The sequence below is a fragment of the Nyctereutes procyonoides genome, unplaced genomic scaffold (assembly GCF_905146905.1).
Source record: "Nyctereutes procyonoides isolate TBG_1078 unplaced genomic scaffold, NYPRO_anot_genome, whole genome shotgun sequence".
Classification (NCBI taxonomy): domain Eukaryota; kingdom Metazoa; phylum Chordata; class Mammalia; order Carnivora; family Canidae; genus Nyctereutes; species Nyctereutes procyonoides.
This window is the reverse complement of record NW_026575146.1, coordinates 13,967,708-14,243,851: the sequence shown is the minus strand read 5'-3', so window position 1 is coordinate 14,243,851 and position 276,144 is coordinate 13,967,708. Positions and strand designations below refer to the sequence as shown.

Sequence of the window (276,144 nt, the reverse complement as noted above, 5' to 3'; positions counted from 1 at the left end):
CTTCACCCTGTGGCTTCCGGGGTCCTAATCGGGGCATGAGTCCAGGAGCGCCCTACAGTTGTGTGAAAGGCACTATAGGTGTCAGCCTTTTTCTGGGGAGAAGATCTATGACTTTCCAAATTCTCAAAGTTAAGTTTGTGACACAAAGAGCTTAAAAGCCAGAGCAAACCTCTGACACCCCCCCCCAAGTGATGCCAGGAGACCTTTCCAGGCTCTCTGTGGTCGTTTCTGCAACCCTCTACTAGAGCATGCAGATTTTCCATCGCTGGTGCAAGCACAGGACCCTCAGGAAGCATGCAGGTGTGGATCCCACACCCCACATCCCACAGAGCTGAAAACATCGCTGATGGTGCAAACCTGGGTCCTGCTAAGGTGCTGAATAGGAGCAAGTGTCAGGGGCCAATCCTGTTCAAGTTTTCTCTACAGTGTGAAGAGATCAGCTGACCAAAAGCACTTTCTCCATCTAAGATCTTCGCTCACGGTCCTAAATTTCTGTAATCAAGAATAGAGGGTAGCCACGGTTTTGGATATTTCCAAGATTCCCCGGAGCATTTGTCAAAATGTCCCCTGTCCCCTTATTGCTATGGGTTTAAAGTCGATCTGAATGAGGAAAATAAAAGACTCAAGCTTTCTTCCTAATGTTTCCTTGTTCGTGTGCTAAGCTGCCAACGAGCTTGTTGGTGTTGGCAGAAGGACACCAACAGGAACAGGATTCGGTTCCTGCCCTCAGCAGACTTACAGGCAAGGTCAGTTACCAAAAATAACAAGCACAGATCGCTGCGGTGGCAGGGAGGAAGAGCACCCAACTCACCTGGGATGGGATTGGACTGGACAGGAGAGCGAATGCTCAATGTTTGGGCTGATCTGGAGATGGGAGGGGCTCGAGAAATTGGGGGAAAACTGGGGGGAAGCGGGGGACACCAGGCAAAACAACAGACTGAATACTGAGTAATAATGACAAAGTCCATGACCACTCTGAATTCTAAACAACAACTCTTAAAAGAATGACAACAGGGAGCCTGGGTGGCTCAGTGGTTGAGTGTCAACCACTTTGGCTCAGGGTGTGATCCCTGGGTCTTGGGATCGAATCCCACATCGGGCTCCCTGCAGGAAGCCTGCTTCTCCCTCTGCCTGTGTCTCTGCCTCTGTGTCTCTCATGAATAAATAAAAAAAAATCGTTTTAAAAATGACAACAAAAGATTATTCCTCTGATCCTTTTCGTAGACAGTTGGAGGAAAAGGGGTCTTCACGGCAGCAAGGCCAGGGAACCTAAACATCAGTGCTTGCAGGTCAGGCAGGTAACGGGGCAGAGGCCAGGTGGGTGCTGTGCAGCAGAGCGTGCATCGTCTAAAGGGGCTGCACTCAGCCCTTTGAAAGACTGACTTCAGATACAACTTTCATGTGACTCCTTCCAAGTCTAAAGTATTGGAAACTAATTTTAAAAAATATTTTGAACTCCAAGAGGACTAAACCAAACACATTTGTGTCTGCACTTCCCCGGAGGCAGCCAGTTTTCACCTCCAATCTGGGGCAGTCTTTTCTGGTGTAGAAATGCCTACTCCAGAGACTGTGCCAGCTGCCTGGCCTCTGCTGAGATGCCCCACAGACCCCTTGCTGTTTTCATTTTGGCTCCAGGTTTGAAAAAGAGTTGACATCTTTGAGACCCAAACCCCCTCCTGGTAACTACTTGACATCGGTCCTCCCTTGATCTGCTGCCCAGCATCACTTAGATCCTTCTCGTTTTCATTTATGTGCTCTTCCAACACTGAGTGCCCGGTGTGTGCTAGGCACTCCCCTCAGCTCTGGAAACACAAGGCGAATACTTGAGACAATCCCCATCCACCTGGAATTTATCTTCTGGTGGAGGACACAGCCCCCAGATAATAACCGAATAATGACACAGTTAAAGCTGTGATGGAAAAGGAACAGAAGGATCCCTGGGCGGCTCAGCGGTTTAGCGCCTGTCTTTGGCCCAGGGCGTGATCCTGGAGACCCGGGATCCTGGAGACCCGGGGTCGAGTCCCATGCCTGTGTCTCTGCCTCTCTCTCTCTCCCCCCCCCCTCTCTCTCTCATGAATAAATAAATAAAATCTTTAAAAAATAAATAAGAAAGAAAGAAAAGAAAAGAAAAGAAAAGAAAAGAAAAGAAACAGAAGGGCACAGTGATAGTGTATATGACGAGGGGAGAGGCGCCCAGCACATCCCAGGCCCTTTCTTGGAGAAAGCATGTCTAACCTGTCAGCCGTCCCTCACAGGAAGTTCCTCCAGTTCACCTCCAGGCCCCCTCCTCTGAGATGCTTCTGTTTAACAAGATTCCCCTCTAAGCTCAGAATGGAACACATTTCAGATGAGGTCTGTACCAGCCTGAGAATGAGTTGGTATTATGGCAGTTTCCACCCATTCAGCTCGTTATTCCATTCTCCTGAAGCCTCCTGGGCTTGGGGTCGTGCTTTCCAGTGAGAAGAACCAGCAATTACCAATCACCTGTGAAGCCGAAAGCCTGAACCAATAAATTCTCTTAGGAACCTGAGGAGTTATCCATGGTCATTATCCTCATTCTCCAAATAGGAAACTGAGGCCTTAAAGAGAGTTTGTGATTTTCTCAGGGACACTGGTAAGAACCTAGGTCGATCTGGCCCCAAGTTCATGCTCTTCCAGTGTTGGGGTCCCAAGTGTTGAAGAATGTGACAGGGTCAGAGTGACCACCAAAGACCAGAAGCAAACAAGCCATTAGGTATATATAGTCTCTCTAACCTCAGAGGCACACAGCCCACATTTATCAACTTATTTGTTCTTATTTTTAAAGCCTTCTAAAATCCATCTTTACGATGTTTTGCAGGATTCCCCAGTAATCCCATTTAATTGGGAGACTTGGACCAGTAGGTCAGTGAGTATACACGTATCTGAAACCTAGCCTTGTTTCAAGAAAGATCAAAAAGTCGGAAATTAGATTAGTCTGATAGCACGTATTCTTAGAAAAAACCCCACTTATGCCTAACGTTCATTTCATTTTCTAAGGGCCTGCAAACCATCCATTTAAATCATTTTCTCTAAAATTGGACCAAAGTCAAGCCCACCAGTCTGTACTTTGCTGACTCCCACTCACTGCTGTTTTTCAAGGCCAATGGCAACAGCTCAAGCGGCTTATCTGCAAATGTTCTTGATACCCTAGGAAATTAGTTGTCTACTCTGGGACACTCAAACTCACTTCCTAATTTAACAATGAACATTTGTCTAGCATTTTGTAGATATACTGTATTGATCCCCTTATGTCTTTTTATAATAATCAACAGTGACTAACATCAAATACTCATGCTCTAGTTGGGCCTGGAGTTAAATAGGAAGGAAACAAATGGCTTACTGCGATTCTCTCTAAGGCATCGTGTGAGTTGCTCAGGCTGTAGTAACAAAATACCATAGACTAAATCGCTTCCACAGTAAGTTTTTTCTCACAGTTCTAGAGGCTACTAGTCCGAGATCAAGGTTCTGTTTGATTTCGCGTCTGGTGAGGACTCTCTTCCTGGCTTGCAGACAGCTACCTTCTGGCTGTGTCCTCACATGGCTTTTCCTTGATGCATGTGTGAAAGAAGAGACAGCAGGAGCTCTTTGGCGTCTCTCTTTTTTTTTTTTTCTTTAAAAACACCTTTAATTTTAGTTTTCTTAAAGACTGTATTTATTTATTTGACAGAGAAAAAGAGCACCAGCGGGGGTGGGGGGGCGGCGGGGGGGGGGAGCTCAGAGAGAGAGAGAGGGAGAAGCAGGCTCCCTGCTGAGTGGGGAGCCCAGTGGCAGACCCTCAACCGACTGACCCACCCAGGCACCCCTCTGGCATCTCTTCTAATAAGAATGTATTGCAATCCCTTCAGATCAGGGCCCAACCCTTATGACCTTATTAAACCTAATTACTTCCTTACTCCAAATTCAGCCACAGTGGGAGGGTCAGAGCTGCAAAATATGAAAGTAGCTGAGGGGGTAGGGCGTAGGGTCACAAACATTCCATCCCTGACATGACCAAATGGAAGATTTCTTAAAAAGGAAATCTACCTACATATTCACTGCAGAGAATATGGAATTTAGGACCAAGGACTCTGATTGCCTATTCTTTGTTCCAAGGCAGGAAACTCTCAGTCTTGACTCTCCCTCGAGTTTGATTGTAGTTGATGACAGTTGATGACAGTTGACGTTAGTGACATGTCTTGGCCTGGGTTTCAACAGCTCCTGGACACCGACTTTCAGCTGACTCATCCTCTCTGCAGTAAGCAGAGCAGAACTAAGGTATTTCTGTCAGGGCTTGGTTGTCTCACCACACTGCCTTCCCCACAACCTCCTCCTGTCATTTGCAGGAGGGCTCATGCCTTTCTGGCCCACTTGTTGGCACCAAACGTGGAAGCTGACTTTTCACTGTCTTCTTGACTCCTGAGAACTGATCAGTAGAAGCAACGGTCTACCTCTTATTGGTTCCAAAGCTTTATCTTCTTATCAAGTTTAGTAATGCCAGAACACAGACATTCAGCTCGGTGGTTACTGACAATATAAGACTGTAGGTTTTGCTTTCTTATCGTTGTACTTGTTCCCATGGTTTACTGCTGTGTAACAAACTACCCCCAACACATAACAGCTGTATTAGTTATCTGTTGCTGCATAACAAATTTTTAAAATTTTATTTATTCATGAGAGACACACACAGAGAGAGAGAGGCAGAGACATGGGCAGAGGGAGAAGCAAGCTTCGTGTAGGGAGCCGATGTGGGACTCGAACCCGGGAATCTGGGATCACGCCCCGAGCCAAAGGCTGACGCCCAAACGCTTAGCCACCCAGGTGTCCTGCTGCATAACAAATTACCTCAGAACTTTGTGCCCCGAAACAAGAACATGTATTATCTTGTGTTTACTGTGTGCGGTCTATATGGATAGATGTTTTGTGATTTGTCTTAACTGACCACCTGGACCTGCATGCACACAGGCAGGCTAAGAAATGTTATTTGTGAGACCCGTGCTGTGTGAATAACCTTAGGAGCCTGGTTGTTTGAAATATATCATCTGGCCTCCAGGTCAGAACTGGCCCTTCTGTTCTGGATGTCAAGAGCTATACATCTTGCCTCACATCCCCTCCTGCTCTGGGCTGGGCTGGCCTCCTTGAATGGAATCCCGGGGGGGGGGGGGCAGACACACATAGCCCAGGTTCCTTGAAAATAGAGAAACACGGAAACAGAAATGCAGCTCGCTCCAAACCACACAAATGTTTGATTTCAAACCCAGTTATTTGCCCTATAAATGTGTCCCTTATGGGGATGGTCAGTTGGAAGTATCACCTGAGGGGAGGGTGCTCCACCCAGGCCCCTCAACTCGGACTCCAGTTTGGCTGTTTCCATGGGACTTCCCCTGCTGATGAGGTTGGATGTTGTAAGTACCCGATTTGACGTAACTTTGCCTTATTCTCATTTATTGCCTATTATTACCTTCATTCATATGCAGATATTTCCTTTTTCTGTTTCTATTAGGTTTCTATAATAATAATAAAGTTTTCTTTCCTTTTTGAAACTGAAACACAGCTGTTCTGAATCTTTTGTTCAGAACAGCGGGTCAGGAATCCAGGTGCGATTAACTGGTTCCTTTGGCTCAGGCTCTCGTTCAAGCTGTAGGCACTGTGTCATCTGGGGCTGGTTATCCTCAAGATTAGCCTCGGGAAGGATCCACCTCCATACCCATGCTCGTGGTTGTTGGCAGGATCTAGTGCCTCCTGGACTATTGGGTGGAGGCCACTCTGTTCCTTGCCATTTGGGGCTTTCCACGGAGCAGCTTCTGACATGGCAGCTTTGCCTCATCCGAGTGAGTGAGTGGTAAGAACCAGACAGTGAGGGCAAGATGGAAGTCATTTAATCTCATAAGTGATATTCCATTGCTTTTACTCTTTTCTTTAGAAGCAAATCACAGGTCCACCCAACATTCAAGAGGTGGCGATCATGCAAGGATGTAAATAACAGGAGGTGGGGATCCCTGGAACCATTTTCGATGGCACCTACCATGGGGACTTGAAACAAAACAGTTTACTATCTCTCATGGTCCTGGGTGTTGATAAGCTCAGATGAATGGTTCTTGCTGGGGGCCTCCCTGAATGCAGGCAGATGGCATCTGGGGCTGCAGTCATCGGAAGGCTTCACTGTGCTGGATATCCAAAATGCATCCTCTTGCATGTCTGGTGCCTGAGCTGGGGAGGCTGGAAAGCAGGAGGCCAGCCAAGCAGTCTTTTCCCATGTGGCTTCTCCCATGGTTAGCTTGGGCTTCCTCACAGGTCTCCAGAAAGTCAGACCTCGAACATGTGGCTAGTTTCCCCTAGAATGGTGGCTCTGAGGCACCAAAGCAGAAGCTGCAGAGTTTCCTGTGACTTAGCCTCAGGCATTACTCAGCATCACTACCACCACATTCTGTTGGTCAAAGGACAGCCAGAGCCAGCCCAGATCCAAGGGCAAGAGACAACCAATGAGCATGAACCCTGGGAGGGGTGGTTCCCTGGGGTACCATCTTTGAAGACTAGTTTCCATAATTTTGTGACATAATTCTTGCTTCCTCCCTACTCTTCATCCCCAAAGGTAAGATAACTGCATGCAACTCTCAGAGTCACCATAAAGTTTACTATTGTGCTAAGGAGTTTACACACATGATCTCATTCTATCCGGTTAACACCTCTGAAACAAATGCCCTCTTTTCCCTTGGTACCCATGGGTTTCTAGTACTTGCAATAATGAAGCACAGTGAGTAGAAGCAGGAACACCCTGCCTGTGCCCGCCCCTGGCCCTCAAACATTCTTGCAGGGCACAGCCCTTGCTCATGGGCCCCACTGCTTCCACTCACCAGGAGTGTGGCCAGCATACCAATACCCTTCACCTTCTCTGCCTTTGGGAATTCAGGACTTTTTAAAGTATTGGTCTCCATTTACTTGGCTGAAACATGTCTCTCATCTTATTCTTAGCATTTGAGCGGCACTGCATGAACCAGGCTAACACCATCTTGAACAAATCCAACCTGATGACTGGTCTGTGACCTGAGACCTTGAGCATAGCACCCTCCTCCAAATCTTTCCTTTTGTTTAACCACACCCCAAAGTACACCCTGAGGCAAAATGTTCTTGACTTGCCCTGGAGCTATTGGCATGACACACACCTGCTCTCAAGCTCTGTGCTCCTGACCTCCCGGGCTACAGAAGCAGCAGATCTTCAGGGAGGTGGGGTAGCAGTCTTAGGATCCCAGGGTATGCTTCTGTCCATGCCCTAAACAAACCACTTCTTTCTCCTCAGCCTTTGGAGGTCACTTTGCACATGCCTCCCTTTCAGGAAACAAGTACCATTCCACTACCGTCCCCTGGGACTTCCCTGCTGCTGGCCTCCATTCGTCCTCACCTTTCCAGGGCCTGGCACTAAGCCCAAGACAAAGAGATACCCAACACATGTCCTGAATGAAAGACAGGTGGGGCTGTTAGATGACTGGCAGTGGACCGGTGTGTTTTGTCTGAGTTTCCAGGACAGGGGGACATGTCCCCACGGAAGGAAAAGGCAGGAGTTGCCAGGGCAGCAAGTGTGTCATTCAGAGGCGGGAGGCTGAGTGTGCGCCTCCTTCTATAGGGGCGACTCAATGGATCCTGGTTTTCCTGAGACTTTGCAAGTTCGAGTACTGAAAGCCCCGATCCCCAGGGTCCTGCAGCCCCAAGTGAACTTGGACAGCTGGAATGCATGCTACTTTTGGTCTGCATCTCTTCTGCGAGTTACTGGGCAAAACTGTCTTCATGCTCAAGAACACCTTAGTTGGCTTCCCTTAGTTGGAATCTGAGGCACAAATTTCCATGTAAATTTTAGGAGAAGCTTGGAGAGAGAATGGAGGCAGGGGCTCAGGAGAGCAGCTTCGAGGGAGTGCAAGCTGTCCCTGGCTTCATTATCCACACATCGAGTTGCTCCGCCTTGCAGGAGAGCTCGGGAGAGATTGCCAGAAACTACCATATCTGGAAGGATCTGTTGGTTCTATCCGTGGGTCAGAGTCTGACCTACACATCTAGGCTATACTCCAGGCCCCTGCAGGCAGCTGCTGGGGAGTCAGGGCCTGCGGGCACCAGTCCAGCCGATGTGGGGTGAACCAGCCCCCCTGTCCATCCATCCGTCGGCAGTGGTACAGAGGTGGTGGAGACGGGAACTACGTGAACCTTTCTCGGGACAGCTCAGGTGGGGAAGCAGGGCCATGGGCCACCGGGGGGAGGATGGGAAGACATGGCCAGGGCCCAGGGGCTCTGGGGACTTGTCAGCTTGACCCAGTACAAAGAGGTAGAGAAGGTTTGAAATCATTGTTGCAAAGGCTGGGGAAGGTGAGCGTCCTGGGAAAACCTAGCAGGACTCGGGGGCTTCGTGGGAGCCCCGGCTGACATCTGGGATCTCACATTAATGATGACTTCTCCTGAGGCCTGCCTGGGTGACCTCCTCCCACAAACGAGCAGCGCAAGCACAGAGAAGGCAGTCTTGGTACTGAGCAGAGACCTGGGGCCCGGTGGCAGCGAGGACAAAGGGCAGAGGCACAAATTAGTTTAGGGACAATGGCTCCCAAGGTGTGTTGAGGTAAGAATCACTGGGAGAGCTTTAAAAAAGCACAGTATCCAGGCTGAACCCCAAACCAATTAAATCAGAATCCGGAGTAGGGCTTGGGCTTCCATGTTGTTAAAGCTCTCTAAAGGATTCCAGTGCGTAGCAGACTTGGCAACCAGTGGTTCGGGGGCATTGGGGAGAGATTGGAAATCCAAGCTGAATCGGTTCCAGCTCCTTCCTGAGATCCAGTAGCATCTGTGCCCTTTGATTCTGTAAATTATCTCTGTATCTTTGTAATAAATTCCTTCTTTTAGGCTGAAATTAATACTTGCAAGCAATAGTCTTTTTTTAAAAAAAAAGATTTACTTATTTATTTCAGAAATAGAGCAAGCATGGTGGATGGAGACTGGGGGGGGGTGCAGAAGGAGAGGGACAAGCAGACTCCATGCTGAGCACAGAGCCTGATGCGGGGACTCCATCCCACAACCTTGAGATCATGATCTGAGCAAAACCGATGGACGCTTAACCAACTGGGCCACCCGGGCGCCCCGCTATCAACAGTCATAAACACTGTGGTACCATCTCTCTATAAAGTGACAACTAATGCCTCCGGGTGTCCCTGGCATGGCCCTCGACAATAAGAACTACATACAGTGAAGTCATCATTCCTATGGCAACCTGAAGCCTGAAGGAACGGTGTTTGATTTTGCATTTCACCCTACAGGAAGCTGAGGACGGTCCGCCATAACACCAGTCTGGAGCTTCTGGATCATTCCAAATTGCTCGCCCTTTCCAAATGGACTCTTAGGGAATCTTTGTTGCCCTGAATCAAAACTGAGGGCTCTTTTCACCCAAGAGCATGGGGTCACCCGTCAGAGATGCTAGACAGATAAACCCATCTCCTGCACACTTCCTTCTAGTGACTTGCTGGAGCATTTTCAGGTAGAAAATGCATACTCTTTGTGCATTTCCTTCTGATTATAGTTTGTTTTGTTTTGTTTTGTTTGTTAAGGATTTTATTTCTCTATTTGAGATAGATTGAGAAAGTGTGTGAGCATGACTGGGGAGAGGGGCAGAGAGGCAGAGGGAGAAGCAGGCTCCTCACTGAGCAGGGAGCCTGATGTGGGGCTGGATCCCAGGACCCTAGGATCACGATCTGAGCTGAAGGCGGATGCTTCACCGACAGAGCCACTGAGGCACCCCCGTATTTTTGGGTTTTAAGTTATAAAAGCATGTAAGGTATGACCAAGGAACTCCATTTCAGATTAGGAAAGGAAGTACCACAAAATAATGGTAATTTTTAGAAGTACCTTGAGGTTCTCCTGTCCTGGGGGGCTCCCCTCTGACAACCAGGGCCCTGTGGCAACAAGGCTGCTCTCTTCAGGGAAGAGGGTGGACTAGGGGGAAGGCAAGGACAACAGGGGAAGGAGAATGCTGGACAAAGGAGGGAAAACCGCCTTCCAGAGTGGAGAAGGTCAAGGGCGTGTCTTCCATCACCTCTCCCCAGGATGCTGACGGTGACCCCAGGACGCTGGTGGTGACCCCTAGATGCACACACCCTGCTCCCAGGGACAGTGCAGCTGCAGAGCCTCAGACTCAGCCTCCCCAGCCAGCTTCAGCTGGAGTCACACTTCTGGGGACACCAACTTTGATATTTCTGAGACTGAAGGTCTCCCAGGACACTGGACTTTCAGTGCTAAAGCCAGGGCAATTTGGTCACCCTCCCTCGGACCCAACAGCTCCTCACAAACTGGTTTCCCACAACAGAGGGCTGGGTGGGGCCGGGTCCTATGCTCACACTCCATGCCCTCCTTCACCCCATGGCACACACATCCACACGCATGTATATCATACCCCATGCACACACCACACACACACACCACACATCCCATACACACACACATCACACACACCACACAGCACACATGCACACCATACACATACTCCCTCATATGCACACCGTATACACACACAGACCATACACATTCCACATACACACCACACACACCATGCACACTGTATGTATACCATACACACACACATACCACACACGCCACCTTTCCCAACTTGAACTTCATAAAGTTCAGGCAGCTCAGGTGATGCTGAGAAGACTATAGTCGCCTCTGCTGGGGAGGCCATCACTGGGCACCGCCTTTAGCCCCACAGCCCCACTCCTGCTCTGCGATCTTGGTTTTATTTTATTTATTTTTTAAAAGATTTTATTTATTTATTCATGACAGACACAGAGAGAGAGAGAGGCAGAGACACAGGCAGAGGGAGAAGCAGGCTCCATGCAGGGAGCCTGACATGGGACTTGATCCAGGGTCTCCAGGATCACACCCTGGGTTGAAGGTGGTGCTAAACCGCTGAGCCACCCGGGCTGCCTGGTCTTGGTTTTAGAGCCAGCAGGAATCTGCGGTCGTTTTAGGAGATGTGCAAACCTGATTTCCAAGATGGTAGCAGCAGAGACAAGCCAAGACTTGGTCCTCCTGTCTCTTCTTCATCAAACAGTCAGCTGTTAGTTTAGAGAATACTCAGAGGGGATCTAAATCTACAGCCCTGTGTCAACACACAGGCAGGCCTCTTCAAGGAGAGCCTGTTACGGGTCCAGTTGTGTTCCACAGAGATGCTGAAGTCTTGACACCCCCTTCCCCATGCGTGACTGTGGCCTATTTGGAAACAGGGTCTTTGCAGATGATCAAGTTAAGATGAGGTCAAGGATGGGCCCTGATCCACTACTTCTGGTGTCCTTATGACAAGGGGAAGTTTAGATGCAGAGACAGACGTGCCCAGAGGGAAGACACTGAGAAACGATGAGCGGCCGCGTACAAGCCAAGGAATAGCTGAGGCCCCCAGAAGCTGCAAGAGAGGCCTGGATCCGGCTTTGGATGTCCCGCCCCAGCTCAGAGACCTGTTCTCATCTGGCAAATGACACTCCTCTACTGCAAGAGCTGAGTCATTGCTGCAGCTGACTGATGACTGACCCCAGAGAACAATCGGCTGCTTCGATGTGCTCTGCTCTCCAGGAAAAGAAGATCTTTATCATTTCCTCCCGATTCAGAGCAAGATGTAGCTTGCTTTAAAGAAAAAAAGAACAAAACAACTCTGCTGCATGGGCCAAAGTTCAGCTTACCCGAAGGCACACGTGAAAATAACAGCTTCGATGAGCCACCAGGAAGAGCTCAGACAAGCATAGGGCACGTCTGCTATCTGAACCGAGGGGGCCATACAGGGGCCAGTGGCCAGTTCAAGGCCTTTGGGATGTCCCTGAAGCACAGACTTGTACAATCTGGAAACAGCAAATGATAAATGAAACAAAACACCACGAGATGGGCCTGCGGATATTATATATTAACTGATCTTTCCTTCGTGGCATAAATCCCACTTGGTGATGAGCCGGTGTATAACCCCTTCTTCTCTAATCCTGTTGCTGGCTTCAGTTTGCTGGTGTTTTGTCTTGTCTGAGAACTGTTCTGTCCACGAGAGATACTGGTCTGTGGGGTTCTTATTGATGTCTTTGGTTTGGCGTCAGGAAAACAGTGTCTCTTCAAATTCATCAGTACATACACTTACCTCATGGCATTCTCATATAGTCCTTTATTTTCCTGCAAGTTTGATAGCCATGTTCCCTCTTTTATTCCTGATTTCAGTAACTTGCATCTTCTTCCTTTTTTTCTTGCTTGGTCTAGCTAAGCTAAAGGCTTGTCAAAACAGCCTATCTTTTCATAGAACCAACTTTTAGGGATGCTTGGGTGGCTCAGTGGTTGAACTTCTGCCTTTGACTCAGGTCATGATTCCAGGGTCCTGGGATCGAGTCCTGTATTGGGCTCCCCTTGGGGAGCCTACTTCTCCCTCTATGTCTCTGTCTCTCTGTGTTGCTTATAAATAAATAAAATCTTAAAAAAAAAAAGAACCTACTTTTAGTTTTATTCATTTCTCTATTGCTTTCATATTTTTCTTTAATTAATCTTTACCATAATTTTTATTATTGTTTTCCTTCTGCTTGCTTTGCTTTTTTAGTTTTCTTTTTTCTTCCCCAATGTTTTAAGGTGGAAGGTTAACTATTGATTTGAGCTCTTTCTTCTTGTTTAATGGGGGCATTTATAGCTATAAATTTCCCTCTGAGCACTGCTTTAGATCCATCCCAGGTGTTCTGATATATGGTGTTTTTATTTCATTCATCTCAAAATCCTAATTTCTTTTATGATTCATCTTTCACCAGGTGATTATTTCGGAGCATGTTGCTTAATTTCCACATGTTGGGGGATTTCCCAAATTTCTTCCTGTAATTGACGTCTGATTTCAATCCATGGTAGTTGGAGAACTTCCTTTGATTTCAGTCCTTTTAAATTTATTACATCCTGCCTCACAGATGAGTATATGATCTATCCTGGAGAACGCTCCATGTACACCTGAAAAGAATTCTTATTCTGCTGTTGTTGGGCACAGTAGTCTATGGATTTATAAGTTTACAGTTGTTAATCTTCCTAATGGATTGATCCTTTTATCATTATAGAATATTCCTCTTTATCTCTAGTAACATGTTTTGGTTTAAAAGCTATTTTACCTGATAGCGGTTTAGTCACACCAGCTTTTCTAAGTTTGCTGTTTGCATGACACATATTTTTCCATCCTTTTACTTTCAACTTGTATCTTAGGATCTAAAATATATTTTCTGTAGATGGGATATGATGGGATCTTGCTTATTATCTCATCTGACAACCTCTGCCTCTTGATGGATTTTGTTTCGTCATTGATACAGCTGGAGTCATGCCTACCATTTTACTTTTTATCTTCTATGTGTCTCATGCCCATATATGTCTATATGTCTCATGTTCCTCTAGTCCTCCTTTACTGTTTTCTTTTGCATTAAATGAATATTTTCTATTGTAAATTTTAATATCTTTAAAATTTTTCCACTATATACTATTAGTCATTTTCCTGGGGGTTGCTCCAGAGCAAGCAATTCCCAATTTTACTGGAACTCACATGAAACTCTTCAGAGCTTCGACCTATTAAAAACTGGGACAAAACATGCCTGCCTGTAATTTAGTGAAGTCTCTCCTGTTCTCATTCATTCATTCATGCTTTTCATGTAGTGCATGTTAGGTGAGCACCTATTGTGTGATATACTTTGTAACAGGTGCTCATAACGTAGAGACAGGTAAGACATGACTTTACCATAAAGAAGAGGGCTAGGGGGCCCTTGGGGCAGAACAGAATCAAAGAGGGGATTTATATGTACAGATGATGTTGCTCAGAAGCAGGAGGAGGGAGTCTCGAGGTCAGAGGACTCTGAAGAGCAGCAACAGTTTGGGGTCTTTTATAGCCACAGGGTTTGCAAATCTATGGCTAGCAGACGCTGAGTGCACAGGTATACAAAGCAGACAGACTCCAAACGGCTAAAAATATGCATATTGGGGCTATTTGTAAAGCAACTGGGTTTAGCATTATGTATATGCAAAAATATGCATATTGGGTATATATGCATACACAAAATATGCATATTGAGTCTATATGTAAAGCAACTAGAAATTTGAGTTAGGCACCAATAGGAGCGAGTTTAGGCACCTGCTATGAAATAAGTGAAGAAACAAACAACGTGGGAGCCAACATACAGGGGCCATCCTTAACTCATTTATATGACAATATGGTAGGGGGAAGAAGGCAGACCAACATATGTTGAAGAAGACAGTGTGGTTGTTTTTGTTGTTGCTGTTGTTGTTTTTAAGATTTTACTTATTTAATTTTGAGAGACACACAGAGAGAGGAAGAGACACAGGCAGAGAGAAGCAGGCTCCCTCTGGGGAGCCCGATGTGGGACTCGATCCCGGGATCCTGGGATCATGCCCTGAGCCTACGGCAGATGCTCAACCACTGAGCCACCCAAGTGTTCCAAAGACAGTGCGGTTGTACCCAAGGAGGCTGGACTGAAGGAAATTTGGTCCAAGAGCTGTAAGCATTTAGGAAGGTGTCAGAGTTGAGAGCTGAGACATGACCAGAGAGGATAACTGATGGAACAAGGTGCCAGAGCAAGGGAAGGGAAAGCAGTCAGGAGTCGTGGGGAGGGGTGCTGCCCTGAGAGGGCTGCACGAAGGCCTGGGTAGGTCTAAGGGCAGCTGACCTGTCCTGGTGCCCACCCCTGACCCCTCATCCATGTGTTTGTCTTGTCGAATCCTTGGACCAGGGCCCTTCTGGGGCCTGCATCTAGTCCCAAACAGAAAACCAGCCTTTTCTCATGGAACCAGTTTTGTACATGACTCTAAGTTCTCAAGCATGCAAGTTTAATGAAATTATTTTTCTACCTTTGAAGTGATGAAAATAAAGAAGCTAGTTCTAAAACTACAGTTTCGGGCAGCCCCGGGTGGCTCAGCGGTTTAGTGCCGCCTGCAACCCAGAGTGTGATCCTGGAGACCTGGGATCGAGTCCCGCGTCGGGCTCCCTGCATGGAGCCTGCTTCTCCCTCTGCCTGTGTCTCTGCCTCTCTCTCTCTCTCTGAATAAACAAATTAAAAATATTTTAAAAAAATAAAAAATAAACAAAACTACAGTCTCATCAGAGATACTTACCATTTCCTCCCACCAACAAAGATACAAAAGACACAGATCAGTATGCTAATTACAATGAGTTGTCACCAATAACTTGAAAACAAGGAGAAATGTTAGCCGGCTGAAACATTAATATTAAAATCAGTGCAGATGGGTTATTAACATTAAAGCCAGGACATATAAGCAGGTTTGCCTTAAATGGAAAAAATGGGGGTGCCTGAGTGGTTCAGTCAATTAAGCATCTTCCTTTGGCTCAGGTCGTGATTCTGGGGTGCTGGGATCGAGTTCCGCTTCCGGCTCCCTACTCCATGGGGAGACTGCTTCTCCCTCTGTCTCTACCTCTCTCTCCCTCTTTATATCTCTCATGAATAAATAAAATGTTTTTTTTTTTTAAATGGAAAAATTGGTTCCTAGACCTTGAATTGCCTTTAACCTGAACAGATGCATTAACCTAAAAAGGAAGGTTGGTCAGCCTACAAAGGTGGAAAAAGCCAAGGTGATTGTTGACAGCAGCCACGGAGCTCTGTGTAGGGGAGGAGCCTTAACTGGTGATATCCAGTATTCCTGCCCTGACGGCAAGCCCGTTCCCTTGAGATGGATGCACCAGGCTCTGTCAGCTTAATGCTCTTAAACATTCCACTCACCCCTCTTGGGTTCTCCATCCTGGCTGAGATCCAGCCCAGGCCAATTAAATCAGAGTTCTCGAGGGTAGGGCCTGGGCATTTGTCTTTTTAAAAGCTCTCCCAAGTGATTCTGATGTGCAGCTAGTATTGAGAATCCCTTGATCTAACTAATTCCCTGGGCTGCGATGCCATGCCCACCGTTATCTGTGTTCTCATGGATCTGCATCAGCCAATTACATAAACTGGCATTCTGATTCTGTACATTAGTCTAGGGCTTAGTTAATGAAATAACATGAGAAACAAAGTATGGGTCAGCAAAATGGCCAACCACAAATTCTCCAAGAGTGGAGCAATAAAGGATCATATCTCTTGTCCTTCACTTTTCTTTAGCTCCTTACAATTTATTTCATGGGCAGGGTTGACTGCGTGCTTGGCATCCATCCCCCATGTCTGCTTCCTAACAGAACTCCAACTGGGCTCCACACTCTACCTCTCCTCCCTTGAGGACATAGGCCTTGGAGAAATTGGCTCCACCCTCAGCTCCCGGGGTGCTCTGATTTGCCTGTCTATTTCCATCTTAGGAATTCAAGAAAAGGAGCTCAATGCTATCAGTGAGACATAGGAATTGGTTTTCTTTTAAACTTTCTACTGAAGTGTGATACACATATGGAAAAGGTGATGGAACTATACACGTTAGTTTGATAGAGGTTCACAAACTGCATATACCTGTGTAACCAGCACCCAGATCAAGAAGCAAAATATGACCAGCAGCCAGAAAACCCTTTTCTGCCCTCTTCCACTCACTGTTCCTTCAAGGATAACCACTAACCTGACTTCCAACAGTATAGGGTCATTTTGCTTGTTTTATACTTTTTTTTAATGTAAGTAGAATCAGATAGTATATACTCTGTGTCTGGCTTCTTTTGCTCACATTGTGTGTGAGGCTTATTTTTACTGTGTATAGTTGTAAGTTGCTTACTTTCATTGGTGTATATTTGATGGTGGAATAAGCCAAATTTATCCATTCTACTGTTGATGAGTATTTGGCTGGTTTCCAATTTAGGAGTTTTACAAATTATGCTGCTATAAACATTTCAGTCTTTGTCTGTCGAGGACACAGAGATGCATTTCTGTAGGGTAAATACCTAAGAAGGATTACTGGGTCAAAGGGAATATATAGGTTCAACTTTAAGAGATACAGTCAAATGGCCTTCCATTTGGACCCAGATGGGACTGGACCAATTTACCCTCCCATCCGCAGTGTATGAAACTTCCATGTCATTTATCAACACATGTCTGTCTTCTTCATTGTTACCATTTTGGGTGCGGATAGAGATGAGATTCAGGGAGTTTTGCTGTAGGCTTCAAATTATCCCTTTAGAGGAAGCCAGCCCATTCTCCCCATGAATGTGAATGAGAAGCAATAGCCAAAATGATTATTAGTGGCCAATTGAGGCCAGTTGCCACCAAGTTAAAAAGAAAGGACTTGACATCATTGAGGTGCTGGGTCAACAAACAACTCAATCCGTTACATCCCAGCTACTTTGGTTATTCTGTGGTCTGTATTGGAAAGCATCTTCAGTGTTTTTTCAAAAGCACTTGAGTCTATCACATCCTTGCTTTATCTTTCTGATGTGGAAACTGATCACCAGTGAAATACAATGATTACCCCAAGGCCACAGAGTTGGCAAAGGGTAGAGCTGAGACTTAGAGCCAGGATTTCAGACCCAGCCTATTGCTCTTCCACCTACTGCCCCTTCCTAGCAGGCAGTACCACTGTCATCTCTGTTTGTGCAAGTGACTGTGAGTCTTTTGATCACATAGCTGCCATTTGCCAATGATGCCAAATTACACAGCCAATATGCCAGTAGCCATGCCAGCTAATGGAGGGACCAACCACATTTTGCAAATGGGCATTAGCAGCTGCACCTCTTCCGAGGAAACTGTCAGCCACATGAGGCAAGGCCCTGGTCCTCCAGGGGGAAAAGCACTGGTGCCTTTTAGTCGTCATAAATCACTAATGAGGACACGAAGACAGTGAGAAAAGCAGGAGCAAAAATTATAGTAGCAAGTTCATCTTCCAGCTAAGCAGGTGCAAGAGCTGTAACTATCAGCTTCCCAACTTGGAAACCTAAGAATATTTCACCTAGTTTTGTAAACGTGCAACCCACTGATATAAAAATTCAATGGAGCAATGGAAAATAGTTCAATGACCTAAAACATCTCCTCACTATAAACCAGTTTTTGTGATTTCAGCCCAACCACTCTGCCAACACACAATATTATAAGGCATTCTGCAGCTGACTTGTTCTCATGGCGGGGGGTTGAGTGGTGGTGGGGGTGCCAGAATTCATCACTTTCCCCTTCCAAACATGTTAAGTTCATGGTCTTCAAGATCCAAATCAACTAGCAGAGTAGCTCCTAGAGCATAGGTTCAGATGTTTGCTGGGAAAGGAGACTGGATTATACATTAAAAATAAGATTTAAAACTATCTGTATTTTGTTTGTTTTTACCATGCTGTCAGGTAGTATAGGCAGCCAAACTACTCATGGGTTCATAGTAGGATTCTAATGAAATTCATACTTCTTAGTCTAGCATTCAAGGCTCTATATGACCTGGCCTGCCCTTTTCTCTGACCATGTTGGTCTTCCGTCTATTCCTTGAACATGTAGTAGTCCCCTCTTATCCATGGGTTTGCCTTCCATGGCCACTTCAGTCACCTGCAGGCCAGAAGCAGATACTCCTCCTTCTGAAATATGGTCAGCAGGTCAATAGTAGCCTAATGCTACATCACAATGCCTATGTCGTTCCCCTCACTTCATCTCACCACACAGGCATTTTATCGTCTCAAATTATCACGAGAAGAAGGGTGAGGATAGGGCTGCCTGGGTGGCTCAGTCAAAGTGTCTGACTCTTGGTTTCAGCTGAGGTCATGATCTCATGGGTCACGAGAGCGAGTCCTACAGTGTCAGCCTCCATGCTCAGCAGGGAGTCTGCTTGAAGATTTTCTCCCTCTTCCCCTGCCCCCACTTGCGCACATGCTCTCTCTCTCTCTCAAATAAATAAATAAATAAATCTTTTTTTTTTAATTTTTATTTATTTATGATAGTCACACACAGAGAGAGAGAGAGAGGCAGAGACATAGGCCGAGGGAGAAGCAGGCTCCATGCACCGGGAGCCCGACGCGGGACTCGATCCCGGGTCTCCAGGATCGCGCCCTGGGCCAAAGGCAGGCGCCAAACCGCTGCGCCACCCAGGGATCCCAATAAATCTTTTTTTAAAAGAAGAGTGAGTTCAGTAGAGTAAGATATTTTGAGAGAGACCACATTCACACAATCTTGATTATATTATTATAATTGTTCTATTTTATTATTAGTTGTTAATCTCTTACTGTGATTAATTTGTAAATTAAACTTTGTCATATGGACATGGTATGGATAGGAAAAATCATTGTATACCTAAGATTCAGTATTATCTGTGGTTTCAGGCATCCACTGGGGGTCTTAGAACATAACCCTTGCAATGAAGGGGGACTACTGTACCATGTTTTTATGGCCTCAGAGCCTTTGCACTTGTACTTCCTCTTCTAGAACTTTCTTCCCTAGCTCACTGTCTAGTGAGTGAGTCATTTTTCATTCTTAGTCAAATGTCAACTTCTCCAAGAGCCTTCTTCCACCACTTTCTCTGAAGTAGCACCCCTATCACTCTTTATCACGGCACCTGGTTTATGAGCTTCCTAGCACTCATTGTGACATGTAATCACTTGTTTATTACCTATAAGCTCCATGACAACAAGGGCCCTGTATCTCCTGCATTTCAACACTTGGAATGGCAGCAGTACCTCCAACATAGGAGGTACTCAATGACTATTGGTTGGATAAATGAGTGAATGAATAAAGGATGATCCAGTTGTGAATTAACCAGTGCTGTGGCTTTGTTCTCTTTGCTACCTGAATTAAGACCATTTAGCTATCCACTGGATCCTTTGCCAAAGAAATGTTCTCAAGACAATAAAATACAGAGAAAAAAAGAGTGGGGAGAAATCAATGGGAAAGGAGACTGGATTATACATTAGAAATAAGATTTAAAACTATCTGTGTTTTGTTTGTTTGTTTTTACCATGCTGTCAGGTGTCCTGGGGGGCCACATGAGGCAGATTGAGCTCATCCATAGCCACACCATAGGATCTTGGAATGCCGTATTTTTTAAATGGGCTTTTCCATTTTTTGTGAACAATATATTGGTCAGTCCCTGAGAAGCCACTGGACTTTTGAAAAGATCCAATAAGTGTGATTCACGTTTTTCTGACGTGTATTAGAATATATGACTACTAGGGTACACTGTACAAAAACGAGTATCACCACTTCAGAGATAGCTGTGCAATCACTGCCCATCCTGAAGCAGAGTGAGAACATCATGACTAGAATTCTCACCTTCCACAAACCTTCTGGTTCAAGCTCCCCATTTCACAGATGAGGAAGCTTGCAAAGTAGAGTTAGTAGATAACTTTCTCAGGGTCACGAGCTACTGAGGAGCAAGACCAACCTCAGCCCCAGACTCCACACTCCAGATAGGGTCCTTTCAGGACACAACACTTCAGCTAAGCCCAACCACGACCAAAGGAGCCGGGCTCCCAACAGAACAGCCAAGACCAGTAGGGGCGGGTGCCCTGCTGCAAGAGCCTGCGGCCCCCCCAGCTCTCACCCTGGCCACACCGGAGAGGGTGCCAGAGATGAACACAGACAAGCCCAGACCAACAAGCCCTGGGGTGCGTGCGGAAACATGACCTCCCACAGCATCTTCACCGAGGTGCGGCGCATCCCCGAGGCCATCGGCCCCCAACGCCCAGGAGCACCCCAGCCTCAGAGATTTTTCACCCAAACCCAAGGCCTGAGTACCTCAAAAGGGAGGCCGAGGCCCTCCCTGCCTGACGCTGGAGGAGGAGTGATCCTCTCCCCGAACCAGGACTCTACGCCTGAACACGACCGTGGGGGTGGGGGTGGGGGTGGGGGCGGGGGAGTGACTGGAAAGGAGGAAGAGAGGGAGGAGCAAAGCAGCGCCTAACGCCCGTGGGTCCCCAGCCCCGGCTTTGAGCATCTCGGCTCAGGGTTCCAGAGAATGAAAACAGCTCTTCAGCCCAGCTCCCCGACTGGAACCCGCAGACCTGCCCGCCCTCCCCGGGGACACCCGCTCGACGCCCGCCGCGGGGAGGGGGCGGCCCAGGGGCGGGGCCCGGCCAGGCCCGGAGCGCGCCCAGGTTCCGGGGGGGGGGGGGGCGGGGGGCCCCGAGGCCCCGGGTGTGGCGCCCGCCCGCGCCTACCTGTAGTAGCGGTCATCTCTGAACGGCGTGAGGTCCTCTCTGAGCTCGCGGTACGCCTCCTGGAGCCGCTTGCACAGGTGCTTGAGCTCGCTGCAGAGCGGGGGCTCGAAGGCCGGGTACTCCGCGTCCATGCCCGCGCTCCCGGCGCCCGGCCCGCGTCCCCGCCTCCCGCCGCTCCGCCCTCGGTTCTGCTCCCCTCGCCCCTCTCTCCCCAGCTCCCGAGACCGGGGCCCCCAGCGCACTGGGCGGGACCGCGGAGGAGGAGGAGGAGCAGGTGGCGGGGGAAGTGGGGAGGGGGCGCGGAGGAAGGTGGGGCGGGCGCGCTCAGGGCGCCGCGGCGAGACGCGGGGAGCCGGGCCTGCGGGGGTGCGGACGGGGCCCGCCCCCGAGCCGCGGGGCCTAGGGAGGGGGCCGTGCCGCGCCCATCGGCCGCCGCCCAGGAAGGAGCCGGGAGGGGGCGGGGGGCACCCAGCGCAAGGTCATCTGCCGCCCAGGACAAAAGCATGAAGGGCCGTCCTCGCTACTGCTCGTTTTGGAAAAAGGAAGCAACTGGAGATGACCGGAAGAGAGAATAATGGGGCCCGGAGGACTGAACAGGCCCAAGGCCGCAGCCGGCTCCCGCGTTCAGCACCATGGACAGCCCCAGCCCCGTCCACCTTGGGTTCCACTTGGCCTAACGCAAAAACATTTAAAACTAAGCCAATCATGGTTATGTCATACGAAACATTTTTAACGATAAAGGAATGTGTCCAAATGGTCCAAATGAGAGAACTCTTCCCACACATTCTGTAACCACTGTGGGGGAGGAGGGGAGGGTGGATAGGCAAGGGAGTTTCTCATCCTCTACAAGCTCAACACTTGAGTATGAAATTGAAACTTACAAATCAACACGTCTTCCATGGGACTATCTATCTAAAAATGGTGATGGTGTCATCTCTTGTGGATTTTTACAATAATAAATGAGGAAACAATTGTTCCTCACGAGATCAGTGTGTTTCCACCTGAATGCACAGGACGGGTTTGCCTGCGGGGTCGATCTTGCATGCATTGGAGAAATATTTTACAAAGGTACATTTGGGGGGGGGCTCACTTACACTATTGAGCATAAATTATAGAAAATGGTCCCAGGAATCTGTATTTTTCAAAGCACCCCAGGTGAATCTAATCATCACTCACGTTTACATATTCCCAAAATTCCCATGCTATACTCTAATTTCACCTACTCTTCCTTGCACATTTTTATCCTCATTTTTATTTTTATTTATCTTTTTAAAAAGATTTTATTTATTTATTCACGAGAGAGAGAGAGGCAGAGACACAGGCAGAGGGAGAAGTAGGCTCCCTGCAGGGAGCCCAATGCAGGACTTGATCTGGGCTGAAGGCGGCGCTAAACCGCTGAGCCACCTGGGCTGCCCAGCAAGGTCTTTTTTATTACTTAGTTGTCTATGTACTAATCATTAATTCAACTTCAGATCCCCCCAAATCGCCTAACTCCCCTCTTGAGATATTCAGGAACATGACACATTCATTCCATCAGTTTCATCTTTGTGAAATCTCTCCTTGGCCTTCTGACCAGCTCTGGACTGGCTGCCCTATGCCTGGTACATGGCTCCTATCTAAGCAATCACTGCACCACCATCCTGGAGATCCTCTTCCCACATCTGTTTGGATCCAATGTCTTTCTCTTTATTGATGGTGCATGTCTTGGAGGTCCTTGGAAGGCCCATTGACATCACTTCCTCTGCATCCTATAGGTCAAAGCAGTAGAGGTTCAGCCCAGATTCAGTGGAGTTAAAATGCCTATTCAACCCCTTACAGCAGGAGCATTATGCCCAAAGGAGAGGAGGGGAATTGTTCGGGGCTCTCTTTGAAGATTGTCTTTTATTTCCTGCTGCCCTGCCCATGTTTATGGCTAATGTGTCCCAGTCCAGATACCCTCTATTTTATGGTCCTAGGGAATCAACCTCTAGTTTCCTGTCAGTGTTAGAGAATGAAAATTTAGTTGCACAGAGCAGAAAAATGGGGAGATTTAGCTGCTTCTCAGACTTGTGATCTATCCTTCTGTTTTTGTTTTTTCTTTAAATTATGGTACAACATACATAAAATGTGCAACTTGAAGTGTATAGGTTACCCAAATTTTATGTATGTATTCATCCATGTAACCACCACCAACATGAAGATATAGGACACCTCAGAAGGCTCCGTCTGTCCTTTTACAGCCACCTCTCTCCCAGCGGTAACCACTGTTCTGGCTTCTATCACTATTCTGCTTGGTTTTTTAAAATATTATATGGATAGAATCATACAGTTTACATTCTTCTGTGTTTGGCTTTGTTTGCTGAATATTATGTCTGTGAAATTTCTTATGTTGTTTCCTATAGCAGTAGTTTTTTGGTCTTGTTTTTGTTTTTGTTGCTATGCAGCATGTCAGTGTTTGGATATAGAACAATTTATTGGTTCTACTGCTGCCAGTTTTTGGTTATTATGAATATGAACATTCTTGTACATGTTTTTGGGGGGAGTATTTGCACTATTTTACTTGGGGTTATACTTAGTAATGGAATCACTGGGTGATAGATTAGGTATAGAGTTGGCTTTAGTATATATGGCCACACTGTTTTCCAAAATGGTTGTGCCATTTTATGTTTCTACCGGCAATGTTCAAGAGTTCCAGTTGCTCATGTCCTCGCTAATCTTCATTTCATCTGTCTTTTCCTTATGGTCTGTGGTGGTCCATCCTCCTGATTTTTGCCCCATATTTTCATTCACTTCCAAAGATGCTTGTGCTGCTGGTTCCTGAAGCATTTGAGACATCTATGGTGTGGGTTGGGCTTTCCTCACTGCCATTGAAGGATCTAGGTTTTGATATCTATTCCTTTTTTCCTTATGATTTGCAAAATTTTGTTGCTATTATTTCCTCTTCCATTCTCCTTGTCTTTATGGGCTTATGAGTTTTTTTAATCCCCCCCCTTTTTTATTGACTTTTCTGGGGTTTTCATGAGGTTTCAATAAAAGTAATATGTGTTCAATCTCCCACCTTCATTTTGGCCATGTCTTATTAACAATATTATTCTGGTGCTCACCTCAGATAGGCACTTAATAAGTGTTTGTTGAATGCCATCAAGTTATTCCTTCTACTTTTTCAACTCATCAAAAGGATCATTATCTTGAGATGCTGTTACATAACAGAGAGAAAAAAAGCATGTTGGTTCAGTTGTGGCAAAGAGCAGAGGCTCAAATTAGACAAGTGACACTTTCTTAGCAATATGAACTTGTGTTGAATACTTAATATCTCTAAATTTTGATCCCTTTCATGCATAAAACGAGGATGATAATAGCGGCTGCCTGGAATTTGTGGGAAGGATTATGTAGAGCACTTAATACAGCGACTGATCTATAGTAAGTGCTCATTAATGTTTAACTCCTTCAGGGGTATTTACATATTTCCTCTCCCATCACCGCTGATATCCATGCTTTCTCTCTCTCTCTTTTTTAAAGATTTATTTGTTAATTCAAAAGAGAGTGCACAAACAGGAAAGGCAGAGGCGGGATCAATGAGAATCTCAAGCAGACTCCAATGCTGAGTGCGGAGGAGCCAGGCAATGATGCAGGGTTCAATCTAAGAACCCTGAGATCATGACCTGAGCTGAAACCAATAGTTGGATGCTTAATCCACTGAGCCACCCAGGTGCCACCCCCAACCCCCACTTTCTCATTTTAAAAACGTATAGAGCATAGAGAAGCTTAGGCAAGAGAATGATATCTATTACTGAGAAATAATCAGTTAACATTTTTTAAAACAGATTTTATGTCTTTGAGAGAGAGAGAATAAGAGCATGAGCAGGTGGGGAGGGAGAAGCAGGGAAGAGGGTAAGCTGATTCCCAGCTGAGCAGGGAGCTTGACAAGGGTTCAATCCCAGGACCTTGAGATCATGACCTGAAGCGAAGGCATATACTTAACTGAGTGAACCACCCTGGTGCCCCTATTGTTGACATTTTGAAATGTCCAGGACATGGATTGGATCAGAATTGGTCAATTTTATTCAAATAATCCATTAATCCCACTCCTATCCAGTCTCCCTTTAATTTATGCAGATGTCACCAACTCTCACTTGCCCCTCTGCTTATTCAACTTCTTACTTAGGAATAAGAACACTGGATGACAGGCACTGAGGGGGCACTTGACAGGATGAACACTGGGTGTTATGCTATACGTTGGCAAATCGAACTCCAATAAAAAATATACAAAAAAAAAACCACCCGAGGGATCCCCGGGTGGCGCAGCAGTTTGGCTCCTGCCTTTGGCCCAGGGCGCGATCCTGGAGACCCAGGATCGAATCGCTTGTCGGGCTCCTGGTACATGGAGCCTGCTTCTCCCTCTGCCTGTGTCTCTGCCTCTCTCTCTCTCTCTCTCTCTCTCTCTCTCTCTGTGACTATCATAAATAAATAAAAATTAAAAAAAAAACACCCGATATTTCTCCAAAGAGGACATACAGATGGCCAACAGATACATGAAAAGATGCTCAACATCACTCATCATCAGGGAAATACAAATCAAAACTACAATGAGGTACTATCCATCAGGATAGCTAAAATTAAAAAGACAAGAAATAAGAAGTGTTGGTAAGGATGTGGAAAAAAGGAATCTTCATGCACTAATGGTGGAAATGTAAATTGGTGCAGCCATTATGGGAAACAGTATGGAGATTCCCCCAAAAGATTAAAAATAGAAATACCATATGACCCAATAATTCCACTACTGGGTATTTACCAAAAGAAAATAAAAGCATCAATTCAAAAAGAAAAAAAAAAGAGTAAGACAGAACAAAAACTCACCTTCAAGCCAAGGCAGTGTGTGTATGAATGGCCTCACTCCTTTTGTTCCCAGTCCTGGAGCATCTTTCCTTACAATCTAGCACATCTGCAAGATACAAATTACTTTCCAAATGCCATACCTATGGCTTCCTATTATTCCCTATAACTCTGTTTTCCCCTCATTCTTTAACATTTTACAAAATTGGAACAATATCATATAAACCATTTGGAATCCTGCTTATTCAGTAGTGAATACGGTGACACATCATTTTCCAAACTCTTCTTAAATATCATTTTAAATTTTAGATAGTGTTCTAGCTCAGGGACGTACTTAACCATTCCCCTATTCTTGGCTTGGATGTGATGGTGCAGTGCCAGTCATTGGAATGATGGTGCCCAATTTGGCTTTGGGCACCCCAGATGAGCAGAACTCATCGGCTGTACCAGAGGTGAAATTGTGTTTCTAGTCCTCTTACTTTGATCAAATGCAGGCAGTGTGGCCTGATGCTCTAGTCCCATTATCTCATCACGGTGAGGCATGATAATATACACCTTCAGTTGACTCCGTCTAAAGACAACTTGGCTGTTTTTCTTATGACACATAATATGATTGAGTAGACACTGTATTGAGAGATGTACTCCTGTTGTCACTTTCAAGGTTTGGAGGGAGGTCCATTTTCTCTTGTAGGATTGACAGCATTCCTCTGCTTCTGCCCTTTGCCTTCCCTGGAGATGGAGAGGAATCAATGCATCACCAACTAGAGATCTGTCCTCTGCTTGGTCTGGTTCTTCTCAGCTTCATTTTAGCCCCCACTTGTTACTATGGGGCATTTGCGAAACACATACTGCTCCAGAGGCCCCTCAAGGTGCAGGCTTGCTTAGTTTGTCTATTCCTCACATGTTCCCAAACCTACAAGCAGTTGGGCAATTAATGTGATATCAAGACCCACACGGGGTGTGCGGACAGCTTGCTGCAGCCCCCGGAGCTGTTGGGAGTTGGCCTTTTGCTTTCGTCTGAGTTAAGGCTTCTCATCACTGCAGAGAGTCTGCTGTTCTCCAGCCCCTGCTGGGGATGCCTTGGTCTGCCCTTCATTAAAAAATAATTTTCCTCCTAGATCTTTTCACTTTTTTCTCTCCTAATTATGTTACACATCTTGGCTTTTGTACCAGTGTGTTTGGTTCTTACAGCCATCACGAACTAGGTCTTTGTGGTCATCAGGTCACATTGTGCTAAGTGTTGTCTGGTTCTTCAGCTTTTTTTCTCCTAGTGCCTCCCCACCCACAACTCAGTGCTCTTTTAGCTGTGGGGATAGCTAAATGCCACTTTCGGATAAGCCTCACAATGCCAGATGGATCACGCTTAGGCCAATAGCCTGGGGATGTTGTATGTTGAACCAGACAGAATTGCCAATAGTCAATCATCTGACCCTCAAAAAAGACTCTGTTTCACATCAATCTAGCAGAATTGGTTCATTTTTAATAATTAACTCTATACCCAGATTATATTGCATACTTATTCACAATTATTTCATCACAGAAATTAAGATTCAGTAGAAAATACTCTTTCCTTTCTCCCAGTCATGCATATCTTAGCTCACTGATGAATTTGTGCTGTATCTCTGCTGACATGGACACGTCAAAATTTAATTCCAGAAATGCATTTTCCTTTAGCTGCTCATTCATACTCACTTTATCTCGATATTATAGATGGTCAGTTCATCACTAGGAGCCGTGGTAGGTAAATGCCAACCATAGCATTTGTACTTGGGACCTACCTGCCTTCTTAACACTTCATTATCTTATCCATAAAGTTCTACCCAAGTGATTGAACAGTGGCCACCATTTAATTTAGACTAATCAATGTACAGCTGTTTAATTTGACATTATTTAAACACTAGTATTCTGAGAAACAAAATACTTATTATCCTGTAGTTTTTGTTTCTGATATAATGGAAATGCATTTCTAAATGATCACTAAAACACAAAAAGAAGCATATTTATATAACAGTTTTAAATTTCCCTTCCCTTTCTCTCTTTGGCTTTTATTGGCTTTTATTTGGCTTTTATTTGTTATGAATTGGCTTTTATTAAGTTGGCTTTTATTAAGTTATGAATTTATCAAAGTATCTTATTAGAGAATGTAGCTTAGCATTTTTTTCTCCCCAGATATGTGTATTATCTAATTATTTTACAAAAATATAAACTTTACCTCTGAATCAATTTCTCCCAGAGGAGAGAGAATGCATAAGAAATAAATCTGCCTGAATTACATTTATTCAACAAATATTTATTGAAGCTTATGGGCCTGGCACTAATTGCAGGAAAGTGTTCTGGGAGTTGGTATTGGGCTTCTGAAGCAGTGATGCCCTTCTTACTTAATTAAGAGGTACCCAACTTGAAATGAGCCAGGGCTCCTCAGAGCCACTTGGGCTCCTGGAAGAGCCTCCCTCCCATCCTGACAGCCTCGGGCGGGACTACACCCAAATTGGTAACTTGTTTCTAGCTGTAGAAAAACTTAGGTTAATTTACCTTGTTTCTCCTTTTGCTTGAAACTAAGTGTGAACAATTCCAAATCAACAATAATTTGTCTAAGTAGGTGAAATAAATGGGACCCTGAGAGTAATCTTAAGCATTGGGCTGGCCTGCCTATTTTCCCGAGTTAACCCCAAAAAAGGAAATTCACACTTCAGTAATTAAATGCTGGTTACATGCGATTTGTCGGTTGAAATACCGATTTACTAGAGGGAAGGAGAAGGGAGAGGAAATGAAATGAGCCAGGATTTCTTAAGTCAGGTGGCCTCAGAGTTTCCTTTTGGATCTTGTCCTTGTCTTATTTGGAACTAGCTTTACCGGGCTTGGGGAAAGTGTTTCCTCTTAAAAATATATTTCAAGCAGTGTCTGAGTGTCTCAGTCGGTTACCCATCCAACTCCTGATTTTGACTCAGGTCATGATCTTGGGTGGTGAGATCAAACCCCACGTTGGGCTCCATGCTCATCAAGGAGTGTGCTTGAGATTCTCTCTCTTCCTCTGCCCATCCTCCCCCAAAAGAAAAAAATATTTCTTGAAGCATTTATATGAGAGAGGAGGGAGAAGTTGCTTGAAATTTGATGGTACTTCTCAGTAGAACTATTTGGCTTGACATTTTCTTTGTAGGAAGCTTTCCTACTAATGATTACATTTCTAAATTTTCACATCTAATGGCATACAACTGTTCATAGTATTCGTACTCTCTTAGCTTTTGAAAATCTCTATCTGAGGTCACGTCTCATTTCCATTCCTGATACTGTCTACTGTCTATACTGTGCTTCCTCTTTTTTCTTCATACGTCATGCTGGGTATTTGTCTAACTCATCCATATTTTCTAAGAACTAACATTTGAAATCATGGACCTTATTGAATATATTTTTGGTTTTTATGTTTATTAAATTCTATTATTTTTGCTTCCTCATCCTTCTTTTTTTTTCCCTCATCCTTCTTTTTTTTTTTTTAAATTTATTTATTTATTTATTTATGATAGTCACACAGAGAGAGAGAGAGAGAGGCGGAGACACAGGCAGAGAGAGAAGCAGGCTCCATGCACCGGGAGCCCGACGTGGGATTCGATCCCGGGTCTCCAGGATCGCGCCCCGGGCCAAAGGCAGGCGCCAAACCGCTGCGCCACCCAGGGATCCCTCATCCTTCTTTTAATAAAAGTTTTCTGTTGCTTTTTCCCTCAATGTCTGAAGATGTGTATTTGCCCACTAATTTTCAGTTTTTATTCTTATATAAAAATAAGCATTTAAGGCTATAAATTTATCTCCAATTTTCATGGCATTTCACAAGTTTTGATTCATTATCATTCATTATCATTTTAAATGCATTTCAAAATTTCAAACATTTACATAGTTTTGTCTATTTATTGATTTATATCTTAATTGCATTGTATTCTTTTTTTTTTTTTTAAGTAAGCTCCATGCCCAGCAGGATGGGCATGCAGGGCCCAAACTCAGAACACTGAGACCAAGGCCTGAGCTGAGATTAAGAGTTGGCTGCTCAACAACTGAGCCACCCAAGCACCTTGCATTGTGTTCTAAGAACATAGTCTACATGGTACAGATTGCTTTTTAACTTTGCTGGTACTTGCTTTATGTCCTAATGTATGATTGATTTTTATAAATGTTTCATGTGTGTTTCAAAGATTTTGTATTCTCTAGTTGTTGAGTGCCGAGTTTTATTTATGTCCATGGAATTTAGCTTTTGGTTGTTATGCCAATCTATAATTGAAAGAAGTATGTTCAAAGCTCCCACCACAATCGTGGATTTGCCAATGAATTCCTATAGTTCTACTAATTTTTGCTTTATATATTTTGAGGCTGTTTAAAACCTTCATTATAGAAGTTTTCACCCATTTTTACTCACTCCTTGTCCAAGTATCCACCACCCCTCACTCAGCTTCAGTTATCAACATTCTGTTATTCTTGCTTCATCTGTTCACAATTTTGTTTCTGGGATATTTTTTTATATCATATAATATTTTATTTATTTATTCAAGGCAGAAACACAGGCAGAGGGAGACACAGGCTCCATGCAGGGAGCCTGACATGGGACTCGATCCCGGGTCTCCAGGATCACACCCTGGGCTGAAGGCGGCGCTAAACCAACCGCTGAGCCACCTGGGCTGCCCGTTTCTGGGATATTTTAAAGCAAATCCCAGATGTAACATTTCATTCTGATACTTTGTTTCTTTAGACAGACTTAACACATAAAAGCAAAATATGCTGAGGCCACTGTGTTAAGCACCTGTAAGTGAAGAATCACTGTCTTCGTGAGTTCAGTCTCCATGGTTTTCAGGTTCTCCTTTGGGAAGCTGACCCAGCTCACTCTCTTCTGGTAGAAACAGTCATGGTGTATGAAGCGTTTGCTATTATTTCCTATATATTACTGGGTGCTCAGTAAGTGTCTGTGATAACTACTTAACCACTGGAATCGTTAGAAGTGGCCTTGGGAAGTCAAGCTTGTTCACAACAGCTGGCAACCCTGTAGGATAAAATATTTTGGTGAGGCCCCAAAATCTTAATATTATCCTTGTTCTTTCCCTGCCATGCTGAGTACCTGGCAGAACTAAACAGAGCCTTCGGCAGTTTTGGGAAAGAGGGTAACAGGGTGAAAGAGTTGATGCCAAATAATATTTGGTATCAAATCCAGGCATACAGCTATACTTTCTAATTCATACTGGTATTCTGCTGAATGAAACATTGCCATGACAAGTGGTCTGTCAGATGGGTCATAGATAGACCCTATTTCGTGTCCTTTGTATATAATGAGACCTACCATGTTCCAGGCACTGGGCACTCTCATGCAGCCCACAAAGTAGGCAGGACATGTATTGCTATTCATATTCATCCTAATGAATGCCTGAGTATAACAGGAGATGTGGTCTAAAGGAATGTAACAAAAAACTTGATCTAGACCAGGGCTAGAGAAGGTTCTTCTGCAGGCATGCATGGTCTAGAGGAGCTCTGAAGGATGAGTTGGTAAAGCTCAACTAGGGCAGGCAGTAAGAGAAGCTTGGACAGGGCCAGTGTGATGAGGACCTTGCAGAGAAGGGTAGAGTTCTAGACCACAAAACCGTGGGGAAAGTGAGGACAGCTGAGGTTGGAAGAGCAGTCAGGTGCAGGTAAGGGGTTTGGTCTTTATCCTAATGATAATGATGAGAGGGGTAATGCACTGTTCTCAGCACTTCACAGATGCCCATCTCATCCTCAAAACCGTCCTTATTCAATGGGTGCCATATTGTTCTCATTCTGCAGCTGGGGAAACACATGCAGAACTGCCACATAATCTTGCCTCAAGTCACCCAGCTAGCGCGCAACACAGCCATGCAGGCTGGAGGAGATGCCTCTCATCACCATGCTTGACTGCCATCAAGGGGTGTTCAGCTGAGGAATGAATGCAAAAACAAGTTGTTTTGTTTTTAGATTAAGAAAACCACCTTAGGGGTGCCTGGCTAGCTCAGTCAGTTGAGCATGTGACTCTTGATCTCAGGGTTGTGGTTTGAGCCCCAAGTTGGGGGTGATTACTTTAAAAAACAAAATCTTCAAAAAAAGAAAGAAAGGGGGAAAAAATGAAGCACACCCTAGCTGCTGAATGGAGAGTTGTCTGGGGTACTAGGGAGCAGGAAGACCAGCTTGGAGGTTCGTGAAGAGGGCTAGGTGAGAGGCCATGGGGCTGGCTTGTACTACAGTGGGGCAGCAGCAGAGTGTATGGGAGAAATGGGTGGGACGTGGTGGCATACAGCTATGGAAAAGGAAAGGAAGGGAGCCGTCAAAGCTGGCTTCTCACTGGCGCAGCCGTGAGCCCTGCATGGGGCTCCAGAACCCCAGGATGAGTTGGCCTGGGAGAGAAGGGGATTCCGCAGAGTCCAGTAGACAGAGAACTGGCTGGGACCATATGCTCTGTGGGGCGGGGCTGTGTCCACTTCATTCATTCACCGCGGGACGACCTGTCTCAGCAAGTGTCATAGTGGTTGGTATGTAGTAGGCAGCCCTTAAATATTTGCCAAATTAATGGAAAGACAATAGAAAGATCTACTTCCTGAACCCGTCAGCTGAGTAACAATCCCCACCCCGTGGGCTAGTTCTGCTTTCTGAAACACAACACGGGCAACCAGGGACGACATGGAGTCTGCTAGATGGTTACACTTTCAAGAGTCTTGAGAGTCAATTGTCAAACGGTCATCATTAAATATTAGATCGCTACTTACTATGTGTCTCTTTCCAGCTCTTCATTCAGTGACACATGTTGGTTGCTTCAAACTGGCGCTGGTGCGAATACTTACACCGTGGAAATCAGTAAAGGCCATAAATCAAGGGTTGATTTTGTTTTATTGTTTCAAGCTCTAGACTTAGAAAGTGATGGAGACAATGTTAATAACTCAGTTTAAATTGAAAAGTGTGTTGTGTCCATTGGCATTACATTGTGAATAGCATAAAAAATTGAGGAAATTTTCTTCAAATATTTGAAAACTATTATTCAATTTAGCAAAGGAATTGCTCATGTCTCCAATGATAAGTCAAGGTTCTGACACTTCACTGGACATACATCTTTTGTTGTTTCACTTCTGTCTTGCTCATAAATGTAAATGAAAGTATCACCCAACGTTTATGTCAGAACTACGCCTGTTTGCCAACTGCACCTGTAGATTCGGCTGTGGATGCAAGCATTTGGCAAAAATCAACAAAAGCATTCTGTGAGAATCAACTGGCTACATGGAATCATAATGAAGAGTATTGCTTATTTTATTATTTGTAATTGTGTCACACACCCTTTATGCCATTTACCATTTAAAATTTATTACGATTTATACGCTTACACATGTATATTCGTGCATTCAGGGTTTTGTTTCTGGAGAGCTGGTTGCTAAACATTTTGCCAGGATGCCATTGCATTCAACCCTTAGCTGAAAGTACCATTCTCATCAAAACAGTAGGGCTCAGGAGCAATAGCCCAACAACAGGCTCACTGCTTAGGCAGAGGTAGAGATAATTATGTTTACCCAGCAGCAAGTACATGGGCAGGCTGGATTACTTAAATGGGAGCCCGCGGAAGTCAAGAGTTCTGAAAAAGCTGCCATTTACGTTTTACACTGACCACGGCTTCTACTGAGATGCTTGCAGGTCCAGTGACTGGATCAGTAGAGGATTAGATGCTCTATGAATTTCTGGAAACAGGGCACCTTTAATAGTAACGCGCTGCCACGCTCTCTCAGAGTTGCCTCCATCTCTCCCTCCTCCAGTGGGATTCAGAATCCGTTTTCTTCCTCAAGATGCTACTACTCTATAGAGGTGGGAAAATTCTTATTTAAAGATTTCAAAAGCAAGTGGCTTGGTAACAGCACAGCCTTGTTATGGGGTGAACAGGATTTCCCTGGACTAATCTCTGTCAGTAAAGAGATTCATTGTTCTATTTCTGCCACAGAAATTTTGGAAGCTTTCAAGAGCTCACTGTGAGCATTGTAGGTAGTTTTGTGTTCCTTGGGAGTGAACTCAGGCGGTAAAATTAAAATGGGGTTTGCAATAAAATGGTAATGTAGCTAGAATAGCGTTTCTATTTCTTCTTCATCTTTCTCACATCACCTCTAGTGGCTCCTGTGTTTTCCCCTTTACTATTGTTTCTGAAAGGCACATAGTTCACTGCGCCTTTTCCATGTTTGCGAATTCAAATTAGAAACAGGGGCAAGATGCATGACTCTGGGCAGCATTTGTTACTCTTGGTGTATTTATTTATTTATTTATTTTTAAATTTTTTTTTAAATTTTTATTTATTTATGATAGTCACAGAGAGAGAAAGAGAGAGAGGCAGAGACATAGGCAGAAGCAGGCTCCATGCACCGGGAGCCCGATGTGGGATTCGATCCCGGGTCTCCAGGATCGTGCCCTGGGCCAAAGGCAGGCGCCAAACCGCTGCGCCACCCAGGGATCCCAACTCTTGGTGTATTTAAAAGTAGAATTATGCAGTGGTAAGACACTGTTACCAATGTTGATTAATGTGTTGTTCAGTAGGGGTAGGTTCTGATGAGGATAAAATTCAAGAAAATTAGAAATTTGCTTCTTTAAACTGAGGGACTGAATATTTAAATGGACAATGGCCAGACCATCGCTAAAAACTTATGTACAATCTACAGGAATCATTGTAGAAAGCCAGCTTGGTTGAAGTCAGGTTGCTCTCTCCAGCAACGACTCAGGAAGTCACACAAACAACTCTGTAAAAATTGGCCCCAAATCGTCAGGACTTGATTAATAACACCACTTCTAATTTTTGTCCCTGCTTCTAATTTAGGAGCAGCCCAGCAGAGTCAGCTACGCACTGCTAAGCAACCACATGGAAGCCCTGCTCCTGGGTAGCTTGCACTAGCTTCCTGACCAACAGCCTCCGTCAAGACCCACCTGAGCCATTCCTTCTTTCCCTGAGAAGCCTTCCCACCTTGCCTGCTTCCAAGTCTCTACTCAAACGCATGTGATGCTATAGCAAGCACTGAGTAAGTAGCCTTTGCTTGTCCTTGTAGGGTTGGGTCTTTATTTCCACACAGGTGAAGAAAGAACCTCCAGATCATCTTCAGGTAACCCTGGTCCCTGGGCTGTCTCCCTGGAACCAATGTACATATGTCAGCATCTCTCCAGTGGCACTTTTTGAGGCCCTCACCACCAGGCGTCCCCAGGAAGGCCCTCACCAGGGGCTTGGGAGCCTCCCAGGAAAACACAGTGAAGCCGGGTCCCCCTTACATTCAGGAGTCCCCTTGGTGGCTGCCAGCTTTGAGGGGCTCCCAGGGGACATTATTTGCTATCTGACTTTTAAATCAGATGAATATTCTCAAACCTTGGATCTCTATTTTTGGCAACTGAAATAATTTTTTTTTTCAAGAGCTCAGAAGAGAGCTACCCGGCCACGTGGAGTTTCATTTATGACCACATTCCTGTATATGAACTCCTAACCCCTGGAGGGCACAGACCTCAGCATGGTGCTCAGTGCAATCCTTAGGCTTCAACTCAGATGAATGCCTGCTTGACTCTCAGTGGTTCTCCTCTCTAAATTGAGGGAAAGATGTCTAGGATCCCGAATTAAATGGGAGGCAAAACCTCAAAGTATTAATTAGGAACAGAAAATGAAAAAAAAAAAAGGGATCCCTGGGTGGCGCAGCAGTTTGGCGCCTGCCTTTGGCCCAGGGCGCGATCCTGGAGACCTGGGATCAAATCCCACGTCGGGCTCCCGGTGCATGGAGCCTGCTTCTCCCTCTGCCTATGTCTCTGCCTCTCTCTGTCTCTCTGTGACTATCATAAATAAGTAAATAAATAAATAAATAAATAAATAAATAAATAAATAATAAAAGAAAATGAGCTAGGTCGGAATGAGTCTGGCGTCCCCAGTCTGCTGTTTAAAGAAGATTATATTCACATAAATTAGAAATACATATTGAACTAGCCAAACGTTTGCATTTTGGTTGGCTGTGGTGGACAAGAGTTCATTTCTGTTTCAATCAGTTTGGCTTTGGGAGAAAGTACACTGTAAAAACAAAATCACACAACTTGACACCTTTACAGTTCAGCAAACATGCTTCAGACTCAAGCCAGGGTCTGGTCTCTGTTATCTACTTGAGCAGAAGCAAAGTCGATCTTTTATTCTAGCAGAAGAGGGAGGAAAGAAATCTGCCTTAGGTTTTCCATGAAGTTCACAGATGCACAGAATTCTGAAGTTGGGAAGAGTTTGGAGAGCAACAGTCCAGTTTCACAAAGCCTATTTATTCCCTGGGCCATTGGTCTGATACGCTGCTCCATTAGCATAGGATTCCAAGGGCAGAGAAGTTTGGGAAACACCGCGCTGCATTCCTTCCCCTCTCCCCTCGGTGGTCACTAGGCACACAGCATGTTAGCATACTGAAGTTAAGGAAGCCTGTTTCCCTTCATCGGTGTGCGCGGTTACTGTGGAAATATGGCATGGGTCTTGGGAAAGATTTAGTCCAAACTCATTTTTTAGTTAAGTAACATGAAGCCCAGAGTTGAGTGGCCTGCCAAAGTCACACACTCTTGGTGACAGACCCAGGACATGCTCCCTGATCTGGCTTTCATAGTACCCCATCCTGCCTCACCACGATCCCACGGCCGGTGACTCACCCATGCTGCTATTCCCATTGATCTGAAATCCTTTCCACACGGTTCATGGAGTATGATCACTACTTGACGCAAGTACCCGTGACCCGGCCTTTCCCGAGGGCTTTCCACTCAAGCTTGGTTTCAGTGAGAACTCTCCTCCAAAGGCACACACACACACAGGCAGATTGTGTGTGCAGCACTGTTTGTTAAGGAGATAAATACTTTAGAAGTTTTTAAATAAAATTGAAATCGGGGATCCCTGGGTGGCGCAGCAGTTTGGCGCCTGCCTTTGGCCCAGGGCGCGATCCTGGAGACCCGGGATCGAATCCCACGTCAGGCTCCCGGTGCATGGAGCCTGCTTCTCCCTCTGCCTGTGTCTCTGACTCTCTCTCTGTATGACTATCATAAATAAATAAAAAAATAAAATAAAATTGAAATCTGTTACAAGAAAAATGGGTTGATGCCCAAATCCTGCTGGTTTGCCACTATCCATAGGGCTAACTCGGTCCAAACAACATGGAGGACTTCCCGGTGGAGGTGGCCAGGCATGCACCAGGGCTGAGGGAGGCTGGGGCATTTGGGCGGCCAGGCCCATCACAGAGCACTTTTACCACTTCTGTGGGGAGGAGGAAGCCTGGAATACTTCACAGCATAAGGAGACCTGACGGGAGACCTCTGCGCAGGATGGTTTGGGTCGGGCCCCTCTCTCATGCAAGCCATCTGCTCTGCTCATGTGGGAAGGTCAGAGATCAACTCTCTCCTTCCCTTAGGAGGGTGGCTGGTGTGGGAAATTCTGATACTGTCCTTTCTAGTTCTCCTCTTTGACCGGATCCCTTTCCAAGTACTCTGTTGCTGGCCCTTCTGTCCTCTGTGTCATTCCCCCCAAGTCCAGGCAGGTTTTTCTTGCTGACAGCTCACGTTCCATGATGAAAAATCAGCTGAACTGGAGAGTTTGCCTTTCAGATGACCTGATACGCAAGGGCAGGGGTCTGGACAAGACAAACATGAAGTTTGGAGCATCATATCCCTCATGGGAGACTGATCACAAGGATAAAGAGAGCTGAAAGCAGTTGTCTTGGACAGTGCACAGCCCTGCCCTGGGTTTTGGTGCGGTCTCTGTTTTCCTGGAAGGGCAGGTTTCCATGCCAGGTACTGGCTTCCACTCACCAGGAGTCAGTACTTGTTCTGTCACTTATGAAGCTCACAGGAGGCCTTTCCATGAGGAGCTGTGGTTTGGCTGCTCTGAGATTTGCTCCTGGTTGCTTTTTCAACCCTGCCTGGATTTGAGCAAAGTCACTTATGATCATCTACCTGGATTTTCCCTACCTCTTAACTGGGACCAAACCTTCTTCCCACAAAGGGTTGAAGAAGAGGGAATTATGATGTCACAAGAGTATACTTTATCTCTGTGGCTTGCAGAACTCACTGTTGTTATGGAGTTGGGTTGTTGGTATAATTTTTACCTTTGTTTTATTTTGGGGTACAACACTGTATAGCCATGCTCTCTTGTGTTGTGCCATGTCGATAGAGGACTCTAGCTAATTAAATTATTTTTAGCCGTATCTCTACAGTGTTCTGAGAAAAGAAAAAAAGTCTCTTGGCTGTACCAATCTGGCTGTTGTTTACAAGTTATGTTTTTGAATATAAGCTTATTAGTTCTTTATTCCAGAATGATTATTCACGTTTTTCAAGCACAATCTCAAGAGACCCACCCCATGAAAAATACAACTCTAAGAGCTGAGATGGATGGGTTAGCAGAGCTGGTACCCTGTGCTGTCATCTCAACCTGCGAGGGCAGCAGTGTGGCTGTGGGGTCTCGGCAGGATGAGGAGTTTCACCTTCACTGCTTCTGGCCACTGATGGACAAAACCCACCCAGTGCACCACAGCTCAGGAACTGAGCGGGTTGTTGGAATGTGGTGTGGTCAAGAGGTGGCTGTGGTCTGGTTGATGGTTTCCTGGGGACATTGCCATCTGGGAACGGTTTGTGGAGAGATTTGTCTGATCCCCTCAGAAGTGTGTCGCACCCACTATCCCTCAGTCTCTCAGGAGTTCAGCACCTCTGGGAGTGGGTGTTGGAAAAGAATGGTTTCTAAGCTCATCCCATGGGAGGGAAGCCTTGGAAGCAGTGGTGAGCCCCACTGGGTCTGATGGGAACAGAAGGCCGGCTAACCCCACATGGCCTAAGATGGGGCAGAGATCCCCCGAGAGTTCAGCAAATTGAATGGTATGCAGCTTTTAGGGCATATTCCCTTCCCAACTGGCTTGGGATCCAGGGTCATCAAATGAACCAAGTGGTGCTTGTTTCTTCCAAGCCGCTGGACATGAAGACTTGGTTGGGGTTGGTCATTCCAATGGAATGAGTGGAGACAGTCTCTTCCCATCAGAGAAATGTTTTCTCTCAAGACTTAAGGAAGCTCAACTTCGTACTGGTAAGAAACCACAGGACTTCAGAGACTAGGACTTCAGAGACTATTGTAGTTAATTAGGTACTGAGGAAAGCAGGACTCAGAGGACCCCATAGGGTTCAAGTACAGAAAGAAATGAGTTATCAAAGACAATCCTTCTCCTTACAGGGGTCCATGACATGTTTACATCTCAAATGCTGTGATGTCTGGGCTGCTTGCTTTTTTGCTGGAGAAAGAAAATGTAATACTGGTAGAGACCTGGTTCCATGATATGGGACAGGAAAAGAATAGAGATTAAAGCATTTCTCTTTTTAATGACAGGGACTGCACCCACACCCCCGGGTGAAGTGCAAGAGTTTGATAGCTGGTTCACAGAAGACCCTCAAGATGACACCTGTGGAGGTAGGAAATAGTGAATTAATTCGTGACAAAGAAGAAACCACAGGCCACTTGAATGAGTTTGAGGCCAAACCTAAAGGAGACACAGTGACTCTCAATTCCCTGCACATGATGGGAAATGGTGGCAGGACTGGCCATCCTCTATTTTAGAGAAAAGCGGAAAGAGAAAGTACGGAGTTCTCTCCACATCCTAGTGGGTGAAGTGGCTGGCACGCTTGAGAAAGCAACCTCATTAGTTTGAGATACTGCTATGGGGCCAGACTTTATCATCCAAACTGCCCCCATCTTGTCTGGGGGCGAGGAGCTACCATCATGCATGCACTGAAAATGCTGCATAACCGCTGCACTCAAGAGTGTCTGGAATAGGGCAGAAGCTAAATGGCAAATGGGGTATTGAATTGCCAATTACCTCACTTTAGAGAAAATAATAGAGTTCATATGGCAAAAAGTGCTTTGCAGAGTACTTGGACAGTGTCCTGAGAGGTGGCTGATGTTTAATAAATTCATTAAATTAGGAACAAGTCTTGAAACTGCACTGAAGGCTCCCATTCCCATTCGAGAGATGTGTTGGGAGGGGTGGCTCTGACATCACTGAACGCCCAGAGAACCCACTCGTTGTAGAGCAAGGTGAGGTGAAAGCAGGAGATCCAGAAAGAAGGAACAGAAGAGGGGATGGAAAAGTATTTTTCTCACCTGACCTCTAGTTTCCTGCTGGAGTCCTGCTCCTACCCCTCTATGATTCGAAGCTACTGATGTAACAGGAATGTTAGGCAGGTTTAATAAGCAACCCCATTCTCCACGTGGATGGCAGTTTCATATTTAGTGCACTGAGCAAAATGTTTCTAAGATATGCTGAGAAACAAAAGCACACAAACCCGCTCCTTTGTGACACCCGGTGAGTGACAGAGCCTATGGGCTGGGCTGCATGTGCAACTTACTGCCGGCTCAGAAATGGGCATTCCCTCTCGGCTGTTGGATGAGCTCATCTGTCGCCTGATGGGTGAGGGCAGCCCACCTATGTTGCCTGTTTTTGCAGAAGACGAAGTGTAAGTAGCTCATAGCTCATTACAGGCAAATCATCATGAAACGCCAGAGTAGAAGCTGGGAATAGTGTAGGTCTGTTCATTAATGTGACCTAGAAATCTTGGATTCTATTTCATAATTGGTTTTTGTCTATGGAATCCAGAAGTCATTTTAACCTTTTAATGCTTCAATTTTCTTCTGAAAGGAAGGCACAAGACATCCACTTTATAATGGGATGTAGAGACTTAGCATTCTCGAACAGTGGGATGTAATCTCCATGAAGCAATCATTTCTCTGCAGTGAGTTTTTGGGGGACTAGAGTATGAGAGCTAAACTGATCCCTTATTCTTTCAGAAAAGACACTGAATGGAAGGATAAACAGAAAGCATCCTATCTATAAATATATGGAAGGGATTTACTAAATTTTCTTACCAGAACTTTAAAAATCACTTCTGGAAACACTGACTTACAATGAATGGCCCCAAAGTTGACATGGGGCTGGTGGAGAAGACAATCCTACATGTGGGTCCTTAGCACAGGTGCAGATACAGCCTGGCCATCGGGGTTTAGGTCCCTTGTGGTTTTTTGAGGGGAGGGAAAAAGGGAGTTTGTTTTTGATCAGGTGTCCTTGCTACCTGGGTTAACTAATGAAGATAGAATGAATATTAACTAGAAGTTCACAAATTTTCATAATACAATATATTTTGATTTTTAGACATAATTAAGGTCTTTTAGCATTGTATGACTACTATTTAAAGTGCAGATTTATAGTTCTGTGATTATTTTAAAACTTAAATGTGTAAGAGTTGACAGTGGTTTTGGTTATCTCCTAAAGCCTGAGTGATCACATTTATTTTTATTCTGATAAAACGCAAAGGGTAGCTCTGTGAATGGGCATACGAACTACAGTGTTTCAGATGAGCATCTGATGGCCTCCGAGTCTCTGTCTTGCTCAAAGGGAAGTCAGAGGGAAAGCTAGAGCAGAGCAAGGAGGTGCACTACAACTCACCATAATAACAACAGGTATATTAGCACTGATAGTAGAGTCACTCGAAACCTGCTTTTATCATTTCCTACAAAGTAACAGAGAAGGTGTCAATGTATCTAACATCTCTGACCTTGTAGGTGCTATGACAGATGCATCCTGAATTTTGTCTTTAGAACACAAGAAAAACAAAACTAACTCATCAAGATGACAGCATGACCTTTGAACTCTCAAAAAACAGCAACAATGCTAAGGATCCTAGGGTGCAGGTAACGCTGGCAGTAACCCCAGGGATCAATGAGAGGATGGGAGGATGGTGGCTCATGCCAATGGAGAGCAGTGATACCTTCTCAGGGGACTCAAGACCCATCCCTGAATTCCACACACAAGTGATTTTTTTTTTTGATCTGCAAAATTTTATTAAGCAATAGCTGGACAACTTTTACAACTTCAAATCATCAAGAAAAAAAATAAGGAGATAATCCATCTCAGTAATAAAGACAAAAAATAATTTGGACAAACCACGTCATTTTGAATGCAAACCATTAATGCCTTCTAGAATACCTCCCACACAATCTAATACACAAAATACATCAGAAGAGAGGCAAATAAGGGCGAGCTTGTTAGAATGCAAGTGGGGATCTCAACAGATCTTGCTTGGAAAGTAAAACAAAGCAGGATGCTGAAATTGAAAAACAAACAAAGCAACACTGGAGGGACTGAGGTGCACAAAGCAGCGGCGCTATTCCCAAGGTTTGGATAAGAACATGCTGGTGGTCTGGTTTGGTCTGGGACCTGTGCACCTGCATCGTGCACTTACATTAAAAAAAAAAAAAGGAAAAAAGAAAATGCCAGTAGTAACAAACTCAGAAATTATGTCCAAATTTACAGTACCAAAATAATGCATTTATAAACAAATGCAAAAACAATACCCCTTTGGTAAATGATACAGTGCCTTTTTCAGTCAAACGCATAACCCATGCTTTTCTACAATATGAAAAAAAATTTATCTACAACAAACAACAGGATCTTAGAACCCTACCCCTCCCCTTTAAAAGAACTTGTAAACAGAAAATATTGGTACAAGTTACAAGAAAATTGCACACAGCCATAGAAATGAAAAAAAAGCAAGCCACGACCCTTCAGATTTTCATCAGCGGAGCGAAGGAAATCCAGATGGTGACGAGATCCGAGATCCGAGTTGTGTGCTATTACAAAATCCCAGGAACTCAAACATTTTTGATACATTTTGTCTTAAGGAACTTGTTCACAACTATTGACTTGGCCAGCGGATAGACAGCCCACACAGGGACACGATGGGTTCCTTTCAAAAAATCTTTTCAACTTGAAGATAGTGTCACACTGTTGAACACACTCAAGAATTCAAACCAGCCTGGGCATGTACTCCTTTGTTCTTTTCTCAACCCACTCTATAGTTTTTGGGGGCAAATGGTGACTTATTTTCAGGCTGTTCTCTAGGGTGTCCTTGGAGCAGGGCATACACATGGGGAGGTTCCTGTGTCTTACCTGGAATAGGTGCTTTTGTGTGATTTTATGTGAACAAACAGGGTTCCAAAAGCAGTTGTTTCTAGAGGTGAACCTGCTAAAGATTATTTTATGCATGGGTATACACTCATGAGATAGCTCATTAATGCTGGAAAAGAAATATTTCTCTATAAAAGGCAATTATTTTGAAACATACCTTCCAAGTTTGTGGAATGAGGAAATGGTCACATTTTGAGCCCTCAGGCTATTAAAGCTGGATGGGAATTTAGAATTTTGGTCAGGCTACGTCGTCCCCCTCATTTCACAGACAAATAGAGGCTGGCAGAGCAGGTCTGACCCCAGAGTCAGGAGGATTACAGGATGCATATATGTGTTTTTGCATATCTTCGTGGGACATGCAACCAGGGGGCAATGGACATGGGGGCAAAAGGCTAACCTGCAAAATCCTGATTCATACTCCCATTAGAGCCTTGACATTTTCCTGCTTCCCCGGCACTGATTTTTCTTAGAAAGGTACATTCAGTGCATATACTGTACACAGATCTATGCCTTTGGTTTGATGAGGTTAGAGTTTAAACAAATTTAATATTGGTTTTATGTTTTTTTACGCACTACTTCCCTCGAAAAGGCATGGATTCTTTATGTAGTTGACTAGGCTAATGCCTTTAGCGGTTCGATGAGGTATCTCAATATTTGTAAGTTGCTATTAATAAGCATGAAGTGTGTAGAATTCTGCTGTTTAAAAGTACTGATTTTAGTAGTATTTAATAAATTGAGACGGAATGAAAACGATCTTTAAAATAAGTGAAACCATCACTGTCACCTTAAGAGATACCACATCACAGGCGCTGCAGACGCAGAAGAATGAGTTGCATGAGACAGCTTCTTCCTTCCCGCCAGAGTACAGAGTGGGCGGCTGCTGCTCCTCGGGTATGCACACCTCCCCAGACCAGGCCTCTGTCTCCACGTGCCCAACAGGACTTCTGGAGAGTGAGCCCAGAATTTAGAGAGTTCAGTTATTTGCTACAAACACTGACCTTCTCTTCACACATATATTTGTGCAGTTTTTGTTCCAAGGATTTACCCTCTATTTGCTCTTAGGAAGAAAAGTCCTAAAATGTATTTTTGCATGGTCTCTGTATCTTAAGAACCAACCTGAATTTGGAAAGCGGACACTTACTGACAATAATGCCTTCCTTTGCTGCCGTCCTTCCTCTTCATTTCATTCATAGCACCTTTTATTTTTTAAAAATAAAATGTTCAAAAGAAGGGGCAATATTATTTTAGGATCTGTCATCTCAAAGAAATCTACTGTTCTGTATATAATCAATACCAAAGGATAAAAAAAAAAAAAAAAAGCCCCAACCAAAACAAAACCTACTTTTAAAGGATTAATAGGAATTTTTTCCCAATTAGAAAAGTTACAAATTGTCCAGCAGAAAAAACACCTTCTATCATATCCTCTTTATTTCTCACAGCAAAATATGCTGCTACCAAATAACTCATTACAAACACACTATTTTTCTAAATAAATAAAATGGGCATAACTCACCAGTACAGAGTAACAAAATAATTCCTAAGAACACTATTAAAGCAAGATAAATAATTATCTCTTGGACAACAAAACAGGGGAACTGCATTTAAATTATTTTAGAAATAGGCCATAACCATTATTGCACAACTAATAATAAGCATTGAAACATCTTACCAAGCTACAGAAACTCCTATAAAAGAATTATATAATTCTGAATACACTGCTAAATTCTTTCTTGAAGAATTTACCCACAAAGAATCAGGTTCAATATTTTAAAATATAAGATGGAAATCTCTGATGTTAGCTGGGAGATGTCCTCATCTGTGTTTCTTCAGGGTTTGAAGAGAATGGTGAGTGATATCATCTTGCTATGGGGTAAGGAACGGGCCAGTTTCTTCTCTAGTTTTTAAACCAAAACAAGGAATGTAAAAATACATATTTTCAAAAGACTTTTCTATAGTGTCTTTCATTTGTCTGCTCCAAACACAATCCCAATTGAGGACCCTCTGCCAGTAGACAGCTCCTGGGCTCCTGCCCTAAAAACATCACAGGTGTGGGTAGCTGGCAACAGTGAGCTGGGCTTTGTTATCAGGGCTGGATGTTGCCCAAGGTGTCCCCTAGGGAGGAGGAGGAGGGGGGGGGGAAGATCACCTCAGGGGATTTTCTGTTTTTTTTTTTTTAAATCAACCAGCTATCTAAAGTACTATAATTTTAATAATGTGTTCCCAGTGGCTTATCTCCTCAGTGAACAGTCTGTACAGTTAATAAAGAACATTTTTTCCTCCTAGATATAATTGAGGGACTTTTTTCAAAGAGATGACTATACCTCTATGTTTTAATACCCTGGCAAATGCTTACAATTTTGTTACATTTCTAAACTATAAGAAAACATTTCTGGTCAACTGAATTTTAATTTGGCTGAGGAGAAGAAAGGCGTGCTTTCAAATCAGTATCCTCAGCATTTTTAGAGAGAGAAAGTGTGGCGATACCCTTACCCACTGTGAGAGACCAGGTCTTCTGCCACACTTTCCAGATTAAACAATAAAAGGGGGAGGGGACAAGGCTGCTTTTCAGAGAGTGAGCACCTAGTGACTCACCAGGGCACTAGGTGACAAGGTCGCTACCCCACCACACGCCAGGATCTTTCCATTTTGTCTCTTGCCTTCTCCCGTAGGCAATCACCACTGAATCTATGGAATCCTGACATGTTATAAAATGGGTGGAGTCTTCAAATGTAAACATCCTCCAAAGGGAAGCACAGCCCTTGTACTATTTTAAGTCACACTGTGTAAACCACCCACGTGTCCATGTGCAGGAGCTCCTTCCTTACCTGCCACCCCTCCCCCATCGGCACGAGCAAATTGTGTTTATACCTGGTCAGAGCACCCCTGTACAAAGCCTACTCCTACTAGTCAAACACAGGGCATTTGCCACAATACCCATCATTGGTCAAGTCACCTTTGGGGAAATAATATCACACACGTGAATGAAATGGCCCCCTACGAGAACCTGTACCTTCAGGACTTTTGGTTGTCTTTTTTTAAAGAGTTTTTTTTTTTTTTTCACCCTAGTGGTTATGATAAGAACGAGTCATAAAGCTAGATGTGTGGAGAATGAAAATAATGCACACTCCCTAGTCTCAAAGAACAGCAGGCGGGAAGGTGGTCCACCTTCCTTCCGAAGGGCCCCTTGTCCTGGCATCTGACAGAAGCACACACAGTGGGACATTACCACAGCAACTACGTTTCCTAAAGAACACCAGGTGCCTTGCACCCTTTGCTTCCACATACCACACTTCTGTATTCTTTCGTTTTTTTTTTTTTTTAAAAAAAAAAAAGAAGAAGAGAAACAAAGGATTATAAAAGCCCAAACAAACAACAACAACTAAAGGTCAGTCTGTCTCCCGGGCCTGACGGATTTTTCCAGTTTTGTCCGTGTCTTCTGGCCCCAGTCATCTGGGGCCCCGGGTGACTCCTCAAGCATCATCGCTGACTAGGCTTCTCTCTTCACCCGACACCAGTCTTTTCACTTCAGGCGCTGGGTCACGTTGGCCAGGGCAACTGCGAAGGCCTGCACAGCTGAGAAGGGGTACTGGAAGTCCAAAATGTACGCGTTGCCGTCAATCCTCCCAAACTGCATCACCTGGGGTAGGGTTGGGGCGGGCAGAGAAGCAAAGACATGAAAAGAAAACAAAGTGGGAAACACAACCACATCAGGGTGGCTCCCGAGGGAGGGAGTCGGCACAGTCCAGGAGGCAAGTTTGCCAACCAAAGTGACTCTGGGTCAAGCTTATTCATCTAACTATGAGTTTGTCAGAAATAAAGGGTGGAGGGGGGGGGAACATATTCAACCTGCAGTGGAAAAATACTGAGCAAAAATTCAGAGCATGGAAAGCTCCCGAGGTCAAATAAAATGGTTTCCTTATCAAGGAAACAGAGAAGAGAAAAAGTATAAGAAAGACTCCATAGGCTAATAGATGGCTAAGAGACACATCAATCATTACAGTCAAATGTCACTGCTCAGAGATAATACAACACAGTCCACCACCTTCCCCTGGCACTCCCATCTCCTGAGCCTGCCTTCCTTGGTCATTTCAGTACTTAGTGTGACATGTTACCATCTAACACTATATTATATACATATATTTGTTTGTTTATGGTCTTTATTTTTGGTAAACTCCACGAGGACAGTGACTTTCTCTATTTTCCTCATTGCTCTATTTCAGCATTTGGAGCAAGGCCAGCAAACTCTCTGAAGGGCTGATGACAAACATTTTAGGCTTTACAGGTTACAGGGTCTTTGCCACAACTCTCTTGTAGGACAAAAGCAGCCTTAGACAATATTTAAGTGAGTGGGCATGGCTGTGTTCTAATAAAACTTTATTTATAAAAAGAGGCAGCAGGTCGGATTGGTCTGTGGGTCACCATTTACCGACTTCTGGTTTAGAAGACTGCCAACAAGTAGCAGGTGCTCAATAGGTATTTGTTGAGTGAACTAATGAAAATGAGATTTAAATACGAGAGGTGAAGGGAATTCCCAGGGTGGGGAAGAGGTGTAGTGCCAGAACAACAGTTATGCAGCAGGGTTAAAGCTACCATTTCTGGTTGCAGCAGGAAAAACTGACAAGTCACCCAGTGTGTAATGTAACACAAGGGGATATACATTATGCCAGAGAATCAAGGGAATGACTTAGTAATAAAGACACAGAAATGAACAAACACTGGCTAATTATTATGTCTAGGGAAAAGAAAACTATACAATAAAAAAGGAAATATAATTAAGCCATAATACATGGCTCAGCTATAAAATCGTAAATCATTAGCATAATGAGATAATCAATGACTCTACACAAAGGAAGAAAAAGGGGAAGTTCACGTGCGTATGTGTGGTGGTGGGGGTGAAGAAAACAAACCCTCACCTTCCTCAGGAAGAAGTCGATATGTGATGTAAAAAACCGAAAAATCAATAAACAGAAGTGAGAACATGTCCTTTAGAAAGGGAGTGTCAAATGCCAGAAAAAACAGCTGGGGAGCACACGACAGGGAGAGCGTGGTTTGGGGGTGGGCCGGGAGCTGGGCAGGAGCCTACTGGTTCTCCTCCTGGATCTCACAGAATCATTTAACGTTTAAAAAATCAGTACGTGAGTGGCTTTGATGAAAAGTAAATAAAAGCTAGCAATAAGCACACCGTAAGTTATAACCATGACTGGCCCCACTTAAGAGGTATCAGTTGTTTTCTGTATTTCTCATTGGCTCCTAGAAGGCCAAAGCACTGATACCCTTCACCAGGTTTTTATTTTTTAAAGGTTTTATTTATTTACGAGAGAGAGAGAGAGAGAGAGAGAGAGAGATGGCAGAGACACACAGGCAGAGGGAGAAGCAGGCTCCATGCAGGGAGCCCGATGTGGGACCCGATCCCAGGGTCCCCAGGATCACGCCCTGGGCCAAAGGCAGGCGCCAAACCACTGAGCCACCCAGGGATCCCCCTCCCCCCACCCCCCACCCCCCGCCTTCACCAGGTTTTTAAAAACCCCCAGAGACCAGTCAAGACCAGAAAGCAGGCATTCTGGGCAGGCCCTGAGACATGCTTTCTTACCTGCCGCCCCTCCAGCTCAATCTGGAAGTTCTTTGCCGACTCCTGGGTCACCCGCCCCCCGAAGTCCAGCTGGTACACCTGGGTGGCCTCATTCCAGAGAGGCTGCTTGTTGGCCATGACGTACACGAAGCCCTGGCTGCCCAGCCGCCCATCTTCCTTCTCACTGGCTTTCCGGCACTTGAACTCTTCTAGCTCACTGGCTGTCCTCAGGCTCCTCTTGCTCTTCCAGCCTTTCTTGCTGCCCTGGCTCTGGTTCATCAGCTCATCCCCACTGATGAACAGCTCAGGCTCGCTCTCGGAGCTGTCCTGGAACTCATTTGTCTTATTCAATTTCTTTGACTTCAGTTGGTCTTTCTGACTCTTCACTTTCTTCTTCTCCCTCCCCAGGCGGGGGCTGGAGATCAGGGAATTAAAGTCACTCAAAGTCCTTGCCTCCTTCTTCACTTTGCCCTCGGTGATGGCCTGAACATTTCCTTCCTCGGCACGGCTGTCCAGGCGTTTCCGGTTCTTCTTTCCGAACTTCTCTGTCCGCTGGGGGACTGGACTTTCTGTCAGGGAGAGGACTTCTTGGAAGTTGTCTGTGGTCTCTACCATCACCTCTGTACCCAAGTGGCTTTGGAGGTCGGTGGGCGGTGGGGACACCAGGGGCTTCTCCACCACCAAGTGTGCCTTGGGGGGCAGAGTGCCCTGGGGGTTCTGCACAGGCGGGCAAGGGCTGTAGGAATTCCAGGGGTGCAAGGCGATAGGTGGCAGCTGTAAACTTGAGCAGGTGCCGCTTCCTGGATACATGGGGGGCAAGGTGCAGTAGGAGAGGCTGGGTGGGTAGGCTGGCTGTAGGACCACTGTGGACTCCTGTGGTGCAAACTGCGTTGGGGACAGGGCATCTTTTGGGGAGCAGGGAGTCTGCACTCCTGGCATAGGGGGTGGGTTATAGCTTCCTGGATACGGCATTCCCATCCCATAGCCTGTTTGGAACGTGGCAGTAGGACTGGCAGGAGACTTCGGCGAGACAAAGGGCACTCGGGACACGTCCAGGTGCTGGCTCTGACCTACTATAAGAGGGGACAGTTTCAGGGGGTGGGGCACTGCAGTCTGGGCTGTCCTTTCCTGAGGGACCCAAATGTCCTCCCCCAGCACAGGGTCCCACTGGTAAGGGGGTGGCCGTTTCACGGCCACAGCAGCTTCGCTCAGCGTGGGGTGCCTCAAGGGCTTCTCTACCGGACAGTGCTGGGCCAGTGCCTCATCCTCAGTGAAGGCCGAGTTAACGTAGTCGGCGCGGTCGCGGCCTCCATCCGGCGGGCTCAGAAGGCTGTAGGATGACTGCGAGGTCAGGGGTGAGGTGCTGGCGGCGTGTGCCAGGCCTGATCCCGGCTGCACGCCCCCCGTACCCGCGCCCGGCTCGGGCCGCCCTGCGCCGCCACCGCTGCTGCACTGGCTGCAGGTGTACAGGGCGGGCGGGGGCCGCGCTGGGAACTGCGCCGCGCCCTTGGGCTTGGGCGGGTGCTGCGGCGGGGCCCGCGGAGGCTCGGCCAGCTGCGCTGCCTTGAGCGCCACCTCACGGTTGTTCCTGCGCAGTGTGGCGTGGATGAGACTGTCAGGCCTCTGGGCAGCGCTCCGGCCGGACATGAGCGGGCCAGCGATTTCGGGGTACGGGGGTGGGTCTCCCGTTGGGATGGAGTAGCGTGGGACTGTCAAGCGGTTCAGGGTCGCACTGGTGCAGGGCTGGGGGACCTTCTTCTCAGTGGCCGTGAGCCTCAGGGTGGCTGAACTGCCAGGGCCGGGGAGAGTGTAGGTGTTCTGGGAGCAGAGCATCCGCGTCCGAGGCCGGCACACCTCTTCCACGTTGCCGCTGCTGTCAAAGGTGGTGATCCTCTCATAGCCCAGGGGCGTCTGGTAGTGTGCCGCTGTGGGGTACAGTGAAAAGTCACCCTTCTTCAGGCACGTGTCCACTGGGGGCTGCGGGGGCGGCAGCGGGGGTGGGGGCGCTGCTGTGGTTGGGGCAGCGGGGATGGTTCCCGGGTAGGGAGGTGGGGGGTTCATCTTCGCCACCTGGACCTCCTGTGGGGCACTGAACACCACTGCGTCCCCTTCGGCAGCCAGCTGAGCCACTGGCCGCAGGGCCTTGGCAGCCTTCTGCAGGTGGTCATGGTCTCGGTCTCCATGGTCCACCACCGACAGCTGGATCGCCCCCTGTGCCGGCGGCGGCAGGGACAACTGAGCAGGGTTCGGGATGATGCGGCCCATCTCCACACCTCCGAAGATCACCTGGCCAGGGTTGGAGTAGCGGTTGGAGACTGGGTACTGGGTAGCGCTGTCACTTCCGTGATCAGATGTCCCTACTGCAGTGGTCTGATTGGTCAGGACATCCAGCTGCACGTTCTGATTGGCCAGCAGGGACTGTACCAAGCCTATGCTCTGAGTGGGGGACATGGCTTGCGCCGAGCTGTGGATGGGTGCTATAGGGATGTTCACGGTGCAGGGTGGATTGTTCTCAGGTACACCAGATGCTCCCGTCACTGGAAGGAAAGAAAAATGGACTGCTTACAAAACAGTGCCATGAAACTGGGTCATAATAAGTAATACATCTCAACTCATCCAGTCCTTTTTGCATACAAAATGCAATTGTTATAGACAGAGATGTGTTTGCTTGGGGAAAGCCAGACCTTTCACACAAGTTATATATAAAGTTTCTCTAAGTTTCTGGAAGGTGTACACAGGTAATTTGTGAGTTCTGCAGGACAGCTTGGTTGTCCATTGGTTAAAGGCACTGTCAAAGCTTTTCAATGAATAAACTTTTGAACTTTCTGAATTTGGCACCTAAATGGTACCATGGCAAATACCACATTTTTTTTAATTTAAATTTTTTTTATTTTTAAATACTTAACTGTTTAAAGATGATTTTTACTCTTGAATTCATAAAATAGCCCACTCTTTCATGCAGGAAGAGAGCTACTGTATGGTATGATACTTCACTGAGCATTCATAATGCCTAGGGTCCTGGGTAGGTTTATCCACAATTATGGATTGGTCAATATGGGAAATGTCACACAGCAGATGTGTATCTGAAGTACATATGTAAATTAAGTTTTTGTAAAGAGAATCATGTAAAATGCAGTAGAGATACCAATGAAAAAATCTTCTGGCAAATAAGCATTATTAGGAAAGGATCATTTCCTAATTTTTCTGTTTTAGCATTTCAAACAGTATGTAAGGTACAGCCACCCTCTGTAAAACACTGTAAATATATCCTATTTGTACACAGAGGGGATTTAATGAAGTATGAATGTGAGCAATGATCTACAGACCACATGCAGGTGCTCAGAGTACCACTGGGCATTGGCAATGAGAATTGCTCATTTGGGCCTTTTAAGTGCCGTGGCAACTAGTACATGAGCAGGAAGCAGGATTTAACTAGCTAACTGCAAAGGCTGTCTGATCTTTTACCAGAACTACAGAATGAAGGCTGCTAGTTCATCAAAAGCTAAGCCCACCCTTGGTGCCTGTCACAGATTCTCCCCTCCTTGGGGCCTTCTAGTGAGATGTAACTATCTCCTGGTTACATGAATCTAGGTCCTGTCTCAAGTTTTTTATTATTCCTGCTCAGATCCCTCCTCCAGATGTTCACTCATCTGCAAGGAGTTCTGAGGGCAGGTGTCTTCCCTGCTAAAGAGAAGAATCTGTCACCAGCATTATGTGCAAGCCCTGAGACAAAATGCTCCCCACTCTGCCTGGGAAGCCCAGACAGGAGGAGCAGCACAAGGGCTGACCATTAGGGGGAGCTGTGCTAGTCAGTCACCATCTGGAAGCACAGGGAGGGCGTGATAGAGAAAGTATAAAAGATACTTCTGAATCCCAGATTCTGAAATTGTAGGAAACGTGCTATAAAGGTCTTCACCAAACTGCAGGTTTATATGGTTGCAAAACCTTGCTGATTAGGACTTGGATAATCTAGAACACCTGCTACACCTATGAGGGCTATACCACTGGAGAACCAAGATGGCTAATTGTCAGAAAGTCCTATACAAGTAATTTTACAGGTGAAGAAGGTAAACAACTGGGCTAAGAGAAGGTAAACAGCTCCCCCAAGTTCAGAGCCTGAGCTGGTATGTGTGTCCTTCCCTTTCCTGGGGAGGGCCATAGTCCTGTTCTAGGACCACCAAATAAAGAAGTCAGTGGCTCATGTAGGATTCCTCTGGCTCAGAAACCAGAGACTTTCAGAACCCTGTTTGGTTCTAAGTAGAGAAGTCTTCCTATCTATAAAATTACAGGTAGGTATTTTTTGAGAACAGGAACATAGAAATAACTGGCAGACTACTTAGAAATCATTGTACTGTTGATCAAAACAGGATCCCCTCCTCCTAGAAAACACTTAAATTAATATGCTACAGATATTTGAAAATTTGGATACTGGGATTTCAAAAGCTTGTACTGGATTTCAACCTTTAACTCAGACCAGGCTTCTGTACACTGAGATGTGCATTGCACACTGGGAGAGAGATGGGTGAACGTAAAGGCTTTCTGTCCTGGAGATGGGGCAGGGTTGAGACACTGGGTTCTGTGGGTGCCGCAGGACCACTGAGTGATGCTGCTCTCTAGGCAGGGGCTGAAAGGATGGGGGCTAGCCTAGGGCCAACGAGAGCCGGTGTTAGTTCTGATTTTGTGGAATTCTCATCAGTCCTGGTAACTTCTCTAACGGGGCACATAACTCAGGATTACTGTGAAGATAAAACAAGATGGTAGAGTGTTCTGTGGACATGAGCTATCATGGCCACCAGCGTCGTCCTTGCTCCGGTAGCTCCCCTCAAAGCTTGGAGACAGCATGACCTTTTTCCTGTGATGTGCCACCACACCCACCAACTGAGGAAGTTATATATTTTTTTCTAAACCAAGGCGGCAGGCATAGACTGACACATGGTAATCCTCCACTACTTACCACTCTGTTCCCGTCACGACCCCCTAAGAACACACCTGGTAAATCATCTTCATCTTCACTGAAAACATTTGGGTTGAAGACAGGTAAATTAACATAGTCCATGGAAATCTTCCGGACCTCTGGGAGATAGATGGTCATCTGCCGCGGCTGGAGATGCAGGAGGCTGGTTTTATAGATTACTGGTGGGAAGGAGGAAAGCACATTAACAGGGACATGCATGAGGGGAGAGTCACAAGAAGAGAAGTGGGGGTGCAGGTCCCTGCCCGCAGAAGACAGATGTGCACAGGCAGGGGACAGTCGTCTCCCTCCCATACACTGCCGGCCACCCCAGCCGTGCTTTAGATTTCCAGTCACTTTGCCAAGTGGTCTATCTACAGAACCACACATTTCAAATGTCAAAAACCTGTCCTAGACTTACATGCTTTTCTGGAATGAGCTGGGAGAGGATATATCTATTTTTTAAAAGCCTCATTTACAGTCAGAATTGTAATTTAGTAAAAACAGTTGAGATGAGCAGAGTGCCAAGCTCAGGGGGATCTGCAGCAACCCAAGAGATGGGTGACATGGATCAGGTCAGAATAAAACACTGCCTTTACTTGGGACTGGGTTTCTTGTCTTCCTGACTTTCAACTTCAGTTTCATGATCGGGATAGAGATTCAGGGAACTTCCACACTGTTTCTTTACATGCTAAGATTTTATTTCATCAGCAGGGACATTTAAGACAATGCCTGGATGGCAACTCAAATATTTAGAGGAGACAAAATCGGTTAAAAATCATGAATCTGGGGATCCCTGGGTGGCACAGCGGTTTGGCGCCTGCCTTTGGCCCAGGGCGCGATCCTGGAGACCCGGGATCGAATCCCACGTCGGGCTCCCGGTGCATGGAGCCTGCTTCTCCCTCTGCCTGTGTCTCTGCCTCTCTCTCTCTCTCTCTCTCTGTGACTATCATAAATAAATAATAATTAAAAAAAAAAACATGAATCTGAATTTAGCTTTCGTGGTAGGTTAGAGTCAGGATGAAACTGTGCCATCGTCTTTTATGTTTAATACAACTCCCTGTGTGGTAAGTAGAAATTCTTGAATTATTGTCATTCTCATGTTTTGTGAAACTCTGCTGGTGCCCAGTGGTCTGCTGGCTGGCACTCCATGGCCCAGCAAGCCTTCCCTGGTGTAATGCTCTATAAGGCTGGGCTTGGGCTGCTGTGGGCTCAGACAACTTTTCCAATAAGACACGGGCCTTATTTATGTGTTCACCTCTCTTGCCCACAAAAAAGAATATGAATTGTGGCTTAAAATTCTGGGTGGTTCTCTACAGCTAAGGAATTAATGCATTAAAATGCTATTCTCTGGTGTTCAGACTGATTTAAAAAAAGTCAAATTTAAAATCTCAGGAGGGGGCAGCCTGGGTGGCTCAGCGGTTTAGCACCACCTTCAGCCCCGGGTGTGATCCTGGAGACCCGGGATCGAGTCCCATGTCAGGCTCCCTACGTGGAGCCTGCTTCTCTCTTCGCCTATGTCTCTGCCTCTCTTTCTCTTTCTCTCTGTCTCTCTCATGAATAAATAAAATCTTAAAAAAAAATCTCAGGAGGAATTAAAAAAATAACATCAGTTGCCTCCAGGGGGAAGAAAATTAGGTGGCCAGAGGTGAAGAGGAGAGTTTTACTATATACTGCATTTCAAATCTTTTCTTTTTTTTTTTAATTTTTTATTTATTTATGATAGTCACAGAGAGAGAGAGAGAGAGAGGCAGAGACACAGGCAGAGGGAGAAGCAGGTCAAATCTTTTCAATTTTGAATTTATTCTATATTTTTTAAATGGGGAGAGCAAAAAATCAAAAACAAAATTTCATGGGCCAGATAATTCTAATCGAAGGAAATAAACTATCCAATATAAAATATATCCAACAGTACTCACTTTTGAATCCATTAGAGTGTCAGAGATTATTTAATAGGGTGCCACATGTAACATATCTTCTAGAATCCAAGAGATAGGGATCAAGTGGAAAATTCTCTTAGCTTGACAAATGAATAGTAATAGCTAAAATGCTCTTTTTAAAAAATGGTCAGTGATTAGGACAATGGTTTCACTGTAGTCCTACAGAAAGATTTTATCCTGGGCATTTGAATTCCTTGTACTGGAGCACTATGTACCTTGAAGACACATATAGGCTCTCCTGTCTCAAGGTGCTTGTGGACTTAACGTGTGGATCTATTCAACATCCAGAAGGGAAAGATGTATGAAGACTCCATTCCTCTTTTCAGTGTATACTACAGTTCTCAGCATATGGATGGGAGTAAGAGAATACTCATCCCATGGTGATTAGAATCCCCTGGTGCACATTACTGAAGTGTGTAACTAGTTTAAAAAGCATATCCTACACTAAATGATAAAAATACAGTCAAGGTAAAACAGGTAACTTTGTGGTATTAAAACTGTGAGTTAATACATAAGATTATTTGTAACCTATATTCAGAAGAAAATATCAGAGTTTAAAATGTAAAATAAGAGATCAAAATGAATGTAACCTAGGAATAGATGTTTGCATAGCTTACTACGTTATTAAGGGTGTTAAAAAAAGTCTTACTATTTGATTCATTTTACTGTTTTCATTGTCATCATGTACACAAATTCTGAAAACCACTAACTTTCTCAAACTTAATGTCTGAAAGCCTCATAAAATCAACCTAAGTATTTACCTTAAAAAAAAAAAGAATCCCCTTGTGCATCAGCAGGGCATGGCTGCATTACTGAAGAATATGCTTTTGTGGTCATCAGAGCCATTCCAGGTTGTTGACAATATTACAAGAGATTTTTTTTGCATTATGTGTAGGGACAGCCTATTGTTAATTTCCTAAGCCAGTTTTTTTTAATATTTTATTTATTTATTCGTTTGAGACACAGAGAGAGAGGCAGAGACACAGGCAGAAGGACAAGCAGGCTCCATGCAGGGAGCCTGAGATGGGACTTGACCCTAGGTCTCCAGGATCAGGCCTTGGGCTGAAGGTGGCGCTAAACTGCTGGGCCACCCGGGCTGCCCTCCTAAGGCAGTTTTATGTTTTACTTTTACTCTTTTTCTTTGATCTGAGAAACCTCAAAATGAAAAACCTGAATGCAGCACAATTTAATAAGTCTCTTAAGATACACATAGGGCATAGGTCTTCGTAACATCTGGTTTGCAAGAATTATTTATTTATTTATTTATTTATTTATTTATTTATTTATTTATTTGATTTTAAAGATTTTATTTATTTATTCATGAGAGACACAGAGAGAGGCAGAGACACAGGCAGAGGGAGAAGCAGGCTCCCTGCAGGGAGCCCAACGTGGGACTCGATCCCGGGACTCCAGGATCATGTTCCGGACCAAAGGCAGGTACTAAACCGCTGAGCCACCCAGGCGCCCCAAGAATTATTTAATTGAAAGGATCTAACCGTGTCTGGAACAACTCTAATAGGCAGACTCTGATTTTGTCAAAAGCCATTTTAGCAGGTTATGCAGAGCCATTCAATATGGGACCACCACCCACAGTCAAGCCTAGCCTTCCACAGGGATATGTGTGTGCCAAATGATGAGGCCATCTAGCAAGGCTGGGGGAAAAGGGTGGGCAGCACATGACCCCAGCCCACCCAGGATGTGCCTATTGGCATGAAGCTGCTTTGAGAAGGACCTTCTGTCATTTCATTCCTTCACCATCCCCAAGTAGACAGGACACATTAGTTCTACTCATTTGAGCAGGAGTACAGAAAAGAATGGAATGTCAGGTTCTAGCCTAGCTTTTACTCCCTTGATTTTTTTTCCTTCAGTGTCTCAAACTTCTCAAGGAAAGAATATTTATCCAGGACTTCTAAGTGAAATCTATAAGGATTTACCACAAAGAGCCATATTAACAGCCAGCTTCTTACAATCTTTAATGCTTTCTCCTCAACCTTCTTCTGATGCCAGAACCTAAAGATACTGGTACCAAAACCTGCCCACAGTGAAAGGCCAGAAATAAAAATAACAGAAACCTATCAAATCTTTGTTAGAGATTGCAGCTGGTTTCAGTCTTTTCCTAAGTCAGGGCTTACATAAAAAAAATGAAAGCCCTGCTGGCCAAAAACCAATTTGAGTAATAATTCTAACTTTCGTGAAATCACAGTGGGTAGAGTCAAAGTTTAGAGGTAAATAAAGTACATGTTAATCTTCTGGTGCCATAACAGCTCATCTGAATGGTCTTTTTTAGTCTCAGTTCCAGTTTGGAGAACAGGCAGAGAAGAGGACATGGTTTTTACCTGCACCGAGGTTGGTTGGCAGGAAAGCAGCCAACCCCACAATCTTAAACTTGGTTCCCCAGATATTAGACGTGACCTGAGCAAGATAGTTGTGCTGTGGGGAAAAAAAAGGAAAAAAAAATCACAATCTATTTTCACATTTTCTGTTGATCACTTAGGAACTAAAAAAGCTAACATTTTTGCTTTAAAAAGTCACAGGTGGGAACTGCTAGAAATACTTTCTCTGTATCATTCTAGCCTTTTTAAGACCAGAAGCTAACTAGAACATGTCAGGCATGTGTTTCTCAATGGGGGTTCACTGAGCTGAGATTCGCAGGTTGGGAGCAAGGATGATGTGTCCCAGTGTACTCACTCGTGTGTATAGGTGAAAGAAGTCACAAAGGTGAATCTGGGCACATTTTTCTTCACCTCTCCTTTCCTCCGCAATCACTGAACTAGAATCTAGCTCTGAATCCATTCTTACCCTTGGTATTTCTCAGGAAATACCAGTTGTGCTGGTATCAGTTTGAACACAAACTACCCAATTATGTTACCTCATTCAGATCAATTTTAAAAAAAATTTAAAAGTTTATCAGTATGTTTAAACCATATGTGAATATTTGTGTATAAGAGCAATAGCAAAGATGAATAAAATGCAGCTCCTCAAAGAGCTTAGAACCCAATGGAGGATATAGGCTTACAATTATTTGCAGATAAGGAAGTCACTGAGAAATATTATAAGGGAGTTACAAACAAGATGCTTTGGGATTGCTGTGGCTGAGCCAGGGAAGGAAACCTGTGCAACAGAGGCCAAGTTCTACCTGGAAGCATGCTGGTAGAAACAAGAAGAGGAGACAGAGAGGGTAAGCCAGGTGACCCTGGTGACCCAGGCACAGCAAATGCACAAAAGCAGAAAGAGGCCAGTCAACAGTAAGGCTGTGGTGTCTATAGGGCATCGAGGGGGACCAGGATGGAGAGACAGGCAGCGCCAGACTGTGGGGCCACAACCAGGGACTGACTCCTCTGGACACCAGAGTCACCGAAGGGTCAGAAGTGGCTTGAGGGAGCAGAGAAGAGAAGTGTGGATATGTCTCAACCAGAGCTGCCTGTGAAAAGGCTCACGTGGCAAGAGAGGGGTGTCTGAGGTGGGAAGGAGGTCCTGGGTGATAGGGTGGTCCTGGGGGACCAAAGGGCTGTGGGGGCGAGGAAGTCAAGTTCTGGTTCTCTATGCCCTGGACCTGGAATGGCAGTGACAGGCAGGGAGTCTGGGGTGGTGAGTGTAGGTGTGACGTACCAAGGGCTCAGCCCCCCATACAGGCATACACTGAGGAGGGGACAAAAGGCAAGGGAGCATCAGACACATGGAACTGGCCCGGGCCCCAGGTGCTACCTGAGTGATGTCTTCAAAGGGAAACTCTCTTCGAGTCAGGCTGGGCGAGCCAATGGAGGGCTTGCGCATTGGCAACCGGGGAGACCTGGACATCTCCTGAGCGGCCCGGGACAGCTTGGGAGACTTGCGGGCCTCAATGTTGATCCTGTGGACACAAGGCTGGGAGGGTCAGGCCCACACCCACTGCCTCAGCCCTCTCCTCCGCGCTCTGGCAGCCACTGTGGGTGCCACGTCCCCAGGGGCCAGGCCCCTTTATCCGAGCCTCTCCTGCCTGCTCTTGCCTTGTGAATATGAAGAAAGAACAGAATTGCATATTAGACCAAGTGAGTCATTTATAAGGAACCTCAGAGAATTAACTGTGGTTTGCTTTCTACTGGCTAGTAGTTAAATTTAGTAATGTCCACATGCCTTCTGCATGTGGGAAAACAACAGGTAGGAAGAGCCATTTCTCACTTTACACTTTATGACGATTACAATTGCTACCACAATGTTAGGATTTCAACAGACTTATCTAGCCTTTTACCAGATACAAGATTTAAATCAAATCTGTGTATCTACATTTTTTCTGCTGCCTCTTGATCCTACATTCTATCTCTGGTCTTTAGTTCCTCTGTAACACAGGGACTCGTGTTAATGCTGGTCTACCTCATGAAAAATGCTAGAAAAATGCATATGTTAAGGTTGATGGAAGTCAGTGAGAGAAAAGCATGGAGCCTCACATATACTGCTTGAGAGCTTGATACCGAGACTCCCAAAGTCTGGGTGGACAGTGGGACCGAACTGGATAAAGCCCTGTACAGGGACAATCAGTCTGGTTGCTATGTGTAGGAGGATTCAACACAGGGAAAAACAGAAGGAAGGAGGACAGCCCCAGAGATGCCACGTCCAGGAACTTTGAAGGGACATTTACAGGCAAAAGATTTGGTTGCTTCCAGGTTAAATGTTCTCCCTTAATAAACGGGAGAGCTGAAACACTGTAGAAGTGTAGGAAAGTTCATAATTTTATTTGCAATTTTAATAAGTTCAGAATAAAGGTGAAAAAATCAATCAAACTGCGTGAGTGGCTGGATATCTATATGGGAAATACACCATAAACAAAAATTAATCAGAGACTGAAGTATGAAAGCTAACACTATGAAGTTTCTGGAAAAGAACAAAAGAAAGTCTTTATGACCTAAGGGTAGACAAAGATTTCCTAAATAGGACAGAAAAAGCATTAATCATAAAAGAAGAAATTCATATTGTACTAGACCACATACGTGGCAGTTGGTATCACTGCCAAAAGATTCACAGATAGAATACATAAAGAATCTTGCAGGGATCCCTGGGTGGCGCAGTGGTTTGGCGCCTGCCTTTGGCCCAGGGCGCGATCCTGGAGACCCAGGATCGAATCCCACGTCGGGCTCCCGGTGCATGGAGCCTGCTTCTCACTCTGCCTGTGTCTCTGCCTCTCTCTCTCTATCGTAAATTAAAAAAAAAAAAAAAAAAAAAAAAAGAATCTTGCAACCTGAAGAGAGAAAAACTCAATAAGAAATGGGCAAAACATTTCACAGACACTTCACAAAAGAGGAGATCCAAATGGCCAATAAGCATATGAAAAATTGGTTAGCATCAGCAATCACTAGAGATGCTGATACCCCAACATGTCCACCAGCATGGATAAAATTATTTTCTAACAATGACAGTACAACTGGGCGCTGCTGGCAGGAACTCCAAACAGTGCAAGCACCTGGGAATACTGTTTGGCAGTTTCCAATAAAGTTAACGTGTGCTATGGCCCAGCATCTCCCCTCCTAGGTCTATACCCTGGATAAATGGGCACACGTGTCCACAAAAAGTCTTGTATAAGAATGTCTACAATGGTTTTATTTATAATAGCCCTAAACTGGAAACTACCAAAGAGCAACCATTGGTAGAAAGCATAAACAAATTGGAAATCACCGAGCAAAGAAAGAAAAACCACCGATACACACAACACAAATGAATCTCAGTCATTATCTGAGTCAAATAAAAAAGGGGTATGTATTGTTTGGTGCCATTTATGTGAAGTTCAAGAAAAGTAAAACTAGCCTGTGGTGACAGAAGTTTCCACAGTGATTGCTCTGGGGCGTGGGGATAGAATGAGAAGGGGCACGCGGAACTTTTCAGGGTGATGGAAGTGTTATCTTCAACTGGATGGTAAATACTCTGCTTTATCAACTGCACAGTAAATCACGTCTTTGAGGTCTGGGCAGGTACTGTCTGCACATGACTTAAATCTCAGTTTTGCATAGCGTCACAGAATTCTGGAGCTAAAGAGAACTTAGTGAAGATCTGGCCCAGCCTTTACCTTCTATAGATACAGAAACTGGCACCGGGGTCATGGATCCCGTCCAGGTTATACCTGAGGTCATAGAGCCTTCGAGAGTGGAGCCAGGAGTGGAGGGGGCTCTTAAATATCCGCTCTTAGTTTTCTGCCATTTTTGAGGACAACCTTTTGGCATATGAATTTTTTTTTAGTTTATGATTTATTTCAAATTATAGCATTGTAGGGTATTTAATTTGGCATTCTTTCCAATGCACTACATACATCACACTCACTGTAAAACCTTCTTGCTTTTCTCAAACTGGGAGAGCAAACGAGCAAGCCAGGGCTATGGCCACCCCATGCCGCCCACTGTTAGTACAGACCCTGAGGAGGTCTGAGGGCTTAGCAAACTTCCTAGGGGTGCATTTTTCTATCCAGAGGAGAGAAGAAAGGAAAGTTGTCATTGTCATCGGCAAACCTTCCAGATGAAAGGCACAGGGATGCCCTCTTGCAGGGTTCTTCTGGTGTCGGCGTCAATGGGATTCTGCTGCAGATATGACGCAGACAGCCGCAGCAGCACAGATGAGGAACAGCCCTGGGGAAGGGGATGGGGGTGGTGAGATTACCTTGGGAGTTTGGGTGACTTGCTAGCTCGGGAGATTTTGGGGGATTTCTTGGCAGCCCAGTCGTCACTCAGTTCTACGTCACTGGAGTCCGAGCAGTTGCAGCTGTCCAGCATGGCGGAGATCAAGCTGTTTCCGTAGATTTCATCTGGTGAGACACAACCAGTAGAGTCTGGAAGTGCTATCAGCTAGACAGTAATGAGAATCATTATCAATGGAAACTCCAGGACGGATCGACTCTACAGGCCAGCATGTTAAGTTCAGAGGTTGAAAGAGAAAGCACCGGAGTATGGTTTCCCTTTAAAGTTTTTATGCTGTAACATTTTCTAAGCAAAAGGAGGCAAAACTTCTACTGTTATCAAAGCAGGCACGGAATTTCAGTGCCTCTGGAATGTACAGAATAGTCTGGCAGTGTTTACTGTGCCAAAAGCGGGAACCTCCCAGCACACCAGGCATCCATCTGGGTTCACATGGGTTTGCAGGCAGCCGGGGGACCCAGGCCCAGCAAGGGGCTTGCTGACTCATGGGCTCCTCAAGAACCTGCTTCTGACCTGAGGCCTCCCAAGGCCCTTGCTGGTTTTGGGCCTGCTCTGGACTAGAGACCTGACAGGTTGGGTCCACTGTGGGGACTCCCAGAAGTTTATGCTGGCCTCCTTCGAGCAGTAGCTGGAAGGTAGTGCTGTGCAGGAGGCCTGTCTGTGGCAGCCCTGGGCTCTACTGGGGGTGCCTGAACAGAAGTCGCTTGAGACAATTTTCACCATTGGCCACCAGGCAGAAGGCTGAAGATGGTGTGCACAGAGGTTGGGCCACGATGAAACTGCAGAATAGATGAAGGTCATGTCTGACACTTCCTTGAGAACCTTCTCCTTTGCTGCCTCACTCCCACCGCTCACGTCCCTTCACTCCCCAAACCCTGTTCTGCCTTCACTGTAGGTACCTCAGCTTCAGAATCACTTTGTTTTGCTGACAAAACCCTCATTCCCTCAAGGCTCCAAGAATCTTGCCAGGTCATAAAAAAGCTGAATTGTCCAACTGCAATGAAATAACTTATGGACTTTGAGTTTATCATTCAAAAGGGCTGTTTACATTTGAAAGGATGAGTTTGCTAATATAACTAATCTCTGGTGTCTGAACATATGGAGTGTACATCTGTGACAGGGACCGATCGGAGGCCCCTGGAGGCAGAGGAGAATGGCTTGGTATGCTACCTGGAAGGAGGCTGGCTGAGGCCCACATCACCCTCTTCTTCAACTACTTCCCTATCAGAAGGCATGACCTGCAAATACAGCAAGCTAGGGTGGTGTCACCTGAGTTTGGTCAGATAAAAAGGCTTAATTCACATGCCCTGAGAAGCGCTTTACGTAAACCTGAGGAATCACTTAGTCAAAAGATTCCTGGACATGGTTCCAGAAAGCGTGTAAATCCACAGAAAGCTCGTGTGTGCTCATAAGCACAGAGCCCATTCACCGGCCTGAGGAAATTCAGTTATGTGCTGTTCACTCGGCTCCTGACCTACTGGCTAATCCACAATTTCACAGCTGCTATATGGCAGGCCATTTGCTTATTTCTTTTACTCATGTCCTACTCCATTTGGGCTGCTGAAACCAAATGCTACAATGCTACAGACTGGGTTACTTCCAACCACAGAAACTTAGGTGTTTGTTCTGGAGGCTAAGGTCGGAGATGAGGATGCCAGCATGATCAGGTCCTGACCTGCAGTCAGTCACCCTGTCGCAGTGTGCTCACATGGCCTCTCCTTAAGAGTGTGTGTGTAGAGACAAAGATCTCTACCTCTTTTCCTACAAGGCCACCAATCCCCCTGGAGTAAGACTCTACCCTGACAGCCTCATTGCACCTTCATCACTCCCTGAAAGCCCTGTCTCCAAATACAGTAGCACTGCAGGAAAGGGCTTCAACATATAAATTTTTTTAAAGATTTTATTTATTTATTCATGAGAGACACACAGAGAGAGGCAGAAACATAGGCAGAGAGAGAACCAGGCTCCATGTAGGGAACCTGATGTAGGACTTGATCTTGGGACTCCAGGATCACACCCTGGGCGGAAGGCAGTGCTCAACTGCTGAGCCACCCAGGCATCCCCAGCATATGAATTTCTAGGAGGACAAAAGCTCTAAGGATTCCTTTTAGAAATTCGTAGATATTTGCTAAAAACAAAAACAAAAAACAAAAAAACACTCTCAGTTACAGAAATACAGACTGGTAATTTTGAGGAGGGTGTCTGTTCAGTTGCCTGGAGAACACCTACAACAGCAGGTCACAGGCTCTGGGAGCCCAGCTGGCAGCTGGGTGTCGGCAGCTGTAGACTTGGAGGCCTCGCTGGATAGGGATAAAGGGCAGTCCTGGCAACCTGTATTTAGATAAAAACCTCAGGTGATCGGTGGGCAGGTGGCCCTTGGGCTGCATTCTGAGAAGTAATGGCGTGGCAGGCTTGAAACAAACAGTTAATGAGCTCACGAGAAATTCCTGACTTCCTGAAGTCAGGACTCGTCCTCCTCTGAGCCCGTTTACACGTACCATTTGGTTGGCAATTACTCATATTTGCCTTGTGACATGGCTTCTATTTTTGTCTTGAGGTATTAAAATCTTGACATTTTTACTGAACTTTTCAAGTGTTAAGTTGCCTTGTCACCCAAAAGGGTTTATAAACTTCCTGAAAGCAGGGAAAGCAGAGACACCTTGGTGTGGCCTCACAACCACAGGGGACTCAGAGACCAGAGACCAAGGGAGCACGGAATACACACTGGTAATCTGCTGCTGGGCTTTATAACTTTTTGATTCTCTTCATTACAAAAATAAAACGTCCTATTTCCCAGAGGACTGCAAGCACTTAAGTCTGTCTGCGTTTTATATGAGCTGGACGTGAACGGTAAAGAGACGCTGGCATTGGGACGGGGCCAGGCTCCCGGCTGGCACGGAGTCTGGGAGGCTGCAGTCTCTGTGCCCTAAAGCACCCCTGGCCTGCTTCTTCTGTCCTATTTTTAGTGGGGAATTTAGGCACCCAGGACAGAAGAAAGCTCTTCATGTCCGTTCCCTTCAACATCCAGTCTGAGTACAGGTTTTATAAACTTGTGCACATGGTGGGGAGCCTTAGAGACCACGATCTCCTTCCTGGAGAAGGCGACCCCATGCACACCTACCCCGCCCTCTCCAGGCACTGCTCCTCACCGACTGCCCTCCTCCCTTCCCCTTCAAGGGCGGCACCCACTGCTCTCCTATTCTCCTCCCTTTGCCCTGCTTCCTTCTGAATCTTGTCTCCCCTCCTTTCTACCCAACTCCTTACTAGCCTTCAGTTCTACTCATTCTTGGTACTAGTTCAGTGTGTGAATCAAAAGACAAACAAATGGACTAATATCCAATGTGTTCAAGTACAGATTTACTGCTCTCAATTTTATACAGTAACACAGACAGCAGAATGCAGCCAGAGATGCTGAAGGAATAATGAAGAACAGATAGAGGTGGGGCAATGGTATGGAATATGTGAGCGAGCAAGCACGCCAGGTTGAAAGAACCCACCGCACTGTGACACCAGCATATCACCATAGCTTCAGGGATATGAGGGGCAAAGACCAGTGTGACCAGCGGGAGAAAGAGGAGTGAGAAGTGGAGAGGAGTGTGCATCCAGGAAACAAATCCCTTTCAACTCAGGTTGTGTCAAGGTCAGGCGCTTGCCAGCCACCAGGGTACAGAGAGGACTCAGTTCTCTCTGTCCAGGCCCTCAGGATGCAGAGGGGCAGACAGAGCCTGGCACAATGACCAGCAGCAGCCCGAGTGATGGGCGACTGACACAGGAGGCAGTGTTTCTTGCTGTGAGGAGCAGGGTTTCACAGGGGGCAGCAGAACGTCTGAGCTGGCAAATACTGCTGGTGGGGGCACATGGCCTCAGCTGTCACTCCGTCACTGGCTTAGGACAATGGGCAAGCATCCACGGTACAAAGGGAAACAGCAAACCCCCTTTTCTCCGGAGGCTCACAGTCTAGGATGGCAGAGACAAGCATGCAGCAAGTGGCCGGAATACACCTAGCGAATAAACAAGATCAGTACAGGAGAGGGTTCTTAGAAGGGAAGAGTGATTCATCAGGTCAAAATCTTTATGGATGTGCAAGGAATCTTCCTTGGTAATCAGCTAAAAAGCAGCTCACAGTGGATTAATAAGGAGCAGAAGTAAGATTCTAGCAGAGGCTGAGGAATGGGCTGAAGATCTGGAGCTTTTAATTCTATCACTTGCTCTGGGAGGGCAGAGATGTACCTCACTGTTAATTTGGAGCTTGTCTCAACAGTAATGAAGGCCCTTGGTAACACCTGATAAGAAACTAAAAGAGGAATCTATTGATACCAGAAAGCCCGTGCCAGCTTCCTCCCCTGGCGGATAGCTGAGGTCTCCCCTATCCTGTGGCCGCAATCACATGAAGTCTTACAGAATGCTGGTAAAAACCCATCAGAAAGTACACGTAGAGAATAACAGAGAATAGCTTCGATACAGTTTTGGAAACCACGCAGCTTACATTTCGTAAGTAGGCACTGTCTTTGACGGCTGTCAGGAATACTATTCCTCACCCACACCTAAAAACAAGGTCTTAGGCTCTCTGGTGTGGAGGCCCACCTGATTTGCTATCTGTCCGGGGATCCATGATGACAAACTCTGGCCGCAGCTTGCTGATGCGCCGCCCCTTGAGGATGGGCACGAGCCCACCCAGGTACTCCAGGTAGAGGGTGTAGCACGGACCGCCCACCTCTGGGTCATCCTCTGTGCGCTTCATGGTACAGTGCAGACGCTCATTGCCTGCGGAGGGGTAGCTGACAAAGTCTCTCATGTTGTTGGGATCTGGAATTGGGGGCTGGAGGCAGGACAAGGAAAGAAAAGAGCATGGACATCCGTGGTTACTACAACAGAGTACTGGCTGGTAGCTTCGGGAGGGTTAACCATGTGTTGTGGAACAGCAATTCTTAACTGTGGGTGCACATAAGAATCTCCTGGGGGCTTGAAAAAAAGTCCTTAAGTTAGGATCCCACCTCAAACAATGAAACTGGAATCCTGAGGGCAGGGGGCTGGGCAGGTATGTTTTTTCAAAAAATCCCTGTGTGATTTTAATGTGCAGCTGGAGTTGAGAATCAATTGGTACATGACCGAGATTGTAAAGCAATTTGAAAAAACATCACAACAGAGTCTAAAACTGCTTCTTTGGGGAAAAAGTCACCTTGAACAAGTCAATCTGATACTTAGAAGCAGAGACAGAATACAGACAAGAGAATACAAGAAAGAATGTAAGGTGCGGAGGCCCCAAGGTTAGTGGGGAGACCCGCACTTGAACCACAGCTGGCAGACCTATGGCACACACCACCAATGAACACATTAATTCTCAAGTTACTGTCCATGTAAAGGACGAGTGACAGCGTGTGCTGAGGGGCGGTGGCGGGGGGGCGGTCACCCCTCGTCAGCATATGGCTCAATCTTCAGGACAGGGCTCAATCTGACCATTTCTGTAGCTAGCAATGGAACAAGCTACTCAAACTTTTAGGAATGGGTTTCCCATTTTTCTGAAGCATCTGCCAGGAAGGCAGGATTAAACAAGGCAGGCTGATCATCAGAATGGCATGGCAATCAACCTCTGAATATGGCCTTTGCTGCGAGAAAGCTTATGCCCCTCACACAAGGTGAGTCTCTGGTGGATACTAGTGGTGCCAGGGACAGACCACGCTTGGAGCATTTATCACCCAGATACTCTAGCCAAGGAGGAGCAGACATGACTTTTGCAAGCTGGCTCTCGGATTCTTGCTCACCTTCTCTGACTCTGCCTTTCTGGCCAGCCCTCTGGGAGAAGGGAGCCAAGGGGAAGAGGAAGTGAAGGAGGAGGGTGGACAGGCTTTACCTTGATGGTAGGGATGAAGGCAGTAGAGAGGTAAGAGCAAAGGCGGGGGGGCAACGTCAGCTTGCTGACATCCTTGTCTTCTCGAAGGGCGCTGGCGATGGCCTGCTGGCACAGCAGCTGCAGGCTGGACACACGGTGCTCCACGCGCACCACATATAGGGCTGGTCCCGAAGCCATCAGCAGCCGTGAGTCCCGGTGTCCCCAGCAGATGGAGACGATGGGGCGCTGCCAGGAAGTGAAGGAGGCTACACTTAGGCTTTGCTTTGTTCTTGTGGTAAAGTACATAAGATCTTGCACGCATATGTCAAACAAAATAAACTGACCAAATAGTTTCAGAGAATATTGGTTTTAAAAATAATAGACAATGAAATACTACATCACAGAAATTCAGCATTCTCATTGGAAAACAGTCGGGTCCTCAGGACAGAATGCAAAGCACTGGAATTGTTTTGCAAAGTTCTTTTATGCATATTGTCTCATTTGATTTAGTGCCATAAAACCCAACTTATCTCTGTGTAATGATGTCTCTATTAGAAGATGCACTTACCTTGGGGTACAGTAACTCACATTCCTTACTGAAACCCTGGTTATCTGGATCCCTGAGAAACCAGTGGTCACTCCTGTGGCTTGGGGAAGTGGTGAGGAGGTAGACCAGAAGCCCTTCCCTTCTGTCTCAACAAGGAGCATTTCTAAGTGAAATCGACCCTGCAGCTAGACTCACATGCTGTGTGACCTGGGGACTGCTATACAGCCCTAGGATATCTCCCATGTTCTCCGAGTGAAATGGGAGCTGTGAGGACTAAAGGAGAGAGAAGATGTCAAAGGTGCTTCTGAGACATGTCATAGGCTATCACCCACAGACCCTAAATCACAGGCCCTCAGCTGCCCTCGAGCTAAGGGCCAGAGGAAGAAAGCAGAAAGCTACTGGGGAAGAAGACAGTGGCGGGGGGGACATGCAGTTCCTGCAGTGGCCATTTCAGGGAGTTGCGGCTACCACTGCTTTGAAAGGATAAGCTGAAATCCAAATATGGAAGTCAGAAACTAGTTGTATTAAACAAACTCCAAGGCTCAGGGGTATGAGCTAAGTAAGATCCACCACGGAAGAAAGGAGGAGGTGGAGGGCTGTGACCAGGAAGCCAAGGGAGAATTGGTTCATTCCTGTCCAACTGGATGGGGCTCTAATTTAGGGAAGTCTTGAGGGACTGCAAAGATCAGAAGCGGGGTGTCAGGTCTATTACAGGAGTGATGGGAGCAGAATTTTCACAACACTTTAGTGACAATGAAGAAACTTGCTTAAAATAGCCTCCAGGGTCAGCTAATCCTGGTTTCAACTTCAAAACAAAACACAGGCTGAAGATAACTCCATCTTCTCTTTCCAACTCTGTGAGCCTGGGCAGGGTGGGTTGGGACCCGAGCCATGGCCCCTGGAGGAGGACCATGGAGCTGGGAAGTCAAGTGTGCGGGCGTCCAGAGTACTTCCACTTGGGCCTCCTTACAAGAGGATCCCACATGTGGGGCAGACCCCACAGAAGGCTGGTTAATTTAGAGTAAGCCGTAATTACTATCAGAGACAAAGTAGATAATGCACAACTCCCTGTAAGTGCAGGTTATATATTTATCTTCCTGTCCCCTCTGTCCTCCCTTCTGCATTTCATAGGAGCAGTTAATACATGTTTTGGGAGGATCTTACATAAAATCATCTTTATGATAAGTATTTGTCTCTTGTATCTTTGTACAAAGAAATTTAAACCACTTACACAGACTTTTAAAGTGTATGAAAATTCTCTCTTACAGCTTCATGAGCACATACAGCATCTCATTTCATCCTTTCACTCCTGCCATGTACGTCACTACTCCCACTTACCACACCAGGAACTTGACACTCAGAGAGGATAAGTGCCTTGCTACAGCGAATATCCAGGGAAGCCATCATTCTTACCCACTTCCCTTCAACCCCACCACTTGCGCTCACTCTACAAGGTGCTCCCTTCTCTGGTCCATATAGCACACCACCACCTATAGAGTGTATAATGCCCCATGAACAAATTAAACTGTTGGTCACAAATAAAGTAACAAACCCAAACTGTCCCTTAATCCATCCAGTCAAGGCTATTTTACTCAGAAACCAACTGGACAATATGTCTGTAGAAGAGGCAAATAGAAGGAGAAACAGGCTACATCATTAGCAAATGGACAATGACCAGGATGATTCATTATGGCAGAAAAGAATCCGAAGATCACATGGACCCCAAGTGGAGATAAATTAGCCAGAGGTGCTGTTAGGTGCAGCATGAGACAGCAAGAGGACGGCCTGTCTGGAAGGTGGGGAAGGAGACTGTGCTACCACTCTGTGCATGGCATCCATGAGGAAACACACTTCTCCACAAGGAGGACTGAAAGGCTGGAAAGGGTGAAAACCAGAACTCAGAGCACAGAGCAGGAGGTATGCGGCCTGTGGAAGCGACCCCTTTGGGGGCTCCACGGGGGAGCTGTCATCCAGAGCAGGTTACTGGGAAGTACTGAGAATACCAACAGGGATTTACAGCACAGTAATCGGGGATGAGCATTCACTTACTTGCCCACATCAGTAATTGTCTGTCTCAGTAAAGGGGAGATTTATGCTCATGTAAGTTATTTTTATAGCATATACTCTCCGTAAGATGATAAAATAGCAAAATAAATACTGGTGCCTTTCTATACTAAATTTTAAGGATATTATTAGAGAAATAAAGAAGAATTTACAGACAGTGAGAGCTGATTCTCTTGTCTGAAGGTCTGAGGTCTCCCTGATGTGGGGAAATTGATTACTGTAGTTCCCACTGAGGAGAGAAGAGTGACAGTGGGCCATGACCTCAGGATACCTTTAAGTCCTGTAAGCCTGTAGAAAGACTAGATAACTATTTATTTGAAAGCTGCTAAGAGACTGCATCTTAAATGTTCTTCCCACGAAAAAGAAATGGCAATTACATGTTGTGATAGAGGTGTTAGTGAACCTTATGATGGCAATCCTATTGCCATACATAAGTGTATCAGATCCACACTTGTATACTTGAAATTTACACAACCTTCCTGTCAACGGAGTTGGAAATAAACAAAAGAGAAACCACTCATGAAATCCTCCTATATCTTTTTAAATATTTTTACACCGTTTTTATATGTCACCTTACATTATTAAAGTCTCCTTTCCTTTTGATGCTGACTTTTCAGTACTGCTTACAGGGACTCCAGCCTACTAATGGACTGTTGTAAGGCAAGTGCACATGCCTGCAGTCATACAGGGTGGGGTGTGTGGTGTCTCAATTCAGCTGCCACCCAATCAGTGATTTCTGCCCTCTGACACCTAGGATCTGCGGCGCCAGCAGAGCATGAATCCACTGTCTGCCTGCCCACAGCCCTCACCCACAGAGCACCATGCTCCCTAAGAACTGCCCACCAACCAGGATTAGCTACAGAAGAGAAACGTACCAAATGTTTAATTCCAGTAAACCTGGGTATAGATAAGAGTGTACACTAACACAACTCCCACAGCTGAATGCTTTTGTTTGAACAGCTGCTGTCTGCTAGGGAAAAACTCAGCCATAAATCTGTGGACTTAATCTTTCTCTCAAATCACACAAAATGACAATTTTTAGAACCGATGGCTAGAACTGTGAAGTTGGTAACATTCAAATCTTAATTTGTGTGGGAAGTTCACATACTTTGCATGTCTAAATCCAAGGCAAAAGGACAAGAAGATGATCTACATTTCAGGGAGCATCGGTGTGGCAGGAATCTAGTGCTTTAATGCGTTTGAGGGAACAAGGGGAGGCATTACTCAGCTGGAGAGAGATGCTATTTGTATGGAGCTTTGGTGAGTGGTTAATACACAGTTGAGTTGTGTCTCTCCCTGTCTCACCATCTGATACCGAGCCCATGAGGGAGCAGGTCGGTCTGCTCCTTGGCTACAGAGTGAGGATTGTACTAGTAAGTGGTCAGCTTCAGCCCCCCTGACACATGAAGCCTTATTTCCTGCTGCTATACAACAGCCACCACACACTCATCCGGTCACTTCTTCATCTGTGGAGCCATCAGTTATTCAGTTAATGATTTGTTAGATGTACACAATGGGTCAGACACACTCTTAAGTGTTGGGGACCAACTGAACAATATAAGCTTCCTGCTCTCATGGAGCTGCCACTCTGAGGTGGGACAGGGAGCAAGATGCACATCTGATCCTCTGATGTGGACTATCTGATCACGTCAGGTAGTGAGGCAGGGCAGAAGGGGCTTGTGAGAGAGCAAGGGGGTCGTTTCAGACAGTGGGGAGGACAGAAGACCCTTCCAACAAGGTAGTTTCAGCAGAGGCCTGACTGAGGTGGGAGTTTATTTATTTGGAAACATTGAAAGCTTCCTCACTGCACTGCTATTTTTGTATCTGCAGTGAGTTGCATGGAGTCCTCTAAGAATTTAAGAGGAATAAAAAACAGGATCTTCTTTCCATATTAAAGATAAGCTGCTCAAGCAAGTGAAAAGACAACAGAAAACCAAAAGAGTCAAAGCCAGGAGGCACCTGGCTGTCATAAGGAGGAACCACGAGGCTGTCTGAACCCACAGTTTCTGGCTGACGAGGACCCTGGGCTGAGAACCAGGGATAGGGCCCACTGAGGCATCTGGTCCTATGGGTGTCAGAGCACCCTCCTGGTCTCCCACAGTTGCTGCAGCTCTGCCCCTTCTTTCTGCAGCTCCCCTAGACAGTGGGATGATCTCAGTCTTAGAGGAAATGCACTTCAAATGTCTAATATTTGAAGGGGATGTCTAATGTTTGTACAGGTGTGTACAAAGGGAATATCTGATGTGTGTACAAGGAAGGAAAGTCTTCTAGAACAGTTCACTTTTAAACAGACCAAGTTGAGACCAGTTACCATCAAACTATGCTGGCTGGAGCCATGAACAGTTGTGAATGTTAAACTATAATGAGTTGGCCACTGACTAAGGTATAGTAGTAAAAGCTAGCTCAGCATTCAGGCACCCACATTTCAGTTTTAAAAGAGCATACCATTCTTGTATCCTGAAAGCAGACAACCCCAGGAAGGGCCTTCTCATCTATTTATAGCAAACCAAGGAGAAAGCACTCCTGGGGCAGCTTCGGAAGAATAGGCACAGTGAGTCCCTAACCAAAGGGGGCAATGTACACCTTTGCTAATGGACTCTCCTGGAGTAGAGTCGATTCGATCACCATAAAGGCAATCTCTCACTTCATTTTTCGTTTCCATACCACCTCTTCCTCTCCCTTCTTGGTTTTTAATTCAGATATCTTACATCAACAACTAAACCTTACAAAATATAAGCTGACTCTGCTAACATGCCTTTCATGCAAAAAAAATTCATAAAGCTGAGGCAAAACCAATCAACCAACCAAAACCCCAGACCCAAATTACTACAGTCTGCAAACTTCAATCAGTAATGCTAACTCTAAAAAATCCTTTGTCAGATTTACAGATACGCAATTACATATAGCTGGTCACAGAAATAGCTAATGAGGTAAATTAAATTTTCAATTACAACAGGTAGAAAGGAACGGAAAATAAATTGCAGTGTATTTCCTTATAAGAACTTCAGCCACTGGCATTGCTGTTATGAGTAAATCAGGAGAATCAATTTTAAAGCTGAGGTTACCGCAAGTTTGTGCCCAGCAACGGCTTTGTACGCAATAACCTACAATCTAATTAACTTGGAAATAAATTATCCAATCTAAATTGCATTTAGTTCTTTCTATAAACAGCCCAATAAATTTCCTAACTTCCTTCCTGCTATAAAAATGTCCCTGCCTTTGGACAACTTGAATAGCATAGCACAGAAAACATGTGATTTTAGAATCATTACAGAAAAAAGTTAGGTTGGTGCTATCTATATAATTAATGTTGATTTTTTTAATAGCTTCATTATTTAGCTTTATAATATTGAGGCAAGTTTTTTAAAGGTTGAAACAGATCCCCAAATGAAAAAAAGAATAATGTACTAAAATGCCAAGACACTATATGGGTATTTTTCCTCAAAGGAAGATAAGCTAAGCTCCCCTCTTATCTCTGAGCTCCAATCAGTTAAAATTCAACACCTATTGCTAGTTTCACATTACAGTTGATGAGAACATCTGCAATGGCTGAGGCCGCTCAACCTCTACCATATTTTAGGCACAGTGACGATCAGAGAAATGGAAGACAATGTGGTCTTTGACGTCAAGAATATAAGTAGACAAAAAGTGTATTAAGTATCAGAAATATCAAACATCCCAAGGGGATGCTTCACAGAGAAGCAGTCATTGGCACTTTACAAAAGGAAGTAACTGGGTTAGCATTAAGGATGATGGATTTCCCCATGCTGAGATTCCTTCTACATTCCTTGTAGAAGGAACAGAATATTAGCAGGAGGGGTATCCTGAGTCAGACAGAATAGTGGACAATGCTGAATATACCTGGAGTTTGTTTCAGCACTTCAATTCACAAATATTCTAGTAAATGTAAAAGCCTTATTAACTGAGAAAGAGCTGGAAAGTCCCACCCTCTCTTACACTTATCTTTTTAGCTAGGCTAGGGTCAGAAAAGGCAGCATGATATCTGACTGAGAAGGCACCTAGCCTACTGGTTCAAACTATCAACAGAAAGAATTAAAGAAAGCATATGTTCACAACTGTTCATACATCAATCCACCAAGCAAATATTTACTGAGCACTTATAGGCAATGAACTGGCAGTTTCAGTTTTGTAAGATGAAAAAGTTCTGGAGATTGGCTAATGTACTGAAATGTACACTTAAAAATTATTTAAAATGGTAAATTGTAAGTCAAGTGTATTTTTCACAAATAAAAAAAGTTATATTTAAATAATGAATGTCTACAACTAATTACAAATTTCCCCAAATCAGGTATATCTGCCTCTTTGAGCTGGGTAAGGTTAGGATGTAAGACTCTAGAGTTTGTTATCACCCCTGTCAATCTTCAACTCACTGTCAGGCCCATCTCCATTATACCCCACTAAGAATTTCATCCTCCGGGCAGCACAGGTGGCTCAGCGGTTTAGTGCCACCTTCAGCCCGGGGTGTGTTCCTGGAGACCTGGGATTGAGTCCCATGTCAGGCACCCTGTGTGGAGCCTGCTTCTCCCTTTGCCTGTGTCTCTGCTTCTCTCTCTCTCTCAGTGTCTCTCATGAGTAAATAAATAAAATCTTTAAAAAAAAAAAAAAAAAAGAATTTCATCCTCCATGAAAGCTGATCCAGATAAGAAGTGAACTGATGTAAAGATCTCTGGAAAATAAAAATAAGAAACGGCTACCTGTGCATACTTTCCTAAAGATCTTTAAGCCTTTTTTTTTTTTTTTTTAAGATTTTCATTTATTTATTCATGAGACACAGAGAGAGAAAGAGGCAGAGACACAGGCAGAGGGAGAAGCAGGCTCCATGCAGAAAGCCTGATGTGGGACTCGATCCCAGGACTCCAGGACCACACCCTGAGCCAAAGGCAGACACTCAATCGCTGAGCCACCCAGGCATCCCAGATCTTTAAGCCTTTTTACCTACTGTTTAATAATAACTTAGTTCAAATGTAAAAGTCATTACTGGCATAAAAACCAAAGTCAGAATGAATAAATGAAGATTCAGCACACACTTCTTTAAGTTTCTAATTTCTGCTTTGGACTGATAATAAACAGCAGCTCACTGTTTACTCACTGTCCACTCTTTTGAGTGGAGAATGTTAAGAAAGTATTCTGGTTAAAGGCAAAAACTTGTTTCTCCCTTATTTTTTCTGGTTTATACTCCATAATTTAATTAAGGTCAAAGAAAGACTAAAATCTGTTGAAGATAATTACAGTAAGGAAAACCAACTTTCAGTATTTAATGGAGTTCAGCAGCATCACAATGAATGTCTTGACACACATCCTTACTTGCACAAGCGTGTCCAGAGTGAAGATGTGTTCCCCCCGGACATTGTAGAACTTGACCATAGCATTCTTCAGAAGTGGGCCATTGGGGAGGTCACCAAGCTGGGTTTGCCGTTCCATACCGGCGACGGCCAGGAGGTCTCCCTGTGTGCACCACTGGGTCACCACCTCTGAAATCACAAAGAAAATGGTCAGCACGATGACATGACCCTCCCTGAACTGCCACATAAGTGGTTTAGAAAACAGAGCTGCTTAGCAAATACGAGGTGGCTCTTCTGCTTTTTCTCATGAAGACAATAGCTACTCATTTCTCTGAAGATAATACAGACTCTGCTTAAACAGGTGTCTGTTACGGGATGGCGAGCGCAGCTCCTCTGAAACACAACTCTACCAGGTAAAACCACATATGATGAAGCCAGCATGTTAAAGGTCTAACTCCAGTACCAGCATGAGTGTGAGAGCACAGGTAAGATGACTAAATCTATGGCTGTCTCTCTCCTGCTTGTGCCTCCATCCCTAGAGCAGACTCCGGGGTTTACAGATGCAAAAAGTCAAGAGTAAAGTCTAAGATTCTATTCATTTGATTTCTGTGCACTCTTGGGCACATAAGGTTCAGATAAAGGACATATCTGCATATGAAGGCCTTGACTTTTATTCCACATTGGGATGTTGTGGGGGCTTAGAAAAGAAGATAAACACTTCTGTTGGATGGGAGTGTTGTCAGAAATGTTCACTCTGGAGAACCTATAAACCATTTCAGTACCTATAAAAAATGTCTATGAAATAGTCTAATCCCAACATAAGCAATTTACTTATTCTGACTGGTAAAACAAGCTATTCGTACTAATAGGATTATAGCATAGTTCTTCCCCATCAAGACTTGAGAACCCTATCTAGCTCTTACAGAGTCTGCTGAAATCCAGAAGTCAGAGGTCTCTCTGAGAAAGGCTGGCCGGAGCCTAAAGGTGCTCTGTCATGAAAGGACGAACTTCAGAGCCAGGTTTAGAAGCCAGCAGTGCCTGTGCCCCATCAGGTCACATGCAACCCCCACAGCTTTCTCTTAGTCACATGCAATGCCAATTTTGACACTAATAACAGCACATTCCGAGGTCACCAGTGTTCCTGACCTCCTCTGAAAACCGGACAGCAGTCGGGGGACAGGATGGCTCCCAGATCCCTGGAAGTGAGAGCCTGTGTATCAAGTGAGTCACTGAAAGCTGGAGACGGAGGTAGCAGAGGACTGAGTGAAGGCAGTTACAGATAACCACAAACTGAAAAACACTCTACAATCTGAGATAGTGAAAACATTGGTAAAAGGAGTTTTTTTCTTTTCCTTTTAAAAGGATATGAAGAAGGTTACATACAAACCAGGAAATGAAAAATAATTTAAAAGAATCAATTAAATATCCTGGTGCGTAAGATCTAAAAAGAGACAAGAGGGGGAAGCTTGAGGATGTGTGCACATACTTCAGTATGCAGTAGAAACTGAAAGGGCTCAGGGGTTCCACTAAGAAGTCGGCTGTGATCATGAAACTGAAATGACCTTCTCCAGATTACAGTTTTTGGCAGCATAAAGATGTCAAAAAGAGGAGCAGCTAACACTGACACGTACAGAAGACAAAAGCACAGAGCCTGTCGTTGTTCAGGACACAAGCAGCACTGTGGCTCTGCACAGGTGAAGAGGCCAGCACCCAACTCCCAAGGCTCCTCCACCAGCCTGCTTCAGTCGGGGAATGAATGAGTGACATACCTGTACCACTCTTTGTGCTATTTACTTATTTTAATAAGATTCTTTGAATCCTGCTACTCAGTAGTTTTTCCCAACAGAAAAGTGGGCTGCTGCCCCTGCAGGGCTGGCCCGGACACATAGTCCATTCAGTGTCTGCTCAAAGACTAAAGGCTCTGCCCCCAATGCTGGTGCCCTTGGTCCCAGGTAAGCCTGAGTCCACATATCCCCATGCAGATGCCTGGGGATTTCTTTAGTGCAATTACCGAGTTATAGTGAGGCAGCTATGGTCGCCGTGGGGAAGCTGTTCTTTAAAAAAAAAAGAACAAGTTCCACGGGAATAACTCCATTTCTTGTTCTGTTCATTACACAACCAACAGCATCAAGTGCTGCAGCAACATGTATAGCCCTGTGACATGCAGCATAAGCCACCCCTGATGTATACGATGGGCACACAGTCACCAGGGGAAATAATCTTCCCTCAGAAAACCCTGACACAAAGAATTCAGGAGTGAAATTAAGAAAGAAAAACTGGATTTGTTCAGTGTCAGCTAGGGGTGTGTGAGTACTTCCCGAGGGACTGAATTCCTAGGGCAGGAGTTTAAAATCCTCATAAATTACTACAGAATGAAAGAAATATTCACTTTCTAGATTTCATTATGATAAAGAAGGATACAGAAGCCTAGATGTGGTCAGAATCTTATCTGTCCCAGAAAGTTTTTGAAGCTATGTCCATCTTATGTTAGAATAGAAAATAATCCCCAATACCGTTGCCCAATCTTTCAGTAATGATTTTACAATTTTTAAACCTCTAAAAATTCACTTTAAAATACAAGCCAGAAAGAACAAACTAATGCTTTATTTAGTAATCCTCTTTTCACTTTTCCTAAGGCTCTTAGCACTGGGTCTCTGGGCATGTGTGGGAAGTTACAAGGCACAAAAGAGGCTCATCTTCCTAAAGTACCAATTTCTTGGTGACTTTTTTTAAGGTAATCTCTATGCCCACTCTATGCTCAGGGATCAAACTCACAACCCCAAAATTATGTCATATGCTATACTGGCTGAACCAGTCAAGCGTCACTTTACTGATGATTTTGAGGTGTTTGTGGATTTTTGGTCTCTTAAACATTTTACACACACAAAAATTAACATAGGCACACTGTTTTACTTTAGTCAGACTGTCTTACGGATCTTTTATGCCTGGAGGGTCAAAATTTTACATACAGTAAGCAATGAGAAAATTCGGTGCTTTTGTGTTAACAAAGAGTCCCTTGTGTGGGATTAGTGCTGGGTCAAAAAGAGGCAGCCAAGTATTCCTGGAGAAAGAACAGTGCTCTTATTAAACACCACATGTACTTGACCTGCTAGCTAGAAGTCTGGGGTTCACAGGGGCCTTTGTTCCTTGGATATCTATGTTGATGAGTCACCTTTTTATTAGTCACTAGATATATGTGTACTTGCATTTGTGTAAATGGATTGTGCATTGAGAGGGCGAAAGTGACGAGCACATGAACAAAGTAGGAAAGTGTGTGATGGTAAAATAACATGTACTTTTTTTTTCTCTTTAATAACAGTGCTTCTGGTGAGTGTACTAAGGACAGAACAACATTGGCACATACTCAATGAGGATGATGGGTACAACCTCTATCAGTCAGAACTACCAGAGGAGATAGGACCACTGACCAAAACCATTCTACCTCAAAATCAAAACCCCCTCTTGACTTTCTTAGTATATTCTATGCAGTGACAAAAGGAGGAAATTCTGTATAGCAAAGGAAATAAAACCTAGGAGTTTAAATTCTTTGATTTTAAAACAAATGTGTGGTGAAATGACCAGTGCCTTTGAGAGCTTTACTTTACTATATACAAGAGAGGAACTGGCTAGGTCAGAGAATTTGTGAGCTTATCATTCTACTGTTTTTCCTTGAAGGGTAGCAGAATATGCCACTTTGAAATATGCCATACTGGCATAAAAACTATTTTGAGCTAAGCAGCAGCAAATACAAAAAAAGCTCTCTCCTCCCCTCTGCCAAAAAGGATGTAAATTTGGGAAGGCCCCACCTCGCCCTCTGACCAGGAAGGACAGAAGTTAATCACTGGAGATATCTCTAGATCCTTATCAGCCCACAGATAGGACCAGGAGAATCTATATGACAAATTTCAGGAAGGAGCCCTATCTTCCATTAGACCTCTATATGTTTACCTTCCTACAGTTTGCTGTCCTAGAAACTTTAAGTCCTTTCCCTTTGTTTTGTCACTTCTCCATAAGCAGATTATTCTTTTGTTAACATGCTTTATAAGCCCAAGTTCTACCCACCCCTTTGAGTTACTCATCTCTGAACATTTTCACAGGTAAGTACAATGCACGTGCTAATAAACTTGTTTCTTTTTTTTTTTTTTAACTTGTTTCTTTTTCACCCATTAATCTGTCTTTACAGGGTCACAGTCAGAGAACCAAAGATTTCTAGAGAGAAAAGTCTTTCCTCCCCTACATTATCAAGGAAGAGATAGTAACAACAAAGGATAAAATCCCCAGATAAGGTGAGCTAATTTATGGTTCACTGTGTGATAAATAGAAGTCCCCAAAGTTGGGATACTATGTAGATTTTTTCTTTAAGGTAGAATTTCCTCAGTTTCCACAGGTAAGCAAGATAGCAAAGAATTTGAAAAATTTACTACATAAAGAATACAACGGAAAGAGTATAAGCATGCTATTTTCAGTCCTGCTCAGATACACAGTAGGGAACAAAGTTCAGGACTCCAGGACTAAAGGCAAGTTCTGATGAAATTAATCAACTTGGTTAAAGGTTTAAAAATAGTTTTCTTTTTTAAGATTTTATTTGAGGGGGGGGGAGAGAGAGAGAGAGAGAGAGAGAGAGAGAGAGAGAGAGAGAGAGAATGTGCACAAGTGATAGGGAGGGGCAAAGGACTCCCCGCTGAGTGAGGAGTCCAATGCGGGGCTGTATCCAGGACTCTGAGATCATGACCGAAGCCAAAGGTAGATGCTTAACTGACTGAGCCACCCAGGAGTCCCTAAAAATAGAATTTCTAAAGAAGAGCTTGGATTACTAACTATATGTGAGAATTTATGATGACCATCCTGCAGTTTGGCTCCACAAAGGTCAAAACCTTCAGAGAAGAACACAGAGAAGCCCAAGGAATTTAAGTTCACCATCACTACACACACACACACACACACACACAAAATACCCAGCTTTTAAAGGAGCCCATTTGTGTATGTGTATAAACACAGACTTCTGCATAGTCCATGTCCCTCGGGAGTTTAAGGAAGTAATTCCTTACAATTATAGTTTTGAGACAAAATGGGACATTCATAAAAGGGAGTAGGACTTCTAAAAATAATACAATTTTAAAATAGAATACATACTTGGGGGTGTGCAGACAGGTATAACACATTACAGGCAATCAACAGTTAAGTATATGGACTTGTGGTCTCTACAGGCCTGCGAGTCTTGAATCATTCAGGCAAGAAGCACCTGCTCCAACTCTCTGGCTTGAGGGCCAGTTCTGAACGACAGGGGCAAGGTGAACTGCAGTTTTGTGTTTGCCCTTGACGTTCCATTTAGAGTATAGTGGGTCCCTTTATTTTTATTTATTTATTTATTTTAAAAAATATTTTCTTTTCCTTTTTTTTTCAAAGATTTTATTTATTTACTCATGAGAGACACAGAGAGGGAGAGAGAGAGAAAGGCAGAGACACAGGCAGAGGGAGAGGCAGGCTCCATGCAGGGAGCCCAACGCGGGACTCAATCCCGGGTCTCCAGGATCAGGCCCTGGGCTGAAGGTGGTGCTAAACCGCTGAGCCACCCGTGCTGCCCAGTGGGTCCCTTTGAGACCAGAGGCAGTCCAGAAATTCCTACATCGCACCATTTAATCCTGAAGAGACAGAACCGTTTTTCCAAAGAACTCATCAGGGTCACAACATAAGTAAATATCCTCAAACTGCAAAATTCAGAACGCACCAAATGCCTACAGACAGCGATTTTCTTGAGATAACAGATGTCCTAACATCTGTCAGGAAAGTGTCAGCACTTGGAGGCTGATGTTTGCATCAGTGTCTCAGTCTGGCAACTGTAGAACCTCCATAGTTTGCTGAGGTAACTTTACCACACAACGATCAGTTCCTTAATGAGTCTCAAAATAACCGGGGCCCTTGTGAGGCTGTGCTGTGTGTGATCTGCTGCTGCAGATACTGTACAGGTATAATGTCGGCCAGAGGCAAACACCACACACCTGAAAAAGGATAATTCTTGTCGTGGTAGGAAAAGAACAGAAAGACGAAGACCATCAGGAGTCCCTGGGTATCGGCTTGTCAGATAAGCAGAGAAGTGAAAGGAAATGGCTTTCATTCACAGACTCCATTAAGCCTGGAAGAGGTCACTGCAGAGGGACGGGCATGGGTAAGTAATGGGTGTAGGATGCCCATTGGAAGGCAAATGCACACAGGGCAGATGTGTGGGCCTGGGGTCACATGCGGCCTTCTGTACCTTTCAGCCCCGAGCGGATGACAGTAGGAGACAAGTCATCATAGTTGTTCATCAAGCTGATGTCCCCCGAGGTGAAGCTGACAGTGAGCAGAGGCTTGATGTTCTGCACCGGGATGGGATATGCTGCTGGACCATCTGCCGGGACAAAAGGGCTGAGTGAAGAGAAGGCTATGCACACATGACCCACATCCAGAGCATGCTACTGCAGTCTTGCAGCCAGTCTGAGAAACTGCCTGATACTGCAGATCAGACTCTGGACTGGGATGTCACTGGGTAAGGCAACATTTGCTATGACTCAGGAACGACACAAGGCCATCAGAGGGATGCTTCCCAGAGAACTCTGGAATGAGAAGCAGGGTGGGGACAGTGAGCCCTGGAGGTACCAACTGGGGTCCCTTGGGCTCTGTTGTATGGTGGCGAGAATATATGTTGAAAAGATTATTAACTTGTGTATTAATGTGTCATGTTTCTACTAATGTGTAAACATAAATAATTTTAATGTCATAACATGTAAGGATGGTGAGAAGAGGGATGAAAACGGTATCTTAATCCTGGTCCAATGTACAGAGAAAAGTTGCTTTTCAATGCTATTTCTCTTTCATTGAACATTATAGGAAATGAGGAGCCACAGCAGCCACCGTGAGTTCTTTGTTAAGTGTTTATCATGAGACACCCCCAAATCTGGAGAGAAGGCCAAGGTGAGATGTGTCTCATAAAGAATTCTGCTACATCTACCATACACAGCCAGTATGAAGAAAATTTTGCTTTGTAAGTTCAAGGAGTACTTGTGGATGCTAAGGATGCTGTGATGGGTCATGTTCTGGATTTCTCCACATGTTGTTTCAAAAGTAAAAGTCAGTCCTTTCCACAGGCCAGGATAAATCAGGGTTCTTTCTGAAGAATCCCAGAGGCCTCACACCCATGCTGAGTTCATCCCTGGCAGCCATGCAGATTGGGCCGGCCTGACATCCACATGCTCAGCCCCCACTCAGCCTCACTTGTGGAGCATTCCCAGTTGTGACTTTCCTTTGCTTCACTTTAAGATGCTGTAGGTACCTACCTCTATGCGCAAATTCCCTAGGCCATCAAGAAAAACCCTGTTATGTGAAAGGCAAATCCCAATCTTCCTCCAAAATGCCCCATGGCTCTAAGAAGGGAAATAGGTTTGAGAGGCAGCCAGGAACTAAATTCTATTCTTGGACTTATTCTGAACCCGCTTTATAAACTTGGGTCTCTGGATCTTCCTATTTGTTTCTTCCTATTATATATACATGGGGCTAAGTAAACTTGCATTCAATAAAGCTCTGTTTTAAAAGTATGCTGAAAAGTACCCAATGTTCTAAGACACTGACTTTAGTACTATGAGGCTGGAGAAATGATCAACACCTCACTCAGGGCTAGGGTCCTACTAGGAAAAGGTACAGTTATTTCTCAAATGGAAGTACTCTCTCTTCCCCCAAGCTCCACCCATCCTGAAACAGTACCAAGCATCTGAAGTTTCCTTCATGTGCAAACACTGTCTTCTCCAACAAATGACTAGATGAATATGTGCTGTCTCTGGGAAGCATCATGTATTATATCATATCTGGGACAGAAGACGACAAAATGAGAGCACTCCAAGCACCAATGGAGATAGATGCTGTTGGGGGGGGGGTAGGTGGGACAAAATTAAAGAATATTCTTTAGACCAGCCCTTCATAGGATGAACATGCTCACAGGCACAAGGAAGGGAGAAACTGTCTAGCCTGTCGAGGGCGCTCAGTGAGCAGCGTGAACACAGCTGTGCACGCTGAGGACAGAAATACTGCAGCTGTATAACCACGTCTAACCTGCCACGATTTCATAACACATTTTCCTTTAAAAAAAGAGGTATGGAATATTGGGGACGAGCCCAAACCCTGAGCAGACCAGCGCTGAATGCTGCTGTTGGTGATGGGCAGCGTGACTATCAAAGGCTTCTGCCAGTGTGTGGATGAGGATGAGTGTGTGTGTGTGTGTGTGTGTGTGTGTGTGTGTGTATGGGGGAGGTCTCTCACACAGTTGAGGGATAAAACATACTGTGAAGGTGAAGGAGGCTGGAATCTGAAATTACCCCCACTGAGAGCCTGAAACTGTTCCTTGCTGCTCCAGATCTTAAAGAATTGGATGGCAATGGATCTAATCTAACCATTTGAGGCTTATGGGGCAGGAGACAGGTTCTCCTGAACTGAGAAAAGAAAGTTTTCGCCTGAAATAAAGACGATGGAGCACGGATGGCAGCCCAGCATACATAATCCTTTTCTCACATAACTAAAGCTACAGGCTTTAATGACATTAGGGATTTTGAACACCACAGATTAAGTTATAGTAATAACCCAGCATTTCTCATCTCCAGCTCTCTTTATTCTCATTAAGCAGCTAAGCCCCACAACACCCCAGGGACACAGAAAGGGTCATTTCATGTCTAGTGAAACCTAAGCCAATGGAGCTTCATCAACCTGCGCGGTGATTCTGAGAAAAGGGAAGGCAGAGGGAAGATAGCCAAATCAAGACCCAGACGTTCCGCCATCCTTCCTTGCGCATCTCCAAGGCCCTTCTGGTATGTCAGGGTGCCATGCAGTATGGTGCACCTTCGCCCTCCCTCCTCCTCCTGCTGGCTACCTTGGGGCGGGGAGTAGTCGTCCGAGTCGGTGTCGCTCTCACTGCTATCCTCCACCAGGAAAGCAGGGTAGTTCCAGGACATGCTGAGGATGCCATCAGACTCGTGCAGGAGGACGTGGGCCAGCATCCTGCCATGACAGTCCATGACGATCACCTGCCCATCAGCCGTGCCAAACAGCACCTGCAAGCAAGGATCGGGACCCTTGATGGACGAGGAGAAAGGGCTGCAGTTTCTGGCAAACCCTGTCACCTCAACTTGCTTAGAAGGATAAAATGTATTTAGGACTAAAAAAAGAGCAGTTAAGTAACTGAGGCGATACACAAAGCATTAAGCACCAGAAACTTAGCTGGCTATTATTGCAAGAATTTTAGTCCTCTAATATCAAAATGTGACTAATGGTAAAATAAACATATTTGTTAGGTTGTATGGATATTTACAAATGATATCAGCAAAATCACTGCCTTACTTTTTGTGGGTTTTGTTTGTATGTTTGGGTTTTTTGGTTGGAGAAGGAGGGTTAAGAAGATGATACGTATTTTTCTTGAAAAAAAAAGCAACAGTAGCTAAGGTTCAGTAAGAATTGCTCAAATTTAGAAGAAAAATTTCAGCTGTGTGTCTGACAAAAGAGAAAATATATTTGGTTATATAAGCAGGTTATCTAACCACATTTGGAAAGAAGAGGCTCTTGAAATAGTTTGTCTAATGTTTTATTTAACTAAGAATAATACTGGTATTAATGTATTAATTAATCATTAAGGTTCTAATGTATTAACAGTATTAACACATTCATTGAGCATTTACTTCGTGCTAAGCACTATACTAAGAGCTTTACCTCATGTGTTGCCAAAATAATCCTGGGAGGTAAGTACCAGCATTGTCGATAATGGAGCTCAGATGGGCCTGACACCTTGGTGTGTGGAGGAAGGGCTGCCCCAAGGAGTCCCCCTCACTTCACCTGGCCCTGGAGCACACACGCAGGAACATGCTGCGGGTGTGGGCAAACACACGGTCAGAGTTAAAGCATGGACAGGGCAAAGAAAGGGTTAACCCCTATCCATCAGTGCAACAGAGAAGCATCTCACAGCCGCTAGAAGTCCCTGGCATGAGTTGTGCATTCTAGCTGGTTCATCCATGAATGACACCAAGAGGGTGAACCAAGGGGAACCTTGGGGCCATGGAAAGGAGGAGTTCCCCAAGAATATAACATGTTCTCTTCTGCTCTGTGTGTGTGGCTCTGTACTTTCTCCATCTGTTGGCATATTTTTTAATTTCTAAAAGATTTTTATTTATTTATTCATTCATGAGAGATAGAGAGAGGCAGGGACACAGGCAGAGGGAGAAGCAGGCTCGCTGTGGGGAACCCGATGTGGGACTTGATCCTGGACCCTGGGATCATGCCCTGAGCTGAAGGTAGATGCTCAACCACTAAGCCACCCAGGCATCCCACATCTGTTGACATTTAAAACTTTTTCTTTTATGTTTACTGAGATCTGTGCATCCATCAGCAATGATTGTGACAAGCATGCGGATTCTTTCCATTTTATAGATGTAAAAACAACTTGAGAAGCCAGGTCAGTTGATAAGCCCATTAAGTGATCAGGCCACTGGGCTATCTTACTGGAAAGACTAGGATTTACACAAAGGTAAAGTTATTTAGAGCTTATTAGGTCCTTGCCTTTTTTTTTTTTAATTTTATTATTGATAGTCACAGAGAGAGAGAGAGAGAGAGAGAGAGAGAGAGAGAGAGAGAGAGAGGCAGAGACATAGGCAGGCTCCATGCACCGGGAGCCCGATGTGGGACTCGATCCCGGGTCTCCAGGATTGCGCCCTGGGCCAAAGGCAGGCGCCAAACCGCTGCGCCACCCAGGGATCCCGTACTTGCCTCTTTTTGCTAAGATTTGGGCATTAAACTCCTTGGGAGCAAAGACTATCCACAGCTGTCCCTCTTGTACCTAACAGCTTTGGGTACAGAGGGCACTTAATAGTATTTACTGTTAAATGAAGGAAAGTCAGAGACCATCAAAAGGCATTTTTAGGACATAAATCCTGATGATTAAGACACGTGAATTGCAAAGGGATGATATATTTCATTTAAGTAGTAAAAAGTTCACAGAATTTATAGATCTGTTTTTGAATGAACTGACTGTCCATCAAATACTCCTTTAAACATGTCTACATTTTAATGACTGGGGAAAAAAAGGGGCTAAATCGGGGCAGTGAGGAATCTATTACTGCACTTGGCTTAAAGAAAAAACAAACTACTAGGAACACGATGAAACATTGTATAAGTTGAATTTTTGGCTGCCAATGGAGAAAGGAGTATCCGCTGGCCTGTCTGCCAAGACCTCAGTGATACAGGCTCGGAGATGCAGGACTAGGGTTCCCATATCCTCCTTCATTTGCTCATGTATGTTTTGAAGAACGGCTATGAATCTTGGTGCTGCATGAAGGAGTTATTTTATCACTAATGACTTTTGTTTCTAATAAAGAGCTTGTTAGCAGGCCACAGCCAACCGTTCCTCCTCACAAGTACTCACAAGTACTATGCATCAATCCCAAACCAGTTCCCACCCTCCATCCCCCATTATAGGTTCACATTACCCTATCATCTTCCACTGGCGCACACTCATCACTACTTTCACTTATTGCACCATTGTTTGATTTCTGTCTGGCTTGCATGCTTTTAAGCTTTTCAGGGCATGGCCGATGTGCGCTCTGCTCACTCCTATCTCCCCAGGGCCTGTCAGAGTAGATGACACATGACAGGAAGTGCTTGTGAAGGAAGGGAGGAAAGGCCTCTGCTTTGAAGTATCTTTTGAGTAATGTTCACATTTTTCCATTTTGGGGAAGAACAGATATCAGACAATAGAACAGACATCTAATTTCTGAATAGAAGAGGATGGGTGATTTAGTGAGGCATCAGTGTGCAACATTACACTAATGCCAGCCCCCAAATTCTCCACCATGAATCACTCCCAACTACAGCTCTCCTGGGAAGATAACACACTATTAAGATCAGAGAGAAGGGGAAAAGCAGTGCTAACAGCCTAGTTGTCAAGCAGTGATGGAGGAAGTTACTCTGTTTGGGAACAAGCCTGTCACAGATTAACTGGAGAACACTGATACAACATGAAATCAGATTTTTAAAAATCTCTATTTCAAGTTCTTTTCATGCCTAATCACTTCCAATGAGACAAAGCTTATGTGAGTGAAGGACTTTAAGAGAACAAGGCAGAAAAGTCTAATAATAATGAATACCCAGTAGGTACATGCACCCATCTCTGTTTCCACTCCTTCATGCTGGTGCTCAAGATAGGCTGGTGCTGGCTCCTTCTTCCCAGATCTGTCTCCTCTTCTAAGCGTGGCTTCAGGCTATCTTCCCTCTCTAGGAGATCACAGTTGTGTCCATGGCCTCAAAGGCCCTATTCAGGGCTGTCTCTCTGCTCAGGCCTCTCCCCTATGTTCCAGACTCCCGCATCAGATATTTCCTACCTGACCCCTACCCCTGGATGTGCCAAAGGCCCTTCAGAACCAACATGTCCCAGATGAAAAGCATAACTTCATCCTTTCACCAACCTACACACACACACACACACACACACACACACACACACAGTCAGATTGTCTTACAGTAGAGACTATGGCTTTTTATCTCCCATATCTAGTATAGTGTCTGGTATGGAACAGGCATTAAGATATCACGTGTGAAGGCTCTGGGGACCTACTACTTGGAATTAATCTAATTCTAACCATGGCCCCCCAGTATCCCTCAATTTCGCTGTTTTCGCATGCCTGTCTTTCGAATTGAATCATGAGTTTCTGCAGGACAGGTCTGCACCCCAGGTTCTCAAACGCTGCCTGTCATGAGCAGACACTCAGAGACTATTAGCAACTGTATTTTTTCCCAAAGCTTTGTTTGGTATTTGCCCAAGTCTACCTATAAATGAAACAAAAACCTTTTTCCTTTCTTTTTTGAACTATAAACCAATACTCAAATCCTCCCATAAAACTGGCCTATAAAATACTTTCAATAATGGATGAAATAAATTTCTGCCTCATATTTTTTTTTTGTTTTCTCTGTTGCATTGCAGGCTTCATGTAGGGGCCGGGACGATACTCCCTTTGTCATATGTACCAAGAATGAGACAAGCTGGTAGAAACCTGCTGGCCCCCAGGCCATACCCATTCAATGGCTCCCCCTCATTGCAGGCAGTGTTTAATATCAGTGTTCTCCATTCTAAACTATTTTTAGATGTAATTGTTTTAAAATATTACACAATTATGACCAGCAATTTAAACCGAACCAAGCCACGAGCCAAAGGTGGTTCGAAGACGTAAAATCATTCAGAAGATTTACATTTGGAACCAGCGATAATATCTCATAAGTACTTTTATTTTTGGAAACTGGTATTCATCTACATTTTTGAATAAAAACCATATTAGGAAATTTCAACTATAAAAATACAAGCTTCTATAAATGTTCACCTCTTTTGTAGTAGAGTTTAACTAGCAACCAATTTAACTAGTTCCAGAAGAAGCTGACCTTTTTGTCCACTTATTTTCCCTTTGTGATTTAAGCTAAGGGAGCAGATAACAAAGTGATTACATGCTCCTCTTAGTAACGTCAGCCCTACTGGTGGCAAATGTCTAAATGTGCCACTGCAGAGAGAGGAAGGAAGGGACAAAATATGATGTCCCTTTGCTCTTTAGAAGGAATCTTCTGTTCAGAGACATCACTGAAGTAAAATTTTATTTTTGAAAGACCTCTCAGTTGGAGGTTCAGAGCACTAGCTTTCAAATGCTTCAAGGCCAGATTTGAATATTTTACAACTAAAGAGAGTCACTGAAATCAGACCATTGTAAATGACAATTCCTCAACTGATTAACAGATTATTTCCTGGTTCTTTGAAAAAAGGATGAAATGTAATTTCACAGTTGACTATAACAATCATTTCTCTCTCTCTCTCTTTTTTTTTAGAGGGAGAAGGGCAGATGGAGAGGAAGAGAGAATCTTAAGCAGGCTCCACGCCCAGTGTAGAGCCGAATGCTGGGCTCGATCTCACAACCCTGAAATCATCATCTGAGCCGAAATCAAGAATCAGATGCTAAACTGACTGAGCCACCCAGATGCCCCAACATCATTTCTAGAACAAACATTTTGAGACTTATTCTGATAAATATGGGAAAGAAATCTCACCAAATATATATACAATAAAAAACTAATCTTTTGGCTAAACATGTAATTTTGATCATTTCATTGCTTTACTGCAGAATAACCACTTATAAACTAACTCATAAAGATGACGCACTATCCTGTTTAAAGAGTTTCAGAGAAGGAAATATTCTATCTGCCTCAGGCATCAATTTTAAAGAGTTCTTGTTGCTAGAACATTCTTCCCTAAGTCTTTCAGGCTCCATTTTTAAGTTTACTCACCCTTATAAGATGCCCACACATGGTTTCGGGGCAAGGAGGGGAATGGTCTGAGTGTAAGATTAATTAAAACACACATTTAACTTGGCTATCTCCAGAAGGATATATAGTAACTGGAAATACCAATTACCTCTGGGGAACAGAAGTGGGTAGCCTAGGCATAGCAGAGGAAAGGGGATTTTTTCATCATACATCACTTTTAACATTAAAAATTTCAAACTATGTGAATATACTATTTAAAATATATTTAAGTATGTTCTGAATGAGGTAGAGAAAAATACAGCTTTGTAGCAGATCTTTGGAATAGGGTGAAAATGCCTAGTGCAACCACTCACCACCACATGGTCCTTGGGGGTAAATATGTAATTTTAATTTGGGAAGGGGATGCTAAGTGACACTGGAATCTGCTTAGCCTGTTTGGTTAGACTGCCTGAATCTGTTGGGGGAAACACCTTTTCCTTTGCAAAGGACACCTTTTCCTTTGGCCAAGTTATCTGGGTCTATTTTAGTTCTTAACTACTTATGTAACTTTAAATTCATCATTTACTTTCCTGAATGTTGGTCTCCTCTGTCAGCTGAAAAAGTTTATTAAATGAGCTCTCAGATCCTTTTCTGTTTTAAAATGTTCTAAGTTTTAAAAATATATCCAAATATATTTCTTAATATTTGAAAATAGTAATTTCTTCCTGTGGCTACTAACAAACTTCTCCAACAAAAGGACTAAGACAGCCCAGGTGGCTCAGCGGTTTAGCACTGCCTTCAGCCTGGGTTGTGATCCTGGAGACCTGGGATCGAGTCCCGCATCGAGCTGCCTGCATGGAGCCTGCTTCTCCCTCTGCCTGTGTCTCTTGCCTCTTTCTCCCTGTGTCTCTCATGAATAAATAAATTTAAAAAAAATCTTAAAAAAAAAAAGAAAGGCCTAAGACAAAATGACTTCTGAAATGACACTGAGGAGAGTAAAAGTCTCTGACTTGGCAGTAGCTGTTGGGATACACAGTAATGGGGGCTGACCTAATGGCACCTGTGACTGATGTCAAAAATAAACAAAACTAGAAACTATTTAAGGAGGTAAGAACAGACTTTAACCAGTTTCAGCATGAACTGAACTCCCATCTGTTCAGAGGTGACTGGGCATTTCAATGGGGGTGGGCAGGGGGTGCTGTTGAGCAGAGTAAGAAGTAGAAATATACAAAAGTGGAAGGCAAGGTTTCTCAGTGTGACTGGGCTACCTGGACTTCCTAACTGATGCTTACTGAAGTTGGGGTCCTACATACCCAGAGACTGGGTTATAGGGGCACTACTGTCAGGAACAAACAATAGATTCTTTTGGCAACCTTGACTTCTCCCAGGCAAGAAGTTAAGGGGGCTGGAGTTGTCATCTCTAGCAACACAGCCTTGAGTTGACAGAAACTATGCTAGTGTTTGTTCAGGTCTCTTAGGCTGTGTGTGTGTGCACACATGTGTATGAAATCATTTGTGATGAGAACTCAGTTTTACAGGCCAAGATTGAGGCCTAGTCAAGAAGAGGGCTCAGAAGTTAATCAAGAGAGTGTCACTGGTAGCAGCATATATGTCACCTCTCCTCAATATGACACAAGGATATATTCAATGCCAAGGGCAGGGCAGTCAAGAGCAGCAATGCATTTGGGATTCAGGAATGCTACAGGGAAAGCCGAGAAGCTTAATTTTATAGTTCAGCCATCTGAACAAACATTGGCATTCATACAAGGATTCTGCATCAAACCACAGCCACCACTGTGCTGTGGTATTGATAAAGGCCTATGAAGAAAACAGAACATTGAACAAGAAACAGATTTCCAAATAAATTTAGACCTTCAATACATTAAGGTGGTAAAAAAAACTTAACACCATCAAGTGAGTTCTACACCATCAAGTTTTTAAGTGTACAATACAGTCTTGTTAAGTACAGGCTCAATGTTATCCAGCAGATCTCCAGAGTTTAATCATCTCGCATAACAAACTTTAATACTCATTGAACAGCAACTTCTTGTTTTCCCCTCCCTCCAGCCCTGGACAACCATCATTCCACTATCTCTTTCTACGAGTTTGACTATTTTAGATACCTCACTTAAGTGAGATCACGTGGTATTTGGCCTTCAGTGACCAGAATATTTCACTTAGGATAATATTCTTAAGGATTATCCATGTTTTATCCAGTCCTCCTTTTTAAGGATAATATTCCACTGTGTATATGAACAAAACACATTTTTTTTACCCTTTCACTCACTGATGGACATTTATGTTGTTTCCCCATCTTGGCTACTGTGAATAATGCTGCAGTGAACATAGTTGTGCAAATATCTCTTCAAGACCCTGGTTTCAACTCTTTTGGATAAATACCTGAAAGAACTTTGGGATAACTGCATTGCATGGGTAGTTCAATTTTTCATTTTTTGAGGACCCTCCATGCTGTTTTCCTTAGCTACAACATTTTACAATCCCATTAAAAGCATAAAGAGTTCCAATTTCTCCACATCCTAGCCAACATTTGTCTTTTTTTTTTTTTACAATAGTACTCTTAACAGGTGGTATCTAATTGTGGTTCTGATTTCCATTTCTCTGATGATTAGGAATGTTAAGCATCTTTCATTTACTTGTTTGGAGAAATGTGTATTCAAGTCCTTTGTGTATTCTTAATCTGGCTATTTAAATTTTTTTGTTGTTGTTATTTAATTGAAGGGGCGCCTTTTATATTTTGGATATTAACTGCTTATCACATACAGTTTGCAAATATTTTCTCCCATTCTCAAGGTTGCCTTTTCATTCTGTTGTTTTCTATGCCGTGCAGAAACTTTTTAGTTTCATGTAATCCCACTTGTCTAATTTTGCTTTTGCTGCCTATGCTTTTGGTGTCATAACCAAAAAAATCATTGCCAACACCAATAACATGAAGTTTCCCAATGTTTTCCTCTTGGAGTTTTACAGTTTCAGGTCTTGAGTTTAAATCTTGAATCCATTCTGAGTTTTGTATACGCTGTAAGACAAGAGTCCAATTTCATTCTTTTGTATATGAATGTATTTATCCTAGAGCCATATGTTGATGAGATTATCCTTTCCTCACTGTATATTCTTGCCAGGCTTGTTGGAAGACAGTTGACCATATATGCATTGGTTAATTTCTGGGCTCTCTATCCTGTTTCACTGGTTTCTATGCTTGTATTTATCCCAGTACCACACTGTTTTATTTAATGTAGCTCTGTAATGTATTCTGAAATCAGGAAGTGTGATTTGTACAGCTTTGTTCTTCTCAAAACAGTTTTGGCTATTTCAGGTCCTTTGTGGTTCCATTTGAATTTTAGGATTGTTTTTTTCATCTCTGTAAAAAATGCCACTGGGATTTTGATATGGATTGTGCTAAATCTGTAGATTGGTTTGTGTAGTATGGATATTTTAACAATATTAAGTCTTCTTTCAGTCCATGAACATGATATATTTCCCATTTATTTATGTGGTCTTTAATTTCTTTCATTACTGTTTAGTAGTTTTCCCTGTAAGTCTTCCACCTCCTTGGTTAAATTTATTCATATTTTTTGATGCTATTGCACATATGGATTGTTTTCTCCATTTCCTTTTCAGATAGTTCATTGCTAGTATATAAAAATGCAACTGATTTTTGTATACTGATTTTGTATCTTGCAACTTTACTGAATTTGTTTATTCTAACAGGTTTGTGTGTGTGTGTGTGTGTGTGTGTGTGTGTGTACCCTTTAGGGTTTTCTACCTTTAAGATCATATCATTTGTTAACAGATATTTTTACGTTTTCCTTTCCTATTTGAATGTCTTTTCCTTTTCTTGCCTAGTTGCTCTAAAATTTGCAGTACTATACTGAATAGAAATGCCTTTTCCTTTTCTTGCCTAGTTGCTCTAAAATTTGCAGTACTATACTGAATAGAAATGGAGAGTGTTCATCTTTGTCTTGTTCCTGATTCCAGAGCTAAAACTTTCAGTTTTTCACCATTAAGCATATTAGCTATGGGATCTTCATATGTGGCCTTTTTTATGTTGAAGTAATTCCTTTCTAATATTAGTTTAGATTTTTTTTTAATTTTGTCAAATGTTTTTTTCTGTGTCTTTGAGAGGGAACATGCGGTTCTTATCCTATATTGTTAATGTGGGCTATCACATTAGTTGATTTTCATATGTTGAACATCCTTGCCTACCAGAAATAAATTCCACTTGATTACTGTATATGATCCTTTTTACTTGCTGCTTAATTCAGTTTACTAGTATTCTGTTGAGGATTTTTGCATTTATATTCATCAGGGATATTGGTCTATAATTTTCTTTTCTTACAGTGCCTTTGTCAAGCTTTGGTATCAGGGTAATGCTAGCCTCTTAAAATAAGTTTGGAAGTGTTCCCTGCTCTTCAAGTTTTTGGAAGAGAGAGAGAAAGAATGGTGTTAATTCTTTAAATGTTTGGCAGAATTTACCAATTAAGCCATCTGGCCCTGGCATTTTCTTTCTTGTGAGATTTTTGATTACTGATTCAATCTAGCTGCTAGTTATAGGTCTGCTCAGATTTTCTTTTTCTTCATGATTCAATCTTGGTAAGTTATATGTTTCTAGGAATTTATACATTTCTTCTAGGTTATCCAATTTGTTGGCATGGAATTGTTCATAATAATCTCTAATGATCCTTTCTATTACTTTCTATCACTAATTATGTGACATTAGTTACAGTATCTCCTCTTTTTTTTTTATTTATTTAAGATTTTTAAGCAATCTCTGCACCCAATGTGGAGCTTGAACTTATAACCCAGAGATCAAGAGTTGCATGTTCTACTGACTGAGACAGCCAGGCAACCCTTCCTCTTTCATATCTGATTTTACTTGAATCATCTCCTTTACTTAGGGTTTTAACAATTTTGTTGATCTTTTTTAAAAAAAATCAACTCTTAGGTTTTTTTTTCTATTGTTTTTTTTATTTTCCATTTCATTTTATTTTTGCTCTAAGCCTTAGTATTTCTTTCCTTCTGCTAACTTGGGCTAAGTTTCTTCTTTTTCTAGTTCCTTGAGATATAAAGTTAGATTGTTTGAACTCTTTCTTCTTTTTGCATGGTCAGTATTTATTACTTATATATATTTCCCTTTTAGAATAACTTTTGCTACATCCCATAAGTTTTGGCATGTTGTGTTTTCATTTTCATTAGTTTTAGGTATTTTCTAATTTTCCTTTATTTCTTCATTGGCCCATTTGGTTAATCAAGGGTGCGTTCTTAAATTTATACATATTTTTGAATTTTCCAGCATTACTTCTAATATTCATTTCTAGTTTTCTTCCATTGTGATTGAAAAGGATACCTGATGTAATTTCAATTTTCTTAAATTAGTTAAGATTCATTTTGTGACCCAACACATGATCTATCTTAGAGAATGTTTCTTGTGTGCTTCAAAAGACTTCCTTTGGGTGAAATATTCTGTATATATCTGTTAGGTCCACTTGGTTTGTAGTGTTGTTAAAATCCACCGCTTCTTTACCGATTTTCTGTCTGGATATACTATCCTGTATTGAAAGTGGAGTAGTGAAGTCTCCTACCATTACTACATATATTGCTGCTTGTTTCTCTTTTCAGTTCTATTAATGTTTACTTTATATATTTAGTGTTTTATATATTTAGGTTCTTTGATGTTACATGCATATATATTTATAATTGTTCGATCTTCCAGGCGAATTAACCCTTTTTCCATTATATAATGTCTGTCTTTGTCTCTTGTGACAGTTTCTGACTTAAAGTCTATTTTGTCTGACATAAATATAGTCATCCCTGCTCTCTTTTGGCTAAGGGATGCAGGGAGCTATCTTTTCCCATTCTTTTATTTTTGGGATACATATCTTAAATCTAAAGAGAGTATCTTGTAGGAAACATACAGTTGGGCTTCGTTTTTTTATTTTTGTTTTTTAATCCATTCAACTATTCCACGTCTTTTTACTGGGTAGTTTAATTCGTTTACATTTAAAGTAATAATTGAAAGGACAGAACCTACTATTGCCATCTTGTTAATTGTTTTATGCCAGTCTTACAGTCCTTTTGTCCTTCTTTTCCTCTCTTGCTCACTCTGCATTGGGCCAGGGGAAGGGACTATTGTGAGTACTGCCACCCTAATTCAAACCACTATCTTAGTTCTCAGTGGCACCCAGGCATCCTGCTAGCCCTTTGAGATCAGTGAGACAGAAGCCAGAAAAAATCAGAATGCTGAACATATGGTTCAGTTCTTTCCATTCCTTCCTGAGGCGTCCCCCATTTCATTCTTAAATTAAGTTGTTCAATGCAAATTTCAAGAAAGGTTTTTTCATTCAATGTATTTTATAATTTATCTATACTGAGTGTTCTATAAGTGATTCATCAGTTATCTGAATCCAGATATAATAAAGAGCAATTTAATTTTTACACATCTTTTTTTTTACACATCTTAATTACCATTGTCAGTTAACCAAAATAGCATTGACAAAAAAGTATAAACATAGTAGCTGCACCTGTTTGCTAAAGAAATCTATTTTCTCTTATGAAGAGTTCAACAGAACTTCCAGAATAACAAAATGGAAAAATCTAAAAAACTAAACAGTATCAACAGTCGCATAAAGATAGCCATGAAGGGTAGGAGGCCATCTCCTGACTTCCCTTCCTAAGTATGTTTCTATTATTTTCTTTAATTGTTATTCATATCCTCCCTGTCTAGTTTGGCAAAAATCATTCCTATATATGTCCCCCTTAGGGCTTAAAATAAAATGGGCTTCCCTTTTGCAGGACACACACTACTGAAAAGTCATGGGAAAATCTAATGGGGAGGCAAGGAAAAAAATCATCCTTTCCACCCTTTCCAATCACCCTTTAGATTAAATCTAATTTCAAAGTTGTTTCCAGAAACTGCTAGGTAGGAGCTCTACTGCATAGGTCCTTTAACTTACTTACAGTTCACTCATGATTACGGGTCTTCAGCATAGGAATGAATCACTAAGGCATTATTCTAGTGAGTTGGTGGATATTAAAAATGATAAATAATTTGAGTGCAAGAGCTTATGTCAGAGAGAGCTCCATGTTTCTTTCTTATTGTGTTGAGCTTTCAAGTCTTCCCAGTGAAGCTAAAACTGATATAGTACCTATAATGACTACCTTAAAAGAGCAGGAGGAGGACCAGGGGCAGTCAATGGAGTCACTTCAAACACCAGCACTTAACGGGCCCAGCAAAGGGAAGTATTTCCTCAGGGTGAATAAAAAACTCCTTGCAAATAATATATTGTGGTTCTTTTTAATTTGGTTTTGTTAAGTTTGACTTTTATTCTGTCAAAGAGCTGTCCTCAACTATGAGGTAGTCATTACTTGCATGTCAGATATCAGCCATTTACTTTTCACTTATAAAACTGTGATAGCAACACGACTTTTTTAGCTGAGAAACAAAGACCTACATGACTTTTTAAAGCTTCCTTTAGAAGTTGTTTCCTATGTTATAGTGCAAGCACAGAAAAACTTCACAATGAATACCCCTCTCCTCTGTGCAACACATGTCCTTCTTTAAAGCCACAGGCTAATCCAAGTACCAGACAAGTGATTTACTTCAATCTGACAAGAGCCTTCTTCAAAGTAAACAGCCGTGTGAGCACGGCTCTGTGGTTACCGAAGGAAATGCCATGTTCTAAAAGGGTTTATAATGAAGTAAGTCAAGCTATTGGGAATTTACCTTAAGGACAGCAAATTCAAAAAAAGAATAAAAGGATAAAAGGCAAATGTGGCAAAATATGTGGGTTCTTTGTTCTATTTATTTTTGATGTGCTACTGAATTTTTTAATAATCAAAGTTTAAAGATTACCTAGCTTAAAAACCCTCCAGAATTATTTATCACTTAGAACACTTCTGGAGAGTTAGCAAATCTTGAGTCCTATGTTGGTACTTCAATCATAACCTTTTACATTAAAAAGTAAATGAATAATTACTGTTTTCAACTGATTAATGTGTTAATATTTTTGCAATGTAGGTCATAAAAACAGCTTTCATTTGATAGATACTACCGAGTTCTGACGGTTACTTTTAGTGATTTTTCTCATTGTTGTTCCCATCATGGCACCAGCAGGATTTAAAGGTGATGGACAAACACTGCTGGATTTGGGATCACCAATCACATTAGCAGATGTGGAGGGACTACATTTTGTGAAAAAACTCCTTTCAGCTGCTGAGAAGAGACTTGGGATCTAGACTTTGAATCCAAAAGCAAAAAGAATATACTTTCTCTCTTCTTAGGTCAAAGAACACAAAACCAAAACAGTAACATCAGAATAGAGGCTAGGGGAGAAGATGTCACCCCACTTATACCTGCAGGTGCTAAATCTGAAAAAAACAAAACAAAACAAAACAAAACAAAACAAACAAACAAAAAACCTCTTACCGTGGGGTTAAGACTGATCCAGACTTCTACTTTATTTGAAATCATGGTTGAAACTGCCTAAGTATTAGGTTTATTTTATTACTTAAGACCTTTTTTGTTTTTTAAAATATTTATTTACTTAATTGAGAGAGGGCATGTGTGCAAACCTGAGCCAGGGCAGGGACAGAGGGAAAGAATCTCCAGCAGACTCCCCGCCAAGTGTGGAGCGCTCTATCTCACAAACCAGAGATGATGACCTGAGCTGAAACCAAGAGTCCGATGCTTAAATGACTATGTCTCCCAGGTGCCCCAGGACCTCCTTCTTTGATTTATTTATTTACTTTAAAGATTTAATTTATTTATTCAAGAGAGACACAGAGAGAGAGAGGCAGAGACAGATAGAGGGAGAAGGAGGCTCCTCGCAGGGAGCCTGATGCAGGACTTAATCCCTGAACTGGGATCATGCCCTGAGCTGAAGGCATACGCTCAACCACTGAGCCACCCAGGTGTCCCAAGACCTCCTACTTTTAAATAAAAGTTTTAGTGTTTATAAACAATCATTACCTCTAATCATGGAGAATTATGTCTAGACATTTAGCAAAAAGATATATTGAGTAAAAAATTCTCATTTCACACCAAATTAAAATTTAAAATTCAAAATTTGAAGTATGGTTTCTACTAAATGTATATTGCCTTTGCACCATTATAATGTCAAAGTATCAAGTCAAACCATCGTAAGTTGGGGACCATCTATACATACTCTGGAGAAGAAAGTGTATTTTTAAAGCTCTAGTTCTCTTTCCTTTATCATATGGGAAATTGTGCTCTTGATGTATTTTCTAAGTTCATGATAATCACACATATCTCTGCTATATTATTTATTTTTAAAAGATTTTATTTATTTATTCATGAGAGACATAGAGAGAAAAAGAGAGAGAGAGAGCACGCGCGTGAGAGAGCAGCAGAGGGAGAAGCAGGCTCCATGCAGGGAGCCCGAGGTGGGACTCGATCCCAGGTCTCCAGGATCAGGCCCTGGGCTTAAGGTGGCGCTGAACCGCTGAGCCACCTGGGCTGCCCTCTGCTGTATAATTTAATCCTGGTTTGCATCTTTCATCACCTGGATAAACTCTATGAAGTAATTATAGGTATTTCTAAAATTGATAAATAAGCATTTGTTTTTATGATTTAAAAAAATACTTGTGTCCTCATTAAAGGCAATGAGGCTTAAAGTTTCCTTCTTGGGCTGTAAACTTCCTAATGTAATTCTAGGATGTTCATCATGAATATGTGTCAGAGGCACACTGGATAAGAAGAGAATTTCAGAATTGTAACACAGAAAAAGTCTATTGGCTCAGGATAAATTAAAAAATTGTCATTACTACAGAGTAAAGAAAAGATGGAGAGAGGTAAAGAGGGGACAGATATGACACAGGAAGAAAAGGTGAAAACAAGTCTGAGGTCAGGTGGTCTACGAAGATGTCATCGATTCTATCCTGCTGTCCTTAGGTAGCACGGCACGGGCAGCATGCCAGGAAACAGGAACATGTCATCTTGCAAAGGCTTTCATCCAAAGACATCACGTGTATTTTCTTGGCAGGGTATCCTAATATCTAATAATTCTGAGCTGGGTTTTCTACACCATGGGTTGGGATTAAACTGACAATGATTCACATTCAGAAACTGCTTTTGGATTTGAGTAGGAAGGAGAATTCAGACATTAGGATCCCCATTCAAACTGCTTTCTAAAGGAAGGATAACAGTATAGCCTGAAAAATAAAAAACAAACAAAAGATACCTGAATCTAATCAGTCATAACTAATGAAATTTCCACACCAAATGGAAATCTTCCATCTTCCATCCACTGGTAGATGTGAAAACCCACTCAAATTTAAGACTTTTCTGTATAAAATAGTTTATTTTCTGTATAAAAGTGAATAAAAGAAAACCTAGTGCTGAGTCCTCCCAGGGCAGGGTATGCGGGCTAAACCAGGAATTCCTCCTGTGTGTGTGGTACTTGGGGATGGGTAGCGAATATGGCAACTCCTTAGGCAAGGCCGTGGACTTAATCATCTCCAGGCAGAAAGAGGAGGGAAGCTGCAAATTCAGGGAAAACATTCTTCCCTTACTCACTGCATGCCTACATTACTGCCCTAAGGAGTCCTGGCTACAGGGAAGAATGAGGCGTGGTCCCTGCCCTCACACACTGTAAGGAAGAAAACACCAACGGTTACAAGATGTGGAAAATGTTACAAAATGCCCTCTCAGTACAGAGGAGGAGCTCCTGCAACACCAGAGCCAGGGAGCCAGAACTGACTGAACCTCTGCCTGGCTGGGGAAGAGAGGAAGGCAGCGACCTATACAGAGGTGACGTCTGTGTTAGGTCTTCAAGGACAGGTGGAACTTCCCTGGACAGACAAGGGGCAAGAGAAGGAAGAACAGCACAAGCAAAGTCAGGAAAGCATCTGAATTTAGGAAAGCATAATAGTCCCCTGTGGCTAGTGTGTAGGGGAACAGGGGCCAGAGAGGTGGCTACTAAGTTATGTGGGGTCACGTGATGACCTGGACACCTTCCCAAACCCTCGATTACCAGTAATGTGTGTGAAACTTTAACAGAGAACTGGAGACAGGAGGTCAGTGGATAGAGAAGCCAACTTCTAGCCACTGGAGAGCAGATGGATGGTAAGTGACCAAACAGACCCGAGCAAGCTGAAGCACAAACGTACAGCAAGGAAGAAGACAAGGAGTAAGCTGGTTTGTGCCAGAGAAGCCAAAGGCCTTTCTGAGAGTGGAGGTGAGGGTGGGGAGAAGACAGGAGGATTGGGTGGAAGTCCTGAAGAACAGGCAACCCCCCACACATCCTCTCTCATGCAAAGACAGAAGTGGAGCACCTGTCTGGCCCTCTGGAGGGGCTGAACAGAAGTCCAGGGTGGGGGTTGACACAGACACAGCGCTGAGGCCCACAGTAAAAGCTCGGCAACTCAGGGCCAGAAATTAGCCCACCTGGGTCACCAGGTGAGGTACACATAGAAGGACAGGTCCAGTCACAGCCCCACAGCAAAGCCTATTAGTTAAGAGCAGCCCCCCCCCCAACAACTAGTATCCAGGTCATGTTTTAGTCTCCTCCTTTTTAAATATGAGTAGATGAGCAATGACAACTAGACATTTGAGAAAAGCATCTAATACGAAAACAAGAAGCCAAAACAATGCCAAAAAGAACCTGAAGGAAAAAGACAATGAAGAATACAGAAAGATACTTCAAAACTTCCAATTAATATCTTTGTGTTGTTTCATCCGCCATGAAATAATATGATGCTAGTTTTTCAAATTTTAAATTTCATTTTTTAATTTAAATTCAGTTAGTCAAAATACAGTGATGCTGTTATAAAAAAGATCAGAAAAGAAAAAAGAGCTCCCCAAAATTGAAAATAACATTAATTTTTTAACAGTCAAAGAAAACTTGGAAGATACAGCTGAGGATAGCCTCTGGAAAGGCAAAGGATAAGCAGGCAAAGAAAAGAAATTAAAACCAAATCATCAGCTTAGGAGGACAACATCTGAGTAATAAGATTTCCAGAAAGGTGGAAAAGAAAATAGCAAAGAGCTGAAAGGACAGGCTGCAAAAGGGTTGCTGTGTCCCAGCTATATAATCGTCTAGAAATTTTCAACTGGAAGATATGCTCCATTAAGATACAAATAAAGGCGTGTGACCCCAGAAATAGGGGCTCCCTTACCAGAGGAGAGAAGGGAACCTACACACAGGGTGCCAGCTATGCTGCTGGGACAGAGGGCCGAGCACCCCAGGAAGGACAGTGCCAGAAAACCACCTCCCGAGGGGTGGAATATGTTCAGAGGAGATTTCTAGTATTTTTTGTAGGGGGAGGGGAACGGTGTGTAGGAAACTAATCTGTGACTGGTACACAGACAACTAAGCAATAAGTAAGGCGACGTTACTAACCATGGGCCAATCTAACAGCGCATGAGGCAGGAAACGCAACCCTGGTTCTGTGCACCGGTCACCTGTGAATCGCACCATAAGCGCAGAAGACAGATGGCCTGGGGTGGCAGGGGCTCACTGGGAGGTGGGGTGCGGGCAGGGGACACTGGGGAGGCAAGGGTCACACCAAAAGAGCCAGCTTCTCACTTCCCAGGGGGGAAGTCAGTAAAGAACACCTGAGTCCAAGACATCAAGATCTGACTGAACAAGCCCATAATTCAGAAATAGGGAGAGAAACACAGAGAGTTACAAGTGGCTGCCACAGGGGCTGGGAATCAGGGAGCAGGAGGGACAGCACCAGGAACTAAAAGGTGCTGGTGTTTTGTTTGTTTTTTAAATTTTTCATGATAAACCGAGCAGTACTATTTGACTTTTAAGAGATGCAGCTTTTTATGTTTTTTCATTTTTTTACTTTTGAACTGCAGCTTTTTAATTTAATAAACCTTAGTAAAAATAAATAGAATGTTAGAGAGGGACCAGACTCCTACATTTATATTACAGATTTTCCCTAAAAAACGAAATGTAAAACATCATCCCAGTTTCATATCTAAAACAGACAGAGGCAGACTTGCCCTGGGATATGGTCTGGGTGTTCCTGGACCCCTCCTCCCTGAAGCTCTCTCCATCTCCTGCCCCAGGGAGGCAGCTCCACAGAAGTCTGTGAGGAACACAGTCTACAAGCCAGTGATGCAGGCAAAGGGAGATTTTTTTTTTAAAAAAGGATTTTATTTATTTATTTATGAGAGAGAAAGAGAGAGACATAGGCAGAGGGAGATGCAGGCTCCTTGCAGGGAGCCTGATGCAGGACTCGATCCCAGGACTTCGGGATCATGCCCTGAGCCAAAGGCAGACGCTCAACCACTGAGCCACCCAGGCGTCCCAAAGGAGATCTCTAAGTAACTTCAAAGATTTGAAGTCACTCATTCTTTTGCTCCTGAGAAGCCAGGAAAGAGGCAGCCCAGTGTGGCAGAAGCAGCCACTGACAGATGGAAGAAATCAGCCAGAGAACTAAGCTGAGGAAGAATAGTGATGGCAAGAGCCTGCAAGTCACTAAATCCAGCAGCCCTATTACATATTACAGAATGCAAGGTGTCTGAGTTTAAATACTTTCATGTAAGCTGAATGAACCACAATTAGCATCTAAATATAAATAAATAATTCCTGACACCAAAGGATTTAAAAAGTGGAATAAGGACACCTGGGTGACTCAGTGGTTAAGCATCTGCCTTTGGCTCAGGTCATGATCCCTGGGTCTTGGGATTGAGACCTACATTGGGCTGCCTGCGGGAACCTGCTTCTCCCTCTGCTTATGTCTCTGCCTCTCTGTGTCTCTCATGAACAAATAAATAAAATCTTACACAAAAAAGAAGTGGAATCACAAGGCCTTGGTGACTAAGTGGAGGGTGAAGGTAAGGAAGACGCCAAGTCCAGCATAATTCCCGGGTTGGTTGTACATGGTCAGCAACAGAGGATGGGGCAGGGAGGAACACTGACAGGCTAGGTTAGAATCATGTGGATTTGAGTAGGGTCCAGGAAGCCAGTGCTCAGCATGAGGGACAGGAGGGCGGATGGTGCATGTCGCTCGCAGCTGGGGGAGCCTATGTACTCAGGTGGAAGCTGATAGGCTGTGGCAGTGGGAGAAATCGCCCCAAGGAGAGGAAAAAGGGGAAACAGCCAACATTGGAGCCCTAGACAAGTGAACCAGGTAAGAAGGAATGAACACAGGAGCCCGAGGTGGATGTGTCGGCAAAGGCAGCAGCTGAGAAGGCTTCCAAGAGCAGGGTATGAAGGACCATACTGGGTAGAGGCAAGACAAGGCTGGAACAGGGACTGGATCTGGCAACCTGAGGCCTCGAAGCCAGCTGTGGGGAGAGCAGAAACCATGAGGCCTAGATCTTCGGACTGGGGTCACAGACACCTCAGATGGAGTTGTGGGGAGCAGCGGGTAGGGCAATGTGAAACCCTATGCTGCTTGGAAAAGAGGCTTCACTCAAGGAAAGAGCTCTGCAGCTCTGGGGGCCTGGGGAGAGAACAGGTCTGCCAGAGTAGAAAGCAGGAGCAGCTGCAAAGAAAAGCCAACAGTGAGGACTGAGATCCCTGAAAAGACCCACTGAGTCAGGGAGGAAGTTGCAAGGCCTGGATGAACCACATGGCATTTGCACATCATCCTTGCGCAGATGCCATGCTAATCCTCTCTGCATCATTCCAATGTTATTAGTATACGCTGTGCTGCCAAAGTGAGCACTGGGTGAACCGCACGTCATCTGATCTGGGGTCAGCGCTATGAGTGACAATGGGTGTTGCTGACTTCCCTCAAGTATACACAGCTTGATGCCTTGGGATCCCCTTAAAATAAATCCAGGTGGTTTAGACATCCAAGCTATGCATGTGCCGCAGTCCAGGGGCTGTAGTGGATAAGGGGTAACCAGGAAGAGGAAAAGACAAACTGCCACCCTGAGAAGCCATTTTCTGTAGACCTCCTTGAGTCTTCAGCAGGAGGGTGTTCCTGGGAGCTTTCTTCTTGCAAGATGTTCTCTCAAGAAGGGTGGGAACTAGAGTTTTCTTCCTGTACTGGTTTAGGTGTACTCTTCCTTTTCTTTTTTTTTTTTGATTTTTATTTATTTATGATAGTCACACACACAGAGAGAGAGAGAGAGAGAGAGAGAGAGAGAGAGAGAGAGGCAGAGACACAGGCAGAGGGAGAAGCAGGCTCCATGCACCAGGAGCCTGACGTGGGATTCGATCCCGAGTCTCCAGGATCGCGCCCTGGGCCAAAGGCAGGCGCTAAACCGCTGCGCCACCCAGGGATCCCTGCTCTTCCTTTTCTAACCTAAATTCCTCAGATGTGAGTCTGAGGCTTGTTCCTCTGTCCCATCTTCCATGGATACAGATCCACTACTCCTCACTGTTCCAGGAGAGTCACACTCATATCTAAACACACTGGGTCATGTGCTGGCATCTCTACCTTTCCTGATGGAAATGCACCTCAACTTCTCAACAACCTTCTCTGGTTCAAAGGCTCTCCAAGTGAACTGATGTTCACCTAAGACTCAGAGAATGCTGGATGGACATGTGGAAATGTGAATGTCTCAAAGCACTTTCCTATACCAAGAGGCATAGTGTTCTCCCAGACTCCTGGAGAGTGCAGAGGGAACTAAGCATTCTCCTCCTACACACTGCTGTGATGCTGGGTGTTTCCTAGTAATGGCAAGAGCTTCATTTCTGCATTACTCTTAATCATCTTAGGACCCATAGAAATTTTTTCCTCAGTCATATTTATTTCTCTGACATTTTCTATTTATATCATTTGCTTTTTCTTCCAAGCCCCACAAAGACTGTTCTATTTATAAATACATCTCAAGTTTATCAAGCTGAATTTATAGAAGTGTCTTTCTGTGAATTTCCTATTCTTCAAAATACTTTTTGAAGACTCTTTATTTTTTATGAGGCTGTTATAGACTGAATGTTTGTATCCCACTTGAAATTCATGAGCAGTAGCCCTAACCCCTAATGTGACAGTATTTGGAGACAGAGCCTGTAAAGAGGTAAAGTTAAACGAGGTCATAAAGATAGGGCCCTAAACTAAGAGAACTGGTGTTCTTATATAAAGAGGAGGAGTTACTGGGGATGAGCACACAGAGGAAAGGCCATGTGAGGACACAGGAAGATGGTATTCACCTGCAAGCCAAGGAGAGAGTCTTCAAGAGCAACCAAGCCTGCCAACACCTGATCTTGACTTCCGTCTACCAGAACTGTGAGAGATAAATGCCTGATGTTTAAGATCTCCAGCCTGTAGAATTCTGTATGGCAGCCTGAGGAGACTAAGACAGTCTTCAACTACTATATAAACTCCAGGTAGGACCACATTCCCTTCTTGCAATTTACTGGAAGATAAATTTTAGTCTGAAATGAAACATATCACCTGAAAAAATTCACCAGAAGTATAGAAGACATAAAAAACATGCTATGACAAAGTTGTTTTTACAAAGGTTCCATCAGACTCAGCTCCCCTCCTATTGGGATAATGAGACATTATATGTCTTTTAACGTGGCTCAGTGTGAATGACAGGGTATCACCTATTAACTATTGTTACCCAAACTGTTTAATCCAAATCTAATCTCAACCTCACTTCCAGGTGATAGAAAGTAACAGAGGCTAATAGAAGTTAAATAATACTATGGGTAAACAATGCTACAAGTCTAGAGTGTGAATATTCTACAAAGTATCCACGCTAAACTGGTTAGAAAGGCAACATCATTAAAAAAAATTTTTTTTCTAGACTGATGACATAAACAATTGCTGTACATAACCTGGATCCCAGTTCCAAATACAAAAAAAAAAAAAAAAGAAAAAGAAAAAGAGAGAGAGAGAAAGGGAAGGAAGGAAGGAAGGAAGGAAGGAAGGAAGGAAGAAGAAAGAAAGAAAGAAAGAAAGAAAGAAAGAAAGAAAGAGGAAGGAAGAAAGAAAAAGAAAGAAGAGAGGAAAGAAAAGAAAAGAAAAGAAAGAAAGAAAAGAAAAGAAAAGAAAAGAAAAAAGACAAGACAAGACCTACAAAACACATTCTTGTAACAATTGGGGAGGTGGACGTAGCCTGGATACCTGCTACTTTGTTGGGGGTGATAATGTAGGAGAATGATTTTATTCTTACAACAAGCATGTTGAAAATATTTCAGTGACGTGCACAATGTCTACAACTTATTTTCAAAAATAGTACTGCAAAAACTGTATGGATGTAGGGAGAGAAAGAGGAGGAAAGGAGGGAGGTGGGGAAGAGGAGGAGAGTGCGCACATATAGCAAAATACTAGGCGCTGAATTTAAGGCAGGTATGTATATAAGGCAGGTTTCTTTTCTGTAATGTTGGGGATGATTATCCCAAATGTCACTTCTAGACTGTCTAGATGAAGAATCTGAAGGGCGAAGAAAGAGTTCATGCATGGAATCCTACGAGCTCCCAACATTGTATGCAAAGTGATAAATACAATCACACATGTACAAATACACATTTTTCCAGGAAAAGGGTTCCCGATTTCCATCTGATATTTGAAGTAGTCTACAATCCCCGAAAGGGTATAGAAATGCCACTCTAAACTGAAGAAAATATACAGGTAGGAAAATAGCTAGACTCTCAAACTCACTTGTAAAATAATACTGCTTATATTTTTAAAAGTTAGGAAGCAATCTAAAATCCTATATGCTCAGGACTCTCTCAAGATATGAGGCAGAGGCTTTGTCCTGGATGACGTTTTTACTCCAGGTCAAGCACAGGAGGTTCTCCAGGAGAAGGGAAGAAACAGACTGAGATGGAGGAGGCATAGCTTTAAACACCAGCTCCCAATGTAAGAACTCAAGGCACTACATTTCAAATTGTCTTCATACTCTTTCCTCATTAATAATTTTCAAACCAAGCAAGAGATACAAAAGAGTGACATAGAGGAAGGAATTTTATTTTTCATGTCTCAGCTCAAATATGATGAGTATCCCATACATCTTTTCTCTACTTTAAATTCTTAGAAGGACCCTCACTGCTTCAGGGGTCTGCAACCTTTCTCAAAGGCAGTGAATGAAGCACTTTCCTTGAATGAGAGCTACCCATTAGCCCCAAATACAGGACCAGTAAAAGCAGACCTTCAGACAGAGGTTGTGGGCTGGGAGACCAATCATCAGCTAAAGCTACATTCTGGTCCTGCAGACAGGTCTACAGAGACAAGGAGCTGCAGCCCATCTGCACTCTGTCACGCCCATGACACCCAGCAGCTCTCCTGGGACACAGCACAGGATATTTATGGGTCTGTCTCCTCATCTGGCCTCCAGCATCTCAAGGACAGGTGCCAAGTCCTCCCTACTGTGGCCCCAGCATGTTACTCCAGGTATGCTGTCTCTTGGGAACATTGGCAGGCATGGCTCATCAGGGGCTTGTGACATAAGCCTCCCAGATTCCATCCCTCAATGCAAGGGAAGAATGGGAAGCCAAGACTCCACTTAAGACATTTTTAAGTGCTTTCACAAGTGTTCCCTCATTTGATTATTACAAAAACCCCAGGAAACAGGCAGGAAATCATTCACACCTCTCATCACAGAGGAGGAAACCTGCAGGGAGAGGTGTCTGTGCAAGGCTGCAGCAGACTTCTCAGAGCAGACTCTAGGGACAGTAAACATCTACAAAACCACAACGTCACAATGAATGCAAATGCTTCGAGTTACACATATATGCTCCTAGATACTTAGGAGCCTCAGAGCCATTGAAGAAACTTCGAGTAGTGACTGTTTCTTTGTAGCTCTCATAACAGAAATTTTGAAAAGAATGAGAAAGTATTGACCATTGAAACAAAAATGGAAACATGGAATATTTATGATTGGTGGAAAGCAATTCAAAAAGAAGAAAGAAATTCAAAAAATGGAAAAAAGTTATGGTTCCTTATTATACCACTTACTTTTACCAATATTAAGCTAAAATCTCTGCTATGAAACGTCCTCGCATTTTATAGATTTTGTTGTCCCTGGAAAACACAAGCTTTATACTTACAAAAGTTTTACCTGGTCAACATTTTATTTTATTTTATTTTATTTTATTTTATTGTTTTATTTTTTAAATATTTTATTTATTCATGAGAGACACAGACAGAGAGAGAGAGAGGCACAGACACAGGCAGAGGGAGAAGCAGGCTCCATGCAGGGAGCCCTACACAGGACTCGATCCCAGGTCTCCAGGATCAGGCCCTGGGGTGAAGGTGACGCTAAACCGCTGAGCCACCTGGGCTGCCCCAACTTTTTAATGTAAAAAATGAATTACCAACACATAACTTTATTAGGTTATTATTTTTTTTAATTTTTTTAAATTTATTTATGAGAGAGAGAGAGAGAGAGAGAGAGAGAGAGAGAGAGAGAGGGAGGCAGAGACACAGGCAGAGGGAGAAGCAGGCTCCATGCACCGGGAGCCCGATGTGGGATTCGATCCCAGGTCTCCAGGATCGCGCCCTGGGCCAAAGGCAGGCGCCAAACCGCTGCGCCACCCAGGGATCCCTATTAGGTTAATATATATTATTTTATCATGAAAGTAGAACAGATACATTAAAGAAAAATTTAAAACTGGGTTTAGAAAATGAACCAAAAGTTCATCACTGTAAAACAACCTACTCATGGCATTTTGTCTCCTTCCAGGTCTTTCTAGCATGTGGATGGGTTTCTTTTGGTTGTTTTATGACATAGTAATCATATCACATACCCTATTTCGTATCCTGATTTTTTTCCTCAACATTATATCATAAGAGCTCTTCCAGATTATCCCACTGTCTTCATAACTACAACCTACAATTTTCTCTATAATCCTTTTGGTGGTAATACCACAATTTACTCAACCATTTTATTTTTAGACAAATAGGCTGTTGCCAAATTTTTACTATCATAAATAATGCTCTAAGAACTATAACTTTTATTTTCTTCCTTTTTGTTTCTTTTAAATAAGTTCCTAAAGTCTATCACTAGACCAAGGTTGACAATTTTTAGGACTTTTGAAATATTCTCCCAAATTGCTTACCCAAAGGTCTAATACACATTATTACCAGTAATGAATAAGAATCCTTGGATTGAACTCTTATCATTAACCAGTGTATCATCTGTATAATTTTATTATTTTTTGCAAATAAGTGAAACTATACCCTCACCATATTATTTTGCATTTTTCTCCTGAAAAATGCATACTTTTCTACCATATGAATACTGACTAGTTGAATTACTTTGGTGAATCATTATGTCCACTATGCCTTTACCAACTGGTGATTTATGTAGATTTAAAAGCATATTTGAATGAATATTTTCTATAATTAAAATGTTAACTCAATGATTACCATATCGACAGGAAATATGATTTCTCCAACCTATGGTTCAATTATAGTTGTTATTTTAATTTTGACCTGGACATGTTCTTTGTTCTTCACCTTTGTGATTCTTTAAGAGGCTTCTGAGCCAGCTTCCCCTGGCCCTACCCCTTCCCTGTGGATCTATATGCAATTCATTTCATCCTCTGCTCACACAGTTTTAAAATTATACACCCGTATTCAAGAGGCTTTACCTGTTGGTCATCAGGAGTCCATATGCCACATGTGATTTGACTTTCCAAGTTGATTTCAGATGACCAGTGTCTTTGTCCGCTGACAGAACCAACCAGGACAAACCCATCTCGATATGAAATAAGTGCTTGAGTCCCATCATGGCTCCACGTGAAATCACTCACCTTTGAGACACACAGAGACAAAAGGTGTCAATTTGTAATCTGAAAGGGAAAACACTTTTATTAAAGACTATAGTCATTAACTTAGCCTTTGGCTATGAGTCAGCCGGCTTCAAAGAGAACAATATATAAAATACATTTTATATTTTAACACAGATATATAATATAAAAGATACCATTTGAAAAGCAAGTGTCAATGCAGTGGTAAGTGCTTCACACATGTTAATTCTTTAAGCCTTGTTCGTGGGAGGTGTTATCATGCCCATTTTATGGAGAAAACAGACACAGAGAGGATAAGTAACTTATCCTTGATTACACACAGCTGATGAAAGGCTGCATCAAGAATGACCCAGGGTTTTATGGATCCAATGTCCTTGCTTTTTGCCATTGTTCTATGGCCTCCCACCTACAGTAACAGAGTCTCCATTAGGGTCTCTGGGTCACTTATCAAAATGGTAAAGTTCTCAGTTTCTGATTATGTAACTTTCTCAATCTTCCTAACAATATTCCCTTAATCAAAATGAAAAAAAAAAACCTAACTGGAAAAATTACACATACTTATCAAATGCATTTATTGCATTTATGCAAGTAACCACATTTTAAAAATCTTTTAATCTACTATTGTAGTGAATTACTTCTATGGATTTCCTTAAATTATACTACCCTTGTATGCCTAGAAGCAGCTCAACTTGGAGGTGAAATACTGTCTTTTATAGACATAGTGGAAGTTGGTTTACTAATGAGTTTAGAATTTCTACAACTGTACTCATGAATGAAATAAAATTATGATTGGCTTTTTTTGTAATGTCTTTGTCTGGATTTATCAAGGTTATGTTGATTTCTCAGAATGAGCTGGAGAGTACTTCCTCTTGTTCCACTGCCTGAAGGAATTTGTATAAACTGGGACGGCCTGTTGCTTGAAAGTTTGGTATAACATGGCTATAAAACCATCTGTCTCAATTTTTTTGTGGGAAGATTTTTAACTACTGCTTCAGTTTACTTAATAGATTTAGTACTAGTCAAGCATTTAAGCTTTTTATTTCTTCTCGAGTCAGTTCTATTAAATTATTTAAAAAAATTTTCCAGTTTATGTAAGTTTTCCAAACTGTTCGCAAGCACTTGTTGATAGTATTATCTTTTTAAAAATCAACTTTACTGAGGTATAATTTACATATAATAAAACAAAGTTCCCCTGAGAAGTCAATCCCCTACCCTCACCCTTGGTCTAAGGCAACCAATGATTTAATTTCTCTCACTAGCTGCTTATTCTTGAATTTTACATGAATGGAACTATATATACTATGTTCACTTTTGTGTACAGCACAATGGTTTGAGAGTATTCTAAATTCTTGTGTGCATCAGCAGCTCACTCTTTTTCACACGAGTAGTATTTCATTGTATAAATATATTACAACTTATTTAGCTACCCAAATTGCCAGGCATTTAGGTCGTTTCCAGTATTTGGCTATTATAAAATTGCTATGAGCATTCATGTTCAAGACTTTTTGTAGAAACATGGTTTCATTTCTCTTGAGTAGGTAAATATGTAAGAGTGGAATTAACCACTGGATCATTTGGTAAGTGGGTGTTTAACTGCATAAGAAATTATCAAACTGTTTTCCAAAGTGGTAATGCCTTTTTAAACTCCCAACAGGGATCCCTGGGTGGCGCAGCGGTTTAGCGCCTGCCTTTGGCCCAGGGCGCGATCCTGGAGACCCGGGATCGAGTCCCACGTCGGGCTCCCGGTGCATGGAGCCTGCTTCTCCCTCTGCCTGTGTCTCTGCCTCTCTCTCTCTCTCTCTCTCTCCCTGTGACTATCATAAAGAAATAAAAATTAAAAATAAAAAAAAAACTCCCAACAGTGTATGAGAATACCAGCAGGTCCACTCCTCACTAACCCTTGGTGTTGTCGGTCTTTTATTTTAGGTATTCTAGTTGTATGTAGTGATAGAACACTGTGCTCTTAATTTGCATTTCTTCAATGTAGTCAGGTTGAGCATCATTTCACATGCTTATTGATCATTTGCATATCATCACTTGGGACATGTCTCTTCAAATCCCTTGCTATGTGTATCTATTCCCTTATTCACTCATATATATGTGTTTAATGTGTGTGTATAAATATATAGATGCATATACTAGGTCTACATACATATGAATGTAAGTTTTCAATCTTATTATTGATATAATCCTTTATCAGATATGTATGCTGCAAATACAGTCTCTTACTCTGGGGTTCTTCTATTTTTAAAAGATTTTTATTTATTTATTCATGAGAGACACAGGAGAGAGAGAGGCAGAGACATAGGCAGAGGGAGAAGCAGATTCCCTGCAGGGGAGCCTGATGTGGGACTCGATCCCAGGACCCCAGGATCACGACCTGGGCCAAAAGCAGACACTCCACCACCCAGATGCCACCTGCTTTTCTTTTTCTTTTTTAAGATTTTATTTATTTATTCATAGACACACACACACACACACACACACACACACAGAGAGAGAGAGAGAGGCAGAGACACAGGCAGAGGGAGAAGCAGGCTCCATGCAACAAGCCCGACGTGGGACTCGATCCCGGGTCTCCAGGATCGCGCCCTGGGCCAAAGGTAGGCGCCAAACCCCTGCGCCACCCAGGGATCCCTGATAAAAATATTTAAAGAAGAGTATTAAAACTCGTCTTTAAATGCTTGAATGAATTCCCCTGTGAAGCCAACCGACCGGCTCTGGGTTTTTGTTTGTTGGGGTATTTTTTATTATGGATTCAATTTCTTTGCTGGTTATCAGACTGTTTAAATTTTCTATTTCTTCCTGTTTCAGTTTTGGTAGTTTATGTTTCTAGAAATTTGTCCATTTCTTCCAGATTGTCCAATTTGTTGGCATACAGTTTTTCATAATCTTCTAATTGTTTATATTTCTATGGTGTTAGTTTTTGTCTTCTCTCATTGTGATTTTATTTATTTACTCTACCAAGCCCTTTCTCTTTTCTTTTTGGTAAGTCTGGCTAGGTGTTTAACAATTTTTTTTTCAAATAACAAGCTTCCGGTTTCCTTGCTTTGTTCCATTGTTTTTTGTTTTGTTTTAGTTTACATGTGTGAAGCACTTAGCACTGCACTGACACTTGCTTTTCAAATGGTATCATTTATTTCTGCTCTAATCTTATTATTTCCCTTCTGCTCGCTTTAGGCTTCAATGGCTGTTCTTTTTCCAGGTCCTTCAGGTGTACGGTTAGGTTGTTTGAGATTTTTCTTACTTGGCCTGTATTGCTATATAGTGCCCTCTTAGGACTTCTTTGGCTGCAAACTCAAAGGTTCTGGATCATCATGTTTTCATTTTCATTTATTTCTATATATTTTTTAATTTCTTCTTTAATTTCCTGGTTGACACATTCATTCTTTAGTAGCATGTTATTCAACCTCCATGTATTTGTGGTCTTTCCAAATTTTTTCTTATACCTGACTTCAAGTTTCATAGTGTTATGGTCAAAATATATGTGTTGCATGATCTCAATCTTTTTGTACCTATTGAGGCCTGATTTGTCATCTAGTATGTGATCTACTCTGGAGAATGTCCCATGTGCACTTGAAAAGAATGTGTATTCTGCTGCTTTAGGATGAAATGTTCTGAATATATGTTAATCCCATCTGGTCCAGTGTGTCATTCCAAGCCATTGTTTCCTTGTTGATTTTCTGCTTAAATGATCTGTTCATTGATGTAAGTGGTTGTTAAAGTCCCCTACTATTACTGTATTATTATCAATGAGTTCCTTTATGTTTGTTATTGTTTTATATATTTGGATGTTTCCAAGTTGGATGCATAAATATTTACAATTGTTACATCGTCTTGTTGGATAGCCTCTTTTTATTATGATATAGTGCCCTACTTTAACTCTTGTTACAGTCTTTGGTTTAAAATCTAGTTTGTTTGATAAAATCTAGTTTGTTTGAATCATTGCTACTCTGGCTTTGACATCATTTGCATCATAAATCTTCTCCGTTCCCTCACTTTCAACCTGCAAGTATCTTTAGGTCTAAAATTAATCTCTTGTAGGCAACATATAGATGGGTCTTATTTTTCATGCATTTTGATACCCTAGGTTTTCTGATTGGAGCGTTTTCTTTTTAAGTATTTTATTTATTTACTTATGACAGAGAGAGAGAGAGAGAGAGAGGCAGAGGCACAGGCAGAGGGAGAAGAGGCTCCATGCAGGGAGCCCGATGCAGGACTCGATCCTGGGTCTCCAGGATCACACCCTGGGCTGATGGCGGCACCAAACTGCTGGGCCACCGGGGCTGCCCTGGAGCATTTTTTAAAAAGATTTTATTCATTTATTCATGAGAGACACAGAGAGAGAGAGAGGTGCAGACACAGGCAGAGTTCGAGAAGCAGGCTCCTTGCAAGGAGCCCAATGTGGGACTCGATCCTGGATCCTGGGATCACCCCCTGAGCCAAAGGCAGACACTCAACGGCTGAGGCATCCAGGTGTCCCTGATTGGAGCATTTAATCCACTCACATTCAGTGCAATTATTGATAGATAGGTACTTAGTGCCATTCTATTACTTGTTTTGTTGTTTCTGAAGATTTTCTCTTGTCTTTTCTAGTCTCTGTCACTTTTGATGTTTCCTCCCCATTTAGAGAATCTCCTTTCATATTTCTTACAAGACTGGTTTAGTGGTTACAAACTCTTTTAGTTTTTGTTTGTCTGGGAAGCTCTATCTGCCTTCTATTCTGAATGATAGTCCTGTTGGATTGAGTATTCTTGACAGCAGATTTTTCTCATTCAGCACGTTGAACATATCATGTCACTTTCTTCTGGCTTGCAAAGTTTCTGTGGAGAGATCTGCTACTAACCTTATGGGTCTTTTCCTTTTCAGTTAGGGACTTCTTTTGTCTCACTGCTTTTAGGAATTTTTTATCACTAAATTTTGCAAATTTAATTACAATGTATCTTGGTATTAGTCTGCTCTTTTTGATCTTGATGGGAGTTCTCTATGCCTCCTGGATTTGGATGTCTGTTTCCTTCCCCAGATTAGGGAAGTTTTCAGCTATGATTTCCTCAAATAAACCTCTGTCCTCTTTTCTCTCTCTTCTTCTTCTTCTGGGACGCCTATGATATGAATGTTATTAGGTTTTATGGAGTCACTGAGTTCCCCGAGTCTACTCTCGTGATCCATAATTTTTCTTTTGTTCAGCTTCATTATTTTACATAATTCTACCTTCTGTATCACTTATTCGTTCCCTTTCTTCTTTCCTTGTGGTTATATCTAGTCCATTTAGAATTTCAGATATTGCACTTTTCATTTCTACCTGACTGGTTTTAAGCTCTTTCATCTTGGTGGTAAGGGTCTCCCTCACATCTTCCATGCTTTTCTCAAGCCCAATGATATCTTTATGACTGTTGCTTTAAATTCTGCATAAGACATATTACTTATATTTGTTTCAATTAGATCTCTGGCCATGACCTTTTCTTGTTCTTTCTTTTGGGATGCATTCCTACGTCCTGGCATTTTGTCTAGGTCTCTGTCTTCTGTGTGTTACAAAATCCTGGTATGTTTCCTGCTCTTGAGAGTAATGGCTTTATGAAGAGGTCATACAATGTCCAGGGCCTGGTACCTCAAGAAGTGTCTCTGGTGTATGCTGTATGCACTCGGCTGCTGTGATTTGGCTGCTCTATCTCTCAGGTCCTTCTACAGAGGCTTGCCTTGCTTACAACGGACAGTGTTTGGATCTTGGCCAGAGTGTGGTGAGTTTTAAGTAGGTGTACTCTAACGTGCTTGTTAAATGAGACCAGATGCTACTTCCACTAGAAAAGAGGCCTTGTAGAACGCTATGGTGGGTAGACACGGTGTGTGTGTGGGTTTCTGCTGATCTTCTGGGGAAAGGGCCCAGTGTGCTGGTCATTAGGGACATTTGCCCAAAAAACCAGTACCAACACAGCACAGGGGGCAGGACTTGGTGTAAAGAGGTTAGTCAAGCAGTGTTGGCACTATGCTATTTACTGAGGTTGGTTTATACAGAGAAGCAGGGGAGGGGAATGGGCATCAGCCAGCATCTTTGTCCTGGGAGAGGGGAGTCTGTGCTTGCTGCTCTCAGGGAAGCCCTGCCAGAAGAGCACATCATTTCCTATCATGTGTCCTAGGCATTTTTCATATCTCTGTTTTCACATGGTCTGTCTCCAGATTGCTTGACTGCCTGGAGCAGTGCAGTGCACTTTGGGCTCTATCCCAGCCAAACCAGCTGACTTTTCAAACTCTAAACTTTAGGGACCTGGTGTGAGGGAAACCTGCATGGGTCTCCTGGGGGAGGGTCTGACTGTGCTGAGATGATGCAGGTTTGACCCAGAAGGGCAGTCATGCCAGAGCACAAGGGCATGGGATTTGGAGCAAAGCAGGCTACAGAGCTAGTGTCTGGGTTAGCCACCCTCAGCAGGTGTCTCTGAGCCTATGCTGAGGGGTGGGGAGGGAAATGGGACCTGTCAGCTCTTTTGTCCCTGGAGAGGCAATGCCAGCTCTCACCAATACGCTGCAAGAAGAAGGGATAGTCTCTCTCTGTGCCTCTTAGGTGAGCCTCAGATCCTGCCATCCGTCCTGGGCTACCTGCCTGCTCTATAGGAGGAGGGCAGCACCCTCAGGGCTCTCTCCAGCCATGCCACAACCTCTAAAACTTCAGTCTTTGAGCCCCCTGGTTGCAGAAAATCATAAAAACCAGCCCCTCCCATTTTCCCAGCCAATGGCTTGGGAGAAGTGTTCTCTTTGTGTGATCCACTCTTCTCTTTCCCATTTTTCACTACAACCAGTCTCTCTCACCTCTGCAGCACCAGAAATCTGTTTCTACTCCAAACCATGTCTCCACATTTCCTATCTTTCTTGACGTGGCCTCTTCTAATTGTGCAGTTTGTTCTGTCAGTCCTCAGGCTGATTTCTTGGGTATTCAAAATGATTTGATTGATAGTGATTTAGCTGTGTTCGAGGGATGAGGCAAGCCTAGGGTCCTCCTACTACACTACTATCTTAGCTCCACCCCATCACTACTGTACTTATTGAAAAAAAACCCATGTATAACTGGCCCTGTGCAGTTAAAACTGCAGTTGTTTAAGGGTCAACTACATGTACAAATATCAAATTGTTATTCTGTATACCTGAAACAAAAATTGTTATATGTCAGTTACATTTCAATTTAAAAAAATGACTATTGTTGCCCCCACTGAATTATCTTTTAAGTACCTTTGATTACCTGGTAATCTCTATAGTTATGCCTACCTTTCCATTCATAAAACTGTTTTAAGTTGCTTTTACTTGGAAATGTTTAACTTTCTTTAAAATTGTTGACATTACTGGATATATGATATTTCAGATAAAAATAAATGGACAAACACCAAAAGACAAAAGGACATGAACATCTGCTGTTTTCCCAGCAGGTGTTATAGTTTGTGTTCAGTGGTTAGCATGTCTCCACCATGACAATGGCATGGATTTGTGAGACAGTTCTTGAACAGCTGGTCTGAGGTTACTGAAAAAAGTTGTTTGCTTAGGGTAAACTCAAAACCTTGGTTTCACTGACCCGGTGTTTCAACTAACTACACTAGTTTTTCTTAAGAAACTTAAACACATTTTTTAGAGATAACACACTAAGTTTGCTATAAAATTTAAAGTCTTTGCATTTTGCAAAAGTGATGCCATTTATTTATATGAACTCTCACTAATTTATCTTGGGAGAGATTTATACTCTTTTTTAAAAAGATTTACACTCTTTTTAAAAAGATTTCTTTTTAGAAATTATCTTACTAGAGGGTGGAAGGGTATGGCCAGTGAAAAGAAGCTTCCCCAAGACATCACCAGTCATGCTGTCAGAGAAAATGATAACAAAGGATGTTTCCATGAACTCATTGGGTTTATTAAATTAGGTCAACATAGAGTGATAAGAATATGCCACAATTGGAAAAAGAGAGACAAGGGAACTGATACCTAGTGCTGTAAAGAAAATAAGCAGGAAGCCCTCCTCCTTCTGGTTGCCTTTGGATGGCAGAGGGCTATGTGCTCTTGCCTCACTAAGCATGTCATCAGACATGATTACTGCGTCTGAGCACCAGCCTGGTCAGATCTCAGCCCGAGGCAGTTTTCATCACAACGGCCAATGGCTGTGTGGGGCACAGCCATCCTTGGTGACTAATCCTATACAATAACGCATGCACTGTTCCAGACTCACTTTTGAAATAAAGGATTCATAATCATTTCTCGAAAAGGAAATTGTTAAAGCATCACTTAGCTTTTGCCAAATGTTTGATTCCTTTGTGACAGTGCAAGTCAAACTGTGCAACATGGTGTCAGTTCCTCTCAAAGTATTATTTTTCTGAGTAGATTTCAAGGATCCTCCTCTCCCAAGCCACATAACTGTCCTTCCTCCTGCCAGGTACTGTTTCAGGTACACAGACAGCCACTACTTTAACCAGTGATTCATTGTCACCAAGGCACGATGTTTCTTCACTCAGGTAAGTTCTGATGCAACACAATTCAAAGCAACCAAACCTTCCTCAGATAGAAGCATTTACTGCTGATAACTGCTCAGTGGGTTTCAAGGTTTGCAGAATCAGAGTTCCAAGCAGCACAATTAAATAAAAATCCACATCAGATCACATATAGTGATTACTTTTCAAACATGGCAGAGACAGGCATTTGTAAAATTCTAGGAGCTTCCAAGTGTTCTATGGTTCCTGTAAGTTCATTCACCTGCAGGTCCAAATTCGTCCTTCCTTTCTTATTTCTAAAATGTTTTGTCCCAAGTTATCAATGAAAGGAAAAGCTGAGGGATATGGTGGTAGTGGAAATCACACAGCTACTATATGGAAATGACAGAAGGTTCCGTCCTCAGAGATTGCTGTCAGGAGAAAACAGTGTGGTGGTAGCGATGCTTGGCAGGTGGGGCTGGACTCTTTAATGGTAATGAAGTCTGAGTTCTTTTGGATATACTATGGATATACGCATTTCTGCTACAGAGAAAAAAGCTTCATGTCTGGGAAGGAGACAGTGTGACAGAGATTATCTGGACTCAAACCTAGGCTCAAATTCTGCTTTACTACCCATGAACTTCATTGGGCAACTTACTCAACTTCCCTGACCTGAGACTGGCATCTGCCCAGTAGGGTTCCTGTGGAGACTGAGTGACAACATATGAAAACGACAGGAACTTAGAGTTTGTCCTAGCTCCTCTTCATAGTCTTTCTCAGTGCAATGCTTTAGAGACTTTCAGTCGTCCAAAGTCTGAAGGCAAGTCTGACTCGATCACTGAGGAAAAAGAGTTCCCACTCTGGTGACAGGAGAATTAGAGCATTTTAGAGACCCTTACAGGAGAATTCAGAGAAGTCCCCACTTTGCAGAAAACCACAAAGTGCTGCTGCCTCAAGGCCTAAAACACTCTTGGTGAAGATATCATGACAACTATCTATTTATATATTAAATTTTTAAGAGCTATATCAGTAATTTAAAATTTTTTTTTGTTTTAAGTTCAATTTGCCAACATATAGTATTAACATCTAGTGTTCATCTCATTGTGTGTCCTCCTTAAATCCATCACCCAGTTACCCCATTCCCCCACCCACCCTCTCTTCTGCAACCCTTTGTTTCCTAGAGTTAGGAGTCTTTCATGGTTTGTCTTCCTCTCGAATTTTCTCCACTCAGTTCCCCCCTTCCCTTATGGTCCCTTTCACTATTTCTTATATTCCACATATGAGTGAAACCATATAATTGTCTTTCTCCAACTAACTTATTTCACTCAGCATAATACTCTCCAGTTCCATCCATGTCAATGTAAATGGTAAGTATTCAACCTTTCTAATGGCTGAGTAATATTCCATTGTGTATATATACCACATCTTTATCCATTCATCTGTCAAAGGACATTATGGCTGCTTCCACAGCTTGGCTACTGTAGACAATGCTGCTATGAATTGAAAATTGGAGTGCAGGTGTCCCTTCATTTCACTACATCTGTATCTTTGGGATAAATACCCAGTGACTATTTTTTTTAAATAGTTTATTTGTTTATTTATTCGTTTATTTGAGAGAGAGGGCACACTTAAGTTGGGGGAGGAGCAGAGAAGGAGGGGCAGAGGGAGAGAATCTCAAGCAGACTCCCCACTGAGAGCCCAACACAGGGCCCTGACCTCTCAACCTCACATAACGACCTGAGCCAAAACCAAGAGTCAGATGCTCAACCAACTGAGCCACCCAGGTGCCCCAACATTATGGCTGCTATTTAAGGGTAGGTACATTCTGTGGTCAGGGGCTACGAGGTCGTAGTCCCTCATTACACTATAGGCACTACAGCAATATGTGATGACAAATACCAAGTACAGACAGTGTCAGAAGTATTTACTATATTTAATCTTATTTAATCCCTCCAGTGATCCTCTAAGACAGGCAGCATTAGAGTCCCTATGCTACAAATGAAAAGACTGAGACACAGAACCTAAGTATCTCCTACTAAGAAGTCACAGAGTGAGACTCGGTCTGTATGGTCTGACTCTGGAGCTCTTGCTCTTGACCCACAATGTCTACCCTCCATGAAGCATGAACTTCTCATGGTTTTAGGGATTTCCACCTCTGTGGCTCTATTTCAAGATGGCCGGTTAGAGTAACAGGGTAGGTTCTACTTCCTTTCACTCCATGGAGGTATACAGGGAACAGGTAAGGCCTTTTCATAGTCAGTCAAAATTATTACATTTCCTCTACCAAATAGACTCACACAAAAGAGAATGTTCTATTTTACCCAGAGGTAGATTTGTCTTCTGTGAGGATAACTTACAAAGACCCTTAGCGTAACAGTAACTGCTAATAGTATCTTTGTTCCTTGTAATTCTGTGTCAGTTCACTGGGCATATCTTTAAACCTGGGGAGCTCATAGCTTATTTAAACAACAGATGGGAGCAAAGAGGGTGAGAATCCACTTCCTGAGAAATGTATAAGAAAGGCAGTCACAGAGAAACCATTCCTAGAGTGGTAAAACAGTCTAAGAAAGCCCTCATGGAGAAAGGTCCCCTGAGGACTTGGTTCTGAAGCCACAGTTCTGTTAAATCCTCAGGACGCGACATGTGTCCTTAATTTCACGAGACGAGACGAGACGAGACGAGGAGCTCCATGTGGCCCATCATCACAGGGGGAAGAGGGAAGAGCCAGATCTGTACCATAAACCAGAAGAATCTCTGGAGCAGCTTTAAAAATAGCACAGCTCAGCAGGGAGTCCCTGGAGCGCCTGTTTTCCTCAGAGCAGAAACAAATTTGTATCAGAAAGGAAGAGCTGAGGGATGACAACAGGTGGCCACGCTAATTGAAACCTGACAGAAGAGAGTGTTAAAAACTCAGCTTGACGAGTAGGTTGTGAGAACAGTTCTTGTGGAGCTCCCTGCTAGAGAACTATGAAGATTACAACACAGGGAAGGTACCTTTCAAAGGGAGCAAAAAAGTGATACGCCATAAGCACTTCAGAGGATCCAAATTTAACATGTAATCACAACAATGAATGGTAAAAAAATGATTTCACAGAACTTGGAGAGTTCTCATAACAGCAGAATAGTTGAATAGAGAAGTATGATCTTTCTCTTTTTATGAAGTGATATACTCAAGAGGAATGAAAAGCAGGATTCTAGTTTTATTTATTTCCACTCCACCTATTTCTAGAAAAAGCTTCCACTTGCCCAGAAATACGTGCTCGGCATTCTCTCTCCAGCAATGTCTCACTGGAAGAGGCTCCTGCCCACTCACCTGAGCCCCTCGGTCGTTGACCAATTCCACAGACCACCTCCCTTCGTACTGAATCCACACAAATATCCCTCCATCTGCGTCACACGTGGCCAACTTCTGGTATGGCTCATTCCACCTCACCAGCACAACCTAGAAAATAACCAAGAAGATATTTACCACAGGGAATGAAGCAGTGGGCCAGGACTATGTCTCTAAGGAGACAGACTTCAGAACTAAAGGGAAGTCATTGTCAAGGGGAATGAATGGCTGAAGGCAGGTGTGGGGATTAGCAGAGGGGAGAGGACACAGTCCACAGGTGGTGGAATTACAGGGAACCAGACCCTCCCATGACAAAGCTTCCTGACATATGGCAGACACCTGAGCAAACCATAAACTGTGGCACAAAAATGCCCATTGCCCAAAAAAACAGAAAAGACCCACAGCCCATCCAGACCCAGTCCTGCCTCTCACAAGTCCAAGAATAGTTCAGCATTTAAACAATTCAGAAAAAATACAGTTGAAATGTCTAAGCTATTTACTACTTATCACAGAGGAAATACAAAGAAATTATAAGCTTCAAAATTTGTGAGTATAACAACTTAATTTTTTAATTTGAAAAATGATCCTGGACAAATCACTTTCATCTTTCTCAACTATCACTCCCTCATTCAAAAGGTGGACCCTCTGTAGGTGGTTTGTGGTATTAGGTAAATGCCCAAGGAGCCTGAAGGCAGGGCTCACAGAGCCCAGTAAAACCTGTAAGTACATACACAGGACTGACTGTGAAGTGGTCCTGGAAGCCCATGAACCACAAAACCAACACCCTGCCTTCACTGTGGTAAACATTCCCCAAGTGTTCACCGGCCTATGCTGGTGATCATGAGGAATTCATTCAGTCAGACATTCAGTTTGTAATTCCTAGGTTCACACTGTGTGACACTCTATGACCAATGCCCAGGCGGGGAACACTAGACCCCACGCTGGGGAAGTTTAAAGTCCATCTGGGAGTCAGAATATCCACTGATGCACAGACATATACTAATGAGTGTCAGCCAAATGAGCACTGTCATTAACCAGCAAGAGCACAGCTGCTATTTGTAAGAAAGATTTGAATCTCCCATCTCCCTCCAAGACTTCATGTCCAGTAAAACAACCCTGGTGAACATGCAGCACCGGTAAAAATGGTCTCCATGTTCTAAGACAGCAAGTAAGCAAGGCCAAGGACAGATTGTCAAGGGCCTCTGTGATGGCCAGAGCCCTCTGCACACCCACCTGTGTCCAAACTACAGACTAACACAAAAGTGCTTTTGCTTCTCAAACGTGTGTCATGGGCACACCGGATTTGAAGTCTTTCAGTTGGTTTTCAGGTACCAGAGAGCTTTGGTTGGCCACACTTGGTGGCATCAGCACTTGTTGCAAGATGCGTAATAAAATTCAAGAGGAAATTATAACCCCTCTGAAAGGATATTGTAATTCTTTTTGAAACCTCTGCAAAAAATCAAAGATGGTTGTAAGGCTGCAATCCTTTGAGACCCGGCGATCACCAGACAAATCTCACCTAGTTGATGGCTTCCCCTGCCAGAGTCAGCTTTCATGGATGCGGGTGCCAACCACACCCTCAGCGGCCCCAATCCCATTTTCTCTCTTGCTGGCCCTGCTGCCTCACTCTGCTCACAACAACACAAGCATAGAATGTCCTCCATCTCCTCCAGAACTACTGGCTTACACGCATGCCTCCCCACTGAGCTATGCCCCTGGAAAGGGACAGAGGTGAGCCCATCTTTGAATCCTGACACACAGTCATTCTGAATGTATTATGTCAAAGAGTGATATATAATTAGAAGTTTATGATCCTTACTCAATTATATCTTTGAATTATAAAAGATTATTAAAAACTATGTCCAGAAGGTTATTTTCAAGGTCCAACAGCCAGCACTGCCTGCCTCCCTCCCTACTATGAAGTGTAGGTGCTGAGGAGAGAGATTAAGACCTTTCTGTGCTCAGGGAGTTCAGTTCACTAAACAGACATAATATAGCGCTCTAAATGCAGTTACAGAGTTATGAACATACAAAGGAGGGGGTCTTAATACAGGTGGATTAGGGAAGGGGGACAAATCCAGATTGATTTTTTAAAGTCCAGTTTCTTATATTCTCTATTTAAAAAATAAATAAAAATAAATTCTTTATCCAAATTACTGATAGAAGTTTAAAAAAAAACCCAGTAATATCATCAACAATAAGAGTCTCTAGATGACACTGAATGTGTCGTAAAATTTATAATTTCCAAACAGTCAGTAAAGGCCAACTTCATAAACTTCTTTCAGATCCAACGATGATTTGTCCCAAGCACTGCAATCCACAAACATGTGTGTGGCTACAATTTGGTTCTTAAAGACATACATTCATTGTTTAAGCCCACAATCACTAATGTACTTCAGAATGGCCACCACAGGAGGGAATATGACAAATAAGTGCAGTTTTTAAATTATTTCCTTAGGTTAACACAGAGCCCATTCATCTGCTATGACCTCCCTAGAGATAACATTTGATGACAAGATATCTTATTGTACAAAATAAATATTGGCCACATTTTCTATACTTCTGCCTTTCTGCCTTTAACATCCATTGCCAGATATGATTGAATATTAAGTTAGCATCAATAACAAAACCCTTCTTCTTCATGAAAACAGCCTGCGGAGTCATAGCATGACACAGACACAAAAGAGCAAAAGCAAAAAAATATTTTAGTTATTTTTTACTTTACAGATTCCTTGGTCTTATGACAACACAGTAGTAGTTGTTGAATAAAAGAAAGGGTTTACAGATTCAATTTCATCTTTTTGTAATTCTTGATCAGTGCAGATGCAGCAGGAGATGAAAACGTAGTCCCCACTCACACACCTTTGCTGTGAATTCTAACCAGCGTAGCTAAATAGGTGAGTAGCGCCCCTAAATTAGAGAAAAGAAATCTTTCCAGTGATTCTTGGTTTAAAAATAAAGTCAAACCACTAATGTTGTTTGCCTGGATTAGAATTCTCATTTCCTTTCTCGTCTACAATTCATAGCAGCTCGCCTTATCTCCCAGCAGCTTATTTCCTGTTCTCCAAATCCTTCCAGTCTGGTTGGCAATGTCAGGACATACCAGAGCACTGAGAAACTACCAACCAGGGGTCCAGTCACCCACATTATGTGGCGGGGTGCTCAGCCTCTGCCCAGGCATTCTGAGGCAGAGCTCCCCTTCTCTTTTAAAGGAAATGGGGCTCCAGTTTACTCTGGGCACAAAAGAGGTAGGGTGTTAAGGGCACTAGCTGAAGGGCGTGTTCTACTAAAAAGTCAGAAGATAAGCTAAATATTAACGCAGGTTTTTGATTATTCAAAAAATGCAAGCCTGTTGCTCTCTCATTTCACAGCTATTAATTGCTATTGCTATTAATAAATATTTCTTGAGGACTATTAAAGGTACAAAAATCTACATTAAAAATATGGCAGGTCTGATGATGGTCTATTTGGGATGTAATCTAATGTTCTAAATAAGTCACTTCATTTCCTACACCCCATCTATTTTTAGGGATAATACACAAGTGTTAGTTAACCCATCTCAAGGATGTTCATCTTTTCAGGCAGAAACCCTTTAAATGATGTTGGGAGATATGTATAATTATATTTTATAGAAATATACAGGAAATCACCTCAATGAATGACCAGTACCACCAATGTTTGGAAATATTTCCCTCAACCTAAACAGAATGTAATTTGATGAAAGCTAAATAAAATAGATCAAGTAATAAATCCCTGTGATTATCACCATTCAGTTCTCTTATTCCGTAATTTTTAAGGGAAACAGAAATAAGTTCAATTGTGCCAGTTTATGTTTAAATACATTTAGTAAAACAAAACGAGTTTTAGAAACGATATGAACTTTAGATACATTTAGTCATTCTAACAAAGAACCAAAAGCATCTTAAAACAGAAGCTGGAAAAAACTCAACAGGCACAGTGGTTTTCTAGCCTGATGGCCACCAGCACAAAGATCCTTGAATGGCTCTGGTGGGAGTGCAGGCTCTGGACCTGAGTTCTGGCCTTGCCGCTCACCAGGGCAACCTGCTGACTGGCTTGGGGTCCTCTTCTGCCCATGGGGTAACAGCAGCACATCCTTCTAATGTATGTGAGAAGTATGTTGAGAAAGGACGTTAGCATGGTGCCAGGCACAGGGCAAACACCTGCTCAGTGAGAGCTCCAGGTTATTCAAGTGTGAGCTAAAACTTTCAGAATATAGACTAGTTCAGCACAGTATTTATGTGTATAGTTTCCTCTTCTTTGACAGACGATAAACGGTTGGAAAGTCCCAGGCCTACCTCCTGCGGCTTGCCCCACCTAATTCTGTACCTAACAAATCTCTACCACCACATACTTTCTGGCACCTTTGGTGTAAAATAACCCTTTACCCTTTGAAACTGATGGGAATGCCTTCATTGCAACAGTTCTCTCTTAAAAAAAAAAAGATTTTATTTATTTATTCATGAAACACACACAGAGAGAGGCAGAGACACAGGCAGGGGAGAAGAAGGCTCCCCACAAGGGGCCTGATGTGGGACTCGATCCCGGATCCCGGGGTCACGCCCTGAGCCAAAGGCAGACACTCAACCGCTGAGCCACTCAGGCGTCCCCTCTAACAGCTCCCTCTTGCCACTACTGCAGTACCTTCTACACTGCTCACGCTCTGCATTTACTCCCTCAAACATCTCAGTTCCTCATCGGCTGAGAATTTCTTGGCTTTCATGTTCCTGGAGCCCAGCACTGTGCCAGGCACACAGCAGGCATTCTACAAATCTTTCTAAACTATTCCTGAATGGTGATCAGCCATATTTCTGTAGATTCAATTATATTCTCTCTCAACAATAAGATGTTAAGATTAGTTCAAATGAGGGGAACTGGGGGGCTTAGGTCATGATCCCAGGGTCCTGGGATTGAGTCCCACTTCAGGCTCCCTGCTCAGTAGGGAGTCTGCTTCTCCATCCTGCCCTATGCTCATGTTCTCTCTTGCTCTCAAATAAATAAATAAGATCTTAAAAAAAAAATCAAGTTAAGGCTAATTCAAATGAGACTGTTTTGGTAACGGCTTGTGACAAAAATTCACAAAATTCATACAATTCATCCATTTAAAATGTACAATTCAATGGTTTTACTCTATCTATAGAGCTGTGCAACCATGATCACAATAAGTTTTAGAACATCTTCACTGACCCCCAATAGGACCTCCAGCCCTAGACAATCACTAATTTTCCTTCCGTCTTTACTGATTTGTCTATTCTGGACATTTCATATAAATGGAATCATACAATATGCAGCCTTCTGTGCCTGGCTTCTTTCACTCATCATGTTTTCAAGGTTTATCCATGCTGTAAGCATACAACAGTATTTACTTCATTTATATGGCCAAATAATATTCCATTGTGTGGACACATCACACTGTATCCATATACTCAGCTGATAAACATCTGGGTTGTTGCCATAATTTGGGTATTATGAATATTTCTATGAACATTTCTATACAAGTCTTTGTATGAACGCATGTTTTCCTCTTTTGGGGTATATGCCTGGGAGTGGAGTTGCTGGGGCAAATGATAATTCTATGTTTACCTTCTTGAGGAACAGTTTTCCAAAGTGGCCACACTAACTTACATTCCCAGCACCACTGGCGTGGTGAAGATTCCAATTTCTCCATATTCTTTTCAACACTGCTATCGTGTCTTTTTTAGTATAGCCATCCTAGTGAATATGAAGTGGTTGTGATTTGCATTTTTCTGATGGCTAATGACGTTGAGCATCTTTTCAAGTGCTTATTGGGCATTTATGTATCTTTTCTGAAGAAATGTCTATTCAGATTGTTGGCCCTTTTTTATTCAGTTGTCTTTTTTTCTTATTGAGCAGGGGAAGTTTTTCTCATTAAATCCACTGAAACACTGACAGTATTTTTAAAAAACTTCAACTTTTATTTCTACATAATCTTACCTCTCTCACTTAAATGTACAGAATCCAGTCCTCATCCATGCATTCATTCAGTTTGTCAACAAAGAACTCCAGAAGGAAATGTAGCAAAGACAATAAAGGAATTCAGAGAACACAGGGCTGAGGTCAGAGCCTGGAATCCAGGGACCATGGGGCCTCCACATGGTTCTGAACGGGAATGTGTTAGGGGATGACTTTCTCAGGTCCAGCCTCTCTAGGACACTCCCCAGGAAACTCATAGCTACACCTTTCTTCCTGATGTTTTCCAAATCTTCTTGTTGGGAAATAACACATCTTTTCATTGGATAGCATTTATATTTATCAGGCAGGGCTGCATTATGAAAAATGACTCTACCAGGTCTCCTGATAGAAATGCAAAATCACCATCTCGGCCTTCTCATCCACTCAGTGGCTATCACCATAAAAGTGATATATTAAAGCAATCTATAGGAAATCCAACATGTAGCCCCTTCATCTCCTGACCACTTTCAGGCACCGATTTGTACATACCTCAAAATTCAGTGGCAAGAATACTCTGGATGGCTCTAACTTCCATCCTTTCCCATTCAATTCAATCCCATTCAGCTGCCAACTTCTGAGCAGAAATTTTACTGGAAAGGATGTTCAATCACAAACACTACTGACTGAGGTTTCAAAGCCCTTACCATGAGGAACTAGCATGTTTTTTCCAGCATCATGTCCCACTTACCTCACGTAAATCTTGGTGAAGACGGGGGTTACTGGCTTTAGCCAATTTAGTGCTAACACAATGATTCAGTTTCACAACGAAGAAAGGGAGGTTAATGCGGTGAAGGGGCCTCCCTGAGATCACAGAGCATGTTCAAGATAGGTAAGGGTCCAGGCAGAGCTGCAGTCTCCTTGCCTATTCTGGGCACTTGTCTCCATTCCCAAGGTCAAGCAGACTGGCCCGTAGTCATCTAACACTCGGGACCACCTGGGTGCTGCTCACCGGAACACACAGATGGAAGAGATGCCCTGCCCTCAAGGAGCACATGAGGTACTGCTCAGAGAAGCCACCTCACTTTTTCTTTCTTAATAAGCATGTACTCTTGCTTTCACACCTCTGAGATGCATACATTTCTGAAAAAAACTTTTATAAAAAGTTCTAGTTCTGATAGAAGAAAACGAAAACCATACTAAGAAGCAATAAACTAAAATGTTAGCATTGGGGGATTACATCTTTCCCCACATTTTGCCACATTGAACAAATTCCAGCTTCTCATTCTCCCTTGATGGGAAATTTGAACCATTTCTTTTAGCAGTAATAATAATCAATACTTTGCATCCTTTCCCCATATATTAGCTTATTTTATCTTTTCAAGTATCTTAGAAGAAGGTATTACCATTAATATAACCTCTCCATTTTACAGATTAAAGAAGAGTGAGAGAAGGTGGAAAATTCTCCAGACTTTTTTTTTTTAAACTGGGCAGTATTTATGATATATATAAAAGTTTTTTAAAAAAATTTCACCTCAAAGTATTCTCCTCATTCAGCTTAGGAAAATACTAGCAGGACTATTTGAACAACCCTGTGTGTTTTTCCCACACCTCAGCCCTTCCTCCTCTAAGAAAAAACTGCTTTCTTGGGTAATTCATGTTTTTAATTCACAAGCATGTTTATATTATATATTATATAAATGTATCCTCACATACTTTCTTTTTAAATTTTAAATATTTCAGAAAAATTTTAGCATATACCACAGAAATGCAACTGGGATGATAACCTTCCATATGCCACCATCCAGCTTCAAAATGAACATTTATGCATGTTTTTAAGCTTTTAAAAAAAATGGTTTTTTAACTCAGTGTCATGTTGTGAGGTTCACCCCTGGAGGACAGCTCTAACTCATTTATATTCACTGTGTGAATACACCACAATTTATTTATTCATTCTCTAGCTGATAAACATTTAGGCTGTCTTCCTTTTTCCTTCCTGCTTTTGCTAGCGATGCTGCTTCTAGACACTCTGCTGCCAGCGCCCCTGTGAGCAAGGGCAGTTGGGGTAAGTGGATTAAAGGTCACACGCACCTCCACCTTTCCAGAGCTCCTAGGTTAACTTCCACAGAGCCCAGAATGGTTTATGACCTATCAGCTCTTCACCTTCACCTTATATAGTCACTACCATTGATAATGCCAGCCCCTTCAATTCTTTCCAATCCAACAGGTGTAAAATGATGTATCTCGCTTCTGGTTTTTATTGATCTCCACAGACTTAGTCTCTCCAGCTTGGGACTTCTTAGTTTCTTGCTCTGATAAGACACACCATGGTTGTTTCCTTCTCTCCGGTCTCTTCCACTGGGCTCGGGTGAAATAACTACTCCATGCCATCTCCCCACCAACTCTACCTGCCTTTGTGATTTCCTCCAAGGAGCAAGTGGTCTTGTGGATCCCGTAGTTACTACCAGGCATCTGCACCACCACCCACACAAGGCCCTGTGAGGGCTGAGAGCGGGGCAGGCATAGCCGGCGCCCTTGAGAAGCATATACTGAAGCCCCCGGGAGACTGGGACAGGCTAGGAAGGTGGCTGATTCTGGCTGGCCAAAAGACGTGAGCCACTGAGGGTAAATTCAGATAATTCCTGTGTCTTCCTCTTCATTCCTTGTTCGCAACGTGCTCTGGCTTGAAAAGTGAATTCTGCAGGGCTCACATGCCTGCAGAGGCCCTGAGACGGAGGCCACCCTGAGGTTGCCAAGGGGCAGCTGTGGCTTTAGATGGACTGATCTGGAAAGAGGCTGTAAAATCCAAACAGCTGACCCCAATGGGGCCACAGAGGGGCCTCTCCCACATGGACCTGCAGGTAAGCCCTGAGGCGGCTGGACGGCAAAACTAAGGGCTCTCTCCTGGGCTGCTGCCAGTGGGTCTCCTCCTCCACCCCTGGTGTGCTCATCACTTCCCTGAGCCTGGGAAGGGGAGGCAGCCACTTCCTGTCTGACACAGCACACAGACTCAGTGTCCATCAGATGGGGCAGGGGACAGCAAGAGCACTCCTGCTGTGGGGACAGCTGCCACTGTGAGGCAGGCCCATACTGTCTGGAAAGGGGAGGTTTTGTTGTGGGAAAAGGACCAATGATAGCTAGCTACCACTAAATAGGGTGCTCTTCTCACTCCTCAAGAAACCCTCTATAACTTGGCATTTAGAGTCAGAGCCTGAGAAAAGGATTCTCTGCACTTAATGGTTTACTAGGGTGTTTCCTGAGTGCTTGAAGGAAGGGGTGTTGGTTGGGGACCAGCTGACTTGTCCTGATCCCAGGAGGGCTCTAAGGCATGAACTGCACCATAGGTGGTCCCACTTTGAGGCAGGGGGCAGCCTCTGTGTTCCCGTGGGTGCCAGCCTTGGCTGTTCTTCCCTCTCCATCCTCTGCTGGGGAGTGCCAGGGCTGGGTCATGACCCTTCTCTCTTCTATCACCTACATGATTTCCTAGTAATCTAGTCTCATCTTTATTTATTTTTTTTAAACAACTTTTTTTTTAATTTTTTTTAAAATTTATTTATGATAGTCACAGAGAGAGAGAGAGAAAGAGAGGCAGAGACACAGGCAGAGGGAGAAGCAGGCTCCATGCACCGGGAGCCTGACGTGGGATTCGATCCCGGGTCTCCAGGATTGCGCCCTGGGCCAAAGGCAGGCGCTAAACTGCTGCGCCACCCAGGGATCCCTAGTCTCATCTTTAAATCCAAGCATCAAGGACCTCCAATTCTTACTTTCAATCCCTTACTACGCATCCTATCCAAGATCTCTACTTGGATGCCTAACAGACAATACAAACTTAGTATCTCCCTAATGGTTCTCTGGACTGATCTTCCTGTAAGGCTGCTCCTCCTTAGTGCTCTTCACTCACATGAATGACCCCATCTGCTGTGTGAATCATAACAGCCAAGCAGACTCCCTTCCCTGCCCCTCAGGGTCATAAACTGTGTGGGGCAGAGACATAGTGCTGATCCCCAAGTTAAGGCCAGGCTTCACATGGTGCTCATGTCCCCCCTGTTGTGGCGAAATAGTAAACTGAAGAAAAACAGTCCGCGTAAGACAGATCACTCTCAGCTTGATCTTTACCTCCCCAGTTCTAACAGTGGTAGTACAATATGTTTTTTAGATATGACTTTAACACTCATAAAAAAGAATTCCCTAGCCTAACTAGAAACTATAGAAACTCAAAGGAAGGAATTATAAATGCATTTGAAGACACTGATGCACTATATAAATATTAGTTCTTAAAGTTGTTGCCAAAGGGTAAACAATTTGATAGATCTCTAAATAAACTTTAAATTTTAGATGAGTTTTAGATTTATGGAATAATCACAAAGATAACAGAGGTCCCATATGCTCCACAGCTAGGCCCCAATTACTAAATCTTGCATTAGTGTATTTGTCACTATCAGCTGACCAATATAGATAGATTATTATGGACCAAAATCCAGACTTTATTCCACTTTGATTAATTTTAACCTAGTGTCCTTTATCTGTTCCTGGATCCCATCCAGAATACTGTATTTCATTGTCATGTCTCCTTAGGCTCCTCTTGACTATGACAGTTTTTCTGACTTTCCTTGTTTTTGGTGACTGTGACAGTTTTAAGGAGGACTCATGAGGTATTTTGTTGAATACCCCTCAATTGAGATTTCTCTGATGTTTTCCCATTCTAGGGTACAGTTAAGGGTTTGGGAAGGATGACCATGGAGGTGAAGTGCCATTCCCATCACATCATTGGTTTATACTCTCAATATGACTTGCAAATGTTGGTATTAGCTTTATTCACCTGGCTGAAGTAGCATTTGTCAGGTTTCTTCACTGTCAAGTTACTCTTTCTTCCCTCTTTCCACACTGTACTCTTTGGAAGGAAGTGACCATAGGCAGCCTACACTTAAGGAGTAGTGAATTATGTTCCACCTCCTTGAGGGAGGGGTATCTACATAAATTATTTATAACTTCCCTGCCTGGGAGATCTGCCTATTCTTCTCCATTTATTTAGTTATTTTATCAGTATGGACACATGGATAATTACTTTCTAGTTTGGGTTATAATCTGTTACTATTCATTTATTTTGTTGCTCAAATTTTTCCAGCTTTGTCCACTGGGAACTATTTCAGTTGGCTCTTGTGTCCCTTTGACATACTACCATCATTGTATATATTTGTTTTTTTTAGTATCACACATTACTTTCTTACACTGCATAATGCTCTAGATTCATAGTTTATACTTCCTGTTCCAGTATCTTGAACTACATATTTCTTCATGGAGTATGGTTCCTTTTATTAAAAAATGGTATGAGAAACCAAGATCTGAGTGCTAAACCAAGATCTAGATGTGCTCATTATTGCTAGAATGGGTAAACAGCTTTTGATATAAAAAAATCAACATGTTACAAGCCTAGGACATCTAGTTATTCCAGAAGGCAAGGCAAATATTAAAAGGCCTAGAACTTGGGGCACCTTGGTGGCTTGATCAGGTAAGAATCCAACTCTTCATTTCAGCTCAGGTCTTGATCTCAGGGTTGTGGGATCAAGCCCTGCATCAAGCTCCATGGTGGGTGTGAAGCCTGCTTAAGATTCTCTCTCTCCCTCTCCTGCTCCTTCCCCCACTCCCTAAAAGGCTAAAGGTCTCTGAAGGGTTTCTACTGACCAAGGATGGGACATTTTGAGAATCAAAAAAAAAATTAATACAAGGCATCAAGACAATTATGCTAAAATTCATGTATGCTAAAATCCATTAGTTCATGATCTCAAAAAAACAAAACAAAATAATCCTCACTGTTAACCTCTGAAGAATGGTATAAGAACATATTACTCTGAAAACGGGTAAGCAAAGGGAAAAAAACAAACCTACATTTAGCCTGCCATTACTTGCATGCAAACAATACCCCATAACAACTAGTTAACAAGGAAAATTTTTCTTGGTACGAGTATTCTAGTTAATAAATAAAGAAGAAATGACAAAATTAGGATATCAGCATTTTGCAAGTACTGCTGAAACAATGCTTCTAGGCAATGATTGTTAATGTCACTAAAATCATTAGGTAGAAGACTGATGAGACTATAGTATGAATATCCAAATAAAGACCCTTAACAAATTGATCAATTTTAACATCACAAAAAGGCAGAAAATCGTATATACCTCCTGATGGCATACACGACATTCCCCATAAATTAGTACAAGAAAACCCCTCAAACTATAAGTTCCTAGACCTATACAACTAGTATAAAAAAGTACAAAACACAGAAAAACATATCAAACCTCCTGAGGGGTTGTCATTAGGAAAATCTATTTACCACATAGAATTTCTCATGTTTTGGGTTTTCCTAATACGAGGAAAACAATAAAGAGATGAGGAATCTATAGATTAAAAGATTTTTAAAAAGCATATTAACCTAATGCATGTAATGGACATGTCTGGATCTGACTCTTACAAGTCAAAAACAAGAACAACCCAATCTTTTCTAAAAGGTACAAGAGTTGGGGTGCCTGGGTGGCTCAGTCAGTTAAGTATGTGACTCTTGATCTCAGTTCAGGTCTTAATCCAGGGTCATGAGTTCAAGCCTCACGTTGAGCTCCAAACTAGGTGAGGAGCCTCCTTAAATGAAAAAATGAAAAAAAGGTACAAGAGTCGAACAGACTTTTTACCAAAGAAATATACAAATGGAAAATGAACATTAAAAGATGCTCAATATCATTAGTTTCTAGGAAATGCTAACTATAAGCACAGTAAGACAACTTGATACCTACTAAAATGACTAACATTAACTTCTGAGAATACTTTGCACTTCTGTGTTCAAATCCCAGCTTTTCTTAGTTGATCCTTGTACTCTACTGATAATAAACAAAGGAAATATAATACCTGTTCTTCTGGTGCAAGTTTTTTTTTTTCTTAAAGGTTTTATTTATTTATTTGAGAGTAAGAGAGGGATCCCTGGGTGGCGCAGCAGTTTGGCGCTTGCCTTTGGCTCAGGGCGCGGTCCTGGAGACCCGGGATCGAATCCCATATCGGGCTCCCGGTGCATGGAGCCTGCTTCTCCCTCTGCCTGTGTCTCTGCCTCTCTCTCTCTCTCTCTCTCTCTCTGTGACTATCATAAATAAATAAATTAAAAAAAATTGAGAGTAAGAGAGAGCAGGCAAGTGGGGGAGGAATGGGGGACGGGGAAGGGACAAGCAGACTCTGTGCAGAGCTCCATCCGTGGACCAAGATCATGACCTGAGCCAAAACCAAGAGTTAGATTAGATGCTCAACCAACTGAGCCACCCCACCCATCTCCAGTGTAAATTTCGTTCAGTATTAAGTCAGGTCCAAGAGTGTCTTCCAATAGAAACACTAATGGTCTTGACTTTCTCCTGGTGGTGACAGAAAGCCACTTCAGGCTGTTATTGTTTTTAAAATACGTATACTTCATATAGATATCAGATAATTGCGATACATATTATACACAAAGTACTAAGAGTATTCTTTTTGAGGCTTAAGGCTGTATTTTAGTTAATATCCATTTAATCCTACAATAATGTGCCAGACAGTGCATCTCAGAAAGGGAATGACAAATATACCATAATTATAAGGTTGAGGGGCTGAGGGGATATATGAGATTTGAAAAAACATATTAAGTATAATTGCTTTAATTTGCTTTTAAAAATGTATTATTGAAATATAGAGAAAAAAGAAATATACTAACATGCTTTAATAGATTTTTAGTCATTTCCTTTTATTATTTTTTAAAGATTTTATTCATTTATTCATGAGAGACACAGAGAGAGAGGCAGAGACACAGGCAGAGGGAAAAGCAGGCTCCATGCAGGGAGCCCAATGTGGGATTCAATCCCGGGTCTCCAGGATCATGCCCTGGGCTGAAGGCCGCACTAAACCGCTGCACCACCTGGGCTGCCCAAGTCATCTCCTTTTAAAGTTCAAATTAATATTAAAGGAAGACGTAAGAGCTTTACTTTTAAAAAGACATGAGTTTTAAGAAATGCTGGCTATCACATGGAACTAAACGTTACTTACTTGTAAAATGGTAATTTACATGCATACACAGAAAGCTCAAAACTAGTGTCACATGCATCAGTTTCAATTAAAACATTTTACTACTATTTTCTTGTACTCATATTTATCACTTCTCCAAAAAACAATTGTGAAACTATCTCACTGCATACCTTCAAATTAATTCCTCAATAAATAACACATGTATCAGTTGGTAAGACAGACACAGTATCTGAAAAAAATTGAAAATGGAAAAGAGTGTGCTAAAATAAATTCTAACAGGTGTAGCATCTCACTGTGATTTCAAGTTAGTATTCTGAATAAAAAGCATTACTCCCATAAAAATTAGCAAGTCATTACTTTCTTAAAGTCATTATTGTCTACTAGCAAATGATACTCCCCACTCCTTACATTTAGATTTGATTCTAAGTTGTAGCAGGGATTCCAACTCAAATCAAGATCTTCACACAAACCTGGACTAGACGTAGGTAGTGTTAATTTAAACCGACAGATCTGTTAGTTTCCACAATATAACTCATACATTTTATTTACTCTTGAATTTCTTTAAAACTCTTCTCAGTCTCTATAATAAATACAGAAAAGCATAAACTAAATTGTCAACCCACCATATTCACGGAATTTCAAGACATGCCAGAAAGCATCATCTGTTCTTTTCATCATACCTTGTGTTATCTAAGCTCCTGCTAAATCATATTTAGGATTCAAAATGTTCCATTCTAAAACAAGGGAGTGAACGTCCTACGCTTGGAAGGAAGTGGATAGATTACAAAAGGATCTGATTCTCAAAAGGACCCCATGGAACATAGTACCTGCAGCAGGCACTATCATCTTCACTTTGCCAAAAAAGGAAACAGATTCAGAGGGATGAATTGGCCTAAAGTACCCAATCAGCAAGGGGCAGAGCAGGGGCTAGGAGCCAGGTATTTCCATTTCTGCCCGGGAATTGTTTCCCTTCTCTAAAAATAAAGGAAGGCAGAATCACTTGACAATTCTGTTATTTGGGAACAACTACTCATCCTAGGAAAACTACTGTTATTTGTGAGGAATGCTTAAATTGTTTGAATTAGAAAACTGAAATTTCTGGTATAGAACTTTTGATCATCCAAAATGAGCTATACAAAAATGTTCTGAAAAAAACAAACAAACAAACAAATAGAAAAAACCTCAGGGCAGAACTAGGAGACGTCAGCACAAATTAAAGCAGCCTGGTGTTTACTAAAGAAAGAGAACCTCCTAACAAGGAGTGCTGTGCATTAATGAAAGGGGCTATCCCCAACAAGAGCCAGGGCTGAAGCAGAGGCCTGACAGCACTGCCAAGGTGACCTGGAGGTAGTGCACCTACCTGGGGGAGGTTTGCTGGGTTAGAATGGAAGGATTCACATGTCACCACCCAACTCCAAGACTGCAAATCAACATTAACTGTGCTCCTGACATCAGTGATGATATGGCCTCAAGAACAACAAAAAAAGCCAATCTTAAGCTCATAAGCATACTCAACTTCTACTACATTTGCCAAAGGGATATTCAATTATTTAAAAAATATTTTTTATTTATCTATTTGAGAGAGAGAGAAACAGGCTTCCCACTGCAGGAAGTCTGACATGGGGCTTGATCTCAGGACCCTGGGATCATGACCTAAGCAGAAGGCAGACACTTAACTGACTGAGCCACTCAGGCACCTCAAGGGAAATCCAATTTTTCAAAAAAGATTATTTATTAATCTGACAGAGAGTGCGTGCATGCGTGCGTGCACACACGCTCGTGAGGGAGAAAGCAGGCTCTTCACTGAGCAGAGAGCCCAAAAACGTCAGGCTTGATCTCAGGACCTCTGAGATCATGACCTGAGCCGAAGGCAGACACTTAACTGACCGAGCCACTCAGGTGCCCTGGGAAATTCAATTATTAAAGTTAAATGCAATTAACTTGGCTACTTCGATTAAAAATTTATATTTTAAACATAATAATCTTGTCAACCAGGTGTGTACTATAGTCATCGTTTACATTTAATCTACTATATTAATTTTCAAGATGTTCAATTCTCAGAGCAGTTAAGACAGCAGGATTTTCAACATCCTGATCTTTAAAATCCCTCCCTTTTAGCCCAGCACATCTAGCATTTGGTCAGGAAATGGCACTGCTCCAAACACACTGCTGCCACCTTTGATCTGTAGCCAAATTTGCTTGGCTAGCAGCTGAAGATAGAACCTTAGCTCATCATCTGACAGCCCAACTATCAACGCAGCCCCAAGCATGCCTCTCAACTCCGAGTGAGCAGAGCAAGGCCAGAAGAGAGAACCTGTTCTCAGCTGACAACAGAAAATCTGAGTGCTAATCTGAACTTTAGCATTCTGCTTCTTCATTTTGTTTGAAATATCAAGACGGCCTAGTAATTTCTAAGGAATCTTTTAGATCTAGTATGTTAGGTTCTATCTGGTCAAGTACTAAACACACGTAACATGCCTGTTTCTGACTGCAATATCCTGCAACTCCTAAATATTTGCCACCTAAGAAAAAAATCTAGCACATACATCATGGCATGTATGTGGGTGGGGCAGGAGGTGGGTGGGGAGATGATGGGAGAGGGGAGAAGTCAATGAATACTGAAGTAAGATTTCAACTGAAAGTTGGTATGCTATTTGTTAATAATTAATTCAAGAGTTACATATAAATTAAGTTTCTATGCATCATATCACATTGCCTGTGATGGTTACCTTTCTGTGTCAAGTTGATGGGGCCCCTCTGGATTTTGGAAGCAACATATTCTTCATTTGGATGTGATACTCTGGACTATTTACCTAGTGACCCAAAAAGCTGCTAGTTTGGAGTGGGAACCAGAACAAGAGACTACACAAAAGGTCCAGGCTGCTGTGCAAGCTACTCTGCTCTCAGGCAGGGGCCATAGGTTCCAGCACATTCAATGGCACCTGAAATGTCACAGCAGACAGGGATCCCTTCTGGAGCCTTTGGCAGGGCCCTAGAGGTGAGGAATAAAGCAGGCTCTTAGGATTCTGGAGCAAAGCCTTGCCATCCCCCCTCCAGATAACTACTCTCCTTGTGAGAAACAGCTCTTGGCCTTAGTGTAGCCTAAATGCTTATCCATGGGCCCCAAGTTAGGTGGTGACACCCGAGCTGCCCATTGTGAACTGGGTATTATCTGACCCATCGGGCCATGAAGTTGGGCACACATGGCAGCACTCCATCATCAAATGGAAGTGGTACATATATGATCAGGCCCGAGCAGGCCCTATGGGCACAAAGAAGTTACCCAAATGCCCACAGTCCCCACTACCACTACACCATCTTCTCTCTCCTAGCCTGACCTGTGGCTGCGTGGAGAGTTCTCAAAGATCAGCTGACAGAGGGAGAGAAGACTCGGGCCCGGTTTATAGATGGTTCTGCAAGGTCTTCAGACACCACCTGAAGCAGACAGCCCCAGCACCACAGCCCCTCCCCAGGAATCCCTAAAGGACACGGTGAAGGGAAATCCTCCCAGTGGGCAGAACATCGAGCAGTGCACCAGGCTGTTCACTTCGCTTGGGAAGAGAAATGGCCTCGCGGGTGATGATCTATCCATTCTTGGGCTGTGGCCACGGTTTCAGGTCAGATACCTGAAATCAACTGGACTACTGGTGAGAGAGAAATGTGGGGAAGTGGAATGTGGATAGACCCGTCCTCAAAAAAGTGAAGATATTTGTGTCCCATAATGCCCACCAAAGGGTGACCTTGGCAGAAGAGGATTTTAATAATCAAGTGGATAGGATGATTCATTCTGTGGAGACCAGTCAGTCTCTCTCTCCAGCCTCCCCGGTCACATCCCGGTGGGTTCACGAACAAAGTGCCATGGTGGCAGGGATGGAGGTTATGCGTGGGCTCAGCAACATACACTCCACTCACCAAGGCTGACCTGGCTACGGCCACTGCTGAGTGCCCAATCTGCCAGCAACAGAGACTAACACTGAGCCCCAATATTGTGACATTACCCCAGGGAGATCTGCCAGCTACCTGGTGGCAAGTTGATTACACTGGACTGCTGCCATCGTGGAAGGGGAAGTATTTTGGTCTTACTGAAACAGACATTCTGGATATGGATTTGCCTTCCTTGCACACAGTGTTTGAGTAAAAACTACCAACCACGGATTTGTAGAATGCCTTATCCACCACCATGGTATTCCACATTGCACTGTTCTGATGAAGAAACTCACTTTACAGAGGGCCCATAATCATGAAATTCACTGGTCTTACCATGTTCCACATCATCCTAAAGTAACCAGTTCAACAAAAAGTGAAATGGACTTTTGAGGGCTCAGTTACAGTGCCAGCGAGGTGGCAATACCTCACAGGGCTGGGACAAGGTTCTTTAAGAGGTTATGGATGCTCTGAATGAGTGTCCAACGTATGGTGCTGTTTCACCCCCAGAGCCAGGATTCACAGTCCAGGAATCGAGGAGTAGAAATGATAGTGGCACCATACACTACTACCTCTAGTGAAGCACCAGCAAAATACTGCTTTCTATTTCCACAACCTCATGTTCTGCTGCTTCCAAAGACAAGAATGCTGCCATCAGGAAACACAACAATCCCACTAAACTGGAAGTGAAGATGGCCACCCAGCCAGTCTTGGGCTCCTTATGCCTAGGAATCGACAGGGACAGAAGAGAGTTCTTGTGCCAGCTGGGTAACTGGTCCTCACTACCAGGGGAAAGTGAGCTGCTACACAGTGGAAGGGTGAAGGGGGAGGAGGAGGATGTCCTATTGGTTCTGGCTCTGCAGAACCATGACTAATACACTGCCTAACGTCAGAATCACAAACACACTTTGTTCTAAATTTCTGACCGCTCCTCATCTGGCTCAATATTTATGCTTTAAGTTAAAATACCTTAAAATTTTTGTCAAATATTTATTATAATTTCCCCCCTTTAATCTTTTTTTTTCTAACTATGAAAGTAGTAAATATACACAAAGCAAAATTCAGACATTACAGAAAAAACAAACAGAAAGTGCCTTGAAATTCAGTACTTCCAAAATGACTGTCTTAACTATTAGGCACATTCCTCCAGATTCATATTTTCTGTTCCTTGTTGAACAGACAGATGTACATGATACTTTAATCCAAATAAATGTGCAGTCATCCTCCCCTAAGTGCTAGCTAGGTTCCTCACATCCCCTCCCACGGACTGCATTCCCTGTCAACATCTCTGCACACATGAGTATGTTTTCAAATGATTTCCCATTTCTGTATTTTGTATTTAAGATAACCCACACACTCAGGGGCAGAAAGCACACTCTTCCCCACCTCTCCCCACATCAGAGCCCCCCCACCCCACCCCACCCCCGGTACTAGGAAGAGGTAGCCCCCTTAGTAAAAGTTCTTAATTAACCAACTCGGGCATCCTGGAGGAAACTGACAGGAGCCACCCTTAGTGATACCACTGCGTGACCTTCAGTAGATCCTTGGATAGTTTTCCTAAAGGGCTGTCCCAACTGAGAGCTCCTCAGGGCTCCTGGAGCTGGCATGGCTTTTGATTAGATGAGAGCCCGTAAGGGAGGGCAGGGCTTCCCAGCATTCTCAACTGGCAGCAGCATGAAGGCACGAGCCAGCTGTTACTGATTGCCATCTGGGAGCACATTGGTAACAGCATACACAGAGGACCAACTTCCATGTGTAAGTTGTAGCTGAGCTGACCTCCCACAGGAAGCTTCCCTTGCCCACATGCCTGGTGCTCCATCTCTCAGCTACCCTCCAACCCAGCCAAGTCCCCCTGGGGTATACCATGCTGGGCCGTCCCTACCCCAGGGGCAATGTTCAGCAATGTTAACAGTATTGGAGTGGAAAAGATAGTGCATGACAGAGTCACGGGTCGTTTTTTTTTTTTTTTTTCCTTTTATTCAGTCGGCAGATAGTGTTGACCATGCTTACTGTTACAAAACTGTAGCACAAACGTTGTGGATAATAAAGAATGGTTATGTGTGAGAAAACAGGAATTAAGATGGGGTCCTTCTGTACAGGAAGTCATGGTCATCAAAATGAATTGAAATTTCTTTCACTTCCCAGTTTAAAAGGTGAGGGGTGGGGGAAGACTTCACCATTTTAAATATTATTGTTGGAATCTCCTTGATGCCTTGAAAACAGCATTTCAGTTTTTTAAAGGCATGGTTATTAAGAAGAAAATGCCATATGCTAGACATGAATCAGGAGCGCCCGGGTGGATCAGTCAGTTAGACATCTGCTTTTGGCTCAGGTCATGATCCCAGGGTCCTGGGATCGAGCCCTTCATCAGGTTTCCTGCTCAGTGGAGAGCCTGCTTCTCCCTCTCCCTGTGCTTCTCCTTCTCCCTGTGCTGTTCCCTCTGCTTGTGGTCTGTCAAATAAAAAAATAAAATCTTAAAAAAAAAAAAAAGGAAGACAAAGCATCTACAGGAGGTCAACTCAGAACTAGGTTTTAAGTGATATCTGTGCTTCTGAAGCTCCTGGTAGCTCAAAAGAATTTTATTTAACTTGTCCTCATGATATCCATGGTCTTCAAAACTTTCTCGTAAGTCAGTGAACATTTTGCATATAAGACAAAATACTCAAAAGTTTTATCGAAGCCCTTTCCGTGATTTCTGCAGAGCTGGCACTGAGATTCAGGCTTCTAAGTAACAGTCCAGAACATGACACTGCTTTTGAGTGATTAGTTTCAACCACAATGAGATACAGATTGAGATTGAGGCACTTTTACAAAAATCAGATGGTCACTCAGAATTATAAAGGAGTCATGTACATTTGAAAAAAATGAAACAAATAGAAGACGGGAGTGTGGAGGTACAGTCCCCATGTCCTAGGGCATTTCCACGTACAGTGAAAGTTTGAAGATGAGCACTTGAAATGAAATACTTGAGAAGGCCTGGCTCAGGCCACCTACAGATCAGAGGATGAGTCATTAAGGCAATGAGAGCTGCCCCTCCACATTCTCACCTGCACCCTAGAGCAGGGCTTCAGGCCACAGGGGCACTTCCCAATGAAAGAGGCCCCCCATAGCTCGAGCCTCTTGTCACTCACCACTGTCTGACATTTGCTTTTTATTTTGGGGGTTGTGAGATACTTCAAACTTACAGCCCAGAACAAGGTCAACAGATAAAAGTAAATAGTGCAGACACACACACTCGCTATATTTTATGCAGTACTTGTTCATTTCCAGGGAAAAACAGCAACTACCTATAGCTTTTTTCAATCCAGAGGCCTTAGTTTCTGCTTACTTCAATTCACAGATGAGAACACCATATTGTTCCATCATGTTTCTGTGCGAAGAACTGAAATGTCATCATTCTTTTTAAGTTATACAATACAGAGAAATACACAAGATAAATATGAGTCTTAAGGGAAAAAACCCCAGTTGTGCTTCTTATCAAATTCAAGTATGAGTCTTTCATACTTCGAAAGGCTAGGAATGAAATTCTGAATTACCAAAACTATTATCAGGATGATATAAGTCATTTCCAATTCAATTCTTTCCAAGTACTGGGTTGGTGAGACCACAGAATTAATATGCAAGTGATACTGGCTATGTCTCAATTAAAATGTATAAGAAAGGGATGCCTGGGTGACTCAGTCGGTTAATCAATTGACTTGATTTTGGCTCAGGTCATGATCTCAAGGTCCTGAGATCCAGCCCCGAGTCAGGCTCCATGCTCAGCAGCGAGTCTGCTTGAGGATTTTTCATCCCCTCCCCTTGCATTTTCTCTCTTTCTCTCATATAAATATATAAATCTTTTAAAAAAAATGTATAAGAGGTACTGGAGGAGCCCAAAGCACTTCTTACATTTATGGAGCATTTACTCTATGCTAGACACCACGCTGGAGCCAGAGAGAGAGCTAAGTACGGCACTTGGCTCACATACCCAGAAGTGCTCTGGACAGGGAGACTAGCAGGTAAATACTCAACAGTGAGCTCTGCACGAGATGCTAGGATAAATATACACAGAGAGCTCTGGGAGCAGCACAGAGAAAATGTGGGAAGCTTCCTTAGTCACATGTCACTTCAAGAAAGGCATTTTTAGCTGTCTCCAACCACAGAGAGCCAGGAGGACTTCGGCACTCTGTGCTAAAACCCGAATTGTCTAGACTTCCTTCAACAGGCAAGAGACTTCCCTCCTGCCCAGTGCTCCTTTTTAGAGTGAGAATTGGGGTGGGCTTGCTAATAGCCGCAAAGACAACATTTTTACACATACTCGGACGTATTTAACACTCAGGGTTCCCCACTTAAAATATATCTTAGTGTTTAATTTTCTGTTCTGTTTCTGTTCTGTTTCTGTGCTTCTACAGTGTGACTTAATACTGGCTTCCAGTCAATAATCTGAGTTACCTGAATTCTTTCTTAACCTAAATTCCATCTTAGCAACTATGTAATTGCATTTAGTTCTATGTTACCATTTATTAAAGCTTCACTTTTTTCCCATTATTTCATACATATCTGTAGCCTGTTGATAGATGCAAACATCAATTCTTTTTGCTTCAAATTTTTTTAAAAGATTTTATTTATTTATTCATGAGAGGCACAGAGACAGAGAGAGAAGCAGAGACACAGGGAGAGGGAGAAGCAGGCTCCATGCAGGGAGCCAGACATGGGACTCGATCCCGAGTCTCCAGGATCAGGCTCTGGGCTGAAGGCAGCGCTAAACTGCTGAGGTACCCGGGCTGTCCAACATCAATTCTTTTTGAAGGAAATTATCAAAGCCAGCTTGGATGGTCAAAGAATTCAGCCACCTCTAAACCAAAAACAGGGAGTCAACTGTATTCCATCACAAGTACTAATAATCAAGAGGGACACGCGACTAACCTCCCTGAGCCTCAATTCCTTCATCTGTAAAACAGGAAGACCAGCACCTGAGAGGATAGCTGCAAAGAGTAAAACTGCTACAGAGAATAATAATCATCATTCCTACTGGATTCACCAGAACTGGGTGTACAGCACATTTCATTTAATCCTCATGCAAAACTGCTAGGGGGTCATTAGGACTACCCCGGTTGTAAAACTGAGAAAACAGTGGTTAGAAGTGCTCATTAATTTGCCCCAAATCTCTGCAAGTGGGTACAGAGCCAGGGAGGACACCGGTCGGTCAGACTCCAAAACCCATGCTACATACAAAAATTAACTCAAAATGGATTAAAGACTTGAATTTATGACCTGAAACCATAAAACTCCTAAAACAGAACATGGGCAGTAAGCTTTTTTACAGCAGCCTTGGTGATGATTTTTTGGATTTGATTTTAAAAACCAGGGCAACAAAAGTAAGAACAAGTAAATAGGACATCAAACTAAAAAGATTTTGCACAGCAGAGGAGGTCATTAATACAATGAAAGGCAACCTGTTGAATAGGAGAAATATTTGCAAATCATGTACCTAACAAGGGGTTAATATCCAAAATATATAAACTCCTACAACTCAACAGCAAAAAAAAAATTAAAATTAAAATTAAAATAAAAAAAAGATATCTAATTAAAAAACAAGCAGAAGATCTGATAGATATTTTTTCCAAAGAGTCACAGATGGCTAATGGACACATGAAAAGGTGCTCCACATCGCTATTCATCAGAGAAATGCAAATCAAAACCACACTGAGATGTCACCTTATACCTGTTATAATGGCTAGACTCAGAATGACAAGAAATAACAAGTACTGACAAGGATGTGGAGAAAAGGGAACCCTTGGGTGCTGTTGGTGGGAATGCCAACTGGTGCAGACATGATGGGAAATAGTATAGTGGTTCTTCAAAAAATTAAAAATAGAATTATCATATAATCCAGCAACTGTCCTTCTGAGTAGTTATTTGAAGAAAAAGAAAATACTAATTCAAAAAGAAAAACTACACTTCTATGTAGCACTATTTGTAACAGCCAAGATATGGAAATAAGGCTAAGTGTCCATCGATGGATGAATGAACAAAGACGATACTGTACATATACAATGGAATACTATTCAGTCCCCTAGCCCCCAAGAATAAAACCTTGCCATTTTTGACAACAGGGATAGACCTTGAGTATTATGTGAAATAAGTCAGTTGGAGAAAGACAAATATCATATGACCTCACCTACATGTGGAATTAAAACAAAACAGCAATAATACAGAAGCACTACAGAAACAGAGGACAGATGAGTGATGGCCATGGGACTGCTGGGTGGGCAAAATAGATGGAGAGGGTCAAAAGGTACACCAACTTCCAATTACAAAGTCATAGGGATGTAATGTACAGCCTGTGACTGTAGTTAATAATACTGTGTTGCCTATTTGAAAGTGGGTAAGAGAACAGATATTAAAAGTCCTGAGACACACAAAAAGGGTTTTTTGTACTATACACAGCAATGGATGTTAACTAGTCTTATTGTGGTGATCATTTCACGATATATACAGGTACTGAATCATCATGTTGTATATATGAAACTAGTTATGTCAGTTATACCTCAATAAAAAAATCTCCCCATTAATTTACTTCACTAACCTTAGAAAAGCTTATAAATAAAATTCTTTAATCTGGTAAACTTTATCAAAATGGTATTTCTTAATAAATTAACACAGTTAGGGATCCCTGGGTGGCGCAGCGGTTTGGCGCCTGCCTTTGGCCCAGGGCGCGATCCTGGAGACCCGGGATCGAATCCCACGTCGGGCTCCCGGTGCGTGGAGCCTGCTTCTCCCTCTGCCTGTGTCTCTCTGCCTCTCTCTCTCTCTCACTGTGTGACTATCATAAATAAATAAAAATTTAAAAAAATTAACACAGTTAAATGCTGATTAGTAACTACTGTATCTGTTGAATATAATCCATAGTGTACACCTGAGGCTGCCAGACTGTTCGGCAACATCTGTAAAATGCTAGGGCCATCCTTCTCCAGTCCTAGAATCTGAGAAGCCTGGTTAGAATTACCCACAGTTACAAGGCTGACAAGCAAGCCAGAGAGAGAAGATAAAAACTCTCACTTTCAACTCCTTTTGGACCATCCTTTCATCAAAATCCACATAAAAGTTAAAGAGCTCTGAGTATAATGTAAGGGTTTCAAGTTCAGATGCTAAAGTCAGACAAATCTGCAAGAATATACTAACTTGTGGCTTTGAATAAGCCCCATCCACAGAGAGAGATGATGAGGAAGAAATTTGTTTTAAGTACCTGACACACAGAATGATCTGAATGAATGTGTTTATGATCTCTATGATCTCTTATAGGAACACCCACAGAGTGCCAGACCTCCCCAGGGCAGGACATGCCAGGCGCTCTCGGGCAGTGTGCTCTGAGGCCAGCATCCACCGCCATGAGTTCGCACACTTTGCCTGGCAAACCCTAGGTGATTGCATGTGGTCCTCGTCCAGCACCATGGGCATCGCCTGAGAGCCAGCTGAACTCCGACCCAGGGAATTAGAATCCACATGTCACAGGTATTTCCTACGTGTGCATGTAAGTGTGAGGCAGTGTACTGCAGGAGAACTCAAAGTCCACATCAGCGGCTGTCATGTCACATGAAACGCTAGAGCAGTTCACCGAGGAGCAAAGGCAGGTGCATCCTTCTGCGGGTCGCCGTAGTACCTACTCAGCATCAGTAAAAAGGTCCCAGATGAATGCTGCTAAGGGGGCACATTTAAGCTCATGGGGCCATTCCTTGCCAAGTATCAGCCCATCTTCTCTTTTGCCCTTTCTCGTTACTTCAAAAGTCCTGGGACAAACTGCCAGCTGCTCAGATTCTCAAAAAATTAGGGATCACTCTAGACAACAACAAAACTGCGGCAGAGGAAAACTGCTATTTCCAAAGCAAACATCAATGCCCATAAGAGGAAGGAGGCAGCAGGGACATAGCTAGGCTCACACACACACATGCGCACCTGCACACACTTGTCTAGGATGTTTCCTACTCTCTGCCTGACAGTGGGAAGGCAGAAATTGCCTGAGCCTCAGACTAATACACTGGCTTGCCAATGAGGGAGTAGCCACGTCAACATATCTTTTTGTTTGTTTGTTACCAAAACAAATGTCAGTTCACTGAGAGGACATGCTGGCTTTGTAATTTTGTTAAGGTACTTAAAATAAGAAAATTCAATATGAGAAGTGTCCTAATGGAAAACTTTCATTGAGTCTGTTCAGGTGGTTTCACAAATGAGAAGTGTTTTGTCTTGCTCTGGCAGGAGGGTAAGCATCAGCTGAGTACCCATATAAGTTGCTGTCTGCTATGGTTACCCCTCTGTGAAAGGCACTCTTTTTCCAGGAGAAGAAGCAGCATTTACACTAATGTGCCCTCTGGCCTCATCATATAAGGGTAGCCCTCAAAAACCTCAGTGGATAGGTACTAAGCCAGTGACCCGCAGGGAGCTACATGAAGTCTGGCACTCTACTCAGTGGTCACAATGGGTGTTTGGGAGGCAGAAAGTGAGCTTGCAAACCAGGAGCCTGTGTGCTACAGCTTAGGCTGGAGAAATGGTAAAAGCCTTCCTACACGTTCTCTAGGTAATCTGTGTGTTGATCTTGCACTGACTGATTAAAGACTGCAAGTTCCAAAAGTATCAGCCCTAGTATCTGCTGAAGAAGGTAGAAGGACTTTGACTATTGTGTTGGGGGCACTAGGTACCTGTAAAGTCACCACTCTGATGGGGTTCAGGTCATACTACTCCCAAATATGGCACATTAACATATTGAATTTATTTTTTTTTAAAAGATATTACTTCTTTTATTCATGAGAGACATAGAGAGGCAGAGACATAGGCAGAGGGAGAAGCAGGCTTCCTGCAGGGAGCCTGATGCGGGACTCAATCCCAGGACCCCGGGATCATGAGCTCTAGGTGAAGGCAGCTGCTCAACCACTGACTTACCCAGGTGCCCCCATACGAAAATTTTAAATTGAAGGCATCTGAAAAATGGCGGGTGCAGAAAAGACCTTCTGACCTTCTCCCCATGAAGGCGGTCATGGGAGAGGTACCCTCCCTGTGCCCACAGGACAGAAGCATCCTTATCTCTGAAGATGGAAGAATGTGAGAGGAATCTGAACACATAGGCTAAATTTCCCCGAGTTAACTACACTGAGCTCAAGGCCCAGCCCACTACTTTCCACTCTTCATCAAACTTAGCTTTCAAAACATAGGTTTAATCACTTCTTTAGGGCTTATTTCCTTAGAAAGACTCTTCTGTCATGTAAAACTTACATTAAATAAAACCTATATGCTCTTCTCTTGTTAATCTGTCCTTGTTAAGAGATCCAGCTGGGAATTTAAGATGGGTAGAGGACAACTATTTATCTTCCCTACCATCCACTGGGCTGCTAGGGCCTGAGGGCATAAGACCCAGCACAAATACCTGATAGTATTCTGGGGCTAGATCTGCCTCCCAATGCCCTGTATAACATCTATATATTTTGGACTTTCAGAATATTGACTTTCAAATTTTCACAATAAATGAAAAAAACAGGGGCCACCAGTGTTTACTGCAGTAACACCACAGCAAATCCCTGTCTAAAAGCAGGCCTAAAATAGCACAGGTTTATTTCTTGATCAGGCTTCATATCCACACTGTCTTCACGTAGCTGGGCTGGCACAGCCTCTAGGACCTGTGTCATCACCAACTCCAGGGGAGGTGGGAAGGGGGAGTGGGAAATCAGGCAGAGCTTCTCAGGTTCTGCACATACTCCACTGGACAAGGCGAGCTAACTGAAAACATTTAACTTGAGGAGAAAGGGGAAGGGCGATCCTGCTGTGTCCCTGGACGGAGAACTGAGGGGTTATGTGACAGCGCAGTAGTTACCGCTCTTGCCCAGATCCCAGAAGGCACTTTGGACTCCAGCCTGGGCTGACCCATGCCTCTCAGGGTTACGCTGAGATACATATATTCACACTCAGGGCAGTCTCCATTGTCTGTCAAAATGAACAGCACCCTTGCTCCAGGATTCTTCAAGTACTATTTCCTCCCATGGACTTCTTCTGGTTGTTCTCCACTTGGTTGTCAGTGTCCACCTAAAATTCATCTTATTGTTGAAAATATTGCCCCTGCTGAGCCAACACATTCTCACTTTTCCTAATTACATCAGCTATTCAATCCTATCATGAACCACTTTCTTCAATCCCTAGTCAATGTAACATAAAAACAAAGCAGCCTGACACCATACCACCTCCAACTGTGCTCCCATCAGATTACAGACACAAAGCAGGCTCAACCAATTTTTCCAGGATTCTGAATGTCTGTGCTTAAGAAAAATATGTGTACGTTTCTTGTAGGGAAGTTAAAACAATTAAGTTTTTTTAAGGAAAAAAAAAAAACCTCTCTTACTTGTGACAAATATACTTAAGTAAACTATCTTAAATTATATCACCATGTATGTGTATGTTTATACACAAAGGCAGTCTGCAAGGAGATAGCCCAGTGTAAGCAATGGTTATCTCTAGGAGATGGGATTACAAAAGATCTCCATATTCTTCCTGGTATGCATTTTTTACAAAATAAATAGATTTTTAAATTTCATACATATGATTACATAAAAATTAGAAAAACTATTAAATTTGGCTCCTTTAGTGTAGTTTCAAAGGATCTAGTTCATAATTATGAATTCCTTTCTTCTTTTTATTATTTATTTATTTATTATTTATTTATTGTTTATTTATTTATTTATGATAGTTACAGAGAGAGAGAGAGAGAGAATGAGGCAGAGACACAGGCAGAGGGAGAAGCAGGCTCCATGCACCAGGAGCCCGACGTGGGATTCGATCCCGGGTCTCCAGGATCGTGCCCTGGGCCAAAGGCAGGCGCCAAACCGCTGCGCCACCCAGGGATCCCATGAATTCCTTTTCTATATTGAGTTGACCCTTGAACAACATGGGGATTAGGAGTACTAACCTCCTGTGCAGTCAAAAACCCACGTGTAACTTTTTTTTTAAAGATTATATTTATTTATTCGACAGAGAAATAGAGATAGAGATAGAGATAGAGATACAGAGAGGCAGAGACACAGGCAGAGGGAGAAGCAGGCTCCATGCAGAAAGCCTGATGTGGGACTCAATCCCAGGACTCCAGGGTCACGCCCTGGGCCAAAGTCAGGCGCTAAACCAGGGATCCCCCCACGTGTAACTTTTGAGTCACTTAAAGCTTAACTACTAATAGCCTATTGTTGATCAGAACACTTACTGATAACATATTTGATTAACACATATTTTATATATGTATTATATACTGTATTCTTACAATAAAGAAAACATTAAGAAAATTGTAAGTGAAAATACATTTACAGTACTGCACTGTATTTATAAAAAAAAGAAAAAAGTCTGCATCTAAGTGACCCACACAGTTCAAACCCATGTTGTTCAAGGTTTAGCTGTGTTACCTCTTCAACTCTTTTTAAAGTGTTGCACCTGATATAAAGAAAGCAAAAGTTGATTACCACAGTACCCATTTGATTTGTAAAAATGAACCTGTTTCAAAAGAGGCACACAGAATTAAGCTTTCTGCAAATGTTTCTTAATCATCTGACTGAACTGCCTAAAAGCAAGGATGATTCTTGGCAAGAATATACAAGTGATGAAGTCGGCATGAGAACAAGACAAAAGGGAAGAGAGAAGCAGGCTCCACTCTTTCCATGACAGATGTGACAGGATGGGCTAGAGGAAGGAGAGGAGATGCCACTAATAGTAGTAACAACGGCAGCAGTTGAGGGCACCAGGTCAGCATTCTGCCTGGGCTCTTGGCTAACCATATCGCATGCATTTTCTCATTTACATTGGAGGATCACTCTACTAGAAGAACCATTATTACCCTTACTTTTAGCAATGAGAATATGGAGCAGAGGAAGATGTCACAATCTGCCCAAGGCCTCACAGCTGCTGTGGGCCAGAGCCATGATGCGAAACCAGCAATCTGTACACCTCACCCATATCACATTTTGGGTCAACTCCAGGAGGACTGAGCAAAGTAGAGAAATATCAAACCACAGCATATCCAGTGTACTACAGAGTTGTACAGGTAGAACATCTTTAAACACTGACAATTTTCCAAGCTTCGAGGCAACAGTAGAAAATCAGAGAAAAACAGCAAACCTACTATAGAGACATATGCATGCTCCTGTTCAGATTCGCAATGGACACCCCAGCTTCTCTGTGTATAGCTCTCCTGTATTCCACAAGGGAGGGAGTGACTCCTCACCCACTCATGTGCTTGTGCCAGTGTGCCACATCACTGTGCCTCCCTGCCAGCTGGCTACAGGAAGGATCCTCACACAGGCTGCCCAACCAGGCCTTCCACACAAATGCTCAAGGTGACTGCTCCTAGGAGAATGTGACATGGCAGCCCTGGGGGGTAGAGTGTCTATCTTCTACCTGGCTCTGTGAGTTGTTGGTGTCATAGAAGCCCGGGGCTATCAAAAAACACTTACTGTGTACTTACTGTGTCTCTTCAACAAGTGGTGCTGGAGGCACCTGGTTGGCTGCTCAGTAGGTCAAGCAACTGCCTTCAGCTCAGATCATGAGCTCCAGGTCCTAAGATTGAGACTCACATTGGGCTTCCTGCTCAGTGGGAAGTCTACTTCTCCCTCTCTCTCTGTCCTCCCCTACCTCCCAACTTGTGCTCTCTCTCTCTCTCTCTCTCCTCTCTCTCTCGAATAAATAAATAAATAAATAAAATCTTTAAATAAAAACAACGGGATCCCTGGGTGGCTCAGTGGTTTGGCGCCTGCCTTCGGCCCAGGGCTTGATCCTGGAGACCGGGATTGAGTCCCACATCAGGCTCCCTGCATGGAGCCTGCTTCTCCCTCTGCCTGTGTCTCTGCCTCTCTCTCTCCTTTTCTGTGTCTCTCATGAATAAATAAAATCTTTAAATAAATAAACAAATAAAAACAAAAAACAAGTGGTGTTGAGAAAACTGGACAGCTATATGCAAAAGAATAAAACTAGGCCACTTTCTTACAGCACACACAAAAATAAATTCAAAATGTTTTAAAGATCTAAATATAAGACATGAAACCATTAAAATCCTAAAAGAACATCGGCAGTAACTTCTTTGACATTGGCCATAGCAACTTCTTCAATATATGTCTCCTGAGGCAAGAGAAACAAAAGCAAAAATAAACTACTGGGGCTATATCAAAATTAAAAACTTCTGCACAGCAAAGGAAATAATCAACAAAACTAAAAGGCAACCTTGGAATAAAAGATATGTGCAAATGACATAGCTGACAAAGGGCTAGTATCCAAAAAATATAAAGAACTTAAAAACTCAACACCAAAAAAAAACAAATAACCCGATTAAAAAATGAAAAGAGGGATTCCTGGGTGGCTCAGCGGTTTAGCACCTGCCTTTGGCCCAGGGCACGATCCTGGAATCCCCGGATTGAATCCCACGTCGGGCTCCTGGCATGGAGCCTGCTTCTCCCTCCTCCTGTGTCTCTGCCTCTCTCTCTCTCTATCATGAATAAATAAATAAATCTTAAAAAAAAAAAAAAACGAGAAGACACGAACAGACATTTCTCCAAAGAAGACATATGATAGCTAAAAGACACATTATTATTTTTTCTTTTTTAAAAAGATTTTATTTATTCATTCATGAGAGAGAGAGAGAGAGAGATGAGAGAGAGAGAGAGAGGCAAAGACACAGGCAGAGGGAGAAGCAGGCTCCATGCAGGGAGCCCGACGTGGGACTTGATCCCAGGTCTCCAGGATCAGGCCCTGGGCTGAAGGTGGCACTAAACCTCTGAGCCACCCGGGCTGCCCCCCCCCCTTTTTTTTCATTATTATTATTCTAAGCGAAACAAATCAGTCAGAAAAAGACAAATACTATATGATTTCACTCATAGGTGGAATTTAAGAAATAAAACAAACAAGGGCAAAAATTAAGAGAGACACACACACACTCACAAAAAGCAAGAAACAGACTCAACTACAGAAAAGACCCTCCTGGTCACCAGAGGGGAGGAGGTTAGGGAGCTGCAGGAAACAGGTGATGGGGACTAAGGAGGGGACTTGCTGTAAGGAGCATAGGTTGTTGTATGGAATTTTACACTGAAACTAATATAACACTGTATGTTAACTAACTGAAATTAAAATAAGAACTTAAAAGAGCAGCAAGAAATAACAAAAAAGGGGGATTGCAATGAAAAAAACCCCATATACTGTGGAAGAAACTGTAACAGAATATAATCAACACATAGAGAAAGCAGGGCTGAAGAAACCACCTAAGTATGCAGACCCAGGACATTTCAGTTACGAGGGGCAATAATCTTCTATTTTTGGTTAAGGTCAGATTTATCCAACTCGCAACCAAAAGAAATATAACTAATGCTGACTGAAACTGCTAAATTAGTAAATTTAAAAGTTGAACAAGAAAAAAATGTGTCTACCAAATATAACAAAGAAGAGAAAATGGCACATAAATAAATTAGGGGAAATGCTAATTTTCCTAGTAAGCAAAGAAATACAAATTTAAACAGATCAGTTGGGTGGCAGTATGGGATAGTGACTGGTTTGCCCATCCCACCGTGTTCCCTTAGTCAGGACTGGCCAACGAGATGGAATCAGAAATCTGCTGAAACCACCTCATCCTGCCTTCTCCTGCCTTTACCCTTCATGTGGTGGAGTAAGCAGCAGCCAGCTTGTGACCAGGAGGAAAAGGCCAAGAGAACTGCAGATTTTCCTCGGATTCTGAAAAATGACAGCAGCCATTTGCCTTGGGGCTTCCTATAATGTGATTCAAATTCCTAATTTATGTAAGTTACAGTTAGGTAGATACTGTTATTTCATCCAACAGGTATTACTGAGTGCCTGCCACATTCCAGGCACTAGTCTAGGCTCTAGGAGTACAGAGTGAACACAACAGAGAAAGTCTGCCCTTGTGGAGCTTCCTACACCACAAAGGAAAGCAGGACAGGTAATACAAAGTGTTTATTCACAAGCAACAATAACAACGAAAGGTAATTGTAAGATCCACATCCAGCCCTGGCAAAGACACTGCTACCCTCAAACAGCAATTCATACTGGAAAGTGAGCAGGCCGCGTGCATCAAAGATGTCCATTCCCACCCCTCAGTGTCCCTAACTCAGGAATTCCAGGTCCTCTACACCATGTGTGGAAATACATCTGGAAGCCACTGCCATCCAGTATTTCTAGTCTATTTTAAATATTATCTTAAGGAGAAACACAGTGTTGATAAGAGAAAAAAATACATTGAAAAGTATTCACCAAATTTGCCTTTGAATGTTTAAATTTCCTAACAGAGCCCTCATAAATTACAGATGATTCTAAACAATTGCTACTGATTACTTGGCTTAAATCACAACTCCTTAATCCTTGTCTGGGGGCATGAGGTTCTTTATATGTGCAATTACTAAAAGGAAACAGAATGATGGATATAATGACCTTGCTGTACACAGGCTGTACTTGTTAATTAAGTTTTTCAAGATATATCCATAGTACCCCATTTCATAATAAAATACTTCTTTATAGTTTTTGTTTTAAATTTTACAGAAAGAAACAAATAAGCAGTACTCTTATCCCCTACCTGCCTCCTAATCATCAATATACACACAAATACTACACAAGGAAAGAAATCTTTATAACATTAAAGTTGTGTCCACCCTATTTATTATAAATATTTCTGTTTTATTCCTATATTAAACATAGTACCCATGCAAAATAAAATACTTAGCTGAATGAAATTCTACAGTCTTGAGTTTTCAATTTCCACAAAACCATAAATGGTGTGCTTTTCTCCTCTTGATCATCTGACTTTCCAAATACTTGGTATACAGGCTGTGATCTTAGCATGCTGTTAGCTCCTTTTCCTGCTGTGATCTGATTTTCCATCTGCTGGGCATAGTAATGACTTTTCCTTATCTAGGAAACTGTCATATAAACCCCTTCCTATGTATGGTCTCTGAAGACACTTCCACTTACAAATGTATTTGATGAAATGAAGTATAAAGACTGACAGGCCCAATGTACCCTACGGCCAACCTTGTTTAAACAAGGCATAAACACTTTGCTACATAAAGTCAGCGTTTGGAAGAAGTCAACAGTGCAAATAACACAGCTATTTGTAGATACTGCTGCCTAGCTAGGAGTACACTGACATACTGTGGAACCGACAAAATTCTGATAAAACAAATTGGAATTCAGGTTGTTACTTTTTTTTTGAAGATGCTAACAAATCAATACAGATAAAACAAACATTCACCAGTATGTGGCTAAATAATTAAATGATGGTACATGCATTCATTTGAATAACAATCTTTTTCTCTTTTTTCTCCTCTCTCTTTAGTGTACTGACAAGAAAAGAAGTTCACATATAGTTAATGTACAGGAAAAAAAAGCAAGCTGCTCATCAGGTATACATGATTCAATTCTGTGTTACAAAAAGCCATGTTGATTTATATGCATGGTATGTGTCTTTTTGCCTGTTCCTGTGTGCACAGAAAAGATCATGAAGAATACCCCACTGCTAGCAATGGTTACTTCTCCAGATACTGGAGAGGACATCTCACTTCATATATTTCTTTATTTCTCATTGTGCACAGGAATGACTTACATGATTTTTTAAAAATATTTTTTTAATTTTTATTTATTTATGATAGTCAGAGAGAGAGAGAGAGGCAGAGACATAGGCAGAGGGAGAAGCAGGCTCCATGCGCTGGGAGCCCGACGTGGGATTCGATCCCGAGTCTCCAGGATCGCGCCCTGGGCCAAAGGCAGGCACCAAACCGCTGAGCCACCCAGGGATCCCGACTTACATGATTAAACATGCTTTGACACTATTAAAACTAAATAAAACTACCTTGTCTAATTGCTAATGCACATGCACAGTTTTTGTTCAACAAACCTGAGCCAGGCTATCTTCTCCCCAAATACTCTAACCTTAAACCAAAGGGTCTTACCACACGTGAAGGGTGAGGGTTACCATTGGGCTCTGGAAATCTACAAATCCATACTGATAAACAGAAATCTTATCAAAAGCAATGTTTGCCAGCTCCAAGGAAAGAACCACATCATATGAATCATATGCCCCTTTACGGTATTTTGCAATTAATCATTTTAATTAAAGCCTAAGAGATAATTTGTATAATAAAATCCTTAAATCCACTTTTATTGATCTCCACATAAAAACTTGTGTTATATATATTATATAATATATATTATATACATACATAAAGAAGTACAAGGAAAAAAAATATGCTGTCTCACTTTTATCTCAGGCAAAAAATTTTTAATTGATTTTAGTTGCAGGATTTAATGAGAAAAATTAAATCCTTTGCCTATTAAATTGCTTTCCTTTTTTTAAAGATTTTATTTATTTATTCATGAAAGACACATGCACACACAGAGAGGCAGAGACATAGGCAGAGGGAGAAGCAGGCTCCACACAGGGAGCCTGATATGAGACTCGATCCCAGGACTCCATGATCACGCCCTAGGCTGAAGGCAGGTGCTAAACCACTCAGCTACCCAGGTATCCCAGTAAATTATTTTCAACAAAAACATACCTGGCAAAATTATAAAATTTCTTACCTTGGCTTCATATATCTCTGAAATATGAATCAGTAAGCCCATCATCTTGAGCTGAGACATTCTTTTTGAAAGCTCAGATAAGGGATTAGAGATACTGGACAGTGACACAGGCCTCAGTTCTCCATAGGAAGTCTTGGTGTCCATCATGGTGAACTGCCTAGGGCAGGAAGTGTCACTTTCGCTGTCACCACAAAACTCAGTCAAGTCTGTGCTGTGTAGTTCACAGTAAGATTTCAATTATAATACTGACCATAATTTAGAGTTGATTTACTTTGATGACTTCAGAAACCTATTTTTTTAAACACAAAATTTATTTTTGGGGTGACTATTTATTAAACAAAAACTATTTATGCTTGTGCAGAAACCATACCTGTGATGAGGACTTTGTTTGATTCATTAGAAAATGAGGTCATTATTTTTTTCTAAGCATCTTATATGATGGATAAGACCAATTTTATTACCACTCTTCTATACAAATAAAATTTCAAGGCTAATTATTTGCTAGTTAAGCACAGAAATTACTAAGTCCTGTACTGTATGAATAGATGGAATTTGGCAATTTGCTATGAGAAGCAGAAAACAGAAAAGATATCATTATTTAACCATTTTAGATACTTGAATCTCCTAAAGCAGTAATTCTCCCCAAGTAACTGTGAATAAGTACTAGATAAGACAGTGCAATTGATTAACTATAGAATTCATTAGTTCGGGGAGTGAGTTTGAGGTGTTCACATGTACATTCATGAATATGAATTAAACTATGAAAACTAAGTTAAAGTTGCAAAGATTTAAAAAGGCAAGGCACTAAAAAAGATTTCGGTTGAATTAATAAGGGTGCTACAACCACCAAAAACCAGAGAAAATTATTTAGAGAGAATAAGCACACTGTTAGCTTTCCTTTCCTGATGGCTTTAGAGCCCTACTCATAATAAGTGGTTGTAACCATTAAGTACACGAAAACATCAAGTAGGTGAATTTTACGATATGTGAACTATATCTCAGTTAAACCTAGAAAATAACAACAAACATGTCTGTCTGAGCCTATGTATGCTTTTGTGTGTAAGAAAGACAAGCTGCAATCCCATCAAAACCTCTTGAGTAAAATATTGGCAGTGTTGGGTTTCACAGTAAGTAGCACATACCCTGTGTAATGGAAAAACATCACAGTATCCACATAGTGAATATATGGGAAAACTATTCATTGGTTAATATGCTACTAAGAAGTTATATGCTTTAAGTAAAATATTTAAGGTTTTTATCATTTTTTAATGATTCCCTATTTTAAGCAACTTTTCTCCTTTTTTTTGGATTAATCAACTACCTACCAGTCCAATCCCTTCAATAAGGACATCTATTGGGCAAGTACTTGATCTATCCAGTAAGTACTTAAGACATATGTATGACACACAGTGATCATTTATACATAAAGCATATAGCAATTCTAATACTCTAAACAAAACGTGGTCTTCAAATTTTGAATTGTTCTTTGGTGTAATACAATGAACTCCCACAAAAGCTTTAACTGACAGAACAGTAAAAATATCACCATATTTAATATAATGGTAACAGGATTTCTTCTCTGCTTTAGCTCCTACATGCTCAGCCCACTCTGCCAATTGCACTGCATGCAGAGATTTTATCCTCTGCATTAACATTTTTCCATTTGACTTTGCCCCCAAATCTGCATATTTCTGTAATCATTTTGAGATGAAAGAACCAGAAAATAAGCAAATTCTTCCTCAATTGTCAAAGTTTTAGGCCAACTAACATTATGTGCTACATATAATTCTAAGCACTTTTCAGGTATTAACTCATTTAGTCCTCTCAACAGCTCTATGAGACAGCAACTACTTTGAACAAGAATACAGACAACAGAGAGGTTTAGGAACTTGCCCAAGATCATTCAGCTAATAAATGGCTAACCCAGATTTCTAATCCAGGTGATCTGACTTACATCTAGTACTTAACCATTACAGTATACTATTTACTTTCTGAATAAGGAATGTCCCATCTGAACTTTGTAGCTATATCAAACTACAGTCAAGGAATTAAGGGTTCCTTCTTATACATGAAATAAATTACATTTATAATTACACTGTTTTGTTTGAAAAAAGAATTTTTAACATATACTAAAGTAGTAAAAAGAAAATTTACTACATTCTTTCTATTAGTACCTATGAACATTTTATGCAAAGGTTACTCTTCTGAAACAGGACCAGCGTACATATCTATTAGTACTCTTCTAGTAAATGTCATTTTGTTACCATGAAAGATTGGACATCTTCCAATTATTTCTAATTAAAAAGGTTTTTTTTTGTGTGTGTTAAATTTGAAGAAGTCACTGCTTTTTTAAGGTTTGAGCTCTGAAATTCCAAATTTATTATTCTAATTCAGAAACCAAGCTTATCTGGTTTGTAATTTCTAATGTAACTATTAATAGGGATAGTGATCTGAAAGTTGTGGGTAAGCTTAAATAAAATGATATGGGTTGAATATTTCAGCTAGATAACTACAATCTTATAATCAAGATATTATACAACATATTTGCGAACTTCTCCTGACTGACATAAGCCAAGCCATATGGTACCATATCTGATGGCAAGACTTATGTGGTAAAGAAGGGAGAATAAAAACTAATCCTAAATAAGGAACTTTATGTAACCAAGCACTATACGAAATGATATATATAATACATAATTATATAATGTATGTTGACATACCATGTGTATATAATTTTATGTGTGTATATATGTCTTATTCCATAGATATATATTTAATCCTCACAGCTCTTTGAGGCAGGTGGTATCACCATTTCATGGAAAAATCTAAGGTTCCAAGAGTAGCCTGCCCAAGGTGACACATTATTACTAAACTAAAAGGCAGGATTTGAAGCCAGAGTCTGCTGACTCTAGAAGCCATGCACTTTCTGCCCCAATGTGTTCCTTGTTTTGAACAAAACCACCTGGTCAGCTATCATCTATCGAAAACCTAATTAAAGGGGGCACAGAGCTGGAAGCCCTGACTGGAGAGAGGTGATATATAATGGTAGCCAGATGCAACAGAAAGTCAGTAAGAGTCTTAGAATGTTCTGCATGTAATGAACTGTCATCCTAAGCCCTGATATCTTTACCAAGATGATAACTAGTGGTGGGGGTGGGGATAGGGGTGGGGGTGCTGGAGGCCAGCAGGTGATGAGGCACTGTTTCTGTTTTTTTTTCTTGGTAATTAGAGTGCTAAACTCAGAACCTATATTCACATCAGCAACCCACTGAGGCAGATGAGAGCAACCTCTTTCCAGATCAAAGCATCTCTCTATTTTAGCCAACCAACTCTTAACCCAAATAAAAGCCTGACTTTGGTGCTGGGTACTGAGAGATATAATCTAGAATTAATTTCAGAATTTCTAAAGCCACCTGTGGGAAGTTTACCAAGCAGATAGTTTTTCTGCAGTCGCTTCATGTTAAATGCTCCAAACATTTGTGAGGTGAGCCCTTCCTTGGCCTGTGCTCTAAACCAACAAGCCCTTCAGTGCACAAGCCCCAAAATGTCTTGCTGCGAGAATCCATTAGCCACAACTAACAAGGACACATTCAGGTCTGACACCTCAGACAGAGGCATATCCAACTGCTCATCCCGGTTAGGGCGATAATGTTGCCTTGACCTGATTCAGACAGCTGTCTAATGACCTGTCAAGTAAATTAAAATGCTTGGACTGAAGAAAGGACCAACCACTGCCAACTATTAAGAAGAACTATTAAAATAAATAAAAAAATAAAAAACTTCCTTATTTGTTTTTAAGATTTTATTTATGAGAGAGACAGACAGAGAGAGAGAGAGAGAGAGAGAGAGAGAGAGAGAGAGAGGCAGAGACACACAGGCAGAGGGAGAAGCAGACTCCATGCAGGGAGCCTAATATGGGACTGGATCCCGGGACTCCAGGATCACACCCTGGGCCACAGGCAGGCGCTAAACCGCTGAGCCACCCAAGTATCCCCAATAGGGAAGTGTTTTAAAAAGAGAGGAGGAGTGTCTGGGTGCTCAGTTGCTGAGCATCCGACTCTTGATTTTGGCTCAGGTCATGATCTCAGTGCTGGATGTAAAGCCTGCTTAGGATTCTCTCTCCCCCTCTTCCTCTAACCCCTCTCCCACTCCACAGGAAAGTTAATGTTAAACAAGCATATATTTCTTATACTAAAAGTCAAACTTCAAAATTAAATTACCTGGTCATAATGTGTACTGCACTCACTGAATAAAAGAACTGGTTTTAGAAGTTAGAAAACACTGTGTTCAGAATCTGAGATGATATGTTTTAAAGAAACACAGTATTACAGTCTAAGCAACCTCTGCCGGACCCACCTCTTCTACCCTACAGTTTTGTGATAGTATCTCGTTCTGCAGCATGGATCCTCACCCACTTACTCCCTGCCAAATCCAGCTATTCTTTTATTCTCATTTTCTTCCAAAGCCTTTTCCAAGCCACATTTAACTCCTAAAAGAGAAGCGCGTGGGTGGCTTAGTTAAGTGTCTGCCTTCGGCTCAGGTCATGATCCTGGGGTTCTGGAATTGAGTTGGGCTCCCTGCTCAGTGGGGAGCCTGCTTCTCCCTCTTCCTCTGCCCCTCCCCCACTCGTGCACTCTCTCTCTCTCTCTCTCTCAAGTAAAATCTTTATTAAAAAAAGTAACTCCTAGAAGAAAGTCAGAGTCACCCACTTTGGAACTCTTTAACAAGGAGTTCACCAAGTGTGCAATCAGCCCTGCTCAAAGTTATCATTTAATCTCGAAGATCACATACCGCGATTCCCATTGATGGTCTGTAGTAAGCACACCACTCCCGCATTATATCTCTGCACTATGTGCCTTGAGAAGCCATCCTCTGGTTTCTACCCTGGCTGGACCCACACACTCCGAGAGGCCTGCCTCTGCCCTCCTGCATCCCTCAGACCTTTCAAGTACAGCTCAAAGCATAGTTCCCAGGCACTGTGACCTCCCCTATCAGCCCCAGCCCAGGTGTGGGTTAGTTATCTGTCCCTCCTATAATCCTTATTCATCTTTCTAAAAGCTTTATCTCTTAGTTCTCCATCACCTTAAAAATAGGCACTACTCTAACCGAAACAATGTTAAATCCACACCTTGATAAATAAGACCTAAAATATGGTTAAATTGTTGTGTGTGCCACTTTTACTCGAATCATCCATTATAATCCTCACAGTAGTACTATAAAAGTAGATACAAATATCCCCATGTTACACGCAGGGAAACAGGACACACCATGTAATAGAACTCACAAAATAAAATTTCAACATCACTGACACTTATCAAATGTACACTGGGTAGGTAGTGGTATTGTATTCTATGCTAGAGTAAGGTGGCAGGAAGCACCCCAGATCAGAGGTTACAAGACTGGGTTTGAATTTAGTTTCTACAAATTAATAACGATAGAACTTTGAGGCAGGTGCTGAGCAGAATGATCCATGCCAGGATGGGTGGCATTTAGTCCCAGATTCAACAAAATCTGCCAAACTGCTCCAGCAAATGCTTCTTATGACCCACTAGTAGCTAAATTGGCTGTGACCTTGATCCTTGACTCTAAGTTCTCACTCCATTTTCAGCACTGCTTCCTTTGCCTCTTGGAGTTTCCTTTTCAACTTCCCAAGATTAATGATATTATGGTATTTGACTCACTTACGTGAAAAGGACATTGCTCTAATTAATATGTCAACCCTTGCTGTACTGACATCTCAACTTCCCAAATAAATGCCAGACTTAGCTATCCACAAGTCTCCTGGCATGCAAAGAGATAGTGAGTGATGAAAGGGGACTGTCATTATTCCAGGCTTACTGAGCTGCATGTCCTACATCACATTATTGAAAGTATCTCATTTCATCTCTGTTGCAGACCCATGAGGTAGAACTTACCTATTAATCATCACTTCAGAGATGAGAACCTAGCTCAGAGATTGAGTGTAGTTTTACCAAAAAGAAACTAGTAAGGAATGGGAGACCAAAGATTCAAACCCTAGTCTGCTGGACTCCAAAGCTCTTTCTTGCCCACTCGGCTGCCTAGAGGAATCTGGCAAATGGAGAAGAGTGGGGGGGGGCATTCCATTATCCTCTTACAGGGGCAGATCTATAGTACTGGAACGTTTGTCTTCCCATTTAACTACAAGGGAAAGTCCCCGTAACTTCACAGGGCACTGAAACCAATTTCCTGTGCTCCAATTCTCAAGGATTAGCAGGTACAAGAGACCGTGGGCAGAGCCCAAAACTAAACAGATATAGGTATATATAAATTTTCCCAACCCCAGAGCAGTCACTCAGTCAGATGAATTCCTAGAAATCTGTTTCTTAAAGTCTTCCCATGGCAGTTTAATACAAGAGAGCACAATGCCACCTCTGGAAGCTTCTGATGAACACCAGAGACCTTGGTGTCTAAGCCTCAAGCTGCAGCCACGGCCCCCATCCTCCTTCTATTCCTGCGTTTCCTACAGACATGCGCAGACATGCGTGTCTACTGTGCCAGATGCCAGAGATAGAAAAGCAAACAGCATGGGTTACCTACCTCAGAAGAGCTTCCTGTCTAGTAAGGGACATCTACACGCAAACAAATAATTGCATTGCAATTTGTTCTACCTGAAACCTCATAAAGAGAATTTAAATATTCATAATTTGAGCTTTTAGAAAGATAGATGGAACTATACTATTATCTTTAAGAAAAAATACACCTGAGTCTTCCTGGTAACAAGTGGCGGCTCCTGCAGCTCAGGATACAGAGTTCATCCTGCACAGGAAGCCACAGATTCAGTTACTTCATCCTCACGTTCTAAAATGTGCCCCACAACATTCAATCATCAAGCCCAGAAAAGAAGAGGAAAATAAAAAGCAGAGTCCTACATTTGGAATATAAGTCCACCACCAATTACCCATAATTCTGAACTCATCTCTGAAAATCTATTGCTTTTCACTAACTCATTTAATGGCAAAACCTGAGCTGACTTATTTGGCTACAAAATTCGTCTTGAACTGGCACAAGGCTCTATGAAGCCTTTATTGATACCATTTAGTGAACTTTCCCAAAATGCTATTTGATTACAAGGTGATGCTCCAGTCATGTAAGGAGTCTTTCACACCCTAAATGGTATGTTCATCATACACCTTCAAAAATCCAAAACATCAGAATTCAAGAACAGAGTCTCAGATAAAATGATGGTGCTGTGTTTGCTTTCTGGAGGCATGGAGGAAGTCAGAAATCAAGGAGACACTACTCTGAAAGAGAAAACTCACTGTCAAGTAAAAACATGTGCCTACCTTCCTGTCTGCAGTCCTTGTCCCAAATCACCAAGAATGAGTTCCAGGGTGCACCTGCAGGAAGCCATCTCTGACTCTAATTCCCTGTGCCATCACAGGGTTCTGAGTGGCCCTTCACCTGGCCTACCCAACTTGCTGCTGGCCATGCCATGTCTAATTTCCTCACCACACAAGAGCCTCAGGGCAAGCACATTGTTGCCTCCATTTTTCGGTCTGGAGCCTGGGTTCTTATCAAATAAAAAATTAGGGGAACCTGGGTGGCTCAGTCAGTTAAGTGTCTACCTTCGCCTCAGGTCATGATCCTGGGGTCCTGGGATTAAGCCCCATGTCAGGCTCCCTGCTCAGCGGGGAGTCTGCTTCTCCATCTCCTCCCTGCTCATACTCTTGCTATCTCTGTTATTTATCTCAAATAAATAAATAAAATCTTTAAAAAAATCATTTGTGTGGCTCCCAAATTCTGAGTCATTCCAACTTCTCATACAAACCACCTTACCAAACTACTTTTTCCTTCAGAGCAATACTAAAACCTGGTCAGGAGCATTTCTTCTAGAATTCTGTTTTGCTTGGAAGTTGTAAGACAGAACCAAGTGAACTATTTAAGGCCTGGCTGCTAAACATAGAAAGGCCATCTTAGGGCTGAGAAATATTTGTTCAGCATAACTGCTTCCTAGCTCCGTGGCACTGCCAGATCGGTACGCCTCGGGTGCTGGGAAGGGGCTACGCCGGGAGCCTGACAAACTCCGGTGGAGCCCCAAGGGATCTTCCAATCTCAACTGACCACAGTTGCAACACAGACCAAAGATTAAAGTAGTAAAACGTCTGCTGGTAAGACCTTAAAGTAAATTAAACCAAGAAGCTTCTCCATTTTTATCTTCAAACTCCTTAAGATCTAGAAGATACCTTTTTAAAACCTCCTTTTCCTTAAGATCTTAAATCATATCCATCACCAAGTCCTGTTCATTTTTCTTTTAAATAATACTTGCATTTCCCACTCTCTATTCCTATTGCCACCACCTCAATCTAGCCCCTGATCTCATCCTTTTAGCACACCTAGGTGATCTCATCCAATCTAGTGGTTTTCTCAAGTGGTTTTAAATATTACTTCTATACAGATTACTCCAAATTTTCATCTCCAGTCTCAATTTCCTCTCTGAACTCTAGACTTCTTTGTCAATGCCCCAAACATGGCACTCATCTTTCCTGCCTCAGTAAACATCCTTGCAGCTGACATCCCAGAAGATCTAAGTTCTCTCTTTCTCTCTCACATCTCAGTAAATCCTGCCATTTGTGCCTTCATTTCTTTTTATTTGAGGGCGGGGGGGGGGGGGGAGGAGAGGAGAGGAGGGGACGGGAGGGGACGGGAGGGGACGGGAGGGGACGGGAGGGGAGAGGAGAGGAGAGGAGGAGAGGAGATATAACCAGACTTCCCATATAGAAACCCTGGAGTTACTCCTTTAAGTCCCAGTGCACTTGGCACATATTTCTATTGTACTACTTGAGGCAGATGCAAAATGGCCACAGTTCATCTTTGCAGTGTAACTCTGCACAGTCACTCCCATCAGGAGGGAAAGCCTATTTACCTCTTCCTTGAATCTGGGCTTGCCCTGAAACTGTGGTCAACAGAACACTGTGCAAAAGAGGAAGAGTAAATCCCAAGCCTTGGCCTCAAGAGATCCTGAACACTTCTGCCTCTCTCAGAATCCTGCATGTTGTCATGAAAACAAGTCCAGACCAGCCTGCTGGATGAAGGACATGTGGACTGGCTGCCCCTATCATACCAAATGATAGCCCACCAGGCCACAGAGTAGAGCTGCCTTGCCGCCTGCAGCTGACCACAGATAGATGAGGGGGTCTAGACAAAACCAGAAGAACCACTCTGCTTATACATAGTAACATAGTACTGGGCATGTAGTAGACATGTGATAAATACTTCATTAATAAACTAATTTCACGCTTTACACAAGAAGCTCAAATGGCTTCCTACAACCCATTAACATTTCAACTACTCTCATGTAGTAATAATTTCAAAAAATCCTACCACCTCACCTATCCCATATTACATAATATCATATACTATCTCAATTAGAAAGCATTCAGATATAAGCCATTGAAACCAGAGAAATAAGGAAAAAAGTTTTTCCTTTCTGTCATGTGAGGTGACAATGAAAAGTCAGTAGTCTGTGACCTGGAAGAGGGCTGTGACCAGAACCTGTCCTATTTCCTTTATTTTATAAAGTACACCTGAGTTGTTGCAACCTGCTTAATCCAAACATCCTTTCCTTGAAAAGCATTAAAATCACTCGGACAGTATTACCATGTAGGGATCAACTGTGAAATTTAAGTGAAACTGAACAAACTGTTTTTCAAGAATTTACCAAACTGTCAAGCCCAGTAATGGCATTCCAGCATGATCCAAGTGCAAAGCCATCAGAGACGATGAAGGTATGGTGCGCTCTACACTCCTGCAACTGATGCAGTCTCTGTGGCCGCAGCTAGCCTTGGCCTTCTTACCCCAAGGCTCCCCAAGAAAAGCTCCACTTGGGAGCCAGGACAGCTGGACATGAAGAGCATTTGTTCCCTCACTCCACACTGGATGCCTGAACAAGTCTCCTTAGTAGCCCATGCCTCAGTTCCCCATGGGACAGAGTAGGCACAGTACCTCCCTCCAAGAGCTGCTGAGAGGGTTCAGTAATACAGGTATAGTGCTCAGCACAGTGCCTGGAAGGCAGTGAGAACTATGCTATAGCTATGTTAAGTGTAAATTATTATTGTTGCAATTCCTCTTACCACATTAGACTACATTTTCCATTAAAGAACTTTCTCTGTAAGCACGGACTTAGCATTTATTTACAGGTAAGCTCTGTACTCTGTTCATTACCTGTTTTAATCTTCAGGTTCTTCCTGTCTAAGCAGCATCAAGCTGGTAGACCTTGTTCATTATCAGTAATGCATCCTGATGCCGAATGCTACCCAGTTTCCATTATTACTATATGAAAATAATCTAAATCTTGATTTCCTAGTTCTTTGATATTTGTGCCTAATGTTTTCTAATTTACTACAGTGTGAGCTCCTTTTTCAGAATGTAATGAAGCAGCAAAAACAAAAATGAAGCCATACAGTACATATTATATTTATTGGTAATAAAAAAGACACTCTAGAAATATGGTGCCTGGGATGAGATATCAAAGTCCTAAAGGGAAAAGAAATGTCAAGATTATTGCAGATGGGGGCCAAGTTCCATATGCATTAGAAACATTTTTATCTTAAAAATAAGGTTAGCTAGAGTATATAAGATGTTCGCCTTTGAGAGTTCATTTCTATTATTAGGAACAGTAATGCTCAAACATTACTGAAGCACTCCAGGACCTTCCCAATTATCTCACACTACTAAGATTTTCAAAATACAAACAAATGCTTAATTCAACTGAATCTTTAAAAAGTATGCCACACTGCACTTTTAGGAGAGTATTGCAATGTCAGAAAAACCAACAATAGTATTTCTGCTATTATGTAATCCAATGGGTTCTGGGGTTCAATGTTAACAGCTTTAAAAAAAAAAGTTCCATATCTATAGTTGCCTGTTGTAATTTTTCTGCCTTGGTAGAGACAGAGAAGAAGAGAGTCAAAATCCTCAGGCAGTGTGGTTCTTCTGAATGTTTGATCAGTCCCTGCCTGTTTTATGACTGTGGAGTTTGTTTTTGTTTTTTTATTTAAGTCACCCAACACAGCTAGCTAGCTTTCTTTCTTCTCTTTCTTTCTTTCTTTTTTTTTTTTTAATTAGCAGATAGAATGGAATTGTGGAGTGTGTGGTTTTTTTTTTTTTTTTTTTTTTTACTTTCTATTTTTGAAATTAGAAAACAATAGGGGATTCAAATCAACTCTGGAAACTGAGCAGAGCTAGTGCTCCTGGCTATAATATATCAAAGGGACTTTTATTTTATTTTAACAAAGTATTTAGCCTTAAATAGAGGTAGAGTATATTTGTGCCAGGCTAAGGAACTAAGTAAACACTCTGTTGTCATTTTTCTTATAGCCTCTACCTTAGAGCAAGTTAGTAAAATGTGAGATGGACCTCTAACTAATAAATAGCCTAAAAATTACTACTGAGTGCTTGCTATGTGCCAGGCACTATATTTTTTAGATAAATGCCATTTAATCATCCAGTAACTCTGAAAGTTGAATGTTATTACCCTGTACCAATTGCGATTTTGTCATCTGACATATGTGACAAGAGACTAAGGAAAGCCAAAAAGTACATTTCTTGGCTCACACAGCAAGGAGCCTAGCCAGGGGCCAGGACAGAGGAGCTTCAGAGGTTGCCAGTTCCATGCTTCCTCCATGCTGGCTTCATCTCCAGCTCCAAACCTCACATGTTCTTTTCATTCAAGTTCAATGGGAAAGAAAAAGAATTTTGTTCTTAGAAACGCTACCAGAAGTCAGAACACCCCATTCCTGAGCCAATCACTGCTGACTAGGGAACTCCAAAGCATAGGCCTAGGTCATCAGACCCGTGGCCACCCTGGAACCTGAGTAGGAGCTCTGGCAGAAAAGGAGTGCCTGGCAGGATACTGGATGTCACACACATCCAATGTCTACCCCTGTTCCTCATTTCCTGAAAGAAAAAAAACCAAGACTTAGAGACTTTAAATAAATTGCCTAAAGCCAGAGCTACTACCTGACTCTACCAACATCTTGTTACCACTGCATCATTTACCACAATCAGAGGCAAATAACGGTTACCAGCTGCTCGTATATCCTCCAGGAGGCAGTCTATGCATACAGAAGCATACATTTATGGTTTACCAACACCAGATGACAGCGTCATCTGCTCTGCACCTTGCTTTTATTTTTTTTTCTTTTTTTTTTAATTTTTATTTATTTATGATAGTCACACACACAGAGAGAGAGAGAGAGAGAGAGGCAGAGACACAGGCAGAGGGAGAAGCAGGCTCCATGCACTGGGAGCCCGATGTGGGATTCGATCCTGGGTCTCCAGGATCGCGCCCTGGGCCAAAGGCAGGCGCCAAACCGCTGCGCCACCCAGAGATCCCTGCACCTTGCTTTTAAAAACATACTAGAAACTCCATCAGCTCCCACCTTTAAAAGTCTCAAGTGAAGATGTCCTGATATAAGATATAATGAAGTTATCCACCAAGATAGACACTTGAAATCTCAGGATCCCATTCTTGCCTCTTGGCCTCCTCCCATGGCCAAGGCTAATTCACAGCCTCTCAACACTCAACTGTCCTCTCTTGTAAAATGACAATCATCACAAAGCCATTATAACAAAATAAGAAGCTGCACAAAAATAAGAACTATCTTAAGATTAAAATCATGGCCTTTCAATGAAAATCGATTTGAATTTTTAAAATTGATTCAAGTAACATATGAAGGGAGATGCTTCTTGAAATGCAGCACCATATTTTCTACCATGGTTCTCTGGCACTATAAAATAACAAGTACCTTTGAAAGAGATAAAACTACATCATAGCACATTTTCTTGCAAGGTTACAGTCATGGAGAGACACACAACACCAAAGCAAGCATTCTTTGTACTACAGTGAATGAAGAAAAATCTCCTAAACACCATACAAATCTTGCAAAGACAAAAACTTATTTAAAATTGAACTGTAGGGGATCCCTGGGTGGCTCAGTGGTTTGGTGCCTGCCTTTGGCCCGGGGCGTGATCCTGGGGACCCGGGATCGAGTCCTATGTCAGGCTCCCTGCATGGAGCCTTCTTCTCCCTCTGCCTGTGTCTCTGCCTCTCTCTCTCTCTCTCTCTCTCTCTCTCTCTGTGTGTGTGTGTGTCTCATGAGTAAATAAATAATATATTTTAAAAAATAATAAAATTAAAAAAAATAAAATTGAACTCTTTGCCTGTCCCACACCAGAGACAACTAAATACTTTTTTATATGTTTTGAAAAAGAGTATGTGTGTGTGTCTTTTAATGACAAAAATACTGACACACACCATGCCCAAGTCATGCATCCTGAAGTTGTTTCTGCAGTGGCAATATGAGGATCCCTTCCTCTTCTGGAACCAAAGCTCTGCGTTCAGAAAACTGAAAGCAATTAATTGGCCAACCCAGAGGCTACAGCAATACTCTCCTCTCTCCAACAGAGTGTTTTAACCAACTGGGCCAATTAGCCCAATTTACAAATGCCATCAAAGACTATTAGAGATGGGTTCCTGATATGCTTTAAACATAAGACAGACAGCATAGGAGACACTGTTCAAAAGGGCAAATATTACACTGAATTCAAGCAAATTGAAGGAGACAACCCAATCCTGTTACAAATCATTTCATCATTAACAATCATAATTCTTCATGTTAAAATTCTAATCATTCATAAGTAGTCTTTTATTTTAAAGACAAACCAATATAGAGGCAATAGAATCATCAAAAGCAAATCCATGGACAGCTCAAACCCTGTGAGATTTGATACATCACTTTTTGGGGGCCACTTTGAGGGCCCGATGTTCTAAAGATCTGAAAGCAACCTGTGTATGCCAGCGACTTCGGGGGTAAGAGAGGGCAGGCACAGGCCTCTGGTCCCAGCAGCACCACCTTCTCTGCGCAGGTTCACTAAGGAGCCCGTCCTCTTCCGCCATGGTCACCTCCTTCTTGCCTTCCCCCCTAATGTCAGGCCCTCACTCCCTTTTCTCTAATTCCCTACAGCTCATTCCCTACAACTGCAGTCATCTACAACTCCTTTTCTACTGAGCTTAACAACAAGAGAATTGCTGAGAACCATCAGAGTGGAATCAAATTCCTATTTCTTCAGAATTTAATTCTTAAGATTTTATTTATTCATGAGAGACAGAGACACAGACACAGGCAGAGGGAGAAGCAGGCTCCTCACAGAGAGCCAGATGCGGGACTTGATCCCTGGATCTGGGATCACTCCCTGAGCTGAAGGCAGATCCTCAACCACTGAGCCACCCAGGCGTCCCTTCCTCAGAATTTCCACCCACCAAATTTAGTCAGGAAAGGTTAAATATCATTCTTATTAAAGTGGAGGGAGCTCTTCAGTTTATGTTCAACCTTACAGGTCTATTTTTTATTTTTTTATTTTTTTTATTTTTTTTTATTTTTTTTATTTTAAATTATTTATTTATGATAGTCACACAGAGAGAGAAAGAGAGGCAGAGACACAGGCAGAGGGAGAAGCAGGCTCCATGCACCAGGAACCCGACGTGGGATTCGATCCCGGGTCTCCAGGATCGTGCCCTAGGCCAAAGGCAGGCGCCAAACCGCCGCGCCACCCAGGGATCCCTACAGGTCTATTTTTTAAAACAGATTCTGCACCTCCAGTTTTAAACAGATACCCCACGGCTACTTCCTAAGTTGTTTATTTTTCAAAAAATGTTAACTGCAATTTTGGCAGCTCTACATTAAACATTATTTGTAAAACATAAACAAACAGTTCTAGTGATCATCCATGAACAGACCTCAGAAGCTTGTAGAAAAGTAAAATCCACCTCCTTCTAACAATGGCCTCTCTTCTGTTCCTGCTCAAGTCCCCTTTAGGCTGTGCTAGAATAGTCAGACTGCTAGAAACCTGTTACTGATTCCTAGTAGAAAATGAAAACATGTCACAGTTCTTTTTTTTTTTTTAGATTTTATTTATTTATTCACGAGAGACACAGAGAGGCAGAGACACAGGCAGAAGGAGAAGCAGGCTCCCTATGGGTAGTCCAATGCAGGACTCAATCCCAGGACCCCGGGATCACTCCCTGAGCCAAAGGCAGACACTCTCCAACTGAGCCACCCAAGTGCCCCAACACATCCCAGTTCTTAAGCTATTTCTGGAAGCACCCAGATCTCTGAAGTCATGCCAGAGGCAAGGAAATGTATGTGGGGAGAGACTGGAGATAGCAACCAGCTCCATTCCTACAGCTATATGATCTCTGGGCCAATGAGAACCAAGACCAAACTCTCTTATGGTTTAGAGGTTTTAGTTTTCTTTCCTTCAAAAACAAAGTCCAGTATGAAAAAAAATAATAACTGGAAAGGCAAATAACAATTGGAAAAGCTTCTGCAGAGGCCACACCACTTTGGACCCTCTTTGAGGTCAATAATTCATGAGCTTGTCTTGCCTAGATCTGTAGGGACTGGAAAGTGATTGGGATGACTGTGCTGCGCCAAACACATGACTCCACAGGTAACCTCTCTTGTTGCCTAGAACCTATGGGGAAGTTCGAATTTTTGGAGCTGTGAGGGACCTTCAGGATGATTTAGTAAAAGTGAAGAAACTAAGACACAGAATTTCCAGGCAGGATGCCTTGTGAATTCAGGCTTTAAATACTACTCACTACTACAAATGACAGCAATAATAAATAAAATATCTTTAGGAAGAAAGGAAGTGGGGTGGGTGGAGGAAGGAAGATATTCATGTTTACAAACAAGAGGAACAAGAAACATGAACAGAAACAGCTGGCAACAGAGACTGAAGTCACAGCTATACTGTTCAGAAACAGGAAGAAGCCTGGAGCAGAACCAGCAGCCAAAGGCTCATGGGTGCCTACAGTTCCGGACAATGTAGGTGGAGGTAAATGGTTCAGATCAAGACTCACCTCACTGCACGAATGAACCCCAGGAGCTGGATGAAGAGCCCTTTCCCTGTTAACAGAAATGGAAAAGGCTTCTGTGACCAATGCTGAAGACTACAGCTGAGGTAAAGCCAACATCTGGAATGGCCGCAGGGAGCAGAGAGCTTGCCACCAAAATCTGGGCGGACCTAGATGTGCCTCACCCTCATCAAGAGAGGCAGGAGCCTGAACCTCCAATTAAGACGTGCTAAGTGAAGGGCCTGGGTGAGCTGGAGATAACAGCAGACCCACAACACAGGGAGAGGTGAGGGCAGAGAGGGACCACGCCTCCCACGTAACACAGTGGGGGGTACTCACTTCAAGAAAGATTGGTACATGCTTGACAGGCAGATGGACTCACTCCAGACCAAATGAAAATGTGGCCAGCTGAAGGGGGCTATGATATAAATGTGGTAAAACCTTCAGAGAGGTACTAAAGAAAAATACCCTGCACCCCATTTTTTAAAACAAAACCAGTCCGATAGTGAATCAAGAGGTAGATTTGAAAAGAAAAGTCCACTTGAAATCCTAGAAATGAAAAATGTGGTCACTGATTAAAAATTCAGGAGATAGGAGGAATTTCACACCAGGCACAAAGAGAAAACCAGTAAACTAAATCCTACTCAGAGCAGGAAAAAAAAGCTAAGGCACCCACAGAGGAGGGAAGGAACAAAACAGGTAGATAAAGAATACACATCCCTCTAACAGCATTTCTGGAAACAACGCTAGAAGGAATGGTAGGTAACAATATTAGAACTAATGCTAAACATTTCCAGAACTGAAGACATGAATCTTGATGCTGAAAGCTCACGGCAAGTGCCATGCAGACCAGACAAAAATAAATCTGCTCCTAGGTGGGCTGCAGTAAGGCTGGGAAACAGCAAGGAGAAGGAGAAAAGTGTTGAAGAAAAGATGGAGCAAAAGTGAAAAAAAAAAAAAAAAGAGTTAAAAGAGGATGATAATAAAGCTGGCAGCAGACTTCTCAACAGCAACAAGGAATACCAGAAGGTGATGAAATCATATACTCCCAGTTCTGAGGGAAAAGCTCTGTGAATCTAGCATGAATAAAGATGAAAACGGTATTTCCTGAAACATAAAGATGGGGTCTACCTTCCACAGGCAGTTACCAGAAGAAGGGCTAAAGGTTGCAGAGTTCAACAAAAGTAATTTTAAAAACCCAAAGAGAAGGAAAGGAGTACAAGACACTAACAGGGAGAATCAAAGACTTTTCTCGGATTTCGTTAGTAGTGGCTGAAACAGACTTCAATTCAGTATTCTTTCCTCTAAACTAACTCTGTGCCTCTGAATTTTTCAATTTTACATTGTTATTTCTAACTTCCAGTCAGATATAAAATCACACGTTGACAGCTCCTATTATTATTTTTCACAACATTCAGATTCTTATCTCTCCTTTCTAAATTTAAAAGCTTCCCTGCAGTGTGATTACAATGAAGAACACCAAGAGAAGTTATTTATTGGTCATTTCACTTACTGTGCATTTCATCGTCAATTACCTGGTCCTCAGCAGTATGTTCCATTTCTTCCATATTTAACACAGATTCATGATTTTTTTCCACCTATTTATTTTTTTAAAAAGGATTTTTATTTATTTATTCATGAGAGAGACATGGAAAGAGAGGCAGAGACATAGGCAGAGGAAGAAGCAGACTCCTGGTGGGGACTGTGATACGGGACTCGATCCCAGGACCCCAGGATCACGCCCTGAGTCTCAGGTAGACTCTCAACTGCTGAGCCATCCAGGTGCCCCTTTATCACCTGTTTTAAAAGGTGAAGTTATAAGTAATTCCTAATTGTCTTTGATTTGCACCTAAATGAAGAGAAACTCTGTGTATCTCTAAACAAAGCTGCAGGGACACTTGGGTGGCTCAGCGGTTGAGTGTCTGCCTTTGGCTCAGGGCGTGATCCTGTAATCCGGGGATCCACTCCCACATCAGGCTTCCTGCATGGAGCCTGCTTCTCCCCCTGCCTATGTCTCTGCCTCTCTCTCTCTCTCTCTCTCTCTCTTTCATGAATAAATAAAATCTTAAAAAAAATAAGTAAAAATAAACAAAGCTGCAATTTTCTTTTAATGTGATGTTATTTCACTGTTTTAATATGCATTCTTCATTAAAGTAAAATTTTGCAAATACCAATTGGGTACTGACTTAAAAACAAAAACACATGTGACTATTTTATCTTTAATTCAAATGGAAATATAGACTGAAATAAGAATAGATGAAAATCTAGCTAGCACTCTAGTGAATAAAAAATACAGGTGACTCCAAAGATGTAACAGCAACTCATATACAAATATTGGTTCTTTTGCACAAGCTAATTTACATTAACATGTTCTCTAAAAAAGTCATCTCAGAATCTCCACATCTGGATCCAAGGGCAATCCTCCTATTTTCGGGCTTGGTAAATTCTCTGTAACCTTGTACATTTAGCCAGCAGGGCTACAGTTTTCCATGTGATAAAACAGGCAATAAAAGGAATACTAATTTCAAACAGCATATAGCTAGAAAACACACCCTGACCCTCATGCAGAGACTGTGACTTTGTAGCTGACTTCCCTCAAGACAAATATTTACTACACAACACTTTTTGTGTATGGGCGAAATGCAGATTTAGACAATCTACCACCCCAGGCACCGAAGACTTGAGAGAAGTATATATACAATTATGAAAATCCCCCAGTGCTGACAGTCCAGATCTGGACAGACACCAAACGCAGTCTGTCTGTTGTACTGTCAGGAACTACAACAATATCAGACTTCACTGGAACAAGCTTGGTGTTTTCTATAAAGGATCACTTGGCAGGACATACTGGAAGCCAATCTGTGGTCAGAGTCAGTACAAATTACCAAGAGTGTGGGTTCATATCCCTGGGCAAGAGCTGATGCTACTCAACTGTTATTTTTAGACACAGGACAGTTATGCAACAGAGCTATTTCAATGATGCTATGGGACCTTCTGTGTAGAATCCAATAAAAGTAATCTAAATCACTTTTTCAACTATCAGAGAAATTTTCAAAGCTGCAGAGCTTGAGTATTCTTGAGGCAAAATGAATAAGCCCCCTAAAATTTTTATGTTGATTACTGTAAAATGTTCTAAGCCATAAGGAAAACTAGATGGAACAGGCAGAGACTCATCTCTAAGTTAAACCTCAAAAATCAGGAGGTAGTTGGTAGATCAGTTGGTAGAACTTGGAGGAGTACATGCTCTATTAGAAAAAAATGCAATACACATAAAAGTTACGACAGACAGCAGATTCCTCAGGTGCCAAGAACTCACATTTTATTCCATACATTTCTACAGAGTTCAGGTCTTTTTTTTTTAAGATTTATTTATTTATTCATGAGAGACACAGACTGGGAGAGAGAGAAAGAGACATAGAGGGAAAAGCAGGCTTCTCGCAGGGAGCCCAAGGCAGGACTCGATCCTGGATCCAGGGATCAGGACCTGAGCCGAAAGCAGGTGCCCAACTGCTGAGCCACCCAGGCGTCCCTAGAGTTCAGGTCTTTATGAGGAGAATGTACACATGTTAACGCAAAAAAAAAAAAAAAAAGATACTAAGCAGCTTGCATCTCTAAAAGAGGAAAACATTTAAAATGCTAACTGATTTGAGGAACAAGCTATAAGATAGGGATTCACTTTTGATTAAATGAAATATTAATACTAATTCATCAATTATGGAAAAACTAATGAAATGCCTGATAATCTGGAACACACTGACAAAATGGGCTTTTGAGATTCTCTTTCAAGGATCTAAGGTTCATCTCGTTCAATGGTAAAGGGCAACACACCACTTTCAAAGAGTGAAAATTTTTTTTTAGTTTTATGAAAACTATAATTAAATACAACGCTACTCAAATAAATAATAGATATACTGTTAATAGCAACGGGCAAGTTACTCTTGATCCTCTGCTTAAAAACCTCCAACAGTCCAAAAACAACAGTAACAAAAAAAACAAACAAAACCTCCAACAGTCCTATTCTCAGAGTAAAAGGCACAATTCATGGCCACAGCGACAAGGTGGGGGAGGGAAACTAAATCGAACTGTACTGTTGTAGGGCTCCTGTATTTGACCAGAAGTGATTCACTGTTAAAGTATATTGTGATAAGTTCAGATGAATGTATAATCCTGAGAACAATAACTAAAAAAATACATCAAAGAAATAGAACTGAAAACCAACAGAAAGGTTAAACAGATGTATGAAATAAAAATTCTGGTTAACACAAAAAGCAGGAGGTTCAAAGGAACAAAAAAGGGGGTAAGACAAATAGAAAACAGCAAAATGGCAGCCCTAAGTCCAACCACATCAGTAATTATGTGTAATTCTGCCAACAGCAAAATAAATGCGGTAACAGGCTGATTTCTGTGGGAGTTGGGGGGGAAGGAGGGAGATGACAACATAGCTAAACTTCTTGCTAGACTTCTTTATTGAATAGGGTTTCACTTACTAAAGCCTATTTTACCTGCTCAGAGCCTGTGAGATATTATTCTTATAATCTTCCAGCATTCAACATACGAGCAAAAAAATCTGCCAAATAAATATTAATGATTTCTTTCTTCCCCTTCTACCCAATCTGCTAGTTATTGCTACCCACTCATTCTGTAACACAACCCAATTCTTCATAAATGCAACATCCCAGCTGCTGCTGTTGCACGCCAACAATATTTCTTTTAATTTAATCTTCTACATCACTCAGAAAGATAGCTATCAACCTGGAAATGACTCCGAAGGCACATGATACATAATAATTACATCCTCTTGGGCAGACACCAATACTCCCATCACGAGAGACTGTTGAGAAGGTGAGTTGCGGGTCTGTCATTTCTTGGAGGTCTCTGGTTCCACTGAACCCTACCAAACACTCACTCCTAGATGGAAAGAAGGACATCGAGAATGCAGAGTAGGGTAACAGGAGCAAAGCTGTGCAGAAGCAACAAACAGTGCTGCTCCTTAGCCCATAAGCACCTTGCATCAGCATGAAATCTATAATCCCCGTCATGTATGGCTACACTGGCCTCACATTTTCAGAGTGAAAGGGGAAGGATAGGGGAAATACACAAAGACTTCAATTCTTTTAACAAAATCAAAACATTAGTTTTGACTCTAGGTCCAACGGTGCCTAACAATCACCAGGTCCCTGAGGCCAGATGAAATGAACAAGCAAAAAGGGCAAAAGTCGAACAAACCCAAAGATAATCTGTAGGGCCCAAGCCCACAGAGCAGCTCATCACATAATTAGACAAAAATGTAAATCTTTTGTGCCAAAATTTAACTAAGAAGAGAGCATAAATTCTGGGTGTTTAAGACATTTAGTTTAAAAAATAATTAGTTTATAAGTTAGACATATCATCTGCCTTTGATATATACACCTAGGAAGAAATAAACCAATAACTACCTATCTTCCTATGAAAAGCTATCTTACAACAGATCACATTTTACTCCTTACTCTTACCAAAGAATCTGTACTAAAGAGAAACATGCATATAATGAATGACCCTTGCCTACCATGTAAAGATCCTATGGCTTGGACTAGCACTTGCTTCTGGAACTGGCCTAGCTCTCCCCAGGCCCCCATCCAACACCAGCTGCTTGTCTTCTCACATCCCCTACGAGTGTCTAGGTTGGCATGACTTGGTTTCTATTCTTCAGTTAGGGAACTACCACCTATCAAGATCCAATTCAAACATACTGCTTTTGAAGTGTTCTCTGACATGATATCGAAGTCAGAGATGATACTGAAGTTATCACAGTGCTTTCAGTCTTTCATTACTCTAGAATTTTTCATGAGTTGTAGATTACTGGTTTACAAATGTGTCACCCACCCTCAAGTAAAAGCCCTGTGAGTACAGAACCATCTCTCCATAGATCTTTTTCTACCCCATGCTAAGGAGATATGACTAGCCTATAGAAGGTACTTCTTTTACTGCAAGAACCAATAAAGTCACTTGTTATCTCTCGTTACCCCTAAGGATACTGAGAAATGCTTCGCCCTGAAGTTCTCCGTAAAACAGGTGCTAACTGCCTGGGCAAGGCATAAATCCGCATGAGTCAATTTTTCCCAAGTGAACCAATTCAATTAAATAAAGTTTTCCCTTGCCCCTCCCTCTCTCATAAAGAACACATACTACCACAAGGACTGACAGGTTTGTTTACATAAATAAAATACCTTAGCAGAGCGAGGGGAGAGCATTCTGAGCACCATAAATAAAAAGCACACTTAAAACACACACACAAAATCATTTTTGCCTCTAAGTACAGTTCATACATCTGTATTGTTATCTTAATTTAACAAAGTCTAGTTTAAAACAACTTATCAAATTTTCGTGGGTTCAATCACCATCCCTCACACACGCACCCCCAATATGGTTTCACAAAGAAGGTATCGAGAAATACCTCTCTGGGCAGCATGGGAAAGGTTGAAAAGACTGAAAATCCAGGTATTTGCTAGACTTATAACAATCATAAAAACAAGTGACATTTGTGTGGTGCTTTAAAATTTTAAACTGTTTTGGTTAGGTCCTCCTACTTAATGCCTAGGGCATTCCAATGTTGTTGGCAGGACAGGCATAATCATAATCTAGCTCCCAGAAGTGAGCACTAGGGGTAGAAGGGTAAGTGATACAACCAAGTTCACCTCATTACTTAACTAAGTGGTATAACTGGGACTTCAACCATAAAGGATCCAGGAAACCCATGCTGTCTGAATACAGCATGTAAATGAGGTCCTAAGTTTTACAGAGAAAAAAATGAAGAGGTCAGAGAGTCCAGTAAGCAGCAAGGATGGACATAAAAGCTTTCTGCCTGGCTTAGCCCAACAACCCAGCAACTGGAAAAGGCCAGGCATGCAGGAATTCCTGGTACAACGGGGTTATGCAGTGCTCACTGCAGACCAGGGCCAGGCCTCAAACCAGAGAAACATTTTAGGTTCCAGGAGACATTTCTTTTTCTGGGCACAGGATCACAGCAAAAGGTGCAACTCTCCTGGCCAGTAAAAACAACAGCAAAAACCACATCTTTATCCACTAATCTGTTAGAATTGCTGGTATCTGGGGTCCTATGAGCTTCCTGTGGTCACAGTTAATGTAGATCAGCAGATGTGCTTTAGATGCCAATACGGATTCCTGGGAAAGACAATGTTCTCAGGGAGGTCCTCAGATCAGAAGCTAAGATTTACATTTCAAATGCCTGTTAAAAGACAGACCACAAACAAATGACTCTGGCCTAATGGCTCAGATTTAAGTCCGACATAAACCCTATGCCCAGTTCTGCTGGGCAACACCAACTGCTAATCCTTCCATGTATTTTCATTATAGAAAGCATATTCTCAGGAGAAGATGGATAAAAGGGGCCAAAGGGAACAAACTTCAGTCATCAAATGAGTAAATTCTGGGAATGTAAAAGGCAGCATGATGGCATAATCAATACTACATCACACAGTTGAAAGTTGCTGAGAGAGTAGATCTTAAAAGTTCTCACCACCAAAAAAAAAATCTGTTAACTCTGTAAGGTGACAGTTATGTTCATTAATCTTATTATGGGTACTAATCATTTCGCAACATATCCACATATGAAATCATACATTCTATACCCTAAACTTACACAACTTGTTAATTACATCTCAATAAAGCTGGGAATAAAAAAAAAGAAAAGAAAAAGAAAACATATTCTCTTCAAACAAAAGGCTCTAATTTCTAGCCAAACAATCTTGATTCAGGGAGTCACAAAGTCAATCACAAATACAACTCCTACCAATCTGAGCTCCAGTGTGTATGGGTCCCAGAGCACACAGGGCCCATCACGCCCACTAGATGATGATGCTCTGTGCTCTCTGGGAACCAGGGCTACAGATGGATGCCATATCCCACAGCTTGCAAAGTGATGCCTCTTAGTAACCGGATTAAAGAAAATGTTAATCTGATTATGTAACTATTGTGTACATTAGTGATAGAAACCCGCCTTTCTGAAACACTGGGCATGCTAGAGACCACAGCCTGCGGTCAGCACTGCCCTGGGCTTTCTGCTCTCAAGGCTTAACTCCACCCAGCTGCCCTTCATTCAGCTTTGGCCAGGTCCCTTTCCTGCTTCCGAGGAGCCATCTCAAGGCTTCACCATGCTCTCTACGCCGGCTAGTCTACTTGTCCCCCTGCCTTCTATCCCCACACAGATACTTGTGCATCCAACCTGACACTTCAATGCTCTGCTTTTAAAGAAATGAGAGACGGGTTTTCTCCTTGTGTCAAAGTCTGACCCACCGGTCTCAGAGGACTTGCCCACCAATTGCCTCTACCTAAAACCTGGCCTTTGCCACCAGAGCTCCTCAACCTACAAAAAAAAAAAAAAAAAAAAAAAAAAAAGATAAAAGGCCTTGAAGTTGTTAAGATTTAGACACTGACTCCCCCAACCTCCTGCCATTTCTCTGGGCCCATCACAGCCAAAGTTCCTGGCAAGGACATCCTGCCTTTGTCTCCCACACCCTGTCAGCCATCTCACTTCAACACTCCCAGACAACTGTGATGTCAGTGAAAAACAATATCCTCAAAGCTGCTAACCCCTATGTTCCCATCGTGACACCTTTGCAGCAAGTAAAACTTCAGCCACCTTGGCGCCATGGAATCCTCTTTCTGGGATTCATGTCACTGTCCTCTGGTTCATCTCCACCCCTAACCACTAGTATTCTCTCTCCCCCAAGGTTCCTCTTCCTTCCCCTGTCCTTCAAAGTTGGTGTCCCCAGATCTCTTTCTCTGGCGACTCTTCATACTTGGCATAGACAATCTTATGCACCCCTGGAATTTCAACCACAACCTAAACCCTACTTACTTTACCCCGATGGTTACTTATCTTTGGCCCAGGCCTCCCTCTTGATCCTGAATTTTTAAAAATCAGTTTTATTGAGGTATTATTTACATATAATAAAATACACACATTAAAGTGTATCTTTCAATGAATTTTGGCCACAATCAAGATTCCATCACCCCAAATATCCTAATGTACCCCAACCCACTCAATCCCTCCAGACAACCACTGATCTGCTTTTAGACACTAGAAATTAGATTTGTCTCTTCAAGAGTTTCATTTAAATGGAATCATGCACTTATATGTAATCATACATTTATATGTAATCATCTGTGTCTTCTTCACTCAGGATAATGTTCTTGAGATTTATCCATGTTGCTTTGTATAGAAATTTGCCTGAACTTTTAACAGGCATCCTACCTGATCCTCAAATGCAACAAGTCTCAAAATGAAGTTGACATTATTTTAGTCACATCTGTTCATAAATTCTGAGCTCCTCATTGCTTGCCATCCACATCAAACCTGTCAGTATTCCCATAATTTGCCCTCTTTATTCCCATCACTACGGCCAGAGCAAACTTGTGCCTAGAGTCCCGGCAAAAGCCTGAAGTCTGGCCCTCCGTCCCTCTTCTTCTGCAAGTCAGAACCTATACTACACACACAGAGCTTCTGTAAATGTGTTTTACAAAAATGCCTTCAGCTGTTCCCATGAGATAATATTATTCCATCAAAGGAATAACATTATCCCTTCCTTGGTATACACAGCCCCACTCACTCTACAATATGCTCACTCTTGAGCAAACAAGTCTCCTCACAAACTTCTATTTACCCTTCAAAACCACTTATAATCCAGCCACTCTGAACCATCCCCTGAAGAATTCGGTCACATTCTCTTCACTGCTGCCAAAACACCGCATACACACACTTCTATCCAACTACTATCTCACCGTATGGCGATTATACTTATACCTGACAACAAGCGTCCTTTATTCATATTTGTCACCAAGTCACCCCAACTAGTATTTTGGTGTTTGTTTGTTTTTTCCAGTGATGAAGTAAGAGAAAATTGACACTCTAAGGCTAAGTTTGCCTATTACACACATTACAAGTCTGTCCCAGAAGACAGAGTTTTGTACTTGTTCATGGTGATACCATTGTGCAAATGTGCTAACACAGAATGGAAAATGCTGGCCTATTAGTACACCAGAATGTGCACTTCACTTGCTTAGTAATGACATCATGCAGTTGGATACTCTCCAAATGCCTTAGAGACAAACTAAAAAGTTAAAACACAGAAAAGCTACTCACACTTTTGCTTCTATCCTCACTAGTCCACTCATTCTCTCTGTCAACTAACAATTATTAAATACCTTTCTCTAAGAAGAAGTGGAAATACTGGGGAAAATAAAGACAATAATCCTCTAGTAAAATCCTTAAGGTAGAGAGGTTAAAAAACTCCAAAATTCCAGAGGTGCTCTGAAAAAAACACAGTGGTGAAGAACCCCAATGGGCCTTCAGGGCCAAGGACACAACATCTCCTGGGTCAGCAGGAAGATACCCCTGAAGATTCTAGAGTCAGCTTCAACAGCAACTACTGTGGCTAATTCAGAGAGGATGTTGTTCTCTGACATTCTTAACAAGTGCCCACATAAAACCACTTCAGAGAATCTCAAAGTCAAAGGCTTCATTTAGAAGAGTTTATTGTTCAAGAATTCACATTGTTTCAATCTCCAAAAAACCCTAAATTTTTAGCACTTCTGGGGACTTTAAGAATGATCTATTCTCAGGGTGCCTGGTTAGCTCAGTTGATTGAACATCCGACTCCTGGTTTTGGCTCAGGTCGTGATCTCAGAGTCATAAAATTGAGCTCCTGGAAAGGGAGGTGGGAGGGAGGTGGGGGTGACTGGGTGATGGGCACTGAGGGGGGCACTTGATGGGATAAGCACTGGGTGTTATGCTATATGTTGGCAAATTGAACTCCAATTAAAAAAATAATAAAAAAAATAATAAAATCGAGCCCCACTTCAGGCTCCACACTCAGCAGGGAGTCTACTTGAGGATTCTCTCTCCCCCTCTGCCCTTCCCCCTGCTCTAGCTCTCCCTCTAAAGCAAACAAACAAATAAATATTTTAAAAAGAAAGAATGATCTATTCTCAGGGATCTATAATAAAAACAGAAAATGCTCATACTGCTATATTTGAACATGTCTTAACACTCCTCCTTATCTGTCTCTCCACCAATAGCATTCCATAAAGAGATGCCTAAATTAATTAGAGAAGCTGCAAACTTATAGCTGCAAGGTAAAAAGGTATTTTCAGGTAGAGTAGAAAAGAACACATCGCACATTTTACTAAGCACACTAATTTCAAGTTACAAAGAGGACTGTAATATATATACATACTGAATATGTTTATTGTTCCATGGCTTCAAATTTTTAAGAAATTATCCAGAGCTATAGGATTTGGAAATAAAATTGTAAAGCAATCACATTCACAGTAAGAGTAATTTGGGGGAATTAAATTAAAGTAGGATATAAGCAATCTATTTAAAGAAAATTATAAAGCCCTAATGACAGATAAAGACAGACAAATGGAGAGATACATGAGGATTCTATCTGGAATACTAAATATAGCAATGGAGACATGTGCCCAGTTAATATGCAGGTTTGAAGCATTGTCAAACTCTCAGTGGAAGACTATTGGCAAAGCCACAGGAGGTGGGGATGGGAGATGTAGACGCATGACTGGAGCCAGGCAGTCTGGGAGGCAGATGGACCACACACCACAGATCAACATCAATTTCTTAGCTGGCTCACCCTTATTTGGGGCCAAAATGTCTTTTTTCATAGCTAGAACCTGCTCCCTGCAGCCCTATTAGGAATTAAAAAAAAAAAGATAGTAAAATTTATCAGAAAAAATAAGTAGACATAAATACCAAAGGATATTCTGAAAGGAAAAAATCTTATCTGTCTTTCCTTTGTTGTTTAAAGTCAATAAAAATTTAGAACAGAGAGGTTTATGTACTTGTTTTACCTGCAAAATTGAAGCTAAATATGATTGCTAGAGATACAGAGGGTATAATTAAAGATAGAACAGGTTATTTTTTTTTTCAGTACTCAATATTTTTAATGGTGGAGAAAACATTTTAAATATAACATAGAAATACTGGTATGTCCCCATAATTAAACAATCAATATCAGTCAACACAGATGACAAAATATTATCTTAAAAAATTTCAACCTAATTAATGAAGAAATAAAAACTAAAGCCACAATATCCTACTTTAAACCCCTTAATTAGCTGCAAAAAAATTAACACTCCATATGATCTAGAATTTCTAGACTCCACAAGTCTTCAAAGTATCTGGTGTTCATCATTTTGCCAACCCTTCTGGAAATATACAACAAACATTTAGATTACTCAAACTGGTAATCCTGCTAAATCTCACTTTTGAGACTGGAGCTCCAAAAAACAATCTTGATAGAATTTATACAAAGACAGTGACACTATTTTGACACTATTTACACTAAAAAAAAAAACTTGGAAATACTTTTTAAATGCCCTCAGTGAATGAATGTTTATATAAAGAATGGTATAGCTCTATGAAAAGATGCTACTGAATCATTACAAACAACAAATTAAGTTTTACTAATGCAGACAATCCTGATTTGCATGAGGTAGCTCATCTCTGAGTTCAAAAATATGACACTGGCTCACAGTTATAAAAAGGAGATTGACCCCTAAGACTTCTTCCAGAAATGCCACCATCTCTTAAGAACACAATGGGTGACGGGCACTGAGGGGGACACTTGACGGGATGAGCACTGGGTGTTATTCTGTATGTTGGTAAATTGAACACCAATAAAAATTAATTTATTAAAAAAAAAAAGAACACAACCCATGTAACCATACATTGTAAATGAAACAGTACCATTTGAAGTTAATAGCAAGGCCTACTATCACTGTTGCTAATTTGTGTAAGCAGGTGGCTGAGTCTCCTCCGCTCAGGAAGTGAAATTAAATCTTGCACAGCCTCTGCCTCAAGAACTGGAGAACAGACCTGATGTAGAGCTAGAGGAGCAAAACACAAACACCACCACAAGAACCACTCACCCTGGTCCACAGGCTGAGCGAGGCAGAACAGGTCCTGACTGAGAGAACCAGCTTGACCAAGCATCCAATCTTTGCCCCTATTCTGGTTTTTCATCAAGGAGCCTAAGTGTGAGCATGTGTGGCTCAGTACCACACAACTCAGGACCATCTGATGTACATAAAAACACAAGTGCAAAGTACCAAAAGGGCAGGTGCACACCCACCAAGCTTTGTGAAAGCAGACACAAACATGAAAAAAGACTGTAACATAAGATCATGCATACAGTCAGGTTTTGGGATTCACAACATTATTTAGGTTAATTATGCCATTATTAAGTGACCCAACTGTTAAAAGCATCTCAGCAAGTGGAGGGACTCTTAAGTGTACTGTATAAAACATAAATGTTCACGTGACAGAGTAAATCAAGAAAGAAATCCAGCTAGAAGAGTTTGCATTTTATATCAATTTAAAAAACCTTCTAGATTCTTAATCACAGTGGTAATACAATCCAAATGTTATTTCAAGGAAAAAAAGTTAATTGTGGTAGGCAAGAAAGCTGGAGAAGAGATAACTTGTGGCTTGGTCAGGGAAGCCCCTCGGAGGAATCAACCTTCAATAATAGGGCATTCTATTCGAAAAAAGGCACCCACTGGACTGAGGGGCTATGGGACTCAGGCCCTGGCCCTCAGGACATAGAAGGAGGCATAGAATGAGGTCAGTGCACAGACTACTCCAGGGAGGACAGGAGGAAGTCAGAGGAAAGGGCAGGTCAGGAGCTACTCTAGTCAGAAGGATAAAAGAATCTCCTAATGCTTGGAAACGATATTCTGTTCACTGTGTGGACTACAGGAAAGTCCAGAGTAGAAGCAGATGACCAGTTAGGTCAGTGCAATAATCCAAACCAAAGACCAGGGATCCCTGGGTGGCGCAGCGGTTTGGCGCCTGCCTTTGGCCCAGGGCGTGATCCTGGAGACCCGGGATCGAATCCCACGTCGGGCTCCCGGTGCATGGAGCCTGCTTCTCCCTCTGCCTATGTCTCTGCCTCTCTCTCTCTCTCTCTGTGTGACTATCATAAAAAAAAAACAAAAAACAAAAACAAAAAAAAAACAAACCAAAGACCACAGTGGCTCAGACCAGGGTTAGCCATAGAATGAGAACTAGTAATTGGATTAAGAATGTATGCATATGGGATCCCTGGGTGGCGCAGCGGTTTGGCGCCTGCCTTTGGCCCAGGGCGCGATCCTGGAGACCCGGGATCGAATCCCACATCGGGCTCCCGGTGCATGGAGCCTGCTTCTCCCTCTGCCTGTGTCTCTGCCTGTCTCTCTCTCTCTCTGTATGTCTATCATAAATAAAAAAAAAAAAATTAAAAAAAGAATGTATGCATATATTTTATATATTTATTATTATATAGTCTTATATATGTGTATATACATATATACATATATATGTATAATTATGCATGTTTATGGATCTATATTACTCTTTAAATAAAGTTCTCGGGACGCCTGGGTGGCTCAGTCAGTTAAGCATTAGTGTCTTGGTTTCAGCTCAGGTTATGATCTCAGGGTTGGAAGATCAAGCCCTGCATTGGGCACTGAGCTCAACAGGGAGTCTGCTAGAGATTCTCTCTCTGCCCCCCGACACCACACATGCACACTCTCTCAAATAAATAAAATTCTAATGTATATGAAATATGGAGATCTATACTTTTCAATTAGTTATCATGCAATAATATCTAATGAACTAAAAAATTACACTCAAAATAAGCCTGTTGTAATGATTAAGATGGCACTTTGGAATATGGAAGGGCCAGGGATCATATTATTCATGTCAATTACCCTTGCAGTGCAGGACAATAAGGATTTTCAATTTGCTAAAAGCTATTTAACCATATTTTACTGTAATGGTTTATTTTAGGGAAAAAGTGCAACAAATAACTACTTGCTAAGGAAAAAATACTCTACATGACATTTCTACATTCTGGGATTTTATAACTGAACTTTATCTTGCATGTTTGCTACAGATGTGATTACATTTTACATCCAAACTTTGAACAAAAAATGTGCACATACATTAAACTTAAAGTCCAATGCCAAATTAGCTGGTAGCAAAGAGCAAAGAATTACGGAATCAAATTATTCCTGTCATAAAGAAAGGGCAAAAATGTAAGCTTATTTGTATTTTAGAAAGAAAGGAAAGGAGTAGCTGAAGAGATTTTGCTCCAGCCAAAGCTAAAAGTCTGGACCAGTTTTAAATCACTAAAGTAAATGCTGGGCTTAAGTAAGTCTTTAGAACCCCAAATAGTGGACCTTTTAGGACTAAAAGAAGCCCACACAGATCCTTTACCTTTCTGATAAGCTAGACAGAGTGATAAAAATAGTTCATACACTTCACTTTATTGGTATTTTCTCTATGCATTTCATTAGTATTTTTATTTTTAAGTGAAACTACTTGTCCTGACCGATCAAAACAAAACAAAAAGCCAATGAAAAACCTTTAGTTTTTTCATCATGGCCCCTCCCAGCATTAACTCATGTTTTACTTGGTTAGAAACACAAAAAAGTAAAAGTGTAAGAACAATAATCCAACCAGCCAAAGTGGTGAAGCTAAATCACAACACTGTTTAGGACCCGTTTGCATGAGCTCTGTTCTCACTTCACCCTTGGAAAGGAAATGGAGCAACACTCATAGACAGAGCACAAAGTCCAAACTCACTCACAAGGAGCTCCCAGGTAAGCACACCTATGGCACACAATCTGTGCACAACTCCCACCCCTCCTGGAGTCAACTATGAGCTTTGGACAACCTGAACACACCACGACCTCAGAACCCATCTCACTTTGCTTCTGCTGCTCCAGAGGGTCCACTTTCCCCCACCCCCATGGGCTGGTCCTAGTGGGGCAGCCCTGGAGGAAGTGGGCCTGGCAGCAGTTCTACAGATAAATCACACAGCAAACCACCGTTGTGATTATTGTATTGGATGATAATTGTGAAAGAGTATCCCTAAATTAAATGGTTTGGGCCCAAGCATACTGTTTAGTTTTAATCTCACTGTTCACTACAGAAAGCCTAGGAGTTATTTACTGAGTATCTTCTCAGGGTCAAATACTATACTAGATATTTTCTGTAGGACATAAACATACATTATCCCATTTAATCCTCAAGATAGCCCTACATGATTTTATAATCCTTGCCTCATAGCTAAAACACCATGTTGAAGATGATACAATCACTAAGTAATGAAACCCAGATTTGCTACAAGGTCAGTCTAACTCCAAATCCTACATCCTTCATACCATGGTGTCTGTAATCTACTCTTTCAGAAAATCAGTAATATGGACAATGCACAGGTGGTCTTAACACTTTCATTTGAAGGTATCAAATATAAAATTTAAAACACATATTATAGGGATCCCTGGGTGGCTCAGCGGTTTAGCGCCTGCCTTCGGCCCAGGGCGTGATCCTGGAGTCCTAGGATCGAGTCCCGTATCAGACTCCTTACGTGGAGCCTGCTTCTCCCTCTGCCTGTGTCTCTGCTTCTCTCTGTGTGTCTCTCATGAATAAATAAATAAAAATCTTTAAAAATAAAATAAAGATATTTTAAAAAATAAAATAAAACACATATAATTAGTTCTGTCATTATTCTAGGAACCCAATATGCTAGGACACCAAGCTAGCTATATAATTACTCCCCAAATGAATCAGCCATATGGAGATATTTTCACTCCACAAACAACCTGGGCTATATAAACAAAACACTAGTTTTCAGGATTTAGGTCTAAAGTGTGTGTAAATGAACAACAAAGTTAAGATGTGACTCACGTCGATAAATAATACATGCTTATGTAAATTAATCTTTTTAAGTGAAGTAGTTTCTTCAGCAAACTTCCAAAATAGGGATAGCTTTAAAATTCATGAACTGTTCAGTCTTACTTTATGTGTGCCATTTCTAGCAACTCAGCTGTCCTTCAAAGGCTCTAACTCAGGGAGCATAAACCAGATGATGTGCATATCCCCATACCTCACAGCAGGCAAAGGGTTCTCTGTGTGGCAAGCAGTACAAAACACGAGCCGTGAGTGCGGCAGAGTCACCGAGTACTGGAGTGAGAGGGCCCTTGGGGAAAACAGGTCCAAACAGTGGGATGCTTTAGGAAAAGGTAGGACCAAGTGGAATCCTGAAACCTGAACCGTCCTTCCCAGTGATGGAAGAGAGAAGGGAACTCACCACAGGAAGGTCAGAGGTGAGAATGAGACAACAGAGTCACAGAAAGCACCGGGCCATGTGCTTGTGGTGAAAGATTCTGGGAATGAGGCCAGGCTACTCTATGTACCCTCTTCCTTCCTCCAAGAGGAAGCCATTTGCACCCAATCTTTTTTTTTTTTCTTTTAATATTTTATTGATTTATTCATGAGAGATGGAGAGAGAGAGGCAGAGACACAGGCAGAGGGAGAAGCAGGCTCCATGCAAGGAGCCCGATGTGGAACTCAATCCCGGGACTCCAGGCTCACGCCCTGGGCCGAAGGCAGGCGCTAAACTGCTGAGCCACCCAGGCGGCCCAACACCCAATCTTTACATGTGTGCGTGCATGTGAGTGCCCTTCCCTGCCCTCACTACCCACACCCGAGACACACACACACAGGACAGATGCACGCACTGAAGAAGGTAGTGGAGAAGATACTCAGTGACTCAGGGACAAACTTAAGAGAATAAAACTAAATTAATGGGATCTACTCAGTAAACATGATCTGTACTCAATGGTTCCCAGTGGCCATAAACTGAATGTCTACACTACTGTTTGAAGTTGCTGAATCTAGCGGCTGAGTAAATATAAAACAATTCTGATCAACTTTCCCAGAAAAACGCATTTTCACTAGTCACCAAATTACCAAGGTTGCAGTGTACTCCACCAAATAAAATGATGATCTCTTGAGTATGCCTACTAGTGGCTACTATAGTTTCCACAACATGTTGGAGGGTTCACCAGAGGGTAAGCAGTTGTCCTCATGGTCCAGGTCACACTACACTCCTGCTTCTGTCCTCACAGTGAGCATCATTCATCATCTAGGGGCAGATCGACCTCAACAGAGCTCACTTAGCCACTGGATTAATGTTCCCTGAGTTCCATGATCCCTCTTAGGATAATCCTCACAGGGGAGATCACAAAGTAAGGCAATGCTCCCACAGTCAGGAGGAAACTGTCACAATCAAGGCCTATCTCAAAAGTCATGTTGGAGATGTTCTGTGATCATCCCTCCACCTCCAAAGTCCCCTCTTTTTCCATCTCTGGTCCTTCCATGGTCCTGACTCTCCCTCAGGGCAGTGATTCGAGTGCCAAAGCAAACCTTACCTTGCAGACCACTGGACTCCTCTCCCCCCCACAGAAAGTGCAACAGAAAATGGCCGACTCAATGTCACAGTATCACAGCACTCCTATTATATGGAGATGCAGAACACTCAATACCCCCAGGGGACCTGGAGCTCGGCATCAATGCCTTGGGGTAGTTATAGTTCAGCAGCTCTCTTGTGGCCCTGACCTGGACCAGAGAGAGCTCACAGGCAGAGTCAATTTTGGGTCTGCTGCCCAAAAATGTCCAAAATAAAGTGAATTACCATGGTTCTTCACCAAATTATGTTTCCTTTAAACATGAAATCTTAAGTGTCCATTTTTATTGTTCATCACCCTTAATATTAATAATAAGATTTGTATTGAAATCTCCTGCCAGGTGCTCCTACAACTGTATGGATTTTCTCTATCATAATGGCACCACCACAACCACCACCACCGCTGCTTCCACTGCCACCACCAACCACCACAGCCACCGCCACAGAGGCTGGAGGCAGATAGTGGTTACTGCTATCTCCATTCATTCTCTGCTCCTCGGGTAAAGGCTTGATCTTCCCCTGGGACCACCATGTCTACTTACTAGAAAAGGGATGACTCCATCCACCCCTGGCTCAGGCCTTGTCAATCAGAGCATTGTCTCTCTTTGCCCCCAATGTCTCATTCAGGTTTAGGCCTATGATCAGGTCCACATAGTAACAGTCAAGCCCAGCACTTTTATTGGGGAAGAGCAGTCTCTCTTTCTCACTGGTATAAGAACTGGGAGATTAGTAGCCTGAGGAATAAGCCTGCTTGTGAAGCCAACACAGAGTGGAGAAACAGAAAGACACCAGATCCCAAGGGGCCAAGCCATGACTCAAAGCTGATATCCTTTTAGTGTTTTTAGTTCCATAACCCAAATACATTCCTTTTACTAACTGCTTAAATCAATATTAACAGTGAGTTTCCTGTACTTGCAACCAAATACATCATAATTAATAAACTTTGTGTTAGTGTTATTTATCCCTAAAATCATAGCACTTAGCATGGTAGCACACAGAAGAGGCTTAGTGTTTTTCAGATGAGTTGAATGAAAACTTAGTCAAAGTATTTTATATAGGTATTTTTTTAAATGTCAACAGTAAATCAATTGCTACAATTCATTGTCTCTAGGAAACAAATATGACAAGTTGACTTTCCAGGTATAAATCTGTTCTAGAAAAGAAGCTTTCCATTTACACGGTTATTATAAACCCACAGAACTTAAATAAATTTCATACTACATGAAAGTCTTGGCCTTTTCTTCTATATTAAGCTAAATCTATGGCAATCGTTGGCTGTTATGTGGCAACATAAATTATTTTGTACTTTTGATCATTAAAAAGGAGATGTGGGCTACTTCAAGAGAACATCTGGCTCTGGGTCACATCTTTGAAAATGTAATTGGCTTTTTTTCCACATAAGAAAAATAAGATAGCTGCTCAACAACAGGGCCAAATGTTCCTAATAAATGTCATATCAGCTAAGAATGGATCCTCTTTTAATAATTAAATACTCCATTCTTCAGACATGAAGGAAATCCCATGATATAAATGAAACAGCAAAACATAAGCTGGGGGTGGGGAGGCTGGGGTTTCAATATGAATTCATTACCATATTTTGAATTGTTTTTCAAGTTGCTTGGATAGGTCTGTAAGGATCAAGCTACACTTTCACCTAATTCTTTCTGCACCCAACAATGCATTTTCATGACCTCTGGTGATAGTTATGGATGGGTATAATTTAGGGCCATGAAACAAAGTCAAGTAACTGGTCTGTATGGTAATAAACTTGAAATTAATTTAAGGCCTACCTCAATGTCCCTCAGCCCCTAGAACTGATTTTCCCTTCTAGAACTAAGCCATATCAAGAAGAAACACACTATTTCTCATTTATTTTAAGGTGCCAAAGGCAAGTCCCAGCTCCAGTTTACTCACAAAATGACAAAATGTCAAGTACCAATCAACTTATCTGAACAGTGCTCTGAAGACCAAGAATTTTCAGAAGGTGGATATTTGGTTAAAAAGGGGGTGGGGGGCAGCAAAGACTCAATTGCTTAGATGTAAACTCAAGTTTGTAGATGTAACCATTAATTAAAAGTAGGAAAAAAAAGAAAACTGGAATTTTTTGGAACCTGGGAGCTGGAAAAGTTCTTAAAGATCACCTGATTTTTAAGGGCTTAGAAAATTAAAGGTCAGAAAGTAGTTGGCCCAGAGACACACATGCAGAGACTATTTGAACTGTACCAGAACCCCAGCTACCTTCTGCTTATTCTGGTCCATCATCACATGGGGAATTTTAGAGAAATGATGATGGCTCAGCATCAACTGACTGCTCCCTGGCACTGTCTTCTTTTTTCCCTGTATGAAAATGATTCACATTATTTTCAATTACTCAGTAAGAGAAGGGAATCTGCTCCCTCCTAGCCTTTGGACTGCTGTGAGCTCATTAGGAGAGGGGGGCCTTTCACAGAACAGAACTCTCTACAGAGAAAGGACATGAGGACCTATTTCTTAAATCCTCTGCCTGTCCCCCACACAAAGGTAATCAGCATCCCAAGTCTCTCCTCAGTGAGGCTCAGAGAACAAGCTAAGAAATATGGCCTGTAAAACCTCTCTCAAGGTAACCTAGGCCAGAGAAAGCTCTGAGATGCTGAGAAACCTGGGCAAAATGCACCATAGAATCATGGAGAAACCACCCAAAAAACAAAATGACCAATAAACAGACGAGAATCTCAGGAAAAGGAGACTCCTCTTATGGATAACTCAAAATAGACAAATCAAACAGTTTTTAAAAAATGAATTATACTCTCACCACTGTAACTGACTGAAATTCTAACTTTACCTGGATGGTAATCTTGTTCTTTAGTTTGCCCATTTGCTGGAGTTTAAAACCAAACTGCCTGGCAGGTCTAAGAGTGTTTAATTACCATTTGTCCTATCATAAGAAAGCCATGAATGAAGAGATTCCATAACAAGTACAAAATATATATTGATTTTCTTACTAGTAATAATCTGTTATGAGTTTTTACCTGAACCTAAAGAAAATATAAGTAAATTCATCTATAACTGAGGTATAGAAAAAGGCTTTCTAATTATGACTCAAAATCCAGATGCAATAAAAGACTGATAAATTTAATAAGATAAAAAGTTTTTAGAAATTTGTACAGCAAAAAAATATAAAAAATTAAAAATAAAAAAATAAGCAAAGTCAAAAGACAAAAAAGAGAGAAAACATGCATATCACAAATAAAAGACTAATGTCCTCAACAAAGAACTTTTAAAATTTGAAGAAGGCAAAGTGATTTAAAATCCTATAGAAAAATAGACAAAAGATGTGACTACACAACTCATAAGATATAAAAATGGTCTTTAAATATTTGAAAACATGTTCAACTACACTTATTATAATAAAAGATATTCAAATTAGAATTATACTGAGGTACCATTTCTTATCTAGCAGATTGGCAAAAGTTTAAAAGCTCGATAATACACTCTGTTGGTGAAGCTGTGGGAGAAAAGGTATTTTCATACATTGCTGGTAGGAATGCAAAATAGTTCTACCATTATGGAAGGGAGTTTGGCAATATATAACAAAACTACATATGTTTTCACATTTCATCTCAGCAATCCTACATCTAAGAACTTCTCCTGAAGATACATCTCCAATAATATGAAAATACATATGCACAAGTGATTCACTGCAGCATTATTTAGAATTATAAACTACAGGAAATTCCCTAAATATTCGTTGGCATATATAAGGCTGTTGGAATAAACTGGCACATACACACAGTGGAGAACCGTGGGCTGTAAAAGGGGCTGTGGACTATCTGCATGAGTGGACATGAAGTCACCTCCAGATGTTAAATGAAAAAGCAAAATATAAAAAAGCACATGTGTATATATGTATGTGTGTGTGTGTGTGTGTGTGTGTGTGTATACACTGGGGGTAGTTTGGAACTGTACACACATATATACACACATATACAACACATATATACACGTGTATATATACATATATATACACACACAGACATGTATATATACATATATATACACACACACATATATACACACATATACCCCTAAAACTAATACAATGATAATGTCAATTATATCTCAATAAAGCAGGCAAAAAATGCATATATATATATTATGTTCTTTTGTCAAAGAAAAAAGAGGAAAGAAGAAAACATTATAAATACATAGAGACACTTCTTTTTATAGAAGGCTAACAAAAATCAGAAGGTAACAAAGTATTTATAAGGTGGGTAGAGAGGATGGAAGAGATAAGGGAATGAGTGTCAGTTCTCTGATAATACTTCTTTACATGTTTTTCCTTTTCAATGCAGGTTAATGTTCTACATATGCAAAATGAAATAAAGTCAACAAGAACAGAAAGAGGGAAAACCCAAAAATGAAAACAAAACTGAAACAAATAAACCCAACTGTATTTCAGATGAATTAGTTACCTAAACTGAAGAAAAAGTAGAGAGGAATAAATTCAAGCAATTTAAGAACATGAATAGTTGCCTATTTGCCCCTAGTATGGGGGTAGGTGGCATGCAGGGAAGCCCTGCAAGCAGATTCTGAGCTCTTCTCTCTTAGTCAGCTTGGTGGCCATAACATAAAACCATGAGCTGAATGGCTTAAACAAACAAAATTTTCTCTCTCACAATTCTAGAGGCTGAAAATCCAAGTTCAAAGTGCCCAGCAAGGTAGGTTTCATAAGGAGGCATCTTCTGTTGGCTTGTAGATAGCCAACATCTCACTGTGTGTTCACTTGATCTCTGTGTGCTAAAGGGAGCACAAGCTCTCTGGTGTCTCACTAATTCCATCATGAGAGCCTCACTCCACAGCCTCACCTAACCCTAATCACCTCCCTAAGTCTCCATCTCCAAATACTATAACCCATGGCAGTTAAAGCTTAAATACATGAATTTTGGGGACACATTCAGTCCATAACATCTTTCTAAGTAGGTGTGTTTTTGTATTAGTACAGGTGAAGAAATTCTTAAACTAAAAAAAAAAAAAAAAAAAAAAAAAAGAAATTCTTAAACTATTTCAGATGTATTATGAGACTGAGCAAACTATGGAAGAAAAATACCAATATGAAATGGAGGAAGCCACTGGGGGTGGTTTGGAACTGGAAATACTGGTATAAAGTCATGACTTCTAAATATATATATGTGCCTTTATGTGTGCATATATGCATGCGTATGTATGTATGTATGTGTCAGTATATCACCTCTCAGTTCCAAATGCACCCTTCAATCTCTGCTCACATCAGGCGTTTTCTCCTTTAATGTGATCGATGTTAAGCTTTTTAGTAGAGGGCACTTAAGGGCTATCATAGGAGGAAGAAAACTCCCAAGGGCCTTGAGGGTGGGGCTAAGGAAATCTATAGAAACTACCACAGCCACTGGCTCAGAACACAGTCCCTCTTGTGACCTCCTGGCCTTTGGCTAGTGACATTTCTGTAGTTCCCTCAACACAGAAACCAGAGCCTCTGCCACCTGTTCTCCGAGTTGTCCATGGCCTGAAAGGTCACACACTTCATGGCTATTCCTTCTGAAAGCCCCTTCCTCCAAGCTCCCATGTGGCCTATTCACTTTGAGAGCCTTCTACCTCCAGACTCCTCCTGCAGAACACACCATCAGCTGTTCCTCTGACCACTCTCCAAAGGGTTGTTTATTGCTTGCCTTCAGACCTGCTCCAGTCTGGCTAAGGCAACAAACTTCTCTGCTATCTGCTGGGATGAACCACACCTTTGCCAGTGAGATCTGAAGCAAGCTTGTCTTTCCTTGGGTCCTCACTCTCAGTCCTAGGGTCCCATAGAGTTTCTTTGAATCTACTGTAACTCTTTTATCAGTTAGTAATGTTTATGTTAAACTTTCTCTGTTTAATCTACCGGGTGGTCTGTCTCCTGGCTGATTCAGACCTCTACAGTACTTATATTTGTAGGTATGCATCCACTGAAAAGGGCCCAGTGGCAACAAAACCCCAGCAGCAATGATCAAATCTAGAGGCCAGATCTTGGCTTCTAATACCATACTCCCTGACTCTACCAAAGCAGAATTTCTTTTCAGAGAAATGACTGTTTCCAGACCTGGAGCAGGGTAAGTACAAGATAAGGCTGGAATATCTTGTTATGTACCAAAGTAGAAAGGCATCCCCAGTGGTTGGAGTGTATCAAAACAACACAGCAGCCTGAAGGAGCTTCCAAGACTAAATCTGGAATGATCTGAGAAAACTGGGTATAATTAAGTTTAATAAGCATTGAAGAAAAAAACTGAGTTCAGAAAATGGAGTTCAAGAAAAATCCATGAGCTCACACTGGTAACAGACAGGATGGGTAGATGGATGGATGTACTTACACACAGGATATCTGTATATGCAGGGAGGACTAGAGTTAAAAATCACCATTTTGTAACCATCACAGTAAAGACTGGTTCAAGGAAGAAGCAATGGATAATCAACCCATGTAGGAAATTCCAGTAAGGAAGAGGATATGTGTATTGCTTTAAAGTATCCTCCTACTGACTGCCTGTAAATGCAAGGGGAAAACACAGTAACTGCACAGCAAGAAGATCTGGTCAAAATTAATATCAGCAATGAAGGGCAGACAGACACTGTGACACTCTGAGAAAGACACAACATACAATATCACTTATAGAGGATTCAGCTGGGGATTATTAACCTGAATTTAATAATAATAAAAATCAGGCAAACTCCAAATGCAGAACATTCTATTAAAGAGGAGGAGGAGTGTTCTTCCAAAATGTCAATGTCATAAAAGACAAAAAACAAAAACCAAAACCGAAGAACTGTTCCAGATCAAAGGGGCTTAAAGACATGTAGGTAATAAGTGAATGCAATATATGATCCTAAACTGGATACTGTACTAGGGGGAAAAAATGACAAGTGGAACATGGATAGTATGTTAAAGTACTGAACTAATGTTAAATTTCCTTAAGTTGGTAACTGTACTACTATGGTTATATGCCAGAATGTTCTTATTATTAGTAAATATATACATTGAAATATTTCAGGATAAAAGATCAAGGTATATATTCTCAAATTATTTGGGAGGGTCACACACGGCATGGGAGGGAACGGAGGGCTAAAGGGAAGGAAGGAGCTAAAGGGAACGGAGGGCTAAAGGGAAGGAAGGAGCATTTCTCAAATGAGAAATGAGTACAGGTTAACAATAGGTGATTTTCAGTAAAGACTGAGTGTTCTTTTTACTTTCTTGCAACTTTGATGTAAGTTCGAAATTATTTCCCTATAAAAAGATTTTAGAATGTCTTTTAACTAAGATTCTAAGACATACATTAAAAACTTCTCTGGAGTAAGCATGCAGCACTGCCACAATACTCAAAACATTGTTGTCCAAAACTACATAATCCAAATAGTAGCCACTAGCCAGCCACATGTGGCAAATGAGCACTTGAGATGTGGCTAATTCAAACTGAGATGTATCAGATTTCAAAGATTTCATGTGAAAAAAAGAATGTAAAGTTATCTCATTAATAGTTTTTATACTGATTACAGGTTGAAACAACACCTTAGATATATTGATTTATATAAAACATTAATTTCATCTGTTTTTTATTTTAATGTAGCTACTAAAAATTTAAAATTACATATATGGCTCATATCATAATTCTATTGCACACTGCTGATCTAATAATAATATATTTTTTTAAAGAGGTATATTCTCAGGTGCATGCGCAGCTGTCAGCTAAGCATCTGCCTTCAGCTCAGACCATGATCTCAGGGTAATGGGATTGAGCCCCATGTTGAGCTCCCTGCTTGGTGGGGAGCTGCTTCTTTCTCTCCTTCTGTCCCTCCCTCCTGCTCATGCACATGTGCTCTCTTTCTCAAAGAAATAAATAAAACTTTTAAAAAATAAATAAATAAAGAGGTACTGGCCTCTCTTTCCCTTAGTATGTCATTACTAGGAGAAAATGTCAATTTACATGACAGATCTAACTACCTTAATATAATTTCAATCTTGGAAGTAAGGCAGATAATTAGGCTTTTTAAAGGCATAATTAAGGCAAAAGAAAATTTCAAGACCTAGAAGACAGGAAAGAGCTCTTTGGTTGTGTTATTTAGGTAATTCTCTAATTAGTCACAAATGCATCTAGAGCAAATTCTTGAAGAGAGGTAAAATAAAATCTAAAACCATGAAAATATCAAGGGAAATACACAATAGCTGATTTTTTATTCAAACTTCAAACTCTGCGTAAAATGAATAAAATCGACTTCCTGAGTCCTAAGCATTAACTTATAGCATCTTATCAACAAAGCCATTAAACATTTATTTCTGTTACCAAGAAGTTCACAAAAGAGACCTTACTGACAACCATATTATTTCTAAGGTTATTTACTTTTCTATTTTAAGGCTCTGATGAACGAACATGCCCTTAAACTCTAAAACCTAAGCAAAGAAAGAGAACAGGAAGACAGACAAAACTGGTTCTTCTCTTGAGCACTGTTATGGGGTCACATGCAGCAGGAAGGGGTTGGAGGTGAGCTTCGACAGGAGGGTTACTCCAGGACAAAGAAAGGCCCCTGGGATGGAGACAATTTCCTCTGTATTTAGTAGACCAAATCTAAGTAGGCCAAGTGGAAAAAACAACAAATGCCAGTAAAGATTCCATAAAACAGCAACAATGAGGAAGAGAAACCAAATGTAAGTTGCCAGAAGGTACAACAAAAACACCCAGCAGTATAATCTTGGGCAAAACGCACAGGCATGTTTGTTTTGGAAGTTCAGAGTCAAGCATGTGGGTGGACCCAATTACAAATACCAAACTGCAGCACAGCACAGATTCTCGTGTTCTCTCTCCCCTCCCACACCCTCTAAGCCCAGCCCAGACCATATCCCAGAGAGATGACTTTACTCAACTTTAGACACAAACCTATTAGAATATGATACCAACTGCCCAGTGCACTATGGATCCATTCCTGCATTACACCTACATTCTCCCTGCCGAAGGACCAATAGGTGGTTTCATGACACCTGAGGCCATGAGGCAGGTTCTGTGAACTCAGACGGAAGTAGGCAAGGATGAGTGAGCTCTGCTTAAAGTCAAGAATGCCTCACAGATAAGGATACAATACAGATGAGGTGACCAATGTTCCAGAATCCCAAACCTATAATAAAACTACTGACATGAGCCCAGCCTCCCTCCTAGCAAGAACTCCCACCCTGCTCCTAATCCCTCACCTGCCTCCCACCTCACATTCCATTCCCATATTTTGCAATCACTAGGCCACTTCTCAGCAGAGAGGCCACGGCTCCACTGTTTTAGCCTTGGAAGGAAATGCAGATGGGTACAACACCCAGGGATGACAGTCAGTCTAATTATAATTAAGTAAGAACAAAGACTTAATGAGCTCTTTCACGTACACCGTAGATTCGAACTTCGGTCACCACTTTAGGAAGCAGGTGTCACTGTTCCCTTCCAGACAGAATGCAACCACAGCACAGAGACAGTCTGGCTCAAGAATCCATAGGTTCACTTATTCATAAATCATTAACACAGAATCTATAGTTGGGAAAATATTTATTTGTTCAGAATTTCAGTAGTAATCTCATTCACTCTCATTGTGACATGATGTAGCTCGAAGCTGCTTCCTTAAGAGGCTATTACCAAAAAAATTATTGCCTTGTATCCACATCCCTCTCTCTCTAGCAAAAATACACCCAAGACTGTGTTTTCCATGTGTCTAAGTTACTTGCAGACATGATTATTTCTATTAGGAGAAAAAAATTTAAACAAATTGCTAAAGGAAAAAAATAATGCCATCAGTTTGACAAATTCTATTTTAATTTTGTTTATTTATTTGAGACAGAGAGAGAGAGAGAGAGAAAGAGAGAGAGCGAGCGCGAGGGCACAAACAGGGTGGGGGGATGGTTGGGAGGGGCAGAGGAAGAAGCAGGCTCCCCGCTGAGCAGGGAGCCCATGGAGGGCTTGATCTCAGGACCCTGGGATCAGGACCTGAGCTGAAGGCAGACACTTAATGACTGAGCCACCCAGGTGCCCTGACAAATTCTATTTTCTTAATAAAATATAACTCCATTATATTCTGGGTTTTGTTTGGGGGAATAGAAACTGTATTTAATGCTTTTAAAAACCTTCAAAAATATCTTAACAGGAGATTTCCAATTTAAGATGTCAAACTAAAGATGATCCTAATCTTTGTCTTAGAAATTACTTCATAGGGGTGCCTGGGTGGCTAAATGGGTTAAGTGATGACAGACTTGTTTTTGGCTCAGGTCATGATCTCTTAATCTAGAGATCAGCACAGCTCAGTGGGGGTCTGCTTTCCCTCTGCCCCTGTCCCTGAACTTTCTTCTCTTTCTCAAATAAATAAATAAATAAATAAATCTTAAAAAAAAAAAAAAGAAAGAAATCACTTCACAAGAAAAAAAAGAAAGGAATCATTTCACAACAAGGAACATGAAAACAAACACAAAGGCCATCTTCCACAATGCCCAAATCACAGCATATGAAGACAGAAAATGGATAAGGAGTGGTAAATGGATTTCTAAAACAGAGCAAGGCCAAACTGAGTGTCTGCAGAGTGATGTCCAGAAGCAGAAAACCCAGAACGGTTCAGGCATGAGCGCAGGTGCTGAGAGAAAAGCCACACACAAGTCACTGCAGCACAGGCAGGCCATCAGGAGATGCTCCTGCCCTCAGAGCACTCCTGAGGTTTACAGGCAGACCTCTCCCTCACAGTGTCAGACAGTGACAGCTCGTCCTCCAAGCCACAGAGAGCACCCCTGGGGACCTGACACAGTGAAGATGGTGACAGGGACTAAACCTCTGGTGATTTTCCCAGAGGTTAAGAGTATGGAATCTGAGGGGCTCCTGGTTCAGTCTCAACTCTGTCAATTAGATGTGTCACCTTGGGCAAGCTCTTTAACCACTCTGTATATCAGTTCCCTCAGCTATAAAATGGGATAATAACAGGTTCAAAATCAGAGAGTTGATGTCAAAATTAAATGAGCTAAAGATCTTAGAATGGCGTCTCACACATAGCAAGCACTAAACAAATACTCCCCCTCCTATCACTCCCTTTCCCCAGCACACATGTGTGCATACACACACATATATACATACATACACACACACACATACACATACATCCTTAGCTTTTGGAATGCCAGCAGCAAAAGTAAATTCACAGGCATGTGACTAGAAGGGCCTTATCTAAAGAAACTGAATAATCCCAGAGAGCTATGCTTGGATGTTGACAACTGGCAGTTAGCAAAAAAACAGTCAGTTCTCCCCAGATTATTCCACAGTAAAATCCACCAGCTGAAAGACCCTCCCATGTACATATACACAGAGGTGCCAAACAGCTTTACAGTACATTACTTTTAAACATCATTGTAAAATTTCAGAATATCTATGATAAAGAGCAGATGCCAAAACTTCCAGATTTTTTTTAACAGATCACATATAGAGGACTTAGAATAATAATAGCCAATTTATAAAGCCCTCATGATATACCAGGCACTACTCTAAATGCTTTACATATAATCATTCAATCCTTAAAACAAACCTACAGGAGTAGGTTTCATTTCTCAAATGAGAAGATAAACAGAAGAGAGAAATTAAATAATATACTTAAAGCTAGGATTCAGAGTCTAGCTTCAGGGCCTTAACTATTATTTTGTTTCTAAATAATAACTCTCCAAGTCTAAAACCTATGGAAAAATACCTTCAAAATTCAGGAGGTACTAACCTAGAAATCTATACCTAGACAATCAGTCAACAGTGAATGAAGAATTAAGACACTTTTACATGTACAAGTCTTGAAATTCACGACTTGCAAATTCTTTCTTAGGAAGATACTGGTGATTATGCTCCAACAAAAGAATGAATTAAACCAAGAAAGAAAAGATACAAGGTCAAAGAAACAAGAGATAAAGCAGAAGAGGCAAAGGAAATTCTCAAGGTGATGATAAAAAGGAAGTTCAGGAAGTCACCTGGGCAGGAGGCCCATAGAGCTACCAACCCAAGAGCAGCAGGAGGACAAAGGACTCCCAGATGGAGGTCTCCAGGAAAAAAACAAAAACAAAATGAACTGATAAATTGTCTTATTGGTTTGAACATATAGAAACATACTGAAGACACTGGAAGATTCACAATAGGTAAAGAAACCAAACCACTAAGAAAAATAAGATTATTTTTATATCACAAAGGAAAAAAAATGCTGAACAGTAAAGGAAATATAATCATAGTATCCTACCTGATTTGCCTGGGCACAATACTGACACAGTTTAAATAATCTCAACACTGAATAATGAGTTAACCAATAATGATAGAGCAAAATGTGATGATTACCTTGCAGGGCAAGATCGGGCTGAGTAATCAAGGAAGGGAGAGCTAAATCTCCACCGGCCAAGATAGGAAAGAAGCCAACAGACAAATTCCCAAAACTGATTAATCCAATAGGTAATAATATAAGCCTTTAGTGAATAGCCAGGACAGGAAGCAGGGGAAAGGGAAAGAAGTTAGAACAGAGCTATTTTTCATGATTAGCATTTACCAACACTTCCAAAAGTGTTACTGCAATAAAGATGAACTCGCACTACTGAGCTCTCCTGTAAAAATAGATAAGCCAATTTAGGTGAAACAAAACTCTAAACTTAATATACAAAAATAGTCCTATTTCTGCCACTTTGCTAGAATAGTTCCTGTTCAAAATAACAATTCGTAAGACAAATTTAACAGAGCTGTTTCTCAAATACACCTTACATCTATAATAACTGGTTACATTCTTATCACAAGAGTGTTACTAGAGCCATTCACACACTATCATAGTATCACAGTGACATGTTTATTAGACACTAGTTCTTGAAGACTATTATTTCCATAATAAATTTTATTAAAATTATAAATAAACGCAATAGTATATGTTATAAATACATTAATAAACATTAAAATAATCAAATAAATTCCATAATAAATTAAGGCAATGCTGTCAACTCAGTTTTCCACATTGGTGGATAAATGCACTGAACTGAATGATTATTTTTATACTCACATTTGATTTTTTCAAACTTTTTTTTTTTTTTTTAGATTTTATTTATTTATTCATGAGAGAGACACAGGCAGAGGGAGAAGCAGGCTCCATGCAGGGAGCCCAATGTGGGACTTGATCCCAGGATTCCAGGATCACCCCCTGAGCCAAAGGTAGATGCTCAACCGCTGAGCCACCCAGGTGTCCCTCAAAACTTCTTTTTGAATACAACAGTCTTCTAATGGTTTGGGGATGTAACCCAAACCAAAAGCAGCACCATTTTCATCCCACAAGCATTCATCCCTATTGCCTTTTCATCATGCCTACTCAGGGTCCAGTCTTCCCAACCCACACAGCTCTAATACCTCACCAACCCCTTCACCATCCAACACACAGTCATTAATATAACTCTGTTTCTCTGATCACTAGAGTTCACCTCTTTTGAAGCAGTATCTTACAGAAGGAAAAACAGATAGGAATCTTTTACAAGGTATGCCATCATCATCTATCTCTCCACATTGGACAACTTCCAAAACATCTCTGAGCCTCAGATTCTTCAACTGGGTAGAGGAATAAAACAGAGCTGCAAAGAACTGTTTGTTACAAGGCATAAACAAAATAACAGCAAACACATAGAAAATTTGGCCAAAGAACACATGGCAACTGTCACCAACATTATTTCCATGCAAACCATATCCATCCTCTGACACACGGGTCACCTGGGCAGGAACTGCTCCTTGGTGGTTTTGGAGCCAAACCTCAGCAGTAGCCAGTTGACAGTGGACTCTCAAGTGTGTACAGAGCCCAAAGGGGCTCCGAGATCCAGCTTACACCCCAGAAAGCATCACCAGCCACTCACCAGTCACTTGTGGCCCAAGGCATCACCCTCTGCTCTAGTGCAACACTCTGTACCCCAGCACATACACCACCCAGGTTTCCAAGTCTACTCTAAAAAAAGAAGATACGTTTCTCATCAAGAAAATTAAGTTAACTATGGCTACAATCAGCTACTATATTTTTAAATACACATTTACTTCATTCATATATTGCTCCATTTCCCAGTCTCACTGAAGATCCTTATCCCATTTTTCCCCCTTCCAGAAAATCTTTAATACTAATGCTGGAAGATAAAAATGGATTAATAACCAAACACTAGTAGGTAAACTTTACTGTTTTAAATTCCCTTCCAGCATATAAAATTAGGTAAGTTCACATTGTTTGTTTCATTATTATTATAGTACAAGTTTATCTGAAACAATGTAAGAAAGGCTGAGGGACTGAAGTTTTGCAATTCATATCTTTAATTATATGCATATAATTAAACTTTCAGATCTCTTGTGCACACCACCAAGGCCCCAAATTCCATAAGGTAGCCCTAAGATGCTTCTGTCCCATTTACACCTGCAGGGTGATTCTAAAGAGGGCTTTCCCCAATTGACTGCAGGCAAAGAACAGCAGCCTCTGGTTTGTGCTCTCTGAATTTGATGAGCCTGTGTAGTGAATATTTATTTATGTATTTATTTATGTATTTATTTATTTATTTAGTATATATGTATGTAGCGAACATTTAAAAGGCCTACCTGGGAAGGAAACAAGACAGACATGGTCACCTAGCATACTAAAATATGCTCACACAAATAAACAGAGATGGCTGCTTTACCAGAAGAGCCACATAAAGTGGGTGACTAACAAATTATCTTTAACTCAGGTCATGAATACAAGCATGTAACTTTTCAAACTTGACAACAACTGCACTCTGATACATTAAGTACAGAAACAGCTACATCTGAGCATTGTGTAAAACAGATTATTAAAGCACTACCTTGCTTAAACCTTCTGCCACTGGATTAATAGGAGTGCAGAATGCCCCAATATGAAGAAAATCCCCACTACAACCAGGATATGCTTATACACAGTAAATATTTCATAGTATAGTAGGAAGAGCAAAGAATGTCAACTTTCTATCAACTATGGTGGATTTATCCCAGGGATGGCAAAATATGCATATAGGTCCTTGTCCTTCTCCAGCTAGGTTCCACAAGCATATTCCTGGGGATGTACTTGATGTGGTAAGATGAATACAGACATATGCTTAGGCAGGAGCAAAAGAAAACAGAGCACCTTCATGTCATGCACAAGAGATCAACTGCTTCTTTGAGGCCAAAATGTGGCTTAATCTTCCTGCATCACTCAGAAAAAAACTATTCAAATTCTTCTTTTTTTTTTTCCTAAAAGATTTTATTTATTTATTCATGAGAGAGACACAGGCAGAGGGACAAGCAGGCTCCATGCAGGGAGCCCAATGTGGGACTCGATCCCAGATCCCAGGATCAAGCCCTGGGACAAAGGCAGACGCTCCCCCACTGAGCCACCCAAGCGGCCCTAAATTCTATTTCTCAAGGCCCCACTCAAAGGTCATCTTCACAACAGAATCTGTGGTAAACTTCAGCCTTAATTCTTTGAATGACCCAAATCTCTTTCTCCATACTCAACTGAAACACATGGATTAAGAGGTATCCAGGTATACACCTCACCTTTACTGCTAAACTGTGGGCTCCCATCAGGCATAATACATAATTTATCTTGGCCTATGGAGGGAAATACACACAGCACGCGCCACACAACAGAGATGCAATAAATATCTATGGACTGCATATGTGTTTTCAAATCTTAATTATGAGACAAAAATCGAAAAAGTCTCTGGCTTCATGAGTCAGACTAGTAATGGAATTTAAGGGTTTTAAGTAGCATTAACAAGGGCTGGACAGTAAGAAGACAATTAAGTAAATAGGGCGTACAAGGCACACAATATCACCATCCATACATGACATCCATTTTCAAATCCCTTGCAAAACTATATTCTCATATTCTTACAACATCCTGAAGAAAGGAAATATTATTTCAATTTAACCATCTGTTTCAATTTAACCACCAAGGACTTGAATGAATGACTCGGACCACGACCACACCAGCTAGTTAAGTGGCAGAGCTAGAACTTTTTGGAACACACATATGGGGTGGGGGGTGGGGGGGCGGAGACATGGGGAAAGAGGCCAGCATCCCAGGAAGTAAAACACAGTCCTCTCTTCCATCCATCACTATGATATCACAGTGGGTAATCACAAATCTACCAACTCACCTTTTGTGAAGAATCCATAAGGAAAAGAAAAAAGATTTGTATTGACTTTTCATTGGCTTTAATACAAAATTAGCGTACAGATCCTTAAATATGTAAAATCCTGTCTTTATGTTTTTAAATTGAAAATAGCTTTCAAATCTCTAAGTTTAAGAAAGTTGATCAGCACCATGTACTGTGGTGCAAAAATAGGACCATGCTTGACATATTTATATCAATATAAATATACATGCATAACTGTAGTGTACATTTGTGTGTGTGCAGGAAGTATAGAGGTATTTATAAAACAATTCCTTGAATAAAACCATTTTTTTCATATGAAAAAATCAAATTCAAACGAGGTTTTTTATACAGCCATAACTTTCCTAATTAGGGGGGGGGGCATAAAATGGCATTATCACTTTGGGAAATTGGTGATTTCTACTAACCCTATGCCTGTACTGGGACTTGGAAATTCCACTGTGCATGCACAGATCCATAAAAAGACACAAACGTTATAACAGGTTTAGCCGTAACAGCCAAAGACTGGAAGCAACCCAAATGCCCATCAATACAGGAATGGAAAAACTATGGTTTCTTCCTTGAATGGAAAACTAACATCAATCAAAAAGAACAAGTTAACAGCACACACAACAGGGACAAATCTCACAAATACGATAATGAGTGAGAAAAGCCAGACACAAAGGGTATATGATGAATTTATATTAAGTTCAAGCACAAGCACAACTTATGTGGGTGACCTCTCAGCAGGGTGGACAGCCTGAGAAGGGGCAGCAGGTACATGTGAGGGGTGATGGAAATGTTCTACATCTTCATCTGGTTGGAGATTACATGGGTGAATGCACATGTGAATAATCATTAAGAGGTAAGCCTAAGATTAATACATTTATTGTATATATACTTCAAGAATATTCTCCCTCTTTTACAACTACTTAGTAACTATGCATGGACATTTTATAATGGATTCCTCCTAAGAAAACACACAAATAAGGTAGCTGACAGGGAAACATGAATACTATTAACATGCTATGCAAGTACATCTCTTATTTTAAACACAGTAGCTAACTCTTCAACACTGCTTAATAAATACCAGTTGAATGGATTTCACAGGTAGTAATAACACTGTTTATGTTTTAGAAACCCAGGGGAACCCATATATTTGCATAGACAGCATAATATCCTCAATACAACACACCCAACAGATATGAAAAACCATGGCTCTTCACCAGTTAATCATCTCTGTCACCTCTGTTTAATTCCTTTGTTCTGCACCTCCACGTACAAGAAATACATGGTAGGAATTAAATTACCACCCAGAGCAAGGTGGATATTCACCATGTAAGGTGGAGACAAAACCACTTTCATTGTTTACAGTCCCAATCTCACACAGGGGCAGTGACTCTTTGCTATGCATACAGGGTGACCAAAAAACGCTGAGCGCATGACACGTGGGTGGAGATTATCTAACCTCAAGTCACGCTGGTGTTCCCTGCCAGTGGGCTGCCCACTGCTGGGAAAGGAGAGTGAGGGTGTCCAAGAGGACAGACATGCTCAGAGTGGGACACAGGCCACGTTCCCACTGGGACAGAGAAGACAGAATTCATGGTTTGAAAAGTCTCCTTGACAGCAAGTTGAGAAAACGAAGCAAAGCAAATTTTGAACCCACAGGGAGAAGGCTCAAGAATACCCCCAGCAGCAATCAGACAAGAAGCGTGGCAAAAGCCCAGCTCACCTCGCTATTATGACCCCGCAGATTGAAGTTTATCCGCTGTGGAGTGTTCCGGTCCCGGCGGCAGTGGCTGGAGGTGAAGGTCACCCCAACGACGCCCCGGCCATTGCCTGTGGCCAGCCAGCCCTCCTCATAATAGCGCCTGCGGCACACGGGCTTCTCCTTCTCGCTCTTGGGCACGCGCCCCTTCCAGGACAGGCAGAGGATATTGGAGTCACTACAAAGGACAGGCCCATGTTCCACCGCTGCATACATACTTTTTTTCAGTTACTGTTTTATTTAAAAAGTAATGCTGAATGCCGAGAAACCAATTCTTTTCACTGACCAACTTGACTGATTGAATTTTTGTGGTTGGCTTGTGTCGTCTTCCCGGACCCCTTTTAATTAAGACTGACCCCTAATTACAAGGTCAGTATTGTATAAAGAGCCACCAAATGCATAGTGAAAAAATTCCTCTAGAAAAGATGATGGCAGTCTGCTAGGAAAAGGGAATGCTTTAAAAACAACATGCGTCCATTTTTATTTTCAAGTTCTTAGAGGAAGAACGTCATTAACACGTGCTGACCAAGAAACGGGGTTTTCTTCTTTTCACTCAACTTGGTTATTCTCATTCAGCCTGAGATTCCAGTTTAGTGTAATATGATTCCAGAGAGAAAGGGTTGCAAATACATAGATTTCAAGTAACTTAAGGCTTTAAAGAATCCCTCGAGCTGGAATTTCCTCTTCAAAAGTTCAGATGCAGAGACTGAACACGTAGGATCATCTTCCTTCTGAAACCACCCTCTGGCATGTTTTCTCAACTAGACAAATTTCTGCTGCTGAAGCTGAAAAAGATTGCATAAAGGGAAAAAAAGGCACACAAACCGTGCAAAACAGACTAGAGTTTGTGCAGACAGCAGTCCAAGTTCAGGAAGAAAAAAAGACTCTCCCCACTGTTCAGAACCAGAAACTTCCCACCTCAGGGCCTGTCCTGGCTTCCCAGCAGGCAGGCTACTGTGTCCTGGGGGAGAGTGGGGCTCCATCTGACTGGCCCTCTACAGACCGATGCACTCCTTGGTGCCATAGAGGCAGAGAGAGAAAACCCCTTCACTTGCAGAACCAGAAGGTTCTAAAGCTCTTTAAGTGGCAAAAGTGTTTGCCTTGGGTGAATCCTAAATCCTCTTGCTGACAAAACCAAGCCTCACTACAGGATTTTGTCTCTTTTACCCGTCTCTTTCCTAACCTCCTCTATTGGCTTCTCCCCTTTCTGCTCCTAAGGATCACATATTTTTTCCATCTTTAATAAAAAGACTAATCACAGAATTAAGTCCAACAAGTACTCTTCCTCCTATATGCAAGTCTTCTTGGCCTCAAAAGGGAAGAGAATCCCTTAAAATAAAAATACAGGCAAGAGTCGGGTTCTTCCACACTGTTTCCCTAAAGAGTCAGCATGTTCTGCTGATGGGCGCTCTCCTGCTCACGTTCAGAGACTGCTTCCAAATGCCACATGTACAGTCCAAGGGAAGAGAAGCTTTCCTTGGATGTTCCTTGATATTTATTTTGTAAATATTGGTTTCAACTACTACTTTAAAATATTATCCTATAGATACGGGAAAGAAAAAGGGAAATCATAAATTAAAATTTCGAGAATACAGTTAATACAGTTAACTGAAAAAGGCAAAGGAACCAGTTCATTGTTCAAATTTGTCCCATCATACCTGACCTTGCTTTCCTGAAGTCATATATACAGCCAGAGTTACTTTTCAGTCTAGGGGTTTGAAGTCTGTCCAAATCACCAAAACCACTGGAAAATAAAGTGCAAAACCCACTGCATGATCCCGCCTGTGCTGCTTGAAACCACACTTCTCCCCTGGCCACCTTCTCACTTAGTTTCTTCTTTAAACTGGAGAGGTATTTTTGAGGCTTGAACTGTGCAAGTTTTTTTTTTCTTCTTTTTGCAAACTTTCTTTACCCGTGAAGACCATGTGGAAAACTGACCATTAGTGACATATTTTTCTCCCTGGGCTCCTGAGCCCAGTAGTATCAAGTTGCTCCATCTGATTCTTAAATTAATTTTCATCAGTTGTAAAACTCTTAAAGTGTGCACGAGAATGAGCCTGTCTTCTCGTGTAAACGTGTATGTGTACAAAGAAGGTCTTAGATATACACAGACATATGCTCTTCGATGGGCACCAAAGCGTCCGTCTTCCCAGTCATTTCAGAAACCATCTGATGAATCACAGCTTGAAGGCCCTGGAGTCTTACAAATCTGTAAAACAAAACAGGATATTAAAAAAAAAAAAAAACTAACACACTGAAGAAGAGAGGTTCTAACTGAGTAACTGCCATAACTGAAACTGGGAGACCCCATCTTTACACTCACTTACATACATACACACACACATACATACATACGCATACACACACATACACACACCCTCCCAAGAGAGCTACTGATTGCTCAAATTCAAACAATAAAAGGGTACACCTAGGCAGCTCATTGACAACATACAACATAAGGAGTTCGAATGCCATGCAGTGATTATTCAATCTGCCAGTAGCTGGACATACCTGAATGAAATCATCCCCTCCATTCTTCCACACTGTGCTATCTAAAACTCTGGGTTCTGCATGTGCAACTCTATCCCTCCAGGGACCATCACCCTACTTAAGTGGGACCCAAAAGCTCCAGAGGCTCAGGCAAGTTACCTGAATTGTTTTTTTTCACTATGCTAAATGCCGTTGCCTAGAGACAAAAGAAGCAAGGGCCTTTAAAATGGTCTCTATCCGGGATTGCTGGCAGGTCCAGAGCAAAGAACAGCTGTTTTCATAGTTTTTAAGCTGTCTACTAGTGATACAGTCCTAGAGAATCTAACTCCAGCAAATCTGCCCTCTCTTCCTTCCTACTGCCATTAGTCCAGGCCTGAATCACATCCACAAAAACACTGGACGACGCGGTCCCTAACTTCCCCACACCATCCCACCTTCCAGAGGGCCCTCACGGTGACCTTTTCTAAATTTTCAAGGCTACCTGGAGAACCTATGCTGCTCTCCCCTGGCCTAGGCAATACCCTAGAGGGCTAGTTCAACAGCTTAGCTCCACCCAAAACACCTGCCACTGAAAGAGTAGGGCCAGTATTTGCATTTCTAACCAGTTCCACAAAGATAGATGTTAATGCTGCTTTGAGAACATCTGGTCTATAAGATCAAACCCCAAAAGACCCTTCTCTTTTCTGGCCTCCACGTCTGGCCTTGCCTGTGTTACATTGTTGCATCTGGCCACTCCCTGCCCCCCCAAAGTACTGTGTCCTTCCTCTCCTTCATGTCTTCACTCCTTTCCAAGCCCCAACACACTCCTTTTAAACCCCACCTACAATAGCACCTGTCCTGTGAAGCCTCCCAAGCACCTTGCACTAACTTCTGTTACAGCACTCATCACACTGCATTCAAACACTCTTTTTCTATGTTCATAGAGGCTGGGAACCCATCTTTCTCAATCCTGGCAGAGAGTTCAGTGCAAACTAGGTATTCAAGGAAAAGTTTACAGGAGGCAGGCAGGAGCAGAGCAGCAGCTACACGATTTCCTTGAGATATTCTAATTCAGATGAGTCATTATATATATTTTGTATGAACCTATAAATTAAAGCCACTAAATTCCCTCAGGAATTCTTTCAAGGAAGCACCTGTACCTGAGGGGGGAAGAAAAGTAAAAACAAATGCTATAAAATTCAAATTAAAAAAAATTCAAATTAACACCACGTTCTTCCTCCTAAAATGCTAATACCATTGTATAATATAGCCTTAGTCTGTGTTCTGACTTGGCAGCCACAGATGGGAAAGGCAGACACAACTTCTCAAGACCCAGCTATATAGACATAGGTTTTAAACTATTTAACAGCATAATCCATGATTATTAAAGCATCCACACTATATATGACTGTGTAAGCTGTCAATCCCCTGAAATCCTCCTAGGGGATCTATAAGGTCAAAATTGTTTTCATAATAACACTAAGACATTATTTACTGTATTGAAAATTGTATCAATGGTGCCAAAGCAACAGTGTGTCAAACTCAGCTCATTAGCACCAGTGAAGGCACTGGTACCCAAATGTACCAGTACGCATTAGGGTTTTTTTTTTAATGCCAGCTTCAATTAAGAATATCCTTGATGCAAGGGCGCCTGGGTGGCTCAGTCAGTTGAGCATCCAAATCTTGATTCTGGCTCTAGTCATGATCTCAGGGTTGTGCAATCAAGCCCTGTTGCACTCAACGGGGAGTCTGCTTGAGATTCTCTCCTTCTCCCTGTCCTTCACCCCCGTCTCTTTCTCTCCTTAAATAATAAATATGAGGTGCCTCGGTGGCACAGGTGGTTAAGCATCCAACTCTTGGTTTCGGCTCAAATTGAGACTTCAGGGTAGTAAGACTGAGCACCCCCTAGGGCTCTGGTCTCAGCATGGAGTCTGCTTGACAGTCTCTCTCCCACTCCCTCTGCTCCTCCCATTCGTGCTTTCTCTCTCTCTAAAATAAATAAATAAGGGGGAGCATCTGCCTTCAGATCAGGTCATGATCACAGGGTCCCAGTATCAAGCCCTGTATCAGGCTTCCTGCTCAAGGGGAAGTCTGCTTTTCCCTCTCCCTCTACCCTTCCCCCTGGCTTGTTTCTCTCTCTCCTCTCTCTCTCCTCTCAAATAAAAGTTTTAAAAAATAAATAAGAAATCTTTAAATAATAAAGAAAATAATAAATCTTTTTTTAAAAGATTATTTATTTATTCATGAGAGACACAGAGAGAGAGGCAGAGACACAGGCAGAGGGAGAAGCAGGCTCCCTGCGGGGAGCCCAATGTAGGACTCAATCCCTAAACCCTGGGATCTCACTGAGCCAAAGGCAGATGCTCAACTACTGAGCCACCCAGGTGCCCCAATAAATCTTTTTAAGAAAAGAATATGCTTTTTTCTTAAGATTTTATTTATTTAAAAGAGAGAGAATACAAGGAGGGGGAGAAGCAGCAGAGGGAGCAGGAAAAGCAGGCTCCTGGCCAAAGAGGGACCTGGGGCTCGATTCCAGAACCCTGGGATCATGACCTGAGCCAAAGGCAGACGTCTAACCGAGTGAGCCACCCAAATGCCCCAAGAAAGGATACTCTTGATGTAGGACAAATTATTAATTGTATTAAGTCTCAACCATTAGTACATGGTTGGTTAATATTCTGTGTCTCAAGTACACAGATGTCTGTGTACATCAAGTACACAGAAAGCATCCCTACTGATTACTGAAGTTCAAGGGTGACCTTGGAAAAAGCACTTGTGCTATAGTTTAAACTACAAACTGAAATGATGTTTTTTTGCATGGAATACCATGTTTACTGGAAAGAATGAATGACAAATTATGGTAATTCAGGCGTGGGTCTTTTTGGCAGACATTATCTCAAACACAAAGGGAGCATGTCACTTTAAGAAAACAACTGACAGTTTTTGCTGCCTATAAAGAAAAGTTGAGCACTCAAGTTAAAATCAGAATTTTGGGTTTGAAAACCACTGTCTATCACTATAAGCTTGATAGTTCCCCAAGATTTAAAGATATTTTGGATGCGACTGGAAGTAACATTAACAAATGTGTATTTTTATATTGTATTTCATATTTCATAGTGTGTATTTGGAATATTCACATAACTTGGTGAGCCAATATTTTCCAAATGACCAATTCATGATGACACAAATTATGCTAGAGCAAAAAAAAAGCCACTGAGGTGCAAGAAAGACAAAAGGATTTTAATCTAACCAAGTACAAAAAATTCACCAATTACACTTAAAATTCCACATTACTACTAGCCTTTAAAAAATTACCACTTGTTAAGTTTTAATATAGCAGCAAAAAAATTCAAGATTATCTGAAAAGATTATTAAAATATTTCTTCCTTTTCCAACTACATATCTGCATGGTCAGATTTTCTTCATATATTTTAACAAAAACAGCATATTGCAACAGATTGAATGCAGAAAGAGATAGGAGAAGCCAGCTATCTTTTACTAAGACATTAAAGATATTTTGCCAAAATGTAAAACAATGCCACTCTTCTTAGTAAATGTTTTTAGTTAAAAAATACAGTTTTTTCATTTGAAACATATTATTTAAAACATTTAGTAGTTTATTTTTAAATGAATTAGTAATTTTTAAAAATTTCTCAGTTTTAATTTCTAGTGTAAATATCAATAGCTAACACACATATAAACAAAAGCACTTGTGGGTCTCCAACAATTTTTAAGACTATGAAGAGGCCCTGAGACCAGAAAGTTTGAAAACCACCAATATACGCTAGCTCTCCAAAATGTAAGCCTTAAATAACTATTATACTTAAGTATGTAGGATAAATTTCTGTAGTAAAAGCACAGACATAAGTGTTTCATTTTATATATGTGGCTATGGTTCTTAACTTTTAAAATTATAAAGCACTATATTGGCTAAACAAATAAGGCAGTTATTTTAAGAAAAAAATGTCATATTACTTTATGATGACCCCAATGAATAATGGATACAAAATCTAAGAACATAGCATCACAATTGTAATGTCTTAATTACTGAAAGGCTGGCACCGATTATAGCACTACACTGACAGAAATCAACAGTGTTGCACACTTCCCTTCTTTTAGTCTTGTTTACTCATGACGGTGAGAAAATGAAGCTATAACTGATCAGCTTCTGAGAGGATCAGCTTCTTACTTTTACACTCCTAAGTAAAAGGGGTCTGGTATAGATTAACAGAAAGATAAACAGAATAAAAAGCAACTATTCAACTGAAACCAGGGACTCCAACAGTATTTTACCACCATGTTCACAAGATCCCAAAGTGGAAGCCACCCCACTGTCACCAGACAGATGAACAGATAAACAAAATGTGGTCTGTACCTACAACAGAATATGACTCAGGCTTAAGAAGGAAGAACTTTCTTGGGCACCGGGGTGGCTCAGTCGGTTAAGTGTCTTTTATTTAGGCTCAGGTCATGATCTCATATGGTCATTGAGACTGAGCTCCTCAGAAGATTCTCTTTCTCCCTCTCCCTCCACCCTTCCCCAACCCTCCCCAACCCTCCCCACCCCTCACATAAGCACATGCTCTCAAAAGAAAGAAAGAAAGAAAGAAAGAAGAAAGAAAGAAAGAAAGAAAGAAAGAAGAAAGAAAGAAAAGAAGAAAGAAAAAAAACAAAGAAGAAGAAAGAACTTTCTGTTGGACACACTACAACATGGATGAACTCTGAAGACATTATGCTCAATGAAATAACGAGGCAGTCACATAAGGACAAATCTTGTAAGTACACTTTTATGAAGTACCTAGAAGAGTCAAGTTTATAGAGATCAAAAGTAGAATGGCAGCCACCAGGGGTTGAGGGTGAGAGGGCTGGAGAGCTGTTATCTCATGGGTATAGCATTCCAGTCTGGGATGACGAAAAAATTTTTAGAGATGGCCAGTGGCGATGGCTGCAAATAATGTGACTGTCCTTAAGGCCACTGAGTTGTATACTTTAAAGTGATTAAAATGGTAAGTTTTGCTATGTATATTTTACCTTCATTTTAAAATCAAGTAAATTAAGAAAAGCAAATACTCAGTCTTTCAATAACAGATTGAAAGTAAATACTCCTAAATTTGGCTTTATGTTTTTTACCCTAAACACTGTAATACAGACCCAGACCTGCTTCTGGTAATTACAGCTTATTTTCAGACTATTCCTATAAATCACTGAAAAATCCATCCCTGCTTTTTTGGAGATTACAATTTTAAATAATATGTGTGTCTGACTGAATTACTAACTGACAGTGGCACCAGAGTCTGTAAACTTAGAATAAGATTCCCACTCTAACTTTCCATACTATCCAGTTCTTAATGACAAATTACAAGTCCCAGAATTCGGAAAAGTACAGCTGAGGAACGCAATGGTACATTCTCTAGGAAAGGAAATCTTGCAGGAATAAGACACTCCCAGATTAATCAATCAACAAACCTTAACTGAATATTTTATGCAAAAGTCCCCTGTACTGCATTCTCTGCCTCCCCTGTTTGTAATTAGATACTTTATTTTCCAGATAGAGTTATTTTCACTATAGTTTATTTTGTTCTGATTTCTACTTTTTACCAACATGGATAAAATTCACTAGAGGGAGAGGTAAGGAGAAAAATAAATCTTTTATTTCTTGATCATTTGCATTAATGTTAGAGATCAGAGATAAAATAAATTAGGAAAGATATTTTCCATTGCCACGATTTTAACAGAAATATATTCACTAGGGATGCCTGGGTGGCTCAGTCAGTCGTTTAGCATCTGCCTTTGGCTCAGGGCATGATCCCAGGGTCTGGGATCAAGTTCCGCATCAGGCTCCTTGTGGGGAATCTGCTTTTCCCTCTGCCTCTCTCTCTTTTTCTCTCTCTCTCTCTTGTTCTGTCTCTCGTGAATAGATAAATAAATAAATCTTAAAAAAAGAAATGTATTCACTAAAAGTTATAAGAATGCAAGCAGTCCAGAGTATTAGGACTACTGAAGACATGAGTACTCTGCAAACAGGGATTCCACTCTTGAATGTGTGCACTAGACACATTCCTCACCAGTACTCCCTGAGAAAGACACACAGACATTCACAGCTGTAGTAGCAGCAACTCTTACATTAGCCAAAATAATGAAACCAACTGAGTGGACAGAATATGTCAGATTCAAACAAGAGAATCCTATATATAGCAATGTCAATGAACACACCATAGAACAATGGGTGAATTTTACAAACATAATGTTAAGCAAAGAGATCCCATGAAAAAATACCTATAATATAAATCCACTGATATAAAGTCCAAAACAAGTGAAACTAATTTTATCAGCTAAGACTGCATATACAGACAGTATAGCTAAAATTTTAAAAGCCAGGAAAATACAACATAAAGCAGCACAGTGGTGACCTCCAGGAGCTGACTGTGAATGGGAAGAGGCACGCACACAGGGGTGTTGCTGGGGTGCTGGCAATAGTCCACATTCTGATTGGGGTGGTGGTTACAGGGTGCTCACTCTGTAATTACTCTGACCTATATGTCAGACACATTCAACATGTATGATGATATCTCACAATAAGGTTTAATAAGCTATGAACTATATTAGGCACCAATCCTTTGGGATTTTTAGAAAAAAATTAAATCAGTAAGAATTTTTAAAAATTATTATATACCACCTTAATGAGTACTCTCCCAATCTAGAAAATCCCAATAAAATACCAAAGACACTGATTTAGTTCTCAAACTAAGGAGGCTTTGGCAAAGAAAATGCATATGAAGAGTAACGAATAGAGATAAAATTTCAGAACAACGTTCTATTTCATTCTAAAGGATAAAAATTTAAAAGAGTGGTTAAACAGAAGATTGAGATGAGAAGCAAAGGCCAATTTCAGTAGGCAAAATATATAGATGTTAGATGAATACAAAGCAGAGAGAAAAACACAGTAAAAATTTTTGAGTAAAATGTTCCAAAGCTTAAGTTTTTGATTACAGAGTTGTTTGGGGATGGAAGAAAAAGAAAGGAAAATGAGTATTCCTAAGTAATGATGAAATTAAACCCATCCCAATTTCTACTTGAAGGGCATCAGCTCTGCTGTCCTCCTTGTCTACCGTCTCAGACTCAGCTCTACTGCCCGGGTGACTCTCCCCATGCTCTTCCCTGGCTGCCCCCTTTCCACAGCTGGTAGCAGACCCTGAACTCTACATTTCTTCTGAACTAAAGTAACTACCTCTAGTTACTAGACAATGACCTACCTCTAATTACAGTCACTCCATTCCCTGGGGAATCTTCCAGAACCCACAAATATCCACCTAGCCCAAGGCAGTTCTAACTGGTTCCTAATTAGTTTCATTAGCTGCCTAGAAGCTAGTTCAAATTTGCTTTCTAAGACTGCCTTCTAAGGCAGAGATACTCTCAGAAGTGACTTGTCACATGGCTACCCACATATGAACAACTACATACGTGAAAACCTCCCAACACCGCTGCAAAGATAATGGAGTTCAATCATGATCTAATATATTTATCGTGTTGTCATTTTCCAGCCCTGACTTCTCAAAACATGCCAGTCAGATCATGAAGACGTGTGTGCTGGTTATGCTCAGGCTTATTCAAAAGATGCATACTTATTACAAGTGTATTCATATCCAGTCATTTTTCCATTGACTTGGACCATAAATTTGAGAGATGCAATCCTCAAAAAACTTCTGTCTTGTTCAAAACAGCACTGGTTCCTCTATATGTAATACACCAAAGCACTGTGCAAACTCACATGGCAAGGGTCTTCTCTGCCTGAGGTAGAGCTATCTTTCTACTTAATTCATCATACCTACTAAAAAACAACTCCTACACTCCAATTTTTATCTCACCTACAGTACCCATCAGTACTGCATTTAAGTAAGTAGTGTCCAACAAGGCACCAAGCATGCTACAGAGCCCCAGTCTTCTAAGAAACAGGGAAATAAATGCTGCCTGGCGAGGTTCTCTGTACTGACCCTGGGTCAACACCAGTCACTCAGAACCTGGGTCTCTTGAAAGCCTGAGGCTGACAAGCACTGAAGCACATGTGAGTTAAAAGTTCAGGGGAGGAAGCTAGGGGTTTGTATTCAGAGAACAGCAAAGAGGTACATTTTCAGGGAAAACTACTCCCTATTTACTTTCTGTACCTGATTTCAACAGCCAATTCTTTTTTTTTTTTAAGATCTTATTTATTTATTCATGAGAGACACAGAAAGAGAGAGACAGAGACACAGGCAGAGGGAGAAGCAGACTCCACACAGGGAGGCCGATGTGGGACTCGATCCTGGGACTCCGGGACCACGCCCCGAGCCAAAGGAAGACGCTGAAACAGCTGAGCCACCCAAGCATCCCAACAGCCAGTTCTAAAAACATGAATATCTAATAGAGGAAGATATGAAGGCTGTAAGACAAACCACTTGATGACCAGTTTCAAATGAGAATGGGACCCAGATACTTCTAAGAGTGAATCTATACCTGAAACTTTGTTGTCGAAATATTGTGGTACCATATATAGTGCTTATTAGTATAAAAAGTCATATGCCTTACTTAAAAATGGAGAGTATTTCATTTTCAAAATGATAGACTGAAAGAAATGATAATTCCCAGTGCCACATAAGGTGTAAAGAAATGGGAAACAATTTGGCGATATAATTCAAAAGACTTAAAATGTTGCAAGCCTTTTAATTCAGCAATTCTACTTCTGGAAATTTCTCATAAGAAAATAATGTTAAATCGTGCAAAGACTTATCTATAAGGATTTCCAACACAGCATTTTCATATATATTGATTCAGTAAGTGTGCTGGTACAGACATAAAACAGAATACTATGCAACCACTAGTAATCATATTGTAGAAGACCATGGAATGACATGGAAACACGTTCTCAATAACGTAAGTAAAAGTAAAAATACAGGTTATACTTCCAGGATGCTCTGAAGGGCCTGCCCATAACTATATTACTAGATCTTGGGTAAATTACAACAGACAAAATTTTTTGTTGGGCTTGTAGGAAAGTATGAGAAATCTCCAAGGAAGGCACATACATACAAACTATAAGAAAGCCAGGGTTATCTGGCAAACGTACATATAAGACACATAAATGTCCAGAATTATCATTAAATGCTGGTATATCATTATATGTCATTATAATGCAAATATGAACACTGGAATCAGAATTAGGATTTCTCATCATCCCAGTTTGCCCAAGAACTATTCTAGTTTTACATTCAAAGTCCCATGTCCCAGGAAATCCCTCTGTCCTGGGCAAACCAGACTGGTCATCCTATGAGATACCCAAACTTTGGTCCAACCTCTAGGTGGAGAAACCAAATCACACACATTCTGCAGAGCCCACAAAGGAGGCTAATGCTGTCTCAGACTTCTAGTACTCTATGATTCTGGGTTGGAGCAAATGCAAATCTGCCTGCACGAAAACATTCCCAATTTAGGACCTAAGGATTTCCACAGATGAGATTCAACCAAAAATCAGTTACCATCAAAAATTACCAAACATACAAAAGAAAAGAAGTCATCATAAGTTGTCAGTAGAAACAACAAATTAAGATCTCTTGGACTTCAGCAAGTGAAATGAACATAAACAGAATTTAAAATAATTCAAGTTTAGAGTTTAGGTTTGAATTTCTGGGTTCCGGTTTGCCATAAAAGAAGCCTAGAAATCATCACTCTGTCCTAATAACAAGTAAAAAGCTAAACAAACAGAAAAATCAACTATTCTTAGATCTGTAAGAAAAGTGATTCATGGGGCAAACCACTTTGCCAAAAACTGTAAAGTCCAAAAGGCTAATGTGAAGAATTACATTTATTAGAGCAGAAATGGGTAAGCTACAACCTCTATGGAAACCAGCCCCAAGGTAGGGAAATCTGAACTGTAACTGACAGACTGCTGGAAGTTCACTGTGGTCAAGTTTGAGAGATAAAAACTTCAGGAGGACCCAGCCATCAGGGCCCTAGACTCTTACGAGTTTTACCTCCAGGAACTCACTAGAACCTCACAGTAAATTTCAGAGGAAAATCCTCTGTGCTTCCAGCAAAGGAAAGGAAAAAGGAATCATTTTGAAATATACTACAGCATTCTGTTCTTAACAAGGTCTGCTTTTAGGAAAAACTAGTTAACCAAGGTATAACCAATCAGGATTTTATCAGAACCCAACTGATCTAGGGGGAGAGAAACACCCAACTCTAGCCCATTCCAGCCATCCCATCCCACCTAAGAGGGATAATGGAAACAGAAAAATATATGAAGCCAATCCAGAGGCAAAGGCCCACTAAAAGATTGAGAGTCAAAATTCTGGGGATGTAATACACAGCACAGTAAGTGTATTTAACACTGTGTTATATACTTGACAACTGTTGAAAGTAAATCTTTTCGCCATGAAGAATAAATGGTTAATTATGTGAGGTGATGCAGGTGTTAACCCCACTGTGGTGATCATTTTGTGATATATAAGTGTATATTGTGTTATACACCTTAAACTTATACAATGTTGTATGTCAAATATATCTTAACACGTTGAGAAAAAAAAAAAACTCAGAAGAAAAGGGGAGAAAGAAGCAGAGAAATTTTGGGGAGTGATGGAACTGTTCCATGTTTTGATATGGGGGTGGTTACACAACTGTTTACATTTGTCAAAATGGACATAACTGTGGGAGTGCCTAGCTGGCTTCAGGCAGAAGATCTCGGGGTCATGAGTTCAAGCCCCACACTGGGTGTGCAGCCTACTTTTAAAAAAGAAAGCATAGAACTATACACTAAAAAGGGTACTTTACGTATTTTTTTAAAGATTTGAGAGAGAGAGAGCACACAAGCAAAGGGAGGGGCAGAGGAGAAGAGAGAGAGACTCAAGGAAACTCCATGCTGAGCACAGAGCCCAACACAGGGCTTGATCCCAGGACCCTGAGATCATACCTGAGCTGCAATCAAGAGTCACATGCTCAAATGACTGAGCCACTCATGCACCCTGAGTACTTTGCATATTTTTAAAAATAGTATTGGGCACACTGTAAATGCTACACATTACTAGTGATTATTAGCATTGCTGCTGTTATATACCAGGCATTAGGATGGGTGCCTTAAAGACAATTGTAAGTATAGATCTGGTCCTACCTTCAAGGATCCTGCAGTCCAATGGTAAAGATTAGGCATTAACCATATAATTATGCCTATGAAAAATGCCATAAGGAAGAGAAATATAATGTTCTGAAACTGTAATCTGATGGAAAAACAGATGTTAAATACGTGAAGAAAGGACGGAAGCAGCAAGGGCAGATATCCATGCAAGTGAGATAGCATGTACAAAGACCATGGCAGAAAAGAAAACAGTATTTTGAAGAAACTCAAAAGAACATTATTATGACATCTGGTCACACACATATCTACAATGAGTTATCACTTCACAGTAATTAGGATGGTTAGTATCCCAAAAAAAGTGTCAGCAAGGATGTGAAGAAATTGTACTGTTGGTAGGACTGCAAAATGGTAGAAGTGCTATGGAAAATAGTATGGAGGTTCCTCAGAAGAGTACCATAAGATCCAGCAATTCTACTTCTAGGTATATTCCCCCAAAAAACTGAAAGCAGTACCTTGAAGAGAGATTTCTACATCCATGTTCACAGAAACATTATAGCCAAGAGGTAAGAAGGAACCCCAGTGGCCCATCAGATGAATGGATAAATAAAACATGGCATATACATATAAAGGCGTATACACATAAAGGCATATTATTTGGCCTTAAAAAGGAAGGAAATTGGGATCCCTGGGTGGCGCAGCGGTTTAGCACCTGCCTTTGGCCCAGGGCGCGATCCTGGAGACCCGGGATCGAATCCCACGTCGGGCTCCCGGTGCATGGAGCCTGCTTCTCCCTCTGCCTGTGTCTCTGCCTCTCTCTCTCTGTGTCTCTCTCTCTCTCTCTCTCTGTGTGTGTGACTGTCATAAATAAATTAAAAAAAATTTAAAAAAAAAAGGAAGGAAATTCTGACATATGATGAACCTTGAGGGCATTATGCTAAGTAAAACAAACTACTCACAAAAAGACAAATTATCCCATTTATATAAGGTACCTAGAGTAGTCAAACTCACAGAAACAGAAAGTACAATGGTGACTGCCAGGAGCTAGGCGGAGGGAGGAAAGGGAGGTTGTTGTCTACTGGGTACAGTTTTGGTTTTACAAGATGAAATAATTCTAGAGACTGGCTGCACAACAATGTGAATATATTTAACACTACTGAACTATACACCTTAGACATGGTTAAGATGGCATATTTTGTTATGCATTTTTCACAATTAAAAAAAGTATATGTTCACACACCCACACACAGACTCAGATGTAATCCTACCACTACAGAATGCTTCGCCCCACCCATACCTTACCACCTAGTTACAATCATCCCTTTAACTAGTATATCACATCCCATTATCAAGAGAAAATTACAAGACATATTAAATAACAAAAAACAAATTTGAAGAGGCAGAGCAAGCATCATAACCAGACTCAGAAATGGCAAAGAGGCTGGAATTATCAGACCAGAAAGTTAAAATAACAATGATTAATACACTAAAGGCTCTAACAGATAAAATAGCATAGAAGAACAGATAAGCAATATACGCAAAGACCTGGAAATTAAAAGAAAAAGAAAAAAGAAAAAGCAACAAAAAAAGAGACACCACAATCAAAAACACCGAGGAAACAAACACTGTAACAGAAATGAAGAAATGAAGCCCTTGATGGGCTTATTTGTAGAACTGGACACAGCAGAGGAAGGAATCTCTTTACTTGAGACTATCTCAGTAGATAGAAACCACCAAAACTCAAAAGCAAACAAAAAAGACTGAAAGAAAACAGCATATCCAAAAAAACAAAACAAAACAAACAAAAAAAAAAAACAGCATATCCGAAAATAGTGGGACAGCTACAAAAGGCATACCACACACATACAGGAATACTAGAAGAAGAAAGAGAGAAGGGAACAGAAGGAATATCTGAAACAGTAAAGCCAGGATTATATGCCAAATTAATGTCAGACACCAAAGCAGAGATTCGGGAAGCTCAGAGAACACCAAGGAGGGAAAATGCCCCCAAAGCCATACCTAGGCATCACTTTCAAACTTCATAAATTCAAATATAAAGGAAAAAATCCTGAAGGAAACCCGAAGGGAAAAAACACCTCACCTATAAAGAAAGATAAAATCTATACTTCTCCTCAGAGAAAAATCTATACTTCTCTCACATAAGTGAGAGTGAAGAGAGTGAAGTGAAATATTTAATGTCTTAAGACCCACTAACCTAGAATTCTGTACCCTGTGAACTTACTCCCAAAAGTGAAAGACAAAGACTTCTCGGACAAATAAAATTGAGGAAATCTGTCACCAGTAGACATACCTTACAAGAAATATTAAAAGAAGTTCCTTACAGAGAAGGAAAGTGATACAGGTCAGAAACTCAAACCTACATAAAGAAAGAAAGTCAAAGAAAGAAAAAGTAAAGGTAAAATTAAAACTTTAAGTTTTCATACTCTTAATTGATCTAACAGATATGTTTGTTCATAGTTAATACCAAAAATGCATTCAATTACATATGTGTGAAAAAATATATATGCTTACTTATAAGGGAAATGAATGACAGCAGTGATACAAGGGACACGGGGAAGGAATTAGGATTACTTTGTCATTATAAAGTATTAAAACTACTCATGAAGTAGTATGTTATTTGAAAGTGGACTTAGGTTACTTATAAACATACATAGCAAACACTAAGGAAACCACTAAAAAAAAAAAGTAAAGATAGGTATAACTGATATGCTAAAAGGAAAAAGAATCATATAAAATGCTCAAAACCATAAAAGACAGAAAAAGAGTGGAAGACCAAAAAAACAAGGTCAAAGGACAAGGGCAACAAATACAAAACAGTAAGAAATAGGAAAATATTAATGCAACTATCAATAATCACTGTGAACATCAACGGTCTAAATGTACCAATTAAAAGACACAGTTGTCAGAGTGGAGCAAGCAAACAAGAAACTTATTTTAAATATATTAGACATATAAATTAAAAATACATGGATAAAAACATTTCATGCCAACACTAATAAAAAGAAAGTGAGAGTACCTGCTCAGACAAAGCAGTCTTCAAAATAAGGGAAGGTACCAGGACATTAAATAAGGGTATTATGTAATGTAATGATAAAGCATCAAATCCCCCAAAAGACATCATGTGTTATGTACCTAACAACAGAGCATCAAATTACATGAGGCAAAAATGGTAACATTGCAAAGATAAAGTGATGAATCCACTATTATACTGCAGACTTCAAAAACCCTCTATCAGAAATAGACACATCCAGCAGGCAGAGAATCAGCAAGGATACAGTTGGAATTCAACATTACCATCAACCAAATAGATATAATAAACATCTATAGACTATTTTACCCAGCAAACCAGAATACACATTCTTCTCAAGTTCACATGGAACACTCACTGATATATACCACATTCTGGGCCATAAAACACATCACAACAAATTTCAAAGAATAGAAATCATATAATTTCTGCTCTCAATCTACAATGAAATTAAACTAGAAAATAACAAAAGAAAGCTGGAAAGTCTCAAAATATCTGGAGATTAAACAATACATTTCTAGTGACACATGGATCATAGAAGACATCTCAATAGAAATTTGAAAATATTCTGAACTAAATGAAAATGAAAACACAACTTAAAATTTATGAAATGCAGTGAAAATAGTGCTTACAGGGAAACTTATAGCACTGGATGCATATATTAATGAAAGATGATCTAAAATCAATCATCTAGGCTTCTACCTTAGGAAACTAGAAAAAGAAAAGGAAATTAAATCCACAGGAAACACAAGAAAAGAAATAATATGAATTAGAGCAGAAATTAGTGAATACCAACAATAGTAAATCAATGGAGAAAACTCAACAAAACTAAAAACTTGTTTTTTTAAAAAAAGATCAATAAAATTGAATGCCTCTAGGAGCACCTGGGTGGCTCAGTCAGTTAAGCATCTGCCTTCAGCTCAGATCATGATCTCCTGGATCCTGAGTTTGAGCCCCAAGTCAGGCTCCCTGCTCAGCAAGGAGTCTACTTCTCCCTCTCCCTCTGCCCCTAACCACTTCATGTGCACTCTCTCTCTAATAAACAAATAAAATCCTTAAAAAAAATTTGATGCCTCTAGCCTGGCTAATAAAAAAGAGAGAGAGAGAGAGAGAGAGAGAGAGAGAGAGAGAGAGAGAGAGAAGAGAGAAGACACAAATTACTAATATTAGAAGTAAAAGAGGGGACATCACTACAGGTCCCATGGACATTAAAACGATAATCAAGGATTACTGTGAACAATTCCATGCCCACAAATTTGATAATCTAGATATAAACTAATTCCTTGAAAGACACGATCTGTGAAAACTTATACAAAAAAAGAAACAATCTGGGACACCTGGGTGGCTCAGTGGTTTAGAGCCTGCTTCTCTCCCTGCCTGTGTCTCTGCCTCTCTCTGTGTGTCTCTCATGAAATAAATAAATCTTTAAAAAAAAAAAAAAAGGAAAAGAAACAATCTGACTAGTTCTATACCTATTTAAGAAATGGAATCAGTAATTAAGAACATTGCAAAAGAGAAAGCACCAGGCCCAGGTGGGTTCACTGGTGAATTCTACCAAACATAGGAAGAAATTATATCAGTTTCTGTAACCTCTTTCATCAGGTGATAGAAGCAAGAGAATACTTCCTAACTCATTCTATCTAGAGCTATCAAGTACTCCATGACCCTTATACTGTTCAAGAGAGTGGTTAAAATGCTGATTAACTTCACACTTGATTAGTTTAGGTAAGCATGGTGAAATTTAAAGGGTAATCACTAAAAGACCAGAAACAAAGGTGGGAAGGGGTCGGTGGAAGATACTACATCTCAAATCAGTCCCCTAATAAGAAAAAGAAAAGGCAGATACAATAAAAGAGATGGTAGAAATGTGTGTGTGTGTGTATACAAAAATGTATATATATAGTACTGCACAGTATATACAGTACAGTACTATATACAACACTACATGCAGTACCATACTATATTTATCAAAAAAAATCCATATTTTCATCTGCCCTCTCAATTCCAAGCTGGAAAAAAAAAAAAGTAAACATTCAGAAGATGTGAACATCACAATTAACAAACTCGGACAAAGGGCACCTGGGTGGCCCAGTTGGCTGGGTGTCAGACTCTTGGTTCCGGCTCAGGTAATGATCAGAGTGGTGAGATCAAGCCCCATATCTTTTGGGCTTGTGAACTCAGTGGGGAGTCTGCCTCTCACTCTTTCTGCCCCTCCCCCTGCTAACATGCATGCTCTCTCTAAAATAAATAAAATCTTTAAACAAACAAACTTGGTCAAAATGAACATATATAGAAACTTCTATCCAATTCAGAGGATGCATATTCTTTCCAAGCACAGAAAACATTAACAAAAATTTACTACATAAAGTCAGTCTCAACATATTTCAAAGAATAAGTATCACAGAGACTTATTATATGACTTAAAGCTATTAAGTGCCCCAAAAAAACCATTAAGTTATAGTGATTACAAAAATATAAACTATAAAACCATATGCTAGAAATTTTTTAACAAAGTTAAGAAACACATTTCTAAATAACTTATGAAACAAAAGAAAAAAATCATAGTGGAAAGTTTATAATACTGAATATTAATTAATATACACCAAAACATGACCAGAAAGTATACTTTGTGGGAAATTTATTTCCTTAAGTGCTTATGACAGAAAAAAAAAAAAAGAAAGAAATGTTGTAAATTAAGGAGCTAAATGTTCAATTAAAAACTACAGCATAGGGGCAGCCCACGTGGCTCAGGGGTTTAGCCTTCGGCCCAGGGCATGAGATCCTGGAGTCCCAGGATCGAGTCCCACGTCAGGCTCCCTGTATGGAGCCTGCTTCTCCCTCTGCCTGTGTCTCTGCCTCTCTCTTTCTTGTGTGTCTCTCATGAATGAATAAATAAAATCTTGGGATCCCTGGGTGGCGCAGCGGTTTAGCGCCTGCCTTTGGCCCAGGGCGCGATCCTGGAGACCCGGGATCGAATCCCACGTCGGGCTCCCGGTGCACGGAGCCTGCTTCTCCCTCTGCCTGTGTCTCTGCCTCTCTCTCTCTCTCTGTGTGACTATCATAAATAAATAAAAATTTAAAATAAAATAAAATAAAATCTTAAAAAAAAACTACAGCATAAAGCAAAAGATAGTGCAGGAAGGAGATGATAAAGATAAAAACAGAAACTCATAAAATGGAAAAAAAGTAACATTAGAGGGGCTAAACCAAGCCAAATGTTGATTCTTCAAAAAAAAAGTAATCAGACACAAACCTTTGGCAAGATAAAAGAGAAGCACAAATAATAGTGTAAACAGAAAAGGGATATAACTGTAGATATAGTGAAGATTTTTTTTAAGATTTTTTTTATTTATTTATAATAGACATAGAGAGACGGAGGGGGGGAGAAGCAGGCTCCATGCCAGGAGCCCGACGCGGGACTCGATCCCGGGACTTCAGGATCGCGCCCTGGGCCAAAGGCAGACGCAAAACCGCTGAGCCACCCAGGGATCCCCTATATTTAAGATTAAAAAGATAAAACAATATCATGAACAATTTAATGTTAAAAAATTTGATAACCTATGAAGCAAACTCCTGGCAACATAATTTAACAAAACTAACTCAGGAAGAAAGATAAAGTCTAAACTACTCCATAATCATTGCAGAAAATGACTCAGTTTAAAATCAGCCCACAAAGAAACCAGCAGGTCCAGATATTCTACAGATAAGTTCTACCAACATTCAAGGAACAGACCACAGCAGTATGACAGAAACTCCTCCAGAGAACAGAAGTTGTAACACCCACAACTATTCTATGAGGCTTAACTATACTTTGATATCAAATCAAATATGGAGAGTGGAAGAATGGAAAATTAAAGGCAATTATCACTCATTAGTAAGATACAAAATTCCTAAACTGAGCATTAAATCAAAAGACATATAAAGAAAATTGTGATCAAATTGGGTTCATTGAAGGAATAGCATGCATCACAGCAGCTGAACTCATCTCTGCCTAAGAACACCCTCCCCAGCTTGTCACTTAGGGCTCTTCACAGAATGACTCCACCCCTATCTTTTCAGCCCATCTTCCACCTTTGAGCTCTAAAAATTATGCTCCTTTCAAAGTATCCTTTCTGCTTGTACACCAAGCCCTAAACTAATCCTGCTGATTACAAAGCTCATTTCAAATCCCCCAATTTTAGCCATCTTTCCAGATGCCTCCTCAAAAACACCCACTCCATACATCCCTGCCAGCCTCTCCCTACTAGGTGTGGACTTCTTTAATCTTGGCAGTATACTTTCCTATCTTTCTTAAGCTATTCATTCAATTCTCCGCCATACTGTAGGTATCTGAATCCCTGTATTTCCCACCAGCTTGGGCATTAAATGAACTGGATCTAATAGCTCAAGAACTCTGTGAAACATTTTGAAGCAGAGAGAGACATGGAGATATAAAGGAGAAATTAGGGGCGCCTGGATGGCTAAGTCGGTTAAACAGCTGACTTTGGCTCAGGTCATGATCCTGGGCTCCTGTAATAGAGTCTCACGTCTGGCTCCCTGTTCAGCAGGAAGTCTGCTTCTCCTTCTCCCTCTGCTCTTCACCCTACTCCCACTCATGCTCTCTCCCTCTCGAATAAGTAAATAACATCTTTAAAAAAAAAAAAGAGAGAGAGAGAGAAAATAAGAGAAATGGAGGACAATTTAATTGGAATTCCGAAAAGGTAAGAAAAGAGAAAATGGAAAAGATCTGATAACATAATCACAGATTTGCCAGAATTGATGGAAGATCCACACTTGATTAGTTTAGGTAAGCATGGTGAAATTTAAAGGGCAATCACTAAAAGACCAGAAACAAAGGTGAGAAGAGGTTGAGGGAAGACACTACTATTTTTTTTCATAAATCTCAAATCAGTCCCCTGATAAGAAAAAGAAAAGACAGAATAAAATAAAAGAGATGATAGAAATGCAAATATATCAGTAATCACAACATATCAATGATTTAAAAATATATCCTTCACAGTTAAAAGTATCAGATTACCCAAAGAAAAAATAATTACAGTAAACCTCCCAATGCAGTCAAAAACCCACATGTAACTTTTGACTCCCAAAAAACTTAACTACTAATAGCCTGGGATCCCTGGTGGCGCAGCAGTTTGGCGCCTGCCTTTGGCTCGGGGTGCGATCCTGGAGACCGGGATCGAATCCCATATCGGGCTCCCGGTGCATGGAGCCTGCTTCTCCCTCTGCCTGTGTCTCTGCCTCTCCTCTCTCTCTCTCTCTCTCTCTCTCTGTGACTATCATAAATAAATAAATTAATTTAAAAAATTTAAAAAAAGAAAGAAAGAAAGAAAGAAAGAAAGAAAGAAAGAAAGAAAGAAAGAAAGAAAGAAAGAAAGAGTCAGATGCTCAACTGACTGGGCCACTTAGGCACCCTTAATAAATACCACTACAATGTGAGCTTCAAAGTAGCTAAAAATGTCCCCAAGCTCCTATCAGTGACCACTTGCAGTGTTCAGGCGGTATCACCACAGTGAAGTTTACCATGAATACCAGTAATACAGGATGTTTTTCACAGATGACTGTCAACGCAGCACACTCAAACCAGTTATGGTCTAGCACATTATCAAGAATAAACAGATTTAGGTGCAGTGAAGAAATTACCCTCCTGGTCATGGCTACAGAGGAAACACAAAATATAAATACTTTCCTTCATAAAAAAGAAGAAAAATAAAAATAACTGCCAGGGAAAAATAAAGTATGTGGCAAAACAACTGTACATTAGTTCCACTACCACATTCCTTATTCCTGGAAATTATTTTAAGTGTATAAAACAGATACAAATTATTTTAATAAATCTGAATAGTAATATGTCTTTTGGATTCTTAAAGCTTACTAAGCTTATTGCAATACTAACATAAATTTCAGTAAAATTTTTAACTTGCAACTTGAAGTTCTTTCCAAAGAAACTGAATTGGATTATAATAGATAATCGCAATTTGTTATTTTTCTTAATTTTTACAGCCAAATATTTTCATGAATACCTATTTATTGTTAAACAAAAATGAAAACAAAGCACCAATTTACATCATGATGAGTAAATCTGTTTTCACATCTGCTGCCATCTTTTTTGCTTGCAAAAATAATCCCCTGGCACTTTCATGTTTTTCATATAGAAAGGGCTCAAATGGATGACTGAAATGCAGCCAGCAACTGCACAGAGAAGAGTCCTGGCTCTGGCCCAGCCTCAGATGGGTTCTATGGGAGGGATAACTTCCAAGTGATTCCTCCCTGGTTCCAATGGTAAGCGGGAGTGCCTGACCCTCAGCCAACAGATGGACACTGCAGACACAGAAAGTGGGCGCGACTGTTCTTGGAGGCTTTGCAGTGGGGCAGAGGGCAGGGCAGAGGGCAGAGAGGCCAGGGACCAGAGCTAACTGATGACCCAATGCCTGCCCTTACAAATGGACACATCTGCAGTTGTAAACATGTGCCCGGGGCTACAGAAGCCGTTGCGGGGTGTCAGTAATTTCCAGCACTAGAGAGAGCCCCAGCTTGGTGAGCAGCACTTATAAACATGCCTGGCACCGAATGAATGAGCAGTCCTGGACTGTAAAGAAAACTAACTGCTCCAGAAAACCAGGTAGGAATCATCTCAGCCATCAGGCACAGAGAGCAGAATACACACATCTATTTCATAAATGGCCAGCAAACATATTTTATTTTTGCTTTGTCAAAACTCTCATAAGGATCATAATGACTTTTCTGAACAGAAATATTTTTATAACAATAAAAAAACTCATAACAATGGCATTACACATTTAATCAAGCCACAATAAATGAATACTATAAAACACCTATCAAGTAACCAACCAAAGACTAGATAATATAAAGTTAATATAAAAACACAAAATCTGGTCCCTGGACTTAATAAACAGTTCACAATCTAGCCATGGAAGCAAAACTAATAAACATGAAATGATCATAGAACAATTAATAGTGAAAATGTGGGAGCCTATATGGGCTTGGACAATCAAAGATCTCATGGAGTCAAACCAGCAGAAGAAAAGCATTTGGGCTGAAAATCAGGAGGACTGAGTCTCTGTACTATTTGTGACTATCTGAGGGATGGAGAAGGAAGAACAGGACCATTTGTGGTAGATGTCAAAGCTCCCCTGTGGGGTAGGTATTACCCCCATTCTACAGACAAGGAAACTGAAGTTCATATCTTAGGCAGATTACTTGCCTACTGTGGTCTCCGTTTTTTCATTGTAAAATAAAAGAACATAAATCAATCGCTTTCAAACTGGGACTAACCAAGCACCAAAGTTTTCTGGCAGTGACTCAGAGCCCTCAAGTGGGCATGGCCCTAAGCCAGATGTACCAAATCCTCTGGTCAAGAGCCAATTCCCATTCCCCATGGGAAATATTTTGCTGTCATAACCCCAGCACTAAGAATAGTACCTACTATATATTGAGTAATACATAAAAACTTGAGGAATGAATGGATGAATAGATGGGACAAATGGCACCCCACAATCAACTCTAACGTGACTCTCATTCATGGTGGCTCATTTCCTTATATATTTAGTAATGTTCTGTTGTTTGTTCATATTCCGGAGCTCTTAATCAGTGGGTTGACTGCATCATTTTTTGGGTTTGTTTTTCAAGATTTTATTTATTCATGACATACAGGGAGAGAGAGGCAGAAACACAGCCAGAGGGAGAAGCAGGCTCCCTGCAGGAAACCTGATGCGGGACTCAATCCCCAGACCCTGGGTTCACTCCCTAAGCCAAAGGCAGACACTCCACCACTAAGCCACCCAGGCATCCCTGAGTGTGTCGTTCTTTCAAAGCAGATTTGTGTTAGTCCTGCTAAGCCCTTGGGTGCTTCCAGCCCAGAAGTATTGAGAAGAGTTTCTAGTCTGCAGTTGTCTAGACCATGTAGGTAACATAAATTCAAATCCTAAACCCAACTGGTTCATAAAATGCTTTAAAAAAAAAAAGCTTCCTCCCTTTGCTAATGGGTGTTCTCTCCCCACCTTCAGCCCTAGCCTCGCTCTTCAAAGAGGTTCTAATGAAACTCCATATCCCTGAACTCCAGGTACCTGGTATCAGCAGAGCTCCCCTCCGTGTCCCCTCCCACTCTTCCTCTTTCTCTCAGGAATGCTCACTCTTCATTCTCTTTTTCCCCACTTGTGAGTTTCTCACTTTCTTGTAAAAAAAAAATGATAAAAGGACGTTTATTTTATCTTCTCCAGTATTTCTACTGGAAGAGTTCAAAGCAGGAAGGCTTTCCAGAATACCCGGTCAGCCTCATTTCCAGGAACAGGGGGCCGAGGGGATAGTCTACCACCTACCACCTTCAGGTGTAGGTTTAGACATCATCCCCACGCTGAGCAAGGGCTGAAACCAGGTAAGCAGTCAAAGGTAGGAGATGGCCAGCATGGGTGAGGGAAACACAGAAGCCAACAGGAGAGCTAGGATTAGCTAGAAGGGAGGCCAACCTTTGGTGTGGCAAGGAAAGACTGGCAGGGGCAGTAGACAAAAGCAGCTGACTTCATAATGATAAGGAAACCAACCTGAACTTAGGAAAGAAGTTCTGAAGGATAACTGGATGGCAGAGAATACAATGGTTATATTTACTAGACTGTCCACCAATTAAAGAGGATAGTTCAGGAACATAGTACTCTCTATACAGAATTTACAAAAAAGATTCATGACAAGTCCACAGATCCAAACTTAGATCCAATTCAGGTAGGAGGTATGGCAGAGAATAGGAGAAAAGCAGGAGATATGACAGTGGAAATGAAGTACAGGAAATGAGATGAAGCGGATGTTCCATTATTGGAAACAAGTTACCAGTTGTGCTATGCTACTGGAAGATTCAGAGCACAAGCCAAATCCTGTCACATTCTACATCAAGGAGCTATTTTACACAGGAATTTGGTTATTCACATTGGGGAATAAGTGGAGCATCACCAAAGACTTGGAAACACTTTTTACTTTGATTCAATGATTATTGAATATAGCCAGGCAAACTGCTTCAATATTTTTTATTATTTCCTTTTATTGTAACAATAACCACAAGTGGAAAATAGTTACTAGTCGGTAAAATAAAGTTCAAGGAAGCTGAATAAGGACCCACAGTTACGCCACTACATCTTAGCACTTATAGATCCATACCTTCATAGATTTTCATGTAATATAACATTCTACATATGAAACAGTTAAAAACAGTTTCTCAAAACAGTTTCTCAATTTTGAATTCTGAGAAATGGCTGATATGAAATGGGATTCATCAAGAAAGGTATCTGTGTCCCTGAAAGTTCTAGATACCTGCTTCCCACAGGTGTGGTTGCAGTAATACTACCAAGAATGAAAAATGGAAGGGAAAATTCAGCAAATTTGTAGTACTGCTGAATAAGTGTACAAATAAAACATGAGAAAATATATCAGGAATTTAAATCTCCACTGTTCTTAACTGGTAAGTAGAGTAACACTTCCTCAGAAAACTGTACTACTTCAAATAAAAGAGTAGACAGATACGGGGTAGCAGGAAAAAGGATAATGATCCAAATCTTCCCTTAAACTACATTTCAATTAAGGCCTGTAATCATCGCTGGAGATAATGAATATGAGTCTTGGGTTCAGGCAATGATTTATGTCACCCAGGTTCTCAGAAAGGATTCATAATCATTTATCAAAAGCTTGGCTTTTAGAAGAAAGAGATCAGCTCTATTTCCTTCAAGTTCTTACTCCACAATCTTAAGATCTTAAATAAAGTAGTATGTAACCACATAAATTTGGAGATACTCAGCAAGACCAGGATGAAATAAGAAAGAAAAATTGGGGTGCCCGGGTAGCTCAGTCGGTCAGGCATCCAACTCTTGATCTCAGCTCAGGGCTCAAATCTTGATCTCAGGATTATGATTTCAAGCCCTGCATTCAGGCCCCTGGGAAGCCTACTTAAAAAAAGAAAGAAAAGGAAAATTGACCAGAATTAGCAGGAAAAAAAGCTTGTAGTACCAACAAGCATAAACTCAAAACAAGTACTTAATGACTAATGAATATGTACTTTGTATTAATGAATCTATTAAAAATATGACTCTCTCCAGAAAAAAAAGCACTTTATAAAAAGCACATACAAAATAAGTAAGATTATTTACCATCTTATAAAACAGAATTTTACAAAGAGAAACAGTTAAGAAATCGGAGACAGTAAAAATGTTAACACTAAGCACAAAAAACTTGGCCTTCAATCAAGGCTACAGGACACTCAAGATAGCTTACATAAATCTTATTATTAGAAATGAAGAACTTGTCTAGTTACCCAGGAAAGACAACTTTCCCTAGTACTCAATGCTGAAAAAATGTCAACATTAAAGCACTACAGGAGAGCCTCTGGATGATGGAAAAGATAACGTCTACAACAACCTCACACAAATGCAGAACAGGATTTATAATTATTTCCAAGAGCAAGCATGAATAAAGGTTTAACATTAATGGGTAATTCTGGAAAAGCAATTGTTTGAGGGCTAGGATAATATGGTCCAAAATGTACGATAGATAGAACAGACAGAGAATATGCCCTTCCCATTGTTCCTAAAAAGGAAGACTCTCAATCAAACTAGTTAATGCACAAAATTAATGGCTCTCTGTATGAGGTACAGGTATGTACTCCATCTCCCTGCCTCCCACTGTTTACCTATGAAATGTTGCCACCTGTCTGTCATCCCTTTGAGCTGATGAAAGGATAAAAACCAGGATGGGAAAAAAAGACCTATTTAAGCTGGTTCTATAAATAAGTAAATTAAGGCAGGGACTTCAATCTAGTAGTCCAAATTCTGAATTACCTCTCTCAGATACTAGTAAAATGCAAGGAAACAAATAAGATTGTCTCTTTCTCCTTTTGTCTTTTGTAATATCCTTCACAGAACATTCCCAAGCTGAGGCAGCTCAACCTGGCCCCATATGATGATCCACTTCACTCCCAGTTACTTTACCCAAAGAATTGGGAGCATGAAGGATTCAAAGTGGCTATTTTTTCTCAGATTTAACAGAAGATATTTGTTGTTGCTTCTTTTTAAATAAAGTATTTTTTAATTTTTATTTATTTATGAGAGAGAGAGAGAGAGAGAGAGAGGCAGAGACATAGGCAGAGGGAGAAGCAGGGTCCATGCACCGGGAGCCCGATGTGGGATTCAATCCTGGGTCTCCAGGATCGCGCCCTGGGCCAAAGGCAGGCGCCAAACCGCTGCGCCACCCAGGGATCCCAAATAAAGTATTTTTTAAATAAAAATTAGTTAAACCCATTTACCCATACATTTGTCCATCTACTCATTCACTGAACAAACACTTGACTGCCCTACATCCTAGGTCTCTGTGCTAAGCAGTGGAGAAACTATGAATAAAACACAGCCCTGACTTTCTAATTTAGATGACAAATGACAGTGTTTCTCCCAATTTGAACAGTTAAAATGTGTACTGCACGATAAGAATGTACCTTTCAAATACCATTAGAATGTAAGATTGTCTCCTGCAAACCTGAAGGTGGCTCAGGGCTTCAAATACAAAATCATATCTTCAATTAATCACCTGACTCTGGCTACTTTCATAAGGACAGCTGGGCTTTCAACTCTGTCCCAAAGCCAGCAGAGATTGAGCCAATAGCTTTCACAGCTACAGAGGCAGTGAGGGCCACCACCTAAGTGGGAAATCAAATTGTCCAGGGGGTTCTTCTACGGTTTTCTCCTTTGGTGTGAAGTAGTTTTTAATCCACTGAAGAATTTCTATTAGAACTCAGTCTTTATAATAAAAATAAAATTTACATTCAGGCAGTCTCTCATTCCAAAATGTTAAGAAAATGGGACTCCTGGTGAAGAAAACAAAGAAAAGATGACTTTAAATAACCAGAGAGGATAAGGTAATAAATGACCAGTGTTTAACAAAAATAAAAAAAGTAGGGCACCAGGATGGCTCAGCTGGTTGAGCATTCACCTCTTGGTTTCAGCTCAGGTCATGATCTCAGGGTCGTGAGATCGAGCCCCATATGGGGCTCCATGCCCAGCAGGGAGTCTTCTTGGGATTCCCTCCCTCCCTCTCCCTCTGCCCCGTCCCCATATGCATGCTCACACACCACCTCTCTCTCAAATATGTCTTAAAAAAAAAAAAAAAAGCAATACCCTCCCCCGAAAATACAATGGCATAAAAAGCATATTCATTCAATTAGTCTATTTCATAACATCTCAGGTTTCCTTCCTTTAAATGTATTCATATTAGTCTTGCCACCACAAGACTAATGTCATACTACGGTTCTAATTAAAATTCACACTGAGGCTTGCCTTTCAACAACAAACATCCAAACTGATATATAAGGAAGGAAAAGAAAAAAGAATATGTAAGAAAAATATGCCATTCTCTTACTTACAAAATTGCCCATTTTGACTCCTTGGTTAACTGAGAAAGTCGAACTCTTACACCTACCATGATGCATCTCCTACCATCCATGTAGTTAATACCACACAATTAGCTTGGTCATAAAGAGGCATTACCTAACATGATTCTAAAATAACAGTCATAGTCTCTTACTCTTTTTTTTTTACCTGAGTGACTTTTCAGGTGGAGAGTTCACATGCTAAATTCCAAGCCAAGCCAAGAATCAAGTGTTCACAGCTGGCTACCTGAGAAGCTCTTGGAAGAAAATGCCCAGGTCTGCAGTATGTCTCAGGAAGAACACAGGAAGGTCCACATCATTCTAAGGGCAGGGGAAGGAGACAGGCAAAGGATACTGCCCCAGTTATACTAGTGTCAAATGACTGGGCTGGGAGAGGGAGATTACCCATTTTCTTTTCTTTTTTATTACAATTATCTGAAGTTAAACATCGATGAAGTCATTTGAGACTAATTCTTTGCACAGTTTAAATAAAACATGTGGGGATCCCTGGGTGGCGCAGCGGTTTGGCGCCTGCCTTTGGCCCAGGGCGCGATCCTGGAGACCCGGGATCGAATCCCACATCGGGCTCCCGGTGCGTGGAGCCTGCTTCTCCCTCTGCCTGTGTCTCTGCCTCTCTCTCTCTCACTGTGCCTATCGTAAATAAATAAAAAAAAAATTAAAAAAAAAATAAATAAATAAATAAATAAATAAAACATGTGTTCAAAGATTCCTCACACACATAAAAAAGGTATCATTCACTTAGGATATTACTACCAAACTCTGTATTATTATCTTCCCATGACATTAATATCATAATATACCAGAGAAGGGCAAAGAATACATCTTTCTATCAGACCTGAGCTAAATCATGGAAAAATATTAAAGCAACTTACACGTAAATTTAATGGTATCTTCTAAAAGTTTCAACGACAGTAGAAATATATCCAAGATTTAAATTCTTAACATTAATTATTTTACATTATCAAAAACCATGTCCAGTCCTCTGTATGCCATTTCCCTCAGACTACCCCAGAGTCTTGTGTAAAGGAAGGGTGACCTCACCCACACAACTCCCTAATACAGATCTGTATTGATGTCTGAATCTTCTAATAGTGCCCCCACAGAAAGAGGGGCTTCCATAAGAGTGCAATTAGATGTTTAAAAGGGGAAAAAAAATCAGGACCAAATAAATACTGGTTGCATCTATTACAAACAAAATAGAGTAGTAAAACAGGTAAAGTGATCAAGAAGAAAAAACTCTGTCAGAACAACTTTTCTTCTAAACCCATGATATAAAAATTTTCTCACATGAGGCCAGGCAAAAAGTGTTATCAAAGTAACATCTCACTTTTTCCTAGGAGAGAACTAAGCATAGATCTTTAAAATTAAGCACTTCAATCAATTTAATCAACAAAAGCAAAAAACCATCTTTTAGTTCTAATAATAAAAACACCTTTTGGAAAGTACTGGATCATTTACGTTCAAAGTAAGGGGCCAAAAAATCTATTTTACTTTTCATTTCCCCACTACACACTCCAAAATATACTATATCAAAGCAACCAAAAGAAAAGGTGAGGTGCTGAACTTGGTTCTTTCTTCACAAAGCTGTACTGTCAATATAGCTCACTGTATTATACACAAAGATGGGACACTTTAAGGAATCTCAAAGGAGCTGTGAAAACAGACCCTACCGTTCCCCAACACTGCATCTAAAATAAATATAGTGCAGCCCACCTGACTGACAATCAACAGATTTAAGATCCCTTAAAGCTCTGTCACTCCATGCCAGGAATGATAAATTTAGCACTAAAGGAAGGGAGCCCAAACCTGCCTCCACGTCTTGCTGAGAAGATCCAACAGCAAGAAGGGCCCCCGTGTCAAAGGAAGCGGAGAGAGATGCAGGAATCAGGTGACAGAGGTGACAGGATGGTCTGAGTGAGGAAAGCAGAACTCAAGCTTGAAATTGCCCAGAAAGACCGCCAAGATTACTGCTTCCAGAAAAAGAAAAGAAAGGATATTCCTGGTGCCCACACGAAGAAGCGAGTGCTTTCAGGATCTCTGCATTGCTGAAGTATACTCTCCACAGCCTGGGAATCATTCTAAGGTATCCTGGCATAAGGTCTGATGTTCAGGGTACAAAGTGACAGCTTCCACAAAAAAGCCAAAACCACTCTGCAGGCCACCAGAAAGAGTAACCAGGCCTAGTGTGACACTAGAAGTGAGATCCTATGCAACCCACACTGAGCTCTCCCACAGAGGACAGGTGGAGGCCGGCTGTTGTTCCTGCCACAGTAGCCAAGGCCAGTCCTTGCTTCTGGGGGCCCTAGCACAAACTTCCCCAATTAATCCATACACTACATGGTTAATATCTGTTTGTCAGTGGGCTGTTCAGAACTTTAAGAAGTTCTAAAGGGGATCCCTGGGTGGCGCAGTGGTTTGGCGCCTGCCTTTGGCCCAGGGCGCGATCCTGGAGACCCGGGATCGAATCCAAGTCGGGCTCCCGGTGCATGGAGCCTGCTTCTCCCTCTGCCTGTGTCTCTGCCTCTCTCTCTCTATGTGACTATCATAAATAAAGAAAGAAAAAAATATTAAAAAAAAAATAAGTTCTAAAAGAGGGGATCCCTGGGTGGCTCAGCGGTTCGGCGCCTGCCTTTGGCCCAGGGCGCGATCCTGGAGTCCCGGGATCGAGTCCCACATCGGGCTCCCGGCATGGAGCCTGCTTCTCCCTCTGCCTGTGTCTCTGCCTCTCTCTCTCTATCTGTGTCTATCATAAATAAATAAATCTTTAAAAAAAAAAAACAAAACAAAACACTAATTATAAGAAGGAAAAAAAGAATTTATAAAAAAAAAAAAAAAAAGAAGTCCTAAAAGAGGCAATGCCTTAAGTACTATCACTGCTACACAGGTTAGTCCATAAGTGCATTTGAACCCACAATGTACTGGAGTCATAACACCACCAGTACTTTCTCCAATAATATACTCTTTTTTTTTTTCAATAATATATTCTTTACAGTCTATGAAGAATCTCATTTCTCTGACCTCCCAGACTGAGGGGTTGTTAAAGGAACCAGGAAATGCCAGGCAAACAAAAGTGCTGCTTAACACCCATTGCTTTCCAGTTATTCCAAATTTAAGAAGAGTAAACACTTGGGAAGGGTATCCTAGGGCAGGAGTACTGCCAAGATGGGACCATCTGTGCTGGCTTGCTGTTACCTGTCTAAATCATGAGCTTGGGACCAGAGAACAGTTGAAGCAGTCATTAACTAGGGTCATGTTTACCCTTCCATTGTCAACTAAGAACATACTGTTTCTGTTGCTTTAGAAGAAAGGTCTCCCTAGTTCATTACAGTCATTATTTCTGCTCAGTAAGAGATAATGTGCTTCAATTGGAAAAGTATGTGCGAATGCCACACTCCTACATCTCCTAGCAGGGGCCCATCCGCATTCAATACTTTCACAGACACAGAATGACAGTTCTTTGGAAGTCACAGGGTCTTAAATAAGCTGACAATTTATTGTCCTCCACAACAGAACTACAAACAAGATGTTAATTTCCTAACAGTTATTGCCTGTTTATTAAAATTAGCCCAAATCCCATCTTTTTGCTTACTCCAGGGATGTGCATAAGGCACATTTCCTTGAACTTCATTCTGAGAGAATTAGTACTCAGAAAAGTAAAAGTAAAACTTGCCATTAAAGTACTTGTATAGCTAAGGTGGTTCCCGAAGAACACTAGGGACAGTGACACAGAGCACAGAGGGATGCGGCACAGGGGTGGGTGGGTGGGGATGGGGGGAGGGCATAAAGAGAAAGATACAGGGATGCCTGGATGGCTCAGCAGTTGAGCACCTGCCTTCAGCCCAGGGCATGATCCTGGAGTCCCAGGATCAAGTCCCGTGTCAGGCTCCCTACATGGAGCCTGCTTCTCTCTCTGCCTGTGTCTCGGCCATTCTCTCTGTCTCTCATGAATAAATAATAAATAGAAATCTTAAAAAAAAAAAAAGTTCATCCCTTCTAAAAAAGAGAGAGAGAGAGAGAGAGAGAGCTACAGAGGGACGCCTGGGTGGCTCAGCAGCTTAGAGCAGTTTGGCGCCTGCCTTCTGCCCAGAGTGTGATCCTGGAGACCCCGGATCGAGTCCCACTTCAGGCTCCCTGCAGGATCAAATCCCACATCGGGCTCTCCACAGCCTGCTTCTCTCTCTGCCTGTGTCTCTGCCTCTCTCTCGAATAAATAAATAAAACCTTCTTTAAAAAAAGAGAGAGCTACAGAACATTGTGACTGTGACTATCCAAATGTCTTGACTTGGCACTCGATTTGTAAATCAATACCAGGAGAAACAGAGCTGGTGACAGATTGGGATCTCAAAGGTCACCTTATCCAATGGTGTCCATTGGTAGGGACATGGCCAAACACTGGGAGGCTCTTCAATATGGGTGAGAGCACCCCTGCCCACAAAAATGCCAGCGCCATCAAGCTTGGCAGCAGTGGTCTCCCAAGGGCCAAGTTCTGTGGTGCATGAAGAAGATGGGTAAGAGTAAGAGTGAAGTAATATAAATTGCAGATGTAAATGTCCTGGGACTCTTGCAGACTGGGTGCCCCAGAAGAGGTAGAACTGCACAAGCATTCTACGAGGATTCTACAGAGGATTCGATCAACCCTTTTGATTTTTTTTTAATTTTTATTTATTTATGATAGTCACACAGAGAGAGAGAGAGAGGCAGAGACACAGGCAGAGGGAGAAGCAGCCTCCACGCACCGGGAGCCCGACGTGGGATTCGATCCCGGGTCTCCAGGATCGCGCCCTGGGCCAAAGGCAGGCGCCAAACCGCTGCGCCACCCAGGGATCCCTACCCATTTGAAAATTAGAACACATTTTCTGAAAAAGTTAGGGAAAAATTAGCTTTCTATTGTGGCCTAAAACTTAACCCATATTTACTTCTTTCAACAAGTATTTACTGAGCTCTAGTTATCCAGGAACTTGTAGTCTAACAGCAAAAGGGAAGAGACACATAAAGTTCTTGCCTGGGTGGTGAGGGCTGCACAAAGGAGAAAGCAGAGCCTTACAAGGGGTGGTACAGAAGGTCCTCTGAGGAGGGACAGCAACACAGACCAAAGAAGTGATGCAGCCAGGGTGTGCCAGGGTGAAGAGGCAGGGAGGACTGGCACACACAAGGACATGAAAAAAGACCAGGTGACCACAGAGCAGAAAGCGAGGGGACAGGATAAGGTTTGGGGAGGCCTGGTCGGCCCCAGAAGGGATCTCATCTCTGACTGCAGTGGGAAGTGTCTGAACAGTGCTAAGCAGTGGACTGGAATGTTCTGATTTCCATGTCAGGACTGGCACTGCTGGATGGGGCCAGAGGGGAAGTGGAAGGAGAAGCAGGAGGCTGCAGTGATCCAGGGCCGAGGTGAAGGACCTGAGAGAAACTGCCCTCTGATCAGAGGAGAAGAGATCATCCTGGCACTGTGTTGTGGAGTCAAAATCGACAGAACTTCTGAGGAACCAGATGCAGGGGAGGAAACAGAGGAGTGGCCACCTCGTGTGTGCACAGTGTGTGCACCATGTGTGAGGATGCTAAAATGCAGTCTCTACCGAGATTGTATTCCCAGCTCCACCACTTCCTGGCCAAGGGACCCTGAGCGCTGTGGGCAGTAACTCTGTCTCTGCTTCAGTTTCTGACACTATTAATCAGGGAGAGTAACAGAATCTACCTAGGATTTGCTGTGAGAATTCAATGAGGTGGTATTTACAACATACTTACAACAGTGCCTGGTAGACACTAGGAACTATATAATCTATTCTTACCATTACCATCATCTACCTCACGGCACTGTTATTAGAACTAAATAGACTGAGTCAATTCACATAATGCCTTTAAGGAAGTGCCTCGCCCATAATACTCTCAATAAATGTCAGCCCTTACTGCTATCATCACAAATGATTCCCAATTGGTGGTGGCAATGATTGAGGTGAAGAACAGAACGGGAAGGGGGCTGCTCAGGAAAGGTCCAGAGGGCCTATGGAAGAGGTTGTGTTTGGTGTGCTTTTAAGTCTGCAGTGTCCATGAGGCATCCAAATATCCAGTGTCCATGAGGCATCCAAATATCAAGGTCAAGCTGGACATCTGGAAGCTGGAATCTTAACCTCAGAGGGCAAGTCTGGACTAGAGATACTAACCCAAGAGTGATTCACACGAAGAGGAGTTTACAGAAAATGATGAGCTTGGTGAGGGAGAAAATTAAGGTGAGGAGACAGAGTCTAGCAGTGAATCCTATGGCACCCCCAACATCCCAAGTCAGGTGAAGGTAAAGGAGACGGCAGAGGACACTGACAAAGAACAGTGCAGAGGAGGAGAAAAGCCAATAGGGAGTGGACTCCTAAAAGTACTACCTTCCTAAAGGATGATCACACTGGAAGTAGCCACATGGATCTTAACAAGAGCATCTTTAACGTCTTACATATTCACTTCAGCTCTACCTAACTTTCGTTTACAACACTACGAAAGAACATGTGCTTCAAGAGCGATGTGCAGTGGGGGAAACTCTGACCTGCGAGTCAAGAGACCAAAGTCCGTGCTCCAGTGAGGTCGTGGGTAAGTCCCTCAACAGAAAGGGCATTCATTCATTCCTCCACAGGTAAAATGACAAGATTGGACCAGGTTCCCAAACACACGTCATGGGCTCCCTATGTGTCTAAAACCCAATAATCAATGCCCATAGCTATTTTTTCAATATTTAAAACATGTACTGATCGTTGCTTAACCTTTTAGCTAAGATCAAGTGTAAAATGTGCTGAGAACTACACATTCGTCTCAGGTAAAGTCACACAAACAAAAAACTGGCACACTTCTGTTTCTGGTTGAAATTATAACTAAGTGTAGTAACACTTGTAAAGCTGGGAAGTAGTCATGGTTAAGAAGGGAGACTCTGGAGTCTGAATGCCTGACTTCAAATGCTCGCTCCATCACTTACAACTCACTGCCTGTATGCTGTTTAACAACACAAGGTCTCAGTTTCCCCCTCTGTGAAATGGGGATTGTAACAGTGCCTATCTCATAGAGTAGAGGAAGGTTTTAATTCATTAGTCCATGAAACATCTCAGCAGGAACTCTCTGCTGGCCCTCCTCCCTCTTGACTGTTCTTTGTTAATCTCCTCTGCTGGCTCCTCCACCCTAGCCTAACCTGGAATGTGGGGGCTCCATAGGGTTAACCACCACCAGATCCTCTTCTCCATCTCCATCCTCTCCCTCGCTGGGCTCATCATGAAACATACAATTACGCACTGAACAAACAGGAACTGTTAATGCCATTATCCTATACTAAACAAAAGATATTAGCTACTAATAAGATCACATTTCTGGGGGCAATGAAGAAAAATAATAAAAAGAATATGATGGTGAAAATGTGGGTGATCACTGATAACTCCGGACTCAAAAATTCTTCTTATAGATGCCTGAGACCCATCTGCCATCCTATTGCAGGAAACTCGGCACCTCAATTAAAATCTAGCAGGTAAGGCTTTACTCCCTACTAGACAATATAACTTCCATGAGGTCAGCATACACATCTGATTTACTGACAGCATATGATCAGTGACTGGTGAACAAGTCCCTTGGTACTTACACTTACCCCCCTGAACTCCTAAATTCCATTCCTGAATTTCTAATTTGGAAATTAAAGATTCTAAAATTTTTTTGCAAACACTTTTAAAGGTTCCCTTGCACGGGATCCCTGGGAGGCTCAGCAGTTTAGCGCCTGCCTTCGGCCCAGGGCGTGATCCTGGAGTCCGGGGATTGAGTCCCACGTTGGGCTCCCTGCATGGAGCCTGCTTCTCCCTCTGCCTGTGCCTCTGTCTCTCATGAATGAATGAATGAATGAATGAATGAATAAATAAATAAGTAAATAAATAGATAATCTTTAAAAATAAATAAATAAAACCCAACTTTTCAGAACATTTTACTTTACTTTGGGAAGATAATCATACCTGAATCAAAGCTTTCAAAATTTCTAAAGAGCAAAAAAACCAAAACAAAACAAAAAACCCACAAACTCTGAACTACAAAAGACAAAGCATATATGAAACATGTCAGTGCCTTTCCTCCTCTTAAATGACTCGTGACACAATCCTGAGGAAACTGGACCAAAATAGCTACCCATTGACTAGATTTCAAATGTTTTCTTGATTACCATGATAAGCAACAATTGATAACAAACCAAAACAGGACAGAGGAGAGACTACCGAAAAACTGCTTACATTAAATAAACCAATTACATTTTGTGTTTACCAGAAGGTATATAAACTGAGACAAAAGTGAAGATAGCTCCAAAAGCTGCCATATGTAAGCACCATGAAGGCTGGGGTAAATTAGTTCTAATTCATGAGACATTTCATCAGTGAAGGACCCAGATTTTCAGGAAGAAATTCTGAAAGCTTAGGAAGACATTAAAAAAAAAAAAAAAAGGCAAGCATCAAATCAATAGATGATACATGCTAATTTTAGCTGCAGGAGACCAAAGTAAGTGTGAAATGAGGAAAACAGCCAAGGGTCACTCGTGCAAGAAATGCCCACTGAGTGCCCAGCACAGGCTCAGGCACAGGGCTGCAGACTAGCGTTTCAGAGCTCCTTGCAGGGTGGGAGAACACGGAAGAAACATAAACTTCAGTATTATCAGATAAATTCTCTCATCAATGGCCAACAGAGTGCTCTTGGGCAGAGCTAACAGAATCTTGATTGAATGACTGGCCCTTGACAACATAAAGCCAGTGAAAGATCGTATGAAGACTGTGCAACAGCAAAGCAAAAAACAGAGCTCAAACTTCAGCAAAACCCACACAAATTTACTGACAAAAACTATACTGACAACAATGTCCCAACAATGACATGGAAGCAATCCAAGAGTCTATACACACACACACACACACACACACACACACAGGAATATTATTCAGCCTTAAAAAAGAATGAAATTCTGACCTGTGTTACAATACAGATACACCCCGGAGGGCATTGTGCTAAGTGAAATAGGCCAGTCACAAAAAGACAAATACTGTATGATTCCACTTAACTGAGATACTTAGTGTAGTCAAAATCATAGAGTGATGGCTGACCGAGGTTTGGCGGGCATTGAGGGTGATAACTCTTTAATTGGTATAGAGTTTCAGTTTTACAAAATGAAAACCGTGATGAAGATGGATGATATGATGGTTGCACAACCTTATGAATGTATTTAATGCCACTGACCTGTACATTTAAAGATGATTAAGATGATAAATTCCATGTTATGTATGTTTTACAAAAAATTTTAATATTCCAATAATGAAGACATTATAATAATCTAAAACAAAGTTAAATCAGGATTCTGCAGATACAACAGAAGGCTCAGATCTGGGTGGCAATTTCAAGAGGAAATAAATGAAATTATACTGCCAAGGTAAGGAAAAAGTCTTAATGGTGTGCATTAGAATTAGAGTATTCAATCAATATCAATGCTCTGTATTTGAGACTTGCTATCTAACTTCATAATTATTAGCCTTTTCAAAATCCCAGATTTTTCTTTTTCAACCCATGTCTTTCCACATATAAACAAGAGAATAGGCTTTAGGAATACAGAATAAAGAAGACAAACCCTTCAAGACCATGATGGTAGTTTGGTGGCAGCAGTCAGGTTGCCAGGGTGTGCAGGCTGGGTTAAACTCCTGAGCTGGTGACTTTTCGTGCAAGTTTCCTATGAAGCAGGATAGTTGGGAGGATTAAGTAAATATATGGAAAGAACTTGAAATACCTACCTACCTGGCACGTAATTATAACTGATAAATGTTAGACACTCCTGTTACAATTTTATTTCTATTCTATCCATTAAGCAACTTTTAAAATCTGAAGTAAACTATTAAAATAATACGTTAAAACAATCATCATTCACCCTGATTCAACTTAAAAATTAAAATGAGACAAAATATTATGGAGGGGAGGTAAATTTATCTCTAATTAAAATTAAAGTCTACCAAAATCTTTTTGACAATTCCTACAGAATGGCCTTAACATGCTGATGAACCGCTGTGGAGGGAGGACGCGTCGGGCAACTAACTGGTGACTTCTGTGCTACTAAGGACCCACTTTTCATCTTTCTCCACATTCACCTTCTCCCTGTGAGACAGGAAAATGCCCATTTTACAAATGACTAAACCAAGGCTCAACGAGTTTAAGTGAAGCTTATCAAAATTCCCCAGGCTGTTAATGACAGAGTTAAGATCTGATATCTGACTCCAAGCCCATCTTTTTCCACCAAACTGTGCTGCTAGGATTAACAACAGTAATTTCCATTCTACAGCCGTGTTGCTTTGCAATACAGAGGGCAAGTTGTGTATAATTATTTGATGAGAACTGCACAATGTATGAAGCTAGGCCAACTCTGCCCGTTCTCATGGACTCTAGAATTTCTAGAGGAAATAATAAATGACCAAACCCAGATTTAATGTTAAAATGACAGAACCATAGATTAGGAAGAGACTTCCCAATATTCTAGTTACTCAACACTGGTGAGGATATGGAGAAGGCACACACTCCAATTCTAGCCCATCTTTCCAGAAAGCAGTTTGGTAATAGGCAGAAAGTAAGTAAAGCCCACAGTGCTAAAGGCACTGGCTAAGGGGAGGAGTAAGCCAAAGCTGTTCACCAACAGTACTACTTGACATAACTCTAGATATTCCAGGAAGTGCATTATGACAGGAAAAAAGAAAGAAGTCACATAAAAAAGCAAAGAGCCAAAGTCATCCTTATTTGTAAATATTTTTCCATCTGGAAAACCCAACAGAATTGAATGAAATTAGTACTATTAAGAGAATTCAGTACAATGGGGAAAAAAAAAAACCACACAAGAATAAGTGACACAAAAAACCATCTGTAGTAAACTGAGGAATTTCTAAAAGGTCAGACTCCTAGAAAAGTACCAAAGGGCCTTACGCAGGCCGGGCAAAGGCAAACACACCTCTTCCCGCTGAAGGGATTTAGGGAACAGCCGTCTACCCCAGGCCAGTGAGGGAAATGGGAATTTGGGCAGGCCGGCCTGTACAGCCTCCACAGCAGGGGTACAACACTTAGGGTAACCCTGGACCCCTACAGCAGCGGGCTGGCCTGCAAGGCCTAACACTGCAGAAGCAAGAACTCAAAATGAAGAACCCTCTTCTGGCTTCTTAGGGTCTACACTCCCCCTCAGTCTAACTAACAACAGGCTGAGAAGCAGAGAAGCCTGCCCTTTCCTCTGTGTGAAGCTAGGATGGCTTCTCCTATCACTCCGTGGCTTTGGTTTTCTGTTTGACATGCCAACATGGACGCAAGATTTTTGAGGGCAAGACTCCCACCTCTCATCATAGTTCTGTGTTCACAGACATGCCAGTGATCGATAACAATGAAAACAGGAAGAGATACCAATTTTTTCCCGCGGAACCACTAGGTCTTGTAACAATTATACTCTCAGCATTGTAACTGTATCATTCTTGAAGACTGGTATGATAGTTCATCAGCCCAGACCCTTTGTGAATACTGTCTAGAAATCAGTTCTACTAGTGAAACATCAGTCATTTCTGGCATCTGTAAACCACTGCATTCTGCTCCCACTGAGGCAACACTGAGTTAAGAATTCTTTAGATGGTCCTTCCTCACTAAACAAACTAAGGCATATTTATGTAAAATGCAGAATAATGCATTCTATTTAGCACACATCTAAATTCTCATCTAAAAGTTCAGCCTAAATTTGAACTGAGTAAAGAGCAAACATGAGCATGAGTGTTAGTATAATCCATTCAAAAGAAAAAACCCGGAAGGATTAAAAAAAATAGACAATATTTATCACATCTTTATTTTTTAAAGATTTTATTTATTTATTTATTTATTTATTTGAGACAGAGGAGGAGAGAGAGAGCACAAGTGGGAAGGGGGTCAGAGGCAGAGGGAAATGCGGGGCTTGGTCTCAGAACCCTGAGATCATGGTCCAAGTCGAAGGCAGACACTTAACCCACTGAGCCACCCAGGTGCCCCACTTCTTTATTTTAAACCAGTCCCAAATTAGAAACAATACAAACACTCCGTAATAGCCAAACACTGAAGTATCATTTATATGCTTGACAGAATATCAGTCTTCAAAAAAGTATAATTACCCAAGTGTCCATCAACAGATGAATGAATAAACAAAGTGTGCCATATACATGCAATGAAATATCAGCCTTAAAAAGGAAGGAAACTCTGACATATGCTCCAACATGGATGAACTTTGAAGACCTAAGCAAAATAAGCCAGTCATAAAAAAAACGACATATGGTGTGCAACTCCATTTATATGAGGCATCTAGAGTAATCGAGCTCATAGACATAGAAAGTACAATGGTGGCTGCCAGGGGCGGGAGTGGGAGGGGAAGGGGGAATTATTGTTTAACAGGCACAGAGCTTCAGCTCTGGAAGACAAAAAGAGTTCTGGGAGATGGATGGTGATGATGGCGGTTGCAAAGCAATGTGAATGCCCTTACAGCCAATGAACTGTATGCTTTTTTTTTTTTTTTGAACTGTATGCTTTAAAACAGTTAAAATGATACATTTCATTTTATATATATCACAATAAAACATTATAATTATGAAGAACATAGAAACATGAAAAATACTTAAGCCATGTTAAATTTTAAAAAGCACACAAAACAATCTTTTTTAAAAAGATTTATTTATTTGAGAGAGGGAGCACACAAAGGCAGGAAAGATAGAGGGAGAAGTGGGAGACTCTCAAGCAGACTCCCTGCTGAGCATGGAGCCCAACACAGGGCTTGATCTCAAGACCCTGAGATCACAACCTGAACAGAAACCAAGCATCAGTTGCTCAACTGAATGCACCACCCAGGCACCCCAAAGGTATTTGTAGTCTTGATTAAAACTATGAAAAAATATATATGAGAATAGGATTCAAAAGTAAGCTCTGGTGAAGAGCTGTAATACTGGTGGAGACTAGGGGATTTTCCTCCATTGTACTATAATATTTTACTGGGGATTTTTTTATGCTTAAACTTCTAAAAACATCAAAAACCAGCATAGTAGATAGAATACCAAGAAGAGAGCAAAGCCACAGTGTCTGTAACCACAAAGTTCCCTCATCCGTTTACTCCTTTTCCATTCACCCAATCCTAAATTCAGGACAAAACAAAAAGGTCTTATATAGTGCTTAATACCTAGGGGATGGGCAATGACCTAAGAACTGGTAGGTAGCTCTGGGTGCACAGAGAGGATTTAATTTTCATCAGTTTCCTTCTTATTTTCATTTTAAAGTTTAAGAAAAAGGCCAGTATTTGCCTTTCTTGAGCCAAAATTTTCTATCAACATAACTTCCTTCTTAGTTGTTACTTTTAAGCTATCTCAACTCTTTTGCGGGCGAAGTCCAGGTCTAAAAAAGTAAATTACCTTCTCATCAAGTAAAATCTCTTGTAAGCTGGACAGGCAAGGACATGAGATGGAAAAGAACCAGGCCAGGAATCAAGCAATCAGAAGAGAGGATCTGGTCGGCTCCATTGGCTAGTGGCTGGGAGGCCTCAAGTGGTGCAACTTCTCCAAACTCAAGTGTCCCATCTGTATACGCGCAGACTATTGCTCCACGCTTCATCAACAAATAAGGATCAAAAGTGACATTCATAAAAATGCTCTAAAGAATGTAACATGCTTTGTCAACTAAAAGGTGACGCCTTGTCAAATTCACATTAACTTGATCTTCTGTGCTGCCAGGTACTACATGAAATTAGTCTTTTCATAGTCTTTTCTGTTTTTACATTATTACTTCTAACTTGTCATTTTGAAGACACCGAGTCTCCCAAGCCCTCAGAGTTCCCTGGCTCTGCATTTTTGATGAGAGAAGTACAGCTCAAGGCTTTCTATTTAAGACCTGACATTTCAGGGGCATCCCCCATAGCGTGTGGAAAGAAGCCCACAGAAGAGCAGAAAGGTCAGGTGAGATAAAGGGCTTCCCAAGACCTACATGTAACACTCTCAATTTTCATTCAATAGCAGGGCTCTTCCAGGACTATTTTAGAATAGCACTTGGCTTTTAAATCCTTTAAAGCAGTAATAAATGTTTCCTACCCTTTTGAAGGCAGGAAATTCAGCAGAGGAAGAGGCATGTAAGAGCAGCCATCCAGAGGGTGGTCTTCCATTGTAGCCATGTTTATTCAGTGCTAATCATGCCCTCCCCCTCAACTCCAGTAACATGGCATACACACACCCCATATGTTCTGGGGAGAGAAAACTGAGTTTTAATCTGATGTATACTATAACCCAAATGGGTTAAAAAAATCACTTTTACAACGATGTGCAAACAAAGTAGATCGTGCACATTTGGGAAGATGATAAACCAACAGGTTTATAAATTACCAAATTCTCAAATGACACTACTTTCCAAAACTATCAGGCCACTCTTCTTTACTTTGCAATCACTAAGTGATACTGTCAAATCTCTTTGGATTATTACACATAGGTTCACAACTCACACAGAATACTGAATCCCAAGCAGCCCAGGTGGCTTAGCGGTTTAGCGCTGCCTTCAGCCTAGGGTGTGGTCCTGGAGACCCTGGATCGAGTCCCACGTCAGACTCTCTGTGTGGAGCCTGTTTCTCCCTCTGCCTGTGTCTGTGCCTCTCTCTCTCTCTGTGTGTGTGTGTCTTTCATGAGTAAATAAATAAAATCTTTAGAAAAAAAAAAAAAGAAGAATACTGAATCCTAATTCAATTCCAATTCACAGAGGGTTGTCGAATTTGTATATGGAATCTATGTAACCAGACAACTAAAAATAGGACAACCTCAGAAATCAGTGGGATGCATGACCTTCCAATGACCTGGAGACCCCAACAATATAATGACTGCAAGGATGGACAATCCACTGATACTTTTTTTTTTAATTCCAGTGTAGTTAATATACAGTGTTATATTAGTTTCAGGTGTACAATATAGGGATTCGACACTTCTAAAGATCACCCTCATACATCTTGATTTAAGTGAATGTGATGCAAGAAGATTCAAATTCACAAAGTTAAACTAGTGAATTTCAGAAAAAAATTACAGAAGGATTTCTTCTGATAACAAGCTCTCCCTATGCATTTAAAATATTTTATTTATACTCAAGTTTTCAGAAATACGTCTCCCGCATCAAGCTACCCTGCTTGATTAAACTTTGATCACAATTTCTCTGAGTTCAACCAATGTGGATATGAAAATGAGCTATAATGCATTCTACTAAAAAGACATTTAATTTTAGAAAAAGTAATTTTGGAATTTATTTAGCAGGTTCATCTACTCAACTTACATGGTTTTTGTTGGTAATGGTAGCAGCTTTTTTTTTTTTTAATTTTATTTATTCATTAGAGATGGAGAGAGAGAGGCAAAGACATAGGCATAGGGAAAAGCAGGCTCAATGCAGGGAGCCTGATGTGGGACTCGATCCCAGGACCCCGGGGGATCACGACCTGAGCCAAAGGCAGACACTCAACCACTAAGCCACTCAGGTACCCTGGTAGCAGCGTTTTGATGGTAGCATCATTTTGGTTTAGTTTTGGGCTTTATTGTTTCATTTTGCTTTAAATTTTAACACATAGTTTAGGTGGTTTCACAGCCTGGGTCATTTCATAACTATTAATACTTCTTGTAAACTGTAGCAGGGAAGTCCTTTCTGCTAAACCTCAATGCCTCATCAACTGCCCCGTGTCCTCCCACAACTTATCATGAGTGTCACCATTTTCCGTGACCACTCTCAGTTCTTCCTAAGAAATTCTGGAACATAGAGAAAATAGTCTCTCTCTAGATATTTGGATTAATATGGAAAACATGAGTGTTGGTGGCCATGTCTGCCACAGTGACCAAGGAATGGAGAAGGAATAGAGAATGTTGATCTTTGACAGAAGAGAGTAACTCAGAACCATGGAGGGAAGCTAAGAGAGGGGGACAGAGGGAAGGAAAGAATCAACAGGACCATTCATGGAATGTCCCAATCTCTGGATCCTGATCTGAGACCCAGTTGCTTCCCTGCCAAGATTGCAGTATGCAACTCAGAAAGTTTCCACTAAGTTCCCTTTTTTTGTGTAAGTTCACTTAGGTCCCTTTGACTTGTAACCAACAAACCTCAAACTAATAGAGGGCTCTCCAGTCCTTTCTGTTGACTGTTCTGAAAAAAGCAAGACAGAAACTTACAAGTGACAGACTGAACCCAGCAGGGTCCAAAGCCAGGAGACAGCAGGTGCCACCCTGGACCTTGCTTCTCTGGCAGGGGTTAAAAGGGATAACTCCAACCTCACACCACCTCACCAGGCCACCACAGTTCAGTTCCTGTAGTTAACACGGCAAGTTATGCTAGGTTAAAGGAGTAGTGAGTTGTTCTCTATTCCACACCTTTGCTTTAAAATATAAATCAGGAGACACAGAGCCGCTTTTAGGACACCACTGAAAACCACTGTGCCTGGAAAGAAGAGCCTCCCAGAGCAAGAGGAGCAAACCAAACCCAAAGAAATGGGGGCACAGCACCTCCATTCCACCTACCCAGCTCCCATCTGGAAAGGAAATATAGGGCAGTGGTTGAGCATCTGCCTTCGGCTCAGGGCCTGATTCCGAGATCCAGGATGGAGTCCCACGTTGGGCTCCTTACAGGAAACCTGCTTCTCCCCTCTGCCTGTGTCTCTGTCTCTGTCTCTGTCTCTCATGAATAAATAAAATCTTTAAAAAAAAAAAAGAAAGGAAGGAAGTATAGTCCAGCTTAAAGTCCAAAGGGACATCACATTAGGCAGAGCATGCTGATGATTTTATAAATATATTTGATACACAGAAAAGAAGCATTCACTGTTTTTTTTTCCACTGTTTTTTAAATATGTCAAAGTACTTGCTAAAAAACATCATGATGGTTGTAGAACAATATCAATGTACTTAAAGCCACTGAACTGTATACTTTAAAATGATTAAAATTATAAATTTTATTAATTATATCTTACAACTTAAAATTTTGGGGAAAAAAACAAAACAAAACAAAACCATGACACATTTAAAGAGTTACAGAGACAGACTGAACCCCTTCAGGGGCAAACACTATGCACGGTATCACACGTAAGTCATGTAAGTAATGTATTTCCTTGCCATGGGAAACTCAGTACAGAACTGAAACTGATTTGAATGGTCAGTCCGGGTGGGCAGAAGAGAGCTGTGGTTTTTCAGAGGGTGGGGGTGGAGACTATTGAACCTAAGCAGCCATCTCCTGAAATAAGTAATAATGAAAAATCATTACATACAGTCTTATTTCCCCCCACCTCCTAACACATGAACAGCATGGTCTTAACATTACTAATTCCTAAGTATTTCAACATAAACTCCTCAGAAGCCACTGCTGGTTTCCTATCAGCCACAAACAGATGGCAACCCAGAAGAGTCCTGTTCCCATTATGCCAACTTGGCGGGAGGCTCACCTGCCACTACCTGAAACATGGATCCCTCCCACTTGTACACAGAAGGCTCCCAAACACAACTAAAATCCTGCCCGGATGCCCACTGATCAGCATCCTTAAAAGCATGGGGGGGAAGTCTCATTACAACTCCACTAATTAATAAACATAGGGAGGGACTACATCACATCCTAATATAATTACAGGAACACTGCAGCTTTCATTGCACTTCCACTCTATGGTTCAGGCAGGTTCCCCGCCTGCTTACACTGGGATGTAATCCAGTTTTGCTAATATATCCATATGTATGAGAATCAGAGCAGATCTTATTATAACGAACCTGGAGAAAAACCTTTGGAGATGCTAAAATTTCAATTTCAGATACATTAATGCATTCCTAAAATTTTATTTACAATGAAACCATCTATACTGCTTTTGTAACCCCAACACAGATTTCTTGGCTGCAATTTCTTAACTTAAATGATTCAAACCCTAAGAGAATGACAGACATTCATTCACAAATTATGCCTAAAACACATGAAAGCTGCCTGTGTGTGTTCTTGCCTGTGTGTGTGTGTGTGTGTGTGTGTGTGTGCATGTATATGTGTGTGTGTGTACTGGCAAGGAGGAAGAAAAGAATCTGGATTATTTACTTCATGAGATTCCTAGCAGAGATGCTCTTCTGTGCTTTCTGGATGTACCTGCTAATCAGCAGGGCCTTTAGCCACTGACTACTCCTTGCCTGCTCAAGTCAAACTTCACTCTTTGGAATGTTAAACCAAGATTTTCTTCAGCAGGAGCAGCTCAATGCCTTCCTGCCTCACCTTTCAATGTATTTAAATCCTTCAATGGCTCTGCTCTTGCAGAAACCAAAATCCTTAAACATCGGACACAAGGCCCAGCATGAACAGGAATCTCTCCCACCAAGGCCTCTGCCATTTCCTCAGGGAAGCCATCTCTGACCCTCTGACTAGATCAAGTTCTACCTTTATATCCTGTATTTCTCCTTCATGGTATGAATGTATCAATCAAGAGAGCAAGCAATCCATGAATCTGATAACTACTGCATAAATTAGCATGTCATTAGGTACAAGTAACCAACCATCCCAACTCAAATTACCCAATCAATGAGAAAACTTATTTTACATAACAAGTCAAAAGCAATGATGGTGGTAGGCTCTGAAGAGTTCTCTGTGTCTTCTTGGCTCTGACTCCTCTCATGCACTAGCTTCATGTTCAGATTGTAGTAAAATAACTGTCACAGTTGTAGGCATCACATCCAAATAACAGTTTTCAGAGGAAAAGGGCTATCTAGTGTAGCCATTTCAAGGTTGACATGTTTTCCAGAACCTCCTGGCAGACCTCCCTCACATTTCATTGGCCAGGATCAGGTCTCTTGCTTACCCTCCAGCAATTACCTACAGCAAATGGGACCAGCATGAAGGGCTGAACACATCAGGATTTACCCCTGCACTGAGGATGGATCACTTTCTCTGCAGTCACATGGGGACAGAGGTCTATACAAAACCCAACCCCATTACTAAGGAAGAAGGGAAGAAAAGATGGCAGACAAGCCCCCACAGGTCTGCTAATTACCAATCTGGGATATACATACGCTCTGGTCACCAACATCATGCAAGACTGCCAACAGAAAACCTCCACCAGCCTCACCTGCAGTGCATCTATATAACTGAGAAGACTGGCTTGGAGGGGAGGACACAGAGTAGCAAGGGGGTAAAAGAAAGGACACAGAGGACTTTCAGCTGGTACAGACTCAAGCCCCAAGACTTCTGCTTAAATTATATGATTACAGGCAAGTCCGTTGGCCTCAGTTTCCTCATAAAATAATATGTGCTTAATATAATGTACGAGGTTGCTGTAAAGAGCAAATAAAATGGCATACGGACATATGGACAAATGCTTTGTAAACTATGTGCTATGCATATGTAAGCAATTATTATTTGCAATGGAAAGTCACAAGTCACTGAGAAGAACTCTGGAGAAAAAAAAAAAAAAAGGCGGCTGACTCTTATCTGGCCAAACACAAGAGGGTACAATCTACTAAAGGACGCTCTGCTTTAAAAATTATATACCTACTGATTTACCCGTGGCTTGGTTAGAGACTTTCCAATACCATCAACTGATTCTAACAGTTGGGATGGATTAGAGCAACACTACAGAAACTGTCTCCCAGGCCTATAGAAAACCAAAGGCAATGTCCTCCTCTCTGCTCCTTCACTGATCTCTCTTCCTTAAGCGAGATCTCATGTTCTCACTGCTTTCTAGATGGAAAGGCAGGGTAGGGTTGTTTTCCAAGCCAGAAAAGATTAAGAAAATTTAAGCTAGGAGAAGGGAGACTGATTTGAACGCACAAGCAGAAGCTCCACATTAGCCATGAGAAAGCTCAGCCTAACTCGCACTAACATACTTGAGCCTAACAGACAATGAGTGCAAGGGCATCTAAGGCCTCCCTGCTAATGCTGTTTTTGTCAAGCAGTGGAGGCATGAAGCCATGATCCCCAGCCTGCCCTTTCCACCTTTTAACTCTGTTCATCTGTCTCCACTTAAGACCAGGGTAGAGACGGGCACAGAAGCCACGGAGATTTTCAGACCTTTCTATAGAGTAAGACACACAATCTTCTGTGCCAACCACATTTTCCCCCTTTAGCTACAACACACATCATCTGGGCAGAAAGTCAGAAGGCCGGTTGTGCCTCGCACCAACATTCTGAAGGCTGAAAGTAGTGATATTCTGGGTTTACCTTCATGTCTAGAACATAAAAAACTTCCTCACAGGAAGGGTCCTTTCTCTCCCAGAGTTAAAAATCCACGATATACCATGACTTTCCACTCTGGTCCAGGGAAAAGAAGAATGAGGTAAGAGCGTGGGAGCAAAGACACACGAGGGAGTTAGCAGGAAGAGAGAGGGGAGCAGCACTGTCAGTGTAGACATGGTGAGAAGCAAAGCCAGGCCCAGAGTTGCATATGGCCCACATGTGCACCACCAAGCCCTGGCCAGGCCGTCTGCTCCCCAGGGGCAGATGTGTCTTACAAGACCAGTAATCAAGACTATCCTCCAGCGAAATCCCACATATGTGTGAAAGGACTGTAAACGTTCCTCACAAACGTGCTCTAAGTACAACTATGCTAAGACGCGTGTTGCCATTTGGAGCCTGCCTCTTTAAAACCCACCCCAGGTAATACAACTTCTAAGGGCCCAAAGAAGGACATTGGTGAAAACACTGATGAAATCTAAAAGAAGTTGACAGTTTAGTTAATAATGATGTACCGGCATACTAGTTTTGACAAATGTTCTGTAGTTACATAGCATATTAACATTAGAGGAAGCTGGGTGAAGGGCATACAGGAACTCTCTGTACTATTCTTGTACCTTGTCTGTAAATCCAAAATTATTCCAAAATAAAAAGCTTATTTTAAAAAGTTTTCAATACCTGTCTGCTTAAAAAAGAGAGGAAAAAAAATGCTCCATGGAAAACTTTCTAAGCAAACCATCAAAGTCAAAACGTGGAAAAAAGATTGGTAGACTTGAATACATAGAAAACTTAAAACTTTTATACATCAAAATATGTCATGAACAGATTAAGAGCTGAAAGGCAACCAACAAACTGGGAAAATACAACACACACAAAAGAAAAAGGGTTAGTATCCATAACACAGTAAATTTTTTTTAAAGAGTTCTTTATTTTAGAAAGCTTGTGCATGCACACCTGGACAAGGAGGAGAGGAGTGGAGGGGAAGGGGAGTAGCAGAGGGGGACTGAGGGAGAGAATCTCAAGCAGACTCCACACTGAGCACAGAGCCCCAGGGCTCCACCCTACATGGAGATCATGACCTGAGCTGCAACGAAGAATGGGAAGCTTTTTTTTTTTTTAAGATTTTATTTATTTATTCATGAGAGACACACACAGAGAGAGAGAGAGAGAGAGAGAGGCAGAGACACAGGCAGAGGGAGAAGCAGGCTCCAAGCAGGGAGCCCCATGTGGGACTTGATCCCAGGACTCCAGAATCACGTCCTGGGCCAAACGCAGGTACTAAACTGCTGAGCAAAAACAAAACAAACAAACAAAAAAAAGTGTGCAAAGACCTTACAACAGGGCAAACCAGACTCAAAACTCCTGTACCAGCCAATCAGGTATACAGAAAAAAGAAAACAGAAAAGCCTTTGCCACAGTTGAGCAGACACCTTCTACTTAGAGCCCCATTATAATTGAACTTCTAGAGAGACTCACAAAGAAAAAGCATCTTTTTAAATAAAATGCAGTTACATCTAGGGACACATGGATGGCTCAGTAGGTTGAGTGTCTGACTCTTCATTTCAGCTCAGGTCATGATCTCAGGGTCGTGAGACTGAGCCCCACATCGGATTCCATGCTGGGCATGGAGCCCATTTAGGATTCTCCCTCTGCCCTTCCCCACCCACTCCCATTCCTCTCTAAAAAAAAAAAAAAAAAAAAAAACAAAATCCAGTTACATCTAACTCAGAAGTTTATATTCAAACCAATCTATCTTAGTAACTTATGGGTTTTTTTTTTCTGTTTTTAAATTTAGAATGGGATCCCTGGGTGGCGCAGCGGTTTGGCGCCTGCCTTTGGCCCAGGGCGCGATCCTGGAGACCCGGGATCGAATCCCACATCGGGCTTCCGGTGCATGGAGCCTGCTTCTCCCTCTGCCTGTGTCTCTGCCTCTCTCTCTCTCTCTGTGACTATCATAAATAAATAAAAATTATAAATAAATAAATAAATAAATAAATAAATAAATAAATAAATAAATAAATTTAGAATGGACTGAGAATTCAAAGAGAGAAGAGAGTAGTCTCCCCTCATCCATCCTCAAGGGACACATTCCAACACTCCAATGGATGCCTCAAATTGCAAATGGTTCTGAACCCTATTTGTATTTTTCTTTCCTGCATGTACTTACCTGTGATAAAATCTGATTTATAAATCAGGCACAGGGGATCCCTGGGTGGCTCAGAAGTTTAGCACCTGCCTTTGGCCCAGGGTGCGATTCTGGAGTCCCGGGATCAAGTCCCACATCAGGCTCCCGTCATGGAGCTTGCTTTGCCTTCTACCTGTGTCTCTGCCTCTCTCTCTCTCTCTCTCTCTATGTCTATCATAAATAAGTAAATAAATAATAAATAAATAAATAAATAAATAAATCTTTAAAAAAATAAATTTGGCACAGCAAGAAATAAACAATAATAGTGAAATAGAACAATTATAACAATATACTCTAACAAAGGTTATGTAAATGTGATCTCTTTCCTTCTCTCTGGAAAGATCTTGTACTAGTTTCACCCTACTTGTTCTGATGATGTGAGATGCTACAATGCTACATGATGACGTGAAGGACTCAGGCACTGTGACGGAGCCTTAGGCTACCACTGATGTTCTGGTGTTACATCAGAAGGATCATCTATTTCCACACTGCAGGTGACAGTGGGTAACTGAAACCACAGAAAGCAAAACTGTGGATAAGGGAGGACTACTGTCTTTTTTTTTTTTTTAGATTTTATTATGTACACAAGAGCAGTAGGAGGAACTAAGCAGACTCCCCACTGAGCAGGGTGCCCAATGTGGGACTCAATCCCAGCACCCTGGGATCACAACCTGAGCCAAAGGCATATGCTTTAACTGACTGAGCCACCCAGGCGCCCCAGAACTACTATACTTCTTTTGATATGTCCCAATATACATATCATTCATATTAAGTCAAAGTTAAAATATTAAGGATTAATATTAGCCATATTATTATATTAAAAATTAAGTAAGCAGAAAGTTGTAAGTCTCATGCAACACTGAAGTTCCACATATAAAATATAGAAGCCAAGAAACAAAATGTTTTTCACACAGAAAAAAGTGTGACCATGATTAAAACTACTGGACTAAAAATTCAGTAGTTCAAAGTTTGCATCCCCGTTGACTGCCTTCTCCCAAAACCCCCAGGCAGATCTCTATTACCTTGTTTCCATGGAGTTACCCACACTATAAGATAGTTTACTTCTCAAAATCATAGGATGTGGTTAACAATACTTAAGCCCAGTTAGACACAAAATGAAGAGAAAGGGTTTAAACCAAATCCTAGCTTCTGGAAGCTCATCCATGATCTAATTTGTGAATAAGTCCTGACTCTCCAGCATGCCTCCCTCTCCAGGCATTTCACCCTGGGTCCACTTTATCACTCATTAGCATCAAAGAAGGTTCAACTTCAAACCAATTTTGCTAGTCATTAACAATGCAGGAAAAGGTTTGATACTAACAGAATAAAATTAAAAAGTTGAAGTAACTGGCTTAAATTAACCTCACAGATTATTAGCATCTTTCACATGGCAGTGCTTATTCAATCTCCCACAAAAAGTTCTGGCTGTCTTATTATATATGTCTTATTCTGCCAGAGAAACAAATTGATTCCCCAAAATCAAGCACAAGCCACCTTTCTGTGTTGTGTGAAAAACAAAGAACTTTACCATCTAAACAGAGGCGAAGGAAAGCCAAAGATAAGGCATTTGTAAAATCATTAGTCAGACAAGGAGACCACAGTTACATGCAACATACAAAAACACTAGAAGGAAAACAGTGTGACATCCCTGTTCTCTCAGAATTAAAAAAGACCATTTCTGAACCATAAGCTCAACCTTGAGACTTCTTTATTTATTCACAATAAACTTACTACATTATATTCATAGAAAATTGATTTCAAAACATCTCATAAACACTACTGCTTCTATATATGCCTCTGTAAGGGAAAGCATTTTTAGCCTAGGAGGGACCTACAATGGTACTTAATGCTTCTCTAGCATTTCTAGCACATAAATACACATAAGATGTAAATACTATTCAGTATACTTTTTCACAAAATTTTTCAAAACATTAATTTTAATTGATGAAAAACAAATATTTCATAGAGCAATGAAATTATTGTGGCTTGTTAATGTTAACAATTAACACTGTTAATGTTAATTAGTTAAAATTAAAAGCTGACATAATTAGATAAAACTGAATTATGAGTTTGTGGACTCCATCTATCAGTACTTTGCTCTCCACTGGTAACACAGTCCTGACTGTCACAGTCATTACAATGGTGAGGAGCAGGGAGATGCAAAATCAAACACAATAAGGGCGCCATAAATCCAAAAGGGCTGGGAATTGATGCTGTAGTAAGCTGTAACGGATAGATTCTGGGCAGCACCCCAATCCTATACTACTTAATTTATTCCCAAGTCCCTTAGAATCAAAGCTGGGTAAGGAGACAAAATAATACGCATGCCACTCTCCTTCTCATTTCTGTCACAGTATTTAAAATTATTACTAATGGAATAAGATATGCAAACAGAGCTATCTTCTGCTAAGAGCTATGTTTTTATCCAAGCATTTCAAATTATTACAGAATTTATTATTCAGTTATCAGAAAATTAGCCCAGAAAAGTTCACTTTTACAAAGAAAACACAAGGCAGGGTTTCTCATTTCACAGGAAAAGACAAGAAAAATGAAAAAGGTTCAAACTATTTGTAAGGGCTGGAAAAACTCAGTGACTTGAGCCCAAACAACATTCATCTACCTGGCTATGCCCACGATTCAACCTCCTTCAATTTATTTCTCTAAGTTAAACACAGGTATCATTTTTTGAAGACATTCCCCTCTCATTTGACAAATATCGACAAATAGTTAAATTTTCTGGTTATTTTAACAGTTCGCAACAGTAACTCTAGCTGCCTAAAATGTCAGCTTTGGTTGACCAGGGTTTTCATTCACAGCATATGCCCAACTTCTTATGATGCATGTTTTGATATTCCAACCACTGGGGCTGAATCTGTCCATCTGGTTTTACGGCTAAGCGGGTTGTCTGAAGCTTAAGAAGTTGATTATGTACAAAGATAATCCTACATATTCTCAGCATATGGTAACATCAACCACTGATCAACTTTTCAGGAATAAGAAAGTCATCCCAGGACTGACTGCTCAGCCCGGACCTCTGACACTACTATTTAGTCACGATGCTCAATAACAATGCCATGTGGTTTCCCAGGGACATATATTCTTAACAGCCCAAAATAAAGGAAAATAATGTAGAAGACAACAAATGTGTACTAAAAAGAGTTTTCTACAAAAGACTCCTGATTTCCCTTGCCAGACACTGAAAATTATATACACACACAAATCAGGAGTAAATGCCTCAGAAGTTTAATCTTCCTTTTGTCATTTCCAAGAAACTGGTAAAGGAAACATTCCGTAAGATGAAAGAACTCAGTGACATCTGTCTGTAACATTTAAGTGGAATTTGAAAACATTGAGAAAAGGTTGTTGCAAGTAGATACAAGAGCCTTTAGAACCCAATGTTCCAACCATTAACTAGCTGGATCAACAGCAGAGACTTAAAAGGTTGAGACTTTTGTCATAAAAATTATTCATTCAAAAGGTCAAAGTCGGGACACTTGGCTGGCTCAGTCAGTAGAGCATGCAACTCTTGATCTCAGGGTTATGAGTTCGAGCCCCAGGATGCAGAGGTTACTTAAAAATCTAAAAAAAAAAAAAAAAAAAAAAAAGGTTAAAAAGGCCAACTTCTAGGATGCCTGGGTGCTCAGTCAGTTAGTTAAGCATCTGCCTTCAGCTCAGGTCATGATCCCAGGGTCCCAGGATCGAGCTCCACGTCAGACATAAAAAAGCCAATACGACAAAAACTTTAACCCTGTGGCTCTACTGTGGCCATTCCAAGCTGGGAGGAGATACCCACATGTCAAGACTACAAAAAGAACCCAGAAATAACTGTAACAACATAACACCTTATACTATCCCTTTCCAAACCCTTTCACATCCATTAAGATCTAAAATTGAGTCTTTCATATTTCAAAGAAAATAACTTAAATTGAAGTGTGTGCTATCTTTCTCAGAGCTCTTTTTTTTTAAGATTTTATTTATTTATTCATGAGAGACACACAGAGAGAGGCAGAGACATAGGCAGAGGGAGAAGCAGGTTCCCTGTGGGGGGCCTGATGCAGGACTTGATCCCAGGACCCCAGGATCACGACCTAAGCCGAAGACAGACGTTCAACCTGTGAGCCACCCAGGTGCCCCTCTCAGAGTTCTTTCACACCCATACTGACTCTAATTGTGCTTTTGACTAAAAATAACCAACAGGGAGAAAGCTGTTCAAATAAGTCTATATTACCTGCAGAGCACCTCTGCACACCTAGAGATTAATTCACAACTCACTACAACCTACTACACCATTACTACTGGAGGATGTCCATAAACATTACTTTTCAATTCTATTCTTAAAATTCTCTTTCAAGGGTGGGTATCATTGACACCACACAAGCACAAAACTTTTCTATTCCTGTTCACTGAAATCAGAGAAATATATTTGATCCTGAATTAACCACATTAAAGGGAAAATAGCATAACTCTTAAAATCCATAAGTAACCCCAAAATATTAATTTCAACCCAATGTTTTCTATGAAAGCAAGAAACCAGATAGAACTGACCCACTGGTATAGGTCCTATCATGCCAAAATGGAATGGTTAGGGGAAAAAGAAAGACCAAGCTTATCAGAGTTTGCAGTAATTTATGGACACGTGGTAATTAATTCAACATTTTTGAGCAAAGAATTTATTTAATGTTAACTAAGTATGTAGTGGCATTTATCTGTCTTCTTAGAAAGTTATTCCCGGGATCCCTGAGTGGCGCAGCGGTTTGGCGCCTGCCTTTGGCCCAGGGCGCGATCCTGGAGACCTGGGATTGAATCCCACATCGGGTTCCCGGTGCATGGAGCCTGCTTCTCCCTTTGCCTGTGTCTCTGCCTCTCTCTTTCTCTCTGTGTGACTATCATGAATAAATAAATAAAATCTTTAAAAAAAAAAAAAAGAAAGAAAAAGAAAGTTACTCCCCTTTCTTTAGCTAAAAGCACCTAAAAAAAATAAAATGAAAAAATAAAAGCACCTCAACTTTGCTTCTGACTCCTGCATTCCATAGGTTTTTGTGAAACTAACAGCAATCAGACACATACACACAAACACACACACCCACAGCAAACTACCCAAATTTGGCCAATTATATTCCCCCTCTCCAGGAAAACTGAATCTTATTACACAAGAATGAAACCAGTTGGTGCAGTCTTTGAGACATGGCAACCAAAACAGACCAACCAAAGCCTAGAGATCCTCAGAGGGCTGGTACTTGGCATCCGAAGCCTAGTTGTACAGCGTTTTCTATGCCTATATTTTATGGAAGTGCTACACCTACAGTTCTGTAACCTGCCTTTTTAAATCAATAATATGTCGTAGGCATCTTTCCAGACTGGAAACAGTATAGATCCATATCATTATTTTCAGTGGTTTCATGGAATGGAAGTACCATAATCTATTTAATCAATTCCTTCCTCAAAATTATTTACTATATAATTATATATAGTAAGTAGTTCTTTATTATTATTTAAATATTTTACTTATTTATTTATTCATGAGAGAGAGAGGCAGAGATACAAGTAGAGGGAGAAGCAGGCTCCCTGTGGGGATCCTGATGAGGGACTTGATCCCAGGACCCAGGGATCATGACCTGAGCTGAAGGCAGACACTCAACTACTGAGCCACTCAGGTGCCACTTTTTTATTATATACATATATATTTTCTAACTTTTCTTATTATGTATTTCTTTAGGATAAATTCCTAAACACGAACTTGCTAGATTAAATGCTATGTAAGTTTTACATTTTGATACATAATAGCAGCTATTAAGAATGAGGGCATCAATTTACATCTCCACTAGAACAGAGAGTACACATTTCCCTTCATCTTCACCAGCACTGGAAATTACTATCTGCCTTATTCCTCTTTCAAACTGAGAGATGCCCAAATATTAAGACTACCAAGAGAAGTTACAGAAAAATCATAATAATATAATACTTTACATATATTATGCTTTACCAAATCAAGTCATATCTAATAAGGTGTATTGAGTCTGAATAATATTGCCAATACATTAAAAATGGTGTCTTAGTTGGCTCAGGTGGTCATAACAAAATAGCATAGACTGATTGGCATAAACAGCAAAAATTTTTATTTTACACAGTTCTGAAAGCTGGAAGTCCAAGACTGAAATGCCAGCAAGGTAGGTTTCATTCTGAGGCCTCTCCTTTAGTTTGTAGATGGTTGCCATCTGGCCATGTGCTCATATGACCTCTTCTTTGGGCATAACTGCGCCAGGGGACACCAAGGTCTCTGGTGTCTCTTCTTACAAGGGCACTAAATCCTATCCTGAGAGCTCCACCCTCATGATTTCACCTAACCCTAATTACCTCTCAAAGTCTCCATCTCCAAATACCATTACACTGCAGGTTAGGGCTTCAACACATGAATTTGGGAAAAGACACCTTCAGTTCATAACAAATGGCATCTCATCACTGTTTTTCATTTCATTAATTACTAGTGAAATTGCAAATTTTAATGTTTATTGGTCATTGATTTTTCCTTTTAAAAATGGTCTGTTCTGATTCCAAATCTGGAATAGGAAGGGTACAAGATGAGCCTGGAACATTTCGTCATAGCAAAAAGCAAAGAAGCTACTATATGTTATTAGAAGCATGTCATAAGGACTTGGAGCCAACCTGACTAAGCCTTAGTCACAAAGATAGGACAATTTGAGCATCAAAAGGAAACTAACTGAAATGGACTGAAATACGCCATAAATGCTAAAATAGAGGTGTTCATAAAGATACTCAAAAGAGAGAGAGAGAGAGAGAGAGAGAGAGAGAGAGAGAGAGAGAAAACCTCAGCTGTCACCAATGCAAGATGCTAGGGAAATAGTAACTCATGATTTTGTAAAGTGGCAAACAAAGGGGAAAATAGACAACTTCCCCACCCTTCCTGTATAATCTATATACCTCAGAGTGAGCCCTATATATTCTTTCATACAGCAAAATATACCACCATTGTAACATTATCTGGGAAATAAAAACATCACCTGCATCATCCGCAAATTTCAAAAAGGTGTACCCTACATCACAATCCACATGCAAGGGAAATGACCCAGCAAGGATATAACATACATATTACCTTTATCCCCTCTGGACCCTATATTTTTTAAAGGTACTGTGCACTAAATAACTCATTTCCCTGTTTTAACACAGGTATATACGATCTCCAGTGAGAAAGTGTTCCTGAGCATCATGAAATTATCATGACTGTTAACATTAAGTATAAAATTTAGAATATTCATGAACAAAATGTGGTCCATACACGTATGTATGTGACACATCTGTATACTAGTGGGGCATTTATTAATCAGCCTTAAAAGGGACAGAAGTTCTGACACATGCTACAACGTGGATGAACCTTGAAGACATGCTAAGTGAAGTAAGCCAGTCACAAAAGGACGAATCCTGTATGACTGCACTTATGTGAGGGGCTCAAAGTAGTCAAACTCAGAGAGAGAAAGTGGAAGGTTGATTGCCAGGGGTCCAGGGAGAAGGGAATGAGAAGTTATTGTTTAACAGGTACAATGCCTCAGTGCAGGAAGATGAAAGTTCTGGCCATGAACAGTGGTGATGGCTACACAACAATGTGAATGTACTAATGCCACGGAACTGTTAAGATGATAAATGTTATATGTATATTTTGCCACACACACAAAAAAAATAGTATGTTTGGTATGTTAAAATTGAGTAACTGAACATTATCCCAGCCAACTTAAAAGAAATTTTACATTTTAATTACATATTCCCTGCTGTGTCAGCAGTCTCCCTGGGCAAATGAACAATTTCAGGAAGGTAATACTGAAACTACTACACAGATTCCTAAAGAGGAGCCAATGCAATAACTAAACCAAAGTATTTCCTAACAGAAGTTTTACTCAATTTTTAATGAATTTTTGTGAATCACATGCATAGCTGGCCCACTCAATCTATCTTCAATCTTTCTCCACATACGGAAAGGAACAGGAGGGAGACTGCAATTGATATAGCAAGTGCAGCGGAATAGATGAAGAAATAATGTCTTAGCTTCACCATGCACATGGTAGGCACTCAATAAACATGCCTGATTTCGGATACTCAGTAAAACCAAGAGAAAACCTGGGCTTCACTTTCTGTCCCAGACACTAGCTAGTGAGAAGGCAGACATTCCACTCAAAGGAAGGCCACTGTCTCTCTACTTCTTCCATTACTTCCATTACCGTGTATCCTTGTATAGGTCAAAGAATTTTTTTTTTTAACTCAGAGTTTGGGTGGGAAAAACGCGTGAATAACCAAACTACCACTCTTATAGCTCCATATGAAAACAGAAAGTCAGTCCAACATGATACACACATCTTTTCTAAATGAAGTCAATTTTAAAGTATACAGTAGAAAATACATTATTATTATTTCTCAGGCACAGGAAACAATGCTGGCTTCCTACTCTTGTATCCTGAGAGCTCCACTGTGTTAAAAATTTTCCCCATAGGATTTCCTCTAACTCAGGTCTACATACTTCTAACTCTAGAGGTCAACCACCTTCCCCCATCACATGAAGATCCTGCTACTTTCACAGCCCTTACTAAAATAGAGCACTTAAAATTCTTAAAGAAAATTCACGTCTTCAAATAACTCTTTCCTACAAATTAAGTACTATTCTTTAAACTGAGGAACTAAACACTAGATTTGGCTTTTCACAATTTATTCATATATTCATTTCCAAGACAGTAAACCTATCAAGAAAAGAAGCGGGGGGGGGGGGGGGGGGGCGCCTGTGGTCCTCCAGGTCTTAACGTGGCTATCCTTGCAAAATGTTGGGATCAGCTCCCAATATGCCCCACCAGACGGCCAGGAGTCTGGGCAGCTAGCTGCTCTCTGGATTGCAGTGTGGCTCTGTGCAAGGTGCCCTGTCACTTCACATCCATCACGACCTCAAATCCCAGCTATCTGGTGCTGCCGGGCCTGGTGATGAGCCCTCTCCGGGACCACAGCACCATTCCCACGGGCCCCGAGGGCCAAAAACTAAATTCCAGTTACTAACAGATGGAAACCCAAGACACAAAGAAGCAGAAATAAATGGACCCCCGCAAAGATAAGATTTTTGCATTCCTCAAAACCTTAGAAATGAATGTTGTTTCTCCGTGCTTTTTCAAAAACCTGTCTACTGGGAGTCCTGGAGTGCCAAATAGAAAGAGAAGAGCCCCTAAATACAGAAATCCAGGGAACAGTTCCCTGCAAGGTAAGCTGACTGTCCCCAGGAAGAGAAGTGTGCCGGAAGACTTTCTGATCAGCAATTAGCAATTTAGCAGGGCTTTAGCAGGTAAGTCGCATCCATCCCCGGTAGGATAGGACCGTGTCACCCTCCTTTCCTTCCACAAAGCCAGATGGCCCTCACCTTTCCAACCTTGAAGTGATGTGACCAGAAAAAGTCAGACGCCTCTCCCTGCTGCTGGCCCAAGCGGGTCAAACTTCAGAGCCAGCACCATGCACTTTGTTGTTAAGCGCAGGGAAAAGAGGAAGGGTTGGTATTCTGAGCGGAATCTCCGTGATTTGCCGGAGGAAACCGTACAGACCAGACAGCAGAAGCGCCAGCATTTCCATGCAGCTGCCACGACAGGTGACCGGGCCGCTTTGCAGACGCCCCGCACGCTCGGGGGCTTCGCCGGGGCGGGGCGGGGCGGGAAGGGAAGGGAGGGGAGGGGAGGGGACAGCCTGGAGGACGGGAAGGTGGGCAGGGGCAGGAGGGAAATCCACTCCATCCACACGCTGGGCGCGGGAGGAGGAGGAGGAGCACAGCCCCGTCTCCCCGGGGAAACCGTTTTAAGGGATCTTCTCTCTCCACAATTAAGAAGAGGAAGAAAAAAAATGGCTCCAAGCCAAACGCCTCCTGATTTACACACACACACACACACACACGCACGCACGCACACCAAGCTCTGTTTCGCCCCATTTTCCTGTACGCTGAAACAAAGGGCGACAACGGCTCCCGCCGTCCGCGCCCCTCTCCCCTCTCCCCTCTCCCACCGCGCCCCGGGAGAGCCCACCCGAGGCGGCCCGCCCGAGGACCGGCCTCCCGCCCAGCCGGGCCGCTGCCGCCCTCCCCGCCCTCCGCGCCCGCCGCCCGCCGCCCGCCGCGCCCCCCGCCCGCGCGCGCACACGGGCCTGGCCGGCGCCGGGGGCCGCGAGCCCACCTCGAGGGGCGGGCGCCCGGCCGGGCTCGGGAGGGCGCTGCCGGCGGCGCCGGGGCCCGCCGCCTCCTCGCCCCGGAGGGCGGCAGCGCGCGGCCCCGGCGCCCGTGACAGCGGCCCCGCGCCCGCCTCACCTCCTAGCGCCCGTGGCGGCGGCCCCGCGCTCCTCCGCGCCTCTCCGCCTCCGCCTCCAGCAGCCCCGCGCCGCCGCCGCCGCCGCCGCCGCCGCCGCCTCCCCCCGCCCCGCGTCTCGACCGAGTCTCCGCCTCCCTCGGCCGCCGCCGCCGCCGCCGCTGGGCCCGGCTCCGCGCCACGTGACCGCGCCACGTGACCCGGCGCGGCTGGCAGGCGCCTCCCCGGCCGGCCTCGCGCCCTCGCGCGCTGGGGACCCGCGCCCGCCGGTGGACGCCCGCCCCCGCCCCGCCGCCGCCGCCGCCGCCGCCGCCGCCGCCGCCGCCGCCCCCGCCCCGCCGCCACCTGCTCGCGCTCGCCACCGCCCCGCTGCGCTCGCCCGAGCGCACACTCGCGCGCGCACTCCCCGGCGCTCACGCGCGTGCACACGCGCAGCTCGCCGTCCTCGCCTGGCCGCGCTGCTTTTGCTTCCCAGCCTGCTCCAACGAGGAAAGCGAAGTCGTCGGCGCTGCGCCCACCCAACTTGAGAAATCCTTCCTACGCCGTGACGGGACGGCGGGCGCCCTGCCCCTGCCCGCCCCGAGCCGGAAGCGGGCATCGCTCGGGGTCTGGGGTTGGAAGCCACCGGGGAGCGCCGAGCCGCTCGCGCTGTGAAGGCGGCTTCCCACGGGGCAGCCGCTCAGGCGTCCCCGGCGCTGATCTTGGACCTCCGTGCCCCTGGTCGGGTTGGTCTTACAGGGAAGAGACTAGACAGCGGCGTTTCAACGGAGAAAGAGAATTCGCAGCTCTTCTTCGCCACCACATTGACGTCGTGCTAGGAGCGGGAACTTTGTGCATCCATCCTGCGTTTCCCGTCATGCACAAAGAAATAGCATCCCTGATGGTGTGATTTTTTTCCTGTATGTGTACTTAAAAATTAAAAAAAAAAAAAAAAAAGCCCAAGCAGACAAGACTGGGATGCCCTGGAGGGCTCGGCTCAGTCGGTTCATCTGGGACATTGGCTCTCAGCTCAGGTCTTGATCTCAGGGTCCTGAGTTCAAGCCCCCTGTCGGGCTCGGCACGGGGCTGGGCTGGGCGTGGAGCCTACTTGTAAAAATTAACTAATTTTTTGAAAAAATAAGTCAGCATTCTTTCTTCCATAAGGCATAAAAGTCCTATGTAGTTAAGTGTAGTAGACACTCTTGGCATAGATTCTGCACTTTTTTTCTATTTTGCCTATTTGCCAAATTTTTAGATCAGCTTCGGATTTAAGAATTCTTGCTTCTGTGAATTTCTGATTGTCAGGAAAAAAAAAAGGGGGGGAGGGGGGCAGGTTGGACAACGTGTCCTTCATTTCTGAAATTCCCTGCCTATGATTTCACAAATTTTGGAAAGTGCTACCTAGAGTTCTTTTTGATTTTATAAAAGGTAATTTTTTTTTATTTATTTATGATAGTCACAGAGAGAGAGAGAGAGGCAGAGACATAGGCAGAGGGAGAAGCAGGCTCCATGCATCGGGAGCCCGACATGGGATTCGATCCCGGGTCTCCAGGATCGCGCCCTGGGCCAAAGGCAGGCGCCAAACCGCTGCGCCACCCAGGGATCCCCAAAAGGTAATTTTTAAATGACGGTATTTGCCTCCTGCATGTATGCGCATAATATAATACATTAAGTATTTATATCAGCATTATTTGATAATATTTTATAAGCATCCCTGAAGTTAATTTTGAGACCTTTAGGAAATAAAGCTATATTTAGGTCTTAGAGTACTATAAACATAGAAGATAGTCTTCACTCAATTCAAGGTAATAGTCATTCATAATAGTCACTATTCATAATAGTCATTATGCTTCAACTAACGAGTCAGTGTTACATCTAACATGAGGGAACTAAAGGAATCGTTCAGTATATGGTCCTTACCACAACATGTACAACCTCTAAATAGAACTACTTTAAAATATATACATGACATATTTTTAAGCGTCTTTTTCACACGCAGCCAGAAACTGGGATCAGCAAGCAGGGTCTGGAACAAATCAGGAAAAGTCTGGTCCTTACTGTCAGACTGGTAAACGTCAGCAGTAGAAGGGATCAGAGACGAAACATGTACTTGAAGAACTTCCTTTTTTTTAAAGATTTTTTTTATTTATTCATGATAGTCACAGAGAGAGAGAGGCAGAGAGAGAGAGGCAGAGACAGAAGCAGGCTCCATGCAGGGAGCCCATCATGGGATTCGATCCCGGGTCTCCAGGATCGCGCCCTGGGCCAAAGGCAGGCGCCAAACCGCTGCACCACCCAGGGATCCCTTGAAGAACTTCCTTGACCTAACAAATGCAATCTGTAAAACAGCATGAGAACGATTTAACAAATACCCATCAGGACGAAGCAATTCTCTCCTCTGCAAAATGAAAAAGCATTAACCTTGAAACCACCCTCCCCATAACAAAGTTTTCCCCAGGGACCCATGTGTATAGACTCTTTTATCCAAGCACTTCTGGGCACGCATACAGCCAACTCTCTGCAAAACTATAAAGGTCCTCGAGTTTATTTTCTGCCTCTGGATTCCCACAGTGTCCGTGCTCACATGAATGGTCTTGGGAGCAACCGTCTTCATCGCAGTCCTGCTTCTACCACTTTTGAACAAGTGATTACGAGAACAGCATGCCTAACGCTGTTTCTTTAACCATACATTCAAACAATATCTACCTCACAGGGCTGTTGCAATAATTAAATGAAATAATTTATGCAAAGTACTTAGCATAGTGCTTGATGCATAATAGTTACTCAATCAAAAATCATCAGGTTTATTACATGCTCACCGCAGGACAAACACAGTACCTTGTTGGTCTTATTTTTACTTATTGTCTTTTACTATTGTTCCCTGTTACTCTTCATGGAAGCCCTCCATACCCACCCCCCAAACCTCACCATCATGCAATTAGCAGTCTCTTACTCTCTCTGCCTTGTCAATCTGTTGTGAATCTGCATTTTGAGCTTTTTAAAAAAGCTTCTAACTATAAAATGAAAATGATTGCCTCTAGTTTAGAAATCTGAGGCAACAGGGAATCGTTTGGAAGGAGATGTGATGATAAGCACCCTTTGAGTTCCCGTTAGGTCAACAATTTCCATTTTGTGGTGCTTGTTGGGTCATTTTGTTGTGTTGCGTGTTTTATTTTGTTTGTATCTGTCATGTTTCAATATTAGAAGCTCTCGCAACACCTTTGAAGAATTAAACCAGTCCACAATAATTGTTAAATGATAATTATTAAAAGAAAGTGTCTCTCGTATGGCATTCATGACCTCACTCTATTGACTGACTGTCCTTCTGCTCTAGGTTCCAGTTTGGAAAAACCTTCTTCCTACCCTGCCCAAGCTCCCAAAAGTTCTGAGAAATATGTGACCTTCTTTAAAGTTATGCAATCCTTACTTCTGCCTTGGGTCACGCTATGAGGTCCAAGCTCAAACTGGATCTGATAAGCATCTTGGTAACAGTATAATAACTTGGTTGTGACATAAATATTTTACATTCAATATTTAGCTGCGCACCCCTGTGCTACTCTACGGCTGAGCCTGAAGGCACAAGGGATTAAAAGTCACAACCAGGTGCCTGAATTGGTCTCTGCCCTTCTCTCTTCAATTTCTGGGCTTGCCCCTTGCCCATCACATCACTGAAAGACATGTAAATACTGACAATCCAAAACTCCTCTCCTTCAACCACTCTCCTGCCTCCCTCTCACCCAGCATCTCTGGTCACATCTTCCCTCTCTCCTGGCCACAACATCATTCTGAGTGCAAAGTTTCTGCTCGTTCAAGCTCTTCAACCACCAAGACATTGGCACGAGAATCAGGAAACTGGATCCTAGATATAGAGAGCCAGAAGGTGTCCATGACAAAGAAGCTAGAGCTTTTGGAGAATAAGATCAAGCCTTCTGTCTGTTAATGTGTCCTGAGAACCAAAAATGCCAGTGCCAGCTTAGGCTTCATTGTGGAGATTCAGCATCAGAATAAGGAAGGAAATGCCCGTGGTCCCAGCCACCTCCAGACTGCTTCCCACGGTTCTGGGTACTAACACAGTCACATTTTAAGAAGGACATTGGGGACGCCTGGGTGGCTCGGCAGTTGAGTGTCTGCCTTTGGCTCAGGGTGTGATCCTGGAGTCCCAGGATACAGTCGCGCAGGGAGCCCGCTACTCCCTCTACCTATGTCTCTGCCTTTCATGAATAAATAAAATCACTTTTTAAAAATCTAGATGTTTATTGATAAGTTGCAGTAAGCTCATGAAGGGTGATGAGTATGGTGAGGACTCTAGATGCTATATTTCAATGTTGTACAGTTTCATATATAGCTGCGGAAGAAAATAGGAATGTTTAACCTGAAAAAAAAAAAGGCCAGAAGACGATGCTGGTGAACTTCATATGTTTT

At 42.0% G+C, this 276,144-nt stretch overlaps 1 protein-coding gene and 1 pseudogene across 4 annotated transcripts; both read right to left on the bottom strand.

Moving 5' to 3' along the window:
- Nucleotides 1–44,265: 44,265 nt before the first annotated feature.
- TULP4 (TUB like protein 4) lies at nt 44,266–272,540 on the bottom strand. Of its 4 annotated transcripts, none has more exons than XM_055310466.1 (15): nt 272,480–272,540; nt 209,950–212,194; nt 122,392–122,520; nt 110,482–110,643; nt 84,606–84,786; nt 81,966–82,100; nt 75,735–75,901; nt 67,820–68,044; nt 66,553–66,787; nt 61,934–62,078; nt 59,021–59,165; nt 57,652–57,745; nt 53,414–53,557; nt 48,446–50,961; nt 44,266–46,492 (listed from the first exon to the last, which is right to left on the bottom strand). In XM_055310466.1, exons 2-15 carry the CDS (start codon nt 210,199–210,201, stop codon nt 46,376–46,378), a joined length of 4,647 nt encoding a protein of 1,548 aa, XP_055166441.1. In that variant the 5' UTR covers nt 210,202–212,194; nt 272,480–272,540; the 3' UTR covers nt 44,266–46,375. The 4 variants fall into 4 exon arrangements, with proteins under 4 accessions (XP_055166441.1, XP_055166440.1, XP_055166442.1 ...); XM_055310465.1 differs by lacking the exon at nt 272,480–272,540 and adding an exon at nt 271,746–271,815; XM_055310467.1 differs by lacking the exon at nt 272,480–272,540 and adding an exon at nt 271,615–271,636.
- Nucleotides 104,543–104,656, bottom strand: LOC129501087 (U6 spliceosomal RNA; annotated as a pseudogene).
- Nucleotides 272,541–276,144: the final 3,604 nt, after the last annotated feature.

What these genes read in the sequence shown, in the direction of transcription:
- TULP4 (XM_055310466.1), bottom strand. Translation starts at nt 210,201, where the DNA reads ATGTATGCAGCGGTGGAACATGGGCCTGTCCTTTGTAGTGACTCCAAT. An exon ending in CTCTGGACACGCTTGTGCAA is followed by an intron (nt 68,045 to 75,734) that starts GTAAGGATGTGT and finishes ACTTCCTGGCAG; the next exon opens with CGCCCCATCGTCTCCATCTG. An exon ending in AAGTCACCCAAACTCCCAAG is followed by an intron (nt 59,166 to 61,933) that starts GTAATCTCACCA and finishes TTGTGTCCACAG; the next exon opens with GATCAACATTGAGGCCCGCA.